This window comes from Podarcis bocagei (genome assembly GCF_964188305.1).
Source record: "Podarcis bocagei genome assembly, chromosome: 9".
In the NCBI taxonomy this organism is placed as follows: domain Eukaryota; kingdom Metazoa; phylum Chordata; class Lepidosauria; order Squamata; family Lacertidae; genus Podarcis; species Podarcis bocagei.
In genome coordinates, this window is record NC_138134.1 from 69,010,423 (window position 1) to 69,254,215 (window position 243,793).

The window sequence follows — 243,793 nt, forward strand, 5'->3', positions numbered from 1 at the left end:
GTTGAACAGCTCTTACTATCAGAAAGTACTTCCATGTGTTTAGTCGGAAATTCTTTATTCAAAGTGCATCATAACAAATAAAGTATTGCAAACTGTGCAAGTCATTCAACTTCAAAATAGAGGATCACTTGAATTATGGTGCTGGAGGAGACTCTTGAGAGTCCCATTGACTGCAAGAAGATCAAACCGACCCATTCTTAAGGAAATCAGCCCTGAGCGCTCACTGGAAGGACAGATCCTGAAGCTGAGGCTCCAATACTTTGGCCACCTCATGAGAAGAGAAGACTCCCTGGAAAAGACCCTGATGTTGGGAAAGATTGAGGGCACAAGGAGAAAGGGACGCCAGAGGACGAGATGGTTGGATAGTGTTCTCGAAGCTATCAGCAAACTGCAGACAGGAGTGCCTGGCGTGCTCTGGTCCATGGGGTCATGAAGAATTGGACACGACTAAATGACTAAACAACAACAACGTACCTTACCCCAATCCAGTTATCAGTTGGCCCAGCAAGCAGTTTTTGCCAGATGCTGAAATTTCCAGACACATAAAGAGGGCCTTTGCCTGGCACAGAAAATAGTCCAGAATTGGCACCAGCTGAGCCTCCCTGGGGCGGGCATTCCACAGACTGGGTGCATCGGTCAGGAAAGCCATCTCCCTAGCCAACACCTGCTGAACTTCATTTTGATAGAACTCAGAGGTGGATCTCTTAAAACAGTGTTTCTCACCAGAGGGCCTGGGGCAACTTTCAAGTGGGCTGCAGTTCCACAGCCTGCCCAGTGCCTTTTCACTTGCCTTCCCCACCTGCTAGTCATGCAATAGCCTTATGGTTGAGCCAATGTGAGCACCAGCAACACCTTGTCAAGGTGGCTGGGAGGCAGAGATGTTTGGGGGTGGTGGGAAAAGGGAGTCTCCCTCCTCAAGGGATGGGAGATAAATTTGATTCACTTTGCACTTCATGGTGAACCTCCCTATTTTATGCTTTCTGAAACAAGACAAGAACTGAAACAGAGCCAGCCTGCCAAATTTGCACTCCTCTGAATTTTGCAGTGCAGCTCTCCAGCAAAGCAATAGGTTTTAAAAATGTATATTAAGCACCTATCTGAGCAGGGATACTAGAGCTTGTGTTTTGTGAGCTCTCTGGAGGAAGTGATTTTATTAAGTTGGGAAGCACTTAGAATGGCTCCTTTGCACCAGGGCAAAGTGTGCATTAAAATGCATGTTAGTAGAAATAATATATAAAAATGCAGTATAATTGGGGAAATGTAAACATTAGGGGCAAATTATTTATTAGGTTAAATCCTTCTTTTTTTAAGCAGGCTGGGATGGAGCTGGATCAATTGTCTGTGTGTTTGTGGTGTGTTTTAGCTTATTTTATCCTCATTTTAATCCTTGTTTTTATGTTCATTTTTGTAAGTCATTGAGTTTCATTTTTAAGTGACTAATGCATATAATACATAAATAATAAAAATAAATAATAAAATGATCCTTATTTTATTGTATTTATTTATGACTTACTGCAAAAAAAATTATCTCAAAGTACCTACATTTTTTTGACACAGCAAATTAAAACACATCAAACTAAGAGTGCTCATCCTGAAATAATGTTAGAAAGTCTAAAAGGTTAACAACAATTAAGAGTGGAATGCCGCAACAAAAAGGTGTCTATTCCATACAGATTGCATACAAAAGTGTGTATATTTTGAAATAGTCACACTGAAATTCTGATGAACTTCCATGAGGAATTTTCTTTTTAAAAATCTGACCAATATGGAGAACTGAATTTAAGATTGGAAAAGTCAGAACGTGAGAGATACTGAAACTGATGAATTTACCTGTCTCTAGTGGTGGTGCTGGTGTGTTAGAATATTTTTTTAAAAAACCCAGCTATATTGAGATTCTGATAACATGTAAACAAATACCCACTAAATCAGTGAACTGGCTGATCTGTTACATAGCAGGAGATTAATCAACTAAAAAATCTTTGTGGGTGATTAATCAACTAAAATTGGTTATATGTACATTCATAGAAGCTACCACAAAATCCCTGGTATATATGTGTATATCGTAGAAGCTACCATAAAAATTGCACTTCCTGCTTTTACTGTCAGGGACCCCAGTAAAGAACCAAAGTGCTGTCAACTGAAAGAAAACATTCTGTCTAATGCGCAGCATCTGATTCCCTCCGCTCCTGCTCCTTGTTTTATACCGCAATACTTTTGATTCATTTCTTTCTCCTCCTCCACTTATGTTCCTGAGAACAAGATGGACCGCTTGCTTGCCAGATAGACAAGATGGCTCTGTAGCCCTGCAGCCAATCAGACAGCTTGGCTTACACCAGAGAGCTTGGCCAGCCAAATCCTGTTTTGACCTCCTTCATCTGCGCATCTGAAAACTTTTGGATGACTGAGAACTTCTGATAGCATTCTGCTCCAGTGAACCCAACCCTGTGAACAATTCCAGGCATTGTGGGATAAAGATATGTGGGAGGGGGGCTATTTTAATCCACTGGCATCAAACATAGGTCTTCCAAGAGCACATCTGAAAGTCCAAACAAATTTGCTATGGAGAGTGTCTTCTGTAAATCCCCTGGATGTATGCTGAGGCTGAACGTTCGCCAGGCATTCTCTGAACGTTTTCTAAGATACTAGCCGAATATTCAAAATCCGCATTGACACCATATTTGATTTCAATGTTTGATCGCATTGGCATTTGATGTGCGATGGCATTTCAGCTTAGACAGTGTTTCCCAGGAATGAAGAGCCACCTGTAACTCAAGAGCAATTGTGTGCTTCTCTGTTGAGCCGTTGAGTCTTCTGTATGACTTCTTTAGTTGTTCTGTCTTTCTACAAACCACTCCTGTACCTCAAGGCTAGGGAATGTGAAGCCCTCCAGAGGCTGTCGGATTCCAACTCCCATCTGCCTCACCAACATGGCTGGTGGTCAGGGATGATGGAATTTGGAGTCCAACAACATTTAGAGGGCAACCAGGTTAGCCACCCTTAAAAAAACCACACACAAACAATTTGTTGTATTTATACCTCGTCTTTCAACCAAGGAGCTCAATGTGATACAGTCATACCTCGGATTGAAGTAGCTTCGGGTTGAGCATTTTTGGGTTGCGCTCCACTGGGACCCGGAAGTAACAGAATGCATTACTTCCCGGTTTCGCCGCTCGTGCATGCGCAGACACTCAAAGTGAAGTCACGCGCATGCGTGGAAGCGGCAAATCGCAACCTGCACACACGCAGACGTGAGTTGCGTTCACTTCAGGATGCGAACGGGGCTCCAGAACGGATCCCGTTCGCATCCAGAGGTACCACTGTAATGCGAATTGTTCTCCACCCCCAATATTATCCTCACAACAACTTTGTTGGGGAGGCTAGCATGCCCTCCAACATTCCTCAGATGAAAATAGGGACATGTCTCACTCCCCCTTCCACAGATGACCCCACCCCCATTTTTGCCCCCACCCCCATCCTGCAGAGCATTTTCACCACCACTACACCAATAGGGCATGGCATAAACACCCTGCAACATCCTGAGAAAAGATGCAAAATTATATGCGGGTGCTATCAATCATCAATCTATCTGTCATCTATCTATGCATGCAACAAAGGGGCTATTCAACTGGCAGAAAAAGAAAAAGCAATTGACCAGATTATGTTTCATTTGGCCTTTTGTTTTCTTTTTTAAATGCTGCTCACAAATCCTCCCATTTTGTTTACCTTGCCTGCTTTCTGTGCAGTGCCAAGAGAAATCGTCTCACTTTAGCTATTCTGCACAGCTGGTAACACTGCCAGAGGGTCAGTACAGATTCAGGGAAGATACCATTTGAACTGGCCCCATTTCTGAGGATTTGTTTCCCCCTGTGCAAAATCTCTCCATTCCGGAATCTGACAGTCAAGCCACCATGGGGAAAAGCACAGGCACTTCAGTGATACTGGGGTTCTGGCTCTGAGCATTCATGAAATGCATTTTTTTTAACCAAAGTGACACTAATTGGGTCTGTCCAGATTGAGGGATTCTACCCTGAGCTTGTTGAACTCCCAGAGCCCTGCTCCCCTATGAACAGCACAGAGACAGAGAGGCTGGATCTTAAAGGCTCATAGCTCACATACACACACAGTCGGAGGTGTGGTGTGTTTTTTTAAGTAATAAAACCTAGTCTCTTCATCGTTATTGCTTCAAGGCTTGCCCAATTACACTTTTTCTTTCTAAGATGGGAGAGAGGATGGGAAATGTGAGCAGTTGAAGGAAGCTACTAAGCAAAGTTCACCTCAGTCAACCTTTGCCAACCTGGTGCCCTCCAGATGCTTTGGAATACAACTCCCATCAGTCCCAACCAGCACAGCTGATAAGGATGCCCACTCTTTCATGTCATGTGACAAAGACACATGAGAGCAGAAGCAGCAAAGCAGGCTGGGAAGTGCTGGGACTGCACAATCAATAAAGTTATTCAGGCCTAACTGCTAACTGTTGAGTCACTCTGACATGTGACTCATTCTCCTTATAAGTAGCAGCCATTTTCTCTCTGTGTTCTCTGTAAGATTTCAGTCAGAGTCAGTCTGCCTCAGTTGTGAGCAGAGTCAGTATGTATGGTAATCTCAGTCAAACCGTTTGGAACCATGTTGTTTATGAAGAAGTTTATTTTAACTCAGTAAAGTTCTTATTCTTTCACTTAAAAATTCTGCATTATTAATTTACGCTGCGCGTCATTTCACTCATCTGAACCATAAACTTAGCTGAGTTTCAAATACAGTGACTTCTTGTTATTGACAACTACATTATATCAGGAGCACTTAACTCTGCAGAGCAGAAGGTATTGTTGACATCTGTCTATCTCAGGAGACAATGGGGTGTGCCTCCAGGGGCGAAGTTAACCCACTTTGTTTGCAACACCAAAGTGACCTCTCTTGGACGCAAGCCTGGGCAGGGTGTGTGGAGGCCCTGAACTGTCCAGATGACAAGACCCCCTCTCAACCTCCCTAATGTGGTCCAAAGGAAAGCAAAGCAAGACATTTGGCTTCTGGAATTGCCAGAAGGAGGGGGGGGAGAAGAAGAAGAGGAGGAGGAGGAGGAGGAGTTTGGATTTGATATCCCGCTTTATCACTACCCGAAGGAGTCTCAAAGCGGCTCACAATCTCCTTTCCCTTACTCCCCCACAACAAACACTCTGTGAGGTGAGCTGTTTTACTACAAAGGAATTTCAGAAATAGACTGGAAAGAGAAGCTGCTGAATTGCAACTCATTACCAAACTTAAAACCATGAAGAGACCTGGTCTGAACAGAGACATTGGATTCTTATCTCATTATACATGACTAAGCCATTTCTCACCTTCTCACCCCTTGCCTTTTCCTGTAAGACCTATTACAGTCGTTAAGAGTCGTCAACAGGCTCATCTCAGCTATCTGCCAATCTCCCATTCCCACCATCCTTCTGAGTAATACCCCTCCCCACCTTCTCACTATATAGAAGGATCTGGCAACTTCTGTTTCAGTGTATCTGAAGAAGTGTGCATGCACACGAAAGCTCATACCAAGAACTAACTTAGTTGGTCTTTAAGGTGCTACTGGAAGGATTTTTTTTTATTTTGTCTGTGAGGTGAGTGAGGCTGAGAGACTTCAGAGAAGTGTGACTGGCCCAAGGTCACCCAGCAGCTGCATGTGGAGGAGCGGGGAAGCGAACCCGGTTCACCAGATTACGAGTCTACCGCTCTTAACCACTACACCACACTGGTTGTACAAGGTGCCATCCAAGCATCTTAGGGACTCCACTCTGGATTTGTGTAGGGTTTACTCATTAGCCTTTTCTTTTCCCAAAGATATCCTGCAAGGCAGCAGAGGTTTGGGGTCAGAGTTTTCCTTCTCCTAGATGGGCTACCTTCCCAGGTTGATGAGTCCCATCTGCCCCTCACTTCCCTCTTCCAGCATATGCAGAAACTGGCTTCTTGACCATTGACTCCACTGTTGGTTTCATCTGCTCAATCCTGTCTTTGCATGCAGAGAAAGTCCCTAACTTATCAAAGTTTTCAGCTACCCTCACCTGGTTTAGCTGGCCAGTCAAAGCCATTTTCCTGGAGTGTTACCGAGAGATGCTAGTGGAGTTCAGCTTCTTGATTATTTGGACTGCCAGGGCGAAATAGGCGCAAAACGCCGGCACCCTGTCGTCTACAACTTCATCAACATCTATCTACAACTCCACTAGCATCTCTCGGTATTGTGAATATCACCAAACTTACCTTTTGTTGGTGTCTTCATGAACTTATCTAAAAGACTAAGTTAAGCATTTGAAAAATCTATTGAAACCAGACATTATAAGTTCATCTTAGATTTCCCTGAAGTGTGGCTGCTTCTGCATGCTGACAGCTTCTAGGAGCCCCAGGTGAGAGCTGAGTGCAGGATGGGGGCCAAAGGTGGATGAACTACCCCAAAAAGTGCATGATGTGTCCTTCACCAAAGGTACTACTCCTCACCTAATACCCCATACACCCCAGAAGGTCTTAAAGGGGGGTTATCTTGGATGGGGAAATCCCACATATCTGTGAACTTTTCTAGCTCTTCCATGTACTTTTCATTCTGGCCCAAATCCCATCACAGAATCTTCAGAAGTTTAAGCATCAAGGTGTGCAAAATGGGGACGTGTGTGTGTGTGTGTGTGTGTGTGTGTGTGTGTGTGTGTGTGTGAAATGATCCAAGTAGCCATCTAGTGGGAAAGAAGGAAACTACCTGAGATATCTTGACAAAAAACCTAGTCCCTAGAATAAAACATAGCCAAATGAATTCTGCAGCATAGGAAAATCTATGCAAATAGGCTCAGTTTACATAATGGATGCAGGTTGTACAAATTGTTCTCATTTTGTTTTTTTTCTGGCAAGGTTTGCAGTGCAGAATGTTGATGTGTGTTTTTGTAGACAATACTTACTGCCCTGACCATTAATGACTCTCATTGCACTTTTAAAATAAGGATAGGCAAATCTGTCTGTTTCAGGCCTATGTCACTGTTGCATGTTTTCTCATACTTCAACTCTGTTTCTGTGTTCACCTTAGTTTTTAACACATGCACACTTAAACTATTTATTGAAATATGTACTGTAATATTTAAATGTGTGTTTTAGTTCAAAACACATATTTAGGTACATTTAAACTGTTAAGAACTGCATTGCATTGTTGGAGGAGCATAATGAGGTAGATAATTGAAATCCTGCACCTTAGCCTGAGGGGTTCAGAAAAGGTTGTGCCATCAGTGTTAGACCAAACTTCCTGATGCAAGACGTGCATAGCAACCTCTTGGTGTGGATATGATCTAGTTCTAGGGCATCCTCCCCACAATCTTGGGTCCCCAGATGTTGCTTGACTTCCACCACTATGCATTGCATGGAGGAAGTGTTGCTGCTGGACGTCCATTGAAGATGAATGTTGAGGAAATTCAGGACAGATAAAAGAAAGTACAGTGGTACCTCGGATTACATGCACTTCAGGTTACAGACTCCACTAACCCATAAATAGTACCTTGGGTTAAGAACTTTGCTTCAGGGTGAGAACAGAAATCACATGGCGGCGGCACAGCGGCAGCAGGAGGCCCCATTAGCTAAAGTGGTACTTCAGGTTAAGAACAGTTTCAGGTTAAGAATGGACCTCCAGAACGAATTAAGTTCTTAACCTGAGGTACCACTGTACTTATTTGCACAGGGCACAACTAAAATATGGAACCCGCTCTCCTAGAAGGCAGTAATGGCCACCAACATGGATGGCTTTAAATAAAGATTAGACAAATTCATGGAGGACAAGGTTGTCAATGGATAATAGCCATGTTGGCTCTGTTCTCCCTCCACTGTCACAGGAATTATGCCTTTGAGGTGGCAATGATTCACTGGGTGTCAGATATTGTCAGGGACTGGGCAGAGGAGGAATGGTGGAGACCACCTGCCCAGCCTGACCCTTCCAGAGAAGAAGGAGACAGTTCAGAATTACAACAAGGGGTTGAGGGAGATCATGACTCAAGAGGCAGATGAGGGGGAAGCTGGGAAATAATGGAAGAAGGAGGAGGAGGAGGAGGAGGAGGAGGAGGAGGAGGAGGAGGAGGAGGAGGAGAAGGTGGTGAGTGATAGCTGATGGACTCAGTGTCTTTAGAAAGCATTCCAGACCCTCCGTCTCCCAGAAAACGGCGGACCTTGAAAGTAGGAGAGCAAAGAGTTCAAAGGCAGAGGGTACGTAGCAGCACCCATATTGATGACTCATGAGGAATTGGGAGGGGGTGGAGATTCACACTGAGCAATGCCATTATTCCGAGAGGCCTCTCTCTGTGGATATTGAATAAAAGCAGATGGTTAGGACTTTCCCTTGTCTTGTCCATTCCTGGCAACCTGACGTAGGGGTTGGTTCCTCTGCTGCCTGACCGATATTGGACACAACATTGAGCTTCAGGCATGGGAAAGGTTATGGAATAAGACAATTAACTTCTCAGCCTTAAAGTGAATATTTTAAAAGTAATTAACAGATAGTATCTGATGCCCAGTTAGATCTATAAAACGTATAAGAGAGGCTCGGACTTGTGTTGGAAGTGTCTGGAAATGGAAGGAACATTAATACACATGTGGTGGTCATGTAGTTTTGCAAAGAAATTTGGGGGGATGGCTTATGAGGAACTGGGGGGGGAAATGTTTCAACTCACCTTTTCCAGGAAGCTGAGAGCTGTCCTGTTAACAATAATTGGGGAAGAAATATCAAAGGAAGTTAAAAAACCGATTTTTTAATGCAACTGCTATGCAAAGTAATGGAAGGAGGAGGCAACTTCAACGAAGGATCAGTGGTTTAATAAACTAATAGAATTTGGAGAACTAGCAAGTATAATAAGGGATGCGGGTGGCGCTGTGGGTTAAACCACAGAGGCTAGGACTTGCTGATCAGAAGGTCGGCGGTTCGAATCCCCGCGATGGGGTGAGCTCCCGTTGCTTGGTCCCAGCTCCTGCCCACCTAGCAGTTCGAAAGCACGTCAAAGTGCAAGTAGATAAATAGGTACCGCTCCGGCGGGAAGGTAAACAGTGTTTCCGTATGCTGCTCTGGTTTACCAGAAGTGGCTTAGGCATGCTGGCCACATGACCCGGAAGCTGTCTGCGGACAAACGCCGGCTCCCTCGGCCTACAGAGCGAGAGGAGCGCGCAATCCCAGAGTCGGTCATGACTGGACCTAACGGTCAGGGGTACCTTTACCTTTACCTTTATAGCAAGTATAATGGCCAAAATAAGAAACTGGGATGAAGAAAAAATAAAGAGTGAGTGGGATTGCCTAGGAGAATATCTAAAAAGAGAAGGTATTACGGTTAATTCCCAAGTGGGCTAAAAATATGATCAGCCGTGAATAAGACAAGGGAACAGAAAGGATGAAACAGGGTTCAACGGGACTGCAGCCAATGAAAGGGTATGAATTTGAATGTCAGTAAAAGATAGATTGAGAAGTCCACACAGTCCAAATATGTAACTTTGGGTAAAAATGTATGTAATTGTAAAGCTGAAAACGCATGAATAAATACAAAAGGGGGAATTATGCCTTTGAATGCCAGTTGCTACAAATCACAGGTGGGTATTATTATTATTATTATTATTATTATTATTATTATTATTATTATTATTATTATTATTATTACCCTACCCCACCCATCTGGTTAGGTTGCCCCAGTCACTCTGGGCGGCTCCCAACAGGATATTAAAAACACAATAAAGCATCAAATATTAAAAACTTCCCTAAACAGGGCAGAGTGCTGTTCCGCTCACATCCAGCTTGACAGCTTCCCATCTGGTTAGCCATTGTGAGAACAGGATTCTGAAGTAGATGGGCCATTGCCCTGATCCAGTGGACTTGGCTTATGTTCTTACTACCAGCAGCCAACATGTTCAGCAGTTAGGGATGGTGGAAATTGTAGTCTAACAACATCTGGGGACTCAAGGTTGCAACAGGCCTCCAGAAAGTCACCTCAGTTTAGTTCCAATTGCACCAGCTATTGTTTTCCCTACTGCCATGCTTCCTTGACATACCTGGGGCTCAGGTAACCCTATTTGATTTGCCCTGTTGCAAGGAGAGTGGACAGAAATGTATGTAGCCCATGAAAACAAAAGTTTCCATGTTTTAAAGTTTGGCAGGGGAGAGGAGATGCAGTTCTGGCAATACTCAGAAGAGGGATATTTGGAATGACTAGCTAGCTCCCTTCCTTGCTGTCCTCCATTTGTCTGCTGTTGCAAAATTAGATGTGGCACCTTGTTTAAAACTTGTTTACCAGAAGGAGGTTGTAAACTGTGCAGAGACCCAAGATCTGCTTAAAAGTTTAATAAAGAGGAGTATGCGAATATGAGTTTCACAGGTGAAATCTTCCTGGTGGGAAGTGATTTGTCCAGGGAAAACATTGAAATCCATTAACTTTGCAAGGAGCCACTAAGCTACAAACATGCAAAAATGATGAGAGAAATTCCTGATGTGGGGCTTCAAAAATGTAACTTGTATTATGCTCCTGTCCTGACATTCTGCAGAGCATGAGGCAAAGTTTGAACAGGGCGGGCACAGAGTAGGTGTTCTGATCCACAGTGTTGTCTACTGTCAAGAGAAGGTGATGGCCTGAGCTAGATAGAAACCTGCAAGATAAGGGTTCTGAAATAGACAGGAAACTACAGCAAGGTCAGCACCTTGGATAGGGACCAAAGCAGTAGTTCAAGACCATGGTTAGCAACCCTGCAGCTGAGGCAGAAAAAATAGTTGTCTAAGCAGTGTCTTGGAGGAACTGGCAAAGTGTTTTAGATTGGATCAACACAAGGAAAAAATGCTATAAATAAGTCATAAATTAAATCATTATAACCAAAGGAGGGGGGGCCATATGTACTGCCCTTCATCCGAAGAGCACAGAGTGGTTTACACATCCATGGGTTGTATCTCAAACTATAAGTTCTTGTTACAGATAGGTAGCCGTGTTGGTCTGCCATAGTCAAAATAAAAAAATTCCTTCCTGTAGCACCTTAAAGACCAACTAAGTTAGTTCTTGGTATAAGCTTTCGTGTGCATGCACACTTCTTCAGATCACCAAGAACTAACTTAGTTGGTCTTTAAGGTGCTACAGGAAGGAATTTTTTTATTATAACTTCTTGCTCCTGGTTGCAACAGCACCTGCTGGAATGGTTGCATTAAGATTCCCCAACCTAATCCAAACCAAGACTAGCACTCGGAACAAGGTTGTGGCATTTGGCTAGACATTTCTGTGCACAAGGTACTCCTGGGACAAATCAGTTGTCTAATCCAGCATGGAAATTCTTCAGGGTTTTTTTCTTTTTCTTCCTTTTTTTCCAAAAAAATTATTGATTTTTTACATCTATAATGAATAAAACATACAAAAAACACACACACTACAATACTACAAGAAAAATAAAAACAAAAACACATATTCTTTCTTGTATTCATTTTAAATTCCATTATTACGTGACTTCCTCGAATCCCCCCAACTGAATTTCATTATGTTCCCTTGTAACAGTTCTCCCAAACATCTTTCTATTACAATCAGTTCCTTCCGTTTACTATCTTCATCTCTTTTCTTATTGTCTTAAATCCATCTTGCTATACAACATTCATATTATAATCCTAGGCCTGTTTAATACTTTCAAGTATCTTCTTAATTATCTTATATTACAGTATTTAGCTAAATAGTCTTTAAATTTCATCCAATCTTCTTGGTATTTCTCCTCTTTCTGTTTGCAGATTCTTCCAGTCAGGTCAGCCAGCTCCATAAACTCCAACATCTTCATCTGCCATTCTTCTACCATTGGTATTTCTTGAGATTTCCAGTCTTTTGCTAATAGCAGACTTTCCATTGTGGTGGCATACAAAAATAATCTAACATCTTTTTTGGGCAATTATTCAGGGGTTTTTTCCAATCCAAATGAAACCTACATTGCCGAGGTCCCAAGGTAGGGTTATCCAATGCAATATAATGTCATCTGAGAGTCAGTGTCGTAGTGTGATGGTTAAGCATGTCAGATTGGGATCCAGAGATTCAAATCCCCATTAAACTATAGCTCACTAAGCAGTTCTATACCTGTCAGTATCTTTCAGCCAAATCTACCACACAGGGTGGGATGCGGGTGGTGCTGTGGGTTAAACCACAGAGCCTAGGACTTGCCGGTCAGAAGGTTGGCGGTTCGAATCCCCGTGACGGGGTGAGCTCCCGTTGCTCAGTCCCTGCTCCTGCCAACCTAGCAGTTTGAAAAGCACATCAGTGTGCAAATAGATAAATAGGTACAGCTCCAGCGGGAAGGTAAACGGCATTTCCGTGCGCTGCTCTGGTTCGCCAGACACAGCTTAGTCATGCTGGGCACATGACCCGGAAGCTGTACGCCGGCTCCCTCGGCCAATAAAGCGAGATAAGCGCTGCAACCCCAGAGTCGTCCACGACTGGACCTAATGGTCAGGGGTCCCTTTACCTTTTACCACACGGGGTTGTTGTGGAGTAACAGGGGTGTGGGTGTGATAAATAAAATCTGTCAACTGGTTTGGTTTCTTCTTCTGCAGTGCTTACAGGTCAGCAAAGACACAGGGTCACCTCTGCAAGAAAAAACAGAGCCTGGACCATATTGAAGAGGGCTGTGCGCAACTGATGCAAATGGGAAAGGGGGAAAATTGATGTCCTCCCTCTGGTCTCGTTTCCCTGCCGAACATAAGGTGAGCTTTGCTTCCTTCTAGCTCTCTCGCTCTTGCTCTCTCCTGACTGCAATGCACAGCAAAGGCATCACAGGGAGGGGAAAGTGACAAGCTCCTAAGAAAATGAAGACCTCATTCTGTTTGAATATTACATTAACCCCAAGCACTGCCGCTTCATTCGTCAGCTCCCAGCCCCCCTCCCGCAAACCTCTTCATCTCTCCGGCACTCTCCCCCCGCCCCACCTGACCTGGTTGGTCTGATTATGAATGATCAATGTGCCCATTTGCAGCGGAAACCTCTTTCCACATCTCGAGACCCTCGGCCTTTAGCCGCTCATGCAGATAATAACGGCACTTCAACTCGCTTGCCCATAACTCCAAGCTTCATTAAACAGAGGGGTTGTCACCAAAAGTCCCTTTAACTGTCGTTCGCCTCTCCGCCGGGGGAAATTGACAGTCCTGAGAAAAAGGGAGCCGGGATATAAATAAAGTAAAATAACCCATTTGGATATTCTGCCAAATGCCTGCCGTAAGCTGTGTGCTAGAATCTGCTCACGTAGCAAAGGGGGAAGAGATTGCAGGAGGCAGGAAGGTTTTAATGCTATCTGGTGGGTGAGCTGGCACCTAAAACATGCGTGTGGTTCCCACTTTCTGGGAAGGGATTGGCCAGGTATTCAACAGAGGGATGGTGCTCTTCCATTCCCAGCTATTGATGAGGTGCACTTGGTTGTCAAGACTCCACAAAGTGACTCTGGGGCTGCTGGTCTTCCTTTATCTCTGGGAAGGACATCACCATCCAGCTTGGCTGCACACTCAGCAGCTAAAAGGCCTTGGCTTGCATCCAGGCTGCTCTCAGAGCAATGGTAGACTTCTGAGAGTTTCTCTGCCACTTTTTTAGGCAAAATATTAAGCAGTGTCATGGCCATTCCAGCTGGTTGGCATGAAGGAAGACATCTATTGGCTACCAACAAGGACCTGGAAATTTGGAAACAGAGGGAGGGAACACTATGCAGATATCTGCTATCTGGTGGAATGCTCTGTCCCATGAGACCAGGGCTCTGCAGGATTTAACTTCCTTCTGCAGGGCCTGTTAGACAGAACTATTCCGCCTGGCTTTCAATTTGAACTTAGCCTGATCTTTTATTCCCCTTCCTTCCCTCCCCCTCCCCATTCTATGAAGATTACGCACTCTGGGATCCCACAGCTAATTCTCCCCTGGTCTCCTCTCTGGCCCAAATAGGACTAACTTAGCCAGCTAGTCCTGGTGATCATCTAATGTTTATTGGATGGATTTCCCCCCTTAATTGATTTTTGAATTCTGAATTTATTGTTATTCACGTTTTATACTGTATTTTGCTGTTTTTTGTTGCATCAATTAAGTGCTTTAAATTTGTTATTAGCCGCCCTGAGCCCGGTTTTCTGAACCGGGAAGGGCAGCGTATAAATAAAAATGTATTATTATTATTTCCCCTCACAAATAAGGCCTCTTAATTGGCTCTGCAAAGTAATGTAATGAATTAGGGTGCCTATTTGATACATTGCACTATTCAAACCCTTACAGCATTTGCTGCAGGAGGGAAGCACATCACGTAATTAATTTTAATACAAGACTGATCTTAGAGTTAAGGTGCTGATTTTTTTCCAAGATGTTGCAACAGTTCATTCTTCTCCCTGCCATGACCCTGGAGTCAGATTCCCATTCTTCAGGGGATGAGGCCAAGAATCGGAGTAGGAGAGGGAATTGTCCTCAAGGCCAGTCCCAGATATACCTAACCAACCAGAAACATTTGGAAAAAAAGTCACCTGTTGCTCCTGAGGACAATATATTGCTCTGCTCTGACTTTTAGGGTTGCAGCTCAGAAACCCTAGTGGAATCAATGGCTGGAGAAACAGGCTGGGACCCTTTAAGTGAAGAGGCCTCCCCCATGGAGACCAGAACTAGCTAGTGAGCTAGAGCCACAGCTCCAGATTAAAGCTCAATGTGAGGGCGACATCTGAGCTCTCCTGTTATGGAAATGGTGGAAAACCTCTGCCCCTCCTGATGTTGCTTGACTGCAGTCCTCATCATTGCTAGCCATTGGTTACATTTAGGTGGGGATGGAAGACCACATGTTGCTGTGGTTGGCAAAAATGATTGAATACTTACATCTTGCAAAATTAACAGGGAGAATAAGAGGAAATACCCCTAAACGGCCTCGATCCTGTATACCTGAAGGAGCGTCTCCACCCCCATCGTTCAGCCCGGACACTGAGATCCAGCACCGAGGGCCTTCTGGCAGTTCCCTCATTGCGAGAAGTGAGGTTACAGGGAACCAGAGAGAGGGCCTTCTCGGTAGTGGCGCCCACCCTGTGGAACACCCACCCTTCAGATGTGAAGGAAATAAGCAGCTATCTTCTCTTTAAAAGACATCTGAAGGCAGCCCTGTTTAGGGAAGTTTTTAATATTTAATGCTGTATTGTTTTTAACACTTGATTGGAAGCCGCCCAGAGTGGCTGGGGAAACTCAGCCAGATGGGCGGGGTATAAATAATAAATTATTATTATTATTATATTATTATAGCATTCAAAAGGTCAATAAAGAATGGTCAATTTTCAAAGAACATCTCAAAAATTATATGGACAATGCAGATACAGATTAAATCTCCTGGCAGATACAGATTAAATCTTGTAAACAGAGGGAAGGTACAGTAAAATATGTTTAGAGTAAGAAAAAGGGGAAAGTAGAAGATTCAATTTGATATGCGTACAGAGTTAAGATTGGTAACAAAGCATAAAAAGAATAGTTGGAAGCCTAACACGTGTGGTGCAATGTCGGTCATGAAGGTATGTAGGGTATGCAATGTATGTAATATATTGTATGGTATCTGTTGAGTTTATGTTAATTAATGTATAATAATAATAAAGATTATTATTTTATTTTTTAAAAAAGGAAGACCACATGTTGCTACTACAGGACCACTGTTGGAATTCTGCCTGGGTCAGAGGAATGTGCCACAGCGTAGGCACCGGCAGATATTCCTGTCGACCTCCCCGCGTCTCCACTCTGCTGATAAGCAGGCGAGGTCCCGGCGATTCATCTCAGATGTGTGAGAGGAACACACCGTTCTCCCTCTCTCCCCTTTGGTGTCCCCCAGAAGGGGAAAGAAGCAGACAGAAAACTATTTACATCTTTTATTTCTGTCTCTCATATCAGTACAGAGAAACACGTCTGCACTCGACAACAGCAAGAAGAAACTCCTCCCATGTACTTCTAGTACAGGTCATATGACACACACACTGAGCTAACATCCGGTGCTCAGTTCAGAATGGACTGCCCCTTTGTTTCCATGGCAACAGTCACAAACATCCTGTCTGGCTTTCCAGCCACAAGCAGCTGACTGAGCTGCTGGAGCCTTTGCTTGCTGCAGCATTGGTGCTTTATGGTAACATACAGCACTTTATAGACAACTTTTAGTGTCTTAAGGTGAAGTCACCAAAGTTTTCCACTTTTGTGGGTTTGGTTATGGAGCCGGCTGGTGGTATCAAATGCCTGGCTAGTACTGTCATACCCTCCAACATTTCTCTGATGAAAATAGGGATGTCCTATTCAACAACAATAATTTTATTACTTAAACCCAGTCCATTAAACATTAAAAAACCTTCCTTATACAGGACTGACTTCAGATGTTTACTAAAGGCTGTATAATTACTTATCTCCTTGGTTCAGGGGTCTCATAACTCCATACCCTCCAACATTTCTCCAATGAAAATAGGACATCCTAAGGAAAAGCGGGACATTTCAAATCAGAAACCAGGATGGCTTCTGAAAATCCAGGACTGTCCCTAGAAAATAGGGACGCTTGGAGCATCTGTGCTGCATCAGAGATACTTGGCAGCTTGCCCTGTGCCTTATGCTGGTCTTTGAGAGAAAGCCTCCCACTTTTATGATGCTGAAGCCTTATATATATGGACTGGGCCTATACTATAGGAACTCCACATCTCCAGAGAATCTGGCTGGCTGTTAAAAATCCCTCATCTTTGGTAGAAAAAAGGGTACTTTGGGAGACGGGGTCAGACAAGGACAGCAGGGCATGTTTTATTTTGTCTTTGAAAGCCACTTTGAGACACAAGTGAGAAGCAGGCTATAAATTTTTAAATAAATGAACGAATAACATTTATTCATTCATATATGTGCTCTGAAATTTTGCTCTCTTGGCATTCAAAGCGGGTTACAAACAAAGCATTGTGAATAGTTGCCAAACAACCCAAAATAATAACCTCGCTGACAGATGCAGTGGCATCAAGAAATCAAACACAGAGGTATGAAAACAGCAGCTGGGTCACAGAGGGTTGTATGAAAGCAAGCTTTTAAGCAAAGGTCAAAATGAAGGCACATGAGAAAATAAAACAAAGTTTGGTGCCTATAGTAACGTAGATGCTGGGGAGGTTGTTTTTTGGCATGGCACAAGTAAAGAACAGGTTCTATCTCTTCTTACAATCTTTCTCTCCTATGGAGATGGGAGGGCACAGTGAAGGGTCTCAGATTATGAGCATTATGTTTATTTTGTTTGATATCAGCTAAGCTGGCATCATTATGAATTTAGATATTCAGTTATAATATTGCAGGGGGGAGATATGATTGGATATAGTTGGATGTGTGTTTTCAGATCTTATAATTACTTGTGTGGGGATTGTTTAATTTTGTTGTGTACGTTTTGTCATGTTTTTTATTTACTGCTTATGAGTACTTATATTTTTGTAATTACGTGAACCTTTTCATGTTGAGCATGGTTTTAACTATAAAAGGGCAGCAGACAAATTAACGATAATGACGACGGCGATGTTTTCCTGGTACTTCTTGTTCCAAAAATTAATGAACAACGACCATTTATCACCTTGAGTGTTCTACTGACCTCTTGAGTAATAGGTCAGTCCTGTAAGTAAGGGTTTATCTCCCACTATGGAAAAAACAAGAGCCATTCTGTAAGGTTAGGTGACTACATTGATCATATTGAAGATATTTTATAGAGAAAGAATGCACATGAGTTCCAAAAGATTTGACTTGGTGAGTTGGTTCACACATACACGTTAATGGCTTCAACCTGGAATGATGACTTGAGGGGATGGGATATCATGGACATAATGTCACAGACTGACCTTTCAGGTGTCCTCAAATCACCTCAAAACATAATGCTTTCCAATGGTGCACATTCCTTTTTTATTATTATTCAAAATTATAACAAGACATATTATCCAAAAACATATCATCCTTGTTCCCCCCCCCATTTTTCCTCCCTCCCCCCCCCCCACAAACCCCCCCACCCCACCCCCGACTTCCCTCAGTTCCAGTCTTTGGTTTCTCTAAGAATGCTGTTTTCTGCATGTTACAAAGTTGTATGGATCCTCAAACTATTTAGCTGATTATTATCAATAAAAAGTTTGTGAATGTTTATTCAAAACCTGCCAAGGAGTCCAGTTCGCTTTGTTGCATCTTCAAATACTTTGTAAAGGGTTCCTATTCATCCTTAAAGTCACAGTTATCCTTGTCCCATAGCTTATATGTCAGTTTTGCCAGTTCTGCATACTCCATCAATTTTGCTTGCCATGATTCTTTAGTTGGGGTTTCTTCAGTCTTCCATCCTTGTACTACCAGAACTCTCACGGCCGTTGTCGCATGCATGAAGATGTTTTTCAACTTTTTTGGCAGGTCTTTCCCTACAATCCCCAACAAAACAATGGTGCACATTCCAAGGGTACAGCAAACGAACCCAGAGAATTCAAGGGTGTCCATGCATGTGTGAAACGGACCCTATGCTTCCTGCTTCCTTTTTGGGTAGAGAAGGGAAGCATCTTGCGAGTGAAGAAGTCGTTCTCAGCAAGGATCCAATTCCAGGACTAACCACGCCTGGATATTTGAAAGGACAAATTACAATTGGGTGACATGAATCCAGCAACGTGATTTAGGAAAAGACTGCATTGTCCACATTGACCCCAGAGGCCACTGAACTTTTCACGGAAGGAAGCAAAGGGAAAGCCCTAAGGAGAAGGGGAGCAATAAATATAAGCACTTCTAGCTCTTTAAGGGAGGGTAAAATGGCCATTTGGTGCCGGGGGGGTGGGGGCTGTGCAGACAAGAACCCGGACACCTGCCGGACCTAATGGACTCTGAAATGTTGTTTCAGAATTAATCAAGTCATTTAAAATCATGGCCCTAGTCCCTCCATTCATGACTCCTGTACATAGATGTGCTGATCCCGATACTAATCCACATCGGGTGACTTCGGCAGTATATCACTATAATTGCTGTTTTAGGGCTGCAAATTGGAGCTAAAATAACCAGATGCAAAAGAGACGGCCATCTCAGGCTCTCAAGATGGATCTTCAAAGTTCAAGGAGAGTTCAACCATGGAAGAGGCAATAGAAAAGGGTCAAGTGTAAGGAGATTGTTCACGTTCGGGAGGAATTAACTTTACAAATATATTGTTTCAGGAGGTGGTAATTGTCCCATCTTCCAGCTATTCATACCTCATTGAATCTTCGCATTTCTTTCCAGGCATTAGAGTGAGTCTCCCTCATTGAAATAAATTTGATTTTGACAAAATATTCTGGTTTGAAGCCCGCGGCTTATTTCCCTGGCACTTTAAATAATCCTCTTGAAAGTCAAAAGAGGGTGGTCTTGGGTTCGAGATCTTTGGTAAAATGGAGTACCGGGCCCCTCGGACTATGCAGCTGAGATCCTACATTGAAATTTGTGTGGAAGAGGGTAAGGAGGCATCAAGGGAGTGGACATTTTGCAGCATCAATATGGTTCCTGCATGAGACCAATGCCTAACTCCCCTAAAGGCAAAACACATTTCAAACAAAAGCACAAACCATATACATTTGCTCCCAAAGTTGTTCAGCATTTTGTCTGCAAGGAAGGCTCTACATGGCACAGTCAGTATTACTGGCGCTATGACTTGATCTACAGGAGAGTTTGATCTGGGGATCTGAGGGATCCACCCATTGTACGACTGGTCATCTCCAGCCACAGAATAATGATGATGATGATGATGATGATGATGATGATGATAAATTAATTTTATTATTTCTATGCTGCCCATCTGATTGGTTTGCCCCAGCCACTCTGAGCAGCTCCCAACAAAATATTTAAAACACAGTAAAACAACAAACATTAAAAACTTCCCTGAACAGGGTTGCCTTCAGATGTCTTCTAAAAGTCAAATAGTTGTTTATCTGTTTGACAGCTGACAATAGGGCATTCGACAGAGTGGGCGCTACTACCGAGAAGGCCCTCTGTCTGGTTCCCTGTAACTTCTTGCAGTAAGGGAACCACCAGAAGGCCCTAGGAGCTGGACCTCAGTGTCCAGGCTGAATGATGAGGGTGGAGATGCTCCTTCAGGTATATTGGGCTGAGGACATTTAGGACTTTAAAGGTCAGCACTAACACTTTGAATTGTGGGATCCAGGTCTAGCAGGTGGACAAAAAGGGTTTTGTACCATCTTATGGGGGATGCGGGTAGTGCTGTGGGTTAAACCACAGAGCCTAGGACTTGCCAATCAGAAGGTCGGCGGTTCGAATCCCCGCGACGGGGTGAGCTCCCATTGCTCGGTCGCAGCTCCTGCCCACCTAGCAGTTCGAAAGCACGTCAAAGTGCAAGTAGATAAATAGGTACCGCTCCAGCCAGAAGGTAAACGGCGTTTCCGCGTGCTGCTCTGCTTCGCCAGAAGCGGCTTAGTCATGCTGGCCACATGACCCAGAAGCTGTACGCCGGCTCCCTCAGCCAATAAAGCGAGATGAGCGTCACAATCCCAGAGTCAGCCACGACTGGACCTAATGGTCAGGGGTCCCTTTACCTTTACCTTACATGCCCTTGGAGAATCCAAAACATCAAGGAGCTTCTAGAGACTAAATGGACACAGTTCTCCGGCCCTCATGGGTTTGAGGCTACAAACATGTATAGAAAGCCCAAATCATTGGGCAGTTTCCCATTTCTCTTTTGGTTCTCCAGCCCACTCCATTAATTCTTACAGTGTCTTGCCCAAAACAGGGTGGGTGACATTCTACTTTCTCCACAACCCCCCACCCTTTTATCTTGTATCAGTGCCTACATGCAGAATTGAAATTCCCCTCTGCATTCCTTCCATCTTTCATAAGCATCGCCAAAAGTATAACCCGCTTCCACTCTTACATCTCTTCCCTTATTCCACATCTCCCTCCCTCCCTCCCTCCCTCCCTCTCTCTCTCTCTCTCTCTCCCCCCACCCCACCCCTCATATTCAGGATATCAGGCAGATAAGAGTTATCAGGAAAGGTCATTCTCAATTTCTGTACAGAAATTATCTGTCTCCGGTATGTAATAAACATTTATCCATGCCTTTATTAGCTATATTGGATCTGACAGTTCTGTTAAACCATTTTCTTTCATTTTGCTAGGTCATGACGGTTAATGCCGCTAAAAAAATCTCATCATTGCTTTGATCACTGTATTGTCTTCCCTGCATAACTGGGATTTTGTAAAGGTAAGCAGAGACTGGAATTACCTATTACATTTACAGCCCGTTGACTTCCTGGTTGGGTCCCCCCCCCCCTTGTCCTCTCATATCGTCCCAATAAATAAATAAATAAAGCGGAAAGGGCTGCACGAGGCATAAATTCTACTTTTGGGGGTTATATTTAGTTGGGCAGCTGACATTTCATTGAGCAGTTGCATCGAGTCCATTCAGCATTGGCACCGCTCCATCTTTTTCACATCCTTGAGCTTCAGAAATGACTGCTGGTAAAGTCATGCCAAAGAAAATGAGCCCCTTTAATGAGGATGTATACCTGGCGATGACGTGCCGGTCAGAGGGATGCTGGAAAAAGGCAAGGTGGGTACCTCTTTGAATGTGCGCAAGTATGCAGGCGAAACATATATGCAGATGCTTTGCCCCCATTCCCTCACTGGCTCACAGAGCGGTCAGAAAGCCCTACCAGATCTAGAAACCTGGAAGATATAGAACGTGTAGCCCAAGGTATCCTGATCATAGAATTGTAGACTTGAAGGGACCCTGAGGATTTTCTAGTCCAACCCCCTGCAATGTAGGAAAATGCTGGTGGCCCATAAGGGGTTAAAATCCGCAACCTTTGCATTATCAGCACCACACTAACCTGCTGAGCTAACTCTTGAAAATGGATAATAATAATAATAATAATAATAATAATAATAATAATAATAATAAATTTATATCCTGCCCTCCCCAGCCAAAGCCAGGCTCAGAGCGGCTGTCAGAGAACTGACATCGGAGACCAGCAGAGAGAGAAGTCGCCCCGATAGTGCAGGAGAGGGAACCAGCAAGGAGAGAGAGAGGGTTTCCGAGGGGGAAGGGAATCAGGGTGACACCAAGAAGGCAGGAGGGGATGAGAGCACTTTGGAGGGAAGGCTCAGGGACTCTTCCAGTGAGATCAGTGGGGAGAGTGCCGGACCACCACTGGGCACGCCTACTCTGCGCAGAAGGCTTCCGCGCAGAGAGGCTAGGCGGAGACTGGCTGTCAAGGAATTCTTATGTTGGAAAAAATTTAGGAAACACCCACTAACGGATTCTGCCAGCGACTGAAGCAGACGCACAGGAGTGCGCTTCAGTTAGGGAAAGGTTTAAACAACAAGCAGTTTAGGGAAGTCGGTGACTGACACACAAGCAACTACAATTCCCATTACAGCGGCTAACAACAATAAAAGTAACACAGCATTCTAAAATCAATTCAAAATCAAATTAATGGCAACCATTGGGCTAGAGTTCTATGAGGATTACCAAAGGAGGGGGTCAGACTGTGCCTTGGCCAAAGGCCTTGTGGAACAGCTGTCTTGCAGGCCCTGCGGAAAGATGTCAAGTCCCGCAGGGTCCTAGTCTCTTGTGACAGAGCGTTCCACCAAATAGGGGCCACAGCCGAAAAAAGCACTGGCTCTGGTTGAGGCCAGCCTAACCTCCCTGTGGCCCGGGACCTCCAAGATGGTTTTGTTTTAAGAGCGTAAGGTCCTCCGTGGGACATACCAGGAGAGGCGGTCCTGATCTTTGTGCCTCTCCCTCAAAATGGGTAGCACCCCGAAAAAATGGGTGGCACTGTTCGACAGTGGAATTTGCTGCCAAGGAGTGTGGTGGAGTCTCCTTCTTTGGAGGTCTTTAAGCAGAGGCTTGACAACCATATGTCAGGAGTGCTCTGATGGTGTTTCCTGCTTGGCAGGGGGTTGGACTCGATGGCCCTTGTGGTCTCTTCCAACTCTATGATTCTATGATTCTATGGTCAGAGCATTTTCAGATCATCCAGGAAGTTTAACCCTTGCTCACTTATAGCAGACCCTCCAAGTGTCCCTATTTTCCAGGGACAGTCCCATATTTGCAGAAGCCATCGTGGTTTCTGGTTTGACCCTGCAATGTCCTGCTTTTCCTTAGGATGTCCCTATTTTCATCGGAGAAATGTTGGAGGGTATGGAGTTATGAGACCCCTGAGCCAAAGAGATAAGTAACTATACAACCTTTAGAAGACATCTGGCGGGTAGCCCTGTATAGGGAAGTTTTTTTCAATATTTAATGTTTTGTTATGTTTTTATATATGTTGGAAGCCACCCAGACCAGCTGGGGCAACCAAGTCAGATGGGCAGGGTATACATAATAAAATTATCATCATCATCATCATCATCATCATCATGGAACAGGACGTCCCTATTTTCATTGGTGAAATGTTGGAGGGTTTGTATTGTACTCCAAAGCCCCTACAGTGTGACAGTATTGGGAACTAGGGCAGGAGGATAGACAGACAGATACTGTAGTTTGAGGGGGGGGAAATGAAGCTTCAAATCGGGTCGGATGCAGAGGAAAGGCTCACAGCATGCAAGGATCAATGGCAGAGAGACCTTGGAGGCTTCTTAACCCTCTCTCCCCAGGCTCTACTTGTTCCTGTCCATAAAGTCGCGTGATGTATGCTCCACTGCCAAAAGCCCCTGCTTCTTTCTGACATGAATGGCACCCTGAGAAACAGACAGGCACACACACACATTTGCATCTCGGCTTCAGAGGAGCGCTGACTTCTTCTGCTGCCTCGAAAGAGCCCTGCTTTGTGCCTGATACAAAATCCCACCGATTCCAACAAAGGAAGATCAAGGGTGCTAACCTCAGTGCCCTGGCTAACCTAACCTAAGCGTCCCTCCTTGCGCCCATGTTTGGAAAAAGGAGGGCCTTTTCTGTGGTGCCAACTGGCCACCCAGCTTCAAGATCGCTCCATAATAACTCACCCTTGGCCATCGAATGGCTTGGAGGTAGACGCTGGCTGCAACATGACTACTCCTTTCATCAAACTACATTTCAATATGCAAGACAAAAGAGGCACAGACCCAATTGGTGCCCTCTGACCTCAATTTTTCCAGGACAGCAGGCGGGTTAAACAAGAGGCAAGCTCCCGTGGTCCTGGGAACTTGCAACTTACATTTTAAACGGTGACTTGATATTGTCAGCGATGAGAGCAATGCTCGAATGAGCTTGACGTCTTTTCTCAGGTATGCCCCCGACACAAACAGCTGGTGCTCGCTCACTGAAATGGCTCCCCTTCTGTTACAATATCTAATATTTGGTATATAAATCCGGAATGTGCTCCCTGACAACGCTTCTGGAGTGAGACTGTGCTCTGAACCTGCCCATGTCTTAAGATCAGCCGCCAAAGGACCCATCTATCACCCGGTGAGGTTAGCGATGCCACGAGCAGGGCTAGGCAGCGTGGAACTGTGGTTCCGTCCACATTTAAAGGCGAACTGGTTAAATCCTCACTTTCTGATATAATGCAGGATATAATAATATAATGATATAATGCAGGAACTGAAACACAATTTGAAACGTCTCCGAATTTTGCAACGCAGTTCTCCAACTGCTAGGGTAAAGCATTATTTAAAAAATGCATAGGTTGGTGACAATGACATGAAAACGTGGGTTATATTAGGGGAAGCTGCTTGCAAAACTCGACAAAAATGCCTAGGAAAAAAATATGCTTATTAGGAGAAAATTGTGGTAAAATTTTTATGCTGACTTATACACAAACACACACACACACCAATGTGGAAACATGGAGAAGTGAACTTAAGTTTGGAAAAATGAGAAATGGGGAGAAACTGAAATGTGACAGATTTGCCTGTCCTTAGGACAGAGGTCCTTCTTTGGCACAACAGCCCATCTCTGGAACTCTCCATCCTGAGAGGTGCTCCTGGCACCATCTTTGTTTTTCCACTATTGTCACCAAATGTACTCCCTTTACCTCAGCATATGCACTTTTGCACATTTTACTCGAATAGAGAGCTACATTGCCAAATCTGACACGTTTGGAGGTTTTATGCTCACAATCTTTTTTCCCCCTCATTGATTGCTGCTGCCGTTTTGCTTCATTCGTTGTTTTTAAGTCGTGGTTTTTGCCATTTCGCCGTCAGCCACACAGAGAGCATTGCTGAAGAGCAGGCCTACAAACATTTTAATAAATGAACAACTATGCAAATACTACCACCCTCACTACTCCCCTAAGAAACGCTGCTCCTCTTACTGAAACCTTTTTGGCTTCCTTCCATAATACCTCAAGATATTTTGGCCTGAGGGGAAACTTCAAAAATGTGGCTACAACCTAGGGATGTATAGGGGGAACAAGGCCCATTTGTTCTGTCAGTGAGTCCTGCCCATTGCTGAGTATATTTTCCTACACAAACACGCCTGCGATGTAGATAGGGATTCCCTAACAACACTCAGCACCCTTAACAAAGTACAGCTCACAGGTTTCTTTGGGGGAAGCCATGACTGTAAAAGTGCTTTAAATGCATAATGCAGATGTGGCCATGCAACTCATTCTGTGAGTGATATCCTGCAAAGAGGAAGCTGCGCATTCTGGCCCAAAATGTGGCCTATCAAACCGTCAAGCAGTTTTGCAGCTGTTATGTAAGTTGACTAATAATAATAATATATTATTTATACCCTGCCCACTCTGGGTGGCTCCCAACAGAAGATTAAAAACACAATAAAACACCAAACATTAAAAACTTCCCTAAACAGGGCTGCCTTCAGATGTCTTCTAAAAGTCAGATAGTTGTTTATTTCCTTGACATCTGATGGAAAGGCATTCCACAGGGCGGGTGCCAATACCGAGAAGGCCCTCTGTCTTTCACTACCCTCCAACATTCCTCAGATGAAAATAGGGACATTTCTCACTCCCCAACAACTGATCCTCCTCAACCCCTGTTTTTACACGGTCCCCTCCCCACCCCGCAGAGCATTTCCTATCAGAAGAAGGGCAAAGGCCAACACCACTACCTTAATGGGACACAGCAAACATGCCCTCTGCCGTCCTTAAAAAGGTAAAGGGACCCCTGATCGTTAGGTTCAGTCGCGGACGACTCTGGAGTTGCGGCTCTCATCTCACTTTACTGGCCGAGGGAGCCAGCGTACAGCTTCCGGGTCATGTGGCCAGCATGACTAAGCCACTTCTGGCAAACCAGAGCAGCGCACGTGTCAGGGGTTTAGGAGCAGAGGCAAGGGCAAGGGAGGAAACAGAGAGCGAAGGGGAGGAGGCAGAAGAAAAGATGAGTGATGACGACGACCCGAGATCTCCGAGTCTTTCCAGTGAATCAGAGGATTCACAGAAAGGAGCACCAGTGGCCAGGGCAAGGGGGGAGTTTAGGGGGGCACCCCAGGGAGATAGAGCCAGAGGGGACTCAGAGGAGAGCAGTTGGAAATCGGGACCAGCGTCACCGCTAGGGAGCAGGGAGGAGGAAGGGAGCCAGGGGGCAAGCGCTGGCAGCTCACCACAGGAGGGAGGGCATGAGTCAGGAGTGGCCACACCTCCATCGGGGAGCGAAGAAACGGTTAAGCGGAAAGTGGAAGGTTGGGCGCGCGCGCCAAGTTCAAATGCAGAGGAAGGCGGCGCAGTAAGCAGCCCGGAAAGGGAGCCAAGTCCTAAAGCCCGGCGCAAGGAGGCAGGAGGGTCCGGGTCAGCGTCAGAAGAATCCCGGAAGGAAGAAACCCCGGGGGGCAGAGGGACCCAGAGGAGAACAGTCAGGCGGAAAAGGTGGAGCAGGGCTAGGATATTAAGTTGGTGCACAAGGGGCGGAGAATCAGACGGAGCTTCGCCGATCTAGCTACTAGACGTAGAGTTGCACGCAGCAGCTTGAAAATGGAAACTGTAACTCAATAAAGACTTTTACTTAATGATCGCTGGCTAGCGTGATCCTCTGTGAGCTAGGATCTTCGAGCAGCTCTGACAGTAAGCTCCGTCTCCCAAGTGTGGGCATCTACAGCCTCGAGGAGGGGAGAGAAGCAGGTGCCTACCAGCGAGCTCACGAACGGCAGCCGACATGACGGCTGAGCAGCAGATAGCGGAACTCAGAGAAGCAGTGTCACAACTGAATGCAGAGGCTCTCGCATCCCGGAAGAGAGAGGAGGAGGCAGCTGCCGCCTGCAGGGATCTCCAAGTCAGGTTAGACGTGCTTACAAAGCAGACACCCAGACAGGAGGGAATTGGGTTGGCGAGACGTACAGGCGGTCTGGTCTCTCACTTCGACGGGAACCTGCAACAGTATCCCAACTTTAGAGCAGATGTACTGTGCGCACTGCAACTGCTGAATAAAGACTTTAGAGATGAGCAAGAGAAGGTGGGATTCATCATGTCCCATTTGCATGGGGATGCTAAAGCATGGCTGCGCAATCTATGGAGAGATAAGGATCCGGCGCTCCGAGATGCGGATGCCTTTATTAAAGCGATGGATGGGTGTTTTTTATCAAGCATTGACGTGGATCTTGCCCGGAAGGAGGTGCATGGACTAAGGCAAGGAAGGGCCAGCGTAAGGCAATATCATGCCCGCTTTTTCGCTTTGGTCAGTGCCCTGGAATGGGACAGAGATTCGGCCCCTGTGAGAGACCTCTTTTGGGAGGGGCTGCACAGCTCGATTAAAGATGAGATCGCGAGGGGGGAGCGACCCCGGACCACCCAGGAGGTCGTTCAGAGGGCACTGGCAGTGGGGGTGCGGCTGGAAGAACGTCCGTGGAGCAGGGACGAAGGGCGTGGAGGGCGCGAACCAGCCAGGGGCCCCTCCTTCCTTCCCAGAGACGCAGCGCGGGCGCAATCCACGCCTCCACCAGGAGGAGGAGCGGAACCTATGGAGGTGGGAGGTGCAAGGGCTCAGTCAGCAACCAGAGCCCTAGCACCGGCAGCAGTGAAAGCGAAGCCTCCTAGAGGGAACAGGAAGTGTTACGTCTGTGAGGAGCCAGGGCACATGGCGAAAGAGTGTCCCCAGAGGCCCCACAAGCTCACTGCAGCCTCAGCAATGGTGACTGCAGCGACGCAGCAAAGTGGACCACAGCAGGGAAACGACGCAGTCTGGCTGGAGGAAGAGGCACTGGGGCCCAGCCAGACGTGTTAGTGACGCAGTCCCCAGAGATTTTACAGCCCGTGAACCCCCTCCCGCCCAAACCAGTAGTGAGGCTCACCGCATCTCTCCAGCTGCCCAATGGCATCACCATGGACGTGCCAATCACCGTGGACTCGGGCAGCAACGCGGACTTTATAGGGCAGGACTTTGTCGACAAACACGCTATACAGTTGCTGCCGGCCACACTGCCCCTGCAGGTTGTCACGGTGGATGGCAGGGAGCTGCTAGGGGGGCAAGTGGTGAAGCAGACGCCACCGATGGTGATGCGACTTGGGAATCACAGAGAAGTCATCAGCTTCAATGTCACTCAACTATCGGATACGCCCATTGTATTGGGGATGAGTTGGCTGGACAAGCACAGCCCAACGCTGGCTTGGTACCAGAGGCAGCTGATCTTCGGCTCTTCCTTTTGTGCTGAACACTGCATCGTGCCCCGGCAGGAAGGAGAGGAAGAGGAGTCACAGCTGCTGCTAGGCACGCTGCAAGCGATTCCCCACAAGTACGCAGAATTTTTGGAAGTTTTCTGCGAAAAGGAGGCGGACAGGCTACCCCCTCACAGACCATATGACTGCAAAATTGACCTGCTGCCGGGGGCGGCGCTGCCTAAAGGGAAACTGTATTCCATGTCAGAGGACGGACTGCAAGAACTCAAGGAGTTCATAGATCATAATTTGGAGCGCGGTTTCATCCGAGAGTCCAAGGCAGCGGGGGGCAGTCCTGTATTCTTTGTTAAAAAGCGAGACACGCCCCAAAAAAGACTGGTCGTGGACTATCGCATTTTGAACAGTGGGACCAAGCCATCGGACTTCCCCATGCCCCGAATCGACGACCTCCTAGCGAAGGTGCGGAAGGGAAAAGTGTTCACCAAGTTGGACCTGCGAGGGGCGTACAACCTCATTCGCATGCGGGAAGGAGATGAGTGGAAGACGGCCATGTTCACGCCACTGGGAACCTACGAATACAGAGTTATGCCTTTTGGATTGCAAAATGGCTCCCACGTTTTTCAAGCTTTCATGCATCACGTGTTGGCGGGACTTCTCTACAAGACGTGCGTCTGTTTCTTAGATGACATCCTGATCTTTTCGGAATCGCAGCAGGAGCATGACGGGCACGTCAAGGAAGTGCTGAGCAGGCTAAAGCAACATAGGCTCTACGCCAAGCTGGAGAAGTGCCAATTTGACGTGACGGAGGTGGACTTTCTGGGCTACAAGCTGTCTGACAAGGGGCTCGCCATGGACAGCGCCAAGGTGCGAGCGGTGTTGGATTGGAAGAGTCCACGCAACCGGAAGGAGGTCCAACGGTTTGTCGGCTTCGCGAACTTCTATCGCAAGTTTATCAAAGGCTTCGCTATGCAGACAGCGGCCATCACTGACACGCTTAGCGCCAAGAAAAAGAAGTTCGTTTGGACAGAGCAGGCGGAGCAGTCCTTTCAGGCGCTCAAGCGTCTCTTCGCGTCGGAAGAGCAGCTGCTTCATGTCAACCCCAGCAGGCCGATGAGGGTGGAGACAGACGCCTCGGACAGAGCCGTGGGGGCGGTCCTGCTGCAGAAGGACCAGCAGGGGGTGTGGCGACCGGGAGCGTTTTACTCCAGGAAGCTCAGCAAGTCCGAGCAGAACTACACCATCTGGGACAGGGAGTTGCTGGCCATTCATGCAGCGTTCAAAGCGTGGAGGCACTTCCTGATCGGCGCCAAGCACACGGTGCAGGTTTGCACGGACCACAAGAATCTGGAGCACTGGCGCACGGCACAGTTCCTAAACCAGAGGCAGATACGTTGGGCTGAGTTCTTTGCGAACTTCGACTTCCGCATAGAGTATGTCCCGGGGGACACTAACATCATGGCGGACGCCCTCTCCCGTAAGCCACAGTATCTGGAGGACGCAACGCCAGCGGCCGCCATGCACATCTTCGCCCCAACAGCGTGGGCGTGCGCCGCGGCCACCGTGGACCTGGAGGCGGTGCGACGAGCGTTGCAAGATGACTCCTTCGCGCAAACAAAGATGGCAGAGGTGCAAAGGGGCAAGGCTGCGGCCGACGGTTTCCAGCTACGAGATGGATTGCTCATCCGTAAAGGGGCCATCTACGTGCTGGGAGACGACCTTCGCGCCAAGGTGCTGCAGCAGCTGCACGACGCGCCCACGGCCGGGCACTTTGGCAAGGAGAAGACGGTGGAATTAGTAGCCAGGGATTTCTGGTGGCCTGGAATGAGAGGGGAGGTCGCAGACTACGTGGCGAGGTGCGACACCTGCCAGAGGGCCAAGCCAGGGCACAGACCGCCGGCCGGACTGTTGGAACCGCTGCAAACTCCGGTCGAACCTTGGGAGAGGGTGGCTCTGGACTTTGTCACAGATCTGCCCAGCTCGAGAGGCAAGACGGCAGTGCTGGTGGTGGTGGACCTGTTTTCCAAGATGGCACATTTCATTCCGTGTGCGAAGGTGGCCACGGCGGAGCAAACCGCCAAACTGTTCATAGACCACGTGTTCAAGGTTCACGGTCTGCCACGGTCTATTCTGTCCGACCAGGGGCGGCAGTTCATCTCGAATTTCTGGCAGAAGCTGATGGGCTTCCTGAACGACAAGATCAACCTGGCGTTGGCGAGACACCCGCAGACCAACGGGCAAGCGGAGCGGGTCAATGCCATCATGCAGCAGTACCTGAGATGTTATGCAAATCAACAGCCTGCGACGTGGGTGGATTACCTGCCGCTTGCCGAGTTCGCCTACAACAACACGAAGCACGTGTCCACGGGGGTCACGCCGTTCTTCGCCAACAATGGGAGGCACCCCAGAACCTTCCCGGGACTGGAAAGAATGGGGGAGGGGGAGCCGCAGACAGCAGATGCGTTCGCGTCGGAGCTGCAGGAAGTCCACGATCAGCTGAGGCGCCACCTGGAGCTGGCCAAACACGCATACAAGGTACAAGCGGACAAGCACAGAAGGGTGGGCGAAGAGCTCCACGTGGGAGACTGGGTCTGGTTAGCAGCCCACGCAGTGCCGGCCAGGTCGTTGGCCAAGAAGAAACTAGGGCATAAACAACTGGGGCCCTACCAAGTCGAAGAGCAGGTCAACCCGGTAGCTTTCAGACTGGCACTTCCGGAGGGTTCCAGAATGCATCCGGTGTTCCACAGATCGGTGCTCACTCCCTACAAGGCACCGCACAGGTTCCAAGAACCCGGAACGGCGCCGAGTCCGGTCAGAGACAGAACAGGGCACGCGGGAGTGGCACAGAAGGAGCGCATCAACGAAGTCACGGAGATTTTGGACTCCAGATGGGGGGAGGAGGGGGTAGAATACTTTCTCGCCAAGGAGGGCACCCCGGCCAGTGCAAACAGCTGGGTGCCGGGCTACGCTTTGGACGAACCTCTACTCAAAGACGAGTTTCACGCCCTCTTCCCACATAGACCAATGCCAGCAGACTTTTTCGACGACTGGCTTTTTACGCCCACGCTTTCGGCCAGCACTTTCCGGGGGTTCGACTCGGACGAGGACCCGACACAAGACGTACGTTCCCCGGAGGGGTCACCCTCGGGATCTGCATCAGAACCCTCGTATTGGTGGGACGATCGACCAGAGGAGCAGTTCCGCAGAAAGTGGCTGGAATGCCCAGGACGAGCAACGCCGCCAGGAGGAAGTGAGGGAGAGACGGACATGGACGTTTTCGGGGACGACCCTGGTTTCGAGCACGGCGGCACAGAGATGGAAGCGGAGGTGACCGTCGTCGACGGGAGCAGGGAGGAAGACCCGGGAGCCTTCAGATGGAGGCCCGCCACGGGAAGCGATCGATATCCGACATTCGTCCCTTTGCAACAGCAGCACCCAGTTCCAGCACCGGAAGGAGGGGAGGGGGGAATGGGGGGCTTCGAGGGGGGGATGGATGTCAGGGGTTTAGGAGCAGAGGCAAGGGCAAGGGAGGAAACAGAGAGCGAAGGGGAGGAGGCAGAAGAAAAGATGAGTGATGACGACGACCCGAGATCTCCGAGTCTTTCCAGTGAATCAGAGGATTCACAGAAAGGAGCACCAGTGGCCAGGGCAAGGGGGGAGTTTAGGGGGGCACCCCAGGGAGATAGAGCCAGAGGGGACTCAGAGGAGAGCAGTTGGAAATCGGGACCAGCGTCACCGCTAGGGAGCAGGGGGGAGGAAGGGAGCCAGGGGGCAAGCGCTGGCAGCTCACCACAGGAGGGAGGGCATGAGTCAGGAGTGGCCACACCTCCATCGGGGAGCGAAGAAACGGTTAAGCGGAAAGTGGAGGGTTGGGCGCGCGCGCCAAGTTCAAATGCAGAGGAAGGCGGCGCAGTAAGCAGCCCGGAAAGGGAGCCAGGTCCTAAAGCCCGGCGCAAGGAGGCAGGAGGGTCCGGGTCAGCGTCAGAAGAATCCCGGAAGGAAGAAACCCCGGGGGGCAGAGGGACCCAGAGGAGAACAGTCAGGCGGAAAAGGTGGAGCAGGGCTAGGATATTAAGTTGGTGCACAAGGGGCGGAGAATCAGACGGAGCTTCGCCGATCTAGCTACTAGACGTAGAGTTGCACGCAGCAGCTTGAAAATGGAAACTGTAACTCAATAAAGACTTTTACTTAATGATCGCTGGCTAGCGTGATCCTCTGTGAGCTAGGATCTTCGAGTAGCTCTGACAGCACGGAAACGCCGTTTACCTTCCCGCCAGAGTGGTACCTATTTATCTACTTGCACTTTGACGTGCTTTCGAACTGCTAAGTTGGCAGGAGCAGGGACTGAGCAACGGGAGCTCACCCCATCGCGGGGATTCAAACCACCGACCTTTTGATCAGCAAGCCCTAGGCTCACTAGTTTAGACCACAGCGCCACCCACGTCCTTAGAAAACTCCTAAATCCTGATTTTATTTATTTTATTCTTTGGTGGATTTTCAAGAAGAAAAACACACACCAATAAATAAACAAATTTTAGAAAGGGGCAAGATTAGATCCAGATGCACAAAGCATTTTGTATTTAAAAATTCAAGACTACTTGAGTTCTGCTCCCCTTTGCTTCCCACCCAGGGCTGCCCTCCCCTCTGCCTGTCCCTCAGAGCCGGTGTGTCACACAGGGCTGGCCTTTGGTGACGGCAGTCCCTCCTTCTCCTCACCCACTTCCACAAGCTACCCAAGGGAGGAGGCCAGCAGGAGCAGCCATGAAGAAGCCATGAAGAAGCAAAAGAGTCTCCCTCTCAGCCGCAGTTGCTCGGGACAAGCCCCCACTCATCCTCCTCCCTGAGTCCAGTGGCAGCCGCACTGGAAGGGAAAATAGGGACCTTCCAGGATCATAGAATCATAGAATCATAGAGTTGGAAGAGACCACAAGGGCCATCGAGTCCAACCCCCTGCCAAGCAGGAAACACCATCAGAGCACTCCTGACATATGGTTGTCAAGCCTCTGCTTAAAGACCTCCAAAGAAGGAGACTCCACCACACTCCTTGGAAGCAAATTCCACTGTCGAACAGCTCTTACTGTCAGGAAGTTCTTCCTAATGTTTAGGTGGAATCTTCTTTCTTGTAGTTTGGATCCATTGCTCCGTGTCCGCTTCTCTGGATCAGCAGAAAACAACCTTTCTCCCTCCTCTATGTGACATCCTTTTATATATTTGAACATGGCTATCATATCACCCCTTAACCTCCTCTTCTCCAGGCTAAACATGCCCAGCTCCCTTAGCCGTTCCTCATAAGGCATCGTTTCCAGGCCTTTGACCATTTTGGTTGCCCTCCTCTGGACACGTTCCAGTTTGTCAGTGTCCTTCTTGAACTGTGGTGCCCAGAACTGGACACAGTACTCCAGGTGAGGTCTGACCAGAGCAGAATACAGTGGCACTATTACTTCCCTTGATCTACATCAGTGTTTCCCAACCGGTGTTCCGCGGCACACTAGTGTGCCGCGAGATGTTGCCTGGTGTGCCCTGGGAGTCTAACGGTTCTCAGCACCCTTAACAAAATACAGTTCCCAGGATTCCTGGGGGGGGGTAAGTCGCCGCTCTTTAAAGTGGTAGGAGATACCGCTTGAAATGTGAAGGGCTGTTGTAAGAGAGGGAGAGCCGCAGCTGGCGCAGAAGGTGTTAAGGGGAATCGGAGGCTCCTCCTCCTCACGGGAGTTCGAGTGTCGCTCTTTCTCCGGGTGTACCATTCATCCTGGAAGCGGGGGGGGAGGAGGAGGGGAGGAACCATTAAGCCTTCGCTGACGGAGAGCCATCGCGAGCTTCCAGCGAGTGGCAGCAGCAGCAGCAAGCGCCCACCTCGTCTCTAGAGGAGGAGGAGCTGCAGTTGCCGCCGCCTTTTGCACGTAAGAATGGGTGCATAAGCGTGCGGGAAGGAGGCGCGTGCAAAAGGTGGAGGGATGGGGCGCCTGGGTGAAGCGAAGGCCTGGTCGTGGAGGCGGCGGGGCGAAATCCTCCCTCGTAGCCGCCGGAAGGCCGCCCCTCCGACTCGCGTCTTGAGCAGCCTCCCTCCCTCCCTTGAGACTGAAAGCCGGGCAAATCCCAGCAATGGGAAGCGCGGTGGGGGAGGCCTGGCTGGGCGCGCATTCGCACGACTGAGGTGACCCGGGTTACGACGTGCGCGTCAAGGTGGTCCAGGGGAGTGCGTGCCTCCGTCTCTCCGGGGCAGGCCTCCAGATGACCGACAACGTCAGCCCCGCCCCACGCCCCTTCTCCAGCCCTGCTCTAAGCATACAGTCAGACAGCAACCAGGTCTGCACCTCTGCCCTTGCTTTCCATCTTTGGGTAGGCCAGGCATCCAGATACCCAAGGCTGAAACCTCCAATCTGTCCCCTGCTTTCACAACTGTGCCCGCTGACTCCAATTTCCTGAAAAGGCCAATGCACTAGGATAACACAGGACTACGCTGCTGGACTGTAACTCCTTCCTACTCAGCTAAACAGGTATTAGCAAAGCAGAGCTATTTTGCACTGCTGGCAATAAGCGGTGCACCCTCAGCTGCATAGCCCAGTGTTTTCCATCCTTTTTAAAAGTTGCATGTTGGATTGTGGCATTGTGCAAAATGCATGAATAAATCTTTCATGGAAATGGGCAGTGACACAAATCCGTAGTCTTTATATATACTTTATATATAGTCTTATATATATATATATATATATATATATATATATATATATATATATATATATATTTGCTTTCGTAGATTTTCACGGGTACAGGAATGTAGGTTTTGGTGTCTTCGGGTGTCTTCCCGTGTAAGAGTTTAATGAACAAAAGAAGAAAAGGCACATTAACCTAGGAACTTCCTCTCTGCCCAGAACGTTGGAGGCTATACACCACACCCCCTCAACAGTATTTATAGGAACTCAAACACTGAGATCCTGCTCTGTTCTAGTAACAAGAAGCCGAAAGCACCAGCCTGAAGATGACGAGTGAGACCTCGTCGAAACGTCGCCTAGACACCCCAACTCTTACACGGGAAGACACCCGAAGACACCAAAACCTATATATATATATATATATATATATATATATATATATATATATATATATATATATATATATAAACACACACACACTTTATATATACTTTATATATACTTTATATATACTTTGCTTTCGTAGATTTTCACGGGTACAGGAATGCAGGTTTTGGTGTCTTCGGGTGTCTTCCCGTGTAAGAGTTGGGGTGTCTAGGCGACGTTTCGACGAGGTCTCACTCGTCATCTTCATATATATATATACTTTATATATAGTCAATATAGGCACAGAGTTAATTTTTTAAACATTTTCTAATGGTGGTGTGCCTCGAGATTTTTTTCATGAAACAAGTGTGCCTTTGCCCAAAAAAGGTTGGGAAACACTGATCTACATGCTATACTCCTATTGATGCAGCCCAGAATTGCATTGGCTTTTTTAGCTGCCGCGTCACACTGTTGGCTCATGTCAAGTTTGTGGTCAACCAAGACTCCTAGATCCTTTTCACATGTACTGCTCTCAAGCCAGGTGTCACCCATCTTGTATTTGTGCCTCTCATTTTTTTTTTTGCCCAAGTGCAATACTTTACATCAGATCAGAAGCCGAGGTGGCTTTTGTCATTCAGAGACCGTCCCTGGAAAATCGGAAACTTGTCTGTTGTTTAGACAGCGGGAGGAGAAAAAAGAGAAGCACTCTTGCTCTAATCAACCTTGAACCTGACACAACCTCGCAGACAATTCCGTTCAAAAGCCACGCGGCCCAGCTCAGTTTAATAGTTAAATCACTCGCTCTCCGGCAAAGCAGAAATCCTGCCCTGAAGCGATTAACAGCAGGGCCTACAGTTTGAAGTCTTGCAGAACGTTCTGCCAACGACCCTCATGGTTTGGGCAGTGAGGAGGGAACGCGCTGAGCAGCCGTGAGAGGGCCGGGGAAAATGGAGGTTCACAGTATGAGGATATGAAGTTCTGATGGCTGTTACATCAGGGGGGATTGTAGTTAGCGGCTCGCTCCGCACTTCGATCCAGCCTGTGCCTCTTCCCCGCCATGAGTGTTTATGGTCAAGCCTAATATCAGCCCACTTTGATAACAAGAAGGTTGTCTAGATAACAGCGGGAAAGTTTCCACCGCAGTTTTTTTGTTTTATTTTGTTTTTCAGAAACCAGCTTGCTGTCTCTTCCCTGAGAGGAGGCCTTTGGAAAGAGGGGTGGTGTTGGGAGGTTGAGGCTACTGAGCTCATTTTTTAAAGGGGGAAATAATAATAATAAATGGTAAAATTTTATTTATATCCCACCCTCCCCAGCCGAAAAGGAAAGGAATTTGCTCAGGAGAAAGAAATCAGCGCTGGGGTGCAGGTGGCAAAATTAAAATAATGTTAGTTGAACGTTTGAAATCAATGGGACAAGTTGTTGTTGTTTAAGTGGATGGCAAGGCATACAGACATACCACAAAGCAGCTAGAAATTGTATTAAAAGCAGTAAGAAAATAACCACTTTTTGTTTGAAAACAATAGAAAATGAACCCCCTATGATTCAATGTATGCTCCATTGCTATTAGTGGGAACTAAAGCTCACATTGAAAGCCATCTCATACCACTTTAGGTGGGTCAGTAGGTGGTTGGCGGACCAAACCCTGGGAGTACTCGTCACTGGTTTCTCATAATCTTGGGGAAATGTGTCCTGGACCCGTTGTTGTTTAAAGTCTTCATAAATGACCTGGATGAAGGAATTGAGGGTGATGCTGATCAAATCTGCAGACGACACCAAAGTGGGAGGGGTAGCTAATGATGCAGAAGACAGAATCAGAATTCGAAAGGACCTTAACAGATTGGAGAACTGAGCCCAAGCTAACAAAATGAGTTTCAATAGGGAGAAATGTAAGGTTCTGCACTTAGGCAGGAAGAACCAGATGAAGAAGAGCTAGCAGGTCAAACCAGTGACCTATCAAAGGCAGAGCCACTTCCGCCCTTCGGAGGAGGTGGAGTTGCGGGCTTCAGGCCCCACCACGCGCGCGGCGGCTGGAACCCAGGCCCTGCGAGATTGGGGAGATTCCTGGCCGTGTCACCTCCTGGCCAGCCAATCGGCTGGCTCTGGGGGTGTGGCCTGCCTTATTTAAAGCAGGATGCGGCTGAGGATCTCCCTCTTTGCGCCTTCCAGCTGTTCCTGCTTTTCCCACCCTCCCACCCTTTAAGGTTTTCGTTCTTTGACCTTGCTATGGACCTTGGTTGGTCACCGTTGAGAGGCCTGGTAGGAATTTTTCCACTTGGCAAATTGGCACCAGCCACTTGGTTTTCACCTACCTCGTGGCAAATCGTCACAACTTTCTTGGTATTGGTGGTTAGGCATTGGTATTGTTCTGTAGATGGAAGAGGGGAGGTAGCGCCATCGCCTGCCCCGCATATTGAAGGGTAGTCCGATAAAAGATTCCGGGGGGTGTGGCCCTGTTTGAAGCCTGGGGAGGTGAGGGCCTAAGGAATGACCCCTAGTGGTGACCCCGGGGGAGTTCCTAGTTGATGTGCATCAGCAGGACTCACCCAATGGTGGTTAACCCTTCCCAGACTTCAAGTGGACGGGCTGAAGTCAGATATAGTCGGTTAGGACCAATGCCTAAGCCAATACCACTCATCACCTGTAACCAATAAAGTTGTGGCCTTATTTAGCCCATTAACCTTAATAATTGTGTTGTGCGTCATTATTTTCACCGGGGGGGGGGGGGGGAACTCGCCACGCAACATCCTGTTCTCATAGAGGCCAAACAGATGTCGACGCAAAATTGGACAGAAGTACCTGGACACAACCACACTCTCCGCACTTGTGATATTCAGTAACTGTCATCCAGACCAACTCTGCCCCTGACAGTAGAGGCAGAACTTAGCCCTCATGGCTGGTAGCCATTGGCCACCTCATCCTCTATGATTGTGTCCGAAGTGACTCACAAGGGCATCATAGTGTTAATAACCTAAAAAAAAACCACACCAAACAAACAATCCATGCAAGATTGTGTAAGACAAATAAGTTAACCTAATTCAACAGCTTAAACTAAGCAAGGTTGAATAAAACAATGCAAATAAGATGACCTTATTAAATAACTGAAACTCAGCAGAAAAGAAAATAATCTAATTGGAGAGTGGCATCGAAAACACTCCTGGCTTCAGGGTGGGGAGGCACAATTTAATAGACAGCCCAAACTGGTGATGGTAGCGAAGTAACATGCAATAACTTTTGAGATTTATTATTGTAAGAATTATTGCTTACTTGCTATGCATGCTGGAGAGATGGGGTGGAGGGAGATAATGTCCAAATGGAGACGCCCCCACACCCCTCTGTTGCCCCCTAACTCTCCACCCCTTTCTTTCTTGCATGATATTCCATTCAGAAGTTCAAATGAGCTGGGATGTAATGCGATGTGTGTGTTTTTTAAGGAAAAGAATAGTTGTATTGTGAAAATCTTCAAAATCAGTATTTCAGAGGGTTTTCAGGCTGGAATACTCTCACTATTGTTCCCATACAATCAATGCTTTGGAAGGTTTTTCACAACTGCCTTTTATGCCCTCCATATATTATCAGCACGGGGAATTCTGACCCGCTGACAAGTTTGTAGGCTATGGGAAGCCCCTGAAACCTATTGATGGGGGGGGATGCTTTTGAATCTAAAGCAAGCTTAGTATCTATTTAGTGAAGGTGCATTTGTGCCACCCTACAGTAGAAAGCTCAGGACAGTTGACAGAACAGTAATAAAAAGAATGAAGAAGTGTGGGGTCTGCAACAAAATGTTGCAGCGTGGCCCTCTCCTTCTCAGGATCCCAGCCTGCCATGCATTGGAAGCTGGTCCATTACGACAAGTGGAGCACTGCCCCAAAGTTCGGTCTTCCTCAGCTATGCCCCACCTGCCTGCCTTTCTACTTACAACCAGTCCAAGGAGTGGCACCGGCTGTCAGCTTCCTCCACCTTAGCCCCAGTATTGCTTTTGTAGAACTCACTGGGGAGGATGTTAGAGACAAAAGCAGATTTAGTTGGCTCTGCCTATAGGTGGCCCTCATTCCACTTATTGTGGGCATCTGGCAGGATCAAGCCGGCAGTAAATCACATGAAGTCAATGGATATATAATAACATATATAATATATAATGGATATATATATATAACACTGGTCCTGAAAGACCTGCATTGGCTCCCAGTACATTTCCAAGCACAATTCAAAGTGTTGGTGCTGACCTTTAAAGACCTAAATGTCCTCAGCCCAGTATACCTGAAGGAGCATCTCCACTCCCATCATTCGGCCCAGACACTGAGGTCCAGCTCCAAGGGCCTTCTGGCAGTTCCCTCACTGTGAGAAGTGAAGTTACAGGGAACCAGGCAGAGGGCCCACCCTGTGGAATGCCCTCTCATCAGATGTCAAGGAAATAAACAACTATCTAACTTTTAGAAGACATCTGAAGGCAGCCCTGTTTAGGGAAGTTTTTCATGTTTGGTGTTTTATCGTGTTTTTAATCTTCTGGTGGGAGCTGCCCAGAGTGGCTGGGGAAACCCAGTCAGATGGGTGGGGTATAAATAAATCGTTGTTGTTGTTGTTAGAAAGAAACAGGATCTGCACAGCAGTGTCTGACCAAATGAGAACAGCAAGTCTTCTTCTGCAGGTCTTGACCCTATGAAGCAGTTGTGGAGACTGCCTTCCCACAGCTGCCTAATTCCCCTCCTCTCCAGCGTTTTCCTCAAGTAATCTGAGACTGTACCTTCATGACGTGAATTTTTCCGCCCTCTTCATGCCTCTCCTGGTTCTGGGAGACCTGTAGGGAAGAGGAGCTTGTCGCTGCAGGAGGGGGAGACATCTAGGGTGCTCAAGTCGAAAAGAGGAGTCCAGAACCTTTCACTGTCATGTAGAATATCAGCCAGTGAACCTTAGAGGACAGGATAAAAGGTAAAGGTAAAGGTACCTTTGACCATTAGGTCCAGTCGCAGACAACTCTGGGGTTGTGGCGCACATCTCGCTCTATAGGCCAAGGGAGCCGGCGTTGTCTGCAAACAGCTTCCGAGTCATGTGGCCAGCATGACTAAGTCGCTTCTGGCGAACCAGAGCAGCGCATGAAAACGCCGTTTACCTTCCTGCCAGAGCGGTACCTATTTATCTCCTTGAACTGGTGTGCTTTCGAACTGCTAGGTGGACAGGAGCTGGGACCGAACAACATGAGCTCACCCCCTCGCAGGGATTTGAACCACCGACCTTCCGATCAGCAAGCCCTAGGCTGAGTGGTTTAGCCCACAGCGCCACCACAAATGTGAACGGTTCTGAAGGCCTGTCCTGGTTTGCATCTGGCCACTCTCACTGAAGCTTCCATGTTTAAAAGCAAAACAATGGTGGAAGAATCTGGCTTCCCAGAGGTAACTGCCTGGTTGTTATCGGTTACAAAACTGAATGCAAGACTGGGTGGCCCTTTGGTCTGCTATGGCGAGGCTCTTCTGACAAGGCGCTGGCTTACCTGGCCGAAACCCAGCCATGTTCGCAAACGCACAGGTTGAAAGAGAGAACAAGAGCAGACCTCTCCATTTCTGCCTCTGCCTGCTTCGGTTTGGGGGTGGGATTGCGTTCTTTCATGTGCCATTCAGTGTCCTTGAGGAGCTACACACGAAGGGCTGCTCTGTCCCACCAGGAGGGAAGCCAATCTGTTCAACTGCAAATTAAAACAGGGGGGCATAAAGGAATTACACTGATGGCTTTAACAAAATGGAAGTGCAGGAGTCTACCAGTGGCAGTTCTCCACCTCTGCCTTTCTCTCCCTCTTTCTCTCTCTTTAACTCCTTAAATCTCTACCCCCCCGACCCATAGCCATTTATATATTTTTTATTTTTCTTTCCCTTTCGCACATTGCTGAGCCCTTGCGTATTTCCTAATGCATCCCTCTCAACCTGGACCACGCTGGCCTCTTCCTCTGAGAGACGCAATATGGGATGGAGAAAGGGAGAGGCAGGGGAAACCGGGAAAGGGAGGGGGCTCCTTTTCTTTGCACTTGTGCGCGGCTTTGAATGTGGACCATCTGTGCCCCCAGCTGGAATGCCGGAGATGGTTTGGCACTTGAACCACACCATATTTACAGATCTAAACACAAATGGCTGTTGCCTGATTGTTTCATGATTCATTAGGCAGACAAGCTCTCCTCTCCCGCCAGCACAGCTGTTACAGAGTAAACCTTTGTCACTTAATAGGCCTGATTATTACTTTCCATCAAAGGTATTGATCTGTGTCAGCTCTACTTAAGGGGAGGGAAAGTGTGTGGGGGAGAGAGAGAGAGATGGAGTAGAGGAAAGGGATAGGTAGGACACCAAAATGTGTCAGAAGATCAAGCAAGGGGATGGTGGGAAGGGGATGGAAGGAGTAGACAGGACAAGTAACGCTAGTCGGTGCTTTTCATCTCCACTGGCTGCACTGTCTTCATTTGTTGCGATGGTCAGTCAGCCAGCTTGTTCCTGGAGACAAAACGTCACACAAGCATGACGCAGCAATTCTTCCCCACACAAACACACACCCAAAAAAAGCAAAAAACCTTTGCCTGCACAGCTCTGGCCAGCCACACAGCCCAGACACAGATGGGAGTGGGCAGCTGAAAGATGTGAAGAAGACTTTAATTATAATTATTATTTTCCTCCCAGTAAAAGCTCTAAACAGCAGGCTGGATGGGGGGGGGTGGTCGTTAAACATAAGGGGGGGAACTAAGGTATAAAATAGAAGGCAAGGATGTGCTGTTAGATTAAGACGAGGATGGATGGCGTAATGTTTCTAGAGCTGTGGGGTCAGCTTGGAAATGGCCTCACCATGGTCAAAGGCAATGGTATCTTCCCTCTCCAAGGCCCACCTCTGAAGAGCTCAGTTCTGCATGATTGCAGCAAAATGCCATTTGTGGACAGCGCCAATTGGCTAGCATCCATCATGTCAACAAGACTCCTTCCTCTGATCCAGTTTTGCAGCTGTTTGTTTTAATAAAGAGGGAGGGGGGTTAAAACATAATAGCACTTCGACCCTTGAAATGTTTTTTAAGGTCGCTAGTCTGCCTAAAATGTGTGTGGGGAGGAGGTATGAGAGAGAGAGAGAGAGAGAGAGAGAGAGAGAGAAGCAACACTGACAACTGACACACATGCCCAACATGTGACTCAACATGCCTGTACCCTAATTAATTAATTAATTAATTAATTAATACAAATACTTTGGATTTTTGCAAAAAATCATATCTGCACTATGCATTTCAGTTGTTTGCTTTTACCTTGCAGACTGTTCCTCTTTCATAGAACACTATTTAAGGTGCACCAGTGGGCACAATTCCATTGGGAAGGCTTTAATTCTCTGTTCTCTCCCTTGAACTAGCATAAAGTTACCTTTATTCAATAGCTTTGAAATATTGCCTGCATTGAGATACGGAAATCTTTCCCCCCCAATAGAATGATCAAGAAATAGCAGTAAAAGCAAATGAGTTAATCCATTAAACAGAACTATAAATGGTTGAGAACTCTCATAAAATACATTTGTCTCCTCAGGTAAGTTTTTCGTTAATGCATTTTATTGAGAAGTTTTTTTGAAATGTAGTTCATTCCTGAAATAATTTGCCATTCTGTAGAAGACTTCCTTTTACATAGGCTTCCATTATGCAAAACATCTGAATTCTTCGTTGGCCATGGTAAAGCGCCACCTTGCTTCTCTGAATTCATAATTGCCCAAATGCTTCGGTGAATCCCAAAGTACATGTAACTAGAGATGGACAGGCCCACCTAATTTGCATTTTCTGAAACAGTATGCGAACCAAAATACAGCCGTCTTTGGAATGCCAAACTTCTCCAAATTCTGCAATGCAGTTCTCTGGCCAAGTAATGTGTGCAAAAATGTATATACTGGGATAAAGTGTGCCTAAAGATGCATATATCGTTAAAATAGTGTACAAAAATGCTTTATATTGGAGGAGAGGGCTTTGCAAAAAACAAAAAAACAAAAAAAATACGTTATGTGTGTATATTAGAATAAATTCACTTAATGTTTGTTTGATTTGTATACCACTCTATACCCACAGATCTCAGGGCAGTTACAATGTAAAATCACAAAATGCATAATAAAAACAACAACAAAATGATTACTACTGCTGCTGCTGCTACTATTACTATATTGCAGGGAGATGGACTAGAGAACCCTCAGGGTCCCTTCTGACTCCATAGTTCCATGATTCTGTTATGATGATGACGATGTACTAAGAGGAATGTAAGTTGAGCAGTTAATGTGCATAATACCTGGCCAATGTGCACATTCACTGGGCCTCATGGAGTGCGTCAGAGCCAATCCAATGCTCCTGTCCCACCCCACTGAGCTCAAGTGCCTCACCAGCCCCATCAATAAGTGGCAGCAACACTTTTCCTTTCCTTAGCAGACCATAACAATATTTTCCCTTTCCAATAGCACCAGCACAAGGCACTGTTCATACGGATCGTGTGACTCAATGTCTGCCCCATTCCAGATGGTGCTGAACATTTCGGAGAAATTTATTCCCGTTCCAGTTCCCAAATAGAGACTTCCTGTAATGGTGAGATTTATGAGGCCCTTCCTGGTGGGTGTTGCTCAATGCAACACTGCGGACCTTTGTTGAGTATAACTGGTTTAATTCACACTGAAATGGGAATAGCTAAGTTGTATGTCGGTGAAAGGGTTTAACTGGAGAATTCCATCGTAGCTAAAGAACAGCAAGATGAGCTCTCTCACATGGAGCTATTTCTAAGATATATAAAAGAAACTTCCGAAAAGTTTTACACATCACTTGGGAAGACAGGTGAACTAATACCAGTGTACTGGAAGAAGCAAAGATCACCAGTGCCGAAGCAATGATTCTTCAACATCCACTTTGTTGGACCGGTCATGTTGTGCGGATGCCTGATTATCGCCTTCCAAAGCAACTACTCTATTCCGAACTTAAAAATGGAAAGCGTAATGCTGGTGGTCAACAAAAGAGGTTGAAAGACTCTCTCAATGCAAATCTAAAAAAAAAAAAGTAATATAAACACTGACAACTGGAAAACACTGGCCTGCGAGTGGTCCAGTTGGAGAACAGCCTTTATCAAAGGTGTCATGGGCTTTGAAGACACTCAAACTCAGAACGCAAGGGAGAAACGTGCTAAGAGCAAGGCATGCTTGGCAAATCCACACCGTGATCAACTCCTGCCCAGAAACCAATGTCCCCACTGTGGAAAGACATGTGGATCCAGAAGTGGCCTCCACAGTCACTTACAGACCCACTGTTAAAACCATGTTTATGGAAGACAATCTTACTCGGCTACAAGTGATCGCCAAAGAAGAAGATTATTATTATAAATAGAATTTATATACCGCCCTATACCCAGAGGTCTCAGGGCGGTTCACATAAAAAGATCACAGCATATAAAATAAAAATAAAAGCAATAACCCAATAGTACACACACACACCCAAAAGAGCCACATTTTAAAGGGGTATGGGATGTTGATCAGGTCAACCAAAGGCTTGGTTAAAAACGAACATCTTTGCCTGGCGCCTAAAGGTGTATAATGAAGGCGCCAGGTGAACTTCCCTGGGGAGAGCATTCCACAGACAGGGAGCCACTGCAAAGAAGGCCCCGTTCTCGTGTTGCCACCCTCCGGACCTCTCAAGAAGGAGGTACATGAAGGAGGGCCTCAGAAAATGATCTCAGGGTCCAGGTAGGTTCATATGGAGAAAGGCGGTATTTTGGGGTGTATATTTGATGTTTCTGTTCTGTTTTGAAGAAAGTTCCGCAAGTAAACTTTTGGATTAAACTTATAGGCCTGGACAATTTTTTTATTCCCAAAGGACTCTGTTTTTACGCACCCAGTCGCTTCAAACTGCACAATATTATTTGCAATAACCAGCCCTTGCCAATCGTGCTGGCTGGGGGCTGATGGGAATTGTGATCCCAAACATCTTGAGGGCACCAGAATGCTGGCCTCTCACAAACAATACCTTCTGTAATGCTGGGAGTTGCCACTCATTAACACTGTAAGGAAAGGATGATTAAACTAATAGTTACTGAGAAACATTTGCGGTGACAGGAGGCAGCGATTAGAATAAACTGACTTCTCTGTGCATTTAGACCTGGGAATAATGGGAAGTGGCAGGAAGCCAATAAGGGAACATGGCCCTCAGCTCAAATCAATGAATTACTCTGCCCCGCCTCCCACCTTTATAGCGCTACATGGTACACTAATGAAAAATCAATAGCCCCCTGTAATTCCAAATTGTACTCAATCGTTTGACCTGACAATTTCTTTCCTTGCTTTTTTTTCCCCTTCCCCCCAACCCCCATCACACTCAATTGGGTTTTTTTTTTTCTCTCCCTCCTTCCCTCCCCTCTCCCAGGGAGGACACAGTTCAGCTGAAAAGTGCAGTACTTCACCAGGCATACAGGAAGAATCTGCCACCGGCTACTAACAATTTATCCCAGCCGCACAAAGAGGAAGCGAGATCACTGTGCAGAGAGAATTCTACCAGGCCAGAGCTCAGTGGTAAAAACAAGCTGTTTGCATGCAAAACATCCCAGGATTAATCGCTGGCATCTCCTGGTGTGGCCGGGGAAAATCCCTCTCTGAAAGTGACACTTCTTCTTCTTCTTCTTCTTCTTCTTCTTCTTCTTCTTCTTCTTCTTCTTATTCTTATTCTTATTCTTATTCTTATTCTTATTCTTATTATTTTGCCATTTAAGTGGTGGCACATAAACTTCGGAACTCCCTATTTTCTAGAGATGTCCCCGATTTAAAGAAGCCATCATGGTTTCTGATTTGATCCCAGAAGGTCCCACTTTTCCTTAAAAAGTAAAGGTACCCCTGACAGTTAAGTCCAGTCGCGAACGACTCTGGGGTTGCGGCGCTCATCTCGCTTTACAGGCTGAGGGAGCCGGCGTTTGTCTGCTTCCGCAGGCAGTTTTTTTCCTGGTCATGTGGCCGGAATGACTAAGCCACTTCTGGCAAAACCAGAGCAGCGCATGGAACACCGTTTACCTTCCAGTGGTACCTATTTATCTACTTGCACTGTGTGCTAGGTTGGCAGGAGCTGGGTCCAAACAATGGGAGCTCACCCCGTCACGGGGCCTTGAACTGCTGACCCTCTGATCGGCAAGGCCAAGCAGCGCAGTAGTTTAAACCACAGCGCCACCCACATCCCCCCACTTTTCCTTAGGATGTCCCTATTTTCATTGGAGAAATGTTGGAGGGTAAGGAGTTATCTGACCCCTGAGCCGTCTGAAGGCAATCCTGTGTAGGGAAGGTTTCTTTAATGTTTAATTATGATTTCATATACAGTCAAACCTCATTCTGTGTCCGCCTCCGCTTGCATCCGCTTCGGCGAACGTCCGCGGCAAACCCAGAAGTACCAGAATGGGTTACTTCCAGGTTCACTGCTCGCACATGCGCATTAAATCGCGCGTCATGCATGCGCAGACGTGGCGCTTCAATGTGTGCCATTTTAGGGTTGCAGCGGGGCCTCCGAAACAGATCCCCACCGTATCCCAAAGTTCCACTGTATGTTGGAAGCTGCCCAGAGTGGCTGAAGCAATCCAATAAGATGTGTAGGGTATAAATAGCAAAATGATCATTATGGAATGGGACGCCCCTATTTTCATCGGAGAAATGTTGGACGGTATGTTCTGAAATTCTTATACACCTGGCCATGTGGCATAGGCCTTGCCTCCTTCCTTCTGCTGCTTCTTCTCTCTATTCTACCTTTTCTCTGCATTACTGCTTTGCCTCCCTCCTCCCCACCCCACCCTGATCCCACCTTCCGCTTCCTTTCTTGGAATATTATCACAGGCTATCCATCCACCTGCTTCACTCCCTGCTGTAGACATGCAGTGTGGAGCTTCAGCTGCAGGGCCTCTGCTGCCTGAGGCAAACCAGGACAGCTTAGTCCACTTTGCAGGATGCGTTTGTTGCCTCGGGCGTCTTTCTGCTTGGCCTGTGAGTGGGCTGCTGCTTCCCCTCCTGTCCCAAAATGTATTAGCACCACCTGCTGAATAGGAGCACAGGTAAGAATGACAGCTCTCAGGGGCAACAGGGTGCTAGATGAAGGGAGCTTTCCTAGGAGCATTCTGGGCATGCTGTTAGAAGTGCAGATTTTTTTTAGGTGCACATAGGTCCATATAGTTAAAGCTATGCTTTTCCCAGTACAGTCGTACGTCAGGTTAAGAACTTAATTCGTTCCGGAGGTCCATTCTTAACCTGAAACTGTTCTTAACCTGAGGCACCACTTTAGCTAATGGGGCCTCCTCCTGCCACCGCGCTACCAGAGCACGATTTCTGTTCTCATCCTGATGCAAAGTTCTTAACCTGAGGTACTATTTCTGGGTTAGCAGAGTCTGTAACCTGAAGCATATATAACCTGAAGCGTATGTAACCCAAGGTACCACTGTAGTGATGTATGGAAGTGAGAGCTTGACCATAAAGAAGGCTGGTCATCAAAGAATTGATGCTTTTGAATTATGGTGCTGGAGGAGACTCTTGAGAGTCCCATGGACTGCAAGAAGATCACGCCTATCCATTCTGAAGGAAATCAGCCCTGAGTGCTCACTGGAAGGACAGATCCTGAAGCTGAGGCTCCAATATTTTGGCCACCTCATGAGAGGAGAAGACTCCCTGGAAAAGACCCTGATGTTGGGAAAGATGGAGGGCACAAGGAGAAGGGGACAACAGAGGATGAGATGGTTGGGCAGTGTTCTCGAAGCTACTAACATGAGTTTGACCAAACTGCGGGAGGCAGTGGAAGACAGGAGTGCCTGGCGTGCTCTGGTCCATGGGGTCACGAAGAGTCGGACACGACTAAATGACTAAACAACAACAAACAGCAGTGTTTATTCCAGTTCTGTTTGTGTTCAAGGAGGATTGAGCCAGGGTGTCAAGTGCAAAACACCAAAAAAGGCAACAGAAGAATTACCTTTGGCTGCGTACATGGGGGGGAAAACACACTCCATCCTCATAAAGTTGTTTAAAGCTACCCCACAGATCGTGGCACTGCCCAGTGGACCACTGCAATTGAAAAAGGGCACTATCATAGGATTGCTGAGTTGGAAGGGATCCTGAGTGTCATCTAATCCAACCCTCTGCAATGCATGGTTTTTTGGCCCAAAGTGGGTCTCAAACCCAAGACCCTGAGATTAAGAGTCTCATTCTCTACCGACTGAGCTATTCCAACAGCTTGGCACAGCTTGGCACTAGACACAACTCGTTCCCTGTGTGGGACGACAGAGTGCCCCATTTGCCCTAAAGGAGCAGCCTCCAGATATCTCTGCAAATCCTCAGAGCACGACATGAAGGCAGCAGCGTCTAGTTTTCTTACCTACAGGAAGCCAAAGTTGCTTCAACTTCTTCTGGAGACAAGTTGGAATCAGTAGGGCATCAGATGTGTTTAAAGTTATGCTTTGTGACCTATAGCATTAGGGCATTTTCCGACAGGAAGAAAACGAGCAAACCCACCAACATTTCTTGGGTATTTGGGTGTCTGCATTAATCACCATCAAGCGGCACAGAGAATAAAGGTGTGCGACTGAGTTTTCACAAGTCTTGCTCTTCTTAGCTACTATACTTTATTCTTTGAATCACTCAATGTTGAGCTCAGGGTGGTGGTAAGATGTATGTGCATTGCTAAGGGCCCTCTGTAAAATATATTATCTTGTGTTGCTTGCGCAGGCAAAATTTATATCCTCTATTTTTACCTTTGTGCTTTGAATATAAGGGACAACAGCTGCTGAATTTATATGTACAGTGCTTTATTTAAGCAGTTAATATGTGCATGCTTATGCAGAAGCGGTGGTGCTTGAGTGCAGCGGGAAGTCGACAGCCAGGGAAAGTCCAGGTCTTGCATTTCTCCTCAGGCCACACCTCACACTGCCCCTGTTTCATGCCCCCAATGTTTGTGCCTGGCTGGAATGCCCTCAAACACCCCTTGGCTTGTCTGGATGGAGAGGGAAGGGTGTGCCTAGAAGCTAGACTACTGTCCAAAGACAAAATTTGCATATGTTGCTCCACCCACATTCACTTCCTCCTCCGCCCACCAATGACATGTGGCCTCTGGATAGCTTCCCAGAAGAGGATCGTCAGGGCAGGTGTCTGGAGCAAGTCAGAAATAACCCACATGGTGCCAGTGAACTCTCTTTATTCACATAGACAAAACAGCCAGACCTAGTGAGCACAGCAACTGAAATATACTCAGAGTCTCAAAGTGATTTCATGCTCTTTATTCAGCTCATGGTGGTGAGGAGGAATGAATGAAAGTCCCCTCACAGTATCTGCTTTATATACATTATTTACACAATGGGCTGCACATGATTGGCTAATTCCGGAATTCTACTGTAAGCCAGTCAGGTTGTGGATTCACTTCTATCTGGAGCAGGATTGGGTGGTTCCTGCCAACCAATCATACTGCTGCATTGTTCTAGGACCAATCAGACTGCTGCATTCTGAATCCTATTGTTCTAGGACTAATCAGACTGCTGCAATTTGGATCCTATTGTTCTAGGACCATTCAGACTGCTGCAGTTTGGATCCTATTCAACTCAGTACATAACAGCAACTCTTCCCAGTAGATGTTGTCCCACTGAGGCAGTTGTGGAGGCTGGAGGTCCCCGCATTCCCACAGCTCCCTAAGTCTCCTCCTCCCGTGGTTCCTTCCCAACCAATCCGAGGCTCCTTCGTCTTTCCTGTCTTCACTCCACCCTTTTCATACCTCTGCAGGTTCTGGAAGACCAGGGGGGATGGGAGCTGCTGGTCACAGGAGGGAGAGACAGCCTGGCTTCCTTAGCAGCCTGCCTCCATTCTTCCTCTTGGACTCCCCTCCTCTCCAGCCTCTGCTTCTGTCTTTGGTTCTGGACTTCTCTCTGCCGCAGCCTCTTCCTGCTCACTAAGCCAGATTTCCTCCTCATCTTCCAACACCACTTTTTCCTAGTCTTCTCCCTCTAACCACTCATCGTCGTCCCACCACCAGTCCCCTGGCTCTGAGCCTTCTTCCCTTCGGGGTTCTCCAGCTGATACTTTCCACCAGCCAGTCCATGACAGAATGTGGCCCTCAGCCTGAAAAGAGTTTCTCGTCTCTGGAAGGCTATTGATGGCTAACAGCCATGATGGCTATGCTATCATTCCGAGGTAAGTGAGGAGGTAAAGCTTCTGCAAAGCAGTTGCTGGAAACCACAGGAGGGGAGAATGATCTTGGGCTCAGATCCTACCTGATAGTTTCCTACAGATATTTGAAGGCATCTACCACGTCTCCCCTTACATAAGACCACAAGAAGACTCTATTGGATCAGGCCAGTGGCCTGTCTAGTCCAGCATCCCGTTCTCACATATTTTAAGGCATTTTTTTTAGGAAGACCCCAAAATTGTTGAGCTTCTTTTAGGAAAACCTGAAAGTTGTTTTTGGACATACCCCAAAGTTGTTGAGCTTGAGCTCTTTTTAGAAAAACACCAAAAAAGGCGATGATGATGATGATGATGATTTACCTCAGGCTGCACTGCAAGTTACACAGCTTCCAAATTACACTAAGGGGGGTGCTTTTGAGGGGGGGGGAGAGAAGGAGGAGAAATGAACACTTGTTATCCCTCAGTCATGAATACTGCCAAAACCCATGATTTTTTAAAAACTGACTTGCCTAAGATCCAGGTGAAAGTGCCACCTTTCCAAAATTCCTCCTGGACATCAATTCCACCTTTGAAATCCTGTTAATGCCAGGGGAAATCTGGGCGTATGGCAGCCTTACACAGTGGCCAAGCGGATGCCCATATGAGAAACACACAAGCAATATCTTTCTGAGTCAACAGGGCATTTGATTCTTCAGGATTGTTATATCTGACACGTACCTGCCTCCCTTTTTTTTGCTGCTGCTGCTGCGCTAGAGGAGGGATATAAACAAGCCTAACCAGGCAAGAGATAGAGCAAAATGCAAGCGGAGTCCATCAGCTCCATCATGCTTCTGCTCATGATTTAAATGTTACTGTTTGGTTCACCGCGTTGAAGGCAATTTCCCGAGCATGTGACTGCCCGACATGTTGAGACGCAGCGGGCTGGCCTCTAATTAATGGGTACACGACCCCGCCATGTTTATTTAGAGGGATCCCAGCGCCTCCAATCCATTTCCCTTGATGATGAAAGGCAACTTTCATTCAAGGAAAAGTTCATAAGCGCCAGCTGATTGACTGCATGCCGTACCTGCCTGCCTGACACTTAATTCATCATTATCACCATCACTCGCTCCATCAGTGGGATGGCTGCTGGTGGTTTGTTCGCCTAGTAGCTCGTGCGCAAACACAAGGGATTAATACACCTGGCTATTATTTATCAATGTAATGCCATCGGTGCTGCTGAATGGCTGGCAGTGGGAGGCACATGGCAGCACACGATATGCTTTGCCTTCAGAAGCCCCCTCCAATTAAAAAAAAAGGACTGCAATGGGGAACTTCAGTAACAGGCCTGTAACATCTGCTGCAGTGAGACAAAGCTACTCACATCTTCCATAAGCATTAGCATTGAACGGTAAAGATAAAGGGACCCCTGACCATTAGGTCCAGTTTGTGGCTGACTCTGGGGTTGCGGCGCTCATCTCGCTTTATTGACCGAGGGAGCCGGCGTACAGTTTCCGGGTCATGTGGCCAGCATGACTAAGCCGCTTCTGGCAAACCAGAGCAGCGCACGGAAACACCGTTTACAGCGGTACCTCAGGTTACATACGCTTCAGGTTACATATGCTTCAGGTTACAGACTCCGCTAACCCAGAAATAGTGCTTCAGGTTAAGAACTTTGCTTCAGGATAAGAACAGAAATCATGCTCCAGCAGCGCGGCAGCAGCAGGAGGCCCCATTAGCTAAAGTGGTGCTTTAGGTTAAGAACAGTGTCATGTTAAGTACGGACCTTCGGAACAAATTAACTACTTAACCCGAGGTACCACTGTACTTTCCTGCCGGAGCGATACCTATTTATCTACTTGCACTTTGATGTGCTTTCGAACTGCTAGGTTGGCAGGATCTGGGACCGAGCAACAGGAGCTCACCCTGTTACAGGGATTCGAACCATCGACCTTCTGATCGGCAAGTCTTAGGCTCTGTGGTTTAACCCACAGCACCACCCGCATCCCTAGCAATGAACGGTAAGGCCAGATAAAAAGGGACTAAGCCCACACTCTAAGAGAGGGGTAGGCAACCTAGGGCCCATGGGCCACAAGCAGCCCATGGGGGTCATTTACCTGGCCCACAAGCCACCCCTGAGCCGAGCTGCCTGCTCAGCAAGTCCCTGCACGCTGCTCTAAACCGGCGCAGGGACTCGCTTCCACGGTGCCGGAAATCGCATCTGCACATGCTCAGATGCCAAAATCGCATCTGCACAGACGCAGACGCTGGAAATCACGGTCGCTCGCGCAATCTGGCCCACGGCGGGATCTCCGCTGGAGTGAACCGGCCAAGGCAAGGTAAACCTTGCCGACCCCTGCTCTAAGAGCAGGGCTGTCATAAATAAGTAACCAGACTCCTTAAAATATTTTCACCTCTGCAAGCAAGCAAGGATTTCTCTTAAAGAGGCAGGGAAGCTGTTTCAGCTCAAGGGCGGTATGCAAATTTAATAATAATAATAATAATAATAATAATAATAATAATAATAATAATAATGAAAGTTTTGCCTTTGTACAGTTGGTTAGTTTTCTGCGCACACTCACACTCTCTATCCTCCATCCAGGTGAGCAAGAGGCATTTTCACAGTCCAAGGGCATGTTCCAGTCAGATACAAACACTCAAGAAAGCTGAAATGCAATGTTAGTAGGGGGTGCCCTGGGGGGAAAGGAGGTGTGGCTAGGGAAGGAGTGTGGCCTGGAGAAAGTCCCATGGGTCAAGTACAGAGGATTGGCCACATTTGGTCCCCAGGACTTTGGGTTACCCATCCTTGTGATGTGTTTACACATTACCAGGGAAGACAGGCGAACTAAAGCCCGTGTACTGGAAGAAGCAAAGATCACCAGCATCAAAGCGATGATTCTTCAACATAAACTTCGTTGGACTGGTCATGTTGTTCAGATGCCTGATTATCGTCTTCCAAAGCAACTACTCTATTCCGAACTTTAAAATGGAAAGCGTAATGCTGGCAGCCAATAAAAGAGGTTTAAAGACTATCGCAAGGCAAATCTTTAAAAAATGTAGTAAAAACCCCAGCAACTGGGAAACACTGGCCTGCAAGCGCTCCAACTGGAGAACAGCCTTTACCAAAGGTGTTGTGGGCTTTGAAGACACTCAAACCCAGGACGAAAGAGAGAAACGTGCTAAGAGGAAGGCACACTTGGCAAACCCTCCCCATAATCAACTCCTGCCCAGAAACCAATGTTCCCCCTGGGGAAGGATGTGTGGGTCTAGAATTGCCCTCCACAGTCATTTACGGACTCATTGTTAAAACCGTGTTTATGGAAGACAAGCTTACTTGGCTACGAGTGATCACCAAAGAGAGTGCTGGTGGCACTCGCTATTCTGCTAATAAGAAATGTTCTGTGGTTGTTGTTGTTTAGTCGTTTAGTCATGTCCGACTCTTCGTGACCCCATGGACCAGTGCACGCTAGGCACTCCTGTCTTCGTTCTGTGGTAGGAACCCAAAAAAATGTGGGGTCAAGGAGGGTCAGTTGGGAGAAATGTCCCTATTTTCATCTGAAGAACGTTGGAGGGTATGTGATCAAAGAAGACCCGTCCTTGTTTTTAAAGGAACACAACGCAGGATCCACAATTATAAGAATTTTCAGAGAACTCTCAGAGGAAACTTACGTTTCCGCCAGGAGTTCTATATTGAGTCATAGTATTGGTTTCACTTTTATCAGGTTAGCTTCACATTTTGTCTATTTGTTTTTGGGTGGAGGGCAAGTCCTGGCTAATAATGATCTTTGCTCAAAATGAACTCAATGCAGGAGGGATTTATGAGGCTCCAGGGACCAGTAAGCAAGCCCAGCAGTGCTTCCAAGCCTTGAGGGAGTTGCAGGGGGCGGGGCGTGCAGCCAGGAGTCTCTCTCAGCCCTATCAGGACATACCGGGGATTGAACCTGGTACTTTCTGCTGTACCCGACATACAACTCTCTGCACAATAATGTGCAAAGCCACAGCCGTAACACAATAGGCCCATAGTGGTGGCACAGGCTGGCAGTGCAGGTGGGCAGAAGATAAATGGAGAGGTTTTATGACCACTTAGGAGTTATATTATGGTGGTTTTAATTATGGGTGTCATTTACATTGAATGCGATTGTATCGTTCTATATTTATATGCTGTAACCTGCCCTAGGATTATTAATTTAATAAATAAATAAATATAATAAATAACAAAAAGTTTGAGGAACTTCAGAAGAGCACTTCTGGGGGCTGAAATAAGTTTGTTGCGGCCACTGAACCAATCGGCTGGCTTCGCTGGTTTTGTACGAGTTCAGCACAGCTGAGTCTGGCTATGCCTTCCATCTGAAATGATCCGATTTGGTCCTTGAAAACGAACTGATGCGCTGAGCCCCATAAATATGTTTGCCACCACTCTGAAAAGCCAAATAAAAACTCTATCCAGGATTTGCATGGCCACACGCAGGGAAGCCCATAACAGATTCTCTCAATAGGATGGTGGGAAGCTGGCTACGCGTCCTTTGAAAATATGTGCGCATTCCACCGTTCATAAAATCCCCGCCAAAGTCCAGCCACTCGTTCTTTGCTGATCTCTTATTTTAGGACTGATTTGCACAGAGTTTGTCATGCGCCAAATGTGGGCAGAAATGCAGCTGGGGTGATAAAATGGTGATCGGCTCGTAGGATGCAACCCAAGTCCTGCTGCTTGCAAAACGTTGAAATATATACCGTATTTATATTTTTACATATGATTTCTGGGAGGGGGTCTATACCAGGAGAGGGGCAAGCGAAGCTACACAGTCCTGGAGTCTGAATGAGTTGCTCAGCTATGAAAACCAGAGAAGTGAGCTTGGGTTAGTTAATACCTTTCCACCTTTCCACCTAACCTACCTCACAGGGCTGTTGTGAGGATCAGATGTGGGAGCCGTGTACATCCCCTTGAACTCCTTGGTGTGGTATAAAAGGAATAAATAAATAAAGCCACGCCTCTTGCAGAAGTAAAAAAAATATTATTATCATTTTATTAATTTATTTAACATAATTATTACAAAATTTAAGCAAGATATTGCAAATACATACATATTTCAGATAAGCACACACATATATAAAAAGAACAAAAGAGGAAAAAAGAAGAAAAGAAAAAAGAAGAAATAAAGAGAAAAAAGAAGAAGAAAAGTTGGAAGAAATTCTTCCAAATTTATTCTACAAATATCTCAATATGAAAATATTAACAAGATTTCATTGATTGACTTCCATCGCTTACACTGCACTTCCTATATACATTTTAAGCAAGATTGCATCTGTTATTCCGTATTAGTCCCATACAATCTCACACGACTATTCTAATCAATACGTTTTCTAACTCTTTCATAAATCTATTCTAAACACAACCAATACTTTACATTTAATCTTTGTCTACATAAATTTATGTAGATAAAAAAGTTAAAAGGAAGAAGCAGCACTCCAGAGAGGGAGCCCCTCCAAAGAAGATTGACAAGTGAGGAGCAAACATACCAAGTGTCAGAGCTGGAGACGGATTGGAGTATTCTGATGGAAGGCATGGCTGGCTGGAACACTGAAGAGGAGCACTTCACACAGCCACAGTGTCAGCCTAGCATCAGATTTATTTATTTCTTAATTGATATTGAGCAGTGGGGGAGGGGCAGTTACTACTGTGGCAATTAGCCTTAGAAAAATGCCATCATTGGCACCACAGAGAACTTTTATTCTTAAGGGTAATTTGATGTGCAAGGGTATTTTTTAAAAAAATGTATTTTTATTAAAGATTTTCTTGGTTTACAAAAGTGTGTGCAATGTCTCTTTTTTTCAAGTAACAATTTTTTTACAGATCAGTTTCATTTGTTGAAACATTAGGAAGAAAGGGGGGAAAGAGGTGGGGGAAGGTGAGTGGGGGCAGGGGCAGGTGGCGATGTTTCTATTCTACTTAATATATGTGGGGTTTTGTGTCATCGTTGCTTGTGCAGGTTCTCTGCTATTCACTTGTGTTTCTTTGGTGGTGAGAGAGGTTGGGGTTGGCCTAGGGTGTGGTTGTTTGTTTGTGATTGGCTGTGGTGATCTTTGTCTTCATGTGTGAGTTGAATGGGTGGGTATTTCAGATCAGGTTCGCCATATTGATTTGTAACGAAAAGAAAAGAACTCACTCTGAAACTCATCTACAGGTGGTACCTAACACTAAGAAAACTAGCGCTAATATACCCAGGAACCTCACCAAAATGCTGGAGAGGGTGCATTTCCACAGGCACATACCTCCACATGTGGTGGGAGTGCCCCAAAATCCAACTATTCTGGACAACAGCCATATGAGAAATATGTAAAATAACTAAGCAAGTATTAGAAATCACCCCAGAATTGGCCCTACTAAACATCTTCCAGGACATAATGCAAGGGTATTTTTTGAGGGGGTCATGGCTCACTAGGAGAGAGTTAAAACTCACATTGCCCCTCCACACACACACACACACACACACACACACACACACTCAATTTGCATTTTTAAAAAGGGAAGGAAGTGCATGTTGCACATTTAACATAAGGTGTGGTTCGACTTTTCACTTTAGATCCCACTTGTGAAGCTATATTTGCAAATCACCTTGCATTGGGCAAGGAGGGATCCCTCCATTGGCCATTAACCCCATGGCTGCTGTGTTGTATGCAATCACACATTTACTGGCACATCTATTTGAACACACTCATCCCCCAGCTCTCAATTTTGCATGTGCAGCATGGCAGCTTGGGGTTTCAGCAAACAGCTCTGTCACTATTTACAGGTCCTCTTCCCCTGAGCTATAGAAGGGGAAATCCCCTCGTTCAAATTCTGCATCAGTTCTGAACGCAATACATAAGCGCCTATCTCTCAGCCCCGACACCTGCAAGATGGGGGCTACCCTATAGGGCTGCTGTTGCAAAACATGCACTTCCAACACACACGCATATTGGCTATGCGTTATTCCACCCCCAGGTTTTCCTGTGCCTTTCTCAGCCTCTGCCTCTGGCCACCCGTTCTTCTCCCTCTGCCCCCCTGCCCAAGAAAAGCCCCCTTTCCCGGCTTGTCATTTGTTGCTAATCAGCTGTCAGCGTCAAAGCAATGACGAGAGGTTCATCTCTCACCGAGGCTAATGGCCTTAAAAGTCACCGAGTCAATGTCAATGGGAAGGCTCCAATTCAATCAGAGGGCTGGATGAGGGATGGTTCCTGCTGACATTAGCACTCATTTTGAGTTCAAGCATCTGGGGCCTAGTAAATAACCATCAGTGGGTGGGTCCGGGGGACAGGTCATTAGCCCCGCGAAAAATAAATATCGCTTCCCTTGATGGCTGCGAGTAATTTAGCTCAGACGAGGAAATTTCACCCTAGATTAAGTATGATGAGGCAGTATCAGTCAGTGGAGGCCAAACAGTGAGGGCTTGATGAGTTCGGAGGAAATTTATATGCAGCTGGCTGAATGCAAGATGAGTTCAAAGAAATGATGGACCTCTTTCTCCCAGTCTTTAGCCATGGAAAGGAGCCAGGCTTAGTCTCTTCCACGTCCAAAGCTCTCCACCTCCGCATGTCTGCTCCATTTTTAATAGCTCATTGGCAGAAATGTCCTAGAACGCAACGGTACTCTTATTTTTGCAACGGAAGAGGCCAAGGATCAGCCTTTTTTCACCCAATCCCCCGCCCACAAAATGTCAGCTGGTTGTAATTATGCATAGGAAGCTGCCTTACATCGAGTCAGACCATTGGTCCATCTAGTTCAGTATCGTTTACACTGATTGGCAGTGACTCACCAGGGTTTCTTGCAGGGGTCCCTCCCAGTCCCATTGGAGCTGCCAACTGGGGAATGATCCTAGGATCTTCTGCATGGAATATGGATGCTCTACTATTGAGCTATGGTGGCCCTTCACCATTTATTAAGAAAAGATTCTGCACATGTTCAGAGGCATTCAACTAAGGTTTACTCAGAGTAGACCACTGAAATTAATGAACATGGCTAAGTTAAGGTCCATTAACTTCAACGGGTCTACTTTGTATAAACCTTAGTTAACCGCCTTGATCTCTAATCCTGGGTACTATTTGTTTGATTTTGATATTTCCATCCCTCCTTCCTAGCTAAAAAAACATGAATTTAAGGTCTGGAGCACATCAAATCAACACTGTTTTAGAAAACAAAAACCAGACAGACATATTTATGTACGCTATATGATGGTAGTTATTAGGTGGTAAAAGAAAGGCCCTCTGTGTGTGCTTAAGAGCACCATTTTCATTATGAACAAGGGCTGAATTAGACCACTGAAAACAAATTCCAGGGTTTAGCCCTAAGTAGGAATGAGCGAATTTGTCAATTTCAGCTTTTTCTCAGTTTTCCATTTTTCTGACCTTAAGTTCAGTTCTCCACATTTCTACATCAGTTTGCTTTTTTTTTAAAAAAAAAAAAGGCCTCATGACAATTCAACACTTTAAAAGAAATTTCTCATAATATACACATTTGTATGCAGTTCTGCCTAATATACACATTTTTGCAAAAAATATAATGCATTTCTGTATGCCATTTTCACCAATATTTTCACACTTCGCCCTAATAAAGGATGGCAGTGTTTTGGTTCACGTGTTGATCCGCAAAGAGCAAACTAGGTTCACCTTTACATGCAAAACTTAATCCAATTCCTTCCTTCCCTACTCCTAGGCTGAATGTTTGTGCCTAATAACCTGTTGGGTGATTGTCCACAATCAGAAGCAATTCAACTTCCCACAGCAGACAAAGTGTAGCAGAGGCTGTTTTACTTAGTAAACGCAAAACACACTAGACCAGGCATGGCCAAATTTGGCCCTCTAGATGTTTTCGGACTACAACTCCCATCATCCCTAGCTAACAAGACCAGTGGTTAGGGATGATGGGAATTGTAGTCCCAAAACATCTGGAGGGCCAAGTTTGGCCATGCCTGCACTAGACGTACACTGTACCTAGTTGCTTCAAGAAGGCTCCTCTCTCTGAGCCCAGAGAGGGTTTTCACCTTTCAGAGTCCTTGCTCCAAAGTTGCCAAAGTCCTGCAACTTCAGTCCTCTGTTTCTTCTTCGCAAGTCTTTCCAGCTCTTCTCCACAATTCTTCACCAGAATGTTGTAAGTGGAGCCAACACTACATGAAAATCTGCACAACAACAGAGATATGACAGTCATGAATGCTCTGCAGCTGCATCCTGGGGGGGGGGGAGCTTTTGTACCATCTTATGGAGAATTAGGGACGTGGGTGGCGCTGTGGGTTAAACCACAGAGCCTACAGCTTGCTGATCAGAAGTTCGGCGGTTCGAATCCCCACCATGGGGTGAGCACCCGTTGCTCGGTCCCTGCTCCTGCCAACCTAGCAGTTTGAAAGCATGTCAAAGTGCAAGTAGATAAATAGGTACCACTCTGGCGGGAAGGTAAACGGCGTTTCCGTACCCTGCTCTGGTTCGCCAGAAGCGGCTTAGTCATACTGGCCACATGACCCGGAAGCTGTACGCCGGCTCCCTTGGCTAGTAAAGCGAGATGAGCGCCGCAACCCCAGAGTCGGTCATGACTGGACCTAATGGTCAGGGGTCCCTTTACCTTTTTATGGAGAATTAACTCATTCCTTAACACGCTAAAGAGCCCAGATTAAAACTGTGCCTGGAGGAAGTTGTTTACAACGAATGGGTCAGCTGGTGGCAAGTTAATATGAAGCTGTGTGGTAGTCAGAAGAGTCTCTAGCAGCAGACTGGCCATCCCTCTTTGCCAGCGGTGTAGCGTGGGTTGTCAGCACCCGGGACAAGGCAAGTAATTTGCGCCCCGTAACCCGGGGCAAGGCAAGTAATTTGCGCCCCCTAAACTGGGGCAAGGCAAGTAATTTGCGCCCCCTAACCCCTAACCTGCCGCAGCTGCCAGCTTCTTCTTGCTGCTGCCTGGTCTGGTGTGGTTCTCTCCCGCGCTCAGCTGCGCTGGGCGGCCGCTGCACTGTCCCTCCCCCAGATAGTCCCTCGCTCTCTCTCCGCACTGCACGCCTGGCACCCACCCCCTCCACAGTGGGCGGCGACCCAGCGGCTCGGATCGGATTCGCACAGCCAGCACTGCAGTGAGAGAGTGAGTGAGTGAGCCAGGTAGGGGCAGAGAGCTGCGAGTGCGAGCGCGCCCCCCCCCAGATGTTGCGCCCGGTGCGGCCGGCCCCCCCCTGCACCCCCCACGCTACGCCACTGCTCTTTGCAGCATTGCAGAGTCCCTGCGGCAGGCAAACCTGCTAGCTCAAGAAAATTGCAGGAATTGTCCCTCCCCTTTGTCCTTTCCCAGCCTCCTTTTTTGGTTGTACACAAATGGAATGTTAAGCCGCCAATTGTATCTCAACGCTGCTTTTTGCTCATTCCATCGATCTCAATCTCACCTGCCAAGCGCTCAGGTGACAATTAATGCTGCCCACATTGCCTGAGTGTCACTGCAGCTCCCTGGCGGGGAAATGTGGAAAGTTGAACTCTGGTAGCCAACTGTAATTGAGAGTATCCAAGATGCTCAGCTAAACAAAAACCCCAAAGACCCGACTGTGCTAAAGCTCTGGAAAGAAGTGTGGAAGCCACTGGAAACAAGATGGTCAAATGCAAAGTGTGACAGGCAGTTCTCAGACCTTCAATACCAGTGCAGACTGTAAAACAGTTTCCAAGTTTCCCTGTCCTTGTTCCACACAGGATTGACTGTCATGGGAGCAGACAGCAGTGCCAAATTTATATATAAGCTAAACAAGCTTATATATAAATTTGGGCCCTCTCTCTTGGGGGCCCTAAAAAAAATTAACGGAAAAATACCTGGATGTACATTTCCAAAATATAAGATAAAAAACAAATAAAATAAAACCTACATACAGCAACAGTGTTTTGTTTTGTTTTGTGTTGTGTAGGCTCCTATGATATAATTAATGGGCCCCGCCTGCTAACCTGCTCCCTAAAATATCGCTGATTTGCTATTATTATATCATGTTATAGAAAGTTTCTAGAGATTAGATTATGAGTCTTTGTAAACTGTGTTTCTAAAGGAACTCTTGTTATTGCCAAATGCCAATGTGTTGTAGTGGTTAAGAGCGGTAGTCTTGTAATCTGGGGAACCGGGTTCGCGTCTCCGCTCCTCCACCTGCAGCTGCTGGGTGACCTTGGGCCAGTCACACTTCTGTGAAGTCTCTCAGCCCCACTCACCTCACAGAGTGTTTGTTGTGGGGGAGGAAGGGAAAGGAGAATGTTAGCCGCTTTGAGACTCCTGAAGGGGAGTGAAAGGCGGGATATCAAATCCAAACTCTTCTTCTTCTTCTTCTTCTTCTTCTTTGTTATGGATAAAAAAATCATTTTAAGTTAGAGCTTAATAATTATTTCACTATTAATATACTTCCTAACTGTATTTCAGTTCAACAATTACTTTGATGAAATACCTATTTTGTTATGTGCAAATGGCTTTAGATACCTCTTAGGTCCATAAATTCCCATATAGCATATACTCAACACAAAAAAACAGTGACAATTTGTTGTTGACAAAGGACAGCTGGACATATAAAGGGCCCCATTACCTTCAGTAGCTTAGGGCCTCATCAAACCTCAATCCGGCCCTGGCGGGCTGGATGTCATGATGTCACAATATATTAAAGTTCTACTAGCAGGGCTCCACGTGTGATTGGCTGTCATGAGGGAGGTGGAATGTCATGATGTCACAACATACTAAAGCTCTACTAGCTGGACAATGCAGCAGGGATAGCGGATGTGGTGCTCTTTTGGACTACAATTCCCATCAGCTCCAGCCAGCATTGCCAATGGTGAGAGATGGTGGGAGGTGTAGTGTAGTCCACCACATCTGGACGGCACCATGTTGACTATGGCTGCACTGCAGAGAGCGTTAAGCATGAAATTGCTGGTATTAGTAAGGGATGTGTGTTGCGGCTGGAACTTGTAACCTAGTCAAAAGGAAGGGGGAGAAAGAATCCTTCCTGCTCATATTGTAGCCACACATTATTCAAAAGCATAATGAAATTCCAGAGAACATCAGATGCTGAAGTACATGCAGATAATTTTGTTTTTATAACCAATTTCAGACAGATAAATACTAGCCTCCTTTCCAATTTCCCCCCCATGAAACCGAAGTGTCAGTGAGATTTACAGCCCCTCAAGTTCTCTTTTCATAGGAACATTCATTTACATAAACAGATAATCCAAGATAAAAATTTCCATTAGACAAAGGTGAAATGGATCAATTTTCTCTGCCAAGGCAAATCTTAAATCTTGAACAGATAGGGTCATTATTACACACCAGCCCCATTTCAGAAATAATGTATTTTTTTTTAATAAAAAAAAACACACCATCCGATAGCAGCCATTTCCAGCTTTCCAATTATCTTTAAGAAAAGCTTATTCTGTGGACAATAAAGCACATTACGGCACAATATGATACAGTCCATAAAGATCACAACGTTTTATGAAAGGTTAAAAAGAAAGCTCAGCACATTTAAGAGGGAATGTCATAACCCACAAAGACTTTCGAGACTTTGCCCTGACAGCACGCTCCCGATGTGTAAACATGGTGGTCAGAGAAATTCGACAGCATTTCGTTTTGCTTAAAAACTATAGCCGCCCTGCCATAAAAGTGGGCCCTTGCATTAGGTTAAACAACAGAGCGGAATGGTGGTATCAGAAGATGTTGTTTTCTCTTTGGAGAAGACGCTAATTTAGGCTGCGTTCTACCTCCTGCTTGCTACACACTCACGGCATTTCCAGAACTGTGTTTTTAATCTGCGTTCACACAATGACGTTATCCTGCTGGTGCACTCACACAGCGCTCTCTCTCACTCCTTCCCTGCAAACAGCAGCAACTCAGCCATCAGGAGATCAGGCAAGGGCTACCAATGCAAAAGTCAAGGGCTCTGATCTGCCAACAAGCCCTTGTTTTCAGTTCCAGGCAGGTGGCAAAACAGACATTTATTGCATTCCTGGTGTGCAACCTGACACAAAAAAGCTTACATTTTTTATTTATTTAATAAAGTTCATATGCCGCTTGGTGGCAGGAAAAGCCCAAAGTGGCTTTCAAAGCGTAATTCATGGGAGATGTACCACATACCCTCCAACATTTTCTCCAATGAACATAGGGGCACCCTATATAACAACAACATCAACAACTTTATTATTTGTACCCTGCCCATCTGACTGGCTTGCTCCAGCCACTCTGGGCAGCTTCCAACATATATAAAAAACACAATAAAACATTTTTAAAAACTTCCATATACAGGGCTACCATCAGATGTTTTCTAAAGATTGGATAGTTACTTATCTCTTTGGCTCGGGGGTCGCAAAACTCCACACCCTCCAACATTTCTCCAATGAAAATAGGGACATGCTAAGGAATTGAAGCTTTTGAATTATGGTGCTGGAGGAGACTCTTGAGGGTCCCGTGGACTGCAAGAAGATCAAACCTCTCCATTCTGAAGGAAATCAGCCCTGAGTGCTCACTAGAAGGACAGATCCTGAAGCTGAGGCTCCAATGGCCACCTCATGAGAAGAGAAGACCAGCTGGAAAAGACCCTGATGTTGGGGAAGATGGAGGGCACAAGGAGAAGGGGACGGCAGAGGATGAGATGGTTGGACAGTGTTCTCGAAGCTACAAACATGAGTTTGACCAAACTGCAGGAGGCAGTGGAAGACAGGAGTGCCTGGCGTGCTCTGGTCCAGGGGTCACGAAGAGTCGGACATGACTAAACAACAAGAAGGAAAATCGGGACATTCCAGGATCAAATCAGAAACCGGGACGGCATCTGTAAAGCTGGGGCTGACCCTGGAAAATAGGGACACTTGAAGGGTCTGGATGGAGCACAACTCCCTCAAGGTCCTAGTCCTTATGAAGGTGAAGATTGGCTTGAGAATGCTGAAATATTGGGAGGCTGAACAAGATTTTCAGTGTTCCAGGGGAGAGGTTTCTGCCACTTATACCACACTAGTTCTCTTTACTTACTATCCCATAATATTTTTTGGGGGGTGGCAATAATCACCTTGTTTTGCTCCACTGATGAATAGCGATACTAACCATATAATGGATAGTTAGACTTTCCATGATTTCCATTCACTTTGAATGACCTAATTCACACTTTCCTGAAACATTGTGAAAACTGAAACGCAGCTATACTTTGAAATTCCCATTTCTTCATATTTCATGAATCGCTTCTCCAGCCAAGTGATGTGTGCCAAAAATGTGCATATCAGTGGAAAGTGTGCATAAAATCGCATATGTTAGCAAAAGCAACATGCAGAAGAAATGCATGGGTTGGGCAGATAGCTCAGTCAGTACAGTAGGAGACTCTTAATCTCAGGGTTGTGGGTTTGAGCCATATGTGGGGCAAAAGATTCTGGGTTGGACTCGATGACCCTCGTGGCCCCTTCCAACTCTACAATTCTATGATTAATGAAATTAACATAAGACAAAAGTGCATACCAAATAAACTGTGTACATTAGGAGATGTGTATACTAAAATACTGACAAACTTTAATCAGGACTTTTTTTAAAAAATCCCAAACATATGCAAGAATGTGGAGAGCTGAAGGCTTAAAAAATGAGAAAATGGATAGAAATTGAAACTGAGATATTCCTCCATCCCAAGCTGCAATCGTCTGCATGGGAGTAAATCCCTCTGAATGCAGTGAGTGGGGCTTACTTCTGAGTAGACACGCCTCGGCTGCTGCCCAAGGTGGCAACCTCGTTTCCACCTAGGAAGCCACAGCATAATTTAAAAGAAGACAGAGATCAAGTTTCTCCAGAGCCTCTGGCAGCAGAGTTTATGAACGGTGACAGAAACAAGAGGGATGCACTAGAAATCACTCTCTAATAGACACAGCTATCAAAGCCAAAAACAAGCCGCAACAAATGCAGCTCATATTTTCTTCGGGGAAGAAACATATTTCTTTGTTAGTTAATGAAACCACATTCCCTTAGGAATCAGGGGCTGATGGAGGAGAGGAATGGGGCTTGAAGAAACTATGGAAAGATCAAGTGGCAATTTAACAGTACAATCCTCAATATACTATTGACCCAAACTTGCAAAGCTAGGCAGGGAAAACAGCAGAAATTTTTCTGCACAGAAATATTGGGAGAAATTGTGTTTGATTTGCTATCTACAATATAATGATCAGAGTTTGCATTTTCCTTTTCCTTTTCTGGAAGTCACAACTAATGCAAGGAACCAATTCGTCTCGCTCTCAAGGAAGGCAGTCCAATTGAAATCAGTAGATCTTATGCATCAGATTGCATTGCACATTGTGTGTCGATGGAATATACAGCCTGATCTTGTGTGTATTATTTATTGGAATATGGGGATTACTCCCAACAAATCTGTGTACGATTACAGCCTCAATCACAGCTTGATTCCATGGAAATAGGCTTACAGGTTTTGCTTTTAAACCAAATCCTAAAAAAATCTCACTTTTATAAAACTACTTTTCCAGTTTCAATACCCCAGCTTTTGTGTTTGCTTTCAAACATCCCTTCCAAACATCACTGAGGACTAAGAACTCTTCCTTGCCTGTTTTAGTAAAAACTGAGATACACAGAAACACAAATTCTATGCCAAGCATTAAATTCTGGATAGAATTCCATGCATGTGTAAGAACATAGTGGTTTTCCTTCACTTTTGTGTAGTGTTTAATTGGCTAAAACAATGGGTGCTATGGGTTCACACCTACCTGGAAATCAAACCTTCTGCCCCTGTGTTCAGGTACAAGTGAGTGTATGTTTCGTTTCTCAGAGACACTCTGCACATGCTCTGAAGATATGCTGGAGCACAGTGCACAATATGGGGCTGACTCCTGACAAACCCTGGGTGATATTTAGCCACAGTCCTATTGTGTGAAACTTTTTCAGTTGTTGTTTTTTTAAAGTGTGCCTAGACAATTATTAGTTGGGTAGCTGGAAGAGCCATCATAACATCTAATGATGTAGAGATGCTTGCATTATAAAATTCACAGCTGGGTAGCTACATGGCTCAAGGCAAGTCCCCCCCGCTCGGTTTAAAGCCAGTGTTTTAGTAACGTGTGGGTAGATGTTTATTAAAACATTATGTCTATTAAAAATATATGACGCATCCATCGGTCATTCCATGTGATGTGATGCCAGGCTGTTTATCAGGCTCTCCACCTGGGATGATGCGCGGGAAAATCTGGCAAATGTGTTTGACAAGCCCGCAGCCTCATAATTTAGTAGGCCATCAAACAATAAATACATTTCAACTCCCAGAAATTAAATCACCGGAGCCTCTCAGCCAGTAGGCCTGTCCATAAACTTGGGGTGAGCCTTGGCGTGCGGCTTCTCCGCTGTCACTCAAAACTTGCAACAAGGCCTGACAGTCCAAAAGGTAGTAATTGCTTCATCTTCGCCTCGCGTCTGAAGTTGTACAGATGAATAATAACGCTGCCGTTCTTTCGAGAGGCAGTGGGGGGAGAAAGAGGAGGGGAGAAACAACCCCCACTGAATTATGCCACTGTTGTTGCTGCTGCCTCGTGCATTAGGATCGGGGTCTTGGATCTCTTCAGGTCACAGCAGCTGGTAGTTGGGGCATTGCTTGGGGGGTGTCTCAGGGGGTCAGGGATGGGGAGAAGCAGAGATGGACTCTTAAGGGGTCCCTGTCAGAGCTTGGGAGCCCAGGAAACAGCGAAAGAGGAGGAAGGGAGAAAAGGAACTGGCTGGGTTTTTGCTCCATCCTTCCTTATGTTCTAAGCAGGGCTGGATTAACCATAAAGCAAAATAAACATGTGTTTAGAACACCATAGGAAGGGGGCACCACAGAAATTTTCCATTGCTGGATTTTTAACATTAACGGTCACAAATTGCTCAGCTAAACATTCATTTTCTCAGATGAAGTATATTTTAAAAATCCCCTAAACGGCAGACTGAGTGGTACACCTTACCAGAATAGACTCTGTTTATGCTCTCAGGCTGTTGATTGCACGAAACATATTTTACTATACTGTGGGCTGTATAAACAAGCCAGGAACCAATTAATTAAGCCCTTATTGGTCAATTTACCTGGAAACCCTGTTATCTTTTATTTCAAGTATCTCCTTGAAGATAAGGAAAATTATATAACCCTGGCCGTGGCAAAAATATCTCACGGAGGTAGAAAGAATTACAAATCAACATGTCTTGGATAAAACAGTGACTGCCTAGTTTTGTCTCTTCTGCATTTCTGCTGTACTTTGCTTTTGAAATTGTTTTTGCGGGTCTTTGGACCGTAATAAAGAATGTGTGTGTGTATTAAAAATCCCAACAGAACTACTGTTGGGTGCCTTATCTCTACTAAGCATAGAAGCAGATGTATTACGTAAGATTAGTTTTGAGGATGTGATCAAAGACTTTGCAATTAGAAAAAGTAGGGGAAATGTTTCAAATATAAGTAAAATGGAAGCATACAAAAATAAACATTATTTCCCATCCTACTGCAGGAAGGGGGGCAGCGGGACAGGCCTTAGAAGGACAGAAAAGAGGTCCTGGGGATTCCTTGAGTTGATGTCAATCAGAAACGTTTGATTCTCAGCTCCCATGCTTCTGCTGAGATACCCAATATCACAGGAGCTCAGTGTCGTAGCATGGGTTGCCAGCACCCAGGGCTGCGCAGAGGGGTGGGAGAGAGGGAATGGATGGAGTATGCATGTGCATTCAAGTGCCTAACTGCGTCTGCATCACCCAGGAAATCATAGCCACAGAGATAAGAAAATAAGAGTCATTTTGTTGCCTGGAGAGGTCACTTCCTGGTTCGCATGGAGAAGCATTTTCAACGGAGCCCAGCAATGGAAGCATGCAGCTGTATTGAGGCAGCACTGGGAGTTGGAATTTTGTACCCCTAACAATTTTGCGCCCAGGTCAACTGCCCCTGTGGCTGCACGCTATGCCATTGCATGAATGCTTACAGAAAGAGGCATACAGGCATGGAAGATGCTAAAGATTGTGTCCTTCCTGCGCTACTTGAAAACCACAAGAAACTCCAAGTCAGCGGTAGCCAGCTCAGTGCCCTCCCAAATCATTATGGGGCAGGGTTAAGGAGATGGGTCTATAGGCTACAACCACCTCATCCCAACCTGGTGCCACCAGATGTCTTGTACCACAACCCCATCACTGCTGAGTGTTGCTGACTGACTCATCACCATCACTGCAGAACTGTCTTTTCCTTTAAGAATTCGCCTTCGTCTGTAAAATGTTGAATCCAGCCCTGTTTCCCAGACAATTATCCAGAAACCATTGCGAATGTGCTTGTTTTTGCACTAGATCGCACTTTAACATAAAAGGACAATTGTCATTAAGCCTAATGGCCAGCAAAATAAATCTGAGCCAGCCAATGGGGGTGACAGCACACAGCCTCACTGCAAACTGTGGGTGGTGTTATTTCTATTAATGCTGCACAAACAAATGGCCTCCTCTTCCCAGCATAATAATTCCAAAGTGATTTAAAACAAGAGAGCATTTTGGGGTAGAGGGCATGGCTCCATGAATTAGAAAGATACTATGGCACAATTTACAGTTGGCTTGGATTTACCTTCCAGACCCTATATATTGGCTTAGTCTGCGAGCAAGCCCATTTTTTTAAAACTACCATCAGCTCTGTGGAGTTAATACAACGGCAATCGAGCAAGCTGTTCTGCCTCATGTCCCATAATTGCGCCTCACACTCAGTGTGTCGAAACACAGAATATTAGCAAATCCAGCTGCCCTCTGAAATTTCAGTTCTGTTCGAGAGAGGAGCATCTGAAGGGCTCTCCCCCCCCAGACCTCAACTTCCTTGGGGAGATGCATCTGGAGAAAATGTCAGCTTGCTATAGACAGCCCCATAATGTGTAGAGTTAAAAGATATCCATGCAGAACTGAAAGGAAAGTCATCATTCTACAGAGGTAGCATTCAAACTCAGTCCACAGTTATTAAAAGCATCACGAATGCCCCTTTCCAGGGGCGGCGGATGCTGATGGGGACAGGTGGGGCAGAAGGCAGGGAGCCCAACAGTCGGTGGTGCCAGATCCAATGGCAGGCAGAGGCAACTAATTCTAATTTCATCCTTATCCACTTCCCTGCTGAGTCCTCCAAGGGCCAACACTGAGACTGAGGAGGAGGAGGAAGTTGGCAGGTAATGACACCCCCTGGACTGGCTGCCAGTAAGACAGGCAGGGTGTCAGCATGCAGAGGGCCTGGAGGCCAGCTGGCAAGCCCCAGCTCGGCCGTTTCCATTCACTGACCCAGGCAAAGACCATCAACTCTGCTCCAACGTAAATCAGCGACCCGGGCTTCACAGCCAGGGCACACCATCAGCAGATCGAACTGCGCGCACAGAATAGGCGTGAGGCTTGTGGAAGCATACTACAACTACAGATTTATTAATCATAAATCAGGACAAAGAAACATGTTGTCTCTCTCATGTCGTCTCAGAGAGAACAGCTAAAAGCAAAAGCAATACACACAACGGAAGTTCCCAGCATACTGTGCTGGAATGTAAACAGACATGTGACACGTAACAATCCCATGTCTGTTCCTTAAGGTAGAATGGAAATGTCAACACAGGGATAGGGGGCTGCCTGGGGGCACACTGAGTTTGGTGGGGCAGTGCCCCATCACCTTAATGGACCACTTTCAAGGCTCACTTCTTGCCCAACCAAAGGGAAATTTGAGAAGCACCCTTCATAAATTCACTGGCATCAGCAATGCCACAGTTGTTTGGCAACATCCATTTCATTCCTGATATACAAGTTGGGTGAGCAGGGTGGAGCAGGAGCACAGCCTATGTTGAACTATACTTAAGAGAAGAAGCTGCTACATACCAAGTTAGACCATTGGGTCCCCTTACTCCAGTATGATCTCCATGGACCTGGTGGCATGTCAGGAGCAAGCCAGCAGTAGATCACCCAGAGTAGGTGAAGTTATTAGAAAAACAGGATCTCCACCGGAGTGTCAAGCCTAATGAGCACAGCAACTCTTCTTTGGTAGGTTTTGCCCCTATGAAGCAGTTGCGGAGACTGAAGGTTCCTGCCTTCCCACAGCTGCCTATTTCTCCTCCTCTCCCAGTTTTTTCTCAAGGAGTCTGAGCCAATGCCTGCGTGTCTGCCTTTGCGCCTCACACATTATGCCTCTACTGGTCCTGGAAGACCAGCGGGGAAGAGAGCTTGGAGCTTGATTTCTACAAGTTTTCTTCGCATTGCTTGCATTGTTTTTTAATCTAGACTCATGCATAGATATATAGCAGGCATAGGCAAACTCGGCCCTCCAGATGTTTTGGGACTACAACTCCCATCATCCTTGACCACTGGTCCTGTTAGCTGGGATGATGGGAGTTGTAGTCCCAAAACATCTGGAGGGCCGAGTTTGCCTATGCCTGATATACTCTATAGCTTCTGCCGCAATAAGTCTGGTAGTTTTTAGAAAGCCACAACAAAACTCTCTTTGTGGCCTTTGTTGAGAACAGGGACTACCAGGGCAGCCCTTCTGTTCCTCTATCAGTGAAAGCACTACTTCCAATGGAAATTATGCAGAGACATAGTGACATCTGCTGGAAAGCGTGAGGAAAACTAAGTTTTGGCAAATGGTAATGTACTGTAAAGGGAATTGTTAAGTTTAAGACAAGGTTACAAAGTAGATTCTGAGTGGCCGGTAAAACTGTAAGTTCCAGGTTCTGTCCAAGACCTGTCAAGAGTTTTTTCAGCTTCACTCATAAATGTGGGCACCAGGTTCAACTCCGACTATACCCCAGCTTCTCAGAGTCATCTCATCCAGACTCTCCTCCAGCTCACGTGGTTTTGGGGAGCAGGGGAATCATCAAATTGTAGAGTTGGAAGGGACCCTAACACTATCTAGTCCAACCTCCTACAATGCAGAAGTCTCAACTAAAGCATCCATGACAGATAGCCACCCAACCTTTGCTTAAAAACCTCCAAGGAAGGAGACTCCACCGCCTCCCAAGGGAAACTGCTCCACTGTCAAACAGCTCTTACTGTCAGAAAGTTCTTCCTGGTGTTTAGTGGAAATCTCCTTTCAAGTAGCTTGAATGCATTGGAAAGAACGTTTAAAATCAAGAGCTAGCGGCCTTGAGATCAGCCTTCACCAACCTGGTGCCCTCCAGTTATTTGGGGACAGCAACTCCCATCAACTCCAGCTAGATTTTTGTTCTTTTTTCTTTTAACAAAGTGGTGAAAGAAAGTACAAAAAACACATTAAGATATAGCATAATGCAATGTGTATTATCAGTTCCATATAGATAGATAAATACACACACACACACACACACACACACACACACGTACATCCTTATTTCAGACATTGTGGTACAGTCATACCTCGGGATAAATACGCTTCAGGATAAGTATTTTCAGGTTGCGCTCTGTGGCAACCGAGAAGTAACGGAGCGCGTTACTTCTGGGTTTCGCCGCTTGTGCATGCGCAGACGGTCAAAATGTCACACGCATGCGCGGAAGCGGCAAAACACGCAGACGTGCAATTGCGTCCTACATTCTGTTCAGGATGCGAACGGGGCTCCGGAATGGATCCTGTTCGCATGCTGAGGTACTACTGTATATCAGTACAGTGGTACCTCAGGATACATACACTTCAGGTTACATATGCTTCAGGTTACAGACTCCGCTAACCCTGAAAGAGTACCTCAGATTAAGAACTTTGCTTAAGCATGAGAACAGAAATTGTGCTCCGGCGGCGCGGCAGCAGCAGGAGGCCCCATTAGCTAAAGTGGTGCTTCAGGTTAAGAATAGTTTCAGGTTAAGAAAGGACCTCCAGAACGAATTAAGTACTTAACCGGAGGTACCACTGTATATCGCAATGGTAAAGGTAAAGGACCCCTGGATGGTTAAGCCCAGTCAAAGGCAACTATGGGGCGAGGTGCTCATCTCGTTTTTCAGGTCCAGGGAGCCAGTGTTTGCCCACAGACAGCTTTCCGAGTCATGTGGCTAGCATGACTAAACTGCTTCTGGTGCAACAGGACACCATAACAAGTGCCAGAGCACACAGAAATGCAGTTTACCTTCCCGCTGCAGCAGTACCTATTTATCTACTTGCACTGGTATGCTTTCGAACTACTAGGTTGGCAGGAGCTGGGAAAGAGAAATGGGAGTTCACCCCGCCACGTGGATTCGAACCAGCAACCTTCTGAGCTGCAAGCCCAAGAGGCTCAGTGGTTTAGACCACCGCACCACCCACGTCCCTCATCGCAATGTTTAGCTGACGATGTATCACAATGTTGAAAAACAGCTATTGCCCAGCCCCAGTCACTGTGTCAAACAGGAACTGCACAGACTGAGTAGATGCTGTAGAAGGGTGTGTATTTCACATAGTATATGAACTAACAGAGCAGGAAGATGCTGTTGCAAATGGTGATGTGGAAAAACTCTTAAGTCATCATCAGTGGGGAGCGGGGAACGTAATAGGACATTTTCAAAACACTCACATGGTGAGGGGAAGTAAGTGCGTGATTGATTGCAGGAAATATCTGAAAGTCGTCATTATGTGGCTGGAACTCGCAGAATGGTGGCATCAGATGATACAGCATGGCAGAATATAAAAACTGGTGGGTTATGTAGCATAGCTGGCAGCATAATTTAATTGCAATTTATAAGGCCACAACATCTGGCCCTTGGCAGCTGTCTTTCCATCTTTTTATTTCATAGTCCAGGTTTTCTGTGCCATGCTGGGTAGGGGTGTGGATTGGGTAGGGAAAGAGTTTTCACATTTGGGGTTGAGTCTTATGGGGAGGAAACCGCTTTTGCTGCCAAATGAGAGAAATACAGAGAGCATGGGAAGGATGTCCCTGTGTACCCAGGTAATTATATTGGTGTTATAGTGATCCATATTTAGAAACAACTTCTATGCTCAGAAAATCTCCCAGATCAAAACAGACAAAGATACCAGCTGGGTTCAGACCAATTTAGGCTGGGTACACACCAAGCATTTTGAGCACATTGCTTCTCCCCAAGTATCCTAGGAACTGTCATTCACCCCTACAATTCCAAGCAGCCTTAACAGCTCCTAGGGTTCTTCAGCAGCCTACTACCTTTGACTCTGGAAGTTTCCCTATCTTTGGATGAAGGGCAGTATAAAGGTAAAATGACCCCTGACCGTTAAGTCCAGTCGCGGACGACTCTGGGGTTGCGGCACTCATCTTGCTTTAATGGCCGAGGGTGCAGGCGTACAGCTTCCGGGTCATGTGGCCAGCATGACTAAGCCACTTTTGGCAAAACCAGAGCAGTGCACAGAAATGTTGTTTACCTTCCCCCCGGAGTGGTACCTATTTATCTACTAGCACTTTGACATGCTTTCGAACTGCTAGGTTGGCAGGAGCTGGGACCGGGCAACGGGAGCTCACACCGTCACGGGGATTTGTACCGCTGACCTTCTGATCGGCAAGCCCTAGGCTCAGTGGTTTAGACCACAGTGCCACCGGCGTCCCATGAAGGGCAGTATACATGTCTAAATAATAACAATATCATCATAATTCGTAGCCATCAATAGTTTTATCCTCCATGATAAAACCAGAGGGCATCGGGGTGCTGGGAAGATCTCTGCTTGGAAACAAGGGGTGCATCTTATGCCCTTTAAGATATTATTATCATTATTATATCATTATTTCCAGTCCAGTCCTGTCCCTTTAGAAGGTATTATTTTAAAAGTATTGCTAGAATCCTAAAGCTGAACTTATGCGACAGCAGCCACCAAATTTGTTTACTCCATGTCCCATCTATCTATTCACATATAAAACAGGAGCTGATGTGGAATTCTTACATGAAAAGGCATGCGGACGCATGGCAGTCTTAAGCATATCCGGCGCCGTGGTGCAAAGATCCCTCAGGCACACCCCACACACCCCCGGTTTCCCAGAGCTGTCAATCTTTTCCCAAGCCTCTGCAGGGATCACTCTCCTCCTGCAGAGGCTTGGGAAGGAAGCTGCACACCCACCAACCATATGGTTGATGGGGCACAACTGGTGGGCATGCAGGGAAAGGGGAGGCCGTCGGCAAAGCCGCACAGCTCCCCCACTCGCTAGGGCGCCCCTGAGATGCCGGAGCCCTGGCGCAAAAACACCAGTAAGCCGAATAGGAAAGATGGCTCTGTGTGGAGGCCTGGAGGTTCACCCCCAATACTGGAGCTCAGCTTTGACAAAAGTGCCTGGGTAAAAGAAGGTGGGGACAGGAGAAAGGAGGGCTCAGAGCCTCTCAGCTGCATGCCTTTTCATGGAAATCATTTATTTTACTTCATTACACACTGCTTGGTTATAGTAAAATATTACAGGAAATACTTATAGTATAAAATAAAATGTTTGAGTCCCAGCCAAGTAAAAAGGCGGGGTATTATAATACCTCTGCTAAAAAGCAGAGACGTCACCTTGCCAACAAAGGTCCGTATAGTTAAAGCTAAGGTTTTCCCAGTAGTGATGTATGGAAGTGAGAGCTGGACCATAAAGAAGAATTGATGCTTTTGAATTATGGTGTTGGAGGAGACTCTTGAGAGTCCCATGGACTGCAAGAAGATCAAACCTCTCCATTCTTAAGGAAATCAGCCCTGAGTGCTCCCTGGAAGGACAGATCCTGAAGCTGAGGCTCCAAGACTTTGGTCACCTCATAAGAAGAGAAGACTCCCTGGAAAAGACCCTGATGTTGGGAAAGATGGAGGGCACAAGGAGAAGGGGACGAGATGGTTGGACAGTGTTCTCGGGGCTACCAGCATGAGTTTGACCAAACTGCGGGAGGCAGTGGAAGACAGAAGTGCCTGGCGTGCTCTGGTCCATGGGGTCACGAAGAGTCGGACACGACTAAACGACTAAACAACAATTATAATTATAACAACAACAACAAATTAAAAATAAATATATGAAATTAACGGCCCTAACTTTACCATGGCTATTCACCTCTCTTCAGGTGAATAGGAACCGACTGGTGGAAGAAGAAGAAGAAGAAGAAGAAGAAGAAGAAGAAGAAGAAGAAGAAGAAGAAGAAGAAGAAGGAGAAGGAGAATTTAAAAATAAATATATGAAATTAACGGCCCTAACAGCCACATCCATTCATCTCTCTTCAGGTGAAATAGGAACTGATGATTAGCGAGAGAAGCACCAGCCAATCAGGCCGCTCCCTTCCAGCCACGCCTCCCGGTCTCCCAAAGGATTCAAAATCCCAAGCCCCAGTGCCAACCGGCGTCGCGGTTCCCTTTCGACTACGCATGCGCTCGTCCTTAACCCTCTTCTCCCCCTCCCTCTCTCTCCCGTCGCTACGCAACGTCAGGGCTCGAAGCGCCCGCTCGCCCCCTTGGTTTGTTTGGTTCGGAGCGAGCGAGCGAGCGCGCGGCACGTGCGCCGCTGACGAGGCGCGACTTCGGCGCCTGATTGGTTGCCGCCGTGCGGGCGACGCGACTTTCGCGCGACGACGGCGGAGTCCGAGGGGGGCGGGGCAGCGGGCCCGGCCGGCGAAGTGGGAGCAGCGCGGTGCGGCGTTCGTTCTTCGTCGTTGAGGCGAGGAGCGGCGCTTTGCCCGGCGCGATGCGGGAAGGGCTGGGGCTGCTGAGGCGGCGGCGGCGACCGGGGTGAGCGGCGGGGCGAGGGCTGTGTGGCGGGCCGGGTTGCTAGGGGCGACTCCTCCGCCTTCCCAATGGCCCGCCTGCCTTTCTTCTCGCGTGAGGCGCGTCTTCTGCTCGGCATCGGTTTCTTCCAGCTTAACTCCCAGGGAAGCGCGTGCATGTCTGTGTCGTAGAGGGATTGCATGATCCCAAATGAAAGGGCTGGTGCTTATTTAACTGCCTTCATTTAACTGCTGATGATGATAATAGTAATAATAATAATAAATAATAATAATAATAATAATAATAATAATAATAATAATAATAATAATTTATTTGTACCTAGCCCATCTGGCTGGGTTTCTCCAGCCACTCTGGGCGGCTTCCAACAAAGATTTTAAAAAATACATTAAAATGTCACACTGGTAGGGTTTTAATAGATGCAAATGGTGTATGCATAGAATAATAGAATCATAGAATCATGAATGTAAGGATGCTTGGAATGCGTTTATAAAAAATGCAATGGCTTGTTAGCAATTGTGTACTCTCTGGGGAAACCTAGTCAGATGGGCAGGGGTATTATTAGCATCATTATCATGATTTATATATATATATATATATATATATATATATATATATATATATATATATATATATAATATATATATATACACAGTGCTTTTTTCCCTTAGAAAAATGTTTAGGGGTACTCTCATTTTCCTACTCATATTGAAATACTGCCCCTCAATGAGGCCAAACTTAGATTCACAAAATGTGTAGGGGTATACGTACCCCCAGAAAAAAGCACTGCTTATATACCGGTACCTATCTATTGTATCCTATTACAGTTTCAAGTATCTTTTTTGTTTTTTCATTTCTTTCACTTCACTTGTCCACTAAAGTTTTCCAACAAAACAAAAATTTAAAAAACCACATAGTTTTAATTCTGTCAATGTTTAATTGATTGGGGGGTTTTCTATGTTTTTACCTGTTCTTATTTTTTATCTATAAGCCACCTTGAGTCCCTGTCAGGGGGGTGGGGAATGTGGAGTATAAATAAATATATAAGTATTATAATTGTGGCAGTTGTGTTACTGCTGTGAGACCTCCCACAATGTTTACCTGCAGAGTTCAAACCGGACTTGCTCCCTATGTATTTCATAATTAAGATGGCGGTGATATTCAGCAGTTAAAACTGGTTTGTTAACAAACCTATTTGCCTTTTTAAAAAAAGTATATCCAATTGCTGCCTTGGGTTCAATTTATCAATCCAGCAGGCTCTATTGGTGAAAGTTTCTCCTGTGCTTTATAACTTCTGGGTTGTACAATAGGCCTTCTTGTCTCAATGTTCTTCCCAGGAAAAGAAAAATACCTTGGCACATAGTCTTGTCTATAGTGTGAAACTTTTAAACTTCTCCAAGTTGGATGTACAGTATGTAGGGGAGGTGACCTTATTTTATATTCTTTCCAAAAATATATAAGCCACTTGATGATTTAAATATAACTCCTCAAAGTGGTTTACAATGTAGAAGAGATACTAAGAGCTGCTGCTCGTTAGCTCCCTATATTGAACTGATAAGGTGCTGAAAGGTCTCTGTATAACTTTAGAGAACTGCTTTGTGATAGACAGGTGAAACGTGTAGTTGGATGTTATCCTATGTCTTGATGTGTTTGCAGGTAAACTGTAGCAGAGGCCTTCAGTACTACTAGGTATTTTTTACTCTTGCCTTAATTGGTGAGTGAAATACTGCTGGAATGCATCAGAAGCTCCTGAAGAGTGCTCATTACATTGAGCTTGGAAGTTACCAGTACTGGCCGGTTTTGGTTCCTCGGGGAATTCGCTTATATACCTATGAGCAGATTCCAGTGTTCCTTAAGGACAATCCATACATCACAGATGGCTACAGAGCATACCTACCTTCCAGGCTATGTTTGAAAAGGTATGGAATTGATCCAAATGGTTCAACTTTGAAGTACAACATCAGGCCTAAGTGGTTGATGGATTTAATACTTTTACTTGAAAGTCATTTGTTGCACTAAATGTCTTGCTTTTCTGTAATCAAAGAAGCTAGCAAAGTAAGGGCATAGATTTCATTGAATATGCTTCTTTGTAAGAGTTTATACAGCCTTTTGTCTCTGCTGACCCAACTGCTGACCCTGTTTCAAAGAGTAGAGCCAGATGTCCTGCTACTTTTGCCAGTGCAATAAATTAAGTTGGTTAGAGTGTGGTGCTGATAACTCCAAGGTTGCAGGTTTAATCCCCATAAAGGCACCTGCATATTCCTGCATCACGGGGTTGGACTAGATGACCCTCAAGGTCCCTTCCAACTCTGCGGTTCTATGAATGCAAAGGAATGCAAAGTTCTATGAATGCAACCAAGCATTAGTGGAAATGAGCCACGCAAGAGAGCAGGATGAATACTGACTAGCTTGTATAAGAGCAATAGAGAATGCAGCAAGCATCTAATCTGGAACACATGATCAGGGTGTCAGTTACAAAAATTGCTCCTTTGACTTGCTCATAGTCATTACTGTTTTCTTCTCCATTTCCCAGCCTATTCATTTTATCCAATGAAACAGTTAACATCTGGAGTCACTTACTGGGCTTCTTCCTCTTCTTCACTTTGGGTATATATGACATGACTTCTGTGTTGCCTTCAGCGAGTGCCTCTAGAGAAGATTTTGTTATTTGTTCTATTTGTCTCTTCTGCTTTCAAGTAAGTCCCTTGGTAAATTGCAGTCAAACATTTTTTGTGCTTGTGTCAGGGACAACAGACAGGAAAAAAGGTCTGCATTCTCTCAAAAGCTGAGGCTTGTGGAGTCTTTTTGCTAACTCTAGCCCACTTACAGTGCCTTGACACTGGTGATTGGAGAACCTGCATTCAGGCCACCTCAGCCTTACATTGTATTTATTTAAGTAAGCATTTTGCTTCCTGTTCTCATTTAAAAGCAGTTGCTCAAAACAACCCATGAATAAGCTACAAGTTTCACTCCACTGCAGTTTGGAAGGGGGGACTGTTACTAGATTATGGAACATCTTGCCCCATACAATATGGATTTTTTTTCAGGCTGATGGCTTTTTGAGATGCAGTGATGTTTTTTAAACTTGGTTGCTGTGCCTGTCTTCATTTCACACTGTAGTTGGCTGTTTTAAGCTGTCCTGATTGAGGCAAATGCATTGAGAGAGTGGATATACATTTCCTAACAAAATGAAAAATGTCCCCATTGCTTTGTGCAGTATTCAGTGGGGCCAAGCATCTTTACTGGTTGAGGCCAAGGTGCCTGGGGTGCTTCAGGAGACTAGGGCCAAAACAAGCTCTTCATGCTCACCTGGGAGTAATGCCTATAGGCCTTGCATCAGAGTAAGCATGCATAGGATTGTACTGAAGTGGGACCTGCGGTGAGGCTGAAGGTTTGATCTCTGCCACTTCTGGTTGAGGTATCTTGAAGAGCAGACCTCTTTAGATATATGGGGTGTCACTTGACTAAAGAAATCATTTTGATCATGTTGTAAAATAGCAATGCAGCATATCTGTGTTTGGGTAAAAACAATAGTTCCAAAGGAAGAAGTATTAAAATGTGAGTCTTTAAAAATCTGCTGCCTGATTTATCAGGGCTACCTTTTTAGTCAATTAAGTAACAGAGATCAGACCAGAATTCTTTTCTAGCAGCAGACCACTCGTCCTCTTGCAGATCCAAAATCCTTAAAGTTAATCCAGTTGTTTTTAAAGTTGTTATTGCTTGACTCTGAAGATATTAGACTTTGAGGAAATTAATGCAATTTGTTTGAATGTTTTTATAGGTCTGTATGCTTTGCTCAGTAGGGTATCACCTCTTCTGTTGTCATCGCTCAGAGAAGACCGGTCGACGGTGGATGGCACTGGATTATGCAGGAATTTCCATTGGTATCCTGGGCTGTTATGTATCTGGAGTCTTTTATGCATTTTATTGCAATAATGTAAGTTTAACAGTCAGGTTGACTGGTGTAGCTTTCCCATGGATAAAAATCAAATAAAAAGTATATCTCCTTTCCTTTGAAAAATTCAGCAGTTTTAGTCTTGCTTTAAAATAAGTGTATATAGATAGAGATAGAGATGATATAGATATAGTATGCATGTGCTATTTTAATTTTTTTAAAAAAAGACTTTGAGGTCAGGTTAGTGTTCTAGCTTGAAATGCAGAATTTTTGTCCTGAACAAGTGTACTATATTTCATAGTCCAAGAGAGACAGTATGTTGCATGCAAGTAATCAGACTAGTCAGCAGCCTCACTTTTCTCAGCCTGTTTAACAAGAGGCAGCTAAAGAAATGTCCATGTATCTCCTAAAGTGGATCTTCCACAATACTGTGTGGTATGAAATGTTTTAAGATCATTCTGTTCTATAATGGCAGCTCAACTATATTTCCAACTTCTTTTCCAAGGAAAAAGAAAATATTAAAGGCAATCTTTCCTGATAGGAGGGAGTGGAGTGTTTTTATATATTAAATGACAGTTCTCAAGAGTAATTGTCGGTTCTTTAAGAATCCTGCAGTAGATTATTTGATTGCCTTGGTTAACCATGCAGTTCATTGCTTAAAATTGTAGGTGCGTCTAATAGTTGGTTGCAGTTGCTAGCATCGGCATAAAATAAATCCTGCCTGTGGAAGGTATTTTAACTACCAGTATAAACCCTGGAATGTGTAGCATTTTCTCAAGGAAAAAGTGACTAAGTGACCAACAGGTGCTCACTATGAAAAGCTGTCAGTATTTCTATATATTTTTAACAGTGTGTTAATGTTCATAATACTGTTGTACCTCAGAAGTCGAACGCCTTGCTAGTCGAACATTTTGGCTCCCAAATGCCACAAACCCAGAAGTGAGTGTTCCAGTTTGCAAATGTTCTTTGAAACCCAAACGTCCTATTCGGGTTCCGTGGCTTCCGATTGGCTGCAGGAGCTTCCATTCGACTTCGGAGGTACGACTAAATCTAGTCCAACCCCCTGTAATGCAGAAATCTAAGTTGTTACTCCAGTCTGTATAATGAGGAATGAAGAAGCTTGCCTGTAACACTACTACACATTTTGAGGGAGAGCCCTGTTCAACAGGGACTTCAAAATCAAACATATTGAAATAAATAATCGAATCTGGATTTTTTTAAAAAAATAATAATTCTGCTGCTTAGATGTAAAACACACTTTTATTGTATGTACCAAGAGAGAATACAGTGCTACCTTTGTGCCTTTAGTAGCTCTGCTGCAAAAGGCTGCTTTAAAGAGCACATTCCAGAATTTGGGGAAAATCCATTTCATTTTGCTCTATTTTGATGCAAATATTTTATTCTTATCACTTAGTGGCTGCCTACTTTGTTTCCCTCCTTTTTCCAGTACTGGCGTCAAGTATACTTGATCACTGTCCTTGCTATGATCTTGGCAGTATTCTTTGCCCAGATCCACCCCAGTTACCTCACTCAGCAGTGGCACAGGCTGCGCTCAGTCATCTTTTGCTCTGTGTCAGGTTACGGAATCATTCCTACCATCCACTGGGTTTGGCTCAACGGAGGTGTTGGTGCGTCTATTGTGCAGGTAAGCTAAGGAGTCAACAGGCTTGCATCCCAAACCTAACTGGGTTTTGCTCCAAAGTACCATATTTTCCTATGTATAAGATGAGGTTTTCTGCTTTAAACTTTTAGTTAAACAATGGGGGGTTTTATACACGGAGCATGGGCATACGGGGGAGGGTTTTTTTCACTTTTAAACAAATGTCTGGGATTTTGGCTTGGGCAGGCTGAGGCAGTCCCTACTGCCACTGTCCCCTCACTCTCTTCCCCATGCTGGCTGCATGCTGATGACTGGCTCGCCTCCTGCGGCCCCTGCCAACTTGACCGCCAGAGCAAGAGCAGCAGCTGCCTCAGCTACCTCTCCTTTCCTTTTTTTCTCTCTTGTCCTCAAACCCCTGTCCCTGGCCTGCTCCTGCCTTCTTTAGCTCAGTTTGCCCCAGTTGCTTTCCCCGTGCTCTGCCTCAGTGTTCTGCTTGGGAGTCTCTTGCCAATTGCTTGCATCCAGCAACAGCCGCCACTGAGGGGGAACAGTTTCCACACCACTGGGTGCTGGAAACTTTGAGGGTGATCTTGCCCAACAAAAGGGACACGAGTGGTGCTGTGGGTTAAACCACAGAGCCTAGGGCTTGCTGTTCAGAAGGTCAGCAGTTCGAATCCCCGTGACGGGGTGAGCTCCCGTTGTTCGGTCCCAGCTCCTGCCAACCTAGCAGTTCAAAAGCACTTAAAAGTGCAAGTAGATAAATAGGTACCGCTCGGGCAGGAAGATAAGCGGCGTTTCCGTGCACTGCTCTGGTTCACCAGAAGTGGCTTAGGCATGCTGGCCACATGACCCAGAAGCTGTACGCCGGCTTCCTCGGCCAGTAAAGCGAGATGAGCGCCGCAGCGCCAGAGTCGTCCCCGACTGGACCTAACGGTCAGGGGTACCTTTACCTTTACCTGCCCAACAAAAGTTCAACAACTTTCTGCCCCCACCACTTCTGCTGTAGGGTTGTGTTTCCTTAAACTTTGGATTCAAAAAAAATATGGGTCGTCTTATACATGGAGGCATCTCATACATGGAAAAATACAGTAAGTTCCATTGACTTTATTAAGACTTCATGATCAGCTGGTTTAGGAATGGCACCTTTTACTTTATCCTTTTTTTAAAGGAACATTTTCTATAAACAAGCACGATGGCAAAGAACAGTAGAAATGGAAACTTAGATTGCATTGTTTGTTTTTCAGTTGTGTACATCACTAGTCTTGATCCTCGGTAGTTAGCTTGATAGCTACAAAGGCATAATGAAGGGTGTGGAGAGAAGAGCTTTGTTGTGGGAGAGTTCTTCTGTACAAGAAGCGTGTATCCACCTTGGCTTCTTTTTTTAGGAACATAATTGACTCTGGAGAAAAGCTATGGGGAGAAGGTGGCTCAGGAATGTTCAAGGTGCATAAATTCTGTTTGTGCCTTTTGCTTAGAAACAAGAAAATCAAGCTAGTAGATCTGAGTTGCACCCTGATTTTAGGGACCTACTTAACATTTGAAATCTGTTGAAAAGGATTGCCGTCTTGCCTCTCAGGTATTAGATAGATAGAAAGATAGATGAGGATCTTGCTAACCTCTTTCTGCTGCTTTTGTCTTTCAGGAATTTGCTCCCCGTGTGGTTGTGATGTACTTGATCGCTGCCATAGCGTTTCTCTTTTATATTTCTAAAGTCCCAGAAAGATATTTCCCAGGTAGGGCTGAATTTTTTTGGTAGCTGAATTATCCAGGGCACAGGCCATTCACTATTAATTAAAGGTTGTGGGAGAAATTATTGCCCTCTACATCTCTTCCCCATGGCTGCTGGTCCCAGCTGTATGGTATAATAAAGGAGCATGCCATGTGCCTCCATGCACAAGTTTTTAAATACCTACCTAAGAATTCAGCTCCCAGAACACACCCAAAGGTACATCTTGCCCAGTGCTCTTGTTTCTAAGTGGCTTGGTAGCTAAGTGGCTTGGTAGCTAACTTGAAAGGAATGCCACCCCTGTTGGAAAGAGAATTGTCCGAGGAGGTCACGTATTATTTTGTTTCCCAGCAATACAATATGATGCTGGGAATCTGTCTCGCATTCTGACTGGGAAGGAGACTTATCTCAGCCAGACCACTTTGTTTCACACTGGAATAAACCTACCTTGGTGCATCAAAGCACTGTCTCAACGCATAGAAGACATACTCCTCCAGAGCTTCTGCTACTGAATATTCTAGCTAAATTAATGTGTGTGTTTTTCTTTTCCAACAGGGCAGTTAAACTACCTCGGCTCGAGCCACCAAGTATGGCACATCCTTGCAGTAGTGATGCTGTACTGGTGGCATCAGTCTACCGTCTACATCATGCAGTATAGACACAGCAAACCTTGCCCTGACCATAGTGCACATTAGCACGCAAAGGTATGGCGGTTTCCTGTGCAGGAGGAGATGAAGATGGACTGGGTTGTGACGGGGAAAGGGTTTTGCCTTTTTGTTGCCACAGTTAAAAAGACAGTGGTTGCCCAGAAGTCATAAAGGGTCTCCAGCTGGCTATTCAGGAAGAGGAGTCCTTTTTGGGGTAAACTGGCCAGTAACAAAAGCCCTGGAGCTCTTAGGTCACCAGCTGGAAAGGAGACAGAGTACTGCATGCTTCCCTTTTCACTTGTGCTTCTGCTGCTCCTGATTCATAGAAAGCTGCTTTATACAGAGTCAGACCATTGGTCTGCCTAAACTTGGAATTGTACCCTAACTGGCAGGAGATGCCAGGGATTGAAGCTGGGGTATATATATATTTTTGCATGCAAAGCATATACACTAATGAGCATTTCAGTTCCTCCTTAGAGACCTTATGCCTGCAGTATTAATGCTGTGTTCTCCTAGCTTCCTTGTATTTGGGCTCAACAGCCTCTCTTACCGGGACAGCTGTTAAATCATGTGGCAGTGCTACGGCACCTGAAGCCCTGAATCCACTTCTTTGAATTTGGACTCGACTATATAGTCTCACAGGTGGGCCTAAAGTCAGACGGCCCCTGTTGAGGAAAGTGATGGGGACCCAAATATTTTGCATTGACTCCCCTTAAGTTGCTATTTAATAGCTCTACTTTAATTCCATGGAAGGGATGGTGCTGGAATGTGGCCTACCACTGTGGAGGAACAGGGAGCATTTTGAAGTATACAACAGGCGCGTTCCAGTCCCCAAAACCTTCTTGAAAAATATATTTTCCCATTGGTGTCCAGGACTGTGTTGATGCCTAACTTTTTCAAATTGCAGTAGTTTTACTGCTCCGCGTAACAGGCAAGGAAAATACTGGTTTTCTGTATGATTTATGAGGCCCCTTTGTGAAGGATTAAACCCTGCCACTTCTGATTTCACCACATGCTGGGAAGAAAGGACTTTCCACCATTTGATTGCACATATTGAAGACTCTGCATTCTACAAAACGTGTTCCATTTCTTTTCTGAAATAGCAGCTCCTGATGGTGGCATCAACTTTCTTTTACTGCTTCCCAAGAGATCTCTCGTGTTTTGTTTACAGTCTATGTTCACGACAAAAAGTCCCACCAATGCTGTTTACAGAAATATATAAAACTAAACTTGCTACCAAAATGTCACCACTTAAAGCAGCAGTTGGAAAGTCCAACTGAGCAATCCATGAAATGTAAGCCATTTTAAAATTGTTTTAAACCAGCCCATCTTCTAAAAGGCCCATTTAAAAGCCACAACTTATTAGCCCAACTACCGTATTTTTCGCTCTATAACACGCACCTGACCATAACACGCACGTAGTTTTTAGAGGAGGAAAATCCGTAGGCATGCCACCCGCAGGCATTCCCTCCATAACACGCACAGACATTTCCCCTTTTTAGGAGGAAAAAAGTGAGTGTTATGGTGCAAAAAATACGGTATATTATATTCCCCTTGGGAATGATGTTCCACAAATGGGGAACCATCGCTGAGAAAACCCTATGCCTAGTACCCATTTATGGTACATTGTAGACCCCTCATCCTCCTTATCCTATTTTGTACATCTTCTCAGACCAAATATGAGGAAACCCAGTGACTGACAGACCCATTTACTTTTGTCCCCCCCCCCCAAAAAAAAAACCAACCCTGCACAGGCTGACCATCCCCACTACCTCACTGGCTGCAGGAGGCTGATCATGAGATTACTTGCAGTCTTTTGAAATTGATTAATTTTATTTATTTATTTTATTTCAGTCTTATCATTGTACGCCAATTTCAGAGGCGGCACCCAAAGCTGCTGTTCTCTTTCCCTTCACATGCTAAGAGGCAATAAGTTTAGCAGTCATGCCAAAGACCATGGAAGAGGTCACCAGCAGCCAAATAGCTTGGTGAACTCTTGTTGTTGGCCACAATAGAACAAATCAAATTTGTTCAAACTACTGATGAACAAATTTCAGAAATTGCCAGGAAACTATTTCTTCTGATAGGCTGAGGAAACATCCCCCAGTATGCATGTGCGGTTCCCGTGACAAATTCTCATTCCAAGATGTAACATTATAAGTTGAAAATATATTATGTCTACTGTATGTGCAACATGTTCTGTGTCCTTGCACTGATGTATGTGTTATAATTTAAACATGGATTTTTACTTGATTCCCCCTCCCTTTCTGTAGAACAGTATCTGCTGTTTTCCTCAGTGATACCATAGACTAATCTTTGGAAAAGAAGTTGGGATGCCCCAGTAATTGTAAATTTTGGGGTGCTCTTCAAAATGCGGTTTAGCAGTGAGTCAGAAATTTGGGGTCCCTTGATTAAATGTGTCTCAGTGCCCAAGGTTTTTTGTCAAGTACAGTGGACGCTCGGGTTGCGAACGTGATCCGTGTGCGATGGATGTTCGCAACTCGCAGCGGTGCGTCTGCGCATGCACGGGTGGCGATTCGTTGCACACACGAAGCGTGATTTAGTGCTTCTGTGCACGTGCGTCCGCTGAAACCTGGAAGTAACCGATTCCGGTACTTCTGGGTTTTGGCGGGTGTGTAACCTGAGAAAACGCAACCTGAAGCGGCTGTAACCCAAGGTATGACTATACTGACATGAAGCACAAATCAACATTTTAGCAGTGATGGCACTAAGGAGAATTGCTCTTGAGTGATGTTTTAAGAGAATATCATTTATCTGTTGACAAACACAGAGCAGCTGCTCCTTGCCTAGCCATTGGCAGATGTTGGAGTGTAGCCACTTTGTTTCGAAGTTCCAGCTGACACATCTCAGCTTGAATTGTAGACTTTGCTAGGGTGTAACAGAAGTAAACCTACCTTTTGCATGGCAAATTTGGAAAAAAGTAACAACAGCTAGGGAACAGTCCTATGGGTTTTCTTCTTCAGAAAACCAGTGCCTCCGGAGGCAAGGTGGGATGTAAAAGTAATTTGCTTGTATAGTTAAGGAACTCTAAAAGTGTACAGTGGTGCCTCGCAAGACGAAAAGAATCCGTTCTGTGATTCTCTTCGTCTAGCGGTTTTTTCGTCTTGCGAAGCAAGCCCATTGACGGATTAGCGCTATTAGTGGCTTTTAGCGGCTTATCTGCTGATCGGATCAGCTGATAAGCGGCTTAGTGGCTTAGAAAAGGGGGGGGGAACCAGCAGGAACTCGCAAGACATTGTCGTCTTGCGAAGCAAGCCCATAGGAAATTCGTTTTGCGAAGCACCTCCAAAACGGAAAACTCTTTTGTCTAGCGAGTTTTCCGTCTTGTGAGGCATTCGTCTTGCGGGGCACCACTGTATACTTTATGGCTTTAGTTAGAAAGCTTTAGAGAACTGGTCCCCCAGAACCTACGTGCTTTTAAAGAAAATGTTAAGTTTTTGTTTACAGCTTCTTGCATTATACAGAAGCAACTCCGCTTTGAGAATTCACTTCTCTACTGGCCCTTACCACCATCCTTGTTTTAATTTTGCATTTAATGCATTGTTTTTCTAAAAACAATGTCTAGGATATAAATGTTTAGTATTGCAGTTGGAAGAGTTGAGTTCAATTGAACTCGTTTGTATAGCTGTATAAAACAACCTATTGTAAATGTCAAACCTGTGCATGCCTTGTTTCTAATATTTATTTTTAAGGAGTTGTGATATAAATGAGCTTTCTGTCAAGAGAGCTCTTCAAGACAATAGAAAATGGAATGCAGAATGGTAAAACTCTACTATAGATTTCCTGCCTTCTAGGCTTAATAATTGTGATTATCAGCCAGCAAATGTGTACAATTATCTGCTGTTGGAGCCTCATTTTTAAGTTACACTATAAGCCTTGCTTAAATACAGTGACACATACTGCTGTGCCTTTAAAAAATGTTTTGATTCCTTTATTCATGTTCAACTAGATGTACAAAGGAAAGTTGTTGCAATCTATTCAAGTTGTACCAATATGTATTATGTAAATAGCTCCTCTGTGAATAAAATTGTTTGTTGGCAAATGTACTTGCTCTTCTGTGTGAGAGAGACAAGCAATGTGTTGGGCTCTATAGAGGCCTGAGCTGCACAGGGGGGAATGGCCTCTCCTTTTAATGTAGCTGAAGATTATCTTGCAGAATGGCTGCTAATCAAGACTGGATTAGAAGAACCAATGGGGAGAAGGCTGTTTTATGCCGAACCATTGTTCATATTCTCAGTATTATTTCTGTACCTTCCATATATATGGTGTCTAGATGCTTCAACAGGGGCCGATGGAAGAAAACAGGGTTCTATATACCAGGTATTGTCAACTTTTTTCAGACTCCGCGCCAACTTAAAACTATTTGGGAACCCATTTCTTAATCTTTACTCATATATTTTGCATTGTGGTAGTGCTCATGTTGCAACCCAACTTGTCTCAGACCATGACTCTCTGCAGTACATCTGTCCTACCACTGGCATTGCTTCCCTCAAAGAAACTCTTAAAGCTGTAGTTCTGAAAAGCACTAAAGGTATCGGCAGCCTCAGAGCTGTCACAAAACACTAAATCTCACAAAGTTCTGTCAGATGGTACGACAAAACTTGACGTGATATAAAGCCAAACCGATGTCCGGTGTTGCTTAAGATATGGTAGCCCAAGTCCTTGGAACAAGTATCAAAACAAGATGCTTAGGGCATCTTGTTCATAGGTTTGTTGATTGTCATTAAATAAGTTCACAAAACGAGATAATTACTGGCATTGACTGCAGCAAAAGAAACAACAGGAGGCGTAAGTAATGCAATAAGTTTTTTTTTTTCATATGAGGCAACATACACAGGAAACTCAATTAGCATTTTGCATGGCAAGATCTAGAACACCCCGGCTCTGTTGTAAAAATTACACAGGTTTACAGAATCATGGCATCTGGTATATTTATTTAGTAACAACTGACAGTTGTTCTCAGCTACATTAATTTCACACAAAAGTTGTTTTAGTGGTACACACACAACAAAAAAAGCTTTAGAAATTTTGAGTCTTGACAAGAAATGGAAGTGTCATTTGAAAAGTGCACTTAAAGCTGTTTGCCAGCAATTAAAATATAGCATTGTTTTATTCTTGAGTGATGTTCTTAGTCACAGAAACAAAACTTGGCTATCGACACTATTACTTTTATTTATTTCTTTTCAGTGAAGTGCTTTAGAAAAATAACTGGGCAGCCAGTCCTTTGCATTTCCTTATTACTCTTAGCAGCTTTTGGCTATACTTATTTTTCCAACGCCATGACAATGATTGTGACTGCAATGTTGTTTTAGATCACAAACTCCAAGAGATGTGATGTGTGCATGTATGTTTTATATATGTTTCTCTCTATAAAAATACACCCTATCATATAAAAAAAAATCTTCAGATAGACTCTAGTTGCAATTCTCACAGTAGTAGCTACAGCCATTCAATCTCACAGTAGTTATTTCTGGGTGAAAAGGACAGACGTTTAGGCAGCCCTCCTCCCGAAGCTTGGGCATTGCTCCTGTCCCTCTAAAATTACCAGACACATGTAACCTAGTTCAAGAGATACAGGGTCAAGCTGTAAGATATAGGCCTCCTTTTCTACAGAATAATTATGGAAGTAGTAAGCACCCACCCCTACTGATATTTGGATAGGGGTATGGATTCAGTTTTTTTTACCAAGATCAACAACTGTACCTTCAAAGAACTGAATCACACAAATTTGGGTGATGGTATAGTAACCATGAGCTGATTTTACCAATGATGGCTAACATTGAACCAGATCCTGTTGCTTTTAAACCTTTAGGAGCATGTCTGCTATATTAATCTGTACAATAAAAGCACCTTAGGGTGACCATCATGTCAGAAGTAACACGCAACACTGCTTCAAGATGAACTAATTCTGCAGCTGATTTTAGAAGATGTACCCAGCTGTCTGCTATATGCTAATTGGAAAGGTCAAACCATTGGAGTAGTGAAAAATCCTCCATCTGGTGGCCACTGATATGAACTAATACTTCACAATCTTCCTATGGTTCTAGGAAAGACCATTGTAGGCTGGATTTCAAATATATGTGCATGTACACAATGCAAGCAAAAATATTTCTCCCAAACTACCAATCACTTCTTTCAATGAAGTCCAGAACTGAAGGAAATTATTAAACCTGCTTTCTGCAGCTCTTTAGCAACAAACAAACATAGGGAGAAATTAATTCTGTGGGGTCTGCCAGTATACCCCGGCAACCACAAAGGAAAATCAACAGAAGTTCTTATTTACAAAAACCTATGAAAATAAAGTCATATGCAATCAGTAATAAGTGAAGCAAGGCCCTATGAGAAAGCAAAGAATATTGGCAACAATCTCAATGGCCACACGTTTATTTTGGCCTTAAAGGGTAATGCTACAGACGTTTTGCCTATGGCCCAGTCCTGCAGAGTTGCATCCATTATTAACTCTACACTGCCAAGCTAATGGCATGAACCAAGCAGTGCAGGTGTCTTCCAAGAGACTGCTGAAAAGTGTGTCTCAGGACCTGAAGTGATGAATGAGAAAAATGTGTATATTTTCTATACCAACAAACTCTTAGGATAAATAGTAGCGAAACTGTTAGAACAATGCAAATGTGTTGCTTCTACGTTCCCCACTGCCTTTGAATTATTGCAGGATAAGATTTACTTTCATCTTGGGTCAAAGGCATTCCATATCTCAATAACAAAATGTTCAGAATGGAATTATCTGCCAATAACTAGGCATGTAGTACAGATATATGGAAAACCCCTCTGACAAATGCAGGCAATGGTTTTAGGTTACTACAAATAATTAAATGACCAGGTTGCTCTAAATCTAGTGTTCGTATTACACAGCACATGGAGTCTTGTGGAAAGGATTTTTCAGACAGCTTGGAATATAAAAGCTGGCTACCAACCGGATGCCAGGTTAAGATCAGACACTAGATACTGTTCCTGAGCCTTTTTTTTTTTTTTTTTTTGTCAAACTCAACATGGTCAACTACTTTTAATGGGACTGTTAACTTGACTACCAGAGCTGCTGTGCCTACTTTGTGCCACCTGAAAGCACTTAAGACCTTACAAGCGCACAAGTAGAAGTTATTACATTGGAATCGGCTAGTTGTGGACAGCTCTGGATTAACTCTGCAACTCCAACCTGCTTCAAACATTGTACGTTTGATCCACAGAAAACCTTTCCATAGAAGAAACAACCACGAGGGACATATACATGTTTGCTCTCTGCATCTATTTGTGTGCTCATTTGCTGGGAACACGCAGCTGATCTCTTCATGGGTAGGAAATCTTGTCACAGTTGAAGCAGCACTTCAATAGAGCTGTCCGGTTACAGTTTTAATAAACCTTTGTTACAAAACCTGTATTTAGCTCAAAGAGGCTTTGGCACAGGAATAAAAGAGCAGGCATTCTGAGGTATGTGCACAGTTAGCCATTTTTTTGCCGTATGTGCTTTACAGAAATATTTAGAATGACAAGACATCTAACTGACCTGGGATTTGTGCTTGATATGACAAAAGAGTGGTACATTGCAGGACTAGAAACATATATCTGGAGAGAGCTTCCAATCATATTTTGATCGCCCAAAAAACCATCAAATTTTCTTAAAGTTCTCATTTTTTAAAGCATCTTGTTCTTCTGCCTCTGTCAAATTTATCCTGTATTAGAATCATGTTACACACACAAAAAAGTTTCTTTTGATATTTTGCTTCTGCACAGCAGCTGGAGAGCAAGAGTCCACTGCTGGGAAAGCATTTACGGAAAGTCATTCACCCAGGGCAGTAACTGTTTTAGATTTCTTAATCCCACAAGTTCATATTCAAGTCAGGTAAACAATACCTGAAGAGCCCAGTTCTTGTACCTTTTGCGTAAAGTCAGATTTACAATGTGAATGGCTATGCAAAGCCCAGGATCCAGAAACATTTCAGGCTTGTATGCATGAAGTAGGATTTTGACTCCTTTTATACAGTTGACCCAATACATATGAAACATTTCAGTTTCAGAAATAGTTTGCTATATTTCATGGGAGCAAGGGGTCAGCTGCTTCTGCATAGGCACTGGAACTACATTGCAGTGTTCCATGGATCCTGACCACTCACTTCTGTATGATTTAGGAGCAGCTGCTTACTGCAGTGTTTAAAAGTGTTTAAACCTACAGTGTTACCTACATGTTTAAAAGAAAGCCAAGCTGGACTAGATTGTAGCCCAAGGAACTGAAATGTGAAACATATTCTGCCAGAGCTCCCGCAGCTAGTCAAGAATGGGCCACAGACAGCCAAGGACATTATGAACACCTTTGTCCACGTGGGAAGTTCAGAAATGCATCAAATACTCACCTTCTAAGTTCTACATGTTTTTAAACTGTGTCTCAAGGGCACCAAATGGCTCAGAGGTAAAAGTATGACAGGACAATGGTCCTGGCTGTAAGGCATTGGTGGTTTACTATGCAGTTTACTGGTAGCAGACTCAAATCAGCATCATTTTTTTTAAAGGCTTCAGTTTTTACACCTCCAGTGCTGGAAACTGCCTAAATTCAAGTTAAAAGTTTCTTTAGAGTTACGTATATTTTGTATGAACTCTCAAGATAAGTACAATATTGTGAGACAGAATGCACTCAAAAATATTAAATGGGACGAGTTAAGTGAGAGTGATTCAAAAGACATTTCTAGGGTATACCACGGAGTACAAAACCCTAGAAAAATACATTAGGTGAAAATCCTACTTTATCATAGAGCTGTACAGGTTAGAACTTGCCACCAAATTTCCGGCTTTTGTCTTCTCTGTCTTGTCGAATGTTGTATATGCAGGTAAACCAAACTGGAACAGTATAATCTTCAAAGTGCTGCAGAATCCAGCTGTGTATTTTTATTTTCCTCCTTGATTCCCAATTTTATCTAATATTGTATTCCACTAAGTTCTTGAGATCTTAAGAGTTAGAACTATCCCTGTTTGACATTAATGGCACTTACTGGGGGGAGGGAAGCAGAGTTCTGGGAACCACAGCTACAAAGGTTTGGGTTTTTTGTGATGTTTAGGAATCTAATGTCAAGTCAGAGACCTCAGAAGTTCAGAGATGTTTTAGGAGAGATCCCACAACAAGCAAGTGAAGCAGTCCCAGATCAATCCAGCTTCTTACATATTTAGGCATTTTCTCATTCCCCTCAGGCCAGTTATAACACACCTCAAATCAGACCTTTCTTGTAACGACCTCTTTGGTGAAGAGTACATGGTAAAAAGGACACCATGGCTGTTTGTTGATAAAGTAATAGGCAGTAGCTGCAACAACAGATAGGAGCTTTTGAAAAGAGATCAGGAGGTCTTAGTGAAATTCTTTTACCTCTTCGCCATCTCAATATTGTATGCTTAAGATAGCAGATTTTAAAATATGAGGTTCTCTACTGAGAAATGAATCAATTGTACTAAGAAAAAAAGTTTCTCCTCAGTTGAACCAGATAGCTTATGGTGGTACAGAAAATCCTTAAATAATGCAACAGTGCTCCTGGTTCAATCTATTGTTTGGAAGGAAATGGAGCAGCCCCAAAAGGATCCAACTCTACTGTCTGTTGCTGCTGGCTTTGTTGAGATGTCACAGTCTGCACAACAAATTCCGTGAAAGGAACTGCCCCAAAATCATCTGTTAATTTTATCCCATCGCCAGAATGAATGGTACCAAGTAGTGAACTCTGTCTAGGTCTACCAGGAACTACTGCATTATAGTCTCCACAATGATCACCCAAACCTTGATGCTGTGGAAGCAGCACCAGTTCCGTAGGGTGGAAAGGCTTTGCTCCAAAGGGATCCAGAAGACCGTCATCTGCTTGTAGAGGGTTGACTCTGTCCTTGCTATCTGAAAGGGCAATACTTATATTTTCCTTGGAATCAGAGATTGTCAAGAACTCATTACTACTCTGGGAGTCCCGACGGCCAGCTTTTTTGTGCCTGCGGGCTCTTTCTGGTGTGCGGTAACTGGGCTTCAAGGTCTTCTTGGTGCTAGTTGGCGTACCATGGTGGCGCTTCCCATTGTTCTTTGATACTTCCTGCTTCATGCGTCTCTGGCGAGAGGAGAGTTTCTGCAGATTGCGTTGCTGCTTCACTTTTTGCTGCTGTTGGCTCCCTGCTATCTCCTCGAACGGGATAAGCCCAAACAGGTCCTCTTTACTCTCGTCATTCTTTGGGATGGAATGAGGGAATGGGATACAGCCAAAAGCATCCACACTTTTGGGCGATATGGGAGAAGGTTGGTTTTCAGAACCTGAAATCAAGTCATCTTGCTGAGATATTTTTCTGCTGAATGGGGCTTTGGTGAAGACATCAAAATCATCCTGATCTTGGTCTAAGCCTGGGAGCGTAGCCTGGGGAGAGAAACCTTTGCTATCATTTTGCTTGGGCTCTTGAGAATGAAGAGCAAGGAATGGAACTGCTCCAAAGACATCAAATTCTTGTTTGGGGCTCACCTTGGTTACTGTATTTGGCAATTCAGTCAACATGGGAAATGTTACATTAGGCTCCCTGTTTTCAACACTGGTAGTCCCTTCTCTGTATCTGCTGCAAGGCATCTCATCCACAGGCCTAGCATGACAAGAATCAGAGTCAGAACTTGGTTTATCATCATCTTCTGCATCTTCATCAGAATCCATTAGAAGAGGATGCTGGCCAAAGTTCTCTGGTTCGGTATCGTTGTCATCAATGAAATCTCCAGGCTCGCCCTGCAAGACTTCATCCTCTTGCTCCTCTTCCTCACTGCTCTTAGGAGATGGAGGATCTGATTCAAAGTCACTCTCTGATTCATCATTTCCTTTTTTCGTGTTTCCTTCTCTCACCTTCTTTACATTTTCACGGTCCCCAATAGCCTGGCTTGACCTCTCATTTTTGGTTGGGCTCCCTACCTTGTTCTCTAGGCTGCTGTCTGAGTTATTAATTTCATTTCCTGGGGAACCTGAAAGAATATGCAAGAGAACTTCAATTTCTTCTTAATTTTCCACACTCCGGATAAACATACTGTATACGTTTAACACTGCTACTACACATTGAGATGGACCACATTTCCTTTTTTAATAGTGGTGCTAGACTTCACAATAAATGAAGGCAAATGAGAAAATTTTATTTTTCATTGTACAGCATTTGCTGCATTATGGGATTTGCATATGTATTATGTAATGTGAAGAGGACCCCATTTCAACCACCCTAGGATATGCAAAAAATACCTAAGTAAATACCTGCTCTTCTGAATCAAGGCAACAGCCCATTAGATGATAGCTAGTTGTTATCCCTCCAATAGTGGGAAATCTAATGGCCCTGGGAAACTATCCTATACTTGCAGAGCATGGGCACTCCATTCTTAACTGCTTAGTACCCAAGGAATATTTTTTGGGGGGTGGGGGAAGAACCTGCACTCTGATCTCAATATTCAAGAACCTTCGCTCTCTACAGTCTCATAAAAATAATTCAAAATAAATCTGCACATGCATTTTAAGAAAAAATAGGAATGAGTAGAAAGATCAGGTGATTAGATCTTCAGGCTATTTCAGGTTTACTCCCAGTGTCAGGTTCTTCTAAGTCAAATTAAAATGTAGATTTCATCTCTTGATGTAGATTTCCCAAAGGAATAGCTGTAATAACAGAAATGTAGATGTCCATGCCATCTAAATCCCGCCATTTTCAACATTTGCGTGGATACTGTACTTGTTTACATGGATGTAATTTTGTAAGATTAAAAAGCTTAATCTTTCCACATGAGTATAACACAACCTTGTTGTTGGAATACCAATTTTCAAATGGCTATCAGCACGAGCATTCTTTTATTCACATGTGGAAAACAGAAAACTATTTCTTCCTCCCTTAGGGCAGACAATTTTTAAGATGTAGTAAGTTCTTTGTTGATATGAGATCTGAACCAAGAGCTCATGTAGAGCTTTGTAGGTGCTTCTATTCTTCTGCATACCTTAAAAGGCCCATCTTATTTTCTTTGAAGCTGGGATAGCTCAGTCGGTAAAGCATGAGACTCTCAATCTCAGGGTTGTGGGTTCGAGCCTCATGTTGGGCAAAGGTTCCTGCACTGCAGGGGTTAGACTTTATTACCCTCATGGTCCATTCCAACTCTACAATTCTATGATTCTATGAACACAGATTTCTAATTTATCTTTATAGGAGCACCACATTCAAAATTATCCTAGGCCCAAGTCAGAGTCCTAGTAAGTAATTCAGCACTACTTCTCTCACAGAATGCTATTTTTAAAATGTTTCCGCACACAAGAGGCACTAACCTATTTCAAAATCAATTCAGCTCAGACCAAACAAATCCATATTTCATTTAACATTGTTATATTTGGGCAAATGCTCAAGAGGAGGAAAATCTCAAGTTCACTTTTAAATTAATGCCATGATAATGTTGTAATAAGGCGCTTTAAGATCAACATGTAGAAAAAGATTTGAAGTAATCTCCAAACTGTTGCAACAAACATTTCAAATCTAAATTTATGAAGAGCTGAAGAACTTTGTGGCATAACATCTGCTTGTAATGTATTGTGCAGATTACATCTCTTCTAATCAGGTTTGCCTCTTGTATAAGGCTATTGTTCTTCCTTCAAATTCAATGCAGGTAGAACATCTAATCATAAGATCCCAATCTTCAAGGAATATTTCTGTTCTGATGTTCTTTTTCTAGACATCCGATTATAAGAGGATGAATGGCTTGTAACAACTGGAGTAATTACATGCCTTCTGCTAGTTCATCATTTCAGGGACTGAGAGAAAGCAGAGGCATAACCATTTTAAATCTCCTTCTGAATTGGTAACATACTGCCATCATCATTTCACAACAATTTGCCACATGTCAGCACCAAGGATTACTGAGACACATCAACTAAATCTGCACTGTTTTTTGGCAACAGGCAGAGAGGCAGATGACAAACACGGACAGATTTAGAGGCTGCTTTATTTTGAGGGACAGACGAAACCTGGAAATTATGTATGTTTCTGTATGTCTTTATCAAATACACAGCTGGACTTTAAACTTGTCTATAATATGGAAGTCTCTTGTATTCTATTTATTGATGATGAAAGTGATCAAGTAGAAACTGAGAAAATTGTTTCTTTCAGTGATAAGGAACTAGCAAAAGACAAACTGAATTTGTAGTCATCTGAAACAGTGAGAATTTTCTTGTCTTGATTCCATTATTGTAATTTAAATTTTACAAACTGAGGCTAGAGGGTGGCTCTAAACACATGCCTCAATAATTGTCTTTTGTTGAATCCTGACAAGTCAGAAGTATTGTTTCTGGGGGACAGGGGGCAGGCAGGTGTGGGGGACTGCCTGGTCCTGAATGGGGTAACTGTGCCCCTGAAGGACCAGGAGCACAGCCTAGGGGTCATTTTGGACTCACAGCTGTCCACGGAGGCACAGGTTAATTCTGTGTCAAGGGCAGCTATCTACCAGCTCCATCTAGTATGCCAGCTGGAACCCTACTTGCCTGCCTGCACACTGTCTCGTCGGAGTGGTGCATGCTCTGGTTATCTCCCACTTGGACTACTGCAATGCATTCTATGTGGGGCTACCTTTGAGCGGTGACTGGGACCATATACCACCAGTCCTAAAGGATCTACACTGGCTCCCAGTAGGTTTCGAAGTACAATTCAAAGTGTTGGTGCTGACCTTTAAAGCCCTATATGGCTTCGGCCCTGTACACCTGAAGGAGTGTTTCCACCCCCATCCTTCAGCCTGGACACTGAGGTCCAGCTCTGAGGGCCTTCTGGCAGTTCCCCCACTGCAAGAAGTGAAGTTACTGGGAACCAGGGAGAGGGCCTTCTCGGTAATGGCACCCACCCTGTGGAATGCCCTCACATCAGATGTCAAACAGATAAAACAACTATATGACTTTTAGAAGACATCTGAAGACAGCCCTTCAGGAAAGTTTTTAGCATTTGGTGGGATAGTGATATAACAGCTTAAGAATCCAGGAAGAACCAGGACAAAATGGAACAAGGCATTGATGGCCCATCAGTGTCAGGTGACTCATTTGGTACTTCTCAATGTACTTTGAGTTTGTTATGTTGGTTTGATTTTAATTGAGATTTTGTGATACAGAAACAAATCAAAAGGGTGACATCCAAGACATACTCAATGGACTTAAAACCACTTAAGTTCTTTTCAGTTGAATGTGACCAACAGTTGTCACCCAACAAACCTCAACCAGTTAAGAGATAAAACTAAATTTAAGTGAAATGCAACTAAATTCTAGCAAAACACAGAAAAGAAAGGTTCGTCCTAGATAGGAAGACTGGCACAGCTAAGGGTGATTTTGCCACCTCCCTAAAAACCCCAAAAATCTATTTGGATACATGAAAGTCTCTGCACCTAGGGTTCAGTAGGCATTGATGAATCTTTATATCTGGACTCCAATTAAGTATCGAAATAAGGACAAGAGTCCAGCAAGTTGCAACTAATTGTGAACGGCATGCGTATCACTTAATAGGATCTTCCCAATATGCTGAGACACTTTAAAACACATTTCTGAATTATGTAAGGCAGGTGACCAGCCCAGAGCTTGTGCAGTTGATCAGCTGTTGAATATCGTAAATATGCAGTAGAAATATGAAAATACAGAAATACTGCAAGGATTAACACTGCAATGAACATTCCAGTAAGTTTAATAGCGGGGAAAGTCTTCTAAAATTCAGTATCTGGTGTTAGTTATCAGGCATGTTCTGGGTTAGATAAGCAGCAGGAATAGGAAAGATACTGAAGCAAGTATTAATTTCAAGAACGAACCTAATGCACTATCAAGGTATATTTAAATGAAAAGCAGTGATGTTACATTATGTAACTTGCCTGGGTGAGAAATGAAAGGTACAGAACCAAAGGGATCTTCTGGAGGATGGTTCTGTGGAACAGAATGTGGCTCCACATTCTTATCTGAGGAAGTTCTCCTCTCCACGAGCCTATCTGCAAGGATAAAAACGAAAACAGAACAAAAAAGTAAAATAAAAATGGCAGTTTTTACGCCAGCTGAAAATAAACAGATGTATCTTATTACCATCTCTTGAAAAAATTCATGGGCACAACATCCCAAGACTCTTATTGAAAGCCCCACAGAAATAGAAGGGGAATTATGCACGTCCATGTTTCAATAGTTTCAGTGGGGTTTGTCCATAAATTCCTAAAATAGTAATATGGGTAGCCCTGACCTAAAGACTCATGGTAGGCCACACTATTAAAAAAACAACAGGTCTTATAAAAACAATGACTGATTCAAGCCTTATCAACTTCCTGCAACCGAGCTAGTGAGGTGAAATAGCAAGTTGCACCACCACTTCCAGCAAGTTTTCCATCACACAAATATGGAGCAGCCCGCAGAGAACCAACAGACATTTAGCAAAGAAAAGAAAAGAAGAACAATCAAAATTGCTGAAAAGTCTGTGAGGTTAAAATTCTGTACTTTTCCTTGAATCAGAGGATTCGCCATTTTGTTGCTGCAGCTCTTCTCTTAGTTCTAAGTCTGCTGTTCAACGTAAACTATGAGAAACGTGCAAGTGTTTGAGCCTACCCAAGTCAGTGTTTAGATTCCAGCCCGTGTATTTTTCAAATATCCCTCTGAAAAAAATCCGTAATTAGCAATTCGAAAAAAGCATCTTAGCATTCTAAACAAGTTTCCAATTCTGATCCAGATCATATTGGCTTGAAACCAGACTTGCAGAAGTAGAGTAGTTCACACTGTGGCATTTCCTGCTCCCTCCCCTACACCACAGCCTCCAGGGCCCACCCCCATGCCACTTCTGAGCACCTTTTCCCAATTTTGACAAATTGCACACTGCAGTCTGCCAGGTCCCATCCCATGTTAGTCTGAAGGATCCCCCCAAACCCACAGAGGCTACTTTTCAGAAGGATACATGATGGGGGACAGAGAGGGAAACTGCCACCTATGCAAGCAAATCTGAGTTCAAGCCATAGTCATTAAAGACAGTTTCAGCTACTCGCATCAAAATTGTCACATTAAAATAATTAAACAGTATAAAAATTGAAAAAGCAACTTTAGAGCTAGTGCACTTTTCCTTGTACATGCCCCAATTGTCTAGAAATCTTTACTATTTGCTGAATGAAATATAGATGTTGAGTATTCACAGAGCCAAGGTCATGTAGTGATGAACGAAGACAACAAAATGTAAATATTTTTAATTAGAATTGTAACATTGTAAGGGACAATACAGGTAAGGTTGTATGTTCAACCTTTTTTAAAAAAACACAGTGAATGGAAAATATTCCTTAAGCAATTATTTAAATCTGTGGACAGCAAAGCCATGTTTTGGCAAAATAAAAAGGTGCTTAAATTTCCTTAAGTTTTATATTCCTTCTTTTGCAAGAGAAAGAAACTCAACAGCCAACCAATTTTTGATATAGGTCAGTTTCTCTTCTACATACATATCAAAATGCTTTTTGAAGAGCATAACTAATTCTCATTCTCGGAATACATAAGCGCAACTTACAAACAGGATTGATTGAAACATTCAGTCAGCTTATTATGCTGCGTTGCTAATTATATAAAAGTAATTTGGCCAACTGAGGCTTTTATAAAGGTTCATGTTCTATGCAAACACTAAAAAAGCCACGGTAGAAGATTGGTGTGTTGTCTTAGACCTGATTCAAGTGTGACCACCAGAAAGGGGTGGGGAGGACAGACTAAATACAGAAAGTTCATGAAGAAATATTTAAGTAATGTACATTTCAAGGCTATTATGCGTGACTTCTTCACACTATGAGGAACAGTATTTGTTGTAGTGTTAAATAATTGTGTACACTAGTCAAACCACAATTAAAATGTATCCTTCTTGCTCTCAGATCACTAAAACTAGGGGGCAAAACAGAAACTGGAGGGTTTTTTTTCCAATTTGCCAACACTGATCCTTATTTGTCTCACTTCCACACATTACCTAGCTCATTTAGACTGTATTATTGAGTACATACAGTGCAGCAAAAATGCTGAAGTAGTTCTAGCAGCTCCACTTTAAATAACATTCTGTTTATTGATCAGGATGCAAAACAACTACTAACAGTGAAGCATACAAAAGTTATTACGGCATAAACAGTAATTAGAATCTTCTATTAATTTAGTGGGGAAACTACAATTCCAGATATAATGGTAGTTCATCAGAAACAAGGAAACTTGTGACGTTTTATCTGATACATACAAATCAGTACTACACTTTTGTTGCAGTTTTCTCCCACAGTGTAAATGTTAATTTCATTAATACTCGGGGTTTGGACATGCTGTTCATCTAACAACTCCAAAGGACACTCGAAAGCCTCTCACTCACACAGCCTTCCAGTTCTACAAGACAAAAATTCTCAGCATGCAATAGAAAACACTGTGCATATATGATTTGTTCACTTCTTTTTTGATCCAGTAACGGTTCAGCTAAATAAAGAACATTCTTGCAAAGCTGAGGACTGTCAAGTCTTCTATACTTTCTTCTTTAGTATACTTTAGTTACGTAAGAAAGAATATATGGCAACGTCAGGTGTCAAAACGTAATCAGGATGTCAAGCACAATATGGCAAAATAAGGCAACTGACAGTTGAGAATGGCCAAGTCTTCAAACTCACTATTGAGACATTGAAAGGATCAGCTCTACTCAGCTTATCCGCAGACTTTCAATGCAAATGTGAAAGATTCCCAATCATGTTTTTAATATGCCTACCAAAATAAGCCTGATTTTCAAAACTACTGCCCACAGAATGGTTGCACTGAGGACTGGAAACTTCATTTCCTATGGCTCCAAATATGATGTGAAAATGCCTTTCTGACTTTTTAATGCTTTCCTTTATGTGAAAAAACATTAGAAAATACTAACATAGCAGAAAAATCAACATTTCTTTGTCTGCATGCTACATAATGACTTATTATTATTATTATTATTATTATTATTATTATTATTATTATTATTATTGAATTTATATACCACCCTATACTTGGAGGTATCAGGGTGGTTCACAGAACAAAATCAAAATATAAAACCTTGTCCCCCTCCCCAGCCCAAATAATTCCCTTCCCTAATAAATTTCAAGGGATCCTCAAAGCTTGTGCTCAGAATAAACCATGACTTTATGACTGAATTACAAGTCTTTTAAACTAGTGTTACTTTCAAACTTAGGACACCAGAATGCATCACCGATTTCATATACCGTAGGTGTCATTTACATGTGGAGTGATTTGTTTTCTGCAAAATTCAGAATCTCTATCCTGCCCTGTACCTTATACCTTCTCCATAACTCATTTCTGTGAAAATTATGTATGAAGAAAACAAGCAGAGGTGCAAGTGATTGCAAGTAAACACGTTAGCTTTTTGACTTTTAAGAGAGTTTATTCAACTATTGTGTCCAAACAATAAAGCAGCCCTTACATTAAGCCACTCAAAAGACATTACAAAACATTAACATAATGTACTAGGTCATTTCCCCTCTTTCAGTCATTTTCAAAAAGCATTCCAGACTGACAAAAATCTTCTGTTCTAGTGTGCAAGGGAACAACTGCGAAGTGAAGCAATGCAAGCAGCTGACTGGTGTTCTGCATTGTTGTACATCCCATTATTTTCCGTTTTTGAATTTCACACTCAAGAAAAGTAAGTATTCAAGAGATGACCTTAACATTCTTTGTATTAATACAAATGCTAAACAATTAATTTCTATTGCACACATTTTTGTGACAGAAGGACAAGACACACAGCGGGCCTAGTTCTGTCCTCAAACGCTCAGAATGTTTTCTACAACAAGACTGTGTGACCCTGGAACAGAACAGTCTTTGGCACTGCCGGTTGAACCTAAAGAGCTCTTATTTACTGTGAAGCGAAATAAGCCTTCAAGCGTCCCTTACTTGATCTCAGAAGGTCAAATTCCCTGTCCAACAGCTCCTCCTCTGTTAGCTTGGAAAAATTGTCTTCTCCGAACGGGTTCCAGCCAGACATATCAGGAGGGTTACTGACGTTCTGTTTTGGATAGCTGGAAACAGACTCAGCATCAGCGGCAGATGTCCTGTAAAAATTGATTTGAAAGAATTACTTGTGGTGATAATAGAATTTAAAATACATCAAATGAATCACTTTTGTAATTGTGAGGAAAAGGTATTTTATTCTGTAATGATTATTCTATAATGAACAATTACGGTGTCCCACAGAAATCAGAGCAGCATTCTAAGAATCAGATTGCGGAGGGCTATCATACTCAGTACTCATTACAAACATCAACTGAGGGGGCTTGCCTGTTTGTAGGATAAGGTGTGTCCAACGCTGCACCAACATGAGTTGGAAAGGATTTAGAATGGGGTATTAAGGCTGGTGAGAACTCCTGAGGAGAGGCAAGAAATTCAGGAGAATGTTTCGGAGGTTGCAACTGCTTCACAAGGGCTTGTTGATGTAGGAGAGCTTGTTGGTACTGCTGCACCTCAAAGAAAGAGGGAGAAAATGTGAACCTCCCAAAAATCATGGTACCTTCAACAAACAATTATATTTCATTGTGTGCAGAAACATAACCTTTAACTACATGATCAAAGCTAAATTGAATCAACAACACAGATGTACTTACCATTACTGATACTAAACAATGGGATCAATAGAGCCATTCTACTGAGGTTAGAGGTGGGGAGTCTGTGGTGGAGGAACTGCCACTTTCTAAACCACACCAGGATTGCAGCAGCCAGAGCAGAAGGTGCGGGCAGTGTGGCTGACATGGAGACCCTCCTGAGATGGGAGCTTTGGATACCCCCTCAGAGCACTTCCATTTCTGCCTACCTCATCCCTCAGGGAGGGCCTCAGACCATCATGGTGGACCTCAACCACAGACTCCTATGACTGAAGAGGTAGCTCCACAACAGCCTAGAGCACTTCTCCAACGAAACATAGGATTGCTCCCTAGGTCCCTCGATTAAATTAAAATGAATTACTTGGAAGAGTGAGATCAGTTGACAAGTGTGACATAACTAACCAAGCATTTGACATCCATTTGATTTTATATTATGCTAAACATGAAATATGACTTTACTTTCACATGGTGTAAGCACAGTAAAATATTTCAATTCATCGTGAGATTGAGGCAACATGGCCAAAATGGTTTTGTTTGTTTGTGAATATGGGCAAGAATACTTATATCCCAGTATTCAACACAAGGGGAATTTGTTCTTCACTTAAGTAACTATATACTATAGCTATCAAGTCCATTTTGGAAGCACTAAAATTAATGGTATTATTTCCAAGGTACAGTCTTATGCAAGGAAATGGACTCAAATAAATATGTGAGTGTTTTACTCAAGATTTTCAAAATCTTTGATTTATTCACTTTTCCTGAAATGAAACTCTTGCTTCCATAATTAAAACATTTCATAAGGCATGCATTTTGTTGATAGATGCCTGTTGTTTCATAAGCAAAAAAAATACAGGAAAAATAAAATGTAACACAGAAGATCCTCCAGTAACAATAAATATGTTATCTGTACTATACACCATTCACTGCTTTGCTGCAGTAAGCACCAATGTTTCAGTGAAGAAAACCTGTTACTTTGAATTATGTTTTAACAAGTACTGTGTAATGTGTTCAGACATTTATACTGTAATGTATCTAAGGTGCAAAGATGAACTGATCTTAATTTACAGCTGTGGGTTAGAACTCTCAGCGTGCAAAAGAAGGATAGGTAGTATGCAATTTTGATTGGTGGGTAGGTGCAGATTCAGAATTTTCAGTTGTGCTTGGCTGGGGCTGGGGCTGGACTAGTGGGTATATATGGCTAGAGGCTGGCCAGCAGTTAAAAGAAGCCAGCTAGTTGTAGTTGCTGGTGGTTGGTGTTTGTGGAATCAGCCAGAAGAAGACAGCAGAGGAAGAAGACTGGGAAAGAAAGAGAACCCAAAGGGTAGGTAGAGTGGATTAGTGGCTGAAGACTTGCTAGAGATAGCTGAAATCACCTGGCCTAGGCTGAAGAGACGAACGGAGAACCTGGACTCAGCTATACAGCTGCAAATAAAACGTTTTAAGTGCAATATACAATGTGACACTAGATGGCAATGGTGAGCCTTATGGAAAATTCCATGTATTTTTAAAACACTTTTTTAAAAAGCATTTTCAGAACGGTTTTTAAATGTGTGTAGATTCCACGCCAGTTTGCAGTGTTGAGGGAAGAAGTGGGAAGCAGCCTAAAAAGCTAGGAGTACTAGAGGGAAGATTTCCAGGACAATACAAAAAGACAAAGCTAAGAGATAGAAAAACAGACTTCTAGTGGAGTCCTCCATTAAAGTTTTGGTGAGTTTAACTGGGGTGAAAAGAATAAAAGGACAATTTGGCTAAACAGGCTAGCTATTTCTTGAAAGCTATCTTAGTTGAATATAAACTGTTGGTATTTAAAATACCAGTAATATTAACAAATCCTGTACTCATTTAAAGATGCAGTACCATTTAATAATCTTGTAACAAACAGACAAACAAACAAACAAACAAACAAACAAACCAATACCCTTGTTACCTACAATGTCTGTGCCTGGTTTGTACCATGTCTGTACCACACAATTACCAAGTTATTTGTAAGTCAATGGTACAGAGGCAATAAGTGAGACTGAATGGTACCAGTGCACAAGTTAAGAACCACTGGAGTGAGAGCTAGTTTTTGCTGTTGTAGAGTAAGAAATACCTCCTTTTCCCTTCAGTTTCTGTAAAAAGCAGTGACTTTAGTTAAGAAAATATGCCATCAACAGAGTCATGCTATTTAAGGCAGTCAATTTTTAAGTGGCTAATTATTACCCTTCTTTATCTGTGTAGTAATATTTATCAGTAATCAAAGTAAACAGAATTTTGTATTCAAAGGTTAACTTACCATGGCTGGATAGGATGGGGAAGGTTGCTGCAGGTAAGCAGAGCGCATCAAAAGCTGCTGTTGAATCATGTGCTGTTGCATTGCTTGTTGATACTGTTTTAGAAAGGGACAAATTCTTATCAGTCATGAATACCAGCTGATCAAGTGATTTTACACAAATAATTGTCCTTGGGGCATGTGCAGCACTTTGAGATGCTGCACTTAGTATTTTTACTGTAAATGCTTACTTTTATGTAAGAGAGGAAAAAGTCAGACAAGTCAACTTTTGTTCCAAAATAAGAGCTGGACCATACTGTTCCAACTTCTTATCCTCACTCTCTTCCCACCCAGTGTCCAATATAAATCAGATCAGCATGCCATAAGCAGAGAATGTATAATAGAGGGGTACTTGCAGAACAAATAGCTCCAGAAATGTAATCTAACCAACTAGAGTTTGGATTTGATATCCCGCCTTTCACTCCCTTTAAGGAGTCTCAAAGCGGCTAACATTCTCCTTTCCCTTCCTCCCCCACAACAAACACTCTGTGAGGTGAGTGGGGCTGAGAGACTTCAGAGAAGTGTGACTGGCCCAAGGTCACCCAGCAGCTGCATGTGGAGGAGCGGAGACGCGAACCCGGTTCCCCAGATTACGAGACTACCGCTCTTAACCACTACACCACACTGGCTCTCAAATGAAGTTGAACGCCCAAAGTAACTAGTCTGACATGGGCAGGAAATTCTTCTCCAAAGGCAAAGTGAGCACAACCATCAACTGAATGTTAGCAAGTTATATTTATAAAGTTGTACTGATAACAGAAGAGGCAAACCTGAAAACTGGTTTGTACTACAGCCAAAACACATTGGTACCTGATGCATGTATGCATCCTGAATCAATTGTTGTTGCTGCTGCTGGTGGTGGTGATGATGATGCAACTGCTGTAGCCTCCAGTCACCTTGCTGTAGTTGTTGCAGTACTCTATTTTGCTGTGGGGCCTGATTAGTTCCCTGGGACAACATACTCTCTTGGCTATTTCCAGATTTTGAGGCTCCTAGGATATTTTCAATGCACATTATCTGTTCAATGCATTTTTAAAGTCTGAACACGGAAAGCTTCCTAGTAAATTACACATTTAACTTCTCTGTTCCAAGATAAAACCACCACAGAAACCCATTAACTTTGTACTTTATTCCTCTACAGAATGCTTTGCAAGTATTTCTTTAGTTAAGTCATTTAAGGCACACACACCCTGCCCATGAATCTGTCTCATAGGGACAAATCTCAGCTGTAACTCTGGAGTTAAGTCTCCAGTGATTCTGGCCTTGTTAAGCTGAAATTTCAGCACCACAACAATATGCAAATACAACTATTTGCAATTTAACATATCTCCTTAAAAAGGTGCATCAATCCCAGTGTTCATTTTCATGAATGAATAGGCTTCCTGTCAAAAGGACCATGCACTGAGTTTTCCATAGCAGTATGTCACCACAACTTTGTGTAGCAACTCTTCTCATACCATGATGCAACTGGGCAATTAAGCAAAGGAGGAACTCATAATTGTAGATATACAGGAATCAAAACAAAATAGTTGTCAAAAGGATCCACAAAGGCTTTGCAAAAAGGTGCTATCTGATCTCCACACTTAATAATGCTTTTCACTCAAATCCACTCCATTAGTTTGAAGAGTTACCTTTTTGTCCATTGTTGAAATCACTAGGGACTGGCACTTTGACTGGTGTTGCTGAGCTCTGAATTGTTAGTACACTAGAAGTGGCAGTGCTTGTATTGGCCTTTGGTCTTTGTCGTGGTGCTATTGAGGTTTCTGTTGGTCCAATGGCATCTGTTATTCTAGAATGAAAGAGATTCTAGAAATTTCTGAACTTCAAAAAGAAGGGTATAGTTAAGATTAGAAGCATATCTTCTGCACTGTCATTTATACAAGAATAACTTTCCATATATTCTCTCAATGTGCGCAATTACCACAAGAAGGGTCTTGAAAAATATTTTCCTTTCGAGGAAGCAACAGCTTGATTCAGCATTCTTCCATGTGCCATTCAACACATCTTTATGGTGTGTATTCAGTAAATTTAACTAACAAGTGTACACTCAAGTATGAAAATACTGCTATCCACAAAATCAAGTGCTCTAATGAATTTCCCTCTCATTTCATTCCAGTCTCTGCTTCTGCTCAATCTGCCACTTTCCTTAATGTCTCCTGTCTTCCTCTTTGCACACCCAGCCCATAACCAGCACAAGTTATTTGACTGCAATACATAACTAACACATGAGGGATCTAGAGTGCCAAACTTATTTCAGGTAGTCAATAGCTCAGTGTTGACTTGAGACTTCTGTTGCACTCACAGATCTCTGAAACTGGATCAGTCTGCAGTCATTACATAAAGTAATTTATAAGGTTTCTTCAGTAATAACTCTATCATTGGACTAAATTTTTCACAGAGTTCAGTCAGTCATGGTTTAGTAATTTGGTTAACACTGGCTAAGAGCTGATTCAAAATAGCTCTTAACCAGTGTTAACTGAATTACTACACTCCAATGACTTGAATCCTAACTTTCCTTCTAGAAACGGAATTCACTTTCATTAATTTCCCCTTCCCTCTACAGATCCTTGCAAGCGCACACACACACACACACACACACACACACACACACACACACACATTTGTGCTGAGAGTTGAGAGACCCTTCTGAATGCTGCGGTACATTGTGTAGGGAGGAGGTGGATTGAAGTGGACAGAAACTGCTCCCTCCCTTATGAGAACGGAGGAGCAATTTAAGATCCATCTCAGTTTTCTCCTTTCTGCAAAGCAATATTCCACTGAGAACAGGTAAATGAGTCATTGAAAGCAGTTCTTTGTTGAAACTCCACATTAGACATAGAGACAGTAATATTATGAATTTGTGCAACTTCTCACTCTTCTTGTGCAATGTGTGATCAAAGTTGTGCGTTTTACTACTGTAGACCTGTGCAAGCACGTTTTGTTCAAGTAGATTAAGAAGGGTGTGTGTGTGTGTGTACCTCATACTGTCACAATCTCCATTCTCTTGTAGTGGGAGTAATCAATTCACCACTTGCACTGGTGGCCCCCATCAGTGCCCACAGATGCATTTTTCTATTTCAAAAATGTCCCTAGTCTTCCAAGAAAAAGAGTTATGATGCAACATGTGCAGAAACCATTTCCTGGTCAATGGATCCACTTGCTATTTAAATAAAGGTAAAGGGACCCCTGACCATTAGGTCCAGTCGTGGCTGACTCTGGGGTTGAGGCGCTCATCTCGCTTTATTGGCCGAGGGAGCCGGCGTACAGCTTCTGGGTCATGTGGCCAGCTATTTGAGACGCTTTTAAAGAATGTGGGGTAAAGGAAGAAACAAAGGAACTGTATGTCACTTGTTTTGTTGCCTGCTGAGCATGTGGAGCAGGTACCTCCTTGAATCACTTTTTGAAAATGTGGTGTGTGGAAGAAACATGCAAATCTTCCCATTGCTGCTGTAGTTTTATTGCCTACATGCACATGGAGCAGAGAAGCTGCTTGAGCGGGGCCTTAGTTGATTTTGGGGAGGAGGGAGGATATGGAAATCCTTTCCTGTCTTTGCTGCATGCCCTACAGCAGGCATTGTTTCAAATGTTTTTTGTGGGTGGGAACCCAGGCATCATATGGATGATGGTGATAATACTTAATCATATCTGTTGTTGTTGTTGTTGTTGTTGTTGTTGTTGTTGTTGTTGTTGTTGTTTAGGGGACCCATTTCAGAAGCACCATTATTATCATCAACTTTTCCTCCTTTCTGGCCCATAGCAAAGATTGATCCCAAGCTGTTTAGGGAGGACAGAGCACAGTGGAAAAGCAGAAACACTGGGTGATTTTCAACTAAATTTTACCCTGAGTAGATTCACAGAATAGAACTAAATTAGGTTCAATGTGTCTACTATGTGTAAGTTAGTTGACTCCCACCCACTATTATGATCCCCTCATACACCTGTAATTTTGAGAAGTTTGTGGATGACATTCAACCTCAACAATCACACCAGTCTAGCCAGTATTTTTCCACTACTATTCTTGTGAGTTTATGTATTTGGCTTGTATTTATATTCTCTTCTAAATATAATAAGAATACTTGCTAGTCAACATTAGGTATCTCTTTTTATTTGTGACTATGCATGTGCACGGCTGGTCTTAAATACTTCGAGATTATTCCTGAATTCAGTTATCCTTTATATTTTGGTAGTAGTCTACAGCAGCACAGGAACAAAAGACAACCTAACAAGCAAGGCTTAACAATGTCTGAAAAAGGAAAAATGTTTTCAAACAATTTTTGTTAGGTGAGGAAAAATAGATTTTAAGGTGCAATGTTTTAATGCAAAAAGTGCATAAAACTGCCATACTCACCGAGCTTTTATTTGGCTTTTCTTAGCAGCAGCCTCACTAGCTGTCAGGGGCTCAGGAAGAGTTGAAGGGAGAGGAGAATTCTTGGGGAAATAAATTAACCACGTTATTAGACTTCTGAAAGTAAAGTAAGTAGCAAGTTCCAAAATAAGTAGCACCAGTAGCAAATAATTATACCTATCAATATCGAGCTCAATTCTCTGACAGCCAGTCCTTTTATACCTAGAACATTGCCATTCATGAACAAGAAGAAACCCCCAAGGTTTGTGGAAGTACCAAAAAGTTAAAAAAAATCCAAGAGGGTACCCCAAAACAGTGTGAGAACTGAGAATGCTCAGTGGTCTTGAAATACTGGCTTACTGTTGGGAAGAGGCAAAACGGTAAACTATGCAGTGGGGAGAGACAGAATTGAATATCCTACAGGGGGATATGCCGAGGTGGGTCCAGGGAGTGATTAATGCTTCGCCGGGGGTGGAGGCGGGGAGAGAAAGCTACATTTCCTGCAGCCACCATTTTAAAATTTAGAGGTGGTTTCATAATGAATTCCTTAATTATGGATGAATATGATATTTTAAATGTTTTGGAAGGGTGATACATTTTATTATTATGTTACAGGTTTTGTGTTTTTATGTTGCACACTGCCCTGTGATCTTTGGATGAAGGGAAGTATATAAATTTACTAAATAATAAGTAAATAAATAATATTTTTGATATCTACTTAGTAAAAAGCTGACACTGGTATGCCAAGAAATACAAACCATAGTCTGGAATCTTAATTAAGCTTAAAGACCAAGGCTTTTGCAACTCCCTTTAGAAGCTTTCTATGTCACCTAGGAGCAAAAGGACTACTGGGATTTTTTGTGGGAATGAGTAGAATGAATTCAAAAGCTTTGCTGCACCTGCAGAGTTCATCATGCAGTAGGCTAAATTGTGTCTATAGCAGCATTCTGCTTTACTATGTCCTTGAATTCTGAATACACTTTGTGAGGGAACCAACCCAATTGCATTAACTGACTGAATTAACAATTCCTGACATCTCCAAGAGGAAAGCTCAAAAAAGAGAAAGTGCCCAGACCATCCAACAATTTTATATTGCATTTGATATGAAAAAAAAATCCATAGGTTAATGTCATTTATTTTTCAAAGCAGGCACAGTGTGTTTTTCTGAATTACCATGAAGGCAATGTTTCAAAAAAATTATCTGAAGTTACCAAATTTAGAGCCACTTTGTACAGGGGGGAAGGAGTTCCCATTTTTTAAAAAAGTAAAAAAGCTAGTGCCATTCCTTTTGCTAACCTTAAAAATATTAGCATTATGTAAGATCTACTTACATTGATATTGGATATTGGACAGTCCTTTTTGGCAAGTTTAAAGGCAAAGTAAGAAACTTGAAAGATATCAGGTCTCTGTTCTTGATCTGGTTCAAGCATATACCCTGTAGATTACAGCAGATTAAAAGATTAGCAGCAAGAAAGAAGCCTAGATTTAGCAAAGTAGAATAAAAGTGAATCAAATAGATTTTGTAGTGCAGCTTTCATTGCTTCTATGGACAGACAGGTACCGCACAACCAGTTTTTTGTGGTAGGCAGGGGAGTAAAACAACGTGAAACAGCTGCTGTTGTCCATATTCTGCTTCTGGGCTTCCCGAAGGCATATATTGCCTACTGTGGGAAACGGAATGCTCAAACAAGATCTAGCGAGCCTCTTATTTTCATCTGCCAGGTCCTAAAACTAATTGGGCACCATGCAATCTAGAAAAAATTGCCTTCTCTATCATGTTGCATTATACAAAGTAAAATATACAGACACCATTCTTCTCATTTTTTGTGAGAAATTAGCATGTATCACCCTTTTCAGTGTATTACTTTGCCCGCATGCCCCCCAGAAAAAATCCTATAGCAGTTCATGTGTGAGAGAGAGGGATGCACTTGGAAGATGCATTTGGGGTGGGGGGAGGTGAAAGGGGGAGAGAGATTATGAATATGTGGTATGTGAAACATAGAGAGAGGTACACTTGGGCAGAGAAGGAGAGATGCATATGTGAAATGGGTATGTATGAGAGAAAGAGATGCATGCGTGTATAAGATCTGTAAGTGCACAGTAAGTATGTATGTGTGTGCTGGAGTGTGAGTGTGGTGTGGCCACCTTGTATATTTTTCATAGTACCGTGGTACCTCGGGTTAAGTACTTAATTCGTTCCGGAGGTCCGTACTTAACCTGAAACTGTTCTTAACCTGAAGCACCACTTTAGCTAATGGGGCCTCCAGCTGCCGCCGCACCACCACACCACAATTTCTGTTCTCATCCTGAAGCAAAGTTCTTAACCCGAGGTAATATTTCTGGGTTAGCGGAGTCTGTAACCTGAAGCGTATGTAACCTGAAGCATCTGTAACCCGAGGTACCACTGTACCGGTAAATGCTCTGTTATTGGACAGCAACACCATTATTGTGTTCATGAGTGTGTGTGTGTTTGTGAGAGTGAGAGACTGCATTACTGTGTAACCGCCACAATCAAGACCAACAGGACATTGCTGACTGCATGGCAAACCTGAGCTAGTCCCAGGCTGGAATGGGCAAAGAAAAGTAGTAATAACTGTGCTGTATCCAGTGCTTTTTTTCCTAAAAAAAAGTTTGGGGTACTCTCATTTTCCTACTCATACTGAAATACTGCCCCTCAATAAGGCCAAACTTAGATTCACAAAATCTTTAGGAGTATGCCTACCCCTGCGTACCACCAGAAAAGAGCAATGGCTGTGTCTAATTCAATGTTATGCCACACATCCCACAGCTGCCATGTTGTGTTACGCCATGAAAGTCAATTTCTGACTAGTGTCCATGGCACTTTTTCTAAATGTGCCTGGCTAGGTAAATCGGGTTGGCAATCCCTTTGATTATATTAGAACCTTAGGTTTTTTAAACAGATTTTATGCATTAACATTTGGAGGAGGCCTATTTTCCCTTCTTAAATTTTCTCATCAATTTATATTTTTCCATTTTAAGGCTATGGTTGAGATTTTGTTTTTGTGGCACTGGGGCTTGGATCCTAGCATTACTCCAATAAGCAGGAGTATCCCAAACAGAGTTCTTCTCATGAAGAAGCCTCTGGTGGAAAGGGAGAAACGCTTCTACCAATTTCCCCTTCAACCTCTTCTGGAAAGAACCTTCCAGAACCGTGTGAGAGATGGTGCTGGGAGAAGGACAGCAATATAATCAAAGCCAGCTCCTCACTGTCCATCAGGAGAACCCTCTGCCAACACAAAAAGTTTCCGTAGATGAAAAGGGCCTTTGTTTGCAGAAGGCAAAATTTAGATCTGACCCAATATACTGATTAGTGTTTGTTGAGGCACTTTTGGATTGAATCGTTTTAGAATATGTATTTTGTTATGCAATAATGTATGCAACATGTATTATGTATATTGCTGTCAAAGCACTGAGCAGAAAATAAAATGAAACGAACACTCAAAAAGGCCTGGGGAAGGATTGTCCTTTTATCTTAATATTGGTATGATCATATACTTGAAAGCAAACATACATGATTTCCACAGATGTACTCAGCAAAGTTCTATGCAATGAAACCTTCAATCAGCAAGTAATTCACTTTTGGTTTAGCACCCCATCGAAGATTAAAGCATTTCGCAGACAATGTAATTTGAAAGTTGCCTCAGTTACTTACTTATCAAACAATGTATACCATGGGAGTAACGTGAATTGTCTGGGATGGTAAAGCTTCCATCACAAATGGCAACCTGACTCTCACCAAAGGGAAGTGTGAAGAAACAAAGCTTATATAGCAAGCAACCAAGAGCCTATGAAGTGAAACAGCAGGTGAAACACAGTTATTGGGGGAAATCACCAAATACCAAGACTGTTCAAGCAGCATTTGACCATTAACAACTTAAGTGTAAAACTTAACACTTCAGTGATAATAGAAGTATCACAGCTTCCAAACTAATTAATGAGAGGTGTTTCACAGTTTTCTAAATGACTGCAAGAACAGCAAAACTGTTAAAATGTTTTTGCTAATCTGATCATCTCAGCACTTGTGTTTATTTATTTATAAACGTATTTATATACTGTGACATTGTTGCACATCAAGCATCAGATTTACACAGATTTATTAAGCGGAAATTTGGTAGTGTCGCACACTCATTACAAAAAGCTTTGCTAAGAGCATCTCTTGCTGCTGCTGGCACACAGTCAAGCTTCATAGAGATGGTAAATTGCTCAACCTTTTGCACTTCAAAATATACAGTAGATTTGCTAATGGAGTGCTTTCATTTAAAGCACTTTACAAGAATTTGAATCCTATTTTTTCCCCATGATTCAGCACAAAGAAACAAGTAACAAGTATAATGATTTATTAATTGAGATTATGTATTTTACCCTATATTTGACTGAACAAACATTCAGATATGCAAGCCATTTCGGTGTTATTCATAAAGCTTTTATTTAAATACTATGCTTAATAAAGGAACATTTTGTGGGGGAAATGCAACAAATTCTATACTATTCAACAACAGTAAAATTATTCAGTTTTCTTACCCAGATATCTGCCTTGGTAGTAATTGGTTTACCTCCATAAAGATTAATCATTTCAGGAGCTCTGTATGATAACGTAGTATACCTATGAACATATAATTGGATAATTAAAGGTGAACAATAAAATATAGACTTGTTTTGAATTTTCAGACTGTGCATTACTGCACTAAGATTGGGGCAATGCAATTCAGCAATATGGGCAAAAGCCTAAACGTATCAAAGAGTAACAATTCTTTTATGTATCACCATATGATGATAGCACTTTTGTTATTATCCTGAAAGTATCCTCAAAATGTAACAAAATTATGAACTTGTAAAGTCAATAGGATTGCTTTTTCTTTCTACTTCCCCCTTTTTCATGCCTTTACCATTTTGAAATCAGATTTTTAAACTGACCTCTGCAGCCTAGAGGGCAAGTGCTTTCTCACTCTTTTTTTTTAATAAAATGAAAGCTGCAACAGAGTAACAAAAAGGAAAAGGAAAAAAGCATCTTAGAGGCCCAATGGCACTTGAATGCAATTTTTAAAATTATGTTATTATAGCTCTTTGAATGTACTGATTTTAAACAGTAAATTTGAAACTGGGAATTCAAACCACAATTATAACATACCATCAAAAAAGGGCACTATAATCACAGAACGTATACAAATTTGTGTTCTAAATAGCAAAGAACTGAACTAATCTCTATTCATGGACTGACCCTTGGAAGGAGAGAGACCATGAAAAGGATTACCATAACAGTACACACAAGGGAGAAAGGAACAGAAAATCATGCATCTAGCACTCAAGAGAGAGATTAATGTATTTATCCTGCTTTAAAAGACACTGATACAAGCTCATATCCAGATGTAGATCGATATCCATGTGGTAAACTGGATCTTTCGCCATATTATGTTTACCTTCTAAAATACCTATGCATATGTAGAACGACACTTTGAAGTTGTGATGCATGTGTTCCTATTGTTATTAGACAGGTAATTCTAGGATTGTCAGAGTACTGATTTTTAAAAAGCTGCCCTAAGAAATTGAACTTACTTTTTAATTTCTTCTTCAACTACATTAACTCCATCTTTCTGAGAATTAAGGAATTTATTAGTGGCACTGCCAAAGTCACAGAGGACATAGTTTCCACTGTCATTCAACAAAAGGTTCTCAACCTTAGAAAGAAAGAAAAAAGCACACACATATAAAATGGAAGGCATTCCTAATTTTCAAGCAGTCACCTTTCATTTAATGTCTTAATCTGGCAGGGTCAATGGCACTTTAAAGCACCAATACTGAAGGACCAAGCTTAAATACCCTAAAGCAGCCTTACTCAACTTTGGATCCCAATATATTGTTGGACTACAAGTCCCATCATCCCTAGTGAGAAGGGCCATTAGTCAGGAATGATGGGAGTTGTAGTCCAACATCTTGGGACCCAAGATTGCTCTAAAGGAAAAAAAGTATTGCCAAATGCATGTAAGCTGTAGATCCAATTGTTAAAGCGTATTAACCAAATGAAGAAGCTAAGCACAGCATGTTACACTGCCGTGTTTTGTTCAGATTGATGCCATTATTCAACAATGGCTAACCTTCAATTACAAACACATTATTGGTGGTTATTCCTATGGTCTAGCAAAGTTTGATACCCTCTAAACCAGGGATAGATAACTTATGGTCCTCCAAAAGTTGCTGAACAACTCCCACTGTCCCTGAACATTGAACATACCAAGCGGGACTGAGAGATGGAATCCAACTCCACCTGGAAGCTACAGGTTTCTCATACCTTATCCAAAAGTAATAATCCACTCATCCTCCTGCTATTTTCCCATACCCACACATCCCTTGCAAAAACTTGGGCAGTCTATTCTCAGAACTTAAAAGGCTAGCAGAAGAGCTCTTTCTCCTGGCCTTGAAGGTCATTAGCCCTTTAAAGCCAGAATGAAAAGTACAGAAATACAGCTCCCACAAAGTTGCCATTTCCTAGCTGAGTAGCACAAAAAGGCTCTCTGCACTGCCTCTTTCAACTTTAAAGGGCAATACAGCTGGATTCAGGCAAGTGGGACAATCATGGACCTTTGCAATCTTCAAATATTTGAGTGAAGAGCTCTTCCCAGGTTGAGCAAAATTTCAACCCCTATCCCCATTCCTAATCCAAAGAAAAGGAAATCTAAGGATGTTGCACATGATCTCCTAAGCAATGCACATCAATTTGCTATTACAGTAATACCAAAGTATACCTTATTTCATTCAAGTTACTCAAAAACAATGTACAAAAACAATGAAGTTGTTCTTAAACTTTTGGAGACTCTTGTTCAAAACAAGAAATCCCTACTGTATCATCGCATAAACATCTATTTCAAGGATTTTCAAATTTGGTGAATAGCTTTAAAAAGAAAAGGGACAGACGTACCTAAATCTAATTCAAACTTAGTGTTGTTACATGCAATAAAACAGGAGTCAAATACAGAGATTTTATTTCAAGAACAGAAGAATTCCTCTCAGTTCCTCTCACCTTCAAATCTCTATGAACAATGGGAGTTTTGCATTGATGCAGCCTAGCAACAGCTTCACAGGCATCACAAAATATCCTTAGCACTTCTGGCTCAGTAAAGCCTGTCTGCAACCTCTGGTTCATCTGATTCACTACCTGCCCAGCTACAAAAAGGAGGCAGATATTACAATACTACATTAAAGAGGATGTTAGCACAGTGAAAACACTACTTATTCAAAACACAAACATTTTAAATCTCTGACCAACTATGAGCGCTGTTTTTAAAAAGTTGAAGTACCACCTTAAGACTATCATTTGCCTGGGTATAAGCGCCACTGAATTCAGTTGGACTTACTTCTGAACAGACATTTTATTAATTAATTAATTAATTAATTAATTTTATAGAACACCTTTCATCAAAAGATCTCAGGGCAGTTCACAGAATAAAAAAGTGAGTAAGACTGCACTTTTAATATAGCAAGGACTATCATATGAAAGTAACTATTGTGTGTTAGACTATTTTTTATATTTAAAGTGACAGAGGCTTACCACGACAGTATTCCATTAAGATGAGCACTTCCCAAACATTATCACTAACAGAATTAACAGCACAATCCAAATACCCTACAATGTTCTTGTGCCCAGACAGTTCTTTCTGAAAAAGAAATAATAGTTTAGGAATAAAGAAATAAACTTTTTTTAAGGGCTGGAAAAAATAGCATACGTGCATTACTGCAATTAGCCTAAAATGCCATAGTCAAAGCTATCTAAAATATCACTATTAATATTATATATTTATTTATATCTCTTCTTTTTCCCCTCACAGGACTCAAGGCAGTTTACAATTAACATAAGAATCACTAAAAAGGGGGAGGGACTATATATATTTTAAAATCTATTAAAGCTGCTGATAATTACAATAAAGGCAGCATGGCACCATACATTTCATTAAAAGCAGCTCCCCCCCAAGCCTATTGAAACAAAATAGTTTTCACCTGCCAGCAGAAGAACAAGGAGGGAGCCAGTCTAACTTATCTAGGTACTAAGTTCCAAAGTCCTGGAGCAGCCACTGAGAGGGCCCTGTATGCCTGTGAGGGTGGCAAGACTGAGAGAAGGCCTCTCCCAAAGTTCTCAAAACACAAGTGGTTTCGTATGAGGGAATATGTTCTCTCAGATAGCTTGGACCTGAACCATGTATGGCTTTATAGGTCTATCAGCACTTTAAAACATTTGCTTCTCGTGATTATCTTGACTAAACAGTTTGACAAATCGATTTATAGAGACTAAGTAAATAGCTTAAGATCGTATCCAATGTTGTGCAAGCAGAAGGCAGCTTGTACAACTGATTTCTTTTGTTCCTCCGCCATAAAGACCCCTTTCCCACCACCACCAGAACTCCCCTTTGACCAAGGGTCAAAGGGAGCTACTGGACAATGTGCTGCAGTGGGAAGAACTGTCCACAATAAGGACCCCTGCATGAGCAGTTTAAGATTCCTCTGCCTGTTATTTGATACAGGTGATGAAGTTCTGTTCAACATCTCTGTCTCACCACCAAAACTGCAATTCCCAGGGTTCTCAAGGAAGACAAAATGACTGTTAAACCAGTATGTCTGGATTGCAAGTGTGCCCTGAGAAAGGGGGGAAGGAAAAGGTTGTGAGAAAACGGAACAAGAGGGATACGCGTCCCACACTGCAGGTTAGGTTTAAAAGGGTGGGTTACAGATTTGAAGAGGAGGGAAACTATAGAATTTATGGCTTGGTTCCAAAGTCACATTAGACCATATACAGATAGGTAGCCGTGTTGGTCTGCCATAGTCAAAATAAAAAAATTCCTTCCAGTAGCACCTTAAAGACCAACTAAGTTAGTTCTTGGTATGAGCTTTCGTGTATCTGAAGAAGTGTGCATGCACACGAAAGCTCATACCAAGAACTAACTTAGTTGGTCTTTAAGGTGCTACTGGAAGGAATTTTTTTATTTTGACATTAGACCATAGTTAAAATTAAATTATGGTTTTACATGAATGAGAATTGTGCTGGTCAAAAGGTCTCATTGCACTCCACCACTGCTTCCTTCATCACGCAGGGGAGAAAACAGACCACAGACTGGCTTTGCATTACCCCTGTAGTTTTTTTCTCTACAAGCAATCAATGAGCAGACACCAAGGAGAAAAAACAATAATGAGTACTGGTTTGTAGGTACGATGAAGTCAGCCTCTGGTTCATTTCCTTCCCAGCGCACCAAAGGAAGGAGTGGGGGAAAGAGTGCAGTGACACCTTTTGAACCACATTAAACCACAATTTAATTTTAATTATGCTTTAACGTGATGGTCAAACCTGGCCTCTGTTACATTCACACTATCCTAGTGAAATGACTACGAAGAGTAATCTGTATTGTGTATTGCCCATGAATGTTATGTTAACCTCTATTAGTTTTAACACTATGTTTAGACCACATTCAACTATTATTTAGAAAGAAATGAATAAGCCTAGCCTTTCCCAGGCTCACACATTCCCGCTCTCTTCTCTTCCAGCACAACCAGGGGTTCTGAAGCTTTTGCCCACAGAAGTTCCTATGTCTGTTTGAATGTAATACAAGTGAAGCCAACATATTCAAACTTTTTTATATTAATGCATGCTTGGTATAAAAAATGAGTTGCCAGTATTGTGCATGCAGAAAAAATGTCTTTCAATATAGAATTGGCCAAAGGAAAGGCAAAAACCTTCTGACTTCTTTGCTGCCTGAGGCTCACTCATGGAATATGTGATGGGACATATATATACAGGGTCTTCATCTTTTGTCTGCCTTCCCAAGACCACAGAACACTGTCTGAAGTGGCTTCCGTCCTCTGCCATTTGGAGTCCAATTTATTTCACTTTGGATATCTTCAAAAGCCCTTCAACTACTTGTTCTTCTGCAAGTGGGTGGAACTTGCATGTTTTTATGCTGTTGTTGTTTTCTCTTGAAAATCAGTAATATATACCGAAAAAATATGTTGACAATAAGGTATTATTTTACTTACCATTATTGTTATTTCTCTTTTGCAGATATTGAGGTCAGGCACATTATTAACATACATTCGTTTCAATGCACATCGGACTCCACCATGTGTATGCACAAGTAACACTGTGGAAAAGCCACCTGAAAGAACAGAGACTAAAGTTTACTAGGTCTATAAACATATTAAGATGCTTAAGTATAAACAAATGATTTTAAAATATTATTTTTGAGTTATAAATGAGAATCTGAAATGAATGACAAAATAAAGGACAAGAGACTATTATTGTACACACACACCCACCCGGTATGAATGAACTGAAGATTGGTAGTGGGTCCTCAGAGAAAACCTCTACTATGCTTACAGCCAGCCAGCCTCCTGCTACTAAACAAAACAAGATCTCATCCCCCCTCTGTGCATATGGAGAGGACCTAGAAGAGGCAGAGGACCTAGAAGTCACAGCTGACTAGTAAGCAAACCAATATTTGTTGACATTTTTAATTACACCAATGTCCAAATAAAACAGGAGCAGAGTTGCGTGAAGGATGTGAAATGCTGGATTTCTATGATGGCTCCAAAGATTGAACAGGACACAAAAGAAGGAAAATGTTGTTACAATGGTTCTGGAAACATTTAATATGGATTCAGCTAAGCTTAACAGTATCTGGAAAAACAGATTGAAAATCCAAGCTGCCATTGCACCCTCACATCCAAACACTGCAAATTTCAAATGCATTCCAGCAGGTGGATTTGAATACAAACCACAAATTTTATATTAGCATCTATCAAGGCACTACTTTTTATCTCTTTGGACTATAATATTTAAACCATTCAAGTATTTTTATGTCCTACCATCTTCAGTATGAAAAAAAACACATTCTACATAATAGTGTTTATGACTTGCTTTTATCTGTTTACAAGATGTTCAGCAGCGCATAAAGACTAAACACATACTTTAAAAGACTACATATGCATGCTATCACTGCTCAGTTCATGTCACAGGCATGGTTCTGGAATTACTGTCCAAATAATTTTGGGGCTATATTTGACAACTCATAACAAGTATCTACCCTGTACCAACTTACCCCCGTGGACTTCCATCCTATTGCCAGAAAAGTAAGCCTCAAAAGGCAAAAAGCATATTATACCTAACTTCTGAAACTGGTCATGTCTCTGCTATTTATAGACAGCAAGTCTCTTCACTGCATTATGCCCTATGGTTTACCTTCAGTCAGCTTTTAGTGTGGAAGCAAATTTGACCGTGCAAATACACCTATCTGTCCCAAATCAGTCAATTTCCCTAATCTCAACAGCTTTTGCACAGCTTAATATACGACACTTACGGAGACCATGTACCTCAAGAGATCCAGTAACTTTTCACATGAAACAAGATTTAAGCTGTGGTTGGCCCTATATGAATGAACCCCAAAGATCCTCAGGCTTGCTTGTATTTCCCTCCTCCTTTGCATGCAAAAATTCCCACCCCTCCCTGCTTTGCAGAAAGCCAATTTGTCATTTCATCTAAACTGTCAAATTATGGTCTGCTTTTGCCCTAAAACCAAGATCAAAACATGCTGCCATTGCCACTTATGTAATGTGATATCATGGTGCCTCCGGTTACAAACTTAATTAGTTCCGGAGGTCCGTTCTTAATCCGAAACCATTCTTAGCATGAGATGCGGTTTCGCTAATGGAGCCGCCCGCTGCCGCCATGCCATGTGAATTCTGCTCACATCCCGGGGCAAAGTTCGCAACCAGGAACATCTACTTCCAGGTTAGTGGAGCTTGTTACCCGAAGCATTCGTAAGGAGGACAGTACGTAACCTGAGGTTCCACTGTACAGATAAAGCAAAGTGAGAAAAGAAACTTTACTGGGCATAATCAGATAATCAAGGACATGTTAGCAAGGAAAGGTTGGATCCAATGCTGCACTAGCGGAGTTCCATTCACCCAATGGATTTTCGGTTTCCTTTTATCTCCCCCTCATGCACTCCCATAGTCTCTCAGCAGGCTATCCTAACCCAACCCTGCAAAACTGATTTTAAGGATGAACAGGGGACTGGAGGGCACAGAAGAGAACAGGAAGTTCTGTTGCACAAACAGATCCACAGTACTGGATACAAGCCAAAGCATTTAAGAAATATATTTTGAACGTGCCTGAAATTCTCTAAGATATTGTTTTGAAAGCAAATCAGATAAAAGATTAAGACACGTTGCACTTCTTCAACTGCAACATTAGTTCAAGCTTCCTACGTCTTGCAATCATTTTTAGATTTAAGCTGCCAAAGAGGCCCTGTTCAGTGCCAAGGACATTTCATGGGCACACATAGTTCCTCCTTGCCCTGCATGAACCACACACCTGCAGCTGTGCACTGTAGGGCAAGAGCAGTAATGGTGAGCAAACTGTTTTTCAGGAAAGTTTGTCCACCAGTTTTCACCTTCTCACTGGAAAATTGCAAAGTTCCACGGCACGCAACATGGAAAATATTGAGGGGAAAGTGCAAGCAATTACTCCTATGCCATTAGGTGGCAATATAGCCTAACATATACAGTTTTAATTCCATCACAATTCAATCAATCGTGATGATCTGAAAAATGGTAATTTATTGTCACTCACAGGTAAACAAAAAAGGCTACACGTTATTTAACTATCAGTCTAATCAAGAAAGTGCTTATATCACTATGTAGATATAGCTTATATCACTATAAGTAGAGTTGAGTGTCCTGCTATATTCTAACAACTGTAGAATATAACTTGCATAGTATAAACAACCTACTTTTCAACAACAACAAATATTTATTAGAGAACTGTGGGCCCTTTAATATCCTCGATACATTCCTTACTATACATCATGGAAAGCTAGTTCAGGTTTATGAAAAAACTGAGATATCAAAGCTTTTTCCACTTAAAGCATGTGTCCAAATACCTTCAAAGAATGAAGCCACTTCCCAAATTTCCAAATTCCATTCACAGTAATACACTCTCAGACAAATTTTGACATCAAACCCATATTCATGACAAACACTGATATGCAACGTTGTTCCTTAATACTTAGGAGCACTGTCTGAACTTAAGTTTTAGTATGCAGAGCAACTTAACATTTATGCAATATTAGTTTTCAAGTTTCCAGACTCTCAGCAACTAAGACAAAAAAGCAGTACTAGTTGAACACACATGACTCTTCATATCCAAGCCTGTATTCCTGCACATACACTTCTGCTTCAATAAGTTTTCCACTTCTCCCATGCTTTCATGAATCAGCGCAAGGAAACCCAATTGATGTTTGCTCTGATTCAGTGCTAAAGAGCAGGTTTTCCTGGGGAAAGTGATGGGAAAAACAAAAAAAACACTCAGACCCGTGCCTAGAAAGCATGGCAGAAGTGGAAACAACAACAAAAAAGGTCAACTGAGAACAAATCTCGGTTGCCTCATAATTTGTCTGGAGGAAGACAAACCACAACCATAGATTTGGATATGCATCAGCCCCATGCTGTACTGCAGCAGCAGGACTGGAGAAGAGGATCTGAGAACTTTAACATTTGCTCATGTGTATTAAGCCATGGTTTGGTTTACTACACGCAAACCCAGTAAAAATACAAGTGGGGCAGAAGGCCCAATCAACATAGTGTACAAGCCGCCACCCCCCAAAATAAACTTTTGCAGGCACACCTGACTGTTGTTCATTTTAACAATGGCAAGTTTAAATGAGTCAGCTCCAGCAAGTATAGCTTTAAGCAAACTCTCAGACTAGTCCCCCCAATAATGTTAACACACACACTTTCTGTTATGGATGGCATGACAAGTCTGCTCACCCCTCTTGGTGCAACAGGGTTGCAGGACGGCAGAGGCTTCACTGGGGCCCTGATGAGGGAACTTGAACAGCAGTGCCCTTCCTGGTAGGCGACTTAAACCCCCTCCGCCTATCAGGAACGGATCCTAGCAGGCACCCAGCTTTGGCAAATGGGGATGCAGGCTGGGGACTCGGGTTGTGCCTGGGGGTGGAGCCAACAAAGCAGGTAGGCTTCCCTCAATCCACCCCTTGCCCATTGAAGCAGCCTATACCTGGGGCACTACCTGTTTGTTCCTTTCCAGGGGTTTTCCCTGCCCGCCCACCCTAGGTTTAAGCTGATAGTCAATGACTATGCTGTGACTACAGTGGTCGCCGTTCTTTAAGCAGCCAGGTAGGAATTTGCTCACCGGGTGGTTTTGCCTACCTCATCTGGTGGTTTTGCCTACCTCATAGCAATCGTCTGTTTGGGCATTGGGGCAATCCTTTGCTTTGGATGGAGGGGAGGATGTAGTCTCCATTAACACACACTTGCTGGTTTGGATGACATGACAAAATGCAGTTAAACTAAAGGAACAAATGCTCCCAAACTCCTTTTCTCACCTGCATAGGAAAGATGAGCTGAAAGGGGAGCACGTAAGCCGGCAGCATGCTCCTGTTTAGTGTGGCATGAAAAAATATGGCCATTCTCTCAAAAATCCTTCCCACAAGATTTCAAAGATTTTGCTTTCAATATGCAACGTATAGCAATTAAAGGGTACTCAAAAACACACCGAAAGAGAATAGGAGCCTGAAACTGATTCAGCACACTTGGATTATGCATACTTTTGGTTTTAATTCACTTACACATTTACAAATAGAGACCTTATACACACACACACACAAACACACACTCTCTCTCTATATATATACATACATATACATATATATATATATACCGGTATACACACACACACACACACACATATATACTGTACAGTGGTGCCTCGCAAGATGAAAAGAATTCGTTCCGCGAGTCTTTTCGTCTTGCGATGTTTTTCGTCTTGCGAAGCACGGTCCGTCGCAACTGCGCCTCTTCAAGCGGCTTTTTAAAAAAAGCGCAAGACGTTTTCGTCTTGCAAAGCAAGCCCATAGGGAAATTCGTCTAGTGAAGCAACGCAAAAACGGAAAACCCTTTCGTCTAGCGAGTTTTTCGTCTTGCGAGGCATTTGTCTTGCGGGGCACCACTGTACATGATTTACAATGGTTAGTAACTTTGAAACAGCAAAATCTGATAATGTGTCTATTTCTGTTGCTTATTCATTTTCTGGAACAATGCTTTCATAGAAAATGAGAACTCTGTGCAAAAATATAACAACAGAATATTTCCATTATTGAAAGCTTCCCAGCCCACCTCACTAGAAAAGATATTTAAGTGAAAACCTTACAGTATTTTTAAACTGCCTGTATTCAGATTGTATAAATACAGAGAACTTCTAATTTAAATAGAATTTAAGAGTAACACTGGTTTTGTAGCCAGCATGAAAGGGGATGTATAGAATGTTGCAAACTCTTACCACATTAGGAGCCTTTTATTTATAAGTTAAGGCACAACCACCTCCAAGCAGCTCCTAACCTGCTGGAAGCAACATGGAATGCCTTCCTTTAAGTGTCTCTGTATTGGCCTGGTTACCATACAGTGTGCATTACATCCAGCTATGCCAAAATCTCAGGACACACTGTGCTGGTTCAGATTATCATATCTTGTATTAAGATATACACAGCCCTTTTGTTCAAGCTGTAATTAAGCCATGAGATTTGTAAGCCGTGACATTTCCCTCCTTTGTCCAAACCAGAAAAGTATGGCTATCAAATTAGGAACAAGCCAAGACTACTAGGACCAACTTCAAACCATGGTTTAATACTTCTGGCTTGCTCCGAAACTGGCAACAACAGTTTCCCAGTTTGGGCAAAGCAATGAACTATGGTGAATAAGAAACTTCCTGGCTTCATAGTGAGTGTCTCCCAAAAGTGATAGAAGTTGTTTGTATGGCAAAAGGCTCTATGAGACCCAACTGAAATGACTGACAACTTTTCGCACTGATTTTAAAGTGGTCTAAGTTGAACAAGTCTGTATCCAAATCCTAAACCCCCATATCTCTCTCTAAGTTAGGGTAATCTATTGGGCAAACAGATATCTCAAACACAGCACAAGGTCAGAGGAAAATCTGATCCTCTATCCAGCTCTAAGCTTAAGTCAGGGTGGGTGGTGGAAAGGGACAAGCTTCTGTCTCTGACAGATCAGGATGGGGGTGGGGGAGTCTAGTCTCTATACCTTCTTGATCTTCAAGCTGATGGGGGGAGGCAGAGCTAGCTAGTTTACCTCTGCATGTAGCTCCATATTTAGATTCAAGTTGATCTTACTTAGATTAATGTTGTTGATCATAGCCTGTGTTCCATCTAACCATGGGGAAATGGGGGGGGGGGGAGGCCAAACAAAATCTACCTACCCCTGTCACACATAAAGAACATCAAACAAAATGCTGCAATACAGCTCCAGCTCTTAAACATAACTGTTCCTGTTTTGGGCTCCAGTCAATCTGGAACAAGAGTCAGGTAGCAGTGTTCAGAACTTGAGGGGAGGCCTTTAGGAGAGACAGTAAGAACTCCTGAAAACTTCCCCTTACTGCACTATATACATAAGACGCAGGGCTAACTTCCTGATCTGATCCCAAGTCCTCTGCTGCTGATGAGCACAAGGTTTCTTGAAAATGGAAAAAGTCAAAGGCACCTATTTTGTCTACCCACCCGCAGAAGTTTCCCCGTGGCAAGCACCCACCCCCACCCCCCTTTTCCAATCTTTCAAGGCTTGCCTAAGCTTGTTACTATCTCAATAAACCAATGTTTATTATGACACGAACACAGAAACTATTTCGGAATCATAAATACAATGTCAGTTATGCACTCATTCTGTTTTCTATTTCCCTTAATAAACTTTGTTTGCTAATTCTGTCATACTTTCTCCTGTAATATTTCTTTAAATCAAAACAATTGTGAGAGGGATAATATGGATTGAGGTGTTAGCTCTTTCTCTGTACACACATTTCTCCTCAAGATACAATCCCTCTCCTCTCCCATCCAAGCATTTTTTTTCCTTTCTCTCTTTCTCTCCCTCTCTCACACACAAAACCACTTCACCCAGTTTTTCTACTCCTCTCCTTGCTTCCTCCAATCCAGTGTTTTCCCACTTTAAGAAACCCTCCCCACCCATAAACACCTATCTGGCATCTAGAGGTGGGCAGGAGGAAACTGGAGAGGAAAAGTTTAAAAGTCCATTCCTCTGCCCCCCCAATAGAATGCATCTTCCACATTTCAAGGTTTTAGTACCCTATACTAGTGCTGAGGGCATCAAACATATCTGAACTTCAGAGAGCTGAATATTTAAGCATTAAAAGATACTAGAGCAGAGGTTTTCAGATTGTCTGATGACTAGCTGCATTCAGGTGGAACCACAATAAGGCTGCGTAACAGTCAATAATTTCTATGCTTGGCCCTGTACAGTACTTGATTCTCTCCCTGCCCCACTGCTGAGACCATTTTGACCACCCTTACTTCTTGGCCATCATTACTGCCTTTGGTTTGGCTAGGTCACAATGGCTGCCATGAATGTCGAAGCCACAACTAAAAAATCCATGTATATTGGGCCTCATGGCTTCCCTTCCTCCTGGGAGCTCTTTCAAGTTTCTGAGCTTCCCAACCAAAGTATTCCTATCCTGGGACCTGTGGGAGAATTTGAATTCCATCAAAACTCACTACTTTCCCTCCTCTCACAAAAGAGACTACACCACTTAATTCAGCCACTCAAATCTTCACCCACAACTGAATCCAAAGGTGTTTTCCTGAGTACAAGAACACTGCCTAAGAAAAAGGAACTGAAATCCAGAAGCGGCCCTCTTTTGTTCAAGTCCTTGCACAACATTATTTACTATTTTTCTATTTATTCTGTACCTTTAACTGTTTACAGCTTAAATTCCTTTCTTGTGCACAATCATTAGACATCATAATTATGTCAGGTGATTGACACCTGTCGAAGTTGGCCCATGAGGATGGGAGAGATAGGTCAATGAGGCTTGCTCAGTCCTGTGCACAGCATTTCCCAAACACCTGACTATCAGATGATTGTCAGACTTTTGAGAAGTGCTGCGCACAAGGATGAATAAGCTTTGCAAGCCCTGCACTAGGTTTTTGGGAAGTGTTGAACACAGGCTTGCAAAGTGACTTGTGCAGCGTTTCCCCAATCGGCTGGTTGTCGGGCATTTGGAAAGTGTTGCACGAAGGGCTTTGCAAGATCTGTGCTAAGTGGTTTCCAAGCACATGGCTTACAAAGTTATTTGCACAGTATCTGACAATCAGCTGATTGTCTGATACTTCAGAAGTGCTGCACAAGGGGCTTTACATACACAACCAACAAGCAGTGCCTATAAAGCCCTTTCAGCCCAGCCTCATGTCATTTTGGCATCAGGTATAGGACAGATGGGTACGGGTTGCCTGAACAGCCTTGCAGGCCAAATGGGGAGGCCTTGTGGGCCAAATTTAGCCCTTAGGTTAGAGATTTTGCACCCCAGCAATACACAACAAACCAGTATTTTTTATTTGACCATATGCAGTTTGTTTTGCAATGATTATTCAAATACTGTCAACCATGCAAGACAGAAAACTACTCAGAAATACTGTGCATCAAATTCATGCCTGTTGGGAAATACCCATTATTCACAACTCTGGCAAACTTTTTTCCAACACAATTTTGGAAAAAATAAGCTGAAGATAATCTGTAATAAGAATAGGGCATCTATCCAATAAAGTTAAGCACCTTCAAGTTCAATTTATTTAAAGACAAGAAGTTTAACTCTAGCTCACTGAAGTCAATGAGACATATGCCTAACTCTAGCTAGTTCGTGCCTGTGGTAACTTTATCAAATGTAACTATCTGCAGCATATCAAAAAAACGAATTGCTACTATCAGCTTTGCTAATATTTATTTTCTAAATCAACTAAATAAATTACACTCTTAGATTATGCAATTTGAGACTTACTTTCAAACACAACCACAGAATAGGGCTAACACACAAGTATTTGCAGGTAACAGGTTATTCACTTGAAGACTTCTCAATTCTATTTCATTTAAAATATGTAAACAAAAAAATCAACACGAGCTATTTGGCTACTTCAGAGATTCTGGATACTACAGATTATTAATAAAAACTGGAGAATGGGGGAGACCTAATGGCAAACTTCATTATAAACCAGCTACTTAACTGAATACTAGCAGATAAGTAAAGAGCACCTCAGACTTCAATCCACAGGCAAAAAGGAAGAGCTGGATAGATGTAAAGGAACCATGAACAGGCTTCCCATTCCTAACATCCCATGCACTGCCAGTATGCACATAGGTATGGGGAGAAACAGAGTTCTATTAAATCTATCAGGTTCTAACATGCATGGGTGCTATCCATGGTGCAAATGGATCATTTGCAAAATGTTTTTGAACTGAAGAATGCTCAGGTGTTTGTTTGTTTGTTTGTTTGTTTGTTTGTTACTTTGAACACTTCCCCCAGCATATCTTAAATAAAACCACAAGACATCTATACTAACTCCTGGTGAATGGCATTTATACCTCACACAGGAAAGCATTTAAATGACCACAGAAAATATATTGGAAGAAAGGCACCTTCCCCAATTAAGTGGGTACCAATTAAGATAATTAAGATTTCAGGATAAAAGTTAGACTTGAGACAAGGTTTCACCTGTGCCAATGAAGCTGCCATCTAGCTGCTCTTAAATGGGCATGGATTATGGTACCTTTGTCCCACAGTATGGACTATAAGACTAACAAATATTAAATATTATTTAATGCACCATTTAGGCACCTAAAATGATAGGAGTATTTAACAGGATCTTTACCATCTAAGGGAAGTAACTCCAAATAATCTGTTTTTCAGGAAGATACTTTATAATGCAGTTAATTTTACAGATAGGTTTACACATAAGACACGCCACTTGTAATTTACCTATACCCCAGCCATGGGAAAAGAGGACTACAAGTTCTATTACAATCATTGCTTATAAACAGCATTTCCTAAATCTCTAGAAAAAGAAACTCATAAGCTTTAAAGCTTGCATAGACTGGCAAGTGAGTGCTAATAGCACAATCCTAAAGTTCTTTTTCAACATCAATAAAATAGTCCATTTTCTAGGGGTAAAGAGCAGAAATATAGCACAATATAGGACTTTACTGCATCCTATCATCCCCACAAATGACAGATGTATCTACAATAACCCCCCAAAAGACACATGTTTTTGTTTGGGTTAGCCATGCCCCAAGATGAATGGCACTGCCTGCAAACCTAATTTTTTTTAATTTTTCCCTCAAGAAAGAAGACACACAATACTGTACATTCATTACTTGATTAACATTATGTCTCAAATGCAGTAGCAGCAACTTTTTTTGTCAAAAGATATGGACATTTTAAAACTACTACATGTACCATAAACAACACAAGTGTTGTGTTTTGTGTGTATTACAGGGACACACAAATTCAGGGCTACTTCCCTGATTTTTATTAAAGGGATACTCCTGTAAGCAGTTTTTCAGGATAATCCTTTGTTTCATTATTTTATTTACAGCTGTAACTAAACTGTGAATTCTTACGAGTAAACACCACAATATGGCAAGAAATTCTGCCTCACATTCTAGGGCAAAAGTGCACACACACACACAGCCCCTCTCCCTCTATAAAACCTAGTGTGGCTGGGTCCTCCAAGGCAACTCACTCCTGTGTATTCCACACAGTGCTTTTCACCTGCCACAGGATTCCACCCTCCCTGAAAAAAACACATCCTTATCTAAATGATGTTTACCAAAACTGTTCCATGGGATTTACAGTACTTTCTTATGTATGTGCATGCAGCTGGAGTCTGACCCTGACGATCAAGAACACACAACTCCACTGTTAAAGGACATCAGCGCAGGCAATAATGACCCAATGGGGGGGGGACAATTAGAATGGACGTTGTGGTGGCTTTCACAGACCCAAGCAAAAAGGTGGGTGGGGTCTAACTCAGTTTGGGGGCCTCAGATCCCCTCCCTATTCCCCAAAGATAAGAAGAGTGCCTCTCTGAGGCCCGCAGCTGGAGGAAACTACACCACAGACAGCTGCTTCGGCACAGAGCCTTATCATATACAGTGTTGTCACACTTGCGCCCTACTTCACACGACACCTCCGGGATGAGGGCACCGGTCTTGGGCGTGTCAAAAGGTGCGCTTTTGAGAGCAGTGCATGCGCCCTCCTGGCTTTGCAGCCGATCCTGCTCAAGGGGGCAGCTACGGCCAACGCTACCAGGTGTGCAGGTGTGGCCAAGCGCTGCTGGCATCCGCATCTGGCAGTAGTAGCACTTCTTCCCCCAGAGTAGCATGCGGGGTTCTTACATCAGAAAAACACAAGGGAGGGGAAGAGGGAAAGAGAAAGAGACGGGGGGGGGGAGAACACGTCTGCAGCACTTATCGCAACTTACGGGTTCAGCAACTCCGTGGAGATTCCCACCCACACCCACCATCGGTTTACCAACAGCTGGCGTTGAACGCAGCTGGTCTTGCAAGTCATGGCAACAGCCGAGACCCCACCCCAAGGAGTCCTTGCACCCGATACCGAGGGGGGGGGTCGCAGCGGAGCCCCGGGCGCCCTCCGAGGCCTCTCTGAGAGCCCACCCCGCCTGGAGGTCCTTGCCCGGCCTACTTCCCCAGCTCACCTTCCGCCAGCAGCTCCTCCACCGTGACCTGGAAGCGCCCCACGGCGAAGACCCTGCTGCTGCCCACGGCCGGCCCGCCTCCGGCCACAAAGCCCGACACGGCCGCCGACGTCCCTCCGCCGCCTCCACCTCCGCTACTCGTGCTGCCTCCGGTGCCGTCAGACTTGGGCATGCGAGAAAACTTCTTCATGGCGGGCGAGAAGCTCGGGGAAGTAGACCCGAGGAGGAGCGGGGCGAGGGGGAGAAGAAGCCTCTGCCGCCGCCCAAGGAGCCGCCCCTTCTTCCCTCAGGGGCTGGGACCGCGGAGGCTCGCGCCAGTCAGTCAGCGCCCGGCGCCGCACTGGGGAGCCCCAGGCCGCCGCCGCCGCTACTGTGGGAACCTGCGCTTGACAACCTCCGGCTCCGCCGCGCCTCACATTCCGGGAAGGAAAGCGGCGTGTTATGTGTGTGAGGCGAGCCGAGTCTCGGCCACCCCCGCCTGCAGCGCCGTATCTCTCCTCTTCTCTCTCACACGCGCGCGCGCTCTCGCGCTTCTTCCCTCACAGAAAAAAAAAGAGACGCTGTGAGGGACGGAGAGACCCCTCCCCCTCCAGAACGAGGCTGCAGGCGCGCGCGCGCACACGCCGCCCTTTAACGTTTCGCGCACGGCTGAGGGGAAGGACGAGAGGGAAAACCCGAACTGGATATCATGCCCCCGCCCCCTTCGCCCTCTCGCGCCGCTGTCAAATACTTCCAACGTCTCCCTGCTTGCTTTTTTTTTAACCCCTTCGCGGAAGCCAGAGTTGTTGTTGTTGTGGGGGGGGGGCGGGGGAAAGAATCATTGCCCTGAGGGAAGGGAGGGAAAGGCGAGCCTCGCCCCCCTCCCAAAAAAGGAGGTCTGCGCACGCGCGTGGCTGGCTCGTTACTTTTTTTTTTCCTTCCTCTTCTTAACAAGTCCCCGCCCTCCTCGCAACGCCGCTCTGTGCTGCCGGAAGTGAGGTTGCCACGCCTGGGTAGCACGTGCTTGTGAGGGGTGGGGTGGGGGAAGCTTCGAGGGGAAACCGCTTTGGTTTGGCTGGCGCCGCCCATCTCTGCTTCGGTGGGCGCTGGCGCTCACGTGCTGCTGTTGCTGCCGGCGGGGTTTGTTTTTTTCCTCTTGCGGGGCGAACGTTCAAAATCGTTGGATGGAGCCGTTGGGAAAGGACCGTTAGGCTAAAGTGGGGGGAGGGAGTAGGGGTGGAAGGGTTATAATGGAGTTTCTGCGCCGCTGCTGTTGCTGATTTTATTTATATTTATTTCTGTTCACTTTATATTTTTAAGAAAAATCCCAAAGCGGTTTACAGCATATTAAATTAATAAAACATAAAATAATCTAAAGAAAGGCAAATACAGTCATACCTCGGGTTACAGGTGCTCCAGGTTGCGTTTTTTTAGGTTTCGGCGGTCGCACGTGCGCAGATAAGCCCAATCGCAACCCGTGCATGCGCAGACACGCAGCTGTGGGTTGCAAACACTGCGGGTTTTGAACGTGCATCCTGCCCGGATCACATTCGCAACCCAAGCATCCACTATAGAGTATACAGTGGGCCCTTGGCGTAACTTTCTGGTTGAGAAAGCTGCAAACCCAGAAGTGTATACTTCTGGGTTTCACCCTGCACACATGTGCAGAAGCACTCTTAACACGTTGCGCATGTGTGCAGAAGCGGCACCTCATGTTTCGGACTTTTTGTGGTACATAAGGACCCCCGGAACGAATTAAGTTCATATCCGGAGGGTCCACTGTATGGTCAAAGCAACATAACACAAAACTGAAATATTATCTTAAAATATTTCAAAATAAAACATTACAAAGGAGGTCAACTACGGAATACATATTTAACATTTATCTAGTATTGAATACTGCATGGCAGCAGATTTCCCTGCATTTCTTCAAAATCATACTAATAGATTTGTACTACTTACTGATGCAGAGAGTATGGACTTTACTCTTTAGTGTGCACCTGCTCTAAAAAGCAGTCTGCTCTCTAGCATCAAGCCAGAAATTAACAAATTCTGGCATCAAGCCAGAAATTAAAAATTGACAGTTGGATCTTAGTTCCATCCAGGAAAATGTCAGTTTCCCCTAAAAAAATTGCAGGTTTGCCTTTAGGAATACCTAATAGTTCTCATTTACTTTTTCTGAAAATAGTTAAAAGCTGGTGTTCCATATGTCCCTCAAACTTTAAAAAAACAACAACCAAGAAACTTTGATTTTGATAAACTAAGAATGTACTGTACACCCTCAATTATTTGCCAGAGCTTTAGCAGCTGCCTTCAGTTTTCCATTTGGCAGCTCTGGAAATTCAAGGAACTAATGGCACTTTACCTACTCAGTTGTCTTGGAAATAAGATGCAGCATATGCAGGTTGGATTTACATCTAAATATCACACCTCCCCCCCAAAAAAAAAATCTGTAAGTACTTTTTGCAATGTATTCCCAGAGTTTGTAATAATCCTCTAAGACTGATCTGTGCAAAACACATGCATACACACAAAAGCAAAAGTCTATAGTGTTCCAAAATCTATTTCCTATTCCCAGGTACAAAGTGAAAAATGTTTAACTGCTGGTTTCAGAACAATATTAATAAAGAAGCTAAAGAGTGGTTGAAGCAAGCCCTCTTTCAATTCCCCAGGTAACAAGTAGATTTAGAGAGCCTGAAAAGAAAGCCTAAGATTTTTAAAGTGTTTTTTTTAAAGTACCACTATTAAGGAGGTTGTAATAAATATGGCAAAGCTTATATTTGACCAAAATATTGTGCCTAAACAAAATAAATCTTCTCCATACATCAACTAAAGCAGCAAAGGCAAAGGCTTCCTTAATGAAAATATTTATGCAGCTTGTGGTTGAGCACAGAACATTAATCCACTGGGGAGAAGCCTCTTCTAACTCCAGCCGCCTCATTAAAAATACAATTTCTTATTGCCCAGTTCTCAAGTTTTCTCAATTACTTTGCATACAGTTTTACAGCTGTGTTAATCAAAATTATCAATCTGTAATTGGTAGGTAGCTTCCTATTGCCCACCCCTCTTTAAAAACAGGAACCGTAATACTCAAATCCTACCCAAGAGGAAAAAAATAGCTGCCAAATCAGTATAATCTTAAACCTGGTTACATTTAAACAATCTGTATGTCGTGTATGAGAGCTGGACCATAAAGAAGGCTGATTGCTGAAGAATTGATGCTTTTGAATTATGGTGTTGGAGGAGACTCTTGAGAGTCCCATGGACTGCAAGAAGATCAAACCTCTCCATTCTGAAGGAAATCAGCCCTAAGTGCTCACTGGAAGGACAGATACTGAAGCTGAGGCTCCTATACTTTGGCCACCTCATGAGAAGAGAAGACCAGCTGGAAAAGACCCTGATATTAGGAAAGATTGAGGGCACAAGGAGAAGGGGGTGACAGAGGACGAGATGGTTGGACAGTGTTTTTGAAGCTACCAGCATGAGTTTGACCAAACTGCGGGAGGCAGTGGAAGGCAGGAGTGGCTGGCGTGCTCTGGTCTATGGGGTAACGAAGAGTTGGACACTACTAAATGACTAAACAACAACAACTTGTCGTGTTATCCTTTTGACTTTAGAGCAGGCATGTCCAAACTCTGGCCCTAAAAAAAGCTCAACAACTTTGGTTGGCCTTCACACATGTTCACTTCATCAAATCTGGCCCTCTGAAAAGTTTGGACACCCCTGCTTTAGAGAGATGGCTCCAGCTTTCTTGCCCAAGATCTCTGCCATTCCAGCAGGTCCACCGGCACTAGGAACCAAGATGGATTTGATGCCACGCCAAAGGCTTTGAAAGTGAAGAGCCCTCATCAACCCAAAAGACCTTGAGCAAAATAAGGGGGGAAAGCTGCATGGTGTAGCATCCTATCAGGTGCATTACAGAGGAAAGCATGACTGACCACACTGCCATGCAGTGCACCAGTGGAAACAGCCATGTCTCTTCCCACCCCGACCCTGTGTACCTGACAGGATGCTACTTTTGAGAAAGGACTTTACATTGAAGTCCTTTCTCAGATGCCGTTTTGGGCTGAGAATCAGGATGATCGCTGCCACTGTTTTGCTGTTGGGGGGTTAAGAGTGAGTGGGGAGAAGAGCAGGTGAAGGAGGGTGGCATGTCTTCAAGGTCAGATGGAGAAGCCTGGAGCATCGTGTTAGGCCATGGGTAGGCAAACTAAGGCCCGGGGGCCGGATCCGGCCCAATCTCCTAAATCTGGCCCGCGGACGGTCCGGGAGTCAGCGCATTTTTACATGAGTAGAATGTGTCCTTTTATTTAAAATGCATCTCTGGGTTATTTGTGGGGCCTGCCTGGTATTTTTTACAAGAGTAGAATTCATTCATATTTTAATTTTAAATATAGCCTGGCCCCCCACAAGGTCTGAGGAACAGTGGACCGGCCCCCTGCTGAAAAAGTTTGCTGACCCCTGTGTTAGGCCACTGGACCCAAAGTTCCCCAACCCCTGTTGTAAACAGTGTTGCATAGCTACTCTTTGGACTGTTACTGGTGCAGGGGGAGAGAGATTTCCAGAGACTTCCCTACTGTGACTGTTGCCATTTTGGCTACATAAGTAATGGTCTTCTGAGAATTGAATAATCAGAATGGAGGCTATAGGGTACCTTTCCAGGAATCGCATCTTCCCCTGGGGCCTTATCACATAGCAGCTTGTAATTAGTTTCTCTGTGTCAGGATTTATCTACCGGTAGATGGGTCCATAGATCAGTATCACGGAAATTAACATTAAAATCTTGCAAAGCTAGATCAGGAAAGTCTTACCAAATACAGACAGGAAGTGCGATCTCCAGGCAGGTTGTGAAACCCCGGTTGTTAAAATATTGTTATAATAATAAAAAACATAATTAACAATTTCTCAGATGTTGGCACTGTTTGAATTTTAGCACTGAGAGAAGCCCAAAGTTGCCTTTGGTAATCAACCTTCCTTTTCAATAGAAATTTTTATTCCTTTTTTGCTTTCTAAGACCCTGGTGGACTATTCTCTCTTAGCTGATTTGTACATTATCAAATCATAAAGGTTTGAAAAATGGTTTATTGAAGCTGGGACCACAGGAGCCGGCTTAATATTTTCCAGCATTTGTTGAAAAGTACCATAAGACTGGAAGAAGCCAAATCTTCAGTTTAAAATCTGATACACAAGGGTTATAGGATCAGATGTTAATAGGTTACTAATATCCACCACAGGCCCATCTCAGTGAAGATATTTAGACTATGAAACTTCTACTGCTATCATATTTGGAATTCCAAAATTCCCATATCAGAATATTTTTTAAATTGGCTTTGATTGCCTATTGAATGCTGCTTCCATTTTGGTGGTATATCAGATCCCCAAAACTGTCAATAACATATGCATAGCACAAGCACTGGTGGCAGAAATATGTGAATATTTTCCATAACAGTCAATGGGACTTCTTCCACTTAATTTTTTTTAATGTAACATAGGGCCCATTCCCACATTATATTAAGTGTGTAACTTGCAGTCATGTCAGGAGATTAAAAAAACTAAATATATGTGCAGTTCTCAATTAGGGTTGCCATATTTTGATGAGCAAAAAAGAGGACACATTTGGCGACTTCTACTTTTGACTATGGATCTCTGATGACTCTCATCAGGAAAAAGAGGGTGTGTCCTGGAAAAAGAGGACATATGGCAATCCTAGTTAGGATTTAACCCTTCCCAGCCCACCTGTGATCCCAATGAACATTACCTACCCCATGCTGCAGTTAGTGACGGGAAAAGCACCAGTTCTAGTGCCAACAAAATACAAGAATCCTAAGATTTCATTAGAGGAAGGGAGAAAATGTCCATTTCCCTCAAGTCCCAGTTTTGCTGTAATAGTCTTGGTATTCCTGCCAATAAATATACCAGCCAACGTTGTAACAGTTTGGATAACTATCCTTGTGAGTTTCAATCATAAAAAAGCAACATTTTTCTAAACAGCATCAATAAAGTATTTGGAATTTCTAAGGGGAATATAAACATTGATTAAAAACTAAGACCATCTGTCTTCATTCTGGATCTTATCTGTGATGTTTATATTTAATGTGTAGTCTTGAGTTGTTTAAAATAACTTATCCTTTTTTCCCCCTTCTGCAACTAGAACTTATTCCCAGGAAACAAAATTTCATCAGTGTCAGGCTCAGTGACCCAAGATTGCTGGAAAGAAACATGTGTTACATCACACTTTTGTTTTTTGATAAAATGAAAATTTCACAAGGTCTTACAAGGAGACTTCCAGGTTGGTTGGTTGAAATGCTGCAGCTGCTGAAAGGATCTCCAGAGATGGGGTGTGATCCACCTGCTTCCTTGCCACAAGAGGGGAACTGGATGGTGCACAACTTGAGTTACTGCCATAGGAAAAAATGAGCATTATGAATTAATGACACGTGTTCCTTAATTTAAACTATTCTCTTTTATTCTAGAGTCCCATACAGTGTAAGGAAGAATAGTTTGCTTCATATACAGTACCTCAGTTCTGCAAAGCTACTTTTTCTGCAAATTAGCATATACCGATGTACATTCTTCTGCATTTTCTCTTTGTGTTCTGAGAAATAATTTTATACAATCACAAAGAACAAAAATGGTGCAATCCACTCTCCCTTAGCTTATCAAATGTTCCTTCTTTAGCTCTTTTGCTGATGTTCCCTGGCTTATGTACAGTATCAGTTACAGTTACCAGCCTCCACATCAAATGTTTACTTTTACTGCGGCAACTAACAAAACACACAGGAGTCCTACGGCTTTTGCTCATGTCGGGAGCATAATGTTAAAGATCCAGTGTGGTCCAAGAGATAAGGGTCCAGGCTTACTTCAAATCACATCATAGCAAGCAGGCATACTCAATGGGCTTTGCTGACAAATTATCTGTCAATTTCAGTTTCCCATCTGTAAATGAAATAAGCATCCAGCCCACATTGCACAAAGCAAGCATGATGTAAGGGAGGCCTCAAACCAGGAGTGTAGCTGGGACTCTAAGGCAAAGGCTTTAGTCCTGTGGCAAGCTAGCTGGATTTTTGCAACCCCAAGTGCTTTTTAACTTAGGTATTTATAGGATGTCCACAGGAAGGCAATGACGCTCTGATTGCTACTAGCTCTGCTACCTTTTGACCGTCTTCGGCATGGTGTACTGAATTACTGCAAGTTACTTGTGATCGTTTTAGTAAGGGAAAGGACCCTCTGTACTCGCTTGGCTGTCTAGCCACTTAGGAAATACTTTTTATAGTTCTTAATCACAAGGAGGACAGATGTGGACTGGAACCTGGGGAACACATTGATGCTGGTTCCTGTGGGATGCAAGTACTTGTCAACAGCAATTCTATGGAGTTAGTTTTTAGTCATGGCCTCTAGAGGTTCCATGGTGATTTAGCTAAGGGGTTAGCATTGCTGTGCTGACAGCTGCTCCCCATCTATTATTGCCTAATTTCTAAATGATGATATATTGAAGTTTATAAAGCCATGTAAAAGAGAGATCTCTGGTGTCTGTCTTTGGTGTTATTTTCCATGTTTCTGTACTATTTACCGTATTTTTCACTCCATAAGATGCACCTGACCATTAGACGCACCTAGTTTTTAGAAGGCGAATGCAAGCAAAAAAAATATTTTTAAAGGGAGCGCTGAGCAGAGCCTGTCTGCATCCCAGGCTCTGCTCAGCGCTCCCTTTCACGAGCTGCGTGGAGCGTGTGTGCGGCGCTTGCAGGCTTTTCCCCAGGAGGGAGAAGTCCCCAAGAGCATACATGCTCCACGCGGCTTGTGAAACGGAGTGCGGCTCTTGCGGGAGGTGGGGGAAGGGACTGAGGGGCTGCCCTCTGTCTCTTCCCCCACCTCCCATAAAAGCCCCCAAGAGCAGCATGCTCTTTAAAGGGTCCACGGCTCCTGCGGGCTTTTCTACAAGGTGGGGGATGGGACTGACATGGCCAGTCGGTCCCTTCTCCCTCCTGGGGAAAAGCCAGCAAGAGCCGCGCAGAGCTTGTGGGCTTTTCCTGCCTGCCTCCCCCCTGCATTTACTCCATAAGGCGCACACAGATTTCCCCTTACTTTTTAGGAGGGAAAAACTGCGTCTTATGGAGCGAAAAATACGGTAACTTGAAGCATAGGAAACTGGCCTTTACCAGGTCAGACTATAAGTCCATCCATGCCAATATTGCATATTCTGGCTTGCAGCTGTCCTCCAAAGTCTCCCTACGAAGGTCTTCCACATCACTGACTACTTGATCCTGGAAGCGTCAGAGGTTGAAACTGGGACCTTCTCCATGGAAAGGAAACCGACAAGGAGAAAGTTATGAGCCATGCACTCCTATAATATCAAGGTCAGAATTTGGCCAGGTCAGAAAATATCGCATCGCTTCTGTGTACACATTCCCTGGCAGCAGAACTGCATTGCAAAATTCAGAGGCAGGCAAATTTCAAAGCTATGTTTCAGCTCACATCTTGTGTGAGAAAGTGTGGGTTTGGCAGGTTCATCTTCAAAATCAGTCGAATTTCTCACCCAGCCCTAATACTAACATCAAATGATTTCCTAGCTAAGGTGAGATCAAAGCCAGAGACATTAAAGCTTGCTGATCTGTAAACTATGCTACAGCTGGGAAACAGGTAAATTCTGCAAAATGTGAAACCTAGCCCATTTAAAGTGCTATATGTTCAAACCAGAGCACTGAATTGTCCCTGAGAGACTTGAAAAAGCCAGTGGAATTGAGAACCAGTGTTAATGCGCCTCTAGTGCCCTACTCCCATCGACAGGCAGGCTGCTGCATTCTGGGCCAAGTATCAAAGGATGCACATATAATCTAGTCAGCCTTAACTATTGGTTAAAGCAAGCTTTTAAAAGTTTGATTCTGGAGTGGGTGCATGTTTAAAAGATACCTAGAAAAGCTAGGACCAGCCAGTAAAATCACACACACACCATTCAATTTTAAAACCATGCCTACTATTTATTCTTGTTTCACTTTATAATGGTCATGGCTTCACTCCAACCTGCTGTGCCATCAGCAATTTTTTATCCTTCATCAGTCCCCAAGGAGCTGTGGTTCAACCCATCACTGTTTAGAACAGGGTGTCAGCTACATAATGACACCAAACACTTCTATAGCCCCTTTCATCTTCAAAGCCATCAAGCATATTAACTTAACTCATTTCCTTGGGAAGTGAGTGAGTAACAAGGTGGCAAGGAATGGACAGAGCTCTGTGTTTTGACTGTCAAATACAAAAACTTCAACATGAAACACTATTCTGATACAGTTAAACTTAAAATGTCCATGGAAATCTTCGTTATCCAAATGACCTAAATTTACCAAAAGACACTATAATAATAATGCTTCCTGGCTAGTAAAAAAATAACAACAAATCATTTTTTGTGCTGTGGAGAAATGAAGCATTTTGAAAACAACAACAACTTATAGGTCCATTATCTCCTTCGCATAGTGGAAAATATTAATCTTCCACTTCAGACTACTGGCTCATGTCACTAATGCACTAATGCAATTTTGACTAGCAGAGGTCTTTCCTATCCATTTCCCATGGTCCATTTTGAGTAGAAATATTGAGTCAAATCTGGTGCCTTCTGCATGCAGAACTACCTGTTTCTTTTCCTAGTTACAGATCCTCCTGTCAAGGCCTGTTCCAGAGATGAGTGAGATCATGAATTTATTGGGAACTCAAGAAGAATGAGGAACCCACTGTCCCAACAGCAACAGCACAGCATCCCAAGAAAATCAGAAGGGATTCCCAAGCTTGCAGGCACCACTTTTTCTAGGTTAAAGAGTGTGGGCCAAATATCCCTTTCTATGGGCCCCACAAAACCTGGCACCAGAACTGTCTTCAACCCATAGTTCAGGAAAATTGTCACTTGGATGTTGTCATACTGACACCTTTAAATATATTATTGATTTATGCAACACCTGAGCAATTCACAAAAAGTATAAATACTCTACTCACAGCAACTTACAGGCAAAAATCAGAAGATACCAAGAACTGGAGTGGGAGAGTGTGCAGGCTGCAAAGCAAAGTGCATTTGCTGGCAATTCTTTCCCTTCTAAGCTGTAAAAGCAGAGGCTGTGAAATGTTGCCACAAAACACGAAGCAATATAGTGCAGGGGTGCTCCGGGCCCTGTGCATTCTGTTAAACACCTGAGCTTATGCGGCAGGTGCCTTAGGCAACTTAAATTAATTGGGTTTCCATTAGAAGCAGGGCCTATTTACTAGTGGCACCATCTCTTTGGAAAGTGTGCCCCAGGCAGGCCTGCCTGCTCCCAACTCGGAGAGCCCTCAACAGCCAGATCAAATCTGGGATCTTTCAAGAAAGCTTTGGGGATCTTCTGACCTCTATATTCATTGCTTTCCAGCTCTAATGGCCATTCCCTTTTCATTTATTACTGCATGGTGATGTGCATGGGCTGTTTTAAGTGTGCTATTATCTTCGTTCTGCTGTTGTGTTAGTTTGTTTGTCATTCGTAGAAATTGGTTATTCTCTCAAAGTGCAGTTCTACGTGTGTCTGCTCAGAAGGGAGGCTAATTGAATCTAAAAGGTTTTACTCCTAGCCTTAATCTTGTTTCGCTAGCTGTGCTGTGTTTTTCAAAACTGAGATGTGATTTTTTTAAAAAGGGATAGCTAAATAGCAAGGTGCCTGATACGTATAAAGTCCGTCCATTAGTCCATCTAGCTGAATATTGTCTACACTGACAGGCAGGGTCTCCCCAGGATCTCTCTCCCACCAGGACTCTGAAGTGCCACCAGTCTGAGCAATCTTGAATTTACTGCCAATCAGCTGATCAGAAACTCTGAGTTTAGTTGATCCCAGCAGTGCCTGAAGCCATCATTACTCAGCTGATAAGCACTGTCTTGAATACTGGCTTTTGGGCAGGAATCGCATAACCTCCAACATTTATCCAATGAAAGTAAGGTAAAGGTAAAGGGACCCCTGACCATTAGGTCCAGTCGTGGCCGACTCTGGGGTTGTGGCACTCATCTTGCTTTATTGGCCAAGGAAGCCAACGTACAGCTTCCGGGTCATGTGGCCAGCATGACTAAGCCGCTTCTGGCGAACCAGAGCAGCGCACGGAAACACCGTTTACCTTCCTGCCAGAGTGGTACCTATTTATCTACTTGCACTTTGACGTGCTTTCGAACTGCTAGGTTGGCAGGAGCAGGAACTGAGCAACGGGAGCTCACCCCGTCGCGGGGATTCGAACCACCAACCTTCTGATCGGCAAGTCCTAGGCTCTGTGGTTTAACCCACAGCGCCACCCGTGTCCCCCAATGAAAGTAGTGATGTCCTATTCTACACCCTCCAACATTTCTTTGATGGAAATAGGGACGTCCTAAGGAAAAGCAGGACTTTCTGGGATCAAATCAGAAATTGGAACGGTTTCTGTAAATCCTGGACTGTCTCTGGAAATTAGGGACATTTGGAGGGTCTGGAATCAGCTCCACTTGGGAATGCCAATTGGGAACTCCCCAGTTGAATCAAACCCAGCAGAACTTGCCTTTGGCACCAAATTATACAGCCCCAAATACAGTTCCCTCTCAGAGGCCTGCTGTGCCCACAGTGGTCTTACAATCCTGCTCAAACCTTCTCCCTTCTATTGGAGTGGGGGAGGTTATCTGAATCCCTGAATGCTTATCCCTGTGTTGCGCTGATCTCTATATTTCACTATATTTCACTCACAGGAGCAGGGTAGACTGGTTTATTTCTACTTACTTGGCAGCCCTAAGTATTAAGGTCACAAGTTTTGCAGAATTCTGGCTCAGAATATGCATGCTTTCAGGAACCCAAAGCACTTCATCCCCAACAGTAGCCTTAGACAGATTACGGCAGAACTGCACTCATAAACTTGTTTTCTTTTATGTAACTGTGCAGTTCCAACACAATTCCCACCTTTATCTTTCAACCTTGGCCAAAGGCCACATGAAAGTCTCTTCTTACCTAGCCCATTAACTTCCTGATTGTCTCCTTAGGAACAGCAAAGGCAGCAGGTGATTATGTAAACACCTGGGCATTCCAATCCCCAGTACATCCTGCTGAAACAAGTCCTGCTGACTTGATATAAGGCAGAAAATGTAAGCCAAGGGATTTTTGAGGACTGGCATGCATTTTTCAATAAATCACAGCACCAATCAGTCCCAATCATTTGTGAAATAACCACTGGAGCTGGTCCACAAACACATGTATATTAATCTCCCATCTTTAGAATATTAAATGCTTCCTGGCAGGTACTCAGTCCATGATTTGGAGTTATCACCTTCACCTCCCTTTTCCTACCTCCTTCCTCCTCCTTTTTTCTGCTCTCCTTGTACACAGACCACCCCCATTTCCATGCCTTGCCCTCCCATTCTGCACCCCCCTTTACACAACTCCCCCCCCACCAATGAAGATACATGTTACAGTATATTTAAGATGAATAGAATATTAAGAGCTAGCCTATTAATTTGGAGAATGTTCACTGCAGATGCTGGCTAGGGGACATACCTGGGTGTTTGCTTGTTAATAAATTATCGCTTCTAAACCACTAAATTGAATCCGAAACTTTATGCTGAAGACAACACATGGTACCAGAAGTGAAATACATTGTGTGTATGTACTATGGAATATTTGAGGATTTCACGTCTGTTATCTTTCTCACATTGGGAAGGTGAGTAATGGAAGAATCATAGAATCATAGAGTTGGAAGAGACCACAAGGGCCATCGAGTCCAACCCCCTGCCAAGCAGGAAACACCATCAGAGCACTCCTGACATATGGTTGTCAAGCCTCTGCTTAAAGACCTCCAAAGTAGGAGACTCCACCACACTCCTTGGCAGCAAATTCCACTGTCAAACAGCTCTTACTGTCAGGAAGTTCTTCCTAATGTTTAGGTGGAATCTTCTTTCTAGTCTGGATCCATTGCTCCGTGTCCGCTTCTCTGGAGCAGCAGAAAACAACCTTTCTCCCTCCTCTATATGACATCCTTTTATATATTTGAACATGGCTATCATATCACCCCTTAACCTCCTCTTCTCCAGGCTAAACATGCCCAGCTCCCTTAGCCGTTCCTCATAAGGCATCGTTTCCAGGCCTTTGACCATTTGGGTTGCCCTCCTCTGGACACGTTCCAGTTTGTCAGTGTCCTTCTTGAACTGTGGTGCTCAGAACTGGACACAGTACTCCAGGTGAGGTCCGACCAGAGCAGAATACAGTGGCACTATTACTTCCCTTGATCTAGATGCTATACTCCTATTGATGCAGCCCAGAAAGAGGGAGAGGTCTGAGTACAGCAGGAAGGAATAGATACTGAAAGGAAAATAGTGGCTGATAAAACCACAAAATTGGAGTAAAGCAGAGGTGTAGAGGCACCGAGGGGTTTTTGTTTTTTTTAAGGAGACAAACCAGGTTTAACAAGGAGAAACAGCACAGATAGGGACAGCACAGAAGCCAACAAACACCAAAAAGTTAACACAACAGAGCCATTGCAAACCAGCTTCTCACTGTACTCAAACCTTGTTTTAAACTTCCACTTCCCTCACACAACATCACCACCTGCTCACTCTACTCAGACCTCTGACATTTTTTAAACTGCCACTTTTTCACTTCAGTGTTTCTACCTCCATGCTTTATTCAACCTTCTGCTGCTGTTTAAAGCCACCATTTCCCACTCAGTGGCCTTCCATTCCCACTGGAAAAGGTTAGCACCCCCTGTATTAGATTTTAATTCTTCCTTTTTTATGTAAGATTTGCCTGAAAAGAGATGGATCAATACTTTAAATAAACAAGTGAATGATAAATTCCCACACATCCGCATAGGAAATTCTGTTTCCCAAACCATTTCTGAGCTAATGAGTAGCTACAGAGAGCTGAATGATGTGCTACTTTCCCACTAAACTGGTTAGTGATCAGGTTTTCATTGATTAAAAACAAGACATTCATGGCAAGGGAAAGAGGGAGTCTAGAAAACAAACCTTGCTGCTTCTGTTAAAGGAGAAAGGAAGGAAACAAGAGAACACATCATTACTGGCAAATACCCACAATTAACCGTCAGCATTGGAATGTGTTGCATAACAAGTCACTAATGAGGTTTCTAACGATATAATCTTGACTGTTATGTAAATAAGGTATACTTATTGTACAGCCAGGTACTTAAGTCCTTGTTAAAATGCAGATACAGTCCTGACAGGAAGTTACCCTTTCAGACAAACTGGAGGTGACTTCTAGATGTTTCTCACTCCATTTCCCTCAGCCCCAGACGGCATGGCCAATAGTCAGGGGTGATGGGGGCCCTGAAGGCTGCTCCAAGCTGTACTGTGGAGCCAGAAGTGTATTTTGTTATGCAAATGGTCCTCCCCTGCCAAGAGACGTTAAGCTTCATAGCACGAAATACATTTATTTCTCAATGTATTTGTATTAAAACTGGGCTGAATACCACACACGACTTTCTCGGGACCATTTAGCCCCCACAAAGCAAGTGGAAAATATGTTCAGAAGCTTTTCTGAGGGCCGGAGAATTGTTCCAGTGCCTGGGTTTCTCTGCCTGGTCCTTTTATTTTTAGGGTTTTTTAAGTCTTACTGCTAGTTGAAGTGGCAGCTTCGCTGTTCCACCATGTTCCTGGAATAAAATGCCCCAGGGAAAGACTCTGATGTAGTGTCATTCCTAGGCAAGGGGTGGAGGAGCGGGGTGGACAGACAGTGCTCAGCTTTAAAGCAAAATCAGTTCTTCCAAAGAAAAGAACATGCCTTGCAGAATCTTCAGAGCAGGATTGCCAAACAACATTGTTCAACCAAAATCCTGCAGGGCTTTTTGGGTGAGTTTTGGTGACATCCATTGAGAAGGATCCCCAAAGCTCCGCTTTCTCACACTATCAGGGTGCACACCCCAGCCTCAGATTCTCAGTGTTCTTCTGGACAGGTGCCTCACTAGTTTATAATAAGCCAAGGTTTTGTTTTGCTTGGAAATGGGGTACTGCTGGGAATCACAAAGCTGGTGTAGTTACACGTCTCCGTTCCTGGTTGGTTGTTGTGAGTCATAAGGAAGTCTCCTGGGACACAGGCTTCTCATCATCAGCTGCGCTTGCAATTTGGTTGGCACGGGCCGCCCTCTCTCTCTCTCTTTCTCTTCCTGAATTACTTGCAGCTGTTTTCTTCTGTCTCCCGAATTTGTGGCCAAACCGTTCTCTGGGACTTCTTCCCTTCCTGCTTGCCTTGCACATTTTGATGCTTGTAGTCCTGCTAGAGTGATAGCAACCAGGACTTTGTCAAGCATAGGAAGAATACAGGAAACAACAGCCTTAAGCTGAATCAGACCATTGTTCCCTCTGGCTCACTGTTGCCTACACTGGCTGGCAGAGGCTCTCCAGGATTTCAAAGCACGGATCCACATGGATCCTCAGGATTTTTGCATTGAGCTACCCCAAACTTACCGTCAAATCACATATCATGTCTGTGGCCAGAGCATGAACCACAAAAATCATACATCCACTGTTTCATTCAGAATATTTTTTTTCTTGTTTTCCTCCTCTAAAAACTAGGTCTGTCTTATGGTCAGGTGCGTCTTATGGAGCAAAAAAGACGGTGCCTGCTGAAATATTTGCCAACCAGGTACCATTGATAACGTTGTCAATGGCTACTAGACGTGATGGCTGTGCTCAGCTTCCATGGTCAGAGGCAACAAGGCTTCGAAATGCAAGTTGCCAGAAACCACAGGAGGGGAGAGTGCTCTTCTGCTCAAGACCTGCTTGCTGGTTTCCCATAAGTATTGTTACGGAAAAATCTGGGTGCGGGGTTACTCTGCCACCCAGCTCATCGGACTAAGTCCGTGGGTCCCTGCGGAAGAAAAATGAGCTCAGCCGGACGCAGGAGCAAACTGCAGAAGATCCAAGTTTATTGTGCAACAGGTTCAAGGTGAGATTGAACAGAGAGAAAGGGGTGACATGAACTTTTGAAATTTCCCTCCATATCCCAGAATACAGTGCAAAATACATCCCAGTTACATCATGAATACATTAAGAGGTTGGGTTACACAGATTAACATATGGAGGAGGGAGGGGTGAATATGCAGAGAGCTGGATGGAGGAGGGAGGGGGAATATGCAGAGAGCTGGAGATATGCGCAGATAAGCACATCCTGAGAAGACAATGGTCCATGTTTGCATAGTCTGTCACCTGGCATCGCCTGGAGGAAGGGCTTGGCAGATGGAAATAAATGGATATATTGTAGCGAAGAACAAGGTGAAGAAGACATCCCCCCCTCTTCCGTATCAGTATCTAGTTGGCCACTGCGAGAACAGGATTCTGGACTCAATGGGCCACTGGCCTGACCCAGCAGGGCTCTTAATATGTTCTCCAGATGTTTTGAACCTCATCCATAACTTCCATTAGCCCCAGGCTGCATGGTTAGTTATGGCAGGAGTTGTAGTTCAGGGTTATGGGGTCCAGCCCCATATTGGGCAAAAGGTTCCTGCATTGCAGGGAAGTAGGGTAGATGGCTCTTGCGACCCCTTCCAGTTCTGATTCTATGAACTGTATCTGGATGGCACCAGGTTGGAGCAGGCTGGTTGACAGTGCCTAACTACAGAATTCCCAGTCGGAGGTCTCTCTCTGTTTTCTTTGTGAGATCTGTTAGTGTCCATGGACTTGACCTTGTGCAGGAATAGCAGGTGCTCTTTTTCTAAGCAGAGGTTGGATGGCCATCTGTCAAGGATGCTTTAGCTGAGATTCCTGCATTGCAGGGGTTGGACTGGATGGCCCTTGGGGTCCTTTCCAACTCCATAGAGCCAATGTGGTGTAGTGGTTAAGAGTGGTAGTCTCGTAATCTGGTGAACCGGGTTCGCTTCCCCGCTCCTCCACATGCAGCTGCTGGGTGACCTTGGGCCAGTCACACTTCTCTGAAGTCTCTCAGCCCCACTCACCTCACAGAGTGTTTGTTGTTGGGGAGGAAGGGAAAGGAGAATGTTAGCTGCTTTGAGACTCCCTAGGGTAGTGATAAAGCGGGGTATCAAATCCAAACTCCTCTTCTTCTTCTACCTGTATCAAATAACAGGCAGAGGAATCTTAAACTGTTCATGCAGGGGTCCTTATTGTGGACAGTTCTTCCCACTGCAGCACATTGTCTAGTAGCTCCCTTTGACACTTGGGAGGGGGGTTCTAGTGGTGGTGGGAAATGGGTCTTTATGGTGGAGGAACTTCTTCTTCTTCTTCTTCTTCTTCTTCTTCTTCTTCTTCTTCTTCTTCTTCTATAGTTCTGTGTTTCTATGATTCTGTCACTGAGCTGTGAGTCTTAAAAGACTTGTGTCCTTCAGTTCAAATGTTTCCCAGACCTCAGCCTTAAAGGGGGGGGCATGATCTAGAAATATGTGAGTGTGATCTCTGATGGGATTGAGAGAGGACTGGAGTGGGAAAGGGGAGAAGGAATTGGCTATGGTAGGTTTTTTCCCTTTCCTTTCCCACCCTAAACTCTCCCTAACTCAGCCCACCCCCCTCCTCATTCTGCACTACATGGGTAGGCTCTGTGCCTTTTCCTTCAACATCAAGAGGAGAGATCTGAATTGCCTTTTTGGATTTTTAAACAGTCGCTCATTATTCTAAATTTTAAAAATAAGCAGGTTGCCAAGTTGCACAATTATTTACACATGGTGTTTTGTGAGTTTATGAAGATGCCATGAGCAACTCTGGTTCCTGGCTGACATAGTTCTGCAGGTCACAATGGGAGAAAGAAAATAACATACCCTGATGTTTTGCCTTCAACGCCCTCCCGATGAACTTGTTGATTTTTTCAAATAGTGTCCGTTTTAGAGAATGCACAAGTTGCTTCCAAATGTCTTGATTATTGAGCATGCATCGTGCTTGGTTTGCAGCTTACCAGTGCAGTTCCTTGTCCCTTTCCTTGTCACAAAAAGTTTGATCTTTTGGGAAGGTGGGTTTGTTGCACAAGACCTCCACATCAACTTGAATTGCAAAACCTGAATTTGCCAGTATGTGATTGACTCCCACCTGAAAATATTGGCAGTCTGGAAGCCCCCTGCCCACCCACACGTATTCCCTGGTCTATTGCTATTGCCAAATATCAAAGTACTGGTGATGTGGGAAGATGCACGAATAGGATCTTTCCGAAATTTTAAAAAGTAAATAGCAGCAATGGAGTGTCTAGTTCAGAAGGAGATTGTAGTTCTGGGAGTGACCCTTCCTTCTTGAATTATTTTCCCATTAACATCTCCCATTCCCCAAGACTACCATTTTCCCACATTGGGCAAAACATGTAGGCATTTTACTGCCAGCTGTATGTTTTGTCCCATAAGGTAAATAGGAGGTTGTGGTGGGCAGTTAAACTGGGAAAGGGAGAGGAAATTAACCAGCACCCAGCCAGTCACACCTCAGCCATCCCCAAGGTTGAGTGATTGGGTCAAAAGGTATTCGAGACAGTAGAGTTGGCTCTTTAATTCCTATAATGCAATTGTATTTTTTTTAAAAAAAGACAAGTGGCTACCCCAAGCCTTCTGTTTGTGGCTGCAGCTGCAGCTTGGCAGAATGTTGGGGTGCTGGACAGATGTTGTACTGGGACTGTCTGCCTGCCTGCTTGCTTGCTTCCCCTCTGCTCACCCTGTCCCTTTGCAAGCAAATTGTGTGCTAGAAAAAGCTTCATTAAGTATCATCTTAAATCTCTGGCTTTCTCTTCACAAGGAAACCGACAATGAGATATGGTGAGCTTCAAATATACATTATAATGTAGAAACATATATGACATTTTCCTTACTAAAGGAGGGTCTCCTGTACCTGAAAAGCAGCCGTATTAATCTGACCAGAGCACTTCTCAGTCTGTATGGAAGGCATCCTGTCAACTTGGTGCTTCAATTGCTCAGTGAAAGCCAGCCATGAGCACAGCACCTGTCTATCTAGTCCTCTTGTAAGGCTCGTTGCTCTGCACTGTGGAACATGTCCTATCTTGACTCTCCAGTTCTCAAGGGTGTGTGATCAGGTCTCTTACAGAAACAGAATTTGACAGGATTATATAAAAATATGGTTTTATAACTTAAGTCTAATGGTCAGTATTTAGCACCAAGTTGACAATCCTGCCCCTACCTTTCCCCTGGCATCTGGCATTTAATTATATATATAAAACTTAATTATATATATATATATATATATATATATATACACACACACACACACACACACACACATATATATATATATATATATCAATACTGTTTTAAATGTGAATTATAGGATCGACTTGCTTTAGTAATGTTTTCTTTTGAAATGTTCAAGATTTTTTTGTCAATTCATTAAATACGCATTCTGTAGTCAATCTCCTTCATAATGCTTTGTTTTGAAATCTTTTCAGATAATATTTTAGTTTCCTGTTAATTATGCTACTTTGAATGTATACTTTATGGTCGACTCTCTTCAGTAATGTTTTATTCTGGGTTGTTTTATATTATGTTTCAGTGTGTTGTAAACTACTTTGAGAATTTTTCTTAAAAATGTAAAGTGTTATAGAAATGAAATTAATATAAATAAATAAATACTTGCAATAAGCAGGTGGGGTCAATGGTCTGGGGCACGCAGTCACACTTCTTCCAAATTTCTTGCTAGCTCAACATTATAAATTGATTTCTGAATGTTCTGAAAAAAGAAACTGGAGAGAAAATACACACTGAAACTGTGAAATTGCCATCAAGTGAAAAGCAGAACGAGAAAACAATGGTCTGACAGGTGGCAAGGCAGATTGCATTGCCATGAATATTCATATTCGTTATAAATCTGGGTGAGTGTCATATACCTCACAGAAAATAGGGCACAACATGCGTAGTGAAACAGTCAAGCACTGATTGTCAGGAGTATGGCAGAAAATTAAAGCATGTAAAGCTGTTTTCAAAGTGACAATCAAGTTGTTGCTGTTTTTCTAGTATGTAATGTTCAGGCCTGATGCCTGCCTGCCAACAGCCCATACACACCTGTAACATATTCTTGCTTTATAAACTGATTGCTGATCTACACTTCTTATGTTTCTCCCACTACTGGTGCATAAGACCCAGATGTATCTATTACAGTGGTTAAGCACAGGCTGCCTGCTAAGACAGGCTGTGGCGGATTGAGCAGATGAGACCAACAGGGGGTTGAATGGTCAGGTTCTTACTGCACATTCTATATAAGGAACTAGGAAGGACTTAACTCACAAATTTGTTGACAGCAGCAAGAGTTTCCTCATAGCTAGGAAATGGAGAAAGCAAGGTGGATATCAAATAGAAGAATGGCACAAAGAAGTGTGGGATACAGCGATTAATGATAAATTGGCGTGTAATGTTAAAGGAAGAAGGGGAATATGGAAGAGAAATGACTCTGAGGAAATAGGGAAAATATTTGCGGAATTTGTATTGATAAAACAGAAAGGGGTCAAACCATTTCAAGAAGTGTTACATTTTTGGAAAGTTGGCTAACTATGATGAATAATGGTCTCGGGGATGGGGTGCACATTTTTTTATTTGTATTATTATTACTTTAAGAAAATAATAATAATAATAATTACAAAAAAGAAGAAGGAAGTGAGGGGCAGGTGGGGCTTGTCAACGTGGGAAGGTAGCCGTGATGTTCACGTCTGAGCAGAGATTCCTCACCCTGGGCTCCCATAGCTGTCAACGTTTCCCTTTTTTTAAGGGAAATTCCCTTATTCCAAATAGGATTCCTTGCAAGAAAAGGGAAAATCTGACAGCTATGCCCAGGTCCCAGCCTGACATTCCAACCACTACACCATCCTGGCCTCAAATAATGGCAGCCTCAGCTATTCTTGAAAGGCTTGCGCTATGCAGTTTGTTCCTGGTGCACAGCAATGCAGACCAGAATTAACAGCTCAAGCTTTCTGCTAAAAATGGAAAACTGCAAACAACGTATGCATGTGTTTGTTGGAGGACTTGGGTGTTCCGGACCTGGACAATATAAAAGGAGCAGCTTTGCTGGTTGTGCTTCATCTCAAGCTACACAGAGCACAGACATAGACCATCTCTCCCTCTCTATTCCGCCCTCCCCCACGCCCAGATGCTGCGTAGCAGCCGTGCTAGACAAGCTGTTTTCCTTTCCAGGGAAGTGGCACAAGACACCGTGGCATTTTGCCCTCTGGATGGGGAGTTCCAATCTGTGCGTAAGGCAGACTTGCACGGGCTCTGGAAATCTCATTGATTCTCTTCTGCTCCTTTGGCAAAGCCACCCGTCTGACTGAGCTGGCAGAGGGCTCCATCCTGACAGGCCCACGAGGTGCTGTATTTCTCAAAGCCAGATGGAATACAGACGCGATGCCAACTGCGAGGTGGCTGCCATGGGTGGGTGGGTCGGAAACCCAACAGAGTAGGGTGGCAATGTTGTATAAGTGGACGCACAGCACCTATGAAAGACATAGGCAAAATGGAGTAATTTGTTGCTATTTATAGTGTTTGTGTGTGTGTGGTGCTATCTGTCTTGTTGAGAAACATATGCATTATTTAGTATTTTATTCATATACACCCCTCCTTTCAAGCTAGCATCTTTCCAAGCTGGCTTAAAAGAGAGTAAAAACAACAGGAAATAATAATGTTACAAAAGCCAGGGGCCTGTTCCTCTGTCTCCCAAGCGGTGGCAACAGCCCATGGGGTCCCAGGCACATACTGTACACTGCGGAGACAGTCGTGCTTTAAGAAATATGGTTTATTCACCTATTTACACTTTCAGTCTGCATGGAGGGAGTTGTTGTAAACAAAAATCTGCCCTATTCCCCCTTATGGGGTATCCAAGAGCCTATATAGAATCCTTATGTAGGTTCCCTATTGGTAGGAGAAAATAACAGAGGCCAAGCAGAGAATACTGAGAAGCAAAGCAGCTAGTAAGCCTGATCTTTATTGATCTGTTGCCACAGGGTGCTCCCCTCACACGCAGGAAAGGAGGAGGAACCTAGAACAATGGCATGCAAGGCCTTATATAGACATTTTAAATTCCCTGCCCTGGAGCTCAAGGGTGTAGCTCAAGACCACCAGACCACCACTCCCATACATCATACCTACATCACAGAAAAGGTGGTCTAAAACAGAGATCTGAGTGACTTGTTTGTCTCGTCTGACAGGTTACCTGTTTAAGGGTAACTTGATTGGATTGCTTGCTTACTTGATTGTATACCCTGGGGAGCCTGGCCAGTCTTTTGTAATGATAAATACTTAGTAATGATAAATACTCAGTTCCTGAGTCAGGTCACAGGCTCACCCTATTCAAACACAGACATACCCTTAAGACAGGATTTGTGAAGGAAAAGACAATGGGGAGGCTTTTCCATTTTCCTTTGACCTTGCAGAGAAAACATTGGGACAGTTTGGGAATCAAAAATGGTTCCAGGTTGGTCTTCCTGTGCTGATCTATGTACATGCTTGGTTGGTACACTTATGACCAGAGCTTACAGCATGGCCCATGGCATTGCAGGCAACATTCCCTCTCACTGGCCAAGATGAGTCTCACCCCTTCTTCCCAGAAAACCCCTTGCTTCCCAACTCCCTTTTCCTGTCCCCTCAAACATGCGCTCCATCTATCACCTTGGTAACATCTCAACCCCCCAGGCCAAAAGATTCCTCTCCTCAATGGCCAAGGAATTGTTCCCTTAATGGCCCTATCTTGGCCAGGCTGGTTTACATAAGCCAGCTCAGGAGCCTCCTGAATTCCCTGTATGGCACAGTTCTGCACTTTAATCCATATCCCAATTAATCAAAATCCTAATGTTTATTCATTCCTAGGGTTTAGGGGGATCCCCCCCTTATCTATAACAATAATTAAAGGCTCACCAGAGATATTTAGATCAGGAGAAAGGTTTTAAAACAGTATATACAAGTCAGAGCAGAGACGGCAAGGGCTCATTCCCTGTTTAGGGAAGTTTTTAATGTTTGATTTTTTAATAGTGTTTTTAATATTCTGTTGGGAGCCACCCAGAGTGGCTGGGGAAACCCAGCCAGATGGGCAGGGTATAAATATATCATCATCATCATCATCATCAAGACTTCCTTTTGTGCTGCATTTTCTAGGCACAGGTCTGTGCTTTTAAGCTCCACATCTGAGCATGTTGTTATTTGTCTCAGCACTTCCCCCTGGAAAACCTGTGTTTTGACTTGGAGCAAACCTCAGTCTGCAGAAAACCCAGTTGCTGGTTGCTCTGATTCAGTGGTAAAAACCAGGTTCTCCCAGGGAAAGCACTGGGACAAAAAACCAAAACAAACAGACAAACAAAAACGCTCGGACATAGAATCATAGAATCATAGAGTTGGAAGAGACCACAAGGGCCATTGAGTCCAACCCCCTGCCAAGCAGGAAACACCATCAAAGCACTTGAAATATACTCAGAGTCGCAAAGTGATTTCATGCTCTTTATTCAGCTCATAGTGGTGAGGAGGAATGAATGGAAGTCCCCTCACAGTATCTGCTTTATATACATTATTTACACAATGGGCTGCACATGATTGGCTAATTCTGGAATTCTACTGTAAGCCAATCAGGTTGTGGATTCACTTCTATCTGGAGCAGGATTGGGTAGTTCCTGCCAACCAATCATACTGCTGCATTGTTCTAGGACCAATCAGACTGCTGCATTCTGAATCCTATTGTTCTAGGACCAATCAGACTGCTGCATTTTGGATCCTATTGTTCTAGGACCAATCAGACTGCTGCAGTTTGGATCCTATTCAACTCAGTACATAACAGCACTCCTGACATATGGTTGTCAAGCCTCTGCTTAAAGACCTCCAAAGTAGGAGACTCCACCACACTCCTTGGCAGCAAATTCCACTGTCGAACAGCTCTTACTGTCAGGAAGTTCTTCCTAATGTTTAGGTGGAATCTTCTTTCTTGTAGTTTGGCTCCATTGCTCCGTGTCCGCTTCTCTGGAGCAGCAGAAAACAACCTTTCTCCCTCCTCTATGTGACATCCTTTTATATATTTGAACATGGCTATCATATCACCCCTTAACCTCCTCTTCTCCAGGCTAAACATGCCCAGCTCCCTTAGCCGTTCCTCATAAGGCATCGTTTCCAGGCCTATGACCATTTTGGTTGCCCTCCTCTGGACACGTTCCAGTTTGGCAGTGTCCTTCTTGAATTGTGGTGCCCAGAACTGGACACAGTACTCCAGGTGAGGTCTGACCAGAGCAGAATACAGTAGCACTATTACTTCCCTTGATCTAGATGCTATACTCCTATTGATGCAGCCCAGAATTGCATTGGCTTTTTTAGCTGCCGCGTCACACTGTTGGCTCATGTCAAGTTTGTGGTCAACTAAGACTCCTAGATCCTTTTCACATGTACTGCTCTCAAGCCAGGTGTCACCCATCTTGTATTTGTGCCTCTCATTTTTTTTACCCAAGTGCAATACTTTACATTTCTCCCTGTTAAAATTCATCTTGTTTGTTTTGGCCCAGTTCTCTAATCTGTCAAGGTCGTTTTGAAGTGTGATCCTGTCCTCTGGGGTGTTAGCCACCCCTCCCAGTTTGGTGTCATCTGCAAATTTGATCAGGATGCCCTTGAGTCCATCATCCAAGTCGTTGATAAAGATGTTGAATAAGACCGGGCCCAAGACAGAACCCTGTGGCACCCCACTAGTCACTCTTCTCCAGGATGAAGAGGAACTATTGATGAGCACCCTTTGGGTTCTGTCAGTCAGCCAGTTACAAATCCACTGAGTGGTAGCATAGTCAAGACCGCATTTTACCAGCTTCTTTACAAGAATATCATGGGGCACCTTGTCAAATGCCTTGCTGAAATCAAGGTAGGCTACATCCACTGCGTTCCCTTCATCTACCAGGCTTGTAATTCCGTTCAAAAACGAGATCAGGTTAGTCTGACATGACTTATTTTTCAGAAATCCATGCTGACTATTGGTGATCACAGCATTCCTTTCTAGGTGCTCACAGACTGTTTGCTTAATGATCTGCTCCAGAATCTTCCCTGGTATTGATGTCAGACTGACTGGGCGGTAATTATTTGGGTCCTCTCTTTTCCCCTTTTTGAAAATAGGGACAACATTTGCCCTCCTCCATTCTGCCGGGACTTCACCTGTTCTCCAGGAATTCTCAAAGATGACTGCCAGTGGTTCTGAGATAACATCTGCCAGTTCTTTTAATACTCTTGGATGCAGTTCATCTGGCCCTGGAGACTTGAATACATCTAAACTAGCCAAGTATTCTTGTACTATCTCCTTAGTTATTCTGGGCTGTGTTTCCTTTGCTGAATCATTTGCTCCAAATTCTTCAGGTCGGGCATTGTTTTCTTTATCAGAGAAGACTGAGGCAAAGAAGGCATTGAGGAGTTCAGCCCTTTCTGTGTCCCCTGTTTGCATTTCACCATCTTCTCCTCTGAGTGACCCCACTGTTTCTTTGTTCTTCCTTTTGCTACGAACATACCCATAAAAGCCTTTTTTGTTGCTTTTAACCTCTCTAGCAAGCCTGAGTTCATTCTGTGCTTTAGCTTTTCTGACTTTGTGTCTACATGTGCTGGCTATTTGTTTGAATTCCTCTTTGGTGGTTTCCCCCCTTTTCCATTTTTTGTACACATCCTTTTTTAATCTTAACTCAGTTAAAAGTTCTTTAGATAGCCACCCTGGCTTCTTTAAGCACCTTCCATGTTTCCGTCTCATTGGTATTGTCTGACGTTGTGCTTTTACTATCTCCCTCTTAACAAACTCCCAGCCATCATGAACTCCCTTTCCTTTTAGTATTACTGTCCATGGGATCTCACCCAGCACTTCCCTAAGTTTTATGAAGTCGGCTTTCTTAAAGTCAAGAAATTGAGTCCTAGTATGCTTGGCTGCTCCTTTCCGCTGTATAGTAAACTTCAGAAGAGCATGATCACTCGCGCCTAATGATCCTTCCACTTCTACCCCACTAACCAGGTCATCAACATTGGTTAGGACCAGATCTAAAATGGCTGTTCCTCTTGTTGCTTCTCCCACCTTCTGGACAATGAAGTTGTCTGCAAGGCCAGTGAGGAATCTGTTTGACCTTATGCTCTTGGCTGAGTTTGACATCCAACAAATATCCGGGTAATTGAAGTCCCCCATTACTACTATCTCCCTTCCTTTTGCATGCTTGGCCATCTGTTCCAGGAAGGCATCATCTATGTCCTCCGTTTGGCTTGGGGATCTATAGTAAACTCCCACAATGAGGTCTCTGTTATTCTTCTCTCCCTTAATTTTGACCCAAATGCTCTCACTTTGGCTTTGAGGTTCTAAATCTTGGATCTCTTCACAGGTATACACATCCCTGACATATAACGCCACCCCTCCTCCTTTCTTGTCTGGTCTGTTTCTCTGAAATAGATTGTATCCCCCCATTATTACATTCCAATCGTGGGACTTATCCCACCAGGTTTCAGTGATGCCTATTATGTCATATTTAGTTTGCTGTACCAAGAGCTCAAGCTCATCTTGTTTATTTCCCATGCTTTGCGCATTAGTGTACAGACATTGAAGGTCCAGCTCTCCCTGCCTTGCTATGGCGAAGGGGCTTGAATAACTCAGAGAAGCTATGAGCTATGCCGTGCAGGGCCACCCAAGATGGACAGGTCATAGTGGAGAGTTTTGACCAAACGTGATCCACCTGGAGCAGGAACCGGCAAGCCACTCCAGTATCCCTGCCAAGAAAACTTTGTGGACCCTTTCATTAGCTAGCATTAAAAACCAAGGACAGTTAAAGGCAGAAGCAGTTTCCTCTTTCCCAGCCAGGATTTTGCAGTTGGTTGGTGGTTTTGAACATTTGTGCTTTCTGTGCTAGAAGCCTGCCTTTTCGTGGCCTCATAGTCAGGTGGTATCTGGTTGCTGTTTGTCATCCTGACTTCAGAAGGTGGGGGAAACCCTGCAGGGAAAATAATGGCCTTTAAAACTGAAATTGTGCTAGGGAGGGACAGCTGGGAAACAAGAGAGCTGGGGGAAACAAAACGCTTTGAGAGAGCATGAATGCCTCCCAAAGGCAAAGTATTGCTTCGCTTTTTCCACGGAAGCTGTATTTTACGTTCGCTAACTTCCCCGTTTCAGAACAGCTTCCTCACATTTATTTAAAGTCCAGAATGCGCAAGGTGCTGTATGAGAGTGAAGCAGCAGCAACATGACGCTTCCCCTGATGGGGTACAAACTAAAGGTTAGACAAGCCAGTGCTGGGAAGCCTGAACTGCGTGTAGATATCTGCTCAGCTGGGACCATGGCTGTCAACCGTCCCTTATTTGGCAGGAAAGTCCCGTATCCCAGCACCGTGTCCCGCTGCTGTCCCTTATTGATGATGTCCCTTAAATTTCCCGGGTTTCAAAGGAAGCAGCTCCTCTCCCTCCCTCCCTGCTGGCCAGGGAGGAGGGAAGCTTCAACTGTGTTGCTTGGCTGCGTTGCTCACCCAATAAGGAGTCTAAGAATGACTGGGGGGTTGAGCTTGCATGCCTTGGCCGATCAAATCGGCCTGGTTGCCTGGGGACTTGCCTTTGCTCAGCGCTTCCCAGCGGAGAGGTAACGGTGGTTTTCCTTGCTGCATCCCCTATGCCGGGTTGCTGCGCTGTGGGAACCACCACTTGAGGCTTTGTTTGGCAGCTGGCTGGGCTTTCTGCCTTTGGCTTGGAGGGGCTCAGAAGTTGAGCCTACCTGTGCTTGGAAAATCCCTTATTTTGGCTGCTGATCCCTTACATTCGAGGCTGCTGGTCCCTTATTTTCAAATCTGTAAGTTGGCAGCTATGGCTGGGACCTGTCTGCAGTGCGTCTATGGTTTGTTTGCAACACCTGACCATGTATCCATGCCACCAGGCCTGATTCTGGCACACAGTGTTCTTAGCTGTCAAGACTCCCTGCTGCAATGATGCTTAATGCGGCAGGTGAGCAGTACCAGGCAGCCTGCACTGTCAAAGGCAGTGTGCACCTGAATACCAGTTCCTGGGAATCCCTAGTGGGGAGAGAGCTCTTGTACTCAGGTCTTACTTTTGAGAGTCCCACAGCCAGCTGGTTGGCCATTGTGAGAACAGTGTGCTGAATTAGATAGGTTTTTGATTTGATCTGAGCAGGTTTCTTCATGTGTTTGTAGGCAGCTGGACTGGGAGCTGGTTGCCATTTGCATTCCACCCAATGCCCCTGAAAGCCACTGTATCAAGGGTTTTGTGGGAAATAAAAATGGTGGCTCTAAGTTGTTGAAGGTGCGCGATGCCAATGGCTAACACCTCCAGATATGCCTGCCAAGGCCCACCAATGGTGGTGGTGGGGTAGCCACCAGAGGGTCCTAAGCAAAGGACCCCCTTCTTCTACCTGGAGTAAGTCCTGTGGTTTATTGGCAACCATTTCTATGGGCATGGCAAACTCCAGTTCCTTCCCTTCCCTCGAACAGCCCTGGTGCCATGTCAGGTTGGAAACGCCCACCCTAACATCTGTGCCCCTCTCAGCCAGAATGTGCGTTTAATGCCTTTGATGCTCAGAAGTGAATTTATATTTCTTGTGTGCTAATTCTCACGTCTAACTCCTCAATTACTACAGCACTTTAAATTTCAGCGTGCACTCGCATCCACAGCGAACATTTAAAGTGCATTTAAAACTCATGTCTTCCCCCAAAGAATCCTGTGAACTGTAGTTGATTAAGGGTGCTCGAAATTGTAGCTCTGTGATGGGTAAACGACTCTGGGATCTTTCCTTTAACCTGTCTACTTAGCACTCATTTTCATTTGCACAGAGATCGTACAACATCACTGTTTACTGAATATTCATTACTTGCACAGATGCTATATGACATATCACGGTGTAGGAATCCATGTGCTTCAAATATATGCTGTGGATGTGACCAAGTCATGAGTTCCATGTGCCAAAATAGAGCAAAAGTGCCGTCATTCATGTGTCTCCCCTAGTCAAATAGAATGGGGGTCTTTAACAAGAAAGGGGGTGGGATGCTGAATCTCCTCCACCCCCACCCTGTGCAGGGCAGTCTGTCTGTCCAGACTGACTTTCCTTTGTCCCTATCTGCAATGCAGAAACTGAACCAGGCACAGAGAAAGATGCCTGCAAGAGAAGGAAGTCAAGGCCACTACCAGGCCACCAGCATTTTGTGGGCATGATTCAATCATATCCCAGCTGTGCAGTTAGAGTAGATATAATGCTCTTTTGCTTTTGAGCATCCAACCCACTTCAAAAGAATCACACACACACACCCAAACAAACCCTGTTGTTATTTTGTGGTAAGAAAACGGACAGGAAAATGTACTGGGAAATGCGGCGATATGTCATATGGCATCTGCGCAAGCAGTGAATATTCAGTAAACAGTGATGTTGTATAATCTCTGTGCGGATCAAGATGAGTGCTAAATAAACAGGTTAAAGGAAAGGTCCCAAAGTGTAGGAGGAAGAGGGTTCAACCTTGTCCGTTCTCCTGTCTGCTCCTTTACTGTTAAAGTAAGACTGAAGAAAAAAAACATAACTCAGTGATAAAACATTTGCTTTGCATGCAATCCTGGGCTGGGAAAATTAATTCTGTCTGAACCCTGCAGAGCTGTTGCCGGACAGTAGACAATACTGAGCAATGGTCTAACTCTTCCTACATTTGTTGTATATGTAAACAAGACAGAAACATAAAAATAAGCTTTTGTCCTAACTTTACTTCTGCCTTATCTTGTTTGCTGCTTGGGAAAGATATGGGGCTGTATAATAAACCAATTGAAATTAGTGGTTCAAAGTTAACAACTATCAATTCGATGGGTCTACGCCAGGGGTCAGCAACCTTTTTCAGCTGTGGGGTGATCCATCGTCCCTCAGACCATGTGGTGGGCTGGACTATACTTTGAAAAAAATAATGAACGAATTCCTATGCCCCACAAATAACCCAGAGATGCATTTTAAATAAAAGCACACATTCTACTCATGTAAAAACACCAAGAGGCCCCACAAATGACTCAGAGATGCATTTCAAATAAAAGGACACATTCTACTCATGTAAAAACACGCTGATTTCTGGACCTTCTGCGGGCCGGATGGAGAAGGCGATTGGGCCGCATCCGGCCTCCGGGCCTTAGGTTGCCTACCCCTGGTCTACGCTGAGCAGATACAAACCTACAGCCCTGTATCAGAAAATTTTTAATATTTGGTGTTTTATTATGTTTCATTATATGCTGCAAGCCACCCAGAGTGGCTGGGGAAACCCAGCCAGATGGGCGGGGTATAAAGGATAAAATTATTATTATAAATAAGTGTCTGTTTTAGTTTCAAAGCCACTAAACACCACAGACCTGTACAGTGAATTTGAAAGCAAAAAACAAAAGCCCCTTTATTTACAGGATTGTACAGCTGAAGGAGCTATCCTTTATTGTTGTGCAATGCAAGTTTCAGTTGTACTCTTGGTTTTCCCCTCGACGTTGCATCTAATTTGTCCTGTTCCGTTCATTTCACCAGTGGGCTTACCCATCATTTCCCAACCAGCCCATGACTCATGTCAAGGACCACAGCCGTTCCATTTCGACACACATCAACCCCCTAATTGCATATCGCTCTTGTGGCTATGTCAGGACAAGAGCCCGTGCTGAGGGGAGATGGTGCTAAGCAGACAGAAGTGTGGGGTTTCGTAGCTGAAATTCTGACAGCATCTAAGCAGCAGAATATTCCAAGATTACAAGGACCAGAGGGAGGGAGAGAACCACAGGCTGCAACCATGTTGAGGGCAAATTAGGGATGAGTGAATCTGTCCATTTCAGCTTCTCTCAGTTATTCATATTTGGACTTTTCATTTCTCCACAATACCACATCAGTTTGTGGGTTTTTCAAAAATCCATCGGCACTGTATGTAATTTTGCCTAATATATGCATTTATACAAAGCAATTTTCTCAAACATAGCACGTTTTGTATGTCGTTTTTCATGGATATATGCAGTTTTATGCAAATGTTTCCTTCAGATATGTGTTCATGTACACATGACGTGGCTGAAGAACTGCATTGCAAAATTCAGGGAAGCATGAATTTCAAAAGACAGCTGTGTTCATGCATTACTTTGGAAACTGTGATTAAGGGAGGCTTGCCTTTTAATGTGAAATGAATCAACTTCCTCCCCCATTGCTTGGGCAAATCAGTAAGTTCATGAGGAAATGGCAAATGGTCAAATTTGCACAGAAGAAAAGTCAGTGTTTAATTTCTTCAGTTGCTGGGCCTGCATTCTGCAAAATAATAATAATAATAATAATAATAATAATAATAATAATAATAATAATAATAATAATAATAATAGCAGCAGCTGAATTTAACACCTTCCCCTGCAACTCCAGGTGTTGTCTGGACTAGTTGTGCTTAGTCATTGGGGAGGGAGAGACACATTTCATATCTCATTCATTACAGTGCAGAGCTGAATCATAACATTTTTTAAAAATGTTGAGACCAGGTAAAAAAATCTCAAGCTGGGAATCAGCCTTAGGGCATAAGGGACTAGGAGTAGGTTGACTCATGAAAAATATCCCAAATCAGAATTCAGGGCAGGTCTGATATTTTGTGTCTATCATTTCTGAAATTCTAAACGTCCGTCTAAAACCCACCAAGTTTCTTTATGTACAAATCAGAACGAATGTTCAATAAAGGCGGGAGTTGGGCCACTATTATATCATCTTAACAGTCATGGCTTCCTGCAAGGAATCCCAGTCACTATAGTTTAAGGCAACTAAGAGTTGTTAGGAGATCCTCTTTTCACCTCACAGAGCATAATTTTCGAGTGGTTTATCAATCCCTCTTCCCAGGGAACTCTGAGAACTGCAGCTCTGAGAACTAAACTTTTAACATTTTGGTTCTACTTTCTTCTAATAAACGTGTTTGCATGCCGTTTGGGTGACATATTGGTGAGAGGAAACCAGTCCCCCATTCCTCTGTCCTTCTGTGCTGTGGGGATCCGTAGCCTCTCTATGTATTTTTGCCTTTGGCACTTTTGTGTCAGGAGAGAGTGGCTTGAATGAAGCATTATTAATAAACTGGGCAGGTTGTCGGCAAATGAATAGCCAGTCTTCCTCTCAGCCATTTGTAATGGACTCGGGCACTTTCTTCCATACAAGCTTCTTTTCAGAGTTGTGTGAGGGGTTGCCAGGGAACAGTATCGTTCCACATGAGGGTCAGCATTAACTCCAATTGTGCTTTATTATTTCTCTCACACACTCACTCACTTTCCTCAGGGACCATTACTTTGTTTATACCTCCCTTGATACGAAAAACAACACACGCACACATACCCTTTTCAAGGGGGGGAATTACAATCCCTCCATCTCTGCATCTTATCCCTCTTGAAGCAGCAGTATGAAATGAAAACAAATGCATAAATAGAAAAGAGGAGAAGAAAAAGTCAAAGCAATGTAGCCTGGCTCTCTGCAAGAAGTGGTTCGTACGGACAAGCCACAAGCCAACATTTAAAGGGGGCTGGTTTCAATAAAACTCTGAATGCTTTGAATGCATCATTTACATGCATATCCTGATTTTACTTGGGGTATTTCCACGCTACAAATTTATATTTGTTTTGTTCCAGTCTAGCTGTCATAGCTTCCCCCTCCCACACCCTCCCAAAGAATTCTGGGAACTGTAGTTTGGTGAGATCACATGCCCCCATCATGAAACAACAGCTCCCTGTGTTTTCTGGAGAGAAGGAATGACTACTGAACAGCCACGTAGGATGTGAATTATGCACTACTAGTGCTGTGTATGGCAGCTGTTACAAGCTTGCCAATTTGAGCATCAGGTCCATTTTCTTTGTATCAGAAGAAAACTTTCCTTTCCACCATTAGCAGTGATGATACACGTAAAACACAGTTTACCAAGGGATACTACGCACAACATAAAAGGTAACGAGACCCCTGACCATTAGGTCCAGTCGTGACCAACTCTGGGGTTGCGGCGCTCATCTCGCTTTATTGGCCAAGGGAGCTGGCATACTCCGGGTCATGTGGCCAGCATGACTAAGCCGCTTCTGGCGAACCAGAGCAGTGCACGGAAACTTATTTATTTATACCATGCCCATCTGGCTGGGTTTCCCCAGCTACTCTGGGCAGCTCCCAGCAGAATTGTAAAAACACGACACACAAAAAACACATTGAAAACTTCCCTGTAGATGTCTTCTAAAAGTCGGATAGTTGTTTACTTCCTTGACATCTGATGGCAGGGCGTTCCACAGGGCAGGTGCCACTACCGAGAAGGCCCTCTGCCTGGTTCCCTGTAACCTCACTTCTTGCAGTGAGAGAACTGCCAGAAGGCCCGCAGAGCTGGACCTCTGCATCCGGGCTGAATGATGAGGGTGGAGACGCTCCTTCAAGTATATTGGGTTATACTATATAGACTATCCAAAGTCTGCTGCAAAAGACACGGGATTTAGGGACCCTGAGACACTCCCCAACATTTTCTCCATGGGAAAATCATCCTACAAAGGTTATCCTGAACACCCACTGCTCTGGGGGTGGAGGAAAAGCATGCATTACAAGTCATGCTTTCCTATGATTCAAAGCTTCCCCTCCCTTTGATGTGGCTCAGTCATGAATGAACGAGAATTAATAAGCAATCAAGGGAGATCATCTCATCCGTTTGGATGGTCAGCTTCTGTACACCTACAGAGAGGTAGGGAAACTGGTTTGCCCCGTCTGTCTGTGGATGGGGTGTGTACACGCGGGGGGGGGGAGTTAGCAGAAAAGTTTGCAGTCAGCTGGAAAGGATTGTAGAACAATTTCTGGAAAAAAGCTGTTCCTTTCGGATAATCACAGTGAGCTGCTTTCCTTGTAAATATGGTACTCCTTCGTCATTCCACCTCAGCCTATGTATTTCCTACAATGAACAGCTTCATCATTTTCTTACCTACATTTGTCCCTTTCCGTGATTGCAACAGGTAAAGTCTGCTCTCTAACCAAGGCTAACTAACCAAATATTGCTCACTCTGTAGACGAATAGGTTTAAATACTGGTAGGTAATTGACCCAGTTACTACTTTCCAGCCCCTAAGAAGCAAACCATGGGCAAAGTACAGTGGTACCGCGAGTTAAGAACTTAATTCGTTCTGGAGGTCCGTTCTTAACCTGAAACTGTTCCTAACCTGAAGCACCACTTTAGCTAATGGGGCCTCCTGCTGCTGCCGCCCCACCAGAGCACGATTTCTGTTCTCATCCTGAAGCAAAGTTCTTAACCCGAGGTAAGAAGTAAGAAAGTCACTAGGGAGAAAGCCCTGGTCTTCACCCCTAAATGCCTGACTCCAGACAGCAAGAGGATCTGAAACACCACCAATCCATTTAATATCATTCTGGTATTGAAAACAGAGCTTGAATTAATTAAGAACAGAGCTCATGTCATTTGGCTGCCTCCACTCTGGTGAGTTCCTCTGCTTCTGGTTCTTTAATTTCTTTTAATAAAATCAATCAATTACTTTGCTAATCATTTTAAAACGGAGCAATTAAGCAGCTGGCGCTCCTTGCCCAACCTGCTGCCCTCCAGCTGCTCAGAACTACAGCTCCTATTGGAAAGGACCAGAGCTCAGTGGTAGAACATCTGCTTTGCATGTAGAAGGTCTCGGGTTGAATCCATGGGACCTCCAAGAAGAGCTGGGAAAGGCTTCTGAAGAGCTACTGCCAGTCAGTGTTTGCACTACTGAGCTAGATGGGACCATGGTCTATCTCAATATAAGACAACTATGTTCCATCCCGGTCAGCACAGCTGTTTTGGCTGTGGCTGATGGGAGTTGAAGTCAGAACATCTGGAGAACATTGGGTTGGACAATGCTCAGCCAAAACCACCCTTTAATTGGCTGGCCTCCATTATGATCAAATGGACACAATATAGAGGTCATAATATTATGTTAGAAGATTGGGAAAGGTTATGGAAAATTGACCTAAAATTTATAGATTCTTCTTTGTTGAAAGAAAATTATATGAAGATGATGTATAGATGGTATATAACACCGGTGCAGCTAGGAAGAATGTACAAAACCAATTCAAACATGTGTTGGAAGTGTAAAGAAAAGGAAGGGACCTTTTACCATATGTGGTTGGATTGTATTGAAATCAAAAAGTTTTGGGAAATGATATACAATGAATTGAAGAAAATGTTCCATCTAACATTTGGTTAAAAACCTGAAGCATTTTTGTTAGGGATTGTAGGGAAAGACCTGCCAAGGAAATTGAAAAATATTTTCATGTATGCGACAACCACGGCAAGAGTCTTAACAGCACAAAGATGGAAGAACGAGGAAATCCCGACTGAAGAACTCTGGAAAGAGAAACTGATGGATTATGCACAATTGGCAAAACTGACACACAAACTACGGGACAAGGATAACTGTGACTTTAAAGATGAATGGGAACCCTTTACAAAGTACCTAAAGAAGCAACAAAATGAACTGGACTCCTTGGCAAGTTTTGAATAAACACTCTCAAACTTTTTATTGACAATAGCTAGTTAGATAAATTAAGGATCTATACAATTTTGTAACATGCAGAGAATAACATTTGTTGATAAACCAGAGGGAGGAGCTGAGGGAAGTCTGGGGGGAGAGAGGGGAAGGTGGGCTATTTTATGGGGAGGGGGAAAGGGGGGGATTAAGGATGATATGTTTTTTGATAAAATGTCTTGTTGAAATTCCTAATAAAAATATTTTTAAAAAAATAATAATAATTAGCTGGCCTGCATTATTTCTCACTTTTGCCCCTGTAGCCCAGCTCACATATTTACCTCACTGCATCCCATTCAGACTCTTAATCTCCTGCGAAGAACCAATAAGACAAGTTTAAGGCTGCTTGCGAACACACAAACACCAGCTGAGTCATTGCTATGCTTGTGTTTACTTCGAGAGGAACAATTGCACATTGTTCCCCTCTTTTTTTGTAAAGGCACATTGTAACCATTCGCCACCCACCAGAGATCTATGGGGCAGACTCACGGCTTGAACGCTAGCACAGTGGGGAGTGAGCAGTAGACTCAGCAAGGTGGGGGTGACTTTTTGACTAAGCTGGGGATACAGGTAAAACGCCCACATTTCCAGAGCACCTTCACATCCTTTGTCAGCAAGAAAGCAGCTACAGTACACGTGTTTTTGGCATCGGAGGAGATATACAACGTTACTGAGTCTATTGAGCTTTCTGGGTTCTCTTAATTACCCCCTTTCCTGCTTAAAATGCAGATAGGTTGTTCTTTTTCTCAGTTTGGACTGAAGCCAGTTTTGGGAAAATGCATCAAATTGTAGCATGTCCTAAGAAATTGCAGGATAGATACAGGATACAAATTGTGGCTAATGTCATAGGCATGCCTCTTCCAACACTTTTGATGCCGAGTCAACCAGAGTGTATCCACAGCCTTAGAAAGAATTGTGTGCCCCACAAAGGCAGAAGAAGAGATGTTTGAAAGACAGATGGAATGGTGTTGAGATATAAGTGGCTTGTAACTCATGCTGTTAATCAACCTGTAACACCAGCTTTGGGTGGATTCCGTCAGCAATGTGGTACCCATGGGGACAATGGCACCCTTCAGGTCTTTCACTGGTTACCATGAAGCCTCTGAGCTACCCCACCACCTCTTGATCACATGCCCCCCAACATTCCTCAGATGAAAATAGGGACATTTCTCCCTCCTTCCCAACTGACCCTCCTCGACCCCACATTTTGGGGGGTTCCTACCACAAAACATTTCCTATCAGCAGAAGGGCGAGTGCCACCAGCACTCTCTTTGGCGATCACTCGTAGCCGAGTAAGATTGTCTTCCATAAACACAGTTTTAAGAGTGAGTCCGTAAGTCACTGTGGAGGCCAATTCTGGATCCACACATCCTTCTACAATGGGGACATTGGTTTCCGGGTGGGAGTTGATCATGGTGTGGATTTGCCAAGCGTGCCTTCCTCTTAGCATGTTTCTCCCTTGCGTCCTGAGTTTGTGTGTCTTCAAAGCCCATGACACCTTTGGTAAAGGCTGCTCTCCAACTGAAGCGCTCGCAGCCCAGTGTTTCCCAGTTGTTGGTGTTTATACTACATTTTTTTTAGATTTGCCTTGAGACAGTCTTTAAACCTCTTTTGTTGACCACCAGCATTACTCTTTCCATTTTTAAGTTCAGAATAGAATAGTTGCTTTGGAAGATGATCATCAGGCACCCACACAACATGACCAGTCCAACAAGTTGATGTTGAAGAAGCATTGCTTTGACACTGGTGATCTTTGCTTCCTCTGGCATTAGTTCGCCTGTCTTCCCAAGTGATGTGTAAATTTTTCAGAGACACTGTTGATGGAATCTTTCAAGGAGTTGGAAATGGAGATGGCATTATGCTTTCCATTTTTAAGTTCGGAATAGAGTAGTTCACCAGCACTACACCCAAGGGACACAAAGCATACACCCTCCAAAGACTCCTTGCGTTCCAATCCACTCCCTCTTTCTTCCTGCCCAGGGCAGCCTTGCCCTCTGCCTGCCTAGCATGTCACACAGGGCTGGATCTAAGTGGCTACAGCCTCTTCTCCTCCTTGCCCGCTCTCCAGCAGCCTCTGCAAGCTGCCCAAGGGAGGAGGCTGGCAGCGACAGCTATGGAGAGGCCATGGAGAGGCAACAGAATGCTCCTTTGTAGCTGCCACTGCCACCACAGCTGAGGATAAGTGCCATCTCCTCCTTCTCCCTGAGCTTGGCGGCACTGGTGGGGTAAATAGGGACATTCCAGGATCACATCAGAAGCTGGGATAGCTTTCATAATTTTGGGACTGTCCCTGGAAGATAGGGACACTTGAAGGGTATGTGATCTTCGGAGGGGGTCATTGCATGGAGCTGAAGGGGGAAGACGGGAAAAGCGACAGTTTCATGCACTTCCTCATTCATCTCTGTGTGCTTTTCAAGGCTCGTATGAATTCTACTGGATCTAACATTTACCTAGGTGATCCCTTTCTCTTTCTGCCTCTGTAGGTGGGATGGGGAGAGAAAATAAACCCCAGGAGGTGGTGCCCATAGCCCAGGGTAGGCAAGCTAAGGCCTGGGGGCCAGATCCGGCCCAATCGCTTTCTCAATCTGGCCCATGGACAGTCCGGGAATCAGCGTGTTTTCACATGAGCAGAATGTGTCCATTTATTTAAAATGCATCTTTGGGTTATTTGTGGGGCATAGGAATTCGTTCATTCTTTTTCCAAAATATAGTCCGGCCCCCCACAAGGTCTGAGGGACAGTGGACCGGCCCCCTGATGAAAAAGTTTGCTGACCCCTGATTAGTCCAAATATGCCCCATGGGTCTAAACATTTCGGCAGCTCCTGCATCAGCGCCACTTGGCTGGAGCATGTGATATGCCTAGCTGCAAGAGGGCCAGGGAAGTTTTGGCTCTGGAGCATGGATCCAGGTGTGTGCTAATGCATAGGCCTGAATCTAAGCCACTGCCAGCCCCCATAGGCCTTCCTGCTTATCCCCACAGGTGCCCAAGCCAGCCTGTTAATAGCAACTCCCCCAATCTACCACTCACAACAAGCCACTTCCCCCTGCCTTATGTTTCATGCTAGCACTGCATCTTCCACTGTACACAAACAGGCACACGGATTCTCACAGGGGGATTCCTGTTTCCACGCTTCGCATTTCCAGTTCCAATTAATAACAGAAAGGGAAGACGACGTCCATCTCCTCTCTTCCTCTTTGTCACAGTGCCAGTCGAGGCCAGCCAATAAGCAGTCAATACTGATCCTGAGATTTAATTACCTAGAGGCAGCTGGCTCACAACTTTAAAACTTTAAAAACAACTGCAGGAAAAGAACCTCCGTCTGGTTCTGGCCAGCTTCACTCCCGCCTGCCAAGTCAGCAAAGTCTGCGTCCGAATGTGATGCAAACCTCGGCTATTTTTCATTTCTTCTGCAAGCAAGGATCTGGGTGAAAAGAGTTGCTCATCTTTCCCTCAACTAAGGAGGAGTTCGCTTGAAAAACTGTTAGGCGTTCATTTGTGAGCCAACTGGGCTGAGTGCCTCTAAGTACAAGAGAGAAAAGAAGTGCTTAAATTGGCTTCTGAATTTCAACGTCTGACTACAGTTATGAGAAACGCAATACAGGATAAATCCTCCAGAAATCCGAGGCAGTATGCCTTCAATTGTGCCTTGCATGTTGTCTTCCCAGAGGCGTCAGGGAAAGATGACTTTGGAAGTACAGTCATACCTTGGGTTACAGACGCTTCAGGTTGCGTAATTTCATGTTGCGCACCACACCAAATCCGGAAGTACCGGAACGGGTTACTTCTGGGTTTCGGCGCATACGCAGAAGCACCGAATCGCAACCCGCATGTGCACAGACGCGGTGCTGCAGGTTGCGGACGCTGCGGGTTGCGGACGTGCTTCCCTCACGGATCACGTTCACAACCCAAGTGTCCACTGTAGTAGGGGGAAATGCAAACCATTATGTGACTTCTCAGGGTCCTTTGCTGTCAGGGCTGGAGTCAGATGCAGGTCAGTGTGAAGAAACAGAGTCAGTTGTCAGTTAACTATTCAGGGAAACAGCACACAACTCAGCAACACTTCCTGGTGTGTCTTGCCTCCATAGTGCACTTGCCAGGACTGAAGGTCCCTGCCCTTCTAAGGCTCCTCCTCTCCCGGATGTTTCTCCAAAAGCCTCAAACTGCTTCTGTACACCTCTGGTCTCTTTTCTACCCTCCACATTATTCTGCATGTTCTAGGAGACCAACAGGGAGGGGAGATTGTCACAGCAGGAGAGGGAGACTCCCTGGAATCTTCAATAGTCTACTGGGGGCCCCAACCTCTGCTTCAACTGCAGAGTCTGAACTGCTCCCTGTCACATGCTCTTCCTGCTCACTAAACCCTTTCCCCTCTTCAGCATCCAGCACCTCCTTCCAATCTTTCCCTCTGACCTCTCCTCGGTGTCCCACCACCAATGCCCGGGCTCTGAGCTTTTCTCCTCTGGGATTTCCCTTGATGTTTCCCCACCACTCCTCATTGTCCAGCCAGTCCCTGACATTTGCAAGGGACCTGTCCCTGGGGTTCTCAGCCCCCCAGCTACTCCCATGAGTCCTGACTTCCCCTTAAGAAAGGGGATAGGGAGCCTTTTCTAACGTAAAAGCCATCTTTTCATCTGGGAAATCTTCCAGGGGCTGCATGCCAACAATTGATGAGGCCAGAGTCAAAAGTGGGTGGACCAAGAAATGCACTTTTTCCATATGGGCAATAAGCTTGTTTCCACGCACACCCATCCATTCCTATCCTCCATACCAAGAGACATTGTCAGAGGTTCAGGACATATTGCAGCAAAGGAAGAAGACAAAGAAGTAGGGGTTGTGAGGGGCGTGGCCTGAAGGGAGTGGGTGTGGCCTGGGGAAAGGGCGTCATCAGGGCCAGATTGAGAGGCATGGAGGGCTGCATGGTCCTGAGTTTCTCTACCTGTGCATTGAAGCATCCTTTGCCACCACTCACTGACTTAGGCAGCCTCCTCCAGAACTTATTTTATATTGGGCATCATGAACTGTGTTCATGGTATCATCAGGTCAGTGATACATGTTCTTGTGAAACATTGACCACCTATAAACACCATCGCCAGCTCCTCAAAAGATTCTGTCAACGGTGTCTCCATAAATTTTTACACATTACTTGGGAAGACGTGTGAACTAATGTCAGTGTACTGGAAGAAGCAAAGCTCATCAGTGTTGAAGCAATGATTCTTCAACATCAACTTCGTTGGACTGGTCATGTTGTGCGGATGCCTGATGATCGTCTTCCAAAGCAACTATTTTATTCCGAACTTAAAAATGGAAAGCGTAATGCTGGTGGTCAACAAAAGAGGTTTAAAGACTCTCTCACGGCAAATATTTAAAAATGTAGTATAAACACCGACACTGGCCTGTGAGTGCTCCAGTTGGAGAACAGCCATTACCAAAGGTGTCATGGGCTTTGACGACGCTCAAACTCAGGACGAAAGAGAGAAACATGCTAAGAGGAAGGCATGTTTGGCAAACCCTCACCATGATCAACTCCCGCCCGGAAACCTGTGTCCCCACTGTGGAAGGACGTGTGGATCCAGAACTGGCCTCCATAGTCACTTACGAACTCAGTGCTAAAACCCTGTTTTGGAAGACAATCTTACTCGGCTACGAGTGATCGCCAAAGAAGAAGAAGACATGTTCATGAAGTCAAGTGAAACATTAAATTAGACTGAAGTCCACAAGTTGCCTGCCCCTGGTATCAGCACTGAGCTCTTTTGTTCCACTACCGTCTCCTGTTTAAAAAGCAGTGGTGAGGCATATCACAAAAACCACGATGGCTCTGTCGTACCACTTTGAGCGCTCTGAAAAAAGAGGAAAACAACTATCATCTGTCACCAGCTGTAAGACTGGGCTTGATGTTATCCTGTGGAGGAGGAAGGAAATGGCCAGAAAAGGAAATGCCCTTGTCAACTTTTGCAAAAGAAGACTGGCATGAAATTACTGGGGGGTTTTCAGTTGCCTCGCTACGGATGTGCCTGAACTTTCATCCAATTGCGCCTAGGAGACTATTCGGGCCCAGTCCACTGAATCCCTGATACCTATTTTAAATCCTTGTGGCTCAGCCCTAGAACTTGTTAAACGAGAGACCAAAGGAGAGAGTATTTTGGAGCATGTGCAAAATGTCTTCCTCTCAACATCACGAGCCTCCAAAGAGTCAGGAGTAATAAAGAGCAAAGTATCTTGGTCAGAGATCAAGGCTTTGGAGAAACACTTATGCTACGGCACTGTTTATTTAGCTGTGTATTTCTTTATGCTCTGAGGACACCCCAAGAGCTCACGAGAGAAATGCAAAATAAAACGCTTGGAGGTAGGGATGTTGCAGAATTCCAACAAAAACCAAAATGGGAGCAGCATTTGGCAAGGCTCACTTATTTGTCCCATGTCTGGAATGGCTATCAACCCATCCAGTGTGATCTTTGCTGCTGCTGTTGATTTCAATCCACAAATCATATGCCGCTGATAACCTATTTGCATTGTGTTTCCTTTCCGCTGAAATCATAGAATCATAGAATCATAGAGTTGGAAGAGACCACAAGGGCCATCGAGTCCAACCCCCTGCCAAGCAGGAAACACCATCAGAGCACTCCTGACATATGGTTGTCAAGCCTCTGCTTAATGACCTCCAAAGTAGGAGACTCCACCACACTCCTTGGCAGCAAATTCCACTGTCAAACAGCTCTTACTGTCAGGAAGTTCTTCCTAATGTTTAGGTGGAATCTTCTTTCTTGTAGTTTGGATCCATTGCTCCTTGTCCGCTTCTCTGGAGCAGCAGAAAACAACCTTTCTCCCTCCTCTATATGACATCCTTTTATATATTTGAACATGGCTATCATATCACCCCTTAACCTCCTCTTCTCCAGGCTAAACATGCCCAGCTCCCTTAGCCGTTCCTCATAATGCATCGTTTCCAGGCCTTTGACCATTTTGGTTGTCCTCCTCTGGGCACGTTCCAGTTTGTCAGTGTCCTTCTTGAACTGTGGTGCCCAGAACTGGACACAGTACTCCAGGTGAGGTCTGACCAGAGCAGAATACAGTGGCACTATTACTTCCCTTGATCTAGATGCTATACTCCTATTGATGCAGCCCAGAATTGCATTGGCTTTTTTAGCTGCCGCATCACACTGTTGGCTCATGTCAAGTTTGTGGTCAACCAAGACTCATAGATCCTTTTCACATGTACTGCTCTCAAGCCAGGTGTCACCCATCTTGTATTTGTGCCTCTCATTTTTTTTGCCCAAGTGCAATACTTTACATTTCTCCCTGTTAAAGTTCATCTTGTTTGTTTTGGCTCAGTTCTCTAATCTGTCAAGGTCGTTTTGAAGTGTGATCCTGTCCTCTGGGGTGTTAGCCACCCCTCCCAGTTTGGTGTCATCTGCAAATTTGATCAGGATGCCCTTGAGTCCATCATCCAAGTCGTTGATAAAGATGTTGAATAAGACCGGGCCCAAGACAGAACCCTGTGGCACCCCACTAGTCACTCTTCTCCAGGATGAAGAGGAACCATTGATGAGCACCCTTTGGGTTCGATCAGTCAGCCAGTTACAAATCCACTGAGTGGTAGCATAGTCAAGACTGCATTTTACCAGCTTCTTTACAATAATATCATGGGGCACCTTGTCAAATGCCTTGCTGAAATCAAGGTAGGCTACATCCACTGCGTTCCCTTCATCTACCAGGCTTGTAATTCTGTCAAAAAATGAGATCAGGTTAGTCTGACATGACTTATTTTTCAGAAATCCATGCTGACTATTGGTGATCACAGCATTCCTTTCTAGGTGCTCACAGATTGTTTGATTAATGATCTGCTCCAGAATCTTTCCTGGTATTGATGTCAGACTGACTGGGTGATAATTATTTGGGTCCTCTCTTTCCCCCTTTTTGAAAATAGGGACAACATTTGCCCTCCTCCAGTCTGCCGGGACTTCGCCTGTTCTCCAGGAATTCTCAAAGATGACTGCCAGTGGTTCTGAGATCACATCTGCCAGTTCTTTTAATACTCTTGGATGCAGTTCATCTGGCCCTGAAGACTTGAATACATCTAAACTGGCCAAGTATTCTTGTACTATCTCCTTAGTTATTCTGGGCTGTGTTTCCTTTGCTGAATCATTTGCTCCAAATTCTTCAGGTCAGGCATTGTTTTCTTTATCGGAGAAGACTGAGGCAAAGAAGGCATTGAGGAGTTCAGCCCTTTCTGTGTCCCCTGTTTGCATTTCACCATCTTCTCCTCTGAGTGACCCCACTGTTTCTTTGTTCTTCCTTTTGCTACGGACATACCCATAAAAGCCTTTTTTGTTGCTTTTGACCTCTCTAGCCAGCCTGAGTTCATTCTGTGCTTTAGCTTTTCTGACTTTGTGTCTACATGTGCTGGCTATTTGTTTGAATTCCTCTTTGGTGGTTTCCCCCCTTTTCCATTTTTTGTACACATCCTTTTTTAATCTTAACTCAGTTAAAAGTTCTTTAGATAGCCACCCTGGCTTCTTTAGGCACCTTCCATGTTTCCGTCTCATTGGTATTGTCTGACGTTGTGTTTTTACTATCTCCCTCTTAACAAACTCCCAGCCATCATGAACTCCCTGTTGAATGAATGGAATAACGGAATTACAACATAACTTACGTAATTAATTACATATTTTAGGTAAGTTACGTAATTTGGCCACAGAGGACACCGAGATGAGTCACTTTGGTTTCGGTGGAAGGTGAATCGCAGCAGAATAGTGCAACAACTATAGGACAGAATGCAAAATGATGCCTTCTTACATAAACCCCTAAATGGAAGGAAAAGAAATTTTCAAAAATATTTGAACATAGTGTATTATTTTGTGGTTCTCTGCCGGGTACCTAACTCCTTATTTTGGAGCTGGATATCATGGCTGCAGTGGTGTAACTTGGTAATTTTAGAACTAATATAGCTTATTAGTAAGGAAACAGCGTTTTGAATGCATTTATAAACATGCAACACCAGAAGGCCACATAGAGTAAAAAGAATTTCTATGCAATTTCCCATAGTGTGTGTTGGGTTTTTTTGTGTTTTTTGTTATAATGACTTAATTGCTGACTTATTTATAGCGGTTTTTCCCTGTGTGTAGATCCACCGTCGGACAGAGGGTATGTCCCTATTCTGCAGGAAGAATTCAAGCATATGTCATAAATCTGTAGCAGGTGTCAGCCATTCAGACCCAATGTCCACTGCTGAGTTGTGGATGTTTCCAGAACGCATCAGCATTTCAAAATCGGGTTCATTGAAACTGATTTGGCCCTTGTATGCTCGTCTTTAAGTTATCTCTCTCACAAGAACTCGCTCCCATGGAAGGCAGTGATGGCCGAGACTCTAGCTGGTGCAGAATTCTGCAGTCAAGTTGCTCACTGGGCCAAGATGGTTTGAGCATATTACACCCATCCTGGCATGACTGCACAGACTGCCAATTAGTTTCCAGGCCCAGTTCAAAGAGCTGGCATTGACCTATAAAGCCTTAAATGGCTCAGGACCACAAAAACCTCAAGGACCACCTCTCTCCATAGGAACCTACCCAGACCCTGCAATCATAATCCAAGGCCCTTCTTCATGTGCCTTCTCCATGAGAGGACCAGAAGGTGGCCACACGAGCAGGGCCGTCTTTAGCAGATGCGGCGCCGAGGTGCAAATATCCACTTAGCGCCCCCAAATTACCATGGATGGGGGGGCAGCGAAGCTGCACGCTGCCAGCCATGGAGGGGGGTGCGCAACTCTCCCCCATGCTGTTGTGCGAGAGCAAACCCCACAGAGGCTTGGGAGGGAAGCTGTGTGCCAGCCAGCAATATAGTTGGTGGGGTGCAGCTTCCATCCTTTTTAAATACAGTATATATATATATATATATATATATATATATATATATATATATATATATATATTATTAAACATTTCAACATAGCAATTTATCAAAAACATATTAACCACATTCCCCCCCCCCATAAATTTCCCTCCCCCCCTCCCTGAAGAGAACCCACCCTCCCGGACTTCCCTCAGCTCCTCTCTCTGGTTTTTAATCACATGTTACTCTTCATGTTCCCAAATTGTAATGATCCTTAATTTATCTGTCTATATGTTACCAATAATAAATTTGCGTCTGTTTATTCAAAACCTGCCAAGGAGATCAGTTCATTTTGTTGTTTTTTTAAGTACTTTGTAAAAGGTTCCCATTCTTCTTTAAAATCTCAGTTGTCCTTGTCACGTAATTTATGTGTCAGTTTCGCCAGTCCCACATAATCCATCAGTTCCCCTTGCCATATTTTGTCGGGATTTCTTCATTCTTCCATCCTTGTGCTATTAAGACTCTTGCCGCCGTTGTCGCATACATTAATATATTCTTCAGTTTCCTTGGCAGGTCTTTCCCTACAATCCCTAACAAAAATGCTTTTGGCTTTTTTTTACAAATGTTAATTGGAACATTTTCTTCAGTTCATTATATATCATTTCCCAAAACTTTTTAATTTCACTGCAATCCCACCACATATGATAAAAAGTTCCTTCTTTTTCCTTACATTTCCAACATATATCGGAGCCAGTTTTATACATTCTTACTATCTGAACTGGTGTTGATGTCAGGAAAAAGCAGCAATGCGAGAGCGAGCTGCAAGTTGCTGGAATGCAAAACAGGATGCTGATGTTTGGGACTGTACTATTGGAACAAAGGGGCAGTCTATTCACTGTACTGAGCACCGGATGTTAGCTCAGAGTGTCATCTGACCTGTACTGGAAGTACAGGGGTGGAGTTTCTCTCTCTACTGTTGGAGACTGGAGAGTGCAGACGTGTTTCTCTGTACTGCTGCAATGACAGAAATAAAGACATGTAAATAGATTTCTGTCTGTCTCTTTCCCCCCTCCCTGAGGGAAGCAGGGAGGAGGGAGGAGAGGTGTGTCCCTCTCACGCTGAGTGGGATCGCCGATAGTGACCTTGCCTGTATCCTGCCGGGAGACGCAGACGGGGAGGTCAACAAGGATCTCAAGCCGAATGCCTGGAGTGTGGCCAGTTACCTCTGACTGTGGCCTGAGAATCCGACAGTTATATACTGGGCGCAGCTTCCATCCTAAGCCTCTGTGGGGATCGCTCTCCTTCCGCAGAGGCTTGGGAAGGAAGCTGCACACCCACCAACCATATGTTGACAGGGCGCAGCTGGCGGGCGTGCAGGGAAAGGGGAGGCCACCAGCAAAGCCACGCAGCTCCCCCACTCACTGGGGCGCCCCTGAGAGGCCGGCGCCCTGGCGCAACGAACCACTAAGCCCTATGGAAAAGACGGCTCTGCACACGAGAAGGGGCCTTTCCTGTGGTGGCTCCCCACTTGTGGAATGCTCTCCCCAGGGACTAATGTCATTGAGTTGCTTTGACAGGTCAATGGAAATCAATTCATTTTCACATTGTTTCGCTTTTCATTTAAAACCCTCTGGCCTCTCCCTACCTCTCTCTCTCCTCCCTTTTATGTTAGGAATCCTAAGGCACATTTTGCTGTGTCTGAAGACTCAGACGTGTGTTGTTATGGGCTTTGGGTACACCATGTATTTTTCTTTCCCACTACTTCTGGATTTCTCATGTGGAGAAAGGGAAAAGCTGGCTCTAGGGAGCATATCATAACTGTGGTATTGGGAGTTTTTTGCCAGCTATTTCTGAGATGATTTACAGATGGATTCAGGCTCCTTCCTTTTCTGGGTTCCTCCAGACCAACCAATTTATCTTAAACTTACGTATGTGTATTAAGTGTGATTGATGATGGATCTGGTGATTTTACAGTTTTACATTTTTTATTGATTTGTTTATTGATTTAGCCTACTTTTGCATTTGTATTTGTTATAGTGTGTGTGTGTGTGTGTGTGTGTGTGTGTGTGTGTGTGTTGCATTAACAATTTCACTTATTTGGGGGCATTTGAGCCAAAAAAAACCATATATAAATAAGCCAATGAATGGATGAATGTCTTAAGTAATCATCGTGATTTGCTTACACAAAGCTTACGTAGAGGTTAGATTATATTCAGTCTTGAGAATTCATTCTGGTTTATTTGGAAGGTGGTTGCACAACAGTAAGCATTCATCCTGGTTTGCTTGTGGGATGTCTGTCTTCCTGTTAACGATTTGTTTGTTCTATGCTTTTCAATTCATTTCCCCATCCCTTTTGTAATTGCAAGAAGTCTGTTTCTTAAAAAAACCAAAAACCTGGATCTGTTGCACTAAGCCGACAGAGTGCTTTCAACCACTTTAGTTGGGGAATCTAAATTCCCCAGCATGCACTTGGCTCCCTAATGCAAAATGCACTTGTATCCTTCATAACGGCACAGGCAAATCCCCTTCAAGTTCTACTCTGCTGATGAGGGACCTAATTCTCTGAATTTAATCCCAGTCCATATAAGTGCTTCAGAGGTATTCGGAACCTAAACCCTAAGCCAGGGGTAGGCAAACTAAGGCCCGGGGGCTGGATCCGGCCCAATCGCCTTCTCAATCCAGCCCGTGGACGGTCTGGGAATCAGTGTGTTTTTACATGAGTAGAATGTGTCCTTTTATTTAAAATGCATCTCTGCTGAAAAAGTTTGCTGACCCCTATCCATAGCCTCTGGGGAATGTTACTATAGCTCTGAGCTGTAGCACAAACGCCATGCAGAGTCTTCCTATTAACATGCAATTGCACCAACAGACATGTGGGATTGGCTTCACTGGTGCATTTGCACAGAGCCAACCTCTCTGCTGCCTCCCCTCTCCAGGGAAGCTAAAATAGTGGCCCTGCCCCACCCAAAGAGTCTCTTTTGGATGGAACACTGAGCTCCTCACCTTTCAGTTCAAAAGCATACCCAGAATAGTCCCGCAGAAACAGAGAATTGTGGAATTGTAGAATCATAGAGTTGGAAGGGACCCTGCGGATCATCTAGTCTAACCCCATGAAATGCAGGGATATGTAGTTGTCCCATGCAGGGATCGAACCTGCAACCTTGGCGTTATCAGCAGCACACTCTAACCCAGGTGTCAGCAACCTTTTTCAGCTGCAGGCTGGCCCACCGTCCCTCACACCATGTGGTGGGCCAGACTATATTTTGAGGGGGGAAATGAACAAATTCCTATGCCCCACAAATAACCCAGAGATGTGTTTTAAATAAAAGGACACATTCTACTCATGTAAAAACACGCTGATTCCTGGACCATCTGTGGGCCAGATTTAGAAGGCGATTGGGCTGAATCTGGCCCCCGGGCCTCTGGTTGCCTACCCCTACTCTAACCTAGTGCTTCCCAACCTTTTTTGGGCAAAGGCACACTTGTTTGATGAAAAAAATCTCGAGGCACACCACCATTACAGCCCCGTGACGTCAGCGCGCAGCGTCACGCCGGGAGGGACGCACGAAAGTGTAAGTTTCGATTTTTTCCCCTCCCCCTTGCCGGGGAACCTCCAAGCTTTGGGGGTGGGGGGGGGAGGAGGCAGCAAAGCGAGGGACTGAGGGACTCCTCCAACGACAAGGGTTGGGGAAGAAGAGAAAGGGCTATTCCGCTCCAGTCACGGGAGGGGAATATGTACTAGCCCAACTGGTGTGCGGTCTTCGGAAAGCGGGGTGCGGGAAGGAAGCCTAGGCTCGGGGTCCACCGACCTCGGCGGAGAAAGGCAACAACCGAAGCCTCCCAACGGTTTCGGGGGAGACGTTCAGAGCTTCCCTGGGAGTTTCTCAGCCTGCCTTTCGGAGGAAGAGGCGGAGGGGGCCTGGGGGTGGCGGTGGCCTCGGCCTCGCCCTCCCTCCGTCCCTCTACCTTTGTAGTGGACGCGCAGGTTGTTTCTGCGAGAGGCCGATGTAGCTGAATTTGTCCTTTGGGCTCCAGGAGCGCGGCAGCGGCGTCTCCTGCTCGTCCACGGCCGGGTAGAGCCGCTTGAGGCGCCGCTTGAGCTCCTTCTCCTGCTCGTTCAGGGCCGGGTCGCCGCCGTGAGGGAAGGGCGCCGGGGCGCTGCTGCTGCTGCTGCTGCTGCCGCCGCCGCTCCCAGCAGGCATGGGCCCAGCTGAGGCGGCGGCGGCTGTTGTGGTGGTGGCGGCGATAGCGGGTGGAGGAGGGGGCGGCGGCGGGGCCGAGGTGGCCGGCGGCGGCGGGGGAGGCCCCAAACCAGAGTGAGACCCGGGGAAGAAGGAAGAGGCGGCAAAGAGAGGCTCCGCTTCTTCGGCTGAGGGACCCGACTGAGCTCGCGCGAAGGCGAGCAGGGGGGTTGGAAACAGACGGAGCTGATGACGAGCCGGCGCGTGCGTGCAGCGGCTGGCCTCGTAGGGAGCCGAGGGGCGGGGCTTCCTTTCTGAAGGAGCTGAGGGTGGGGGTCCTCCGGCGCCTTCGGCGAAACGGCGCTGGCCCAGAGCGCTTCTAGGAGGCTGCCTTTGTGCGCGACGTAAAGCCCTCTTTCCCTCCCTCCAGCCCCGTGTCACCTGTGGAAAAGGGGGCTGGATCCAGTGACGCAACTCGGAAAACTGTTAGGGAAGCCAGAGCAGGAAAGTGAGTGGGGGGCGGCGCCGCCGCTTTAACCCACGTTTCCTTTTTGAAAGAGAAACTTAAGTCAGTGTTTCCCAACCTTTTTTGGACTCGCCCGCCTCCCTCCAGGCAACATCTCGCGGCACACTAGTGTGCCGCGGAACACTGGTTGGGAAACACTGCTCTAACCAACTGAGCTATCCAGGCTGAAGACTGGCCACAGCTGAGGGTAGCTAACGCTTACTGCTAAAGACTGAAAAAGGGATTTATTTCAACTTCTAACCAAAATGATAGATAGATAGATAATAGATAGATAGATAGATAGATAGATAGATAGATAGATAGATAGATGATACCAGAAGTCTGGTAAACAGCATGGATTAGGCTAGATGAGGTTTCTTTCATTTTCTTTTTAAATACTGATGTGACTCTTCTGATCTACAAGTCAAGCTAACAAACAGTCCCTGAAACAATGAATAAAGGCTCCTTGTGTGTTTTCACACTCCGTTGTGTTGGAGATTGTTCTCCCAGAGCTTTTCTTCTGAACTTCCTTCCCTTCTCCATCCCGTCCTGGTACCTTACTTCTGTTGAATACACACAGGCACAGGAGCGGGGGACCTCCCTGTTATCTCTGCCAGCTGCTGGCTCCTTCGCCTCTGAGCTCATCAGCTGACCAGTTGCTAAACTCTGCCTTATCATGGTCAAAACCAAGAAGGAAGGGGGGGGGAAGAGACAATTAAGAAAAAATGGATGACATTTTTCATTTTCCCACAATCTTTCGTCAATGCAGGCCCCGTAGATTTCTGCTGTCACCGTAATGCCACCATTTCCCCTTCTAAAGCATCAAGCCAGCTTTGGATCTTTGGAGTTAATAAAAAGCCAGGAAAGTCACGTAAAGTATCTCTGAAGGCTGGAAAAAAATTTGCATCCAGCTCCGACCTTCAAGGGTTTTGGACCATCTGTACAAATCACTTTGAAATGTGCTGTGAATGGAAAACCTTCTAGAGATTGCAAAAACTCGCCCGGGAGGCCAAACATAATAGAAGGCCAAACTGCACAAACCTCAGGCAGAATACGTTATCCTTTCCACATGCTTCCACTCTGTCCCATTCCACAGCTCCTTTGCTTAATATAGATTTTCTTTTTTAAAAAAAATTGTGCATAAGCATTCAGAGACTAGCTCAGACCCTCCAATTGTCCATATGTTCCAGGGAAGTCCCTGATTTAGAGAAGCCGCCCCGATCTCTGATTTGATCCCGGAATGTCCCGCTTTTCTTTAGGATGTCCCTATTTTCACTGCAGAAATGTTGGAGCATATAGAGTTATCTGACGCCTGAACCATCTTGAATGCAATTCTGTATAGGGAAGTTTTAATGTTTAATGTTTCATTATGTTTTTTATATATGTTGGAAGCTGCCCAGAATGGCTGGGACAACCCAATAAGCTGTGTGGGGTATAAATAGTAAAAATATCATTATGGAATGGGATGTCCCTATTTTCATCGGAGAAATGTTGGAGGGTATGCTAGTTTTGTGCTAGACTATGCAGCTCAGTACCTGAGACAAAATGATGGCCAGTTTTGATATTCAACTCATCAGGTTCTTGAGTGACTGACTGGCTAGGGGAGCATTGCTGGAACTTAATACACACAGATGCAAAAGGTACCTTTAGTACAGTGGTACCTCGGGTTAAGAACTTAATTTGTTCCGGAGGTCCGTTCTTAACCTGAAACTGTTCTTAACCTGAGGTACCACTTTAGCTGATGGGGCCTCCTGTTGCCGCTGTGCGATTTCTGTTCTCATCCTGAAGCAAAGTTCTTAACCCAAGGTACTATTTCTGGATTAGCAGAGTCTGTAACCTGAAGCGTATATAACCCAAGGTACCACTGTATTCCCAATGTTCACACTGCGAGTGCTGCTGCTTACATAGCCAAAACAGCACCACCCATTCATTTAATTTGCCCGCGTAGCCAAAATGGCACCACCCATATTTATTTGATTCCAGGCATTTGTGAATTACTTCTCGTAGAATGTCTGGGTGTAAAAAACAACAACCACCAACAATAAAATCTGAGAACAATTACAAATCCAATGCAATTCAACATACATTTATGTTTTCCTGATGGAATGATCTCCCCTCTCCTCTCCCTATGTGCTGTTCTGTGGGTTCTTCTGAACCTCCCCAAGCCAATTGAGGGGGTGCAGGGGGAATGGTGGGGAGCATGGGGGAAAATCCCCACTGTGCCAGCAGATGCTGCAGAATTTTGCAGGTGATGCGTAAGTCCTCAAATGGTCTTCTGCTAGGGGACCTGGCTCATTCAATCCAGCCCTATGCTTCTCCTGGCACGCCTAGTGTTCTCCAGTAATGCTTGCAATAATTGCTGACCCAGTTTTGAATTGAGCTGAGGGGCCTGCGTCCACTAATTCAGAGTAGCTATTTCTGTTACGCCGGATAGAGATCAGTCGACTGAGCATCCTTATGGGGGGGGAGGGGGGAGAGAGATAGAGACCTTAATTTCACAGAGGCTGCAGAAGTGGATGCAAGCGATACAGAAGTTAGCATGGGAGGTTCAATGTGGGTTTTAAAAAGGTAACATCCAAGTCATCACATCATGAACCTGTGATTTGGGCTGCATTCAAAATCAGCATACGCTTCCGTCAAAAGTGATGCTTGCCCCAAATTAGGAATTTATCAAGTCGTAGTTTTTTCCCAAGCATTGACCTGAGAGTTGGTTAGGACCTGGTAACCCTGCAGATGCTGTTAGACTACAGCTCCCATCATTCCTGACCTTTGGCCATGCTGGCTGAAGCTGATGGGAGATGCAGTCTAGAGTACCTGTAGGGGATCAGTTTGAATTAAGTACGTAACCAGAGCTACCAGTGTAAAGGGAATGATGATCGATTTTGAACTCGCCGCACAGTCTGTACATACACAGAACTTCGTCTGACACATCAAGCTGTGAAAAATAACATTCCGGGGGTCGGGCATGACCTTCAGTTAGTCAAAGAGCTGAGCAAGGAAGCCAAATACATATTCCGAACCAGGGGAGTGCAAACCTGGCAGCATTGCTGAGCCGAACCCAGAACTTTGCTCTGTTGCTTTAACACAGGTTTGACTGGAATGCCGGGAACTGCAGCTCTAAAGAGTGCTAATTAGAGCTGATTGAGTGTCAAACAAACAACAAACAACAGTGAAATCTGAATCATAGAGCAGCTGGGGATCTTCAAGTAGCAGCATTAGATCAGCAAGGAGAAAGAATTCTGATACAAGTGGAACTTCTGTTTGGCCGCAGATATTAAACTCAAGCATCTAAAATTGACCGCAGTGGGTCTATCCTGTGGAATCGTGCATCCAACGCAATCTTAATTTGGATTCAGTGTTGGCCAAGAGAGGATTAGGATGTTCCCTTAATGTGGCAAAGTCAGCAGTTTTTGCTCTTTTTTCTTTCCAAACTAAGCGGGGTGGGGCATAGCTGTCACAGATTTGAAAATAAGGGCTCAGCAGCCAAAATAAGGGATTTTCAGAGCACAGGTATGTTCAACTTCTGAGCCCCTCCGAGCCAAAGGCAGAAAGCCCAGCCAGCAGCCAAACAAAGCCTCAAGCGGTGGTTCCCACAGCGCAGCAACCCGGCAAAGGGGATGCAGCAAGGAAAACCACCGTCACCTCTCTGCTGGGAAGCGCTGAGCAAAGGCGAGTCCCCAGGCAACACGGCTGATTTGATCGGCACAAGGCATGCAAGCCCCACCCCCCAGTCGTTCTTAGACTCCTTAATGGGTGAGCAACGCAGCCAAGCAACACAGTTGGAGCCTCCCTCCTCCTTGGACGGCAGGGAGGGAGGGAGGGAGAGGAGCTGCTTCCTTTGAAACCCGGGAAATTTAAGGGACATCATCAGTAAGGGACAGCAGCGGGACACGGTGCTGGGATAAGGGACTTTTCCCGCCAAATAAGGGACGGTTGACAGCTATGGGGTGGGGAGGGGATTAAAACGGTGTGCTTCCCACTGGCATGTGATTGGCTATTATCATAACAGGACTAGATGGGCTGTTAGCCCTGACCCAGCATCCAGCTTCTGCCTTTAAACTCCAAATGCCAGCCGCAACAACAACTCTATAAGGTAGGGCAGGCAGAGGAAGGGTGTGTGTGTGTGAGAGAGAGACTGACTGGCCACAGACAGATGTAAAATGGAGATGACCACAGACTAAGCAGATCCCCTGAGTGCTCTAAATAGCCAGGAAAGCCATTAGCATATTTCAGAGAAAAAAGAAGACGTGCACTCTCATTTCTGTTCCTGGGCAGCTGGCGAAACTGGACTCTCGGTTAACTACACTGCTGCCACTCAACGTTGAAATCTTGCAGCTGCAGAGTTGGAACGACATCATAGCCAGCTGCGCTGGCTACTCCTAGACACCCCACCCCAGCCCATGACCAATGGCTTTTGAGGCCACAGTGATATCAGGTGCCAGGGGAGGGGGGGGAGGAAGGAATCTAGGGCCACGGCTGGCTGTTTTGTGGTGATGAGGCCTAAGGGGTATGTGCGGGGGTGGGGGAGAGGCTTCAAGTGAATGCCAAAGAGCAAAAACTTAGAAATAACCAAAGAAAAAGGGGGCTGTAATTGCAAGTAGTCTAATGGCTAAGTTAAAGTTATTTCACCTGAAATCCAATACAGTGATACCCTGGGTTACAGATGCTTCAGGTTACAGACTCCGCTAACCCAGAAATAGTACCTCGAGTTAAGAACTTTGCTTCAGGATGAGAACAGAAATCGCACAGTGGCAGCAGGAGGCCCCATTAGCTAAAGTGGTACCTCAGGTTAAGAACAGTTTCAGGTTAAGAACGGACCTCCAGAACGAATTAAGTTCTTAACCCAAGATACCACTGCACAGTCGTACCTTGGATTCTGAACGCCTTGCAAGACGAACGTTTTGGCTCCCAAACGCCGCAAGCCCAGAAGTGAGTGTTCCAGTTTGCAAACGTTCTTTGGAACCCGTTGTGCCTTCCGCAGCTTCTGATTGGCTATAGGAGCTTTCTGCAGCCAATCGGAAGCTGTGCCTTGGTTCCCAAACGTTTTGGAAGTCAAAAGGACTTCCAGAATGGATTCTGTTTGACTTCCGAGGCACGACTATATGTACTTACCTTGCAGTGAGCCTCATCAAATTTAGTGGGGGCTTACTTCTGAGTAGACCAGTGTTTCCCAACCACTGTTCCGCGGCACACTAGTGTGCCGCGAGATGTTGCCTGGTGTGCCGCGAGATGTTGCCTGGAGGGAGGCGGGCGAGTCGGGCGGCGAGAGGCGGGGCGGCGGCGGCGAGGAGAGGCCGCCCAGCGCGGGGCTCTCGCCGTCTGCCTGCCTGGCTGCCTGCGAGCTCGGCGGGCAGCGCCTCCGTCCGCAGCGCCCGCCTCGCGGCTCTCATTCCCTGCCCCTGCCAAAGCTCACCCAGCCAAGCCGCGCTCTCCTTCCTGCCTCGCTTTGCTGCCTCCTCCCCCCCCACCCCCAAAGCTTGGAGGTTCCCCAGCAAGGGGGAGGGGAAAAAATTGAAACTTACACTTTCGTGCGTCCCTCCCGGCGTGACGCTGCCCGCTGACGTCACGGGGCTGTAATGGTGGTGTGCCTCGAGATTTTTTTCATCAAACAAGTGTGCCTTTGCCCAAAAAAGGTTGGGAAACACTGGAGTAGACCCATCTAGGATTGCAATGTTATAGCAGTAAATGCAATGAAACTGGCAAAAGTAAAAGCCCAGCCCTCTTTTAAAACCATCACTGCCTCCTTTGGGAGCAAGTTCCATCGTTTAATGTGTGAAGTAACACTTGCTTTTATCTGCCCTGAATCTTCCAGCATTCAGCTTACTGGATGTTCACAAATTCAAGTGTTACTAGAGAGGGAGAAAAGGCTTTTATCTGCCAGTGTTCTCTGCACCATGCATAATTCTATAAACATCTATCATGTCCTCTCCTACTTAGAACGCTGTCAATTGTGTGCACCAGGTGAAGGGGAACTGGAGTATGACCTGGGAGAGCAGGGCAGTGATTTAGGGGGGGGGGTCTGCACCAGGCAGGAGGCAGAGGCAGGGGAAGCTTCAGAGTTGGAGTGGGGAGCACAGGAGGGGGCGGAGGAAGAAGTAGGTCAGGCAAGTGAAGGGCCGGGTACTTCCCCACTCTCTCCTGCACCATTGTCTCCCAGAACCAGGAGAGGGTTGAAGAGGGAGTAGCAGAGGCAGCTTCCACACAGGAGTAGTCTCCAGCTGTGTACGTGCAGCCTATCAGGGGAAGCCAGCGTGGTTAAGAGCGGTGGACTCATAGGGGAAGTCTAATGCAGACTTCCTCAAACTCAGCCCTCCAGATGTTTTGAGACTACAATTCCCATCATCCCTGACCACTGGTCCTGCTAGCTAGGGATCATGGGAGTTGTAGGCCAAAAACATCTGGAGGGCCGAAGTTGAGGAAGCCTGTCCTAATGTAACACTAATGTCTCAACAAATGAAACTGATCTGTGGAAAATGTAACTTGAAAAAGGAGACACTGCACATACTTTTGTAAACCCAGAAATCTTTAATAAAAAATACATCAAAAAGAATTGAAAGCATTGAGGATCAACTGGGTATGGAAAGGGGATTAGCAGAAGGTAGCAACTGAGCCACCCATGCAAAAACAGCCAAACCAATAATGGATAGGTGGGTAAATGTGGAATCTGATTTTCCCCAAATTTATCCAATTCTCTTCATTTTGGTAAACCTGACTTTACAAGGGAGAGGGAAACACGGGGACTGGTGTTGTTTGAGGGTAACGTCATGCGGACTCTGCACATCAAATGGGAACGCAAACAGTTGCTAACATACTGTAAACTTGGGTGTGGACGTGCCCTTGATTTAATGGCAACAGGACTACCTTCTGTTTGTTTTTCATCTTAAAGGCAGCCGAAAGCAGCCAAGGCAAGGAGACCTTTTCTGTGCCATTGAAATTGTTGCTTTGCAATTGCTTTGACCTCTCCGGTCTGCAAGGAAGTTAGCAGCAGGGATGCAAAAGGTTGTCGCTTTGCAACTGAGCTGGCGGGAAAGAAGGAAGAGAAAGGGCAAAGGGCAGAGCAAGGCAGACCACAAAAGAGGAGAAAACAGGAAACCTGGGGCATGACGGGCAGCCCAAGAGGAAAGCCACAGCTGTTTCCTTGCAAAGCTCTTTACACAGATCCTGTAAAGAGACCCCATATTTTGGCAGAGTCGTCTTCCCCCTCAAATACTGATGGGCACAAACATTTGCATGATGGGCTGTTACAGAGTTTTTGGGAGGCTGGAATTGGTAAAAGTGCCAGAGTTATCATTTCTGATTTGCCTTGCTGATCATTTGTTGTCACACATGTGTGTTTGCAAATGCATGTTCTGCAAGAAATATATAGCATCATAACTTGTCATCCAGGAAGCAGAAGGGAGCCCTATCAACCACATATGACTGGATATACCTCTTGTTCTTCTAGCATGCCTGGAACTGAAAATTGCAGGCAGGAGGGGTTTCAAGCAGGCCAGAATGCACACAACGTATTGCTGTTTGTGTGTGTGTGTAAGCTTTTTAATAAGATCTAAGCAGAGGGCTTGGCTAATGTGTTTTGGACTCTAGCTCTAGCTCCCACCATCCCCAGCCAAGTTGACCAATGGCCAAGGATGCTGGGAGTGTAAGGCAATGGCTTAGCCACTGTGACGTTAACATATGAGACTGCTGGAGGTGAAATAGTTAAACAGGTTACCCAATCAGAACCCAGGGGGTGGAGTCAGAGGGACTATAAAACCAGCTCTGGGAGGGGCGAAGGGGGGAGTTTGTTGGGAGTTGGGTGGTTGGTTGGAGTGGGAGTGAATTGGGATAGAGTCTGTGGGCAGGTTGAGTGAGTGTAGCGAAATAAGCTGAGTCAGGAACAGTTAGGAGCTAGGAAGACAAGTAAATATCTGAGAGATGGTTTAGTGAGGGAGATCAGGTAGTGGAAGTTATAGGTCTGGATAGGCACCCCATGATTGTAACTGACTGATACCGTTTATGAAACCACACGCTTGTTAAATTGCAATAAATAAACAGAAGTTTATGTTCCAACTTAACCCTGACTGGACTCAGTATTGTCCCAGGTAGGGCCTGGGTAGTGGCAGCGAGAAATAAAGTGGTGGCACAGGGATCAATAGACGGTGAAACGTCTGGGGACCCTGTGTAATCACCACAGCCGCCCGTAATATTGGTTAAAGAGAGAGAGATTCAAGCTGTTATTCCTATTTGACACTTATTTGTCTAGACCCAACCTGCACTCTCCCCCTGTTTTGTGGTGGGAGGCAGGGATGGGGAATCCATTACCTTCCAGATATTGCTGGATGACAGCTTCCATCATGCCTGGCCATTGGCAACAAACAGAATTATCTGGACACAAAATACAGGTGCTCTTGAAAAATCCATTTGGAGGCAGCCCATCTCTGAATACATCGGAGCAGAAAAGCTTTTGCCTTCAAGTCTTCCTGGTGGTTTCCCAAGAATTAGGCTGGATCTACACACGGGGGGGACGGGACACTATAAATAAATCAGAAATTAAATTGTTATAACAAGAGGGGGGAAATGGCATAGACAAAGTTTTGGGCTCTACAACACTATCTGGCGTTGCAGGTTTATAACAGTTATAGCATTATAACATGAGCAATGTAGCTGAGTCCTTAAACGGATCAAACACATTATTGTTCTTAATGGTTGCACATGGTCCACAAGGCGACGGCTCATGTTTGCTGCCCTCCTAAAACAGTGACCTTGGCTTGCTTCCTCCAAGAAATGAATCCGGATGCCCATCGTTGCCATAAGAAATTGCTCAGCCGGAGCAACAGCTTCCACGTTGCAACTTAGCAACATCCGAAGCTGCAAAGCCACAACTTTATAAATGTACATTCAGGTGTATTTACCAATCTACTGGGCAATGAAATTGCTGACGATGGGCCGCACCGAGGACTTTGTTTCTGCTTGAGCAGCATTTGGCTTAAGCGATCCTCATAAATCACTCAAAGCCAAGAGCTCTTTAAAAGGTTTATGGAGTGAGCGCAGAGCAAAGGCCTCTCCGTTCCATATCAAAACTCCATAAACAGAAGTTTTCCACAAGCTGGTTTGAGAATTACCAATAGTCCAAGATGTCAAATATTCCGTCTTACTTCCTTTCAGGCCGCACTAGACATTATGGCAAATGTGGAGCTGCTTCTTTAGGACCGCCAACTTTTCACTTACAAAATTCAGGTAACTGGGCAGTTTCTGCATGTGACGTAGAGGGAAGTGAGGGGCAGATGGGGCTTGGCCACCTGGGAAGGGAGCCCGTCTAGGAGAAGGGAAACTATGATCCTAAACCTCCACTGCCTTGCAGGATATTTTTGGGAGTAGAAAGGGAGTAGAAACCCTGCACAAATCTAAAGTGGAGTCCCTAAAACAGCTGGATAGCGTCTCCTCCTTCCAGCAAGTCCTGCAACCAAGCTGGTGCCAAACTTTTCGCTCTGCTTTCCTTTGGGCAACATCAGTGGGGCCAAGGAGGTGAGAGTGGGTCTTGTCTTCCAGACACGCTGCCCTTGTGAACCACCTTTGGATGAAGGGCAGTAGGTAAATTTAATAAATAAAAATAAATAATGGTTAGGGTGTCAGACTACCACCTGGGAGACCAGGGTTCAAATTTCCACTCCGTCATTAAGCTCACTGGGTGACCTAGAGCCAAACACTGTCTCTCAGTCTAGTCTACCTCACAGGGTTGTCCTGAGGATAATATGGAGGAGGGAAGAATTTATTTGGAGGGAAGGTAGGATATATACCAGGGGTCAGCAAACGTTTTCAGCAGGGGGCCAGTCCACTGTCCCTCAGAGCTTGTGGGGGCCCGGACTATATATTTTTTTTTGGGGGGGGAGAATAATGAATGAATTCCTATGCCCCACAAATAATCCAGAGATGCATAAAAGCACACGTTCTACTCATGTAAAAACACCAAGCAGGCCCCACAAATAACCCAGAGATGCATTTTAAATAAAAGGACACATTCTACTCATGTAAAAACACACTGATTCCCGGACCATCCACGGGCTGGATTTAGAAGGCGATTGGGCCGGATCCAGCCCCCGGGCCTTAGTTTGCCTACCCATGATATATACATAAGAGACAACGTGCATGCATGGGAGATACAGTTTAAGCACACGCAATAAGGGAAACAATTTGAAATAACTCTTTTTAAATAATAATAATCTTGCACTATGGTTGTGGCTTTTACACACACCAACAACTGGCTCTGTTTAAGAAAATATTTGGATCGTTTCTTCATCTGATAAGCTGGAACAGCTCCTTCGCCTCCCCTGCTAGTATCTAGTAACACAAAACCACCCAGTTGTGGGGGTGCTGACAAGAGGTGGGGCTGAGCAAGGGCTGCTGGAGGACAGGCAGCTGCTGGGAACCGCTCCCTCCATCTCGCCTCAGCTGGTGACCCCAAACAGAAACTCTGCAAACAACAGCTGGAGGGGGAAGCGCTCAGTTCCTGCCCATCAGGTCCATGCCTAGAACAGGCAGGCCAGACTCCTTGCTGAGGGAGAGGGAGGGAGAGGGAAAGGCCGACTGGGAAACAACATAAGAACAAAATAAGACCCGTCTTGTCCAGCATCCTTTTCTCACTATGAATGGCCGACCAGATGAAGAAGAAGAGTTCAGACTTGATATCCGGCTTTATCGCTACCCAAAGGAGTCTCAAAGCGGCTAACATTCTCCTTTCCCTTCCTCCCCCACAACAAACACTCTGTGAGGTGAGTGAGGCTGAGAGACTTCAGAGAAGTGTGACTGGCCCAAGGTCACCCAGCAGCTGCATGTGGAGGAGCGGGGAATCGAACCCTGTTCCCCAGATTACGAGTCCACCGCTCTTAACCACTACACCACATGGGCCTGTGGGGAACGTGCAAGCAGGATTCAATCACTTGTGCACTCCCCCCTCCTGTGGCTTCCAGCAGCTGATATTCAGAAGCATTGTGGTCCCTGATCATGGCGTCAGAGCATAGCCGTCATAGTTAGTAGCCACTGACATCCTTCTCCTCCATGAATTTGTTCAATCCTCTTTTAAAGCCATCGAAGTAGCCGTCACTGCCTCGCGGGAGAGTGAGCTTCACCGTTTAACTAAGCACTGCGTGAAGACGTACTTTATAATAATAATAATAATAATAATAATAAATTTTTATTTATACCCCGCCCTTCCCGGTTCAAAAACTGGGCTCAGGGCAGCTAACAACAAATTTAAAACACTTAATTGTAAAAGCAGCATAAAATACAGTATAAAAACATGAATAACAATAAAATTCAAAGTTCAGAAATCAATTTAGGGGAAATCCATCTAATAAGCCTTAGATAATCGCCAGGGCTAGCTGGCTGAATTAGTCCTACTTGGGCCAGCAAGGAGGCCAGGGGAGAATTAGCTGTGGTAATCTTCAGATAAGGGGAGGAGGAGGGAAGAGAAGGGAAATAAAAGATCAGGCTGAATTCAAATTAAAAGCCAGGCGGAATAGCTCCATCTTACAGGCCCAACGGAAGGAGGTTAAATCCTAGTCTCATGGGACAGAGCATTCCACCAGGTCGGAGCCATCACTGAAAAGGCCCTGGCCCTGGTGGAGGATAGTCTGACTTCCTTAGGGCCCGGGACCTCTAAACTATGGTTATTCATGGACCTTAAGGTCCTCTGCGGGGCATACCAGGAGAGGCGGTCCCGTAAATACTTTATCTGCCGTGAATCTTGCAACATTCAGCCTCATTGGATGTCTGCAAATTCCAGTGTTATGAGAAGAGCTTTTCTCTAGGCCCCTTCTCAGTGCTGTGCATAATTTCATAAACTTCTGTCGTGTCACTTCTAACTCGTCTTTTCTCTAAACCAAAAAGTCCCAAACACTGCAACCGTTCTTCATAAGGCAGTTGTCCCATCCCCTAGATCATTTGGGTGGCCTTTTCCGAACCCAAGAAGAGTCTGGATCAGCCCAATGGCCCATCTGGTTTAGCATCCTGTTGTCCCAGCGACCAGCCAGGTACGTATGAAGGAAATCCCCAAAGCATTGTTCCTGAGCTCTGCTCCTACCCCTTGCTTGTCTGGCTGGAGAACAGAGAGGGGTGTGTATAAAACTAGCAGCCTATGCAAATGTAAAATTTACATTCCTTGCCCCACCCACTTTTGTCTCTGTCCCCGCCCACTAGGGGCGTGCGTGAAAGGTTGCTCAGAAAGGAATGTGACCTTCAGGTTAAAAAGCGTTCTGCACCCCCAGCTGCTGCACTAATAATAATAATAATAATAATAATAATAATAATAATAATAATAACAACAACAACAACAACAATAATAATTTTATTTATACCCTGCCCTCCCCAGCCAAGACCGGGCTCAGGGCGCCTAACACCAAGTATAAAAACAATTGATTAAAATACAACTTAAAAACAATATTAAAATACAACATTAAAATACAGCCTCATTTCAGTAGAAACTCAAATCAAAAACTTTTGGGGGATGAAAACATCAAATCTTCACCAAGGCCAACTATCCAGACTAGTCGTACATGGGCCAGAAAAAAGCCAGGGAAGTCCCCAAATAGGAGTTCCATCACAGAAGGAGAAAGGAAAAGGAAAGAGGGGAAGGGGATCAAGTTGATTCCAAGCCAAAAGAATGGAATCCTTTGGCTGGTATTGACTGTCAGTACAAGCCAGGGGGACTATATCGAGGAAGGACAAGGTACTATTAGTTTTTGTCCTGGTTTCAACAATTTTGCTGGACTGCGTATTTTAAATGTGTTCATATTCTGGTGATGGAATATAAGACTTTTTGTGGGGAGTGTCTCAAAAAGAGGATAAATGTATGGAATGAAATGAATGAAATGAAACAATATGAAATGAAAACTTGGCCCAGTCACCGTGCAGGAACTCCTATCTTTCAATTCGGTATGTTTAGCCGATTTGCCTATAAATCCAGTGCTGTAACGACAGTGAGAGAGTCGCCTCACCTGCTTATCTTGGGAAAAATATTCCCCGTGAAAAGCAGGACTGGCTGGATGGGAGAGAAAAAAAAGTCACACACACCCCATCTCCAACAAAAAAATAATAATCTAGGAAAGTAATTAAGATTTCATGTGCATCTGCTGCAATGCTCCACTTGTTTTGACTTCATTAACTGTCAGGGGATTTTGCTGCAGAAGTGAGCCTGCGCCTCTGAGCAAATGTATCTAATCCAGGGATTTCTGTAACAATGAGTGGGTGGAATTTCAAGGCAGACTCTTGTATCCGAGGCATGAAAAAGACTCTTTTGTAGGTCGCTCCTCGTCAGCCGAGGGACTTTACACTGAAAGGAAGAATGCGGGGTGGGTGGGGGTGGAGAATGGGATAATTCCAGTCCGGCTACCGCAGTGAAAACCCCCTTTTTGTCGCCTGAAGTGCCAGATTCCAACTACTGCAAGGGAAAGTTGGCTTTATGACATGAACCCGGCGCAATCCGCCCGGCTCTCCCCTCACCCACCGCACTGCTGCTCCCGGTATAGTAGCTCATTAAGCTTTTAGCTGAGTAGCCCTTTTCTCTTCCCCGCTGGCAGAGAAGGCTGCGTTCAGATGGCCATCGCCGGGCGGACGCAAGTGGCGCTGCTAGCGCAAGGTTGCGCAAGCCACAAAAGGAGTTGCTTTCCTTGGCAGATCTCCGAATCCCGACTTATTAAGGCTCTGCCAACCACTTTTGTCCTTGACAAGTGACTCTCTCCGCCGGCAACACTGGCGTCTCTGTGCGAGCCTCTTCTGTAGGGCCTGGTGCTTTCCAGGACAATCTGGCCCAGCGAGAAAAAGCTGTGCTGTCCTTCGGCGAAGACTGTGGTCGCCCTTCAGGAGAACACCCTGAGCTGTTCGGTGGAACGGGAAGAAGGAGAAAATCGGAAGGGATGGTTTCCCCCGCAACAGATACAACCATAAAGCAAAGCTCTGGCAATATGCTGACCTTCAAAGAATGTGTGGGGACAAGATAGATCTCAGCATGGTTTGCAATGGTTTTGGCATCCACTGGTTTAAAGTAAAGGACCATTAGTTCCAGTCGTGACCGACTCTGGGGTTGCGGCACTCATCTCGCTTTATTGGCTGAGGGAGCCGGCTTACAGATTCCGGGTCATGTGGCCCGCATGACTAAGCCGCTTCTGGCGAACCAGAGCAGCGCATGGAAACACCGTTTATCTTCCTGCCAGAGCGGTACCTATTTATCTACTTGCACTTTGACGTGCTTTCGAACTGCTAGGTTGGCAGGAGCAGGGACCAAGCAACGGGAGCTCACCCCGTCGCGGGGATTCGAACCGCCGACCTTCTGATTGGCAAGTCCTAGGCTCTGTGGTTTAACCCACAGCGCCACCCATGTCCCTTCTATCCACTGGTTTAACCACCACCAAAAAAGGGGCTTCTGTAGGCTTTCCCATAAAACCAGGCTACTAAGAAACTCAGAATGGGTGGGGGGACAGGGGTGGGTTTTTGTGGAAAATAAAACTTTTCAAACTAGGCTAGAGCAGGGGTCAGCAATTTTTTTCAGCAGGGAGCCAGTCCACTGTCCCTCAGACCTTGTGGAGGGCTGGACTATATTTTGAAAAGAAAAAAAATGAATGAATTCCTATGCCCCACAAATAACCCAGAGATGCATTTTAAATAAAAGGACACATTCTACTCATGTAAAAACACGCTGATTCCCGGACCATCTGCGGGCCGGATTTAGAAGGCGTTTGGGCCGGATCCGGCCCTCGGGCCTTACTTTGCCTACCCATGGGCTAGATTTTTGGCAAGTGTCCCCCTGCCCTCCACCGAGCACAACTCAAACATTCATGTTCATTTCCCTAGTGCAAAATGTAACAGCCCGTATTGCACTTACTGATGTATGCTTTTTAGACATCTTGCCATTCCTTTGCCAATTGCACTGGCAAGCGATTTTCTGATTATATACATTTTTCGTACACGTCAGTTGGCCGGGGGACTATCTTGCAAAATTCAGAGGAGCATGAAGGTCGGAGGAAGGCTGTTTTCCAGTTCACATATTGGTTCAGAAATTGCAAGTTTACCAGATCCCTCTTTAGATGCAGGTTGAAGCACCTTTCTTGCCCATCCCTGATGGTGACCTCCTTCGGCCCCAAACGCAAACAATAAACACCTGTCTGAAAGCAACCTTTGTCCTGATAGCTGAACAGACTCTCCTGCTGTAGACAAAGTATTTCTCCACATAGCAGTTGCTGGGGAATGACACCTCTACACCTCCATTTCCCCTGCGTTTGGGATTTCCCGAGGTATTGGGCTGGCCACAGGTGGAAGCAGAATACTGGGTTAGATTGATTTCTGACCTAATACAGGACAGCTTTTCTTATAACCTTAACTCAAGGTCTCTGGAAAACTCAGAAGGCAGGCCTGAAAGCAATGGCTATCTCCTTTTTAGTTGCAAGCAGCTGCTAGCCTCAGGAGGTATACTGCCTTGAACCATGGAGGTTTCATTTAGCTGCCATGGCTAATGGCCACTGAGTGATTTGAAATCCTAGAGCTTGTCAAGTTCCGTTCAGAAGCCCCTGAGCTAGTCAGAACATGGCAGCCAAAACCGTGAGAGAGGGGTTGGGAAAAGCTCAGGGCCGGTGGCCAAATGCAACCCTACAGGGCTCAAGGTTTTTCCCCAGGCCATGTCCAATTGAGCACTTTTGCCTGGCAGGAATGTGTCCTTAAACTCTGATCACGCTTCTTGGTTGCTGGAAGGGAAGATGATTTGGGGGGGGGGTGTGCATATAGGAACATCCAGGGTTTTGGTTTGTTTGTTTTTCACGGTTGGAAAATGCCTGTTGATGGCATTCTACCATTGTACTGTTGAGAGTGTATTAACTTATGGTCTGTGTGTGTGGTTTGGGAGCTGCAAGGTCAGGGAAAAAACAATGCTGTCCAGGGTTGTAAAGACTGCGGAGAGAATAATTGGGTGCACTCTTCCCACCTTGGATCAAATCTACGCTTCCAGGTGCCATAAAAAAGCTGCAGAGATAGTGCAGGATAGTGCACACCCCGGAAATTATCTCTTTCAGCTTCTGCTTTCTGGAAGAAGGTACAGGCTTATAAAGACTAGCCACCTGAGAAACAGCTTCTATCCAAACGCAATTTTGGTTTTAAACATAGAGTAAGGTAGTCTCTATGGGAGTATATTGTATTTAATTATGGGGTATCAGAGTTTTTAGTTGGCTAACCAGGCTGGGATAGCAGGCTTGTTGGTTTTTGAATGTCTGATGTATATTTTTTTCAGTTTCGTTGTTTTGTATGGGAGAATGACAATAAAGATTATCGTATCGGAATGCAGGCTGCTGTACAGGCCACATCCATTGCCCCGCCCACATTTGCACCTGGCCCCGCCTACTGTCATGGATTGGCTGGACACCGAGGAATGGTGGGAGGAACCAGCAGGGGAACCCCAATGGGAAGAAGGCTCAGAGCCCGGGGATTGGTGGTGGGACGACGATGAGTGGTCAGAGGGAGAAGACTGGGAAGAGGAGGCTTTGAATGTTGGATAGGTGACAGGGCTTAGTGAGCAGGGGAAGTCTGTGGCAGAGAGAAGTCCAGAATCAGGATCAGAAACTGAAGCAAGGCAGGAAGGAGGCCAAGAGGCAGAGATGAGTCCGGGAGCCATGTGTGGCTCCCTCTACTGCTGTGACAAACTTCCCTCCCTGCTTGTCTCCCAGCAACAGAAGAGGCATGAAAAAGGCGGAGGTGAGGTTAGCAGCAGGCAGTCTCAGTCTCCTTAGGGAAAGCCCTGGAGAGGACTTAGACAGCTGTGGGCAGGTTCAGCAACTGGTTTATGGGGGCAAGACCTGAGTTGCTGTGCCCATTAGGCTTGATATTCTAGTGCAGATCCTACTTTGGCGTTAACTCGAACTTGTGGTGTGTGGTTCACTGCTCGCTCGCCCCTGGCATGTGCCCCCCCTAAAAGTCTGGTAGTTGTTGTTCTCTTTGACATCTGGTGGGAGGGCGTTCCATAGGGAGGGTGCCACTACCGAGAAGGCCCTCTGCCTGGTTCCCTGTAACTTGGCTTCTCGCAGCAAGGGAACCACCAGAAGGCCCTCGGCGCTGGATCTCAGTGTCTGGGTAGAACGATGGGGGTGGAGACACTCCTTCAGGTATACTGGGCAGAGGCCGTTTAGGGCTTTAAAGATCAGCACCAACACTTTGAATTGTGCTTGGAAACATACTGGGAGCCAATGTAGGTCTTTCAAGAATAGAGCCACGAAAAGCCTTGCGCTGCTTCCGTCGGTGTTATTAGGGCCATTCATAAAGGGAAATCTCGCACAAATCTATTCCCAGCGCTCTGTCCTAATCAGGGCAGCGTCTTAATTGACATTGCCTTGCAAGCCCCCAAAAAGAAGAATCTTGCAGAAAACGAACAGCACCAAGGCTGGCTGCTTTGAGGTCCCTGCAGCACACAATCTAGGCCAAGCTTTCACCAACTTTGTGGCCTCCGGCTATTTTGGACTACAGCTCCCATCAGCCCCAGCCAGCCCAGACCACCTCATTATCTGATGGGCTACAAGTTCTGAAAACTCTCGCAGAGGAAACCTCATGCCTTGCACCCCTACCCACAAGAAGCTGGCAGGATAAGGAACTAGCATAGATCAAGCCAGCCCTGGGGTGAAGAGCTCGCCTCAATCATCCACGTTTCAGTAGGATCCCTGGGAAAGTGTAACATGTAGCCCAGCCACACCACTGGAAGGCTGGAGTGGTTTTGTTGGCATTCAACTGTCTCAAGAGACAATGGAGCGTGCCTCCAAGGGTGAAGTCAAACGACTGCGTTAGCAGCAGCCAAGTGACCTCCTCAGGGCGCAAGCCTGGGCAGTGTGTAGAGAGGTCCTAGACTGGTCTCTTGGCCTGATAGATATGGTTCAAAGGAAGGCAGAGCAATATGTAAGGCTGGCCAGTCAAAGCTGTTCCTCACGTGTGGCCACTGTAGTATGCTGACAGTTTCTAGGAGCCACAGGTAGGAACTGAGTGCAAGCTGGGGACCAAAGGTGGACAAATTAGCTTAGAAGGAGCATGATGTGTCCCTCACCAGAGGTATGACCCTTCCCTAAACACCCCTAAACAGTGTTAGTCTAGGAAAAACTTCATTGCTACAAATACTTTCTGCAACGGGGTGAGATCCCGTTGCTCGGTCCCTGCTCCTGCCAACCTAGCAGTTCGAAAGCACATCAAAATGCAAGTAGATCAATAGGTACCGCTCCAGCAGGAAGGTAAACGGCGTTTCCGTGTGCTGCTCTGGTTCGCCAGAAGCGGCTTTGTCATGCTGGCCACATGACCTGGAAGCTGTACGCTGGCTCCCTCGGCCAATAAAGCAAGATGAGCACTGCAACCCCAGAGTCGGCCACGACTGGACCTTTACCTTTTAATATAGCAGAGGGGCCTGCAAACAGGGTTTTCCATAAGCATGCCGCCACCTGGTGGCGACTCGTGAAAGGAACATCAGATTACTGCCAACAAATTTCATTTAGCGTTAGGGAGAAAGAGAGAGAATGCTGTTTTGCTACTGCTAAGACTTGCTCTGATTCCCCCAGCCTGGAAGGATAATTTGGGAGTGGGCGGGCAGGGAAAACAATGCCGTGGGGAGTGGGGAGAGAAGAAACAGCTTGCAAAATGTGAAAGAAACTGGCTGCAACAGCAAGACAACCCCCCCCCCAATCTTTCGCCCTCCTCGGTGGTGACAAGTGAGATCTAACCCAAAGGTCTGGCGGCCACAGCTGCGAGAGGAGGAAGTTGGAAGTGCGAAACAGAGAAGAAGAAAAGGGAGAAGCAGTTTAACTGTGGTATAGCAGCAACTTCTGTTTTTCCTCTACAGTTTGCAGAGGACCAGGGGAGGGGGAAATTTGGACTGTGCCTTTATATTGCACCAAAGTGTACGCAGCCCCCACAAGCACACATGGGGTGTATAACTCAACTCAACAAGAAAGGCTCCTGTGTCCCAGACCCAACTGAAATGAATTGGGAGCAGAACAAGCTTCCTCCTGGATTTTGCTCCAGGCCACCCAACACTCTCCTTAGCTCCTCTTTAACCTCCCTTGTTTCCAGAAGATATTTCTACTTTAATTGCCGGCATTATTGTCCCTGTTTGGAGGTGGTGGCCATTCAAACCTCCAACTCATTGCCCTCTGGCCTATAAGATCTTCCTGCACCACTCCTAGGTATGTGAGGGTCTCTTCTGTGTGTGTGATTTCTTATCGTAAGGTAGAAAGCACTCTGCACAAGCTCAGTGGCACCTTTAAAACTACAGTGGTACCTTGGGTTAAGAACTTAATTTGTTCCGGAGATCCGTTCTCAACCTGAAACTGTTCTTAACCTGAAGCACCACTTTAGCTAATGGGGCCTCCCGCTGCCGCTGTGCCGCCACCGCACGATTTCTATTCTCATCCTGAAGCAAAGTTCTTAACCTGAGGTACTATTTCTGTCTGTAACATGAAGCATCTGTAACCTGAGGTACCACGGTACAGGTGTTTCAGATCTGAAACCATGGCGCCAGGAACAGGTTAAGGAAAGAGGACTAAGCATGGGCTTCTGCAAAGATAACCCTAATTCTGACAAACTTGTCTGGAAACGCCTGTGATAATGAGGTCTGGAATACTCTGTGTGTGTCAAGAAGATCCATTTCCTTCCCAACTTTTCTCCTCCTAACAATATCTGGGTTCAGCATCCTGAATCACAGAACTGTAGAGTTGGAAGGGCCCCCGAGGGTCATCAAGTCCAACCCCCTGCAATGCAGGAATCTCAGCCAAAGCAGCCATGACAGATGGCCACCCAACCTCTGCTTAAAAACCTCCACGGAAGGAGAGCCCACAACCTACAGAGGGAGACTGCTGCACAGCTGAACAGCTCTTATTGCCAAAAAGTTCTTAATGATGTTTAGCTGGAATCTCGTTCCTTGTAACGTGAAACCATTGGTTTGAGTCCTGCTCTCGAGAGCAGGAGAAAAGAAGCTTGTTCCGTCTTCCATGCGGCAGCCCTTTAGATATTTGAAGATGGCGATCACATCTCCCTCTTAGTCTCCTCTTTTTCTGGCTAAAGAGCCAGCGTGGTGCAGTGGTTAAAAGAGGTAGTCTCGTAATCTGGGGAACCGGGTTCGCTTCCCCGCTCCTCCACATGCAGCTGCTGGGTGACCTTGGGCCAGTCACACGTCTTTGAAGTCTCTCAGCCCCACTCACCTCACAGAGTGTTTGTTGTGGGGGAGGAAGGGAAAGGAGAATGTTAGCCACTTTGAGACTCCTTCGGGTAGTGATAAAGCGGGATATCAAATCCAAACTCCTCCTCTAAACATACCCAACGTTCCTCTTAAGGCTTGGTTTCCAAATGCTTCATCATATTGGTTACCCTCTTCTGCACACATTCCAGCTTCTTAAATTGTGGCACCCAGAACTGGACGCAGTACTCTGGGTGTGTGGTCTGACCAAGGCAGAATACAGCAGTGCTATGACTTCCCTTGATCCGAACACTAGACTGGATCTGAACACTGTTGATGCAGTCTAGAATTGCATTACCTTTTTTTGCTGCTGCATCACGTTGTTGCCTCATGTGATCTACTTAAGACCCCTAGATCCTTTTCACATGCACTACTGGCAAGCCAGGGATGGGAAATGTGTGGCCCTCCAGATTTTGTCAGGACTACCAACTCCCATCGCTCCCAGTCTGAATGGCCAATGGTCAGGGACAATGGGAGCTGGAGTCCCACAACTCTGGAAGGCAGGATTTTCCAGGAGGTGTTTCAACCACACCTTTTATCGGCTCATGTGGGACCAACATGGATAGCCAGCCCTGATGAATACTTGAGGTTCCCAACCCCTATGGTTATAATTTCATGGGCAGTCATTTAATTTTATCCTGATTCTAATTTTTAAGCTGTATTTTAATCAATTGTTTGATTGTGTTTTAATGTACAGTGGTACCTCGGGTTAAGAACTTAATTCGTTCTGGAGGTCCGTTCTTAACCTGAAACTGTTCTTAACCTGAGGTATCACTTTAGCTATTGGGGCCTCCTGGTGCCGCCGTGCCACTGTAGCATGATTTCTGTTCTCATACTGAAGCAAAGTTCTTAACCCGAGGTACTATTTCTGGGTTAGCGGAGTCTGTAACCTGAAGCGTATGTAACCTGAAGCGTATGTAACCTGAGGTACCACTGTACTTGACATTTGATGTTAGCCGCCCTGAGCCCAGTCTTGGCCGGGGAGGGTGGGGTATAAATAAAAATTTACCGGTACTTATTTACCGTATTTTTCGCTCTATAACACGCAGATTTTTTCTCCTAAAAAGGAAGGGGAAATGTCTGTGCGTGTTATGCAGCGAATGTGTGGTCCCTGGAGCCGAAAAATCAGGCAAAAATCAAACCGCGCTTCAGGGAGAAGGGAGCTCCGTGAGAGAGGAAGTGATGGCTTTCCTGCATTCTGCCTCAGGGTCTTACTGCCCACCCTCTCTGTTTCGTTACTGTGTTTGCTCAAACGGAACAAAGAGCAGGGAAAGCCCCTCCCCTCCAGGCAAGAAGAGAGGAAAGGAAAGGAGCGTCCTTCGTTCTATCCTCTCCCTGCTCCGGAGGGAACAATGTTTGTGAAGGGAAGAGAGATTACAGGTTCGGCTTAAAATTCTGATTTGACTTCCTGCTTTTTGTTTTTGGAGACACACAGCATTCAAATATGCTTTCTTCCATTTAAAAGGATGAAATCCTTAAACAGTGTTTTGCCTGTAAATTCATGCGATCTGGAAGATTACAGTGTCTGTACCTCTTAAGGGATGGCAAAGCTTAGGTTTCGCTGCTAAATAGTTCTTAATGCAGTTAAAATGCTTTCTTCTGTCAAGGCAGTTAAAAAAAATACGTATATATCAGGCAGCCGGAAAACATGCAGCTGGGAGGGAGAGGGAGAGAGAGAGAGAGAGAGAGAGAGAGAGAGAGAGAGAGCACGCTGGCTGGCTTGTGTGGGTGGGTGGGGGGAAACTTTTGCCTTCCTTTCCTCACGTTATAGCCCTCTCCTGCATTCTTAGCCTTCTGTGTTTTTCCTTCCCTCCCCACTTAAAATGTGGTTACAAAGCATGGATCCACATGGATCCTCAGGATTTTTGCATTGGGTCACCCCAAATTCACCATCAGAGCACACAGCATGTCCATGGCTACAGCCTGCCCCCCCAAAATCACGCACCCACTGTTGCCTGGGGCTGCAATGGTGCAAAAACGTGGTTACAAAGCATGGATCCACATGGATCCTCAGGATCTTTGCATTGGGTCAGCCAAAATTCACCATCAGAGCACATAGCATGTCCATGGCTACAGCCTGTCCCCCCCCAAAAAAATCACGCACCCACTGTTGCCTGGGGCTGCAATGGTGCAAAAATGTGGTTTAAAAGTATGGGTCCACAGGGATTCTCAGGATTTTTGCATTGGGTCACCCCAAATTCACCATCAGATCACATGTCTGTGGCCACAGCATGAAGCACAAAAATGATACGTCCACTGTTTCATTCAGAATATTTTTTCCCTTGTTTTCCTCCTCTAAAAACGATGTGCGTGTTATGGTCAGGTGCGTGTTATAGAGCGAAAAATACGGTACTTACTCATAATGTGTTGCCAGTTGGCAGTGGGCCACTTCCTTATTGCCAGCTTTCCTCTCTCCCTCTCCCCAAGAATCTAACTTATAATAAAGTCAGTGTCAGCTACATCGATTCTGCAATACAGCTTGAAAACCACAATGGCTGCATGGTGCTTTAGAAAAAACAGCAGCATGTGCTGATAAGCTAGATCTTCGCATATAAAAGCAAAAAGCAATAATAATATGGGGGTAAAGGATTTTTTTTTGGCAGGGGGAAGCTGTATTCAAATAGTGAGAGAGAGCACTAGATACTGGATATATACAACTCATTGATTTATGTCTTTCATATATCTAGGCAGATTCCAACCTCACGGGCATCAACAATTTCTTTAGCGCCAGCAGATCTGGCCGGTACAATTTCGGGCGCAGGTTTCATCCGAAGGCACAGCGTGTGTGGTGGCAAATGTCATCAATTGCCTGGAGGGAGGTGCTAAAATAAGCATCTGCTTGTTACGGAGCCTAATTGAGAAAGCGATAAAGAAAACGCGGTGGCAATTTTACACTTGTTTAAACATTCAGAAACTCCGCAGAGGAGGACTGCAGCACAAAGTAGAGGAGGACTGCAGCACAAAACTCCAGGGCTCAGCGCTTCTGCCCGGGCTTCATCCCCATCAGTCGTCTCCACCGCAGATCCTGAGCAACGTGGTCTCATAATCCCCAGAAGTGTCAGACTGCAAAGGGGGTAAAACAAAAAACAGTCAGGAAGCCACATTAAAGAGGCACGCTTCAATCTCTTCACGTGGTAAATCCATTTATAGACAAAAGCAGCACTGCGCTGCAGTTATGGCTGCTGGGCCACATCACCCGTTAAACTAACTATGCCATAGAGCAAGACCCAGGCTATGGGAGGACCATTAAACTACGCAAAGGCTTTCCTGTCTAGCAAGAGAACGCTGCTGCTATAGAGAGAGTGCTGGCGAAAGGAAACCTTTAAAAAAGACATCTGGATCCCCCATAAAACCACCAAGTTAACAGCTGAGCTTGTTTTCCACTCAACATGATAGCCCGGGGAGGCCCTCGTTATCAGCAGACATCTGGGCAGTGAGCTTGCCTCCGCAGTGTGTCTATCCCCAGCCTCAAGGAAGCCTCAGCTTTTCCACTCACGGGCATCTGCATATGCAAACATGGTTGCTCTCACACAGATTTCCACCACCTGCAATATTTACTTTGAGTTTGTTTAATTTTTGGAGTGGTGGTTACAGTTTTAAAGCATCTTCATTTTTATTTATTTTTTTGATATGCAGAAAATGCATAGAGGACACAGGGCTCTTGCAACATTCCCTAGTGGCGCAGATCAGCATGACAAGCTAGACTGGCTGAAAGTCCCTCTTTTGCACAAGGACTGAAAAGTCCCTCTTTTGCATTGGGCATGGGGGGGGGGGAAGACAGGCTAGCTTCTGGGTGACTGAAAAGAAAGTTTCAGAAGCTCCAATGCCTGTGAGTGGGAAAGCTTCTGCAGAGCTGCCTGCCACGATTTCGTATGTGATGTTTTCACATCAATGAGGACCAGAAACTTGCTTTATAAAAATGATAGCAGAGGTTCTCAGGGATTCTGTGCTCATGGCCCAGTTCAGGAAAGTACCTAAACATTTAGCAGTGTGTTCACTTATGCTTTCTTGGAACAGCACTCAGCATCTTGAGAGAAGTCACGTTTTGGCCAGTCATTTCACCTTCTCGCAAACCTCTGCAACAGGCAGCATTGTTCAAGCCCAGAAAAGCGTGAGAATGTTTAAAGCCTGCAGCACAATGCCAGGTTGCCAGCTAGAGCTTGGTAGGTTTACGGGACTCGGGCGACGCTGTGGTCTAAAGCACTGTCTCTTGGGCTTGCTGATCAAAAGGCCAGCGGTTCGAATCCCTGTGACAGAGTGAGCTCCCGTTGCTCTGTCCCAGCTCCTGCCAACCTAGCAGTTTGAAAGCATACTAGTGCAAGTAGATAAATAGGTACGGCTGTGGCGGGAAGGGAAACGGTGTTTCCGTGCGCTCTGGTTTACATCACGGTGTCCCGTTGCGCCAGAAGCAGTTTAGTCATGCTGGCACATGACCCGGAAAGCTGTCTATGGACAAACACTGGCTCCCTCAGCCTGAAAGCAAGATAAGTGCCGCAACCCCATAGTCGCCTTTGACTGGACTTAACCGTCCAGGGGTCCTTTACCTTTACCTTAGGTAAATTTGTCCTCTCTTAGGTAAATGCTATCAGGGCTGAGAGAGGATTGGTCTACTTTGTCATAGAACCCATCTGTGTAGAATTAAGAGAGCCCGGGTGACATTTAGGGATCTGCCCCAGGTAAGAGAGGACAAATGTTCCTTAACTTCCATCACCTTCCATCTCCCTCTGCTTTCCAACAGTGTCTTTCATGTCCAAGACCAAAGAAGTGGATTCACACACAGAGAGAGAAAGAGATCTGGAATGTACCTGAAGCAATTGAGGTACTCACTTTAATAGCAGAATACAAGGAGACACCGTACAGTTTCTTATATTCAGCTCGAATATCCAAGAGGTCAATCTCTGACCTGGATGCCAGAATTCTGTTCAGTGTGAATTCATCTGTCCCAGCCCCCTATCAACAAGGAAAGGGATAATGATCATCATCATCATCATTATGATTATTTATAAAATTTGTATACCGCCCAATACCCCCAGGTATCAGAGTAGTTTCAACACAATATAAAAACACAAAAACACATTATAAAAGTAAAAACCAAAAAGAACCCAGTAACTCCCTCTTCTACAGACTCTGTACTTTGAAAAGCACACACGCACGCACACACGCACACACACACACACACTATTTACGTGTTTTGCAAAAAACTGCAGAAAACTTCCCTCTAATTTAGGGATGCCCTGCCATTCTCCAGATATTGTTAGACTTCATATCCCATCATGCTAGCTGGGGCTAATGGGAACTGGAGTCCAACAGAGAGCCCTAAGAAGGCTCCTCCCCCACCTTTGTTTGGCAAGGCTGCTCCATAGCAACACCACCTATACAATCCTCATCAGCGCATAGCTTTTTCCCTTGCAAGATTCAGTGCTATGCTGCCTGCAATCTTGCAGGAAAGGTTCTCCAAGGTTCCAAATTCAGAGAGGTATCGTCCTTGCGGTGTAGGACAGGCTGAGACCATTGCACATGTCTTGTTCTACTGTCCATTTTATGAAGTAAAAGGTAAAGGGACCCCTGACCATTAGGTCCAGTCATGACCGACTCTGGGATTGCGGCGCTCATCTCACTTTATTGGCCGAGGGAGCCAGCGTACAGCTTCCGGGTCATGTGGCCAGCATGAGTAAGCCGCTTCTGGAGAAACTAGAGCAGCGCATGGAAACGCCGTTTACCTTCCCGCCGGAGCGGTACCTATTTATCTACTTGCACTTTGACATGCTTTCAAACTGCTAGGTTGGCAGGAGCAGGGACCGAGCAACGGGAACTCACCCCGTCACGGGGATTCGAAACGCTAACCTTCTGATCGGCAAGTCCTAGGCTCTGTGGTTTAACCCACAGCGCCCCCCGCATTCCATTTTATGAAGTAATCAACAACAAATGTTTGAGCCTCATTCTGAAGGAGAGGCTAAATTGTTCTGATTCCTACAGGGTTTCTCTTTTTATTGAATAGCTGCGGGCCTGGCAGTATGGAGAAAGGAGCAGAATATGGGAGCAACGCCATGAAAATACGCAGCGCTGGATTTATGTATAAGCTAAACAAGCTATAGCTTAGGGCCCCACTCCGTTGGCCCCTCCCCAAAAATTTCACTATTAATATACTTCTTAATTGTATTTCAGTTCAACAATTACTTTGATAAAATACACATTCTGTTATGTGCAAATGGCTTTAGATACCTATTACAGTGGTACCTCGGGATGCGAACGGGATCCGTTCTGGAGCCCCGTTCGCATCCTGAACATAACGCAAGATGCGACAGCGCGTCTGCGCATGTCACGTTTTGCCGCTTCTGCGCATGCGCGTGACATCATTTTGACCGTCTGCGCATGCGCGAGCGGCGAAACCTGGAAGTAACGCACTCCGTTACTTCCGGGTTGCCGCGGAGCACAACCCGAAAGCACTCAACCTGAAGCGTATTTATCCTGAGGTATGACTGTATGTCCATAATTACCATATAATATTCTACACAAAAAACGGCGACAATTTGTTGTTGACAAAGGACAGCTGAACACATAAAGGGCCCCATTACCTTCAGTAGCTTAGGGCCTCATCAAACCTAAATCCGACCCTGAAACGACGTCATCATAAGACCTGACTGGTACTTTTTAACCTTATAGTTTCATCTCAAAGCATCTCCTTCTGTGAACAGATGCCAATTGTATGTTTCGACCCAAATATTCCTGTTTCCTTTGTACGCCGATAAAGGTTGAACGACTGATTTAAGAAGGCAGCGTCTTGTGTCCTTACCTTCAAAGACTTGTGCAGCCTTTCAGCAAAGAACGCTGGAGTGTTGTTTGCACATTTGACTATAAAAAGAAAGAAAGAAGAGGGTTAGCAGTTTACACCATTACTGCATGTTCTCTGCTGGAAGAGCTCTGGAGGAGTGCCAAGGTTGTGCAGAAAAGTGAAATTGGTGGGCATCCACAGTGCTTGCAAAACATCCAACCCTCATTCAGAGCAGATGCATGTTAATGCATTCTGTTCCGTGCTTGTTTACAATGCCTTTGTCGGTATTTTTTCTTACTGCTGCCCCCTTGTGGGTAATTATGTTAACTGCATTTGCACACAGTGATGTATGGAAGTGAGAGCTGGACCATAAAGAAGGCTGATCGTCAAAGAATTGATGCTTTTGAATTATGGTGCTGGAGGAGACTCTGGAGAGCCCCATGGTCTGCAAGAAGATCAAACCTCTCCATTCTGAAGGAAATCAGCCCTGAGCGCTCACTGGAAGGACAGATCGTGAAGCTGAGGCTCCAATACTTTGGCCACCTCATGAGAAGAGAAGACTCCCTGGAAAAGACCCTGATGTTGGGAAAGATGGAGGGCACAAGGAGAAGGGGACAGCGATGTAGCACTTCTGTGCATGCGCAAGTAACCATTCCGGTACTTCCGGATTTGGCATGGTGCGCAACCCGAAATCACGCAACCCGAAGCGTCTGTAACCCGAGGTATGACTGTAGTTATATCTCACACAGACCCAATTTCCTCAAGTCCTCCTTACCTATGGCCAGTAGCAGGTCTTCAAAACTTCCTGAGGTTTCGCTCTGGATGCTGTCTTCCAATTTCTTCCCACTGATATTTCTGTATTCTTCAAAGGCTTAGGAATGACAAGATATAAGAACGCCAGCGCTGTTAAGGGGCATCTCCAGGCGGTAGAAAAATTTGCAAGACCTGCCCTTTCTGTCTCCCTTTGCTGAGCAGCACAAAAAAAGAGAGGACCCCCAGAATGGTTTCTTACTTAGTTTCAGCTGAGGGAAACTGCTGAAGCACAGAACCTCAATGAATTTGCCCTCGTCGGTCCCCCACTTCTTCTCGCCTGCGTTGTACAGGATCTAAAAGAAGAAGAAGAAGACTACAGATTAAAAGCTTGCCTGTATTCTTTGCCGGGTCTCTGTTGCATTCTAAACACTTCCGAGTTAGGTTAGCAAAGGAGGAAGGCTGGGGCTCATGCAGCTTTAGTTGCTGAGGGAATTTCAGCCCCTTCTGCAGCTATTAAAGGTGCAGAAGCCCTCAGAAACCAGGAAGACATTTTTTAAAAAATAAGAAATGGGGAAAATATATAATTTACCTTAAAAACCAATGTAAACCGTTAAAATTATTAGTCGAATTGGAATAACACTTATAGTTTCTCCCCTGGTCTCCTCGCTGGCCCAAATAGGGCTAATTTAGCCAGCTAGCCCTGGTGATCATCTAATGTTTATTGGATGGATTTCCCCCCTAAATCGATTTTTGAATTCTGAATTTATTGTTATTCACATTTTATACGGTATTTTAAGTTGTTTTTTGTTGCATCAATTAAGTGTTTTAAATTTGTTGTTAGCTGCCCTGAGCCCGGTTTTCTGAACCAGGAAGGGCAGGGTATTAATAAAATATTATTATTATTATTATTATTATTATTATTATTATTATTATTATTATTACAGTTTAAAGTTGAAGATAATGGAGATTTAATAGTTTTGGATTAATAGACAAGATGCAGGAGGAAAAGGTTAATATAAGGACCCACAAAGGGAAGGAGGTAAATCCAGAAGAATCTTTGGAATTCTCTTTCCATGTTGGTTGTCTGATAATTGTTTGTAAATTTCAAAATCTGAAAAAACTAAATAAAATTTAATAAAAATCAATAAAGGTGCAGATGCCCTCTTACTTTTTGCCTCTGGCCCCCCTCTGTCTGGGGTTCATCATTACTTATGTGAAGAAGTACTTTCTGCCTGTCCTGAAATCTCCTGCCAATCCTTTTCCCTGGCTGGCAAGTTCTTACATTATGAGGAGGGAGAAACCCTAGCTGTTTTCTTCACACTGCATAATTCTGAAAACTTCCATTAAGAATTTCATACACCCCTATCGTATCGCCCTGTTTACGTCCGCTTAGAAGTATTTGCCCTCCTTTTCAATGGAGCTTACTCCCTGGCAAGCATGGGTAGGACTGCAGACAAGAGGCTGTGTTTGCACGAACACACGGATGTGCTGGTATCGCACCTGATTTGCATCACCCCGGGCTTTTAAAGTAAGCACAAGACAAACCTTGGTTTAGTGTGTTGTCTGAACCTGAGATCACAGTTAAGATCTCTCCTCCATAACCACGATCTGCAGCTAAGGTCTGTCCACACTCTGGCTTATGTCTGTACACCTTACCAATGTATTTCCTCCCTAAAGAAAAGAGGTCTCAAATGCAGAAGCGTCCTCAAACAGTTGTGGACCACCGGTATAAAATTTACGGCATGTAATGCCTTAAGAGAGAATATTATGAAAATGATTTACAGGTGGTACATGACCCCAGTCAAGCTTGCAAAAATCTACCATTTGCCTGATAATAAGTGTTGGAAATGTAAAGAAACTGAAGGTACCTTTTATCACCTTTGGTGGACGTGCCCGAAGATTAAGGCTTTCTGGGAAATGATATATAATGAAATGAAAAAGGTACTTAAATGTACTTTCCCCAAGAAACCAGAAGCCTTTCTCTTGGGTATGGTCGGCCAATTGGTGTTAAAGAAAGACAGGACTTTTTTTATGTATGCTACTACAGCAGCAAGAATTCTCATCGCAAAGTATTGGAAGACACAGGATCTACCCACTCTGGAAGAATGGCAGATGAAGGTGATAGACTATATGGGACTGGCCGAGATGACTGGCAGAATCCGAGACCGGGGAAAGAGACGGCGGATGAAGACTGGAAGAAATTTAAAATTTATCTTAAGAAATATTGTAAAATTAATGAATGCTAAAATGTTGAGGTTTTAGAAAAAAGGGGACTACAGCTGTAAAAGACTAAGTAAAAGAAAAGAATAAGGGAAAATTTGATAAAACCAAGGGACAGGATTTGCTGAAACAAATTTGGAAATTGGGATGCAGAAAGGGGAGGTATGGGGAAGTCGGTGAAGTAAGGTTTAAGAAAAAAGGATTTGAAATTATACATGTTTGTTTATGTGTTTGTTTGTTTGTATTGTGTATTGTTTGTGTTTATAAAAATTGTGAAAAACCAATAAAAAAATTTTTAAAAAACAAAAACAAATGCAGAAGCGTCCTCAAGCCAAAAGCCTCTGTGTTGCTTTCTTCCACCAGGCTGTTGGCCAAGGCACAGTCTGACCCCCCCCCCTCTCCTTCTGTAATCCTCATAGAACTCTAGCCAAATGGTAGAGGGCCTTCTCGGTAGTGGCGCCCGCCCTGTGGAACGCCCTTCCAGCAGATGTCAAAGCGATAAACAACTACCTGACATTCAGGAGACATCTTAAGGCAGCCCTGTTCAGGGAAGTTTTTAACGTGTGACATTTTACTGTATTTTTGGTTTTTATGGAAGCCGCCCAGAGTGGCTGGGGAGGCCCAGCCAGATGGGCGGGGTATAAATAATAAATTATTATTATTATTATTATTGTCATTAAATTGACTCTGAATTGATTTTAGAATTAATTGATTTTAGAATGTATTTCAATTAATTGATTGTGATTTTATGTAAACCGTGTTATTGTTACTGTTGTCAGCCGCTCTGAGCCCCACTTCGGCTGGGGAGAGCGGAATATAAATAATTTTTTAAAAATTATTATTATTATTATTATTATTATTATTATTATTATTATTATGCACTTCCTTCCAACTCTCCAATGTCCTTTTGGAGATGCAGACATCCCGATGTCCCCCCCAAAATGCTTCTTCAGAAGGATGGAGCAATCCCAGCCCTGCACAGCTTACGATACAATATGATACGATAATCTTTATTGTCATTGTCCCATACAGAACAACGAAATTGAAAAAATCTACATCAGACTTTCAAAAACCAACAAGCCTGCTATCCCAGATATCCCAGCCTGGTTAGCCCCCTAAAAACTCTGATACCCCATAATTAAATACAATATACTCCCATAGAGACTACCTTACACTGCGTTAAAACCAAAATCACATTGGGATAGAAACTGTTTCTCAGGCGGCTTGCCGGCTCAGAAACTCTAAGAAACGTTTTTAAACAGCTTGGAAACTTCCTGATTGGCCAAACCTGCAGCCGACACCTTTCTGAATTGCTGTTACCTGAGCGTCCTTCTTTGCTAGCTGCTCATCCGGTCTTTGATTCTCATCTCTTCGGCCCTGTGAACACAATGAGAGAGGTTTTAAAAAGCAAAGTAAAATAAGAGCACCCGTCACATTAAACAGCATTTGGCGCCAGTCCTATGTCACAAGCAAACGGGAGATCGAGAACAGACATGACAAGGTTTCCTTTGCAGGAGGCACAAGACTTAGCGTACTCCTGTAGCAATGGATTTACGTGCAAGTGGCGCTGTGGGTTAAACCACAGAGCCTAGGACTTGCTGATCAGAAGGTTGGTGGTTCGAATCCCCACGACGCGGTGAACTCCCGTTGCTCGGTCCCTGCTCCTGCCAACCCAGCAGTTCGAAAGCACGTCATAGTGCAAGTAGATAAATAGGTACCACTCCGGCAGGAAGGTAAACGGCGTTTCCGTGCGCTGCTCTGGTTCGCCAGAAGCGGCTTAGTCATGCTGGCCACATGACCCAGAAGCTGTATGCCGGCTCCCTCGGCCAATAAAGCAAGATGAGTGCCGCAACCCCAAAGTCGGTCACGACTGGACCTAATGGTCAGGGGTCCCTTTACCTTTACCTATATAGGTTGACCAGGCATTACCAGGCACCAGTCTCCCATGGGTGATGCTCCCACCCCAGGCAACAGATTTGGGGGCAGGAGAAGGGTCAGCTGAAGGAAAGGGCTATGGTGGAACATCTGCTTTGAATGCAGAAGGGGGGGTGGAATTTGGTAATATGAAGCCCTGGGCACGAAATTTGGTGCCCACCGCTAAATATTTCTTCTTTTGACAATTTATTTGGGTACAGTTGCTATTTATGGATCTTTATATGGTACCCATTTAAATATAGGTTTCATAATCATCATTATTTTGTGCCCCTTTGGCTCGGTACGCCATGTGAGGGAACCACCCGCACTGCCCTAAATCCAGTGCTGGCAGAAGGCTCTGGGTTCCATTCCTGTCATTTCCAGTTGGAACTGGGAAAGAGTCTTGCCAAATGCTGAATAAGTCCTGCCATTCAGTATAAGGTGGACCAATGGTTTGACTCAAGGCAGTTTCCTACGCTCTGAACTGTGTATTTATAAGAGCCAGAGTGACCAGTTACTGTATTTTTCGCTCTATAAGACGCACCAGACCACAAGACGCACCTAGTTTTTGGAGGAGGAAAACAAGAAAAAAAATATTCTGAATCTCAGAAGCCAGAACAGCAAGAGGGATCGCTGCGCAGTGAAAGCAGCAATCCCTCTTGCTGTTCTGGCTTCTGGGATAGCAGCGCAGCCTGCATTCGCTCCATAAGACGCACACACATTTCCCCTTATTTTTTAGGAGGGGAAAAGTGAGTCTTATAGAGCAAAAAATACGGTATATAAGCCAATGCAGCTGTGGAGTTCAACATTTATCTCATGCACAGTCTTCTTCTGAACGTGCCATCATTATCGGAACTCAGTGCAGGAGGAGATCAACAGGATTTGGACCCAACGTTTGCCATAGGGCCTGTTGAAAGAGAGGTGCAGAATCCCAAAAAGAAAGAAATACCACAAATAAGCTAACGGATTTGGGAATCTTGGAATCCCAACCTGGCCGTAAACGGGCAAGGACAGATAACAAGAGAATTTCTGGAGGCTCTCTTACATCAGCCAGAGTTAACAGGGCTTGTCGGAAGTCGCCAGATGTGTCGGAGCTGATGTCATCCCCGAGGCTCTTCTTATAAACTGGAAAGAAAAAGCCCATAAGCAAAATTTCAGGGACCAGGAGCAGTAAGGAATGCCATGCGTACGACAATTCCCAGGCTATAGACCCCATCTTTAGCCTCACAAAGGAGTGCCGAACTGAGTCCTCTGGATTCCACAGCTCTAATTTTGGGCCACAGGCAAAGAGAGGCTGCCCCACACAACTAAAGCCTTGTTTTCCATAATTTCAAGTATTATTTTTTAAAAAAATGCTTGCCATCTCACATGAAATCAAACTGGTTCCAACCAAGTTTCTCCTAACAGTTTAAGGAAGGGCCAGACAGCTGCTGTGCCTCAATATCCTAAATCTGAAAGATGCCTTTTGCCTGACAATGGCCTTGGAGCATGGAGGAAATTTCTAGAAAGGCCTTAATGGCCGAACTTTATTCTTGGAAGCTCCGGACCACAGGCTAATGTGTGTCCTTCTGAAGAAGCTGCAAGGTATCCTGGGAGCTGGATAATGAAGATGCCAGATGTGTCAGATGTGGGAGGAAATTCCACAATTTAAGGGCTGCCACAGAGAATGGCCTCTCCCAGGCTACCCCACTCACACTGAACCTCTGGAGAACCGGCAAGGACCTTTAGTGCCCGGAATGGACCTGCTTAAATCACCCTGCTGTCATCCCAGTTAGATAATATTCTGATAAAGGCAGATGTTAAGTCAACCCTTTTGTCAATGGAAGAAAGGTATGGCTTTGCCTTAGAGTCAGTCCTAAGGGGCAGATTATGGGACAACTTCAAAGCCATAAAGGGAGCATAGAGTCCAGCATCAAAAGGATTTAACACCCAGTTCAGTGTAGTGTTTAGAGCAGTGGTGTCCAAACTTTTTCAAAGAGGGCCAGATTTGATGAAGTGAAGGGCCGTGAGGGCCCACCAAAGGGCCAACCAACCAGGAAATAAACTGCCACAGGGGCCGGATTAAACTGACCGGCGGGCCAGATTAGTGTCAGCTTCGCCTTTGTTGTGTTTTTTTTATAAAATTTTTATTGGTTTTACAAAATTTTAGAAAACAAACAAACAATTAAAAGGACAAACATACATGTATAATTTCATCACCTATTTTCATAAACCTCTTTTCTCGGACTTCCCCATACCCCCCCTTTCTGCATCCCAATGTCCATAATTTTATAGCAACTCCCAATTGTTACTTTCCAACCTCTGTCATCTTAGTCCTCTCCATATTCTGACCTTGTATCACTGTATCCCTTTGTTTCTGAGAACCACAACACTTTAACATTCATTAAGTTTATAATAGTCCTTAAGATAACTTTTAAATTTTCTCCATTCTTCTTCCACCGTCTCTATTCGTTGGTCATGGATTCTGCCTGTCATCTCGGCCAATGTCATATAGTCCATCACTTTCATCTGCCATTCTTCCAGAGTGGGTAGATCTTGTGTCTTCCAATACTTCGCGATAAGTATTCTTGCTGCTGTTGTAGCATACATAAAAAAAGTTCTATCCCTCTTTGACACCAATTGGCCAACAATGCCCAAGAGAAAGGCCTCTGGTTTTTTGGGAAAAGTACATTTAAGTACCTTTTTCATTTCATTATAGATCATTTCCCAGAAAGCCTTAATCTTCGGGCATGTCCACCAAAGGTGATAGAAGGTACCTTCAGTCTCTTTACATTTCCAGCATTTGTTATCGGGCAAATGATAAATTTTTGCCAGCTTGACTGGGGTCATGTACCACCTGTAAACCATTTTCATAATGTTTTCCTTTAAGGCATTACATGCCGTAAATTTGATACCGGTGTTCCATAACCATTCCCAGTCAGCTGACATAATGTTATGACCAACGTCCTGTGCCCACTTAATCATAGCCGATTTGACTGTTTCGTCCTGTGTATTCCATTTCAGCAACAAGTTATACATTCTAGATAAATTCTTAGTACTGGGTTCTAACAATTCAGTTTCTAGTTTTGATTTTTCCACCTGGAAGCCAATTTTCCTGTCCTGTTTGAAAAATTCCATTATCTGATGATATTGAAACCAATTTTGTACTTTATGTTTCAATTTCTCATGACTTTGTAATTTGAACTTATCTCCATCCTGTTCCAAAATTTCCCAATACTTCGGCCATCCGACCTCCATATTGAGTTTCTTCACTGCCTTGGCCTCCACTGGTGACACCCATCTAGGGGTTTTGTTTTCCAACAGATCTTTATATCTTATCCAAACATTGAACAATGCTTTTCTAACAATGTGATTTTTAAAGGCACTATTGATTTTGTCATACCATAGATATGCATGCCAACCAAAAGCGTTATTGAAACCTTCCAGATCTAAAATGTCTGTGTTCTCGAGGAGCATCCATTCTTTCAGCCAGCAAAATGCTGCTGCCTCATAGTACAATTTTAAGTCCGGCAGGGCAAAACCCCCTCTTTCTTTAGCATCTGTCAATATTTTAAATTTGATTCTGGGCTTTTTGCCCTGCCAGACAAATTTCGAAATATCTTTCTGCCACCTCTTGAAACATTCCATCTTATCCAGAATCTGCAAAGTCTGGAACAAAAATAACATTCTAGGCAATACATTCATTTTAATCACTGCAATTCGGCCTAACATTGACAATTTCAAATTTGACCATATTTCTAGATCTTTTTTAATCTCTGACCAACATTTTTCATAATTGTCCTTATACAAATTCACATTTTTAGATGTCAAATAAACCCCTAGGTATTTAACCTTCTTGACCACCGTCAACCCTGTCTCTTCTTGGAATTCCTCTTTTTCCATCTCTGTTAAGTTTTTTCCTAAAACTTTGGTTTTTTGTTTATTCAACTTAAATCCAGCTACCTGGCCAAACAGTTGGATTATTTCTAAGACCCTTTTCGTACTAGTGTTTGGCTCTTGCAAAGTCAATACTAGGTCAGTCAGCTTCGCCTTTGAGCCGGTGCCAACAACTGGGCTCAACCTCTTCAGCCCCGACTGGGCCAAGCGAGCTGGGAAAGCACTTCCAGAGACCTTCCACTGCGGGGAAGCAGGTCTAAGTGCAATGGACTCACAACTTTGAGCTGTGAGACCAAACTCGGTGCCAAAGTCAGCGGAGCACAGCAGAGTATGAACTATACAAACGACGGCTCTGAAGCATAACTTCTTTATTCTTTTACAGCTACTGCAAACTAAAATAAACTAGTAACTAAAGACTAATGACTATCGGAGGCTACTGGACTGCATGAGTGTTACAGTTGCTTAAGCAGTCATCTTATCTCTACATAGATAACACTCAGACTCCCACAGGGTCATAGAATCATAGAGTTGGAAGAGACCACAAGGGCCATCGAGTCCAACCCCCTGCCTAGCAGGAAAAACCATCAGAGCACTCCTGTCATATGGTTGTCAAGCCTCTGCTTAAAGACCTCCAAAGTAGGAGACTCCACCACACTCCTTGGCAGCAAATTCCACTGTCAAACAGCTCTTACTGTCAGGAAGTTCTTCCTAAGGTTTAGGTGGAATCTTCTTTCTTGTAGTTTGGATCCATTGCTCCGTGTCCGCTTCTCTGGAGCAGCAGAAAACAACCTTTCTCCCTCCTCTATGTGACATCCTTTTATATATTTGAACATGGCTATCATATCACCCCTTAACCTCCTCTTCTCCGGGTCAGGTTGGAGCGGAAGAAGCAACGAGCAGATTCCGCCCCCTCCTTTCTGAAAACATTGTCAGGAGATTCTTGCAATGGGAGGGGTGAAATATCCACAATTAGGCCCCCAAAACGGACTTTGAACATGCCTGGTTTAGAGTATAATACTAGGAACTGGGAAAGCAGGGTTCAATTCTGACTCGGCCTTAAGCTCACTGGGTGATCTTGGGCAAGCTGCTGTCTCTCAGCCTAACCTTCCTCACAGGGTTGTTGTGGGATTCACTGAGGAGCGAGGAAAACTTTGTGCTTGCTTGAACAAAAAAAGGTGAGGTAGGGATACAGTAAATGAATAAACATAAATTTGTATTTCTCAGCTGGCTGGCTTAACTCAAGGCGGTGGTCAAGTAGTGAACCGCCTCTTCTGAAACTTGCCTGCTCATACCCCAACACACACATTCCTCCTTAATCGACGTTTCTCACGCTTGGGTCCCCAGCTGTTGTTGGACTATAACTCCCATCATCCCTAGCTAGAAGGAGCAGTGGTCAGGGATGATGGGAGTTATAGTTCAGCAGCTGGGGACCCAAGCTCGCGAAACACTGCTTCAATTCAAGAGATACACTTCCTGTTGTTGTTGTTGTTTAGTCGTTTAGTTGTGTCCGACTCTTTGTGACCCCATGGACCAGAGCACGCCAGGCACTCCTGTCTTCCACTGCCTCCCACAGTTTGGTCAAACTCATGTTGGTAGCTTCGAGAACACTGTCCAACCATCTCGTCCTCTGTCGTCCCCTTCTCCTTGTGCCCTCCATCTTTCCCAACATCAGGGTCTTTTCCAGGGAGTCTTCTCTTCTCATGAGGTGGCCAAAGTATTGGAGCCTCAGCTTCAGGATCTGTCCTTCCAGTGAGCACTCAGGGCTGATTTCCTTAAGAATGGATCGGTTTGATCTTCTTGCAGTCCATGGGACTCTCAAGAGTCTCCTCCAGCACCATAATTCAAAAGCATCAATTCTTCGGCGATCAGCCTTCTTTATGGTCCAGCTGTCACTTCCATACATCACTACTGGGAAAACCATAGCTTTAACTATACGGACCTTTGTTGGCAAGGTGATGTCTCTGCTTTTTAAGATGCTGTCTAGGTTTGTCATTGTTTTTCTCCCAAGAAGCAGGCGTCTTTTAATTTCGTGGCTGCTGTCACCATCTGCAGTGATCATGGAGCCCAAGAAAGTAGCTGGACAGCTGGACAGAATTCTGAGGGCCAAATGGAAAGGGCTGGAGGGCCGGAGATTCCCCCCGCCTGCTTTTAGAGGACATTGCCAAGCAATTAACCACAATCGTTCGCTTGCAATGCCAGCGGGCCTCCAAGAAGTCCATCACAGCTCAATAAACGTGCTCTCCAAACTTGTGTTATTTGCCTGGCTCAGCTTGCAGGGCTCCCTATTAGAATACGCCGTGCTCAAGCATGAAGCTAAATGCACTCCTAGTGAAAAGCTTTACCCACTTCACCAGGAAAACAGCCATAAATCTTCCAGATATTAATCAAAGCCATGGGCCTCGCTGCTACCCCCAGAGCTGTACCGGCTCCAAGTATAGACTCCTCTGGGCTGGCTGCATTAAACTGCCCAATCCATCATGCTCAGCTTCTCTACAGCTCAGCAATTCATCTTTCTGAAACGCAGCAGAAGAGGAACCTTTCCAGGAAAGGACCTCTAAGAACCGAAGCAATCTGGGGATGGGTTGCAAGGAGGAAGGCCTGCCAAGCATCCCAGCAAGCAGAAAAGTGGCCAGCTGATGTCAGCCAAAACTGAGTAAAGGGGATGAGGGTTTAATACAGTGGTTCTCAACCTGTGGGTCCCCAGATGTTGTTGGACTACAACTCCCATCATCCCTGAGCTCTGGCCTTGCTAGCTAGGGGTGATGGGAGTTGTAGTTCAACAACATCTGGGGACCCACAGGTTGAGAAAGGCTGGTTTAATAGCTACTCGCTTGTTCCATTGGTTTCATGACAATTACAGGTACGAACCGGTTGACTATAGACACAGACTTTGTTTGGACAAATATATTGATATCCGGAAAGCTTTAATACACAACGTGGTGGGTTATTGGTAACCATATTTAGACTAGGATAATAATGTCACTTATATCTATATAATAACCTATAGCATTTAAATTTGACTTTACTTAATGTGTTACATTGCTGTTTTGGTCCATTTTCCTCTTCTCTCTGTTTCCCTTTCTTCACATTTTCTTTTCTTTTCTTTTATAAATGAATACATGAATAAATGAATATTCATATTAGGTTGCTGGAGAAGACCCAACAGAATGTAGTTGATCTTAAGAGAATCAAGTCAGGCGAGGATACGAACACTATCAAGAAAAGGGATCTGACTGCCCCAAAACTTTGCACAAAAGGTATTGAAAGTGTGATCATGCCTGAACGCCCTTGACAGCACCAAAAAGCACAAAAACCATCCTGGACACACATTCAAAAGGATTTCTGGAAGGGCCCCAACTACATAAGGAGAGGAGTTTGGCCCCCATTGTTAAAGTGGCTAATTGACACCATGGAGCCGGGTTTAATGAATCTTGCGATATATATTCTCAAAGGGCAAAGCAGCTAAGATTTATAAGGGCCTGACACATTACTCCAGGCTGTTTAAGAGATTGCTCAGATACCTCAGGATAACTTTGCTAGATTTACTCCTTAGATTTATGACATTATTGACTCATCAGAGCACCAAGTAAGTCAGCCTCCAAGAAGCCTCTGTTTGCAGGGAAAGACAATGCTCAAAATCTTGGTGGCTGAAGGAGACGGCATTCCACTGCAACAGACTAGCTTCTGCCTGCTTCATCCTCTCCATGCCAGCCCAGAACTGCACCCCTCAGCTATCCAGCAAGAAAAGGTCTTCTCCCCACCCATCCTCCTGTAATGACTGAAGAAACCTCTTTGACCAATCTCCAGCTAGTATTGTCTGCTGGAAAAGTAGCAATTACAGCACCTGCCTGACCAGAATCCCTTCACTCCAAGTCATCGTTACCTGTGTAATATGCCTGGGCTACTTCTTTCATTTGCTTGCTAGTCCTTGAGGCCAGGATCTCGATCAGAGCATGCTCATCCGTTCCAGCACCCTAGAAGCAAAAAGAAGAGTAAGAGGATTTGTTTAGCCTAGAAAAGAGGAGACTGAGAGGAGATTGGATGGCCATCTTCAAATGTCTCAAGGGCTTTCAGATGGAGCAAGCTTGTTTTCTCCTGCTCCTCGAGGGTAGGAATTGAACCAATGGCTTCAAGCTACAAGAAAGGAGATTCCGACTCAACATTCGGAAAGACTTTCTGACAGTAAGAGCTGTTCATCAATGGAATTGTCTCCCTTGGGAGATGGTGGACTCTCCTTCCTAGAAGGTTTTTAAGCAGAAGTTGGAAGGCCATCTGTCATGGATGCTTTAGCTGAGATTCCTGCATTGCGGGGGGCTGGACTAGATGAGACTCTTGGGGTCCCTTCCAACTAAGATGCTATGATTTAGGCACTTTCCACTGTAGGTTTCCATTGTAGGGCCTCCTTGGGGATCTAGCATTTAGCAAGCTTCTGAAGAGCCAAAAGACAAAATGTCAACAGAGGCGGTAACATCCTGAAGATTCATGGCAGCAGAAGGGAGATGGACTGAAGACAATTCAGCCAAGAACATCTAAGCTCCTAACTTACATCAACACAAGGGCTTTAAGCGAGTGCTTAACTTTTTCACCGAAGCCACAGGGGGCTTATCATTCCCTTGACTGCACCTATCGGGATTGGTTAACACCACTGGCGAACAGTCAATGGTGTGAGCTAACAGTTTAAATGGGTGCCGAAAGCATCGACCAATGAATTGATCAATCCATTAACTGCTGGTCCAAAGTATGGATTTTAGAACTGAGCTGCCCTCTGAAAGGATTGGTGGCACTGAGAAAGATATTTACAGCATATAGCGTCCCAGTTCATTGACACAAATGTGATGGTCCTTGTTGGGACAGAATGCCATGCCTGAAGCAGAACATCTGTGTGTCCTCTGGGGCCAAAATCCAGAGAAGAGGCATGCATACACCAGAGGAAACTGTATGGAGAAGTGGAGCCCAAACCTCTGCTGAAGAGGCCAGCTGCTGCTCAGTTTTATGGAGCGGCTTGTCTCCTCCGTTAAGTGACCATTGATGCAAGGGAAATGGCAAGCAGAGGTCCAGCTTTGAAAGTGGCTGCAACCTCCACATGCCTTTTTCTGAATCCCAAACCATGTGCAAAGACAACTTCATTTAAAATGAGACATTCTGTAGGGATCAGATGGGATTACCATGAGGAATTATAAAATATACATCAAGCCATCGTGTCCACGATGAAAGCATTGTGTTGACTGGTTTTGATATATTGACGATAATTTCTGATTAAATCCCATAAGATTCTACATTCATCCCCTCTTCATGCCCTTTTGCCTCTGCTGCCCATTTCTCGTGTCATGTACACAGCCCAGTTGCTTTGCCAGGCATGCATCCTGGGCCATAAAGATAGTGGGCAAGTTCCTCTGATGTAGGATGTTAATCTTAGGGCCAGGAAACAGATCTCCCATTAAGGTGATAATGGTCACTGTCCTCCTGGCCATCCTTCTTATCATATGTATTGCTTGTTTATTACCTCCAGGGTTACCACATGCTCTTCTTTGTAGTTCTGTTCTTTGTTTACCCTGTGATTAATTAGTTATAGTGGTTTAACTTTCTCCCCATGTGGGTTTGTGGAAATGCTCAGAAGAAATCTGATTGGTTCTTACGAACACTCTGTAAAAAGTTCTTTTGTGAATAAAAACTACCTGGGCCAGGAGCAGCACAGGGATAGGCACAGAGAGATACAATTATATGCACCCTTCCCAGAGTCTTGCTGGTTCAAGTCTCTGTGTGTATTCTTATTAATCAGAGTTCAATCCTTCCTTTACTTTGGGAACGCCTCAAGTACCCTATTTTTTGCTCTATAAGACTCACTTTTTCCTTCCCAAAAAGTAAGGGGAAATGTGTGTGCGTCTTATGGAGTGAATGCAGGCTGCTCAGCTATCCCAGAAGCCAGAACAGCAAGAGGGATTGCTGCTTTCACTGCGCAGCGATCCCTCTTGCTGTTCTGGCTTCTGGGATTCAGAATATTCTTTTTCTTGTTTTCCTCCTCCAAAAACTAAGTGCGTCTTGTGGTCTGGTGCATCTTATAGAGCGAAAAATACAGTAAATATCCTTCCTTTACTTTGAGAATGCAACACATTCTTGCAATGCAATATGGCCATCTTTTAATTTCCTCAAAACAGCAGCGGATGCAAAAAAAAAATATGGCAAGCAAAATTTCCCAAACGAGTAAATAACAGAAGGCGCAGCGCTGCCTTCGTAGACTTACTTTCATGGATTTCTTCAGTTGTTTAGCATCAAACACTGCCGGAGGCGTTACAAGAGCCACCATTATACGCTCCAAATTGCCAGAGAGATCTCCCTTCAAAGCATCTTTCATATCCTTTTCAAAAAGAGAAAGAAACAGAGCTGTCAATGTTTCTCGCTGTCAAAAATCCTATCCAGGCTCCAAGGACGGTCTGCCCTTTACAACAGAGATAAACCGTCCACTGAATCTCTCTTTTAATTGTAGCTTCGTTCTCAGGGAGGACAAAAAACCGTGCCTGGGCAAGACCACTTCACACAGCACATTAAGCAGCCAAAATTTGTTTTAATTGTGGTTTTAAATCTGGGCTGCACGTGGTTTCATTCCATCACTGTTGCAAGCATGGCTTGTTTGTTTTGATGTCTTTCATTGCTTATGCAAATGTTTACATGCTGGGCTTTTAAGAATGTGCTTTGTTTTCAAGGTGCCCAGCAAATATTTACTGATGGGTGGCTATGTCAATTTAAAATAATGAGAGCAGCAAGAAAATAAACACGCATGGGAGGGTGCGCTAGGAATGACTGCTCCTCCATCCAAAAGATCCTTGCAGCTGGAAAACTAGGAGAAGGTTGTCTACATGGAAGAAAGAGGGGGGGGAGAATCCATCATGTGTCACCTACAGCCTGATGTGGTCCAGACATGCAAATTGATAATTAGATCTCTGCCTCATCCCGGACTGAAGAGACCTGACCTCCTTGTCAGGAGCTCAGCCAACCCTTGAGTAGGACCTTGGCAGAGACACATGCCCAATTGACATGTTCTCTCCCTCCTGGTCAATCGTTCGGGAGCTTCATTAGCTTTCTTCAGCCTGAACATCACAGCGACCGATGCCAACAGACACCGGCACACTTAGGGATCTGCAGAGTGTTCGCAGTTTGCGTAACAGACCTCAGCAACTCAGCATTTTGGCTAATCTACTTTATTTACATATAAACACACACACGGAGCACTGCAACATGGCTCCCTCTCTCTCCAGCATCAGACAGCAAAGGGGAAAAGACAAAAGACAAGAGTCCCACTTCACGGAACACAGTAAGACAAACATCCTGTCTCCGTCACTTCCCACTTTGTGGAGTCAAAACATATACCGTCATGTGATAGACAACAATCCCATGACTGCAATCATGGAGCAGGAATTCTAACACGCCTAACCTCCCAAGGATCCTCACTAATCCACCCTGACTGCTGATAGCATATGGCAAGCTTCCTCAACCTCAGCCCTCCAGATGTTTTTGGCCTACAACTCCCATGATCCCTAGCTAGCAGGACCAGTGGTCAGGGATGATGGGAATTGTAGTCTCAAAACATCTGGAGGGCCGAGGTTGAGGAAGCATATGGCTTCATAGTCCCCCACCCATGTGTCCTACATACATACCAGGCACAACACTTTAGCCCTACTTTCACCACCCTGTTTCTGCCCAGTCCTTAAAAAATTCAGGATGCTATAAACAGGCTGGATCTCAAGGTAGCTTTGCAAGAACAACTAATGTTAGTCTGAGATGACACCATCTGCAGCAAGCTTCATGGCCAAGTGGGGCATTTTGAAGGCTGGTCTCCTGCTTCTTATGTTTGATAAGAACATAAGAGGCGTGCTGGATCAGGCCAGGCATCTAGTCCAGAATCCTGCCTTACAGTGGCCAGCCTGTTGCTGACACCCTGCTGGGAGTAAGAGATTCCCGATGGCTTCGCTCACAAGGGTCATAGAAACTTGCAAGCCCACTCACCACGACAAAGTGATGATCTAGCAAGTGAGCGGTCATATTTAATGGCATCATCACAAGAGAACACCCCCCGCCCCTTATTCCTGATGGAGTCTTTTGCAGCCTAGAGATCATCTCCGAACCATACCTTTCCCGCAGCTGCCCTGTACTCCTTCGCAATCAGCTGCCGCTGAGCATTCGATCTTCCCGTGAGGATGTCAATCAGGGTTTTTTCGTCAGTACCTAAAATGCAAAACAGAACCGGTTAAAAAAAAATAAGTCTAAAAAGTGGTTCAACTCCCAGGCTAAAAAAATCAGAATAATCACATTCAAACAATGAGTTTAAATCCACTGCAATCTGCTACTCCCTACAACATATTTTATTGATTCGTTATTACATTTATAGCCTACCCTAAATGAGGTTGCATTTTAATGTTTTAATGTTGTATTTTAAACTTGTTTTTTAAGCTGTATTTCAATCAATTGTTTTATATTTGGTGTTAGCCGCCCTGAGCCCAGTCAGGGCTGGGGAGGGCGTGGTATAAATAAAAAATTATTATTATTATTAATTATTTATTATTATTATTATTATTATTATTATTATTATTATTATTATTATTATTATTATTATTATTATTATTATTATCTTTTCTCCATGGAGCTCAAAGTGGCATGCATACTGTAGGTTTCCTTCCTCTTTCATTTTAGCCTCACAAGAACCCAGTGAGGTAGGTTAGGCCAAGAGACTATGCCTGGCTCAGGGTCACCCAGCAAGTTTCAGGGTTGAGTTGAGGATCTGGTCTCCCAGGTCCTAGCCCAGGGGTCTGCAACCTTTAAGACAAAAAGAGCCACTTGCACCCGTTTCCAAAGAAAAAACAACTGGGAGCCGCAAAACTCATCATTATAAAAATAACTTTTTTGTCACTTTTTATTATTTCTTTGTTTGACCCCTCAGAATTACTCCTCCTCATAGAAATAAACGTTAAATTAACAAGTTACCTTTTTTTGTGTGTGTGTTCTTCACTCCCCTTCAAAACAGTGACCAGCGTACATGCCCCCTTTCAATGCAGTGACCAGAGTACATGCCCCTTACAATGTAGCGGGCGGGCGGGAAGGTGACATCGGGACGGTGCGTGACTAACTCACGCACCGCCCCATGCGACATCACAGCCAGTACAGCACCCGCCACAGTGGGGAGTGCCGGGGCGCACAATGCGCCTCCTCCCCTCACTAGTATCCGCCCCAGAGCCGCGGCAAAGGTGTAAAAGAGCCACATGCGGCTCTGGAGCCGCAGGTTGCAGACCCCTGTCCTAGTCCAACACTCTAACCACTACACCTCGCTTCCCTGTTCATGCCAGGAGTGTTGTAGAAATTGGCCTACTGCACACAGGTGAAGTTTGCCTTCTTTCTTCCACCCACTTTTGCTCTGGCCCCGCTCAGAAGCCATGTGGCCCTCGAAGGATTGCCCAGGAGGAAATGTGGCCCTCGGGCTCACAAAGGCTCCGTGTTCCTGCTTTATGCCCAACGAAAAAGAAAACCCTGGTCCTAATCATGTGCGCTACTCAGGACACCCAGTGAAGTTAACTCTTTATCCAAAGGAACAAAACAGCTGGAGTGAGGCTTGAGGGAGATGTGCAGAGATGGGGTGGCAGGATGAGGAGGAACTGGAAGGCCGGAGCGGGGACCCCCAGGAGGAAGATGAAGAGCTTCTGGATCCTTTAACTCCTGTCAGGGAGCATTGTGAACAGATTGAGAAATGTGTGAAAGCTCAGGAACGTTTAGAGGAATTCAATATTCTAAATATTTTTTTTATATATAGAAATATTTAGATATACTTTCCCCAAAAGACCGGAAGCGTGTCTATTAGGCTTAATAGGAACAGAAATTAAAATGGGAGATCAAAATTTGTTCATGTATGCTACAGCTGCCGCGAGAACCCTTCTGGCCCAAAGATGGAAAGTACAAGATATACCAACTATCCGGGAGTGGCAGGTGAAGTTGACAGAATATGGTCCAGGACCAGGAAGATCAAAGATACCAAAATAACTGGAGTAAATTTATTGAATATTTAAAGAACTGTAAAGAGGTCAAGACACTAACAGGATTGACATACTACAGTGGTGCCCCGCAAGACGAATGCCTCACAAGACGGAAAACTCACTAGACGAAAGAGTTTTCCGTTTTGGAGGTGCTTCGCAAAACGAATTTCCTATGGGCTTGCTTCGCAAGACGACAATGTCTTGCAAGTTCCTGCTGGTTTTTTCCCCCTTCCCCCCCTTTTTCTAAACCGCTAAGCCGCTTATCAGCTGATCCGATCAGCAAATAAGCCGCTAAAAGCCTCTAAAAGCCTCTAATAGCGCTAATAAGCGCTAATCCGCTAATCCTTCAATGGGCTTGCTTCGCAAGACGAAAAAAACCGCTAGACGAAGAGAATCACAGAACGGATTCTTTTCGTCTTGCGAGGCACCACTGTACCTCCAATGTATAATAGTACTAATATGAGAACGATGTGCGTGATGGAAAGGGGTTAAATATACCAGTTGTTGGGAGGGAGGGGGGTCGCGACTCGGCAGAGTCAAAGGGAATGTATGGTGTTATTACAATTTGTTGGAAAAGAATATGTAAGGAAAGCAATAAAAATTTACTTGAAAAAAATAAAAATAGAGGAATGCAATATTCAAACGTCATCTAAGTCCCATACAGAGAAGTGTACAGAGAACTCTTTGACTTCTTGCATGCTCATAAACCCTTCAGCAAATTGAAATAAATGTTAATATAAGCCTGTGTCCTCCTCATGCATAGCTGATGAAAACCCGAGTCTGTTCAGTTTGAATAAACCTGCAGCTCTGCACCTGTGATATGAAAGAGAATGCAACTACCTCTCTGGTAATTCTCAGAGAATTTAAGAGTTGCCAGCAGGATACATCTATGTTATGTAGGAGTTTTGCGGCTGCTTGACAAAGCGTTTCTGTAGACTTTGGATATTAAAGGTAAAGGTAAAGGTAAAGGTAAAGGTACCCCTGCCAGTACGGGCCAGTTGTGTCCGACTCTAGGGTTGTGCGCTCATCTCACTCTAGAGGCCGGGAGCCAGCGCTGTCCGCAGACACTTCCGGGTCACGTGGCCAGCGTGACGAATCTGCTCTGGCGAGCCAGCACCAGCACAGCACACGGAAACGCCGTTTACCTTCCCGTTATAAAGCGGTACCTATCTATCTACTTGCACTTTGACGTGCTTTCGAACTGCTAGGTGGGCAGGAGCTGGGACCGAAAGACGGGAGCTCACGCCGGTGCGGGGAAAGATATTTCCTGTCAAATGTGAAGGGGGAAAGAAACAAAACAGCTCAGGAGGCCAGGTCTAGTGAGCACAGCAACTCTTCCCAGTAGGTCTTGCTGCAATGAGTCAGTTGTGAGGACTGAAGGTTCCCACCGTCCCCGAGTTGCCTAATCTCCTCCTCCCTCAGGACCTTCCGGAGCAATCTGAGACTCTGTTGCTTTGTCTGCCTTTGCTCCGCTCTCTTCATCCCTCTTCTGGTTCTGGGAAACCAGTGGGGACGGGAGCTGGTCGCAGCAGGAGGGGGAGACACCCATGCCTCTTCACCAGCCAGACTCATCTCTGCCTCTTGGCTCCACCCCTCTTCAGCCTCCACTTCTACCTCTGAGTCTGGACTGCTCTCCACCACAGCCTCTTCCTGCTCACTAAGCCCTGTTACTGCTCCAGCTTCCGACACCTCCTCCTCCCAGTCTTCTCCCTCTTCCCCCATCTGACCACTCATCATCCTCTGGCTCTGAGGCATCTTCTCTTAGGGGTTCCCCAGCTGTTTCCTCCCACCATCCCTCTGCATTCAGCCATGACAGCTACCACAAGCCCCTCAATGGCACAATATGGCAACCCCTGCAGAATGTGCATTGGAAGAGCACCCACCAGTCCTTTTGTGATGCTCTATAGGCTGGAAGACTTTAAAAGATAAATCAACGAATTCACAGGGGAGAGTTCCGTCGATAGCTATTAGCTATCAGAAGCAGATCACAAAATAATGAATTTGGGTTTTCTGGAAGGGATAAGACCAGGACATGAGATTTAATTAATTTATGACTAATTACTGGCTGCAGAAATTCCAACTGGAGGGAGGGGGGAACTGAAGCTATCACTGAGTGGGAAATTAAGTGCGGAGCTTTAATTAAACGTGTCGTGTTAACTTATTGGATCAATGGCACAGAAGGGAAAAAGGGGAAACCGTGGGATAATGAATTGTTTAGATAACTTTGTTCTCATTCTTGTACAAGCAACCCTGATTTGGCTGGAATGAATGGAATTAAATTCAAGAACTGCGGATCATCATTTCTGCGGACCACAGGAGAGTTTTAATTGCTAAGTGGGCATGGAATAATTAGCTGTTCGTTTGCAACTGAGTCAAACTCACTGAAATCAATAGCCTCAAGTTTCATGTGCACCGATTTCAATGTGGGCCTGCTCTGAATATGACTAACACTGGGAAGGGCCATAGTTCAGTGGTAGAGCATCTGATCTGCATGTAGAAAGTACTGGGTTCAATCTCCAGGTAGGGCTGGCGGACAACCTTATCTAAAATCTCGAAGAGCTGCTGCCATCCAGTGTAGGCAACACTGAGTCTGATGCCCCAATGGTCAGACTCAGTATATGGCAACTTTCTTTGACTCACAGCTGTCCATGGAGGCGCAGGTCAATTCTGTGTCCAGGGCAGCTGTCTAGTTATCTCCCGCTTGGACTACTGCAACGTGCTCTACATGGGGCTACCTTTGAAGGTGACCCGGAAACCGCAACTAATCCAGAATGCAGCAGCTAGACTGGTGACTGGGAGCAGCCGCCAAGACCACATAACACCGGTCCTGAAAGACCTACATTGGCTCCCAGTATGCTTCCGAGCACAATTCAAAGTGTTGGTGCTGACCCTAAACAGCCTTGGCCCTGTGTACCTGAAGGAGCGTCTCTACCCCCATTGTTTAGTCCGGACACTGAGGTCCAGTGCCGAGGGCCTTCTGGTGGTTCCCTCACTGCGAGAAGCCAAGTTACAGAGAACCAGGCAGAGGACCTTCTTGGTGGTGGCGCCCATCCTGTGGAACACCCTCCCATCAAAGAAATAAACAACTACCTGACTTTTAGAAAACATCTAAAGGAAGCCCTGTTTGGGGAAGTTTTTAATGTTTGATGTTTTATCGTATTTTAAATATTTTGTTGGAAGCAGCCCAGCCAGATGGGTGGGGAATGAATGAATATATATATATATATATATATATATGCTTTCGTAGATTTTCACGGGCACAGGAATGCAGGCCCTGGTGTCCTCGGGTGTCTTCCCGTGTAAGAGTTGGGGTGTCTAGGCGACGTTTCGACGAGGTCTCACTCGTCATCTTCAGGCTGGTGCTTTCGGCTTCTTGAGCCAGAGCACAACTAAGTGCAGTACAGCCATCTTCTCAGAAAAACTTTTCACAAGCTCAAGAGGTCAAGACACGAAAGCTTTAGCAACTAATCCACACCTAATGACCCTCCTAAGTGGTACTCAGAATATCACTCAAGAAATCACTCAAGATATCCCTCAAGTAATTAAGGAACAAAAGAAGAAAAGGCACACTAACCTGGGAACTCCCTCTCTGCCCAGAACGTTGGAGGCTATACACCACACCCCCTCAACAGTATTTATAGGAACTCAAACACTGAGATCCTGCTCTGTTCTAGTAACTAGAAGCCGAAAGCACCAGCCTGAAGATGACGAGTGAGACCTCGTCGAAACGTCGCCTAGACACCCCAACTCTTACACGGGAAGACACCCGAAGACACCAAAACCTGCATATATATATATATATATATATATATATATATATATATATATAATGGAAGTTTACGATAATTTGCGTTTTAGTGTCATTTTGTTTCACAGACTATGCAAATAAATTGTCAGCTGTTATGACTAATGTTTGTGTACCTGATACGTATGTGTGTGTTTTAAAAATTAATAGCGCTGAAAGGGTTCTTGAAAGGTCATATGGCAAAAGTGAGGGGCAGGTGGGGCTCGTCAACCTGGGAAGTTATCCCATGTAGGAGAAGGAAAAGTCTGACACTAAATCTCTGCTGCCTTATGGGATATCTTCGAGAGAACAAAAATGTGAAAGAGTAAACCTACAGAAATCCATAAGACGGTTGGATGGCACCTTGCCAGTGTGGTGTAGTGGTTAAGAGCGGTGGACTCGTAATCTGGTGAACCGGGTTCGCTTCCCCACTCCTCCACATGCAGCTGCTGGGTGACCTTGGGCCAGTCACACTTCTCTGAAGTCTCTCAGCCTCACAGAGTGTTTGTTGTGGGCAAGGAAGGGAAGGGAGATTGTTAGCCGCTTTGAGACTCCTTAGGGTAGTGATAAAGCGGGATATCAAATCCAACCTCTTCCTTCTGGAAACTCCTGCAGTCAAGCTGGTGCCAAATATTTTGCTCTGTGTTCCTCCCATCAGCAGGGCCAAGAGGGGGTGGGTCTTGTCGTCTGGGCAGCCCAGGCCCTCCATCCACACTGCCTAAGCTTGCACACCAGAGAGGTCGCTTTGCTGCTGCTAATGCAATGGGTTGACTTCACGACCCTGGAGGAGCACTACATTTTCTCTTGAGACAGAGGGAGGCCAATGTCTGTTAACAGGTTTCCCAACAGATACAGAAAGTTTTTACTCCTGCTCGGGGGTGCAATTTGCATCAGGCTCTCCACATGAGTGGGTGGTGCTGTGGTCTAAACTGAGCCTAGAGCTTGCCGATCAGAAGGTCGGTGGTTCGAATCCCCGAGACGGGGTGAGTTCCCATTGCTCGGTCCCAGCTCTTGCCAACCTAGCAGTTCAAAAGCATGTCAAAGTGGAAGTAGATAAATAGGTACCGCTCTGGCGGGAAGGTAAACAGCGTTTCTTTGCGCTGCTCTGGTTCGCCAGAAGCGGCTTAGTCATGCTGGCCACATGACCTGGAAGCTGTACGCTGGCTCCCTTGGCCAATAAAGCGAGATGAGCGCCGCAACCCCAGAGTCAGCCACGACTGGACTTAACAGTCAGGGGTCCCTTTACCTTTACCTGCTCCACATGAGCTACATGAGGGTCAACTAGGGAGGCCCTCAGGCTGATCCTAAAATTAATCTGGGATTATCAGTGGTTGCTTTGCACAGTGTCCTGCGGGTGACTGCAGGCATCAAAGCCACAAGAGCTGGTGCAACACTAAGGCAACATGAAGCAGACTGAGCCAGATGCAGAAGATGGTGTTTATACAGAAATCCTAGGGTGAGGCAACATCTGACCAGATCTTCTGCCTGCCTGCCTGAAACAGAGAAGGACGCAGAGGACCGAGACCACTTACCTATTCCCCGAATTGCTTTCCGAATTGCTTCAGCATCTCTTGATGCATTAAAGCCAGGAGCATCCCGAATCGTTCCCCTAGTGCCAACCTAAAATAGGGAGAGCAGGGAGAAAGGAAGTGTCCATTATTATTATACCAAAAATGGAAAACCAGCGAGGTCCCAACTAAAGAAGAATGGCAACTTAAACTGATGGAATATGTGCAGCTTGTGGATCTAATATATAGAATAAGAGAACAAGAAGAACATACATTTAAAGAAGATTGGAAAATGTTTATCGAATATATGGGGGGAAATTGTGTACACTTGAAAACGTTGGCAGCATTAAGATAAATTCAACAGTGTAAATAAGTTTTGATGGATATAATAAAGGAGAACCATGGGGCAGGGTCCAGGATGCTGAGATTACTTCCACCAGACCTCCCCTTTCATGATGTAACCGTGATGTATGAGTGATGTAGTTTGGGGTGGGGTGTAAAATGGGGATTAGCAGCTAATAAAAGTTTGGGGGCTCTTTTGTTTGGGGCTTCCATCTTGTTACACCTTGTGGCAGGTGGGAGTCCTGTCGCGACAGTCTTCAGTAAAGACCAAGCCTACTGGCTGCTTCTTTTTCTCTGGTATTCCTGGCTGGTGTCCTTGTTTTTTTGTCCAAGGGAGCCCTCAGATTTCTCCGTTAACATTATCAAGACATTAGCTACTCTACACAGAGCTATAAAAGTACCTTAATATACAAGTTAAGACATTAAACATTAACATTTATAAGCTAAAATTATCACATAGCCACTGATATATTAAAAAATAAGGTTAATTAATACAATGTGCAATTATATTCGGAGTTTGGTGATAAAGATGGAATATAGCTTGATGTAGATAGGGTCAAATAAATTCATCTCCTTTACAGTTGGTGGCTACCTTGGCTACATAATTTGCTCTAATTTTCCTAGCGGCAGTTGCAAAAAGTGCTACCTGCCAGGTCACATACTTATCTGTGTCTGCGAGGAGATATAAAATCATGTCAGAGGTGTTCTGGCCAGGAGACCTTGTGATTATAGGTGCCAAAAATCTTTCTCTTGCTTCATTACATAAGGGGCAGCGCAAGATATAATGCATAAGTTCCTCTCCTTCAGAACATCCCCTAATGCAGACACGTTTGTTTGTTGATATGCCTCTGTGTCTCCCATCTCTATAAGCAGAGTTTATTGTATTTAATCATGACTCTGTAAAAGCTTTCCGAAGTTGCACAAAAGTCAATTCATTAAAATAAGATGTATGTTCATAAGCCTCTCTAAGTTTAAAATATAATGGGGCAGCAAACAAATCAAAGTCCTGGCCTTTTGCTTATAAGATCTGATCTAACCAGAGGAGGCCAGAGGAAATTCACTTGGGTGTGGATAAGGGAAAACGAACACACACACACACACACACACACACACACACACACACCCAAACCCCAGGAGCTTATGAGCTCAGCCATTCAGGAATGTTGACTTAGTTCATCCACTGGAAATGAAGAAATAAAAGCAAAGCAGTTTTCCTGATGTCAAAATCCTGCCTGCGTGGGGCTCTGAACATGCTCAAATTCAGCCACAGTCAAGAACAATGAAAGGCACATGCAGCTCGCACATTCCTGAGATTGCTGGTGCAGCAGTGTGCACTGTGCATGCTAGGCTGAGAGGAAGAGCTGGAAATGTGCAAAGAGAAAGCCAATCCTTCACATCGTGGAGACAAAGTGCGGTTGAAGCCAGGTAGACAGTGAGTCAGGGAAGTCTTGCATGTGGGCATTACTCTGCTTTGTACACAAGCTTTGTACACATTTGCTGGCTCCAGGATGTTTGCTGAAGTGGAGACATGAGCTGCCGTCTCCATCTTCTGCTTCCTTCCTGTTTCTGTAACGGACTAAACTGCCTGTGGCTCTTCAGTTCCCGCAGAGCAGCCTTCTCCTACTTGGTGCCTGCTAGCAGGGGCTGATGGGAGTTGTAGTCCAAAGCTGCAGGGAGCACACCTGTTTGAGGGACCCTGCTGTGATAACCTTGACAGAACCACAACCTCGTTGTATCTAAAGTGTGTGGATGTCGTAGCCACATTCCCAACATATTTGGAAATCCTTCCGTGGATTACAAAATTTTTGCAGACATTTTGGCAAAAAGATTTAAAAGAGTTTTGATGGAGAAGATTCATAAAGACCAAGCAGGCTTTCTCCCTAAAAGACACCTAGCGGACAATGTAAGGAATGTAATAGACATTTTGGAAAAGCTGGAGGTGAATATAAACACTAAAGCAGTATTGATCTTTGTGGACGCGGAGAAAGCCTTTGATAATATCTCTTGGAGTTTTATGAGGAAGAATCTTCATGGGATGGGGGTAGGCCAGGGTTTTGAGAATGGTATGGCTGCAATATATTCCGAACAAAAAGCTAAGCTGATTGTAAATAATGTTGTGACTGAGGAACTTAAGATAGAAAAAGGAACTCGGCAGGGGTGCCCAATTTCCCCATTACTTTTCATTTCGGTTCTGGAGGTGTTGCTGAATATGATAAGAAATGACCAGCAGGTCAAAGGTGTGCAGGTCGGAGCTAAACACTACAAGTTAAGAGCGTATGCAGATGACCTAGTATTGACTTTGCAAGAGCCAAACACTAGTACGAAAAGGGTTTTAGAAATAATTCAACAATTTGGCCAGGTGGCTGGATTTAAGTTGAATAAGCAAAAAACTAAAGTCTTAGGGAAAAACCTAACAGATATGGAAAAGGAGAAGTTTCAGGAGGAAACAGGTTTGACAGTGGTTAAGAAAGTCAAATACCTAGGGGTTTATTTAACACCTAAGAATGTTAATTTGTATAAGGACAATTATGAAAAATGTTGGTCAGAGATTAAAAAAGATCTGGAAATATGGTCAAATTTGAAACTGTCAATGTTAGGCCGAATTGCAGTAATTAAAATGAATGTATTGCCTAGAATGTTATTTTTGTTTCAGACCTTGCAGATTCTTGATAAGATGGAATGTTTTAAGAGGTGGCACAAAGACATTTCGAAATTTGTCTGGCAGGGCAAAAAGCCCCGAATTAAATTCAAAATACTGACTGACGCTAAAGAAAGAGGGGGTTTTGCCCTGCCGGACCTAAAATTGTACTATGAGGCAGCAGCGTTTTGCTGGCTGAAAGAATGGATGCTCCTCGAGAATACAGACATTTTGGATCTGGAAGGCTTCAATAATGCTTTTGGTTGGCATGCATATCTTTGGTATGACAAGGTTAACAGTACCTTTAAAAATCACATTGTTAGAAAAGCATTATTTAATGTCTGGATAAGATACAAAGACTTATTGGAAAATAAAACCCCTAGATGGGTGTCACCAGTGGAGGCTAAAGCAGTGAAGAAACTCAATATGGAGGTCGGATGGCCGAAGTATTGGGAAATTTTAGAACAGGATGGAGACAAGGTTAAACTACAAAGTCAGGAGAAATTGAAGCACAAAGTAGAAAATTGGTTTCAATATCGCCAAATAATGGAAATTTTTAAACAGGATAGGAAAATCGGTTTCCAAGTGGAGAAATCAAAACTAGAGACCGAATTGCTAGAACCCAATACTAAGAATCTATCTAGAATGTATAACTTGCTGTTGAAATGGAACACACAGGATGAAACAGTTAAATCTGCTATGATTAAGTGGGCGCAGGATGTTGGACACAACATTATGTCAGATGACTGGGAATGGTTATGGAACACCGGTATCAAATTTACGGCATGTAATGCCTTAAAGGAAAACATTATGAAAATGGTATACAGGTGGTACATGACCCCAGTCAAGCTGGCAAAAATCTATCATTTGCCCGATAATAAATGTTGGAAATGTAAAGAGACTGAAGGTACTTTTTACCACCTTTGGTGGACATGCCCGAAGATAAAGGCCTTCTGGGAAATGATCTATAATGAAATGAAAAAGGTACTTAAATGTACATTTTCCAAAAAACCAGAGGCCTTTCTCTTGGGCATTGTCGGCCAATTGGTGACAAAGAAAGATAGAAATTTCTTTATGTATGCCACAACAGCAGCAAGAATACTCATCGCAAAGTATTGGAAGACACAAGATTTACCTACTCTGGAAGAATGGCAGATGAAAGTGATGGACTATATGACACTGGCTGAGATGACAGGCAGAATCCGTGACCAACGTAAAGAGATGGTGGAAGAAGAATGGAAAAAATTTAAGAGCTACCTTAAGGACTACTACAAACTCAACGAATGTTAAAATGTTGTGGTTGCTAGAAGTAACAGGGTACAGGGATACAAGGTTAGATAATAAAGGAGGACTAAGATGACAGAGATTAGAAAGTAACAACTGGGAGTTGCTAGTTTAAATATGGACACTGGGATGCAGAGAGGGGGGGTATGGGGAAGTCCAAGAAAAGAGGTTTATGAAAATATCTTTGAAAGTATTTTGTATGTTTGTTTTGTTTTGTGTTTGTTTGTTCTTTTTAAAAAATGCTGTAAAACCAATAAAAATTTATTAAAAAAAAAAAAAAATATTTGGAAATCCTTCCACAAAAACTGGCCAGGCCAGTTTTTCAGGTCACGTTCCAGCCCTATCACCTCAGCAGGGCCCACATTGCTGCCACCAGCCCAAGACCCCCATACTGGGCTTGGCAACCCCCTGTTTTAATTTTCCACAGTGCCCCAGAGTGCTGCCACGTTGGGCATTCTGGAACATTCTGGGAAATTAAAATGGCGGCTCATTGCTGGAGGAGACTCTTGAGAGTCCCATGGACTGCAAGAAGATCAGACCTATCCATTCTGAAGGAAATCAGCCCTCAATGCTCACTGGAAGGACAGATCCTGAAGCTGAGGCGCCAATACTTTGGCCACCTCATGAGAAGAGAAGACTCCCTGGAAAAGACCCTGATGTTGGGAAAGATGGAGGGCACAAGGAGAAGGGGACGACAGAGGATGAGATGGTTGGACAGGGTTCTCAAAGCTACTAACATGAGTTTGCCTGGCGTGCTCTGGTCCATGGGGTCACGAAGAGTCAGACACAACTAAACGACTAAACAACAACCACAAAATGGCGGCTCATAGTCGTGGGATGTTGCTCTCAGGTAAAGACACCAAGAGAGGGCACCTCAATGTTACCAGAGAGTGACTCTCCTCAAACCTAGAGGCAGTTCCTGAACCTGATTTTTATGTCACCCTGGGAGCTACTTCTCGAATTTCTTCCATGGCGATATTTTGCCCAGAGAGAGAACTCGGATTTGGGAAACATTTGCTACAAAGCCAAGGCTCTTGCTAGCATTGAGGAACAAGGCCCATCTTTCATAGCTTATTCTCTTCTCCCTAAAAGAAAAGTGACAGCTTTGGAGCTACAAGATTAAATGTGGGGTTTCCCCCCCCCTCCACCTCTGGGATGAGGAGTGACCCATTTGCAAGATAACGTAGGACTCCTGCTAAGGAAAGTGGAATAAATTTCCGGAAAAATGAATGAATGAGCGAGCAAATGAATGAATAGTAGTGCAATCATCGCATTAGAGAAACCTTAACAGTTTAACCACATGAGTCTGAATCCATCTATCAGTTAATTACCCTTGACTGAGAGGTTTGTTACAAATTCTGCAAAGAAAGGAAGTGGAGCAAAAATTTTCATTATCAGCAAGATGATATTCTGAGGAGGCTGGGGGAATGGAGACCTTAGAAAGGACTACTGCTCAATGATAGAACACATGCTTTTTATGCAGGAGGTATTAACTGAGTCACGTTCATTAATTTCAATGGGTCTAACTCTGAGTAAAAGTTAGTTGAATACCACACCTGTCTGAAAATACGCCCTGTCTGAAACTAGAGAGGTGCTGCCACTCAGTGTGAACATTACTGAGATAGAAAGACTAATGGATCTGACTTTGGTGCAAGGCAGCTCCCAATGTTTCAGAATTTGCTTTTAGATGATGCCCTTCTCAGAATAGGCTGGCTGGCCGGCTGGGATACTACCAGACTTTAAGCAAAGCTGTGATCTCCATACTAAACAAATGATTTCATTATCCGGCAATAGTTTTTCAAAATGGCAGAAGTGTGTCATGCAAAGGACTCAGACTTTCTCTGTTTTTTCTCTCTAAAGTTCAGTCTCCAAGCAAACAGAGATGATCCCAAATGCACAAGAGTAAGGTATGCAGACGACATGATTTTACTCACCCAAACAGAAGCCATTATGATCTTCTCTCAGAATGACTCTGGAAGAATAACCAGATGTTAACAGAATGCAACGCGGGGCATGTTATTATAAAATACACTAACACAAGAAAAAATGTATGTTCTTGTAAAGACTCATCTTTTCCACCGGGCTTTCTCTGACTCCTATGATCAGACCTGGATTAATGTGTATCAAACTCCTGAATCTGTTTTATTTGCTTTTACTTGTTTTTATACAGTTGGGTATTTTTAGGGTCTATTTTTAATTTAATGAACATTGTTTTTATATTGCACATAGTGAGCACTACTTAAGAGGTTTTTGAAATATTAAAGGGCTTTAAAATGCTATAAAATAAAATGAAGACAATTAGCAGTCCATTCTTTCCAATACATTCCTGTGGCAATTCTCCTGATGTTGCTGCTGAGGGTATCCAAACCCCGTTCTGTACCTTTTAAGATTCACAATAACTCTACATCTATAAATCTATAGTGAGGCCTGCACACACACTGTGGAACTGGCAACAAAAACCAGCTCCCTCTGACTGTTGCGGTCAGTTAGCTATGTCTTCCTGCACTCTGTTCCACCACAACTGTTTTAGGCACCATTTTGCCTGAATGAAGCAAACCATTGTTTGTTTCCAAACCATAGTATCCCGTCTTGATTTGAAAAGAGAACTACAGCTTGTACAAGCCACAGTTTGCTACATTTCGACAGAACATCAACAACCCTCCCAACTGCTGTTTCAAGTTTGCAAAGTCTCCATTCCCATACATTCCCACTCCTCAATAAAAACAGGCTTCTGAATAGCTCACCATTCTGGCCTGAGTCACTGGCCACAGGGAATGAATAGCAGAGGGAATACACTGTATATCTAACATCCTCCCACCCATGGTTTATTTTATTTTTTTTACCCAGAGAACTTTGGAAACTGTCCAAGCTCAAATACGCAACACAGGAAAAGGCGTATTGACTCAGATCCTTAAAGAGGGATGTTCGTTTGCCACAAGCACACAGGGCTTAAAGCATAAAGTTAGCTCAGTGTTTTGCTTGGGAGAAATTTGCCCCACCCAACCTGAAGTTATGGAAACAAGGGTTGCAGAGGAGTAAAAGCAGTTAGAGAACTTTCCTCTGCTTCTCAAAACCAGGCTTAGTGAAGGAAGGACACACCAGGGACAATGAGGGAAAAGCCATCTCTTCAAATGTGGGTCTTCCCCAGTATCATATAAAGCACAGGTGGAGTTCTGGCTTAGATAACAAATGGGGTATGCATGCAAGGCATACACCTCTCCAAGCAGGGCTCACTTCAGCACCTGATAAAATACAGTGGTACCTCAGGTTAAGTACTTAATTTGTTCCAGAGGTCCGTTCTTAACTCGAAACTGTTCTTAACCTGAAGCACCACTTTCGCTAATGGGGCCTCCTGCTGCTGCCGTGCCGCCGGAGCCCGATTTCTGTTCTTATCCTGAAGCAAAGTTCTTAACCTGAAGCACTATTTCTAGGTTAGCGGAGTGTGCAACCTGAAGCGTATGTAACCTGAGGTATCACTGTATGCTGCTTTGAGGCGGACTCTAGGCAGTTCCAGATTACTGTTATTTTTTTAAAGTGATTCAGTCACATGCCAACAAATTAAGGTTGCACACAATCAAAGGCACTACTGATCAACAAATCTGCTTTAAAAAAAATTGAAAAGGAAAGTAGCAATGCAATTTACTAGAAAATATGGGATAGCCATTGCTTCACACAGTGCTGTCTAACCTTCCCACAAACAGATCAGAATTAAAGGTGTCTAACCAGCCCAGACAAGGGACGCGGGTGGCGCTGTGGGTTAAACCACAGAGCCTAGGACTTGCCTATCAGAAGGTCGGCAGTTTGAATCCCCACGATGGGGTGAGCTCCCGTTGCTCAGTCCCTGCTCCTGCCAACCTAGCAGTTTGAAATCATGTCAAAGTGCAAGTAGATCAATAGGTACCACTCCAGAGGGAAGGTAAACAGCGCTTTCATGCGCTGCTCTGGTTCGCCAGAAGTGGCTTAGTCATGCTGGCCACATGACCCGGAAGCTGTATGCCGGCTCCCTCGGCCAATAAAGCGAGATGAGCATCGCAACCCCAGGGTCGGCCATGACTGGACCTAATGGTCAGAGGTCCCTTTACCTTTAACCAGCCCAGACACCTTGTGCAAACGACTCAGGAGGAGTGAAAATCAAGAGAATCATAGAATTGTAAAACTGGAAGGGACCCTAAGGATCATCTAGTCCAACCCCCTGAAATGCAGGAATATGTAACTGTCTCATATGGGGATTGAACCTGCAACCTTGGCACTATGCTCTGACCGATTGAGCCAGCCACCTCTTAGCATACAGGTCATCTAAAAGCGACCTGTGGAGGTAAGCAGGGCAATGATGTTTCAGCAGCCCTTCTTTTCTTCCTGCACTGAAGCACAGACAGTGTAGATGTCGACTCAAGCTGGCTTCAGACTGTCATAGGGTTATTAAGAGTTTATCAGCCTTCACTATCTCTCAGGGCTCATACAGATTGTTGGTTTTTCAAGAGACCAAGGTGTAATGGGCAGTCATATAGCAGGTTTCCCAGAGAGTTTACCAAGTGTTGATCAACACAGTCTCTATACAAACTTAGAGCATATTAGCAGGGAAAGTTGGGATTACTCCGCCCATACAGAATTCCATCTGTCACAACACACTCTCTCCAAAAGCGGCTCGCTGAAAGAAAGCGTGATTAAGACTGCCACCATCACACTTTTAACCACGGCATCATATTATATACCAAGATATCCTGCCAAGGTTTCATTAATGTAGGGTTGCCATATTTCAAAAAGTGAAAATCTGGACACAAAAGTTGTAAAGCCTTTTTTGGCAAAGTTGCTGAGGTTTTTTTCCTTCTGCATAATCTCAAAAAAGTAGTTTTTGAGCTATTTTAAAGGAAATTCACCAAAATATGCACTTCCAACATAGATTGCCATATGTCCAGATTTTCCCAGACATGTCAGTGACTTCCACCCAAACAACTGTTTTCAACAGCCAAATCCCAGCTATGTCCAGGAAATTCTGGACGTGTGACAGCCCCAATTAATGTCTATTATAGATAACAGCCACAGATAGACCGATGCTCCATGAACTTCTCTAATCCTTAAACCAAATCAAGTGTCCAGATTTTTTTACATGGTATAGTCCTCTCAGGACCACCCTGCTCCAAACTGCAGCTGTGTGCAATTGTGTGTGTTATATATTATGAAGCTCCACCACATTCCCTGCACACGGAAAGCTTCTCCCTCAAATGCTTGCTTTCCATGAACTGAGAGGCCTTTGATCCAAGCCAGATCACAAGTATGCAGTTCCACTCAGCTTTACCTTGAAGCATTACAGGAGTGCTGCTAACATGTGAAAGAGCTTCATTCACCCATGATTCCATCCCTATGAGTCATCATGCCCTTTCCCTGCACATTAGCAACACACAATAGGAAATATATCCTGCACCTCAGAGAGTTTCAAGAAAGCTCTAACAAAAATGGGCGTGGGGAGGGAGAGGAATCCCAAACCCATGTTGGGCAATATCTATATTAGGACTGAGCCTGTTGTATCAAACCAGGCCAGAGATGGAAACCCATCGGAAGTCCTAAGCCAGGCTTGTCGGAATGGCAGGTCGGAGTTTCTCCCGCTGCACCCCTGAAGATTCCCAAGGCAACAGGAGTGTCAACTTGGCCTCGCGACCGTGGATGCCTGGAGCCGTGGGTGCCATGGCCGTGGCACGGAATTTTGTGGGTGCTCGGCTTGGGCATCCAGGGCCCCAGGGAACTCACACCTATGTTCCCCATCGAACGTTGCCTGGCATAGGCGCCGGGGCCCTGGGTGCCCGAGCACCCACAAAATTCAGGAGCTGGCACTCCTGATGGGGCAAAACTGCTGCCCCAAGCGCGCAGCGCGCACCGTTTCCAATAATCCCAGGAAGAAGCCGCGACGGCGCGCCAAGAAGGCGCGGCCGGGGCGCCTCGGGGAACGGCACCGGGCGAAGCGCGAGAGGTGCGGCACGAAAGCGCGCACCCGCCCGCCTCAATGGGGTCCCCCCGGCGCCCGAGAGGTGGAGTAGAAAGTCAGGCGTCCTTTGCTCTCGGTGACTTACCCGTCAGCAACAGCCAGACGCGCCCCAGGAGCCGCGAGTTTGCAAAGGGAAAAAGCGCCCCGGGAGTGTAGCTGCTGCCAAGGGAAAGTTGCGCTCCGCCCTCGCTCGGCCCCACCTGCTGGGCCACGACGCCGGGGATGGAGGCAGGGCTCCCAGCCGGCCCATCCCAGCTCGCTGCCGGGTTATTTCTCGTCACTCTTGGTCTCGCTGGAACCCCGGAAGAGCCGGGAGGCTCGAACTGCGGCGACGCTCCTGCGCTTTGCTAAGAGTTGTGAGGCAGGCAGGCATCCCACAGGCAAAGCGCTCCGCTTTAGCACGACGTCTCTCAGCCTTTCTCTGGGCTGCATGGCTGCTGTATTAGCATCCCATGTATTTGCTCAGTGCGCGGGCGCTTGGCCAAAAAGGAAAGGGGCGCCAAAGCCAAGGGGAATTAAAAAGTAAAGGGCCTTTTTACGCAGCTGCAGAGTTGTTTTTCCATTCAGTGAGGAAAGTGATAGGGGAACGCGATGGAAAGCGTGGTATGGCAATTGCTTGACACCACGTCGTCTAATCTCCCCCTAAACAAAGCTGAATGCTCCATAGTACCGCAAAGTTTGTGCAAACGTATAGGGTTCAACAAATGGGTCGTCT

General features: G+C 44.7%; 3 protein-coding genes across 3 annotated transcripts; 1 reads left to right on the forward strand and 2 right to left on the reverse strand.

Moving 5' to 3' along the window:
- The first annotated feature begins 76,022 nt into the window (after positions 1-76,022).
- PAQR3 (progestin and adipoQ receptor family member 3) lies at positions 76,023-214,241 on the forward strand. The gene is made up of 8 exons (XM_081207334.1): positions 76,023-76,172; positions 77,823-78,085; positions 78,700-78,862; positions 79,948-80,103; positions 81,509-81,706; positions 83,304-83,394; positions 83,943-85,410; positions 214,165-214,241. The coding sequence occupies exons 2-7, from the start codon at positions 77,901-77,903 to the stop codon at positions 84,080-84,082; spliced, it is 933 nt and encodes a 310-aa protein (XP_081063460.1). The 5' UTR covers positions 76,023-76,172; positions 77,823-77,900; the 3' UTR covers positions 84,083-85,410; positions 214,165-214,241.
- On the reverse strand, positions 88,849-132,963 carry BMP2K (BMP2 inducible kinase). Its single transcript, XM_081207500.1, has 16 exons — positions 131,890-132,963; positions 120,341-120,459; positions 117,870-117,975; positions 117,342-117,484; positions 115,880-116,001; positions 114,848-114,929; positions 113,979-114,111; positions 111,637-111,740; positions 110,309-110,388; positions 107,592-107,749; positions 106,771-106,952; positions 105,925-106,017; positions 103,330-103,511; positions 102,946-103,103; positions 98,910-99,023; positions 88,849-95,018 (listed from the first exon to the last, which is right to left on the reverse strand). The coding sequence occupies exons 1-16, from the start codon at positions 132,077-132,079 to the stop codon at positions 93,592-93,594; spliced, it is 3,393 nt and encodes a 1,130-aa protein (XP_081063626.1). The 5' UTR covers positions 132,080-132,963; the 3' UTR covers positions 88,849-93,591.
- Positions 204,935-243,294, reverse strand: ANXA3 (annexin A3). The gene is made up of 13 exons (XM_081207320.1): positions 243,164-243,294; positions 239,033-239,070; positions 232,859-232,946; positions 225,652-225,746; positions 223,768-223,881; positions 221,410-221,500; positions 214,696-214,775; positions 213,057-213,113; positions 209,776-209,869; positions 209,539-209,634; positions 208,785-208,843; positions 206,819-206,941; positions 204,935-205,054 (listed from the first exon to the last, which is right to left on the reverse strand). Exons 2-13 carry the CDS (start codon positions 239,045-239,047, stop codon positions 204,995-204,997), a joined length of 972 nt encoding a protein of 323 aa, XP_081063446.1. The 5' UTR covers positions 239,048-239,070; positions 243,164-243,294; the 3' UTR covers positions 204,935-204,994.
- Between the last annotated feature and the right edge of the window lie 499 nt (positions 243,295-243,793).

Excerpts from the sequence above, each read along its gene's own strand:
- PAQR3 (XM_081207334.1), top strand. The coding sequence starts at position 77,901 with ATGCATCAGAAGCTCCTGAAGAGTGCTCATTACATTGAGCTTGGAAGT. Across the intron at positions 78,863-79,947 it reads TTTGTCTCTTCTGCTTTCAA|GTCTGTATGCTTTGCTCAGT; the intron begins GTAAGTCCCTTG and ends ATGTTTTTATAG. Across the intron at positions 81,707-83,303 it reads TTGGTGCGTCTATTGTGCAG|GAATTTGCTCCCCGTGTGGT; the intron begins GTAAGCTAAGGA and ends TTTGTCTTTCAG.
- BMP2K (XM_081207500.1), bottom strand. The coding sequence starts at position 132,079 with ATGAAGAAGTTTTCTCGCATGCCCAAGTCTGACGGCACCGGAGGCAGC. Across the intron at positions 114,930-115,879 it reads GTTGAAGAAGAAATTAAAAA|GTATACTACGTTATCATACA; the intron begins GTAAGTTCAATT and ends ATATGTTCATAG. Across the intron at positions 103,104-103,329 it reads ACACCTTATCCTACAAACAG|GACATCTGCCGCTGATGCTG; the intron begins GCAAGCCCCCTC and ends CAATTTTTACAG.
- ANXA3 (XM_081207320.1), bottom strand. Across the intron at positions 213,114-214,695 it reads CCCTGTTAACTCTGGCTGAT|GGCCGAAGAGATGAGAATCA; the intron begins GTAAGAGAGCCT and ends TTGTGTTCACAG. Across the intron at positions 206,942-208,784 it reads GGCTGCACAAGTCTTTGAAG|GGGGCTGGGACAGATGAATT; the intron begins GTAAGGACACAA and ends CCTTGTTGATAG.